At 44.9% G+C, this 205,215-nt stretch overlaps 1 protein-coding gene across 6 annotated transcripts; it reads right to left on the reverse strand.

The window, feature by feature from the left end:
• Positions 1-90,935: 90,935 nt before the first annotated feature.
• Positions 90,936-203,550, reverse strand: KCNK10 (potassium two pore domain channel subfamily K member 10). 6 transcript variants are annotated; one of them, XM_016123807.2, is made up of 7 exons: positions 203,032-203,550; positions 150,850-151,184; positions 133,081-133,198; positions 125,453-125,613; positions 102,476-102,662; positions 98,061-98,203; positions 94,908-96,191 (listed from the first exon to the last, which is right to left on the reverse strand). In XM_016123807.2, the coding sequence occupies exons 1-7, from the start codon at positions 203,081-203,083 to the stop codon at positions 95,571-95,573; spliced, it is 1,617 nt and encodes a 538-aa protein (XP_015979293.1). In that variant the 5' UTR covers positions 203,084-203,550; the 3' UTR covers positions 94,908-95,570. The 6 variants fall into 6 exon arrangements, with proteins under 6 accessions (XP_015979295.1, XP_015979293.1, XP_015979296.1 ...); XM_016123810.2 differs by having other exon boundaries at positions 203,051-203,230; XM_016123808.2 differs by lacking the exon at positions 203,032-203,550 and adding an exon at positions 167,124-168,029.
• Positions 203,551-205,215: the final 1,665 nt, after the last annotated feature.

The raw sequence follows: 205,215 nt of genomic DNA on the forward strand, positions 1-205,215 counted from the left end.
AACAAACACTGAGAGAAGGAAGAGAATGGATATCAAAGGCTGGAAAGTTATCTATGGGGGGGGGGGGGAAACAACAAAATTATCACTTATGATAACTTGGGAGGCAGACCAAGAACCTTATTAGGTCTGTAGCTCTAGGGAAAGCAGTTGGAAAGATCAAGAATATGAGTGTATGCTGGCTGCTGTCTATCGATGTTAGCGAAGTATTGCAAGAAAGAGATGAACTCAGGCAAGAATTGACTAGTTTGTCAGCGGATGTGGAATTGAATAAAGACTTTCAAAATTCAGAACTTCTCAGGGCTGGGGAAACTAGTGGTTTCTGTACCTCAAATACTAGAAGATAAGATTTTTAGGTCAAAAATTTAAAAAAAAAATCAATAAAAGTAAAAATAAAAAAGGAGACACAGCCCAGTGGCAAAGATGTTATGAAGGATGTTGGTTTGCCAGCCAAGTCTATCTTTTTGGATGTGAAGATTAACTTCATCAGGGGAAAGTAGATGGGCTGGGCAAGAAAAGCAGGCTTTAGGACAGGTTGAGAAAGTAATTTGGGACTTACTACTACATGAAACTGACTGGAAATAAGTAGGTCAGAAGCCTATCAAGTTTTTTAGCAAACCGTATTGCTCAGAAACCACAAGCTTGTGTCTGTAAAATTACTCTATGCACCAGCAGACAGTGGGCTATGAAAACTGTATAGCTCTTAATAACATACTCTGAAATATTCTCCTCATATGTGGCCAAGGGAAAAAGGGACAAAAATATTTTCCAGGCAGGCAGACCCTAGGGCCACCAACATGGTCAAGAAAGTTCCTTGCAGAGGACAAATGCAGAGTCTATCAAGACATTTTCTTCTAGCGGTCAGAGGTCTTCACAATACCTGTCCACAGAATTCTGTCATTGCTGGTACCAGGGACTGCTTTGAGAGTTTTTACTGTGGTTATCTTGTCTGCTTTTGTATGTTGGGTGGCATCTTTTCTTTTAGTTCAAAGGGTACTGGACCTTGAGGAACCATACCTGGACCTGTAGGGAGAGGTCTGAGCATCTTCTAGAGACCCTAGACTTGGAGATAAATGCAATAACTGGATGAAATTTGGCATTTCCCCTCCCCCCCCAAGGAGTATGTATGTTTTATATAAGGGGTGATGCTGGCCAAAGGGGCTCACTGTGATAGAGATTGCCAGCTACCTACCAAACTTCATCTACCCTTCTTTCTGGGCATACGATTAGATTTCATTTCTCAGTGACCTGACAAAGAAGCAACAAAGTTCTCTTTAGTGGAATATAATTGACATGACACACATCAGTTCCACGCATGGCCCGTGAAGCTTCTCCTGACGTGTGCCTCTATGCCTGTTTTCACTACTGGCCAACGGATGTGGCAAGGTTTTGGATGACTCCCATATGACGCATGTTGAAACTGACAAAGCCACCAGCAATCTGGGTCCTTAAATGACTGTGGAGGAAAGCTGCCAGCAACTTGAATCCTATCATAATGGCTTTTTATTTTTTAAGCCACTGAAATTTGGATTTTGTTTTAACTGCACCTTAGCATACTCTAACATATGATGTTAAAAAGTAGCAATGTCTGTTTTTGTACATTTTGCCATTTTTTTTTCCAAGGAAGGCCATAGTCGATTCATTAAATTCAAGACCTTTACACGGTTCCTCACCACCATCCCTTCCCTTCGTGACCAGCTTAGATTGCACAGTCTCTTCTTATTTCTTATGACTCCCTTGAAAAATGTACTCTTAATTTCTTTTCTCTCTCTCTCTCTTTCCCTCTCTCTCTCTCCCTCTCTCTCTCTTCCCAACTCTGCTGACATCCAACTCTCTACCTACTGTCACACTCACAAACTTTAAATTCATGACTGCTAATCTAACATAGGTCCAAAGCACTGTCCGGAAATCTCATAATCTCATCACATTTTCATAGTTCATTCATTCACCCAATCTCTCACAGAGCTGTTTCATATTTTCTTTTCTCCCCACAAATCCCCAGGTTTTCCTCCCTCCCTCTTCCCTCTCAGCTGATGAGTTTGAATTTATTTCAATAAGAAAACAGAAGTAATCAGGGGAGAATTTCCAAAACTCCCACCACTGCTTACCGCCCACCTGTATCTGTTCTCGTGTAATTTGCCTTTCCTCCCGGGTGAATTTTCTGTGCTCCTTTCTAAAGCCAAAACCTCCATATGTGCACTGGGCACCATTTCCACTCGTCCTCTCAAGGATCTTACTCCGAATCTCTCCATTCTCTTCTGCATCATCAAATTTTCCCTCCACACTGGATTTTTTCCATCGACACAGAGAGCATGCTGCAATACATCTCATTTTCAAAAAGAAAAAAACTTGACTCCGTGCCCTCCTTCAACTACTACTTCATTCCTTTGCTAACTTTTATAAATGTATCCCTGAAAAAAACTGTCTGTATTCACCATCTCCCTTTCTCTAATTTTTTTCTCTCTTGAATCCACTTCGAGCTGTCTTTCTTCCTTACTATTTCGCTGAAACAGCTTGTATCAAGAACATGCTACCAAACTAATGGCCAGTTATTAATCTTCATCTTGCTCAATCAGAATTTGATACAGCATATCATTCCTTTTTGAAATACTTATTCTCTTGGCTTCTGAGGACCCCCCTCTCTTGGTTCTTTGCCTTCCTTTATTGGTCACTCCTCCATCTGCCCAACCTCTAAATGTTGGAATGCCTTGGGCTCAGTATCTTATGTTTCTTCTTTCCTATCTACACTCATTCTCTAAGTGATTTTATTGTTTCATAGCCTTTGATATCATCTCTATGCGGATGAACCCCAAATTTCTCTCTGTAAGCCAGATATCTCTCTATAACCCCAGGCTTGCGTGTCCACTGTTTCGCTGACTTCTCCAGTTGGGTATCAAAATTAACTTTCTCCCAAATCAAACTCATAATTATCCTTAAGCCTACTCGATAAAAGTTGCTTACGCCAGATCCGTCATCATCTTTGACTGTTCTCTTTCCCCAACGCCCTACACCCGGAGCATCAGCACTTCCTCTTGCCTCCACCACAAAGTATGTTCAGAATCCAACCTCTCTCACCATCTCCATCACCATCGTCTCTCCTCTGTATTATCACAATGGTAGCCTGTGGTCAAAACTTATCATTACCTCCAATATTTGTATCCCCCCCCCCCTTCTATACTGGTAGAATATTGAGCTAGGTACTTGGTGTTCCAGAATGTACATTTCTTAACATTTCTTTCAGCTTGGTGTCACCAAGGGGATGTAAGCAGGAATGTCTGTGAAACTTCTGGGCAACTTCCTTATGAGATAGCTGTAAAGTACCCTATGTAGCTTCCTCTTTATCTTTTCTTCATCTTATTTACGGGTACACGGACAACTCCCCAGACCACAGAGAGGTTTCTTTATGTTTACTGTTTATCATCTGCACTTATGCCCAAGGTGAGCCCTTAGAGCAATGAGTTAGAACGATTTTGAGTTCCTGAGAATTTGGTCAACAGAGCTGCCATCTGCCTCTAGATTCAGACCTCTGGACTTATAAGTGAGAAAGAAAACAACTTCTACTTAAAGCCACTCTTGGGAGCATTTGAGATCTTGCTCCCTGGCATATGTTGTCAGTTTGGCTCAAATAAACTATTATTTAAAGAAGCCACTCTTAGGTGGGTAATACCACCACTGCTGAACTTCGTCTAAATCAATATGCTTTCTGATATTTTTTTCTGCTTCTGCTCTTGCTCCTTTATAAATTATTCTCTCCATGGTGTCAGCCAGGATAATCCCTTTAAAGTCCAGGTTGACTTATGCTACCTTTGCGGTCAAGGCCCTCCAGTGGCTTTGCATGCTACTCCCATCAAGGTCTCATCAAAGAAAGCCCTTACTAGACCCATCCGCCCCCTTGCTTCAACTCTACCCTTGTCCCCACCCATTATTTCCCCCAGATGTCCCATTCCAGACACAATGGTCACTTGCTGACTCTCAGGCACGCTCTCGCTGCAGAGCTGCGTACCTCTTTCCTCCTCCTGGAAGACTAACACCCACCGTCTCGTGGCTCACTCTCTCACTCTCTTCAAGACTCTACTCAGATGTCATTTTACCACTCAGGTCTTTTCTGACCACCTGATCTAAAAGCATCATCACTACCACCACCACCAGGACATTGTCCATAAAAATTGGCATTTTCAGCTTCTTTAGAAAATGTAACCGCTCTGATGATACTGGGCCGCATTCTCACAGGCCAGCAATGGACCTGTGCCTGAGATCACATCAAGACAGAGCTTGGAGGAGCTTTAATTATTATTCTTATATAATTCCCAACAGTAATTTGTGCCTACTCCTTGACATAAACTATGGAGGTTGTGTTTATTTTATGTAAACTGCTATGCCAACCTAGCTCCAAGCACCGCCATCACCACCCCATCCTCACCCTCAGCTAGAATATCATCCTTCTAAATAAAAGGCCTAAAGTCACTATTGGCTAAAAAGTGGGTGACACAGGTATCTACAGTTCATGATCCCCCAACTCCTTGTTGTCACACATTTCCCTGTTTCTTAATTGTGTGTGATTTCTCAAAGTATATGGTTAACAAGTAGTGGCTTAGAATATTTTATTTCTCCTAAATTTATAGGGGAAAATTCAAAAGATTAAGAGCCTTTCTGAAACCCAAAGAAACGACTTTGTGGAATTCCAGGCATCAAGAAGCAATCATTCCGCATAGTACCTTTCTATATCTGCCGTTCTTTAAGGCCGAATTCCATCTATCAGATTATTTTACAAAGCCATATGGCTCATTCCTGGAGAGTTGTTTGATTTCGTTCAGAACCCAAGTCTGTTTTCTTTTTAAATGTCAATACAGGCCAACCAGTCTTTGAACATGTGCAGAGATAATTGCAAACAGATTAATCTTTCCTAAGATGGGAGCTAGCCTCGTGCAAAGGAAATACTATTTTAAACGATTTAAAGGTGAATTGCACTACTGAGCTGGCGAATGCTATATTTAGAAGTCACTAAAGACAATTGCTAGTTCAAGTGAAGTTCAAATTCTTCAAAATGAATAACTTGTAAGAGGTTTATGTAGTACATGGTAGTGCACTGTTACATATTTATATCAAGTTTTTATTAAAGAAAGGTATTGGTATTTCCATGTTCATTTTATCATGTCTTCATAAAATCTTTCGAAAACCAAATTCTTGGGAAATAGTAATAAAAACAGCTTTGAATGGAGCTCACAGACTTTTCTTTTTAGCAGTTTGTTTAGAGTTAAGAAATATATTTTATTTATTCATGCGTTCAGCAAAGTCATGCAACAAATATTCATCTAGCAATGCTGGTCACTATCCTAGGCACTAAGTTCAGAGCAAGCAACAAGAGAGCGAAGTCGTCACTCAGATGCAGATTACAATCTTATTGGGACAGGGGCAGATAGGAGGCAGAGAGAATAAACAAGTAAATGTGTAAGACATCCAGCTATAAAGAACAGTGTCAGCAAAGCAGGCAGGGGTGGAGTTTCGTTCACATTTATATCACTAGCATCTGGAGCATCGAAGGAGCTGAAGAGGATGGATGAATGGATTGATGACTTAATATGATAAACTCTACCTGCAGAATCGCTAACAGACAGAACATTTGCCATGAGTGGGGTGGGACGAGGGCATGCACACTGTTAGTCCCGTCTCCTGCACACAGGCACCTTGTTGTATGTTCGCTGCAGGTGGTTTCCAAAGGGAAAAGCCTTGGGGGACAAAGTCCTTGTTTTGGCCTCAGCCCGCAACCCCCCCCCCCACTCCCACCCCATTATACGTACCGAAGGCTTCAGAGAAACTTTACCTCCTCTAAAATGCTGAGATTCTTGTAACATTGAGAAATACCCGTTTGATGCTCTGCAGTATCTAAAGCAAATAAGACATCTACTTAGAACAAAGGCTCCCTTGTTGGGAATGGAGTCTGCAAGCTCAAAAGCTTTCTTTGTTCCTCTTAGTGTCCTTGGAAGGGAGGTAATCATTCCCCAGAATCCCTTTCTATTTTCCCGGGTTATTTCATACATCTAGTCATTTATGGTGGTTGTTTATTGCTTCACTAAGCAAAGTCAGCACTTCTTGTTTTGAGATTCTGTGCTGTGTTGGCAGAGTTTGACTAGGTTTTCACTCTCTCTCTCTCTCTCTCAACAGTTCCAGGAAGGTGGGTATCTTTGGTTATAGACTCTGCTTACCCTGAGCAGAAACAGAAATAAGCAGACATACCCAAATGCTGAACCCAATACGTTTGTGAAAATCCCAAAAAGCAGTATCATGTTTGGCCTTGTCGGGAACCTCTGATAAGACCTTTCTGGACCACAGTCCCCTAAATATCAGATGATATGGCTGCCTCCCACCAGTCCGTCTCAGGAAGTGCAGGGCAGACAGCCAGAGCCAGTGTGGGAGCCAGAGGCCAAGAGAAGAAAGGGGGTGACCTAATTCGTGACAGAAGACTGTCAGAGGCAGGACTAGGTTGTGAAGTCAGCAGAGTTGCTTAGGGCTGCATTATGTATTCCGTGGACCTGGGCACTTTTGCCTTTGGGGGCCCCTTCTTCCATTAAATAACATTCAAAATTAAACTTGATGACAGTGTTGATATAAAAATGAATATAATGCACACTGCTTTCATTTATAGATTTATTATGATTATAACCATTTCGTTCTTCTTATTTCAAAGGAAATTAAACTTAAAATGGTTTTGTGGGTCCCTAACTGTGTCAGTGTCCTAGACACTGTACCTCTGGTGACTACTGGAGACTTCAGCCTGAAGTCGGTGCTTTAGCACGTTAGCCCTTTGGGAAACCATTCTTTTCACACAGATAACTCGGGCATCTAATACCTTCCTGCTTTCACAGCCTGTCCTGCCCACTGGTCCATCAAAACATCATGGTCAGCTCCAGAGTGAGGAAGGATGTGATAAATCGATGAACTTTCAGGGTCCACTTCCTCCTCGCCCCCGTGGGACCTGGTTTCAGCTGCCACTTCTCCGCTGAAACCACCCTTACTGAGGTCATCGGTGACCTCTAGATTGCCAGAACTCATTGACGCTGGTCAGCCCTTATACTTTAGACCTTTCTGTGGCATTTGACATCATTCTTTGTTAAACTAGCATTTACTGCATACACATAATGTTTCAGACTGTGTGCCAGATTTTGAAGTCATACTTATCAACTAAATAGACAAGATTCCAGTCCTCATAGGGCTTTTGGTCTAGTAGGACAGGAGTCCCCAACTCCCGGGCCACAGATCGGTATAAGTCTGTGGCCCGTTAGGAACTGGGCCGCACAGCAGGAGGTGAGTGGCAGGCAAGCGAGTGAAGCTTCATCTGTGTTTGCGGCCGCTCCCCAGAGCTAGCATCACCGCCTCAGCTCCACCTCAGATCATCAGGCATTAGATTCTCATAGGAGCGCCGGTCCCTGGTGCCAAAAAGGTTGGAGGCTACTGTAGCAGGAAATCCAGTACCGTAGGTTGTTGGATATTATAAAAGCTCAAGGGACCCTAACTTGAAGTCGAGAAATGCTTCCTGACACAGATAACACATAACCTAGGCCCTGAAAGATGAATGGAAGTTCACCTGGTAAGGGCTCTCTTCTTGCTAGAAGAGTATTCTAGGTAGAAAGAGAAAATGTACACAGGCCTGTTGATAAGAGGACCGACTGCATACTCTGGGAATAGACAGTGACTTCATATGGCTGAAGCCCAGAGTGTGTGTGGGGGTGGAGGTTGGGGGAGTTTGCACGTGAAGTGTCATGAGCTTATCGTAATTTTTAGAAGATGACTCTTGTCAGTGTGAGAGTGACTTGGAGTGGGGGTGATACTGGGGTCAGAAAGCCACAAAGAAGCTGTGGACGGGAGGCTGAGGATGGAATCTGAGCGAGAGATGGTAGTGTTTTGAACCAGGAAAGTAACAGAGGGGAGAGAAGCGGACAGATTAAAAAGATTGCATCAATGGCCCTTGGTGATAGGCTGGATTTGGGGATGCAGGGGACAAAGAATGGCATCTCTCTCGGTTCTTAGTGGTAGAAAACAGAATCCTCTTTGCTGGTTAAACGGAAAAGGGGTTTGTTATAAGATATTAGAAGGCAACACAATCTTTACGCAGGCCAGAAACCCCAATTTGAAAGGCTGGACACAAAGTAGTCAAGAGAAATGCCTGGCCTTGCCGCGGGACACGCCGGAGTGGAATCGCTGCTGCTCGTTGCCTGGTTTCTGTGAGACTAGAAAGAGGATGCTGAAAGCTTTACCCCAGCTCTCCCAGAAGAGCTGATGCCTCCACCTTTGCGATTGCCACCAGAGGCTGCTTCCCCAGGCCCAGTGAAAGGCCACGTTGTTCACTCTGCCTTCTATTCTTATGAAGGTACAAATGCTTGGCTGGACCTGAGTCACATGTTGAATGGGGTTGCAAGGGAGCTTGGTAAATGTGATTTCCGGCTTTTCAGAGAGACAACTACAAATAGAGTTGGAATGGGTGCGAAGTGAGCCCCTTACACCATCAGCCATAGTTGGTATCTCTGCACTGGCCCCTCATCTGAACAATGTAAAGAATTGTCTTTAGAACTGTCTTTTAGAGATGAGGCTCAATTAAATGACTCACGCGAGGTCAGTGGTGGGGCGAAGATTCGAAGCTCGGGCTTGGCGACTCTGTGGCCTGGCTCTTTGTGCTTCGTCATGTCTTCTTTCAAGACTCGCCTATGTCCCAACTGTCACTGGAAAGGCCGTTTCATCCCTCCCAGACCTCAGGCTGGGTCGTACACCCTTCTGCTGTGCTTCCTGTTGCCCTGAGCAGATCTGTGTGGTAGACCGTACTGCACTGCATTCTCATTTTTAGTTAGACATGTGTTTCTCCTATTTGGCCATGAAATCTTTGAGCTAGTTCTTACATATTTTTGTGTATCCATATAGTTAACATTTTAATGCTGATTAAATATGCAGGCAAAGCTCTTCTTGTACAGTGTCTGCTATATAGAAAGTGTATTATTATTGCTTCTGTTGTTATTACTTTTACCACCTAGCATTCAGCCCAAGGTGACTGCTTAGTAACTAGTCAGTAAATGAATGGATGAGCCCCAAGGAATTGATAACTGCTAACAAGTACTATCTGTTGTCTCTCTCAGGCATATTGACTTTTTTAGTAAGAGATCTAGTCTTTGTTGAAAACTTGTTTAGTAAGAGATCTATTCTTTGTTGAAAATGCCATTGTTACAATGGCAGAATGTCAGGCTGTAGGGCTAGACACATATTTTCTTGCAGGGAGGGGTCTTCCCTGACTCATTTCAATCCTATATAGTCAAGGCCACCTCTGTGTTCATTTTTTAATTGTATGGTTTTGAGAGAAGCCAGTTACCAAGCAGCACTTTCAAACACGAGCCTGAGATGTTCACACTCACAGAGTAACCCATGTCCACAAGTCTCTCAAACTCACCAGCATGCGGACCTCCCACTATTGACCTCCACCTACCCCACCAAACCTAGCCTGAATGCTTTTCTATTACAAAAAGTGCCACTCTTTCAGTTGACCCAGCCTCCTCTGTGCTGAGCTTTGCTCAATCCCTGCGCTCTGTTCTGCAAACCTCATCTGCTGACTCAGCAAACCTCCAAAGCTGATGATTTCATGTCTACACAAACTTCTCTCACCCTGACTTTCTCCCGAGCATCTGAAATAAGTTCTGTTTTGACTGTGACTCTATTTTCTTGCCTCATTTTTTTTCATTAATTAAATAAAATAAAACAATTGGACCAGATGATTCCTATCTGAAACAAAATCCTAGGATGAATTCTGAAATTTTTCCTTTTTTTTTTTTTTTTTTTTTTTTTTGGAGTGGGGCACTTTGGCTTTGGCTCAGGAATAGTGCTAGCTGTAAGAATTCTTCTAATTGGATTCCTGAGTGAGCATTTGTTCTTTTACAATTAATACTCCTCCTCTGAACTCCCTATGTTGAGAGCCTCCACCAACAGCATCAAGCATCCTCCCTCTTTGCCAAGTACCCTCTGCCCATCCTACTCTCATTTGCATTCATATTTCTTCTCCAACAGAGGCACCTGTGCAATTGTTTCCTAATACCCTGCCGGCTCCTTACATCTTGCAAAGCCATATTCTTCTCTGGGAGTTCCGATAAAAGGTAATAAGGACACACGGTGTGATGCTTCCCCTAACTTGAACTCAAAAAGGGGGTGGGAGACTTCATCAGAAAATTTTCCTCACTTCAAAACAATGAGTCCAGTACAGCAAAGGATATCAGCTGTGAGCCCTTGAGCTGGGGTCACTAGCCCCATATACTCGGGGCAATAAGACAGCTTTTTGAATGCACAGTTGAAGTACCAAATTAGAGGTGATACTCTTGCAAGGATGAGTACCGACTTCCAGGATATAGTATGTTATCTAAATCAGTGTCCATTGTATGGTACCATGTCCCCAGCAGATAGAACACATGGGTCTGGACACCCAGGAATAGATGCGGCCTTATGTACTATGGTATCCAGCGACCCCCCTGGGCTTCTTGTGCTTCTGGGCCCTTGATTCTCACAGCAGCACTCACTTTTTTATCTCATCCTAGCCTCCTCCCTCCTTGCATAATTTCACAGTCCCTTGCCATGTGCCTGAGATTACCTCTCAAGTAAATTCCTTACACCCGAATCTTTGTCTCAAGGAGTGTTTTGGGAGACAGAAGCTAAGGGATGGAGTTAATACTAGTACTCACCTCACAGGCTCATTAGGAAGAACAAATGAGAGAATGTATGAGCATCACATCTGTTTTAGAGTAAGCGTTCAGTGAATGCCAGTTATCATCGTCATCGTCATTGTCACCATCGCCCTCTTGCAAGAGAGCTGAGACTGGTCTTGTTCAAAGTCCCGAGAAAGGTGACATTGGCAATATTAGGTTTACTCCTTCCTCCTCTTTCCTCACACACTCAGTACAACACAGGGAGTAAATTACTGATACGATTAATAGTTATCGTTTATTGAGTGCCTATTGTGTGCTAGTTGCTTTGTATGTGTTATTATAGCACAATGTTGTCTCAACGGCCTTACTAGATTACAATAATTAGGGGCATAATTATAATCCTAGTAATAAGAGACAACATATGTTGAGCTTTTATTATAAACTGGGGAGTCTTCTGAGTGCTTCATGTGTGTGAAGTAATGTAGTTCCTTCCCATTTTTCAGGTGAAAGAAACAGGTTCAGAGAGGGGAAGGGACTGAACGAGGTGGCGTTCGAATCAAAAGCCAGCTCTGGCTGACTCCAGAGAGCCTGCCCTTTCCATGAAACCACAGTCTTCTCATCATTACTGGAATGGCTCTACATGGGACTGTATATCTAGAGGATTTACACTTTTCAGGACAATAAGACATGTTTCTTTGCAGGAAATGAAAGAAGACTGCAACTCAGCCCTAAGGAGCAAAGATTTCTGGAAGTTTAACACTGAGACAATAATTTTAAGCAGCAAGAAAACATAAGTTATGATCTTAATAGCAAGAATAAAGTGTGGAGTTCTGCTTATGCCAAAAAAGATGTAGGGAACCAGTTTTGACCACAGAATGAGGGAGGGAGAAGTTCTGCAAGTTGAGATGTCTAGAGAAAAGTAAACATCCTCATATATTAAAATAACTACTTCCTAAAGAGTGCCTGAAAGACAGAGATGTACGTGTTTAATAAATTCTTGTCACATTCTACCATTAGAAAAGTTATACTTAATCAATAATTTATGTCAACGTTGGAATTACTCTTAGAATATTAAATTTCAACCTTTTCTTATTCTCAGTAATTATATTACAAAATAATCTACAGAAGTCTTCCAAGTTAAGATTATACATTATCCCCAAACATTTTTACTATCTAAACTATAGTAATAAAACAGTCGTTCTACCAGCTTTTGAGCTATAAGAAACTGAATTGATTGATTCTCCCTCCCCCATTATTATCTGCAACATTATAATAACTAATATTTTTTAAGAGTTAGTCATTTGCCAGGAACTGAGCCAAGAACTTCACATTATTTTATTTAATTCATATAACAACTCTGAGAGGAAAGTACTGTAAGTATCCTCATTTTACAGAAAAAGGAATAAATAAGAGATTATAGAGGTTAAAACCTTGCGCAATATCAATCAGCTACTGTTGGGGGTGTTGAGACTCAAATCTATGATTAATCAGTGTATTTTCGTTTGAAAGGATTATTCAGCCAGTCAGTGCCCTTTCCATGTGGATTCAAACCTTTCCATTCCAACGTGGCTGAGATCAAGCTGAACGAAAATGACCCAATGTATTATTGAGTTCTGAACATGAAGAATTAAGGCCCTTTAAAAGTAACATCTTCATAAACTGCTACAAGAATCACCTTCTTTAGGGGCCACAAAAAGACCTCATTCTTCATCTCTGTGATTTACAGATAAATTGCCTTCCTGTAAGACTGTGAAAGCCATCGAAAGTGAAAACGACAGATTAAAAAAAAAAAGTATGCCTTTTCAAAAGCAGAGTCAAGATTCACTCTCAAGAGTATGAACTTAAAAGTAACCTGCATTACTCAGTGATCCTGGGCCAACTTGGTGATCAATGGTTACTCTGGATTTGCTAGGAACCAAGAAATTGACTCTATCAAATATTGTGATCTCCTTAGGCCATCTTACTCCATTTGACATACAGATACTAAAAGCTATGTGCAGCTCGATTGCTGAAAACTGAAATGAAGTCTTGAAGAAGTGGAGGCAAAAGGTACATAGCATATGTGTCTTCCTACTAAAGATCCTCGATTCATCCTGATCCAGTGGCCGTGACTCTGCACTCCACACTTGAAAATGGGTCTGCTTTCCTGGGCCTACTTCCCATCCTTAGTCATCACACCAGTATCCCTGGGTCCTTCCATTTGGGAACTTCTGATGATTTTTTGGAGTAATCAGGAAGATAGATAAACACCCCCAAAAATGCAATTTGCCCACCTGATGGCAGCCACGTACTGCAGAGGACAGATACCATAAAAACAAACACCCATTAAAATAAGAGGTCTCTGTTTACTCTAAAGACAACAAAAGCTGTCTGAAGAATTGTGCATGCTTTGAAGGATGGTTGTTCTCAAGCAAGAAGCATATTGCTACCCACAGGAAGTGACAAGACTATAGACTGACCATCTGGAGAGTGAATTTATCTGCCTCTAAACCCAGAGACTGGCAACAGAGTTCCTCATCCCTAACAATGACCATACTAGGCTTGCAAAGAGATCAGATTTGCTTCCCATTCAGCACTCAAGTTACTCGCTGTGGTTTAGCTCACAGGACAGAGGCTGGAATCCAGCAAAGGCTGATGAAACTGTTCCACTAATTGACAGGCTAAGATTCACACATACCAGGCCCAATGCTGATGCTCCAAATCATTCAAGCATGAACCGAAAGTAGTACCATGTGTTCCTGCTGACCCTGCTCTGGTTGTTCTCAGGCAGAGGTGGGATAACTCTTGTCTGGGGCTGCCTGGTGGTCCAGGATTGTAAGTGAATAGCTTTGACTTCTGACAATACCCTCAAATCTGTCCATATCACAGTGCTGTTAAAAGCACTGTGGTCCTGTAGTTAAGAAGAAATGGTCCCAGGGGCACCCTGATCACCTCTTTCTGTAGAGTAAACTGGTTTACCCCTGACTCTTGTACCAAAATCTAGATTTATACTCCTTACCTTGAGAAAACCACCTTGAAACAACATAAGATACTTAAGGGTCGCCACTGACTTATCCTTGGCTGTTAGGTGTGCTAATAAAGAAAGATCTTGCCTATTATTCAATTGCAAGAGTCAAAGTCTTTGGCTGGAACTTGCGAGTATATAAGATACTCATAAAAATCCAGGAAGCATTTTGTCCTCCCACCCCTTTTTCCTTTTTAAATTGTTAATAACTTGATCCCATTTATGGATTTGCCACCTATCGAGAAACAAAAAAAGAAAACAAGCATCTTTTCATATATGTATCATATGGTTTTTAAGAAATATGGGTCTTAAATAAGAAAGGCTTAAACTAACAGATGATCTCATGAGACAGTATTTTCCAGAAATAGGACTGCTGATCAGCTAGCCACTATTCAAGCTATATTCCTTGGTTGATCACTTTCTCTAAAGAGTTATCCTGGTTTCTTGCTAAATCATCAGAAACACCTGGGCTACATCAGCTTCATTCTGACAGAAATACCTTCTTTGAGTTATGACTTAGTGTGAGGTCCTTGGCCATAGAGAGAATTTTTCGGTAACTTTTATAACCGTGTTGATGACATTTTTAGTGTCCTTCGTGTAAGATTCCATGTCGCAAATTCTTCTTAGGATTTAGGGACACAAAATTATGTAACACTCACAAATTAGTCTATAATGAAACTCCAATGTGTTTCTCTTGTTTTTTAGAAAAATGGGAAGAAAATGGAATCAGCAACCATTTTCTTCTTCCTAAAATAATTTGCTAGTTTTCCTGACTAATATCCAATTTTTCCTTTTATTTTGAAGTGCCTTATACATATTTTATATATGTCATATTTCCATAGCATATGGGTATGTTTTTATTAAATCTCTATAAATCCTATCTATAGGATTATTTATCTATAAACGATAAATAAATACATATCTAGATACCATAGAGAGCCCACCACAAAAATTCCAGGGGTGATGAAAGCAGACTCTTTCTCAGGTCTCTGACGGAGTCCAGTTTGTCAGGCAAACTTGTAGAAGAGATGATGATGTTTGGCATCCTAGCCTCCCCCAAACCCCTCTGATAAATCTATTGCTGTATAACATTCACCCCCAAACAATGGTTTAAAATTGATAACAATCATTTGTTTTGCTCTTGAATCCAGGGGTTGACTGCGATCAGCTAACCAACTAAGGATGATTTTTTCCTCAGGGGACATTTTTAAATGTCTGGAGACATTTTTCAGTTGCCACAACTGGGAAAAAACTATTGGTGTCTAGTGAGCAGAGGCCAGAGACGCTACTAAATATACTATGATGAATAGGACAGTCCCCACAACAAAGAACTTTCCAGTTCAAAGGTGTGAAACTCTGAGCTAGACAGTTTCCATATGAGGTCTCTTATGCAGTCGCAATTAGGTGGTGTTTGAGTTGGGGTCATCTTGAGAGATTCTTCATTCACATGTCTGGTGCCTGGGCTTGGAAGACTTAAGCAGATGAGGACTGAAAGCTGGGATACCTAAAGCATCCCTCTTTGCATTCTCTCTCTCTCTCTCTCTCTCTCCCCCCCCCCCCTCTAATTATCCCAGAGAGTCTTTCCACAGGGCATCCCTAGGGTATCAGAACTTCTTAACTGATGGCTGAAGGCTCCCAGAGTGAATGCGCTAAGAGGTTGGTTGAAGCTGGGTGGCCTTTCTAACCCAGACTTGGAAATCCTTCAGTGTCTCTGCTACAGTAACAAAGTAACAAAGATCCCCTCCCACTTGTTGTCAACAGAGAAGGGAAGAACCCCCACCTGGCAGTAATGAGGCAGTACCATCAGATCCATGGAAGCCAGCTAAAGCACAAGATTTAAATAAGATTCATATTCTTTTAACGTAATACCGAATAGGTCCAGATTTCAATCAAAAATAATTTGCACCAAGAAATAAGAAGCTCTCGAACTGAATTTGAAAAGGCAGTCAACAGATACCAACATCAAGATGATGCAGATGTTAGCATTATCTGACATAGATTATAAACAAGCCATCACACACACACACACACACACACACACACACACGCGCGCGCGCGCGCGCGCTTCAACAAACAATTATCTTCCTAGGACCTTATTCCTGCTCCAAACTTAGAATAAGAGTTGAAAAGCATTGGGCTAAGAGGAATCAAGCAACTTGGGTCCTGGTCTTGACTTTGCTACTGCCTCATCCTGTGTCCTTGAGCAAGTCACTTAAACTTTGCTAGTCCACAGTATCTTTGTCTGAAAAATGATGTCTTGTTTTTTTTTTCAGCTCTAAAGCCCACAATTGGACTGCCTCTAAGTGTCAAGCCTAGAGCAGAGGTGCAGGCTCCAACACCAGTGCTGTGGCTGGGAGACCAGTCCATGTCTAAGTGTGGTGGGTGTCCCTTCCTCTGGCTTTTTGCCATCCACCCTCAGCCTCTATGAAGGGACTGTGAGACAAGTTGCGTGAAAGCCTCTAATAACTTGGAGCCTGGCCATTTTGGAAAACGTCAACTCTAGGGTCACTGACTGGTGAGAAATGCTGCTTTAGGATGGCTTGGGCCCCTCGGTGATCGCCTGGCTTCAATGGGAAATGTCTCTATATTTCAGATGTTTCCTTCGGATTTTTTCACATGAACTTTTCGGAGTGTGATATACAGAATCGTTTTTGAATCTTCATGAATTTTTCTGAATGTGGTATGTACAGCAGTATTACCAGCAGTATAATTAGGGAGATGTGGGACAGTCTTTACTGATGTATTTCAATGAATAATAATAATAGATAATAACAGGGTTCACATTTTATGATGGTGGTTGAAGATATTATTATGATGAGGAATTAATGATGCTGACAGAGATGTATTTGGAAGTCAGAGTAGAAAAATGAAGCTAATAGATGCCAGCCCTGCTCTAGATTTAAAACATTTTTCATAGTAGAAGTTGCTGAGTTTAAAAGCCCTGTCATCTTTACTTCTTTCAGACACATATAAAATATAACTCAAATTTGTACTTACTATTTTACAAGGTAAATAAATGAGTGGTTTACTGGAAGAAGAGATACAAGTTTACAAATCTTAAGCCAGAAAAAGAATTCTCAAGAGAAATAAAGTCTAGTCTTTAATTTTGCAAACGAGAAGACTGATATCCATAATGGATGTTATGTCAGTTGATAAGTCAGATAGCTCCTTAGTGGCTGTCAAGACTAAATGTGAGTTTCTCCATACACAATGCTTATCTACATCTGCCTAGATCTTAATATCTATCTAGCACCTGATATCAAGAAGATATATTTATTCACTGCACCAATATTTCCCAAATTTCAGTAGTTCATGATTCCCAATCTGTGCCATATGAAGCCTTCGCTTTACAATTTTTTGCTTTAAATCAACTCACATTTCATTTAAGTTTTTTCTTAAAAGCAACATTTAAGTCACCAATGTGAATGGAAAACCAGTATCACTTACCATAAAGAAGTGGCAAAAATAGTCATTTTGTGTCCAAGTGCCAGCAGAAATTTTCTTTCCCAATTTTGTAAAACTTGGCCTTCTCCCAGGTTGCCTTACCTATGAAATAATAATATATCAAAATTCTTTAAATATCAGGAATCCCTGACCTAAGATAAAAGTAATCATCGAAATAAATATATGGCCTTAAAAAAATGTTACGATATATTGAAGTGGTAGAAAAAATGCTTTCCGTTTTACTGCAATGCTTTCCCTTGCCAGCTTAGACAATCGAGTGTTGGCTTATAGTAGTGACAGCCCTTGAACCCTTTGATTATGTTCAGCAAGATAAATCGGCTGTTGCACAAATAAAAACTGAAGTCAGGAAAACATTTCTGGCTGGAACAATTCTTGGTCTACCACGTGCTAGTTACGTGGTATTAGACTAGCTTTAACGTCTCAGAGTCTCAGAGTTTTCTTATTTAAAAAAAAAAAACGGAGACAAGCTGTATCTTTCAGAGTTATTATGAAGATTAACAAGAAAACATGCATGTAGTAATCACCCGGGTATGAAGAACACAATAGGCTCTCAATACATCTAACTGAATAGCATACTGATTTTCTTCTCTGGTCTCCCTTTTCTGGAGTTGATGCCTCTGGAGGTTTTTGTAATTTAATTCAAAAATAGAAAGCGGAAGGAGCTTTTCTGGCATCTAGAGTTATAGTTCATTTTTAGCCCATTTTTCGGACAAAGAAACGGAGCTGTAGGATTTGTATAAGTAATGCGTCTGCTATGCAGGTAGTAAGCAGTGAAACCAAAATACTCTGTCTTCAGAGCTTAAGCTCCTGATAAGTCTGCAATCTACGGTACACGTTGCAGCAGACTGTAAATTCTCTGTGACCCCTTCTACCAAGAGGTGGATTCTATTTCCCCTCCCCTCGAATCTGGGGCGGCTCTGTGATTATCTAATAAAATATGGGGGAAGCGACACTGTGCCAGTTTCCCACTCCAGATCTCAACAGACCGGCGGCTTCCATTTCTTATTTCTATAATTACTCCACTTGGATCCCAAGTCTGCATGTAAAAAGTCAGACTACCTTGATGGGGAGACGTTGTGGAGAAGCTCAAGAATACACAGAAAGGGTCTGCAGCCCAGCTGAGTCCAGCCTCCAGCTATCCCCACCAGGGACCCGGACATGTGAATGTCTTAAACCCTCCAGGGAAAGCCAGCCTCCAGCTAAATACCAGTTGGACCTCGGTCAATGCCAGATGGAGCAAAGCAACCACCTAACAGGGCCCTGCCCTAATTCTGACCCCATGAGTTGTGAGCTGTTTTAATCCACTGTGATTGGGAAGTCTTGTTACCACGAACAATGGAACATATATGTTATCTCATATGATTCTCATATGACTATCTGAAGTAGGTAGCATTTTTCCATTTTATGGAAGAGAGAGGATGAAGTAAAGTAACTTCCCCACTACCAGTAGATTTCGCACTACTAAACAGCAAAGCCATCGAGCAGCTCAGTTCCTGAACTCAGCCCATGCTTGTCTACCACTGGATGCCGTCCCCAGGCACTGAAGAAAAACAATCCTTGGCCTTACCCCTGCAGCCAGGCCTCCCCACTGGGGCCTGGGGCAACACGGCTCTGTAAGGGCTCCAGCTAACTTCAGCATCCTCTCTGCCTCATTTCCCAACTTCGCGTCAATGCTGTACTATACTAGCTGTGAGATCTTAGGCAAGTTACTAAACATTCCAGAGCTAATAAGTGCTCAAAAAGCTGCTACTATGATGCTGATCACAACCCAAAATCCTTTTCACAGTCAAACATCATGAGGAATAAGGAACCATAAAACAAGATGAGCCTACCATAAGCATGCAGAATTCTCCAAGAAAATATAAACATTAGATCCAACCAGAGGCCCTCTTTTTAATCAACACATATAATTTGTGATTTATCTTTGTTGATGTATATACACTTACTGTGTTGTTTCAGATGGATGCATGTGACCTGTGGTATGTTTCTACCATATTTTATCTATTCATAATTAACTCACTATGTGTCAGGATCTGTGCTAAGCTCTTTATGTGAGTTAGCTCATTTATTCCTTACAAGAACACCATGGGAAGTATTTTTAATGAATTTATATGCAATTTTATGATTCACTCATTTAAAAAAAAAACACTTCTAGAAGCCAAAGTCAGCTGACATAAGAGGAAGATGACTCAAAGCTTCTCCTCAGCTGAAACAAGTTTACAACAAAGAATCAGGCACAGATAAGTAAAGAGCAAGAAACAGAAAAGGGAGAAAACATTAGATTTTAATTAATTATTTTATTCAACTCCTGAATAGATTTATCAAGTCTCTCTTATACGCAGTATGTTCAGTGTTTTATTCTGGGTCCTCTGAGAAGCAGTCACCAAGACAGGATTAAATGTATAAGAAATTTATTAGGGGAAACACCTATGACAGATAATTGGGAAGATGCCAGAAAAGGCTGAGAGAGCCATCAGTCCATGATGAAGGTCTGGCTCTGAGTGAAGGATAGAGGAAAAGAAGGAAACGATTATGAGTAGATGCTTCTTGGGTCTCCACACAGTTTAAGGAAAGTTGGTCAAGGCCACGAGGGAGCCCTCGGGCCAAAGCTGCCCAACAGAAGAGTTCTACAACCCTCAGGAATGGGCCTTTTCAATATCTCTGCTCTGCACGGCCAGCGCCTGGGAGCAGCCCATGGGAAGCATGGCTTTGGCACAAGCTCAGCAATGGATCTCAGAGCCAAGCAACTGCAGCCCCTGGTCCCAACAGCTGGGGATCTGAGAGGCACTTTCTCATGGCTGCTGCAGACAGCACCTTTTTATCCACCGAAAAAAAAAAAAAGAAAAGGAGGTTCTAGCGTGAATGGGAGACGACTATACCCAAACCTGCTCCTAATCCACTATGCTTTCCCCCCAAGAAGACACTTTTGTGAGCCAGCAAAAGCCTGGACATTCCACTAATGCTCCCACATCTGGAGAGATGCGAACAGAATAAGAGGATTCATTAAGTTTATTTAACCAGGTTGCTGATATATTCTTGGCTGGATTGTACTCCCCTGCTCTCATTTAGCAGGTATCAAAGAAGAGAGACTCTGTGAGTTGGTTTCCACTCACCATTTTACTCTATTTGGGTTTTATGATCACATCAGCTTCTGTGTGGGGGATGGATGAAAAAAAGGCAAATTAGAAGCAAAGAGACCAGTTAGGTGTCCAGACTAAAGTGCTGGCAGTGGAAATGAAAAGATAATTGATTGAAAAAAACGTTTTGGAGATATAATCAATAGGATCATGAGGGGGTTCAAATTCTTGCCTTCAAAGATTGCAAACCTGGACATACTATAGCAGTAGAGATTGTCAAAGGCTGTCACAATTTTAAAATATTAAATGCTATCATTACTTAGCTTCTACCACAATACAACCATAGAGCAGCTACCTCAAAGGATGCTTTTAAATCTATCTAATCATGTACCATCCTGTTGTGGTTTTCACAGAAAGGCCTATCATTATCATTTTTGTCAGTTAATATTGTTTTTTTTTTTTCCAATTTTCTATTCCAAGTGATCTCATCTACTAAAAGCAAGTGAGAACTCAAAATCGTTTTATAAAACCATCTGGAAAATAATATCAGAGCTCAGCAAATTTCAATTAAGTGGAGACAATGTCCCAAAATAAGAAATTTGCCTGAAGGTTGGAGAGTATAAGAGTATAAAAAATACATACCAGATGTCATTGTGAAACTTTGTGTCTAACCACCAAGGTACCCCACTGAATTTTTCAATGAGAAACCAAGATTACCTTAAGAAATTGTCTTTGCTTTCCTTTCTGAGCACAATACCTGCTTGCTTAACCTAAACGACTGAGATGAACCTATATAAATCTACGGACTTTACTCTTAGAAAAAGAAAGTGTAGGGTGAGTGTGCAAGAGTGCCCGCTGCCTTGCCAGGCATACCGGCCTTGATGACACACCCTTCACAGGGGGGCGTCATTTAAGTGTCTTCGTGGAGGGGCGTGCAAGTTTGCATGCCGAGAAAAGACAACGAGCACCGCGAGGCAGAGCAGGACCACTAGCTCCACAGAGCTGGGGGATATTTGGAAAGGAAAAACACATCTAATGAGGATGCTGGGCGGTCTGCTTGGTGCGGCGTAAGCCCTGTCCTCCATCTCACCCATGGATTCTTCAGTCATGTCTACACTGCACGTGGGAGAAGTTTAATGAATAATCTGAACTCATCGAAGGTTCAAAAAGGAACCTTTTAATGTTTCCTCTTTCACTGCTTCCAGCACGTTCCGATGGACTTTCCTTTTCCCCTTGTGATGACATCCCAGACAGATCCTGTGACCTTCCAATCTCTTTCGTGAACAATCTCTTCTCAGTGGTACAGACTCCTTTTCAGATACTCTGAATTCATGTCAAACAAAACAAAACTCGAGCCTCATGTCTAATTCCAAGCTCCTTCCCTCCCTCTTTTCCCCAGCTGCCTGTCTCCATTGTGAAAACTGTCCCCAAATTAGGCCTTGGCTTGGGACTTTCGGTGGAGAATGTACATGACATTTTCCTCCATGTTCTTCCATCCCTTCTCATTCTTTCAGGCACAGCGCATGGAAAAGATAGATTAGAGAAAGGGGTGAAGTCTTTTTTTTTTTTTTTTTTTGCCTTAGATGGTCACCTGTATGGTTCCCCCTTGGCTAATGCCAGGTATGTTGCCTTCATTCAAATGCTGGCCTTTGTGGGACACGTGTGTAGGTTCTTCAGAATCACGGCAGGGACTGCTCTACCACTTAGGTCCCGGAGAGTGTAATGTGCTCTCCTCTCCAGTTGCTCCCATTAGGCCACCTCTGTGCCCCTGCCCCCCACGAAACCTCCAGCAGCCATGCACGCTGCCCTCTTGGAAAGATTCCTTCGGGTGGCTCTCATGGAGTGCATGTTGGTGTTCTGCCAAAACTCATATGTTGAAACCCTAATCCCTAATGTGATGCTGTCTGGAGATGGGGCCTACGGGAGGTGACTAGGTCATGAGGGTGGATCTCCCATGATGGAACTGATGCCCTTATGAGAAAACACAGGAGAGAGCTTGCTTTCTTTCTCTGGTCTCTGCCATGCCATGTGAGGGCACGACCCAAAGATGGCCATTTGCAAGCTTGAAAAGGGAGACTTCTCCAGAACCTGACCATGGTGGCACCCTGATGTTGGATGTCTCAGGCTCCAGAACTGTTAGGAAATAAACTTCTGTTGCTTAAGCCACCCTGTCAATGGTATGCTGTTACAGCAGCCCAAGACCACTAAGACAATGGCTTGAGCCTGACCACCTTTCACATTGAGGGAAATATAGACTAAATGCTGCCCTTCTCCTCCTTTTTCCCCTCCCAGGTGTTACAGGCTGTATCTTTCACCTCCATATCTCTAGAACTCTCCAGGTTGTAATTAAGCCCCCTAAACTCCAGGATCAAAGAGTCAAGCATTCCACAAATTCTCTTCCCTTGTTCCCTGATGGAAGAGCGGGAGTGGCTACCATGCTTCTAAGCACAGCCAGCATCCGTCCAGGGGGTGAGATGCCAGCCCCCCTTTCTTGAAGCACCCACCTCTAAACGCCACAACAGTTTTCTTGGAAGCCTTGGAGATGGGAATGGCACAAACTCCCTGTGAGGCCTGAACTTCCCACATTGATGAACTAGTGGATAAGCTCCCTTCAAAAGAATCAATAGAGAATTTTGGAAAACCAGAAAAGGCATGTCTGCCAGCTCTCTGTCATTCTCAAAGACATGGGGGAGCTTGTCTGCTCTCCTCGGCTTTGGGGTTTTATAGGAAACTGAGAAAACAGACAACATCTCATGCATAAGCAGGTTTTGCACGCTAGTGCATCGGTGTAAATGACTCACATACAGTAAATATAAAGAGATATGGAGGTTGTGTGTCAAGACTGGCACTGGTTGAAAACCAAAGCTGCTGTGGCCAGCGGGGGATGCAAAGTCAATACGCACACAAGAGTAATTTTACAACAGGTTTCTGAGCATCCCAGTGTTGGGTGAGCTAAAGCACACCAGAGACACATAACAAGGGCATTTACAATTAATCAACATTAGGAAGAACCATCAGTGTGCCACGCACTGTGACAGGTGCTGGAGGTGTAGAAATGAAGAGGACACAAAGGTGGTGGAAGGGGGGGGGCGGGTCTCATTTACGAAACATCATTCAGGCACCTAAAGGGTAAATGAAAGCAAAGGAAATCCCCAATCACTCTCCCTCCTAAATGGATTGGTAATTGCATCCGTTGGGAGCGGAGTGCAATATCAATAACTACTGTATAATGAACCGACTTGCTATTCGATTTGTATGGAGAACTTTGCAATTTTTCCACTAAACTATGCAGTTTTTCATAATTATTTGAAGGCCAATCCCCCCCTACACCCACCCCCACACACACCTGATAGTCACAAGAAGAAGTACCCTCATCAGAAAGGCTCGGTGGCTCCCTCCAGCTTCCCGCAGCTGTCAGAGAGAGCGCAGAGCATCATACATCATTGCCTCTGAACTGTTGCTAATTTCTCAGAGTGTTTTTAGAACTCATGTAACTGGTTATCTTTAAAGATGCATCATTAGAGGGGAAAAATGAATAATATCCTGGAGTTAGGACTTCATCAATTCAATCAGTGAGCATTTCCTTTTGCCTTTTAACTCTTCAATCACTGGGACTCACACCACCCAATTCCTACATATAATGACTAGTTTCCATTTGCTCACTCAAGAAAATGTTTTCTTTTGTTTCGTTTTCTGGGTATGATTCTCACATATTAAAATCCTGGTAGGTGCTGGGAACTTAGTACAGATTCTATGTTATAATGGCTATAGAAAATAGGTAATCTTATCCCATTTAATAGATAAATAAGTGAAGCTCAGATATATTAAATCGTTTGTCTACATTCATCCAATTAGCAAGTATGGGCTGCGAATTTCAAGCTAGTTTTCTCTAATGTGGAGTCTAGACTTTTCCCCTACACCATCTCTTTAAATAAAATTAAAGAAAAAAATGTTCTGAGAAATAGGACCGAGAAGTGGGAAGGAAAAGTCACATACCTCTCTACTCAATAGGTCAGCAGTAGCTACACTCCACCTGTGACATATCGAATTCCAAGTACTTGGGAGTTATTTAAAAAGCCCCAAGATGAGTAACACAATTATGAACTTCCTCTACTGCAATGGTGTCACACCCAAATACGAATATGCACAGCTCTCAATCTTGCTACATTTGTGAGTTTCCAAAAATCAGTGTATATCTGAGTGCTGTCTATGCGTCACCTGGCCCCACATCTCTCCCTGGACTCTCCACGCCTCCTCTCACAGATCCTCCAGCCCCGGCTCCTCCAGTCAGTGATGAGAACTCAGGGGCTCCCCCAGGCAGCCCCTTCTATCTTTGCATGGCTTTGAGCATGAATCTCATGCCTTTTGAGACTCAGAATGATTTTAATAAATCTTTTACGTGGCAACCAACTTCATATTTGAAGGCATCTCTCATATTCCTAGTTGAAACGTCTAAGCCTCCCTTGACTTTTCAAAATAAAAATATGATGTGATTTTAAGTAGTTTCATTATTATACTCACTCGCCTCCAGCCTCCATTCTGTCCTCCTGCTCTGAGCCCACCGGATTGCAGAAGCTTCTTAACTGGTCTTCTTGCTTCATTCTTAGACTCCTGTGGTCTAAATAAACTCCACTCAGAAGCTAGAATATGTCTTTAAAATGTAAAAATGATAACGTATCTCTCCCACTCGAAACCCTCCAATCACCTCATGTTTAGAACAAAATCCATACTCTTTACCTCACTGTATTAGAAGTTCATTCTTTTGTTCTCAGAAAGCGATGGGCGGCAGACCTCAGAATATATCCAGAGCATATTCAAGGGTGAACTTGGCTTCTGTGGCCTGAAAAGCAAGCAGGTCCAATAGTGAAAAACCTTCACCTCCAGCTCCAATGTCAAGAATGTTTTATGAGCCTTTCAACCTCTTGTAGGTCCCACACCTGCTGACGCCAACTCTAACTTTCTCATTATTATAAACATCATAATAAGTATCAAGCTTACTTTTAATCTTCTCATCAAAAAAGAACGTTCTCTGTTCAAAATAATAATGATGATGATGATGTAACTGCAGATATGAGTGCTGTATGTTTCACACTATAGCATTTGAACCAGGAGTTCTCAGTTCATAGGCCCTTGAAGTTATATATATAATTCTTTGGGGGTTTGGGGCAGTGGTGAGAGAGAGAGAGAGAGAGAGAGAGAGTGAGAGATGGAGAGAGAGAGAGAGATGGAGAGAGGCAGAGTGAGAACACACTGCAGTCAATGCACCATGGAAACCTGCACTACCCAATTCTGGAAATTTCTGCTTAATTGTAGTAATGTGTTTATTTGTCTACCTTCCCATATAGACTGTAGACTCAGTAAAGGCAGAGTTCACATGTGCCTTCTTGTCCTCAGTTCTACCCTCATGGTCTGGCATGATGTCTAGCACCCTCTTGGTACTCAGGAAATACCGATTTTAAAGCATAAGTTAAAGATAGGGATGCCAACTTCTCTTTATGGAAACTTCTACAGGAACTGGATCCAAAAGGGAAGATCAGATGTGTTTCATTAGCCACTCACCCATTCATTCATTCATTCCACTACAACTCTTTTCTGAGCTTTTACTAAGAACTAGCACTTTGCTGAGCACAGGGAGACAATGGAGAGTGTGCAAGCAGGACTGCCTGCCCTCGTGGAGTTTCCAGTTAAGTGTTGGAGACAGATATTCAATCAACAATCACAGAAACATGCAATTACAAACTGTGATAAATGCTATGAAGAAAAAGCACAGAAGAATCTAATTGAATGACAGGAATTTAATGACCTGGGAGAGTGATGTTTCAGCTGAGAGCTCAAGCATAAAAAGTGGTCAACTAGTCAGGAATCTCTGCCAGGCTCAGCGCTGAAGTTCTCCGTGCTTCAAAGGGTGGGTTTCCTAGGAGACTTCCCAAGGGGTGGGCACCTGCTGTCGAGTCTGATCTCCAATGATGGCGCCATCAGCTCCCTCCCTCTTTGGACCACATGCCGCTCCATTCTCTTGAATTGGAGTTGGCCTTTAGCTGCTTTGGCCAATAGGTTGTGGGAGAAGTAAGGCTATGTCAGGGCCACTTCCTTTTTTGAGTCCTGTAGGAAGTCCAGGCTACTCGGCTGGAAAGGGAGACCATGTGGAAGAGCACTGAGGCATCAGACCTGTGAGTGCAGGGGCCATCCCGAATGTCCAGCACAGTCTGATGACTCCACCCCCAGCATCTCTTAAATGCAACTGCATGAAAAATCACCAGAGAAATGGCCAGGCTGAGCCTTGTTAACTTACAGAACAAGGACAGATAATAATAAATTGTTTTAAACCAATATCTTTTGGCTATTCAGCAACAGATAACCAGAATACCTTCCAATGACCACATTAAGACTCATATGGGGGCTTAATCTAAGAGAACTAGGTTTATATCAGCCAGTAAGTCCACCTGAGAATAATATGTATTCAGATGTTCTCACTCAGAGAACAGTTAAAAAGAGTTTGGTCCTCCCGATGGAGCCAACCCTTACCTGCCCACGTGCCATGTCTTCCCCAGTTTTGGGTTGGAGAGGTGTGGCCTAGAATGTCTCTGACAAGACCCCACCCTGACCTTTGACCTGAGTCTCTGTGAAAGACCACCAGTTTCTTCCAGTTAACTACACTTCCGCAGTTTCCAAACTCTTCTTAAAAGTCCAGCTCCAAGGAAGACAAACGTGGCATTTCTCTTCCTCAAAGTTGGTAGTTTCATGTCAATTTTGCCTCTTGTTTTTCAGGATCCAAGATCTGCTGGAGGAGACCCACTTTCTGCAATAGTCATGTCCTTCAAATCAGTCACCTGTGGGGTGCAAGAGAGCTGGGAGAAGAGAGGAAGAATCATGCCTTGAAATCGTTAAGAATGTTTTTGTTTGCACATCTTGCATTATTAATATTCCTGTTTAGCATACTTAGCTACTTTCTCCAGCTTACACACAACCTGCAGTGTTTATGCCTCCATTTGGTAGCTGAACCATCAGCAAAGCTGTCTGTTCCCTGAAGGCTGGATGCAGGTGGTTCTGATGCTGCGGGATGCCAGTTGCTCAGAGAAGCAGGAGGCTAAGCTCTAATTGTTGCTAAAAATACACTCACTAGAAGAATCAGAATCTTTCAGTCTGTCTGGAGCAGATAAAAGCGTCGATGGATTCAGCAATCTTAAGAAAGGCCCTGCAGAACAAAGGAGAGATGGACGAATGGGAACAAATGAACTTTATTAATGGGGGGGAAAAAGATAGGTAATACAGGACAGTATTACTTCTCTTTATTCAAATAATTGGCAGTCCATTTTACTTAGACAATGACTATGGCCTCGGAATGTGATTTCAGACTCAACAAAGCAGTGCGATTGAAGTTTTGTCATGCCTTGTTGTTAACCTTCGGGCGGTCTGGAATAAGTTATTCAACATCCTTTATAGGATTTTATAGGATCACAGGCTATTAAAGCTGGAAGAGGGCTTAGAGAGAGAATGATACATTGTATGATATATTATTCTTACTATGATATGGTGTATTCTATCTATTATTTGTATTATATGCCTGAGTTAATATTTTCTATCAGCCACTAATTCACTACTCAAGAAAATGTGTCCATGAAGGAAAAAATAATTCATTTTGGCTTCTTAGAAATGAGTCAAGTTAAAAGAATATACACATATGGGGACGTGTGAAAGCAACTCTCCTGAATTTGACCATCAGAAAACTGCCCTGGCATCCAGCGGGACCTGGGAACCCATGTCAAATAAAATTCTGAGCAAATATTAATTAGTGCTTAATATGTGCTGGACATTTTTCTCAGAGTTGTCTATACATTATTCATCTGATCCTTTAAAATTCCTTATGAGGTAGATGCTATTACTATCCCCATTTGATACATAGGAAAACTGAGGCAACGAGGTTAAATAAGTCACTTATAACCACAGTGTTTGGACCCAGGCATCTGGTACAAAAGTCTGTGTGCTTCATTGTAGCCACCAGCCCCCGAAAGACACACGGACCACCAGCACTCAGTGAGTTATAGGAAACACATTCTTTATTTAGCCAGCTGGGTCTGCCGGGGGTACACAGACCCCAAATTAAGCAGCCCCGAAATGTAGAGGTACAGGGTTTTTAAGCTCAAAACTCCATTCTTTATTCTGTCTGAACACAAAGGGCTATCTTTCTTCTATTCACTACCTGTCAACTCACAGGTCAAGTGCGTAAGCGGGGTTACAGAAGCAGAAAGCTTGTTTAGAATGTTATGTTCCTATAATCAAAGGCCTAAGTTCTCATAGCGATAGCTAAGCAGTAATTTTCCAGTAAGAGTCATTGTTTCAGCCACCACATCATCACCACGCTATACTGCCTCTCAGTTCAAAGTTGAATGTTTCCATATTTACTAGTTTTCAGGCCTATTTTACCTTTAAACAAGTTATTATCTCATGTTAGCGTTCATTTAGTGTGTGTATATAGAAACATTCTACAAATAAAAAAGTAATAGAAACAATTTGATAGGAAAACAGGCAAAACATGAGCAGATATTTTACAGAAAAGGAAATACATGTCTAGGAAACACATGAAGGAACATTGAACAGTATCGGCTAGCAGGGAAATGCAAATTAAGTCCAGAAAGGGTACAAATTTCCATGCCTTTGATGGGCAAAAATGTAAAAATCTATTTCTGACAGGTATTAGTGATGAAGAGAGAGAGCCATAGGATCCCTCATATGCTGCTGATGGAGATGTGAATTTGGAAAAGTTTAACATTATCTACTAAACTGGGATATTCGTATGTCCCATGACACAGAAATTCCACTCCTATATATACTCTCAAAATATAATCTTATCTATCTACAACTAGAGACATGTATATAAATGTTTATATCAGCATTGTTCACAACAACAAAAAAAATCTAAAAACAATCTAAATGCCCATCGACATGAGAGTGAAAAAATAGACTCTATAAAAACTCACTTAATACAATATTCTATAGCAATTAAAAATGAATGGGTTATAAAAACACACACAAACATGTATGAATCTTAGCGATATAATACTGACCCCCAAAAAAAGCAACTCTCAAAAGTAAAGAGCCTGCAGAAAAATGAGAGTGAGAGAATGACAAATAGATTTAGGAAGGAGGGAGCCAAGTACATGAGATATCAGGATGATTCTATATAGGCAGAGTGATAGGCGGAATTCTAAAATGACTCATACCCTTGTATAATCCCCTCTTTTAAATATAAATGGGAACTTTAACTTGATTCTAAGCAATACAACATGGCAAAGGCGATGGGATATCACCACTAGGATCAAGTTATGTTACATAGAAAAGGTGAAGGGATTTTGAAGATGTAATTAAAATATCTACCAGTTGACTTTACATAATCAAAAGGGATATTGTCCTGGGTGGGCCTGACCTAATCAGGTGAGCCCTTCAAAGCAGACTTAGAGGTCAGAGAGACTCAAAGCAGAAAAGATTCTTTCACTCTACTGCTGACTTTAAAGAAGAAGCTTCCACAAATTCTACAACCTCAAGGAAATGGATTCAACTAACAACCTGAAGGAACTTCCCCAGTCAATCTTCCGAATGAGATCACAGCCTGTCTGGCATCTTATAAGACTCAGAGAATTGGCTAAGTCATGGCCCAGACTCCTAACCCGCAGAACCTGTGAGATAATATATGGGTGTTGTTTTAAGGTGCTTAGTTTGTGGTGACTTTTTATGCAGCAATAGAAAAGTAAGTTAGATAAAGATTATTGTCAAAATCTTAGCCTTTGTTTTAAACTGTAATCCATCAGTATTGATTAAGTTACTAACAAGTAACTAACTAAATAAAAGCAAGCCATTTGCAAATCAATAATAAGAGCATGTGATGAACCAAGAACTATAATTAATCCATTTCTGGATTAAAATGTAATTGTTTGAAAAAGGAGAAAAGGAAAGAAAGGACAGGAGGCCTAGGATCTGCTCTCTTTCATGGGCAGGGAACTTAGATTAGCACTCCCAGTCCAGTGCTCACTTCCACTCTTAATCCAAATTCAAACACTGAGAGTTCCTAAGAAAAGTTCAGAAGTCAGTGGTTACGTGAAATTCTATACAACCTATGCAAACGTGAGTGGATCTCTCAATCTCTCCTCATGCCAAAACTTACTAGTAATGCCTTCTCTTCCAGTACCATTCTTAGAGAAGACTCTATAGTGCCTGGAGCGACAGCCAGGACTACAGTCCCCATACTTCTTTATACCTACTCTAATCACAACAGTCTGAACCAGAGTAGTCACTGATCCAAAGATCACCATTGACAGGCTTGCCAAAAACCTATGGAGAAGGCTGTTGTAACAGCTAAACGAGATAGAGTAGGTGTGAGAGTGGGGAGATGTCTTTGGGTGCATATTCGAATCTCATTCAATTTTTTTTGATGAGATATAGGAAAAGGAAAAACAAAAGTTGAAATTCCATTGACGTTTTCAACCTCATTTTGTTGCTGGACAATAGGGTAGGCAGAAATGTGTACACGTAGAGAAGACGAAATGCAAAAGCCACATGTGGTAGAGAGAAACTGAGTAAAAACAGCTAGCAGTTGAGTGCAACAGGAGGGAGGAAGCAGGAAGAGCAGCGAAAGTAAATGATTCACCATAACGGTGGTACAATAGTCTAGGCAGTGATGGACCTGTCCTGCTAAAAGGATAACCAGACACAGGGGCATCTCAGCGGACCACTGAGATATTCCACACCTAGATGCAAGGGGTATTGGGGAATGTAGTCTTTGTTATGGGGGTCACTATGCCCTACTAGAAAGTGGGGGTTGTATTACTGTAGAAGAAGTAAAGAAGAGATTTAGGGTATAACTAGCAATCTGCCATATTAAGTTAATGAGGAGAAAATGAGCACACTTAATTCATATAGTTGCTGGGAAAAGGTTCACCCTAATCTAGCAGGAGTAGGTAGATATCCACCTGATTCAGGTCTGGTATTAGGAAGTTGCCTTGGCCACAAATAGAAACCATATTCCCCAATGTCATCTTTAACACCACGAAGGTGATGTATTTATCTCCACCTGCTGAAAAACATTGTCTTGTTTTCAATTGTTTCAAAACCCAGGGTGGGAAGAGGGATAATAATATTATAGACCTTCAAGATTTCCAGATTTCCAGTGTATATATAAGAGTGTGTGTGTGTGTGTGTGTGTGTGTGTGTGAAAGAAGAGAAGACCTGCATGAAATTTGTCAACACACATAGGGGTCGTTTAGAATTCTGCCACATTATGGGCTCATGTCGTGGAGAAAATTCAGAGTGCATTTGTGGCTACATTTCAAATGTAATACTCTCTGATCCAAAATTTATTTGGTGGGTAAGTATACCTGACAGAATCTTTTATAAAGCTCCAGTGAAAGCAATGTCATTTCACATCCTCCATTCCGGGAAGAGTTTATATACCAAGTGGGATCCAGAATTTGAGTGTTAATCCTTTAGCAGAATGGGTGGTTTGGGTCTCTAAACTGACTATTCTCTACCATGTACTGTTTTAACATTTAAAAAGTGTCCATTTTTAGCAAAATCACAGCTGTGTAAATGTAGCATATTGGTGTGGAGGAGTGTTACATCTCAACATGCTGTATTAGAAAAGCAAGAAAATCACTGACTTTTAGGTCTTGAAGGAAACTTGGAGATCATTCAGGCAATCCCTCCCATAACAGATGAGAAAACTGAAGCCCAGATAGGGAAAGTGATGTGTTTCTAGTCACTTAGGCGAATCAATTATAGAACTGGACAAGAGCCCATGTGCTGCCAGTCCAATATACATTCCAGCATGCCATACCATGCAAAACTGTACTTTATTCCACCCTTCACTCACCCTACACTCAATAAAATTAAGAAAGAAAGGAAGTGGGTTACTCAAATTCTCTACGCCTCACTTTCCCATCTGTAAAATGGGAATAACAACGCCTGCATCGCAGAGCTAGTTGCAAAGATTTGATCACTTCGCTAATAGTCTAACACAAACAAAATAAATGTACTCAAATGGAGTAATGGCTCAATAGTCGATTTTATTAAAAGAAGACCCAGATGAAAGGTTAAAATTGCTAAGCAAGGACTGATGTGATATAATTATTCTACCACTTGTTCATTCATTCGTTCACTCAACAGTAAGCAAGCAGTTATTGAGATGCTCTGTGGGAAGCATTCTGCTAAATTCTGAGGATAGAAAGGCTATCTGCCAATGCTCATAGTGTGGAAAAGGAGATAAATGATGACATAATATATTAAGGGCAAAAATGAGACATGTAAGTACAGGACTGAGGTGTAAGGAGTGACCAACTAATTCTCCTGATTAAGGGTGGGAGAGGGGAGGTTAATAAAGATATCTTGATGGGAGTGACTTCGAGGCTTGGTTCTCTAGAAATCAGCTAGAAATTCGTCAGGTGGAAGAACATCCCTAAAGGAAGAAGTAGCATGTGCAAAGGCCCTGTGGCGTGAAACACCATGTTATTCATGAAAAAATACTAGAGTTCATTGTTGTTAGAGAATTAGGTACAAAGAGGACAGAACTAGGAGGTGAGGCGGACAGGAACCAGAATATAAAGACTGTTCAGTCTATGTTGAGAACTAAGAGTTTATCTGTAGGCAGCGAGGAGCTTGTTGAATGTTTTTGGAGCAGAGAGAGCTATGCCCAGATTATCGTTGGTGTTTGAGTTGAGGAAAGGGGCAATTTAGTGAGGCAGGAAGCAGGAAAGCCAGTTAGGACAGGAGGTTGGGACTGCTGGAAGTTCTTCCTTCTCACACAGAAACAGAATTTTTACCTGACCATAAGGCTGCCCAGAATAAAGATTACATTTCCCAGCTATCGATCTGCAATGAGGTGAGGCCATGTAACTAATCCTGCCTCATGGGATATGAGTTTAAATTATGTGCGAAATTTGCGTGTTCTGCATTCAAGAAAAGGGACGTACCCTCTCAGTTCCCATCTCTGCCTTCTTTCTTCATGGTTTTCAGGCACGATGGTGGGCCATCTTGGACCAGGCAGATAAGAGCGGCAGCTAAATATGGTGGAGCAACAAAACAGAAGGAATCTGAGCCCTACAGACAAAGAAGCCCCAGATCAGCCTGAATTACTACATGACAGAGAAGAAAAAAAAAAACTTCTATTTTGTGTTTTAAGCCACGGTTACTTTGGGTCTCTTGCCACATGCGGTCAAACCTAAATTGCAAAAAATCCATGTGATGCTGCTACCGAGATGAAAGGTGACGATCTCAGGCGGGGGCAGAGGGAATGGAACAGAGAGCGGTAAGAGATTTGAGAGAAGGTGCTGGATTTACTCACCCATGTAGGAGACAAGAGGGAAGGAGGTGTCATTTGTACCCGCTATGAGCTTTTGCTTGAAGACTAGGTGGGTAGCGAAGTCATTGAAGAAAGAGGACAGCGGAGAAATTAAATCGTTTTCAAACATTTTTAAAAGACTTGGAAGTTCACTGGAAACAGATCTGTTTCAGTTCATTTGCTCATCCACTCAAAAATCTTTTACTGAACAAAAGAATTTGTATAAGAAACAAGGATTTTTTTCAAAAGTTGTTCATTAACAACAGAGTTCTTTTTTAAAAAAAAAAAAGATGGGCATCTCACCTTTAAAGGTAAAAACATACAGAAAGAACTCTCTAGGCTATGCGCAGGTGTGCTGGCACCTCTGCTGATCGAGCTGTTAACGGAGCATCTGTCTCCTGTCTTGGTGTAGTTTCAAGTCTGCACGAGCAGCTAGCCTGGAAGAGGGAGGTGTGTGAGGCACGCTTTACGCTCTAAGATTTTATAAAAGCCACTCGTTTGGAGTACCAGTGGTGCGAGAAAGAGAAAGTCCCTAACGCGAGGATGATTCCGCAGAGCTGCTCATTTAGTTGCGCCATAATCCCCCATATCCTTAGGAAGTCCACTCTAAATTGTCAGGACAAAAACATATGTGTATGTATGTGCCATACATTTTAAAATATAGCCCTGTTTAAATAATTTAAATAATTTGTACTTTTTCACCGTGGACCTTCTCTTTGTACTAGTTCTCCTCCTATGCAAGCGGTTACAAAATCACCTTCACATGATATTCCGGACTTCCTGGGTAGTCATATTGATTAAAAATTCTAAGTAAATCTGTAAGTCAGGAAAGTCCCTTAACTAATTCGTATTAACGTCCATAAATGTTAGGCTGCCTCCAACATATCCTAGAGTAGGTTTCTCAAACATAAAATATACAGAAAGGAAGTAAATAAACGTATTTATTCTAAGTGTCTTGTTGAATTATCGGGGTCACGATCATCCACCTGGTCTGTGTTCCCCAAGGAGGGCTCCGCTGCTGGTTAAATGAAGCTACTTCTCAGCTAAGTCAGGCAAGGGAAAAGCACTGGTTTAACCGGCGTTGGACGCAGTTCACCAGGTGGTTTCTTGAACATCTACTCTGTGCCAAGCCCTGGCTTAGGCCTTTGGGGATGCAGAGGCAAATAAGTTACAGTGTTGCTCTGATCCAGTTGCAGCAGAGAGCCCAGGGACCTGCAGGGAGAGATGAATCCCTTATGGCTGTGATCAAGACACACTTCCTAAATATTCCTACCTTTGAGCAGGACTGCGGAAAGGAGGAAAGGCTGGACCTGCCAAGGGGGTCGATGGGGCCTTCCAGGCAGAGGAAGCTCATTTCTGAAGGTGTTAAAAGAAGAGACCAGAGCCAGTGGATGCGGGCTGTGGCCTGTGGGCTGTGGGCCGTGGGCTGTGCAGGAGGGATGTTTATGGGCCGAATTGTGTATTCAAGTTTCCATGTTGAAGTCGTAACCCCCAGTACCTCAAAATGCAACTGTATTCAGAGACAAGGTTTTGAAAGAGGTGATTAAGGTATATGAGGTCAGTAGGGTGGGCCTTAATCCAATGCAACTAGTGTCCTCATAAGAAGAGATTAGGACACAGACACCCACAGAGCGAGGAGACACACAGGGAGGAGAAGACAACCATCTACAAGCCAAGGAAAGGGGCCTTAGCGGAGATAATCCTACCGACACCTTGATCGTTGCGTTCCAGCCTCCAGGACTGGGAGAAAATAAACTTCTGTTGTTTAAGCCCCGCGGTCTGTGGCACTTCATTACGGCAGGGCGAGCGCACTAGCGCAAGGTGGAACTAACTCATCAAAATGTATAAAAGGCTGTCAGAGGCATCACTCCTAATGCTGATGTTAACCCTGCAAGATACACACCACTGTGCACATTTAAGGAAACTGAGGCTCACAGAGGATAAGTAACTCGCCCAAAGTCACGCGAGTAGCAGAAAGAAAAATAGAGAACCTGGATCACGCTGCACATGTTTTTATCTGCTCATTTTGACTTAGTGGTTTTTTTTTTTTTTTTTTTCCGGACGTTCCTCATATCACTAAAAATCAGAGTGGTGCTTTATGTTTGCCTATCTCAATGCTGAATAAGCTGCCTAGGGAATCTATGTAAGACAAAAACATCTTGAAAACTAATATTGGAGAAAATGAAAATGAACCATAATATGTTATGGCCAAACACCATCACTTGTTCCGTGGATTCTGGAAAGGCATCCTAGTCTGTGTGAATGTTCTGAGGAAGACTGTCTCGTCTTCCTGGACCCCAATAACTGCAGAGAGCGGAACAGGTAGCTCGTTCCTATCTCTGAGCCCGTAGAACAGAGCAATGAGTGTCAGTACTCACCTCACAGTCTAGGAAGAGGGAAAGAACTTAAAACAGTTCACAGTAACCCTCAGGTGATATTAGCAACAATATGACTTGGAAGACAAAAACTGAGAGTTCTATTTTGCTCTTTACATATAGACTGTGCAATTACATTCTGTATCACCATTTTCAGAATGATACTGGCAAACAAGACCTTAAGTCTATATTCAGTGAAATCTATTGAAGAACCAGTATCATTCAAAGAGGTAGAAAGTATTCATTTCTTCCTTAGAAACTTATTATCTTGTTGAGGAAAATATGGAGAAATATATGTGTGTGTATATATGTGTATATATATGTATATATGTATATGTATGTATATATGTATATATGTGTATATATGTATATATGTATATATGTGTATACACATATATACATATATACATATATACATATACACAAAAAAAACTTCGAAGGAAAAAAGACAGGTATAAGCCAACTCTAATTGAAAAAAATTTTAATTATTTAAAAAATAAAAAGATTGGGGAAAAAAAGATAGGAATATATTTAAAGCGCCTTCAAATTATTTTTTAAACAGCATAAGAATCTATGTGAAGATACTTTGTAAACTCTGAAGCACAGTGACAGGTAATGGGGTTTCGATTACTGTTCATTGAGCAAATACTGAGATTTTTCTGTGTGTCAAGCACAGTTTCGAGATTACTCATGATAAATGCATGCACGTTAGCATGGTGGAGATCAAACTGAGTCAGTGGTTGCCTGGGAAACTAGAGTGAAGGAGCAACCCAAAAGGTTTGAGGGTTATCCCCCAACCTTGCTGCCACAGCATTGTGACACCATCGTGACTCAGGGACACAGCGGCCAGTGCACAATTTTAAATCCACTATTAATTAGTTATTTGACCTAGTCAAGTCACTAAAAGGTCAGTGAGAATAGTGTGCCTAGAAGGGTCCCTGAAAGTTTCATGATAGTATGTGTAAGGTACCTGGCCCACAGTCAGGGGCACTAGAAGCAGAAACTTTTATTGCTTAGGAGCCATACTGGTATCATAGGGCTGCTGTAACAAAGTAGCACAAAATGTGTAGTTTCAAACAACAGAAATTTATTGTTCATAGTTCTGGAGGCTTAGAAGTCCATGCAAGGCTGGCTCCTTCTGGGAGCTGTGACAGAGAATCTGTTCCGTTCCTCTCCTAGCTTCCGGTGCCGTGCGGCAGTCCTTGGAGTTCCTTGGCTTGTAGACGTGTCACTGCTGTCTCTGCCTCCATCTTCGCGTGGCGTTTCCCTGCGCCCCTGTGTCTTCACACGGCCATCTTCCCTCTGTGTGTCTCTCTCTCCTTCTTATAAGGACGCTGGTCTTATTGGATGAAGGGCACAGCCAACTCTAATATGACCTTATCTTAACTAATTGCATCTGCAAGGACCCTGTTTCCAAATAAGGTCATATTCTGAGGTCCCTGGAGTTAGAACTTTTTTTTGCGGGGGCGGGGGGTGGGGAGGGGGAGTGCGGGGGTTGGGGGGGTCCCATAACAGGAACTCGAGTTCAGCTTCTCGTTCCATTCTACCACATACCAGCCAAGTGACCTTGAATGAGGCACTGCCTTTGATCTTGAGTATCTTCATTTATAAATGGAGATAATAGCAACAACTACCTCATAGAATTGCCCTAAGAATCGAGGGAGACTTTAGGCAAGAGTGCTCTGTGAACTGCAGAGCGCTGTGTAATTGGAATTAACCGTAAGCGTTTCTCTGCTATCTTCTCTGGTATATTTCTTTGGATGCCTGTTCTAATCCTAGCAGTCGGCTCCCATGGCTCCTGTAACCATCGGATGCACCGCAGTACCTAGCTTGCCTTCAACAATCCCAAATAGGACATTTTGTTAATCATTCATTCTCTTAACTCTGAACTAAATTATGCCTGTGAATGATTGGGTCCCTGGCAATTGAATTACCTGACAATTTCTCTGGAAGCCCCAGAGCTAACCTAATGCAATGTGACAGCTCTTTCCTATAGCACATTCTCGAAATGCAATTATTCTGAGTTAAGAAGACACTCATCAGGAGCCACACCTAAAGTGCACCAGGCCTGTTCAGTATCCATATGGAAAGATGAGGCCTCAGCAGTGGGGGCCCAGAGGGCAGCCAGCCTGCCTGTCAATCATCTTTCTCAGGCTCCAAATGGAGCAGGATTGATGTGTACCTGGTTCTGTCACCATTTTGAGAATTAGGGATTTAGCTAGCCCTTGAATAATGAAATCTAGTATTAGACATCGACTGGAGGGGGTAGTTTGCATTTTGAGTCTAAGAAAACAATTTAAAAAGAAATAGGGTTTTGACACTTTCACAGACGGGGCACATTAAGGTATCCGAAATAGCCTTCACTCAAGTTCTTTATTCCACTGAGAATATTGCATATTCCCAGTGTCCTTTCAGTGAAAGATTTAAAAGAAACAAGAGCACAAAGGCATTCAGTTCATGCCCATGTGGTTCTGTACTGGAAAATGTAACTTCGCTTTTTTTCTTTTTCCAAATGATGTTTTTCATCATAAGCTATTACCCAACCCCTCAAGTACCCCTAAGATTTACCTGTCTTACTCCTATGTATATGCCCAAGAGAAATGAAAACCAATGTCCATAGAAAACTTGTGCACAAACATTAATAGCAGCCAAGAAATGGAATAGCTGTGTCAAATGGTGTGTTTCTTTCCCTGGTGTAGGGCAGTTTCCTCTCACGCATGTGTAGGTTAGTACTCAACCAGCTGCACACGGGGACGTCGCTTTAGATCTCTGGAGTTTCTCATTTCCCCTCTCTCCGAATTCTAGCCATACTGGCATTTCCTAAAGTCTCCTCCTTGCCCTTCACTCAGAAAGACCGTCCGGCTGTGTTTGGTTTCCTCCTTCCGGTGCTCCAACCCGGAAACTGCATCTAGACAGCAAACTAAGTCTTCACGGGGCTCACCTCCCTTGTTTCCCTTTTCTCAGAGATCTAAGACCAGTGCTGCCTGACGCCAGCCTCACAAATCATTAAATCGTATATTTTATCTGCTTTTTTTGGTTGCTTGAGGTGGGAGGGTCAATTTGATCTGTCATCCCATCATGACCAGAAATAGGAGTCCAGCTTTGCCAGCTTTCAAACTTTATGGAAACAGGTCTACACAACATGGTCTTTAGTCTCTGGCTTCTTTCATTCGAGATCATATCTATGGGTCCCAGCCATGTGCTTTTAAGTAGCATTCGCTCCTCCATTTTCACTGCTGTTTTGCATTCACTATTCAACCAATATTTAATGGGTTTTTTTTGCTATGTGTGCCAGGAACTGTGCCGAGTTCTAAGAATACAAGTGTTATTATGATGGGTATGATCCCCACTCACAAGAAATGTATAAACTAGTGCAGGATTCAACAAACTGTAGCTCATGGGCTTAACTCAGCCTGCTACCTGTTTTTTTTTGGAGGGGGGGGTTCCCTAATTTTATTGGACAGTCATACTATTCATTTACATGTCATCTATGGCTGCTTTCATGATACAATGATAGAGTAGTTGTGACAGAAACCACATAGCCTACAAAGCTCAAGATATTTGCTATCTGACTCTTTATAGAATATTTTTGCTGATTCCTCATCTAGCAGATAATATTAGTAGCTTTTCACTACCACAGAGTACAGTATGGAAACAATCGGAGAGGCTAAACAACGTACCTAAACTAATAATTTAAACCCAGATCTGTCCAGTGGTATGATGGTAAATACTTAAGAAGAGGCTTCTCCACAACCTCACCCCAAACCCCCTTACCCCCCTCAAAAAAAAAACAGAGATATGCATATTATACATTGTACCCTTATCATAAATTATAAAGGACAGGATACCACATTTTACCAATATAATAAAACATATAATATTCTTTTTACAGCTTTTCACAGCTCTGTGGCTACACTAAAAACACCACTGAGTCTAGGGTAGAGAGAGTGAGGAGTAGCAATGGGGAAAAACTACAAATGAGAATGTGGTTTCTTTAGGAGCCATTGAAAATGTTCCCAAATTAGATTGTGGTGATGGTTGCGTCACTCTGTAGATATACTGAAAACACCACTGAACTGAAGAGCTTAATACAGGCCAGCTACTTCCTGTAGCTATGGATTTACCTATTCTGGACATTTCATGGAAACGGAATCTAACAACATACGGTCTTTCGTGGCTGACAACATGCTTAACCATGAATTCTGTATGAGCAATGGATTCTCACAGAACGCTTTCCTTTATTTCTGCTGAACTCTTCTATCCACAGACAAGCAATGGTTGCAACTGATGCTGGAATGTATTGCAACACCGTAACGACATTTTCATTTCCATTCAGGAGTAAAGAGTGAAACAACAAAGATGTACATCAGAACGTTAGTCACTCATCAGTGACATGGGCAACTTCTTTGCCGACTGGCGTACTACTTTTTGAATACTGAAAGAAGATTTTATGGCATTCACAATGTAATAGCCATAAACACAACACTCTTTTTAAAGTTTAGTCTTGATTTTTAACATTTTCTTCATCACTTTTTAAACCTAGACCAGGGATCATCAAACTTTTTATTAAAGGGACACACAGGAAATATTCGAAGCTTCTGGGCCACACAGTTTCAGTAGGATCCACTCAACTCTCACATAATAGCATGAAAGCAGCCATACCATTGTGTAAATAAATGAATGGGACTGTATTCCAGTAAGACTTAATTTACAAAAACAGATTGCAGGCCCACGGGCTCCGGTTTGCCTACCCCACAATCTAGACAATGAACAAAATAAATAAAAGACCTAACCTATAGTCTTTCTACCAATTCCTAGGATGTAAATACTCCCTCCATTCCCACCAGGATTCAAGCTGCCAATAATGGCATCACTGGATGCAAAGTTAGGAAGAGATGCATAGTAGGAGGGTGGTATGGTGTTCTACTAATAAAAAGATAGAATAATGAAGTAAAAATGCATAATACTTAACACATGAGATCCATGGAATACATGGGGCATCTTCTATCTTCCTGAATTATTACAACTGGTCTTTTCCCTGGTCATTTTCTCTAAAGATAAATTATAAAAGAAAGAAAACTTTCATATATCTTCATTAAGCTAATACGCATTTTGGTTATAGAATACTGATAAATCTTTTAAGTTGCTGAAGGTATTATATTTTCTCATAAAATGATGAACATTGAATAAATGGCCTAAATAGATTTCAAAGAAAGAAAGTTTCTTCTAATAAACACATGAATAAACCGTATTCCAGCAACTGATTCCTTTCTGCAGTCTAAAGGGAACTATTAGTTCATAACAATAAAACACATGTATTTCTCTAATTTACTTGAGGTTACATTGAAATTCAGTGACAACTTAACTATCCAGACCAAGAGTCTCAATAATTCAACAATATAGTTTAAAATTATAATCTATAATACTAAAATATTATAACATGTGTTTATAATGTAGACATAACATTACTTGATCTAAATGGACTGACTTATTGACAAGGAGTTGGTGGCCTCCGACGCTCTGCTGAGTAATGCGAAGGACACAGAGACGAGCAACGCTCCTTCATACTCCCTTCAATCCGTCCTTCATACTACTGGGTCCCTGTCCCTAAAACACAGCTTCTATAACATCGCTTTCATGTTCAAAAGCATGAATGGCTTTGTATTTCAATAAAAAACAAACTTCTTACCCTGGCATTCAAAGGGCTCAACAGTGAAGCTTCTTTGTCACCCTCTCCCCCCTATACACATTTTGACTCCAGCTACTTTTCGCCCTGTAGATGTATCTTTGGAATTGGGGCCAAAGTACCACCCATGGTACTGTCCTGTCCTGGAATATTCTACAACAAAGAATTCCCCTTATCTTTCTAAGTCAAAGCTTTAGTCGCTCTTCTCATCTCACCTCTCTCTAGCTTTTGACTTCCTATCACTTGATCCTTACTGTAACCCGTACAATGTGTGGGAGAACTAATATGCGCTATCAACTATATCAACTGTGTTAGTCAGGACTCTGTTAGAAATTCAACTCAAGAGAGATTTGACTGCCCTCCACACCCCCCAAAAGAGGATATCTGTTGAAAGGTTACTGGCGGTAATCTACCTTATTTAAACATCAAACAATCAAATGGCAAGAGCAGAGGTACAGTTGAAATTTAAGAGCAATGGAAACTGAGCACTTCCTGGACTCTGTCTCTTGCCTTACTTCTTGTGGGTTGACTTTGTTTCCTTTCAAAACAGATGTCTTCCACATGGCAGGAAGTAGGGCATCCAATAGTTGCAGAATCTCATTTGGCAATTCCTCCTTCCCCCAAACTAGAAAGCTTATCCTTTTAAACTTCTAGTTAGAAAGCCCCTAGATTGGCTTGACGTAGGTCAAGTACCCATTCCTGAATTATTCCTCTGTAGTTAAGGGGCTGTGTTGTTTAACACATATGTGCCTATTGAGAAGCCAATTCCTATATATCAAGGGCTGCTCCCAGAATAAAAGAAATATTTATGAATAAAACAGTAATCCCAAAAGGTATCTCGTACACTCCACACCTTGACTTCCCAGTGTTAAATGAATGTGGATACATACGTGTGTACACATACACACACACACACACACACCCTGCTTTCAGGGCCGTTACCTGTGATACCTTTCATGAGCTCCCTCAGACCTAGTCCTCTGGGGTAAGGGTTTTAGATTCCTAAAGAACATAGCTACTACAGCACCCCTGTTCTCTCAGTCTCTGAACCCCTACTCCTACAGGGAGTCACATTTTTCACTGTAAGGGCTGCTTTCCCAGAGGGAATAAAATCGAAAGGAAAAAGCAAATAAGCCAGCTGCAAGGGTGGCACTGGAACCCTAGGAGGGTATGCATTCATTTTCTACTGCTGCTGTGACGAATGACCACCAATTTCATAACTTAAAGCGGCACAAATGTATTATGTCACAGTTATGTAAGTAAAATAGGCTTGCCTAGTTTCTCTGCTCCTGGATGTCAAAGCCAAAATCAAAGTGTTGGCCAGCCTCAGCTCTTCTGCAAAGGTTCTGGGAGAAAATGTGTTTCCAGGCCAATTCAGGTTGTTGGCAGAATTCGATTCCTTTTGGTTGTAGGACTGAGGTCCCTGTATCCTTGGTGGCTATCAGCCAGATGATCTCAGCTTCTAAAGCCTTAAGTGTGGTTCTCTACATCTTCAAGGCCAATAAAAGTGAGTAAAAATGCTTCTCATGCTTCAGCAGAGCCTTCTGTCTCCTCCTTCTGCCACATTCTTCTATCTCCAGCTGGAGAAAGTTCACTGCTTTTTAAAGGCTCGTGTGATCAGATTAGACCCACTTGAATAATCCAGGATAATCTCCCTATTTTAAGGTCAGTAACTTTAATTATAGCTGCAAAGTTCCCTTTACCATGTAATGTAACATATTCACAGAATCCAGGGATCCATGCGTGGACATCTTTGGGGACAATTCTGCTTACCCTAGAAGACACTAAAGCCAGGTCACAGCCAAGTGCCAAGAGGGTCGCGGTTGAAACCCAACTGATGCCACTTCCACATGGGACTTTTGTTTTGGTTATTGTTTTCATCTAGTTTAATCCAATAAACTCAGTAAATGCTATGAAATAAATTTGTTAATTTCGACGTACTCTTTCTGATTTTATATAAATGTATGACATACACATAGAATATATACATATATTCAAAATCTTGGAGCTGCACATTTAGACCATTCGATTTATGAGAAATATCACATAACCTAGTTAGCAAAGCCAGTTTTCCTTATCAAATCGATCAATCAAATCAGACTTACTCTCAGGGGGAAAAATCTCAAACTTAATTTTGATCCAAATAAATTATAAAATCCACCAAAAAAGACCTGAATCACAATGGCAAGCTTATAATACCATAAAATAAATTATTAAAAGATTCAACTGATACAGCCCTAATATCATTAACTTATGGCTTTTTGTAAGTTATGAAATCGAGCATAAATCTGTCTGCTGTTTTTCATTATTTAACGTGTAATAGCTCAGGATGTAATGTGCAGTTAAAATTATGGGGTCTTTATGAAGGGGTGCCTAGGTTAGAAGCAAGATGTTATTCTGCCAGGTGGGGTGTGCCTGTGTGCACTAAATGCAGATGTTTGGCTTTGGAGCATGTAGCTGAGGGAATTATCTTGATAAAAGAGTAGCTTCCAACTACACCCTCAGGTAGCTATCTCGAATACTTCTTATCTAATCAATTTAAAAAGCACAGTGAGAAGCAAGGGAAAGAAATGAAGTTGGCCAACCCATCCAGGATGAGACACAGGCAGACGGAACCAGGCTATGCTCCCCACTGACCGTGGGGTTATGACACTGGAAGCTGAGGTTTAAACAGAGGGCTCTGCAGACAGAAAACGCCTGAGGCCAATACGAACACTAGCTCTGTCCAAAAGACTGGGACGAGGATACCTGGGCACAGCCGACAGCCTGGCCATGAGTCTGCTCAGTAGCTCTGGGCCTCGCCGGAGCGTCTTGGATAGAGCACATGTGCCAGCATACAGGGAATCTCCAATGGATGGCCAGTTGAAGGGTTCCTGGAAATGGCAGCACCTTCCTTTAGGACTTGGTCTTTCCACGGTCTCAAATCTGTAAGTGACATTCTTTTGTTTGTCACATCACACGTTTCATTTATTCAGCCTCAGCATGTCTTATAGGTTAGTACTGTCCATACTTAACACTCGTGAATTCTGCCTGTCTCACAGGCTGTTTGCCCATTATCTACCCCAAACATGCAGTTATCAATTTTACCTGCCTCTCATGAACTACTAGCTCTTTCACTATGCTTCACACTTCTTGTGAGTTTTACCCATCCCATTTGTTGTCTTGCCATTTACGGAAGAACTGAATATTCTCAAATAATGTAGGAAACACAGTAGAGGAAAAATTAAAAATAGCGTGAGAGGTTAAGAAATAGCACCATTCATTTCATTAGACTTTGTAATCAAACCTGTTTTATATAAACAAAGTTAAATACAAAAGTCTATGTGGTTCATCAACTCTCCATCCTGCTTTCATCATCGTGTTTCTATGTCATATCAGGAGGTGGGCAAAATTAAGAATTTTATAAGCCAAGATAAGATGAGCATTTTTAAAGCATGTATTTACTGTTATGATTATAATGCGAATTTAAACTAAAAGAAATCACCCAATAAAAGTTTATCCGCAGGCTTTCTCTGAAGTAACTTGCAAATTGGATAGCTCCTGAAAATATTTTAGTTATATTTTTAATATTAACCATCACTAACCTATTTTACTAGGGCCGCTCAAAGGTGCTTTTCTCTCCAGCTAATGATTTATCCTAAGGATAAGCATTGAGAACAACTAAGAAGGATCATTCCTGTGAAAAAATGTTGGCAGGGAGGGTGCCAATGGGGAAAGCCAGTTTTAGCTTTAATTTCCTATTAATACTCTCTCTACTTAACTTCATCGAACACTCAAGAGCTATGCATTTCTTGCAAACAGTGAGAGATAAAAGAGTAGGTCGTTAAATGAGAGTCAGGTCTATGGCCTACAGTTATTATTTTTCTGATTTCAGACACACCAACAGCAGCCAAGATATCCCCATTTCCAATGTCACGCTTCGCCTTTAACAGAAATATGCACAAGATAGAAAAGGAAAGGAAGATTTGGGGTGGGGGGGGGGGGTCTTGATTTCATCAACTGAAAGACTCTTCTCTCAATTCAGTATTTCAACTAGACCGTGCCCCGGGGGAAGTTTATAACCCTGAGCAGCAGGCCACAGTAAGGACTGGGAATGTAACATGCTTTCCTTTCTTAGATGCCAGTGAGGAGAACCCCAGGGGCCACATCCCCGTTTGGAGGCGCTGGGCTATGCGACACAATTCATTTGATAATTGCTGTCGACGCTATCGTCATAAAATGTTAATCACATGACATTTTAAGAATCTTAAGTCCGAGAACCACTTTTTATACTCCATCCTCCACTGTGCTGCACACTTAAAAGGACTTAGTAGTACCTATTTGTTGTTCATCAAATCATTCGTTCATTCACTCCTTCATGTATGCATTTGTCAACAACCTGTAATGTATCAGATGCTAGTACAATTAAGCCGAAGAGTACTTGCTGTCACTCTGTGACAGGAACTGTACTAGACACTGGAGATAGATAATGAATAAAAACAGTGTCTGTGACAAGTTAGACTAGAACTTGCTCTACATAGTCCTAAACTCCTGGGTCCTCTTTATTCAAAAATCTCTTTTTCACCTTTCTACCACTTTTATGCTTTCTGTACATGAATTGAAGAGAGGTAAACGTGAAACCGCTCTCAGCTTTCAAGACACACACAAAAAGTGATGATGGGCCAGATTTGGCCCATTGGCTATAATTTGTCAAACGCTGACTAAATAAAAGCAGAAAGAGAAAGAAAACCGAGAAAAAATTTTCCACAGCAGTAGTTACATGCATGTGCTCACAAAACATGACTAGTTTGGCAACATTGTCTGAAAGGAAAGAATACAGTTGTGGTTTTCGGCTGACTAGCCAAGAAACTGTTAATTAAGGACATCATTTTTGAGCCATCTGTGAAGGTCAGAGTTTGCACAAGAAACTGTTGGGACAAGATAAATAGATAGAGAGATGAGTCATTTGATTGTGAGGATTTGTTTAGACCTCCACCACACCCAGGCCCAGGTCTCTTAAGAGTCTGGTTGAAGAACGGCTACCACGAAGGTGACGGTCACACGAAATGGTTTGGTTTAAAATTGGTTTAAAATTCTTTCTCCTTCTCCGATGCGACAGTATGTCGGAAAGGATCGTTTCGAATTGATTTTTGTGGTATGAAAACATGCACATCTCTGAAAAACATGCTATTATTGCCACATCTTTATTTTTTTGGTCTGAGGCATTATCTACTGGCTTCCTGATATGAAAAATAAGTCTCTTCTTTCCTTTCCCTCCTCCCATCAACCTTCGCGTATCTTCCATCCCCATCTCCTTTTGTTCAACATGGTTACATCAGGGCTTATAAAATTATGATTATGTGTTATTTATAAGTGAGACAGGAAGCAAATTACAACTTTTCCTTTTCTGAAACACATTTTCCTTGTATTTTGTGGCGTAAATTAGGGCCCTCCCCCGACCCTTAGTTTATGTTCTTTTCAGTAATTCAAATGCGACTTTTTCAGCAGGGCCTTATGTACTCTGTTAAGACACGTGTTCACACCGGGAATGTCATTAATTCATCTTGCTGCTGAAGGCTCTCCCAGCCGCAGCAAGCCTGCCCTGCCTGGACTGGTGACCCCTTACGCTCGCCAAACTCTGTTTATCTTGGGGATTTTTTAATGCTTTGCTGCCATGTTACATTCTCCCAATTCCTATTTACACGTCTATTAGAGTGGGAAATGCGAGCCGACACAGACCTCAACCTTTTATGCTTTTACGCAGTACATGCCTACTTCCATGTTTGTCACAGACTGTCATGGCCGTGGATACAATGCATGGCTTTCCATCTCTTAACTATGTTCTTTATAAGAAACTCCTCCAAAGTTGCCTACGAAGGGAAAGAGAGAGCCGGAGGATTATGTAGAGCATTGTTAAGGGCCAGGCCTGGAAACAGTTTGCATTATCTCTGCCCACCTCCCATTGGCCAGAGCTCGGTTATAAGACCCCCAACTGAGCATGGGGCATGAGGACATGTCGTCCTCCTGTGTGCCAGGAAGAAAAAATGGTGCGAGGAACACCTAGCATCATGTCTGCCACGTCTGCCCATCTAAACTCCAAACCATTTTATTTTTCTTCCAATGTGTAGACAGAACACAACCCAAAGCAATCATCTATTGGCCTCTTGGCCCGGCAACTTATGAACAGCAGACTTCAGGTAATCACTGCCTCATGACAATGATGAAATCCTCTTGGGCGCTGGGAAGCCTCCCGACCATGGGGGCGGGGGAAGCTCCTGGACTGGCCCCTGATTCTGCCTCTGGAAAGGACTCCGTGGCCCTTCGCTCTCTGGAAACTGATCTTCACTCCCCTTGGACACATCTGACCTCGGTGTTGGCAGCCATGTCCCTTTGGGAGGGAGGTTTATAGTGCCTTTGAAACCTCTTTTTTGGCTGTGGAGGTTGAGCTGTAGGGTTGTTTTAGGTCACAAACTGAAGGGGATTTTTTGTTTGTTTGTTTGTTTTGTGATCAAATTGGTGATATTTTTGGCAATACAATTTTTTCAGAAGCCTTTGTTTCTGCTATATCCTCTTTCAATCAGATTAATATGCAACAACCACACCTAAGGTTCTTTCATGGTCTCATCTTCCTTCCACATCATCCTCCCAACTTAACGGCAATCACTTTGAGGCTATTAGGCTTGAACGGAACCATCACACCCAAGGCACTTTACCTAACTGAGAAATTTTACTGTAAGTTTGTATCTCTTACCCTTTGTGCTTTACAAGAAGATGGCCTTCTGGGCCCCAGTTTCTATATCTTTTTCTATTCCCTTCTATTTCCCCTTGCAGACCGGTCGATTATTTCCTATGGCTATCTCTTTTTCATAATAACTTTCCAAATGAATCCCAGAGTGGCCAACACCCATCAACACTAATTTTTTTCAAAAACAATTAGTGCTACTGGCTCCAACATCACACACAGCAAGTAATAGTTTTATCAAAAATTTTTTTGCCACTGCATAACTTGGGTTCCCATCTCATAAGTTTCTGGTATCAGTACCTTTGCCGCCCACCACTTTGTGGCATTTGCTTAGTGGCTACTTTTCTGTTATATCAGCACCCACTTTCTATGAATGTGAGAAAGCAACACTAGTTACCACAGCAGACAAACCTAAATCTCAGTGACTCAACAATTCTTTGGCACTCATGTCACAGTGTGGTAAAGGTGAGGTGGCTATCCATCTCATAGAAAGCCATCTGGAACATAAGACCTCAAAGTGAGCATGGAAGGGAAAGAGAAATCCCCAGATGATCATTCTGAATATCTTTATATCCTGGCTCAATGGGCCAGACCAGATGGGAGGTTACATCACTTCTTCCCACATTCAATTGTCCATAATTCAGTCATAGGACTCCAACACAATTGCAAGGGATGCTGGGATATGTAGTCTTGTAGTTTTCCTGTGTACTGGGAATAGGAAATGGCATGGTGAACACACAGCATTGTCTTGGACACACTATATCTTCCAATTTTTTTATTTTTTATTTATTTATTTTTTTTATGGAGAACATATATACTCCAGTGGTTTCTTGAGAAGGGTTGTAGAAAGGTAAAATTTTAAGGAACTTCACGTGTCCGACAATTTCTTTAATGCTAGCCTCAAATAGCATGTCTGAGTATAAAATTCTTAATTGTAAATTTTGCTTTTCTTCAGAATTTTGTAGCCATTGCTTCACTATATTCCAGCTTCCAGTGTTGCTGTTTCTTTTGAGATAGATATGTCTCATCATTCTGGTTCTTTTGCATGAAATGTACTTTTCATTCAGAGGATTTAGTTTTAATGTCCTATATCTCTCTCCTTGGAACCTCCTAGAATTTTCAATGGGGTGCTCTAGTGACTTGAGATAAATTTCACATAATTGTCTCAGCATGGATCTATTTTCATTCATTTTTCTGAACACCATGGGCTTTTCATTCTGGGAACTCACATCTTTCCACACTGGGGATTTTTACTGAAATTATTTAGTAGATTGTATGTTATCATTTGTTGTTGTTGTTGTCCTTTCTGGATACCTAATATTCAGATACTAGACTAAATTTCTTCTCTCCTATTCTTTATATTTTTCCCATATTGTTTTACTTTCTGAAGAGATTTCCTCAATGTTACCCTCTAACCGTTTGTTAAATTTTCTTCTTTACCATTAAGTTTTTATTTTCCAAAAGCTTTTTTATGTTCTCAGAATATTACTTCATGGCAGGCTGTTCTTCATCCATGGGTGCTATATCTTTTCTAAAAACTTTCTTTGAGAATATATTGGTTTGAAGTTTTTTTCAAGCATAATTGGTTTCCTCCTGAATGCTTTTTTCTTATTGCTTTTATTATTTCAAGTCTCTTTCATACCTCTGTTAATTGTTGATTTTTTAGTTCCCATGGAGAACTAAAAAACTGACTATAATCTCTGACCAGTTGAGGGAGGCTTGTTGACTGTGAAGATGCAATCTTATTTTCCAGACAGGGTCCTCCAATTTCCTGCCCATGTCGGTATTTCTAAACAGAGTAGGGGAAGACTGCTCGAGGTAGGAGTGGAGTCTCCGTATTCCATAGACATATTTCAGTTAAACACCCATATTATCAGTTTGACACCCTGCATTCAATTATGCCTGGCTGCTTCTGGTCCACAGATCCTGTTTCTCCCTTTCCAAAAAATAAACATAGTTTCCTTCCTATATTAGAGAAGAGTGGTCGTACCACAAATATGAAGTAGGAGAGAGAAACTAGGGCTCTCAACCCTTCTTTCTTATGGGAGATCCTCACTTCTGGAAGTTCCTGAACCACCACCACCCTCCCAAATTAGAGCCTTTTGAGGATTTGGTAGTTAACCCAGGTTGTTTTTTCCCTTTCCCCTCTCCCACCCCCTCAACCCCTGCCACTGTTGGTTTAGAATTGAGCCCTCCTCTGTCTGCTCAGTTAGTTGCTGCTTATCCACTTTGTTTTCCAGTTTCAGCAATTGTTTTTCTGGGCTCCTCCTGCAGTTCATCCCATCAGTATTGCCTCAAAAGTGGGCAAGGGCAGGGCTGACATGTCTAGCTCTGACTTGAGCAGCTCACATACCAAGGAGACAAAGATTCTTCAAAACAAAGATACTATGCCCATCCGGATCTTTAACGTCCCCTTTGAGACCATCCATACTCTGGGTATGCAGGATCCCCAAGTTTCTCTTCCAAGTAGGCCTCAAGACATGTTTAGGTCCTGTCAGAGTTTTCCCCTGGGTCAATCCAACAGGCTCCATTGCCAGTGTGACCTGTAGGATGGCCAAAAAAGGACTCTTTGCAAGGGATGAGAATGGAGCTGGGTGTGTGCCGCACTGTTCATGCATACGGTACCGCCTCCTCCCAGAGTGAGTCACAGCCTTGACAAAAATGAAATGAATTTTGAAGTTGCGCTCTCTGCAGTCTTTGCTTTCAACTGGTAAGAATATGGACATGTATTCCAGTTTTGTCATTATGGGGGTATATTTGTCAAGGCAGGAAAATAAACTATAATCATTTGTTAGCTTGATTTTTAACTTTTAAATATTCGAGCAAATACTCTTACTCAGGGGCTCCACATATGTTAAGGTTGGCCTGCTGCTTCCCGTCTTTAGAGCTTTATACCCTTAAAAAAATCATTTTGCTCTAAGTTTTTAGAGCTGTTTCAGGAGAGAGCAAAATTTGACATGTGTGCCCAATACACCATCTTGAACAAAAAATGTGTCCCTGCTCCCCTCCCTACTTCAAACACTTCCATGGGTCCTACTACTCTCACTACAGCTCCTCCGCAATTTTTAGATCTTTTTTTTTTTTCTTTTTGTCAATCCCAGCATCCCCGCTGCTCACTGAAGTATGGCCACGGAAAGAGATTCACGCAGTCTTTCCTCAGATATATATTTTTACCTTCTCGGCTCAATTTAATTCTTATGAAGTTTTTGAGGTCTTCTCATTTCTTTTCATTATATCTTATCATCTTGCTCAACTGCACTTTGCTGAAGTGTAAGCTCTTAAAATCTATGTTAAGAGAAGTTATTTTGGGCTGTCACTGAATCCCTCTTCTTTGTTGATAGAAAACACGTGACACTATAACTGAACTAGTTAAGCCGTCATTATATTTGCATGCTTTCTGCCAAAGGAGTGGCTAATTGTACTGACCGGTTGTTTCAGAACTGCGTAGGGTACTCTCAAAAGCACATAATCAAAAGGGCTGAAATCCTGCCTCTGCAGAGACTTATGGTGCCTGGGTGTGAGCACCACCTGATAGAAAAATTTCTGAGGCTCTCAAAAATAACTGTTCTCAAAACATTTCCCTCTGGACACATCCCTTATGTATCACTGCTCTGATGGAGGTGACATCAAGGTGTCACCATCTGAGGCAGCCCCGGACGGATGGATGGCTTGGAGGGGATCCTTGGTTCTTCCACACCAACTGTAGCAAAAATTAACAAATCAGCAGGATATTCAAAAAGAAAGGTCTATTTAAAGTACGTTTTTTTTAAGAAAGAAAAGGGTTGGCTGTAGCGTGGGGGCTACAGCCATGGAGAATTTAGAGAACAAGAGGCAAGGGCAGTCGCTTAGGAAAAGCGAAGTATGGAAAAAAGCTAAGTCAGAGGGGGCTACAGCGGCAGCGGCAGCGGCAGCAGCAGCAGCAGCAGAGGGAAAGTGAAGTGAAAGGTAAGATAAGATTATGTTCCCAGGGGATCGGGCTTTACCAGTCATGGCAAAAGCCCCCCTAGAATCCAGGAACTGTGTCTTATATTTATTGCATTTGATGTGCAGTTACAAGGGGTAGGGCTAGACGATTGGCCTGTAAACTTGCTTTGATTGACGTGTGACTGTCTTTAAGGGTGATCCCCTGGGTTGGGCCTTAACTCCCAGTCACTTAGGTCCACCTATCAAAGTCCGTGGGCTAGTGGGGACAGAGAAGAAACTAGCACTGTCAGAAGAAGAGGAACTGATTTGGTTGTATAAGGGTCAAAAGGATCCTAACAAGAGAAACCACAGCTAATAGATAAGATATAGCCCCCAGAAGGACATAATTAATCAGGAAAGATTTCAACCAACATTCAACACCCAAGGCTGTCAGCCCTGTAGGGAGGAAGTTCCCAGAGAGCATGACAATTGAACTTCAAAAAGCCAGCAGTGCAGTGAACCTGGGTAGTTTTTTGTTTCGAGTGGACAACACCTCAGTGAGTATTTGAGGACATGTCAATCAATGTCTGTCCTCCTAGAAGACTGAAAATATCTTAATAAAATTGTCAATTAGCTAAAAAAGCATCAGAATCAGAGCGAAATTCCGATCCCAGCAAAATAACTAGGGAAGCTCATTATGTCTTTAATGACTTTTGCCCTGGTTTCTTGGCCATTTGAGAAATCCCTATTCAAAAGACCTCACCAAGGGCATGTGTTTCGACTTCTCATTCTTGGTTGCTTTTAAAAAAAAAAAAAACAGTAAGAATCCTAACTTCCTCCCTTTTAAAGTAAAGGAGATTATTTTGGGCAAACAGGAGACATTTGCTGTAGGATTCTTCAGCATCGACTGAAGTCAAGTTCTAGGTATTAGTGGGCCAAACAAGGTCAAGTTTTCCTCAAGATGCAAGAAGAACAGAGCTTGGTCCTCAGTCAAGAAATTTCGGTTACAAAAATAATAATAATAAAAGGATTCTATAAGCTTCATACTATTGTTCTTATAAAACCAGGAACTTCCTACCAAGATGCCCACTGACCCTCACCCACTGTCTTTACTGGGCACGCATTGCTACCATTCCTCCAATTGCTTTTTCTGCTTTGTTTTTCCCATACCATCAAAAAAAAAAAAAAGTTCAATGCAATCTAAAAACAATTTAAAATATTGTATTAGGAATGAAAAATCTGGCTAGCCACAGAGGAAAAAGAATGAAATGAACAAAAAGCCAGATATCCAGGGGTGAGTTTGAAATTAAGGAATAGACCTTATAAGCTAGAATTTGGGTTCATCCCAAACAAAAGGCAATGCTGACATAGCTTCCAGAAAGGCTTTAATGCTGTCTATGTAACAGATCCCTCTGGCTTTAAATTACATAACAACAGGTTTGGCCTTAAGCCTCAGGTTATGTTGGAAATCCACGTCAGCACTGGAAAGAAATCCAGGATCCTTAACCTCTGAAACCCTGTTGTCTCTTTCTCCTGCCTCTGTTTCTGCAAAGAGGAAGTATGACTCAAGATATGCTTTGTCACCTACGGAAGAAAAGACAATAAAAAAAAAAAAACAGCTCCAATAAGTCCTTGGGGGCCTAAGCAATGCCTTATTATTCTTTGGAAAATGTTCTCTTGAGACTAACATAGAGCTGCCAGCACACAATGAAGTGGTCTTCAGGTTGAGATACGGTCAAGTAAATTAGTTTGCCAGGAAAGACCCAAACGGGACCATTAGCATATGGTTATTGATCTGTCTTTCATGAAGGAAGCTGTGGATACTTTCTTGTGTCTTGTTTGTGCGTGATTGTAAAGCTCGGAATGTGAGCTCTGAAAAGGAAGAGAATGCAGATGAGACAACACCTTGCCCGCTCTTGATTCTTAGTATTAATAGACATAATAAGAGGGCTTCTGAATTCTTCTTGGGGGTTTTAAGTGAAAGATGTCAGAAAAGTTCGCAAAGGCGTCACTGGCTTTTGACTGTCCACAGGAGCTCAGTTTAATTTTTTTTTTTTTGACCTCCAAAGTAAGTACTTCCTGCAGAGAAACCAGAGTTAGCAAGCATTAGATTGTTTACCCCAGTGGGAGTAAGGGAGTTACATGGGTCTAAGGAGAAGGGCTGGAAACTGTCCTGGAAAAAAAAAAATTTCGCCAGAGCTCAAAAAATCTTCTGGCTTTGGAGAAAGAAGACAGGATGGTCTGGAATGAGTCTAACCTCATGATGCTTTTGCCTTGGAAAGCATTATGCTCCTGGTCCTTTCCCATGAGTTCTTACCTACTCTTAAATATCCAGAGTAGAGATAGGCATTTTGTGCCTGAAACTACCACCGTCTTGGTAGGTCTTCAGAATAAAGCCAGTATAGCTAAGGAAAGCAAGTAAGCTGCACTGGTACATTCAGAATGCAGATTTTTATCAGATTTGTATGGGGGTTAACTGGGTATAATACAATGAGTAAATGATTTTGTTTTCTTCCACCAATGACTGAGGAAGCTTCCATCACTTGGAAGTCAATTTCACCCATTATTTAAAAAAAAAAAAAAAAAAGTTTCATCTTCAGGAATTTAAAAATCCAATCCAGACCACCCTAGATCAAAACTTCTCTACCCAGCCCAAGCGTGATTTTTGGTTTGGGAATCAGCATGTTGAGAGGGGTCATTGTCTGGCCTTCGTCTCTCTTTGTCACCTACCCCGCCTCACTCTACCCATTGCCTATTTCTGGGTTCTCCAGGTACAAGAGAGAAGAGAAACATCAAAGGAATTTTTACTTAATTAGTGCTACTCACACTGCTCTCTTGGTTCTCCAAGTGCCTCCACTATATAAATACTGGCTTTATTTTGTAGGCAGCAGTCATGGGTGTGTTGAAGACTACCTAGGGGCCCTCCTTGTGGCAACATCACCAAACCCAAACAATTCTCTCCTGGCTGAGCTCCTATGACCCCGGCGCCATCAGCTCCTGTCCTGGTAGCATGCTTCCAAAGTCCCCTAACCCCAGCAGATAGCATTCTTGGACAGGATCCTTTCAAGATAACTTGAGCCCAGATTCTTTTACATGTTTGTCTGTTGCCTTGGGGGTACATTCTTGCCCCTCAAAACAGTGCAAGGGCAGTTTGTTCAACCACTGAGCTTGTTCTGTTCGTCCTACTACTGTGAGCTTCCCAAGCCAACTTTCCATCTTTAGAGTCCTCCAGGAGAACACACCTGTCAAACTTTCTAGAGAACTTTGCTCATACAGGCAAGCTAATGAGTTCCTGAACCCCAGCTGGCACTCAGTGAAAGAGTGCGATATGGTCACCCCTTCTAGCAGACAGCACCAAAAGTCTATGAAAAGTTGTGATTTTATTGACTCTTTTTTTTGGCTAATGAATAGGAGTAAAAAGAAGTATTACCCCTTCCTCTCCTCTTTTCTTTTTCCCAAGGAGGAGACCCATAGCTGGCTTTACTCCTACAAATTCCCCTCAAAATAATTCACTCAATAAATTCCAATCTTCCAATTTGTTCAGAGAATAAGTTCGGTTTTTCTTTGGTAAGCTTCTGAATGTGGAGCTACTCATTTATTTGTTTAGGTCGTTGTTCTGAATCTTAAGGCTTTAGTTAAAATTCAAGTGCAGAGAGAAAATTCTCTTCTCATAGGGCATTACACAGATCCTGCCTCTTTGTGAATGAGGTCTGCCTCTACCAGGATAAAAAATGTCACAAGATGAGGTGACTAAGTTAGGTGTGTGCTTCAAACAGTCATCTCCCCATCTCTACTGAGCTCCTCTTTGGCTAATAGTGAGGAACCCTTAACACTGACCCACCTTCTGCTCAGAGTCATGTGTCATAGGCCCCAGCCCTATGAACTTGGATACCTCTGCATGAGGTTGGGTACTCTTTACCAACCAATAATTTTCACCAGCCAACTTTCACGGGGTGTTCAGACACTTGAATGAGTCTTCAAGCATTTACTTCCATCACATTATGAAAACTGGCTACACTCATATGATAAACAGGAAATCCTTAACCAGTCACATAACATTATACATTCATAACATGAAACAGGAACTATGTCTTATAATCTGAAACAACATCATCAGAAGTAGTCAACCTAAGGCACACCAAAAGATAGGAGATAACACGGAAACGTATGAACAGCGTCCACTCTCAGTCACTCTCTTGTGATTTGTGGAGGGGAAAATGTTTCTCTTATCCAGGCTCAGTGTTTATGTCTGGCTCACTTGCCCCTCATGTTGGTGTGACATCGAATGATAAACTTTAACTTAACATCACTCCCCAAAAGAAAAGTAGACAGCCTGCTCAAGGAAAAAGCCTCACAGTGTATCTCAAGCTAAGTACAAATCATTTCCAGGAATTCTGTTACATTAACTCGCCCATGGGTCACACAGTGAATCTGATAAGGAAAACCAAAGCATTGCCATTCAAAGCGTATGCTTGAATTTTTTTTACAGGTCCAAGCTATTGAAATTTAAGGACGCTGGTGACACACCCTAGCCACAGTTTAAGGCAAGTACCACTCTTTCTCTTTTGGAGTTCCCAGCACTGACAAAATCAGTACGCATATGGATTATCAACTGGAGTTCATTCTGAACACTCAAACAAGTGTTGGAGGCCATGAGAAGGGTGGAGCAGGAGGGAGAGGGCAGGAGCCTCAGCTGAGGCACATCCCTAGGTCACTTTCCAGTCTGGGCCACCTGCCCGGTATTGGTGTTTAAAAGGCGGAGAAGAAAGAGCTGAGAGGGCAGGACACTCAGGCTGTGCCCACCATCACCCAGCACCTCGAGGCTGGCCGTCTGACTGGTGACCAATCGAGGCAAGCCATGCATACTCCGGCCCTGTTCATCGTGCTCACCCGGGACCCCTCCTGGTCTCACTGTCCCCACGAGCTCCAGGACCCTGGCCTTGTCTCCCTTTCCGGCCTACTCTTGTTCCCTGGGTTTCATATGTCAGTGTGTTTGCCACACTTTAACTTTTTAAGAAGGGCTTTCTAAAGGCTCAAATTTTCAAAGGACCGCCCCGCCCCTCCAGTTTGGGCAGTCTAGTCAATTCCCCCCTCACCATCCTAGCCTCCTCCCGTTGAGTGCTGTCAAAACTGGGACTGTCCCCATCTGAGAGTGTCACCCCTGACCCATTCCCATCCTTTGAAATGCTATTCCTTTCCCAATTCTATTCTAAACTAAGTGGAGCTGATGTTCAAAATATTTAACAACTGGTACATGGTACGGGCACCAACCAATCAGAACGGAGTCCAACAATAAACAGCATGGAGGGGCTAGTGCGAACCCACTGAATGTGAAAAGTAAGGGCGCAGAAACTCGGGCCTGTGTTTGGAACCAGTGGCTTTTCTTCCTCTGATGCTCTTCAAGAGTCTTATGGCTGCCTATAGCAAGAGCTAGCTTGACTGGTCCCGTCCATCACAGAGGAGAAAGCCTAGTCCAACACGTGTCATGCCTTTATTTTCTGTTTCTTAGTTTTCAAGCTTGTTGGATTTTTTACATATATATATTTAGGTAATATCTTCCTATAAACAAACATCTCCATGCCTAGAAATTTTATCAATTCTATTTCTCTGAAACAACTTCCTTTCCAAAGGATGAGGCCTATCTGTGGTGTTCTCATCACATGAGCTACTAGGAAGTTCCAAGGAAACCCATGACCCTGAACCGGGGCTCCTTCTACTTTCAGGGGGGTCAAAGAAAACGACACCGGTCCTCGCAGATTGTCCTCTTTTACCACCGCAATGGGACAGTGGCAGCTATTTTATTTCTCTCCAAGTAAGACCGAGTGGCATCCGAGGGAGAAACCACATCAAATAAAGATCCCCAAGTATAAATTCTATTTCAGCAGGCAAAGCGAGGGGTCACAATGAAGACACCATCCATTTCCTGGAAACAAAAGCCCACCCAGAGGTGACTAGGAACCCAAAGGATCACCAACAGCAGCTGGCAGTTAATCACCAGAAAAAGCTCTTCGAGTGTCTCTATTACAGGCTAAATATACCCTGAAATAATTTAAATATAGATATGCTATTTCTCGCATTCCCCGGGGCTGCCTGCATAACACAAGGATCAGCCGGCAGCACTTGACGTTGAGAAAGCCCACTGACTGCGTTAGCTTATCAGCATCCCACATCTGCTGAACGGGTCTGGACTCTGCATATTTAAAACAAAATCGAAAACCAAAACAAAAGACACTAATTTCTCTTCCCTTGGAAAAAACCAATTCATAAATGTCTTGAATATGTTTTCACTACTGAATTGGTATAGCAAAATATGTTCAAATCGGGGCATTGAGTTGAGTTGCAAAACTGCAGTTATAACTCCCCTCTCCCCATTTTTTGCCATAATGTTTTACAACTTTCTAAACTTTGGACTGATATATACACATATTTATTTAGTCAAAGCAGTCAAATAACCCAAAAGACAAAGGAGAGAAATGGATTGCGAGGGCTATAAGGTGAAATGGCTTTATCAGAGACCCAGAGCCTTTCTCATCTAGCTTAGCATCTATCTGCTGGGCATCTCTGGAGTATAATAAGGCCATCTGGTCTGAGGGGAAAGTCACTGGATACCTTAAAGAATAAGAGAGAAGGAAGAATCACACGACAAGAATATTGGGCAGGGTTTCGATTTTTTGGAAAATACCCAAGTACATAATCTGAAGCTGGCAGAGAAATGGCCACGATAGGGCAAAAAAACAAGAATGAAGCCAACCGTCACTGGAGCCTCAGAACATGGAAGAGAAATGCCATTTCACACCATTTTTGTTTGAGTCAATGGGCCAAATTTTATGCAGTCTTCGGGAACTTGGACTGTTCTTAACAAGCCATTTGTGCCTCTGTGCTTAGAAACTGTATTCATGGTTTTAAAGAAATGCTCTGGCCCCGAGTTTTAAATACCACCTAAAAGGCAGTGTTGTTCTTAAAACTCTCTTTTCTTCATAAATTACCCACGTATACTAGTTCTACAATACTGTGCTCTTAATAGTTACATCTTCCTCTGGCAGAGATTTAACTTTGGCTTCGAGGTACGCCATTGATGAAACTACAGCCAAGAGGCAATTGGGATTGGAGACAGATTTGGCTGCGCTGGGGTCCAGGACCAAGTGCCTTAGAGGAGCAGGAATGTAGGCACAAATCAAAGGGCACTCAGGGTCAGAAACCAGAATTCAACACCTCATTCTCTTAAGTCTGGACTTCGGATCTGGGTCTCAGGCCGGGGCCGGATTGCAAGATGTACAAGATACAAGGAGAAACAAGACTCCTTGAAAAAAATGGGTCTAAGGGAATCCAGATAGAGGGGGAGACAATTGTGGACCCAAAGGTCGCCTACTGACTTCCACCGTCTCCCAGGAAGCGTCCTGAGGAGAGGCACGTAGCAAGGGTCAGAGACATCCTGGCATCAGATGGACAGAGGGTGTGTCCACTGGTCTAAGTCTGATTAGGTGAAGCCTGACAAGCCACCTTTGGCTCCTGCTCAACTTTTTGTCAGTCTCCGCAGCGACATGAAGCATCCATTTGTTCATGGCTGCTTTGAAACAGCCCAACTCTCAGCCAGAGACACTCCCGGCCTTACAAAAACGTCAGCGTAAATAACCTCGGGGCATCCGGACTCCCAGCCCACCTCTGTTTTCCCAGATACAACTGGGTTTGTCCAAGGTCGGCACCGCCCCTAGTCGAGTTCCAAGCCTGGCCTGGCCTGAGGAAGAAAATGGTTTAGTGGCTTCAGTTTTCCCCTCTTGTTCCTTCCAACCCCATGGCCCCTCTGGCAAGGCTCAGCTTTAGGTCTGCTGCCTGTAGACCGCCCGGGGGCATGTGATACCCGTGGCGGCCAGGATACCACCCTGTGCCTGCGACCACCCTGGCTGCCATCGCACCTGCGAGCCCCAGGACTGATCCCTAAGCCCCCCACATATTCCCTGAGGGCAAGTCACTACCTTCTGCTGTGTGTCCATTCTAGTAACAGGCCAATCGGGGCTCCTGCACCCTGGTGTTCCCGAACCCAAATGATCTCTATATGCCCAGGTCATAGAACTGGGTTTCTGTCTTGTACCTCGTGGTCCAAAGTCCTGTTCTGATTCTCCAATCTGATTCTCCAGGTCAGCTGTTTTGATTTCTCAAGCCCTCAACCCACAGAAGCTCTGGCCATATAACCACAGCCAAGTCAGGGACGTAGGACCCAGCTGTGGGCGCCCTCTGCTGGAGAACTGCTCTCCACTCCATGTTCCCAGCACTCCTTTGGGCCAGATCCAGATCTAGAGCAGAAAGCCCCTCCTTTGGATGTCTTTCCTGACTCTCCCCACCACCACATCAAGGCGAGGGATCTCACTCCTAGGTTGCAGAGCCCCCAAGTATTTTTATCTCTAGGATAGTGTTTTCACATTCCATTGTAATTTTGCTTCAACTTGCCTGCCATGTCTAGTAAGTTGTGACCTCCTTGAAGACAGGGATCAAGTTTTGACCATTTCTATATAACCTTCATGCAAATACAGTGGCTCACACAGAGAAAAAAAAGGTCCATGTCACCTGAAAGAATTTTGGGTGGATAGATAAGACAACGAATGAGCTTTCTTATCAATACTGGACTTCTTAGCATCCCCTGAATTTGCACGACCTGGATCCAGCTTCATGATGAGGGCTTGCTGGGCCTCCCAGGAAAGCCGAGCAGCTCTGCCAACCCAGCTGTGAAGATCTGTTGCCAGGCTTAGTGCCCCGGAATCTACCCAACCCTGGCAGTGATGATGATGAGATGTCCAATGCCACCCCGGCCCTCCCGACCACTCACTACTGTGTTCATGTCTCACAGAAAGCCAATTGTCTGGTCACACTAACAAAGTCTGACATAACACAGTGCCCTTTTAAGTGATGGCGTGAATCGGTAACATTTTTAGAAAGGCATTAACACGTGTCTCCTTAAATAATATTTCAATGGCAACTGACTCATGTTGCTATCGAAGCAACAAAGTTCACAGCCTGTGGACAGCAGGAAGAGCCAGGAGGGACGGTCTATAATAAACCCAAACAACAAATGCCCAAAACCTTTTAAAATTCTTAATCACTGAGCATCAACAACATGTAGAGAATTTGCATTTAACCGCAACGGCAGATGGGTTTAGGAGTGCCGTGTGCGGTGTGTCCCAGCGCCTCATTAGGGTAAGCAGGTGAATACCAGGGCCAGGGTGTGGGACCTCACCAGGCTGGACTTTCCAGAACGGTCCTGATTTCAAATATTCAGTCCTCAAAAAATGAAAGCATTTCAATCCCTTCTCATCCAAACTGCCTCTCCTGGATCATCTCTCACACATGTGAAGAGTCCATGTGTCTTCATTCGAAAGTTGAAAAAAAAATTATACCCATTGATAAATCCCAGTAGAGATGTCTTCTAATTTGGGTCTTTTATAGCTAGAGCCACATACTCTGTGTAAAACCCCTCAGTAGACAGAAGGGAGCTTTCTCAAGCTTTTCCGGAAGTTCTCATAGAGTCCATAGGCAGCAGACCCCCTCTGGTAGGAGTGGGGAGATTGTGAAAGCATAAGGCTCTAAAGAATACCCGCAGCAGCAGAAGGTGGGCAGAAGATGCATGCCCTTGGGCAAGGCTTATCTAATGGGGTATCTAGAAGAGGCTCTGGGCATTAGGAAATTCTGACCACTGGCAATTGGAGCTGTCTACTACAGCCACTAAAAGCCTCTTTTGAATCAATTGGGGACAAATTATTTCAAGCGTGGAGTACTAAACTGTCCAATCAGATGTATCCACACGGTTTCTGAATTGGGTCCCCCAGGCACCCAAAACTGTATGAGTACTGTACAAGTGGGTGAGACTCCCCTGGCAATTCCTTTATTGACCATTCATCGAAGCCCTTGCTCTTGGAATTATCTGTGTTATCGAAGTCCATCTTTCTTAGTCACGAACTTGATACATTTACCCTTCCAGGTCTGAGTGTTGTAACCTTTAATTTTGAAGGTACTCCTTTCAGCTTCATAGTCCTCCCTAATTTATGCAGCTGCCTCGGGGCCAGGTGATAGGTGATCATCCGTCCATCTGTTTAGTTAGAGTTTACCCTGCTGGCAGGGTTGCACCAGCCACTGCCATCTAGGAATTCTCCAACCCTCATTGGCCATACAGCTAGCACATCTCTAACATTAGCATTCAATAGGTATCACAGCTTTTAGGTAGCTGTTAAAGGCATCTATCCATCCATCCTCTGTCCTCCAGCCACAGTGCAGTGGACAGGTGGCTCGTATTCTGGGGAGGGGGGCGGATAGAATCTTGCTACCTGTCCCACAACCAACAAGCTCAGTCTCCTCATGAATGGGAAGCTCCCACAGCTCACTGCATTCCTCCACCCAGAACATCCCTTCTGACGTAAGCTCAACTCATATGCCAATACGCCCGTCATCTCTTTGGCACCTGGCCCATACCTTACAGAATTCCTAAACATTTTCTCATGTGAAAAAAAAAAAAAAAAGAGTAAAAGGCAATGAATCTCAAATCAGGATCCATGGGTTGGCATCAAGGGGCCCATAAAAACACTAACATTGTATGTAATTTTTTTTTTCCTTTCTGTAAAAAGGACCCATAGTTTTCATCAGCTCTTATGGGGGGATTCATGACCCAAGTGATGCTAAGCTCCACTGCTGTAAGGGATATTCCTGTTGAGTAGAAGTTACACTCTGGCTCTCCATGGAAAATGGAAAATAAACCATTTTCCTGTGCCACCTCTGGAAAATCACTGGCAGGAGCTTTTTGAGATAACTAAGGTCATAACTCTATAGCCTTTCAGATCTGTCAACCTCTCTTCACAGGTATGTAACCCCGTCTCTCCCTGGGTGCTGCCATGCCCGACTCGAGCCCCTGCTTACTTCTCACACATTTTAGTGACTTGTTGTGGAGCCCCAGAGTTCATCACTAGGGAAGCATCTGTCCCCGTGGACACCATGGCCAGCTTTGGCACCTACTTCCACCAAGAAGTGACAGACAAGAAGAGCCATTTCCCGCCTCCAATGCATGTTTCCATTAGGGGTTCCAGGACTGTCTGTTGTGATCTGCCGATAGGAAGGCACCCAAACGTTGGGGAGGGGGTATCTGCCTTGTCCGTGAACATTTAAATGCAACTAAGGACACTCATGCATTCTTCTGAAGTGTAGATGTTAAAGACCATTGCAAGCAAGAGTATCCCACTAATAATGGTTTGTCCAAAACCACTCTCCTCCTTGTCCTGCCAAGATCTAATTCATTATGCATTTTTCCCCGTCTTCCTGTGGCTCTTGATTTCAGCAGGGGCCCAGCTGTGTGAATCACCTTCTCTGGCTCAATGACTTATTCAGCTCTTGCTTTACATGTTGCCTCAGTTCTGGCCCTTGGAAAAAATAACGCTCCGGCACAGAGCACTTCTGCTGTGCAGTCCAGCTCATCCCCCTGGCTTCCCACGTCCCACCTACCACCCCCTCAGAGCTGCCTACAAAGCTTCCCGGAGGAGTTTATCATATTTATAAATTTTTAAGATGCTCGGACTATTTGGGGAGAAAGAAGAGCATTTCAATCATCACTCCAGGCAGTACATTTGTGCCCATTTTGCTATTTGAAATTTCTGAAAGTGAAGAAACTGAGCATTGTATCGAAGCTTTTGTTTTTTCCTCTTCCCTGATGTAAGTGGAACCTTGGCCCTCGTGGGGCGGGCGACGTTCCGTGGGGCAGGCTGGACCTCATCCTGACAATTACTTCTTCCCCGTGTGGCCTTGATGATGACTCAAGATGGCTGCCAGGACCTTACCGTGAGACTTTCTCTGGCCCTGCAGTATAACCCCGCATGACGACTCCCTCCCATAAAGCAAAGGAGCGGCCTTAGCCCCTGCAGCACCGTCCCCAGTGCTGACCTGCAGAGCCCTCCAGACACCTCAGAGTCTTTCTTTTTTTGGGGGGCGGGGGAGGGACCATCCTAGACCAGATCCACCTGGATACGAGTCCTTAGATTAACTAGAGAACATCGTAGGTAATGGCCTTTTCCGCTGGGTGCTCTCTGAGCCTCCATCAGAGGATTCACCTGCCCCACGGAGTGATGAGGCTGGGCCCCTGGTTTCCCAGAGAGGCAGGCATCTGAGAAGGGGAGAGCAGCATGAGCCGTGCCACGGGCTCCCTTCGGCGCCCCTCACTCACTCCTCTTTGGGGCGGCACGCTGCCGCCTCCTTCCCCTCTTTTTCTAGCCCCTTTGGTTCAACTCTCTTCTCCTTTTACTTCCCCTCTCCTCCTCCTCTTCAGCCAAATCCAAATATAGATCCAGAAAGTTTGGGCAGTAAAAGGGGGCGATGCTGGGTAAAGGAAGGGAGAATATAAGAGGTTACACACACGCCCTAACTCTGTTTCTTGGCTGGAAAGTCTGGCAGAGATCAAGGCTGCAGAGCCGAGTCCCTCCTCACACCTTTAGATGACGACCTTGCTCACCATTCATACAATCTGCCTCGTCGTTTTGTCAGGGAAGCAGAAAGGGAGAGAGAAACGAGCATCCAGAATCGCAGGACCTAAGGTTGCATTGCAGTCTGGCTGTGCGAATCTGCAGATTCGATTTATGCATAACGAGAACAGCAATAACCACGACGCCTTCTGGATCTGTCTCTCGACCCCAGCGGACCCCCACAGGAGTCAAAACGTGAATCCTAAAGTATTCGTCTGAACCCAAACTTCCGCAAATTTGAACTGAGGCAGCCCTTTCCCAAAATCCCGTCTGGGCCTCAGCACCTCAACACCGTACGGCAGGGAAAGTCACAGCACCAAAACGCCAAGAATCCCCTCAGAGACGACAGACACCTTTATCATCAGCCAGGTGCCACTAGAAACCTGAGCGACCTTCGGCCAGGCTCTGCTACCAAATGGTTTTCTTTACTCTTTATAAATCTGAATGGTTAAGTTTGTCCCTGTAAAGCTCAGGAGACAATTACTAAACAGCTCCTGAATGAGAACACTGTGGAATCGTCTTGTGCAGTATGAATGAAAAGGGGGACTGTAATCAGAACTGGGGTTCTTAAAGGGTCCTAGGAAAGAAGAAAGAAGCAGTATGCCAACATCCTTGAAACAAACAGTCTGATCTGTGAGCAGCCGGCAGCTCAGTCCATATTTGTTTCTCAGGATAGGAAATATGTATAAAGTTCAATAAACTGGTGGTAAACAAACAGTATACGTAACATTTGCAACAAAGACAGAGGTGGGAGAATCTCTAACTCGGCCGTGCATTTGATTTTTAGCCATTTGTTCAATAGCTAGAACTGAGTCGACAAAAGTTCTGTCTCCTCTCGGAGGCTCTGTTTAGTAATTCTGCATCGCAAAAGGACAGTTATGGCCTCTCTTTGATTTTGGCCCTTCCTGGGCAATACACAGTAATTTCTTGGAGGAAATTATCATTGTCTCTAAGAACTGGACTTCTTTCTAAACTCAATCATGGCAGGATTCTTGCCATCCCCATATCCCATTTACCCTGGGATATGGGGATGGCAAGTTTTGAAATAAGAGGAAAAGTATCAGGGTTGTACCACCTTAAGAATGAGAGGATCCTCTTGTAAAAAGAATCGAAACTATAAAGAGAAGGCTGCTGTGTTTGAAAAGTCCGTTTTCTATTTGTCCGGGACTCACCCAAGGTCATCGACTGGAGAAATTTCTCAAGTTGTCTATTCAGTAAGTAGCAGACCCACCACCAGGGCACTCACCCCTCCCCGGATGAAGCTAGCAAATCCAGTAGAAAATTCGACACGAGGAATTCCCAGGCCTCAGATACCGGCAGAGCTGGGAACTGGGTGCACCCTCCTCCGGCCCCTATATGTTTTTCACTCTCTCATGCCCTCTCAACAATAGAGGAAGGAAAATAAATTCCATTGACAACAATCAGGGCTTGCAACTGCTTCTTCCCCTAAGGAAGTGGTATGATCCATTTCCTTGTAGACGCTTTTGCTTTTCAGATGTCGATTTGATGGGCCCTTGAGGTACGAGAGGAGAGGCCACTGAGCTGGTCTAGATGGGTACAAATTAAGCCACAGAGAGCAAAATTGTTTCACTTAGCAAAACAACCTAAATATTAGAGCCGTTTGCAGATGCCACTAGCGAAGGGGGCTGGGCTCTTGGAAGAAATGGAGGAAATGAGGAGGTAATAGCGTCAGCAGCAGCTGGGGGTCCTGGGGAGAGATGTGGCCTGTGAACAAGAAACCCAGAGCCTGGGAGGGCTAGTGAATTTTGTTTGCTCGTCTATGCAGTGCTAAAATCTCTTCCACTAACCCCAAACATTCAGATACACAAAGAGAAGTAGCTATATTTCCCTCTGGGGTGATGAGTACCTGAAAAGCAGAGACAATAAGAAGCCAAAATAAAAGAGGAGTTTTCAGTAGGATCAGGAACATAGAAAAAGGGAAGAACTAGAAAAACGCAAGGCTCGCAGAAAATCCTTGGGTGTATTTGAGAGGACACGGCCTCTCGCAAAATCCTGGAATGGGGACTTCAGCCTGGCAATTGGGTTCTAAAGGTGAGAGCCGATCTGGGAAGACAGGAAAATACAGGGCCCAAGTTACAAAAAAACAAAGCAGAAGCTGACTCCTAAGTCAGCCTCCTCCCTGCTCATCTCACCCTGGATCTTCTCGGTCATCTTCCTGTCACCTTGTCTGCCTCCTCGGAGCCAGCTGCCCTCGAGCTTCGCCGGAGGCCTGCTCCATTTCCTCCACTTTTCGGACACTGAGTGAGTCCCTCTGACCATCACTAGCACTTCTTATAACTTTTTTCTGTCAGACATTCTCACACTTTCACTGCTCTGGAGCACCCCCATTTAGGTTCTGCGCCTGACTCTCTGGTTCACTTGGAGAATATTCCTTCTTCTTCCCTTTTGTCTTTCATTTTCTCTCTCCCGGCAGCTAAACGAATCAGAACCAGAACAGAGAAACTTCACGAGCCCTTTATAATGAATTTTGATAACGAAGACGTTCACAGACATGAACACTGTGCCTTTCCCCAAACTTATTAAATGGTGAAAACGTCATCATAAAATGTCTAACGCCAACTTCCTTTTAGAGTTTGGAAGGAAACGCTACTCAGTCATCCATCTGAGTCATTCTGAAGCTGTGTCCCCTAACTATTGGACAGGAGGCCGCCTGATAACTGCACAGACTGGCCAAAGCTAAAAATCACCAGTCGAAGGCAACTTTTATTCCAGGAAATCTATACTGCTTTTATTTCTGAAGTCATAGTACCGATTTTTTTTTTTTTTTTTTACCAGCCTACTACAGCTATCCCCTAAGTCTTCTGATCCTCGTAAGCAGAAGAGACCCCACAGGGTTCAGGCCAGAAAATATAATAAGTGTCAGGAAAAACTGAAAGCCTCATAATTGCTCTACCTAAAATCGGATTCTTTCCCCAAAATGTTCATTTGCCTCCCTTGGGTGTCTTCCCCGGCATGTTATTTTTACTTCCCTAGTCAAGACACAGAAGCAACATAAGAGGGTTCAAAAACGACATACTTCATGGTATCGGGTCCACTAGGAACCCATCACTCATTAGCTGTGTTTACCTAGAGCAAGTCCACCTATTTTCTCTGAGCATCAGTTTCTGCATCCGTAAAATGGGAATAATCATCCCGCCTGGAAAAGTCCTTATGAGGGTCGAATGATATAACGTACGTCAAGTACCAATGTGACTGCCAGGCCAAGAGCGGACTCTTTGTGAAGGTGGCTGCCCTTCCCGCCACCTCCCTCCCTCCTTCAGCTAACCAGACTGGCTGCCCTTTATCCTCTGACATGAAGATCGTTTCCTAATTTTGGAAAAGGAATAGCTGGGAACCAGCTCTGTCTTTTTCTTTTCCTCTCCAAAATGTCGCATTCAACTTCCCCCTTGGATAACAAGGTGAGGAGATGACTTTAGGCCTCCAAATGCCTGACAATCAATAAACGAGCTTATCTCCTAGCAAATAGAATGTGTGGGCATCAACCCTTCTTCACCAGCAATATTTTCTATCGCACTTGGATTCCCAATGAGCTCTAAAGTCATCAGAGTTTCCTGGCTTCATAGCACCATGATGGCTTCTCTGTCTCAGCTGAGCTGGGAAGGTGAATAAGTCCACCAAAACACCAAATCCTTTCATCATTTGATGGTAGGTGTTTGGGGTGGGCAGACTGGGAATACAATTTGACACCTTTGTGAAGCCCTGGGGAATTTAAGAGATCATGGAAATTGAGAGAGTGAAATTATCCATGGAATGAACCAATCAAATCAGGAGAAATCCTGGGCTGTGTTCCTTGTAGGCAAATTGATCATGGATAACGTCAACCTGGCAGAAAGAAAATGCACTGTATGGGGAACTTCTATGGGTCAATTCAACAAGTATTTATTGAGTAACTGCTTTTTCTTGAGCCCAGGGGATATAAAAATGAATCAAACAAGGCCCCTGCCTTCATGAGGTCCTTAGGACCTTAGGGGAAACAAATGTGTAAGCAAAATGATAGCAGAAAACAGAGTTAGGAAAGGCCTCCCAGAAGAAGAAACTTCTGAGTTCACCCATAAAAAAAAGGGGGAGAGGAGTTTGCTAGGGGCAGAAAGTCAGGTAGGTCATTTCAGGCAAAATGAAAGCAAATACAAAAGCCCAGCGGGTGAAACAGCAGTACACACTTGGGAAATGCGAGCACTTTCTTTCCTACCGCTGAAGCCCAGGAACCAAGGGAAGCATCCGGAACGGGGGAGCCTGGCGAACCAGGCAAGGTCAAGGCCACAAGGCAGGCTGGCAACTGTGCCCAGGGACAAAGACTTGATCCCATAGGTGATGGAGAACCACAAAGGAAAGAGACAGTTAGAACCAACCGCCTGGGGCAGCTTTAGCGGCAGTGTTAAGAGTGAGCTAAGAGAAGAGTGGGAACCACTGTGCTAGGTGTGAGGTTCAGGCTTCAGAAAGGGGATGCTAGAGAACAAATGCCCAGAGTTGCCCTGTTCTGTAACACCAGCACTGTGATCTTTAGAAAGTAAGAGGGAGGTCTATTCTGCAGACTGCTCTTTAACCTGGAAGAGTCGCTAAAGGGGCCGGGACTGTTGGGTACATGATGTGTGCTCAATCTAAAGCTTCGACTAGGGAGCATTCCAGACAATTTGGTTAAACTAACATCTGAATAATTCAGATGATGCCCACATTGTCATGGTCAACATGCTATCCCTCTACCTGTCCTTGAATCTAGTACAAGTCCAAAGAAATCCACCCAGACGGCTTTTGTCTCAATGTGTAGGCAAGTACATAGCAAGGGACTGTGCCTGGCCTGGCCTCCCAGGTGCACCTTAAAAAGTCACCTAACATCTCTAAGACAAGTAGAACTAGAGAGTGAATTCAAAGTCACAGAAACATTTCTCATTGGGAAGCGCTGTCTGCTAAGAAATGGGGTTGGGGGAAGCTGGGGAGAGAGAAGAATCCAAGGGCTCTGCTGGAGGGGCAGGCTGCCAGGAGAGGCCCGGATGTAGGAGGTAGGGACCATCTTAAAAGCAGATGCCAATTTCCTTGCATCCACTGATTTCACGTGAAAGTGGAATATTGATGCTGAAAAAAAAAAAAAAGAGGAAGAGGAGGATTTGAGGTTGTCAATACCTGGAAGACAGTAAAGAATTTCCCTCTCTCTAAACCCAGGGGGCCTCTGGGTTTCTCATCTGGCCCTCTCGGTGCCCTTCTTCCTCCCCTACCTCCAGTGAGTTTTCTGGACTCTCAACATTAATTCCTGCCCGCCCGCCCGCCCTCCTTGCAAAGTAAGGAGGCCCTAGCGGTCCTTCCATATTTAACAATCCGTCCATCTTGTCAAGGGCCGTTCCTGCTCTCCACCCACAGCACCAGCACAAGCAGCTCTGCTAGCGAGGGTCTCCCAGTGAGTTACCCCCTTGCCCACCTTCCCCAGACAAGGCGGAAACTCCTTATGGAAGTGTAGGGTCTCATGTAGCTTTGTGTCTGGCAGGACATAAAGGTGAACACAATTATACTGAAACCCCTGGCAGTTTACTAGAAAGTGACCCCTATACCCTATTGTTCTAGATACTTCGATCCAGAGCATAAGGACTCAGCACCAGCTGCTGTCGGGAACACCAGGGAGCAACAGCATGGCCTTCTTTGTTGAGGTTTTACAGTTTAGCCCAACAGACGTTCCCTGGGTTATGAAATACCCATGGGAAATTTTCTTCTTACACAAATTGTTGCCAAAGGCGCCGACTACAACTTCGAGAGGTGTGTAAAGTTATGCATTGCTCAAGTAGACACAATGTGGTCTTGAGCATAGATGGAAACCAAGGAGAGAGAGGAAGGGAGGGATGCTTTCCGCCCCATGTTTCCGAATCATCTGAATTCTTTCTCCATCAGCTCACATCATTTTTACATTTTATGTTTTATTCCCTCCCCATCTACCCACATGCATCCTGTTATTGCATTTTCATTGTGATTGGACACTACAGTTCAGGGAAAAGGTGCAAGCCTTTCTGAGGACATACGAAGGAAACACTAATTCATTTTGCAGCCAGTCATGGCCGATTCCAAAGGTTTAGAATCCATTTCCATCTGTATGAAGTCAAAGTGACTTTTGAGGCTTTTAGGCAGCTTCTATGAAATGAGAGCAAAGAAAATATATCCTAAAGCTTTCTTGTCAACTTATGGGAAATCTGATCTATTCATGAGAAACGCTATCGCTTTAAGTGGGGATGTGTCCCATTCACTTGTGCCCATAACCTAGTAGACACACAAACACATAATCAAGTGACTGAAGCATATGAGGAATACCAACTGAGAGATGCCCATTTGGGTCACTAAGCTTCATGAGCTGGGAACTCTCAAAGGCTGCGTGGCTGCATAGAGGAGCTGAGACTTGAGTTAGAATGGATGGGATTTACAAGGGGAAGAAAAAAGAAGGAGGCTCCCACTGAAGGAGGAAGATTGCCAAGGATTTCTGTGGAGCCTGTCTCCCAGAGGGGAATGGACCAATTTGGATCCAAGATTAATGTAGGTTAGCACTGTGAAATATGAGTAGGCAGGTAACGTGGGGCCAAGTACTCTGAAGTTTCTCCAGAGAGAAGCTATCGGCCACATTTGTGTGGTCAGTAGAGGAGATCCATGGTATTAACTCTGCTTCTGGAAGGTAATCTGGCAGATCCTAACAGTCAAGTGGTCCCATTCTTTCAAAACTACCCATAGATCATTGTCCAAAGTGAAGGCAGACAACAAGAGAGGGCAACACTTTTTACAAATTGGGATAATTCTTTTTTCTTTGGCTAGTTTCTCTCCCTACTCCATATTAACTTACATGATATAGGCTTTGCATATGAGTCCATAGGGTACTTCTAGAGGCAGATGGGGAGCAGGAGGTTGAGACATCTGAGAATCTTGGAACAAGGAGCTCCAAATCATCTTCAGAAATGGTAGATAAAGTCAAGTCTGCACAAACTTTACATGTGCAGTCATAAGCAGATACAAAAACAAGACACCAAATTGCTGTTTAGGCAAATGATTTCCCAATGGAAGTGAAATTTAGTGAACTTCAATGCTTCTGAACTATGGGGCTTTTTTGTTCTTGGCTCCCTATTTTAATTACTCCCATAACTATAGTTATTCGCGTTTCTTAGAGGGCCTAAACTATGTAAGACGCAGCCATTAAAACTCATACAGAAAAGGATATTAATGTTTGAAAATGTAAAGTATTGCTAAATGAAAATGCAGGCAAGAGGACAGTACAGTAACATTTTTGCAAACACAATATAAATATTTTATACATTTATATACATAAAGGTATATCTGGGAGAGAGAGAGAAGAGAAATATAAACCTAAATATTGTTATTTTTGCATAGAGGTGATTTTTTGCATGTGATTTTTTTTGTTGCTCTCCTTGCCCTTAATACTAGTCAAGTTTAATGTTGAGCATGCATTTTTAAACTAATAAGGAACTGTTATTTTTTTAACTCCATAAGAATTTGGAATGAGACAAGACCCAAGGATTATAGTTATAATTAGAGGGAACACCTCAGTCCTTTGCCCTTCTCTTTCTAAGCAATTTGGCCACAAAGTAGTCAAAAGAATCCCCTATTTGATTTAAATCTGGATACCAGTCCACCGCTACTGCCAATGAGGGCATTTTTTTTTTTTTTTTTTAAGAGTGTCTCTTTGAGAGAGTAAAGAATCCGGGCATTTCTGCAAGTGATTAAACTCAACTAGCTTGAGTAAGAAGGAAAGAGATGGATGCCCATGAAATGAACATGAATATTTTTAAAAAGGGCGACAAATGGTAAATACTTCAAGTTATTTGGTCGCCCACAAGTGTGGGGCTGCCAAAGCGATGCGAGTTTCATTTAAATGATGGATCACCTGTTTTCTCACCTTTCAAGTCATAAGCAGTTGCAATTCATGCATCTCGCCACACTACTGTGCAACGCAGAAGGGCTTCTTGGTGAAAGGCTGTTCTATTTTCACCCAAGTCAATCCCCCCAAGGCCCTCAGTAAAAGACCACAGACAGACAATGTCCTGCCTGTGGCCAGAATGCCACAAAACACACTAATATTAGTTCTCTTAATGGCTTCCATACAATGCTGTCCAAAATGAATTTGTTAATATATGATAGGAGTCATCAAAACAGGTTCCTACTTCTTTCTCATTACTTATCCTGAAAACTCACCAGTGACCACCATTTTGGGGCTGCATTTTGCATCTGCGGGTCTTAGGATGGATGTGAGAGCTGTCATATATGTCTTCGATCTATACATTTTTCTTTTCTCGGAGAGGAGTGCCAGCCAAGTTCACAAATGATTGCAACAGGAAGGCAGACAAGGACACCGAGCCGACAGGGTGAATTCCCATAATGCCAGCACCTCCAACGGGGTGTCCCTTTGTCCTTCAACAGACTCCCAGTGGCCTCCATTTCTCTCCCTCTCACAAATCAAACAGGATGAAGGATAAAACAATATTGGAGCCAATGGGCTTCTCTTAACATGTCATCTCAACTAGTGCTTTTCAAACTTTAATGTGTGTATGAATCACCTGGGGATCTTGGTAAAATGCAGATCATTAGAGCGGGCTGGGGCCTAGGATTTTGTATTTCTAACGAGCTACCACATGATGCTCATGATGTGGCTGGTCCACAGTCCACATACTTTGATCATCAATGACCTTGACCTTTCCAGCCTTGGCATCTTCTGGACCCATTGGTTGAGATAAGTCAATAAAACCAACTGTGCCAGGAAGCGATCCAAGGTAAGCAAAATTTAATCTGGTGTTCAAGGGCTCACCCCTAACCAGGGAATATTATGAAGGACGTCTAGTACCTTTGTGACCTGAACAATTGGCAAAATGATGGAGGAAAAGGGAGAAGACACAAAGGAGACTGGAACTGACATTTAGTGAGAGGACATAACTAAGGTCCCTCCAGAAGCTAAAAGAGCTTTTTGAAAAATGCAGCAAGGCACTTTATTGATGCCAAAAGGAAAAAACTTAAACAACCCAGGCACCCAAACAATTCCAGAAACAGAACCAGAACAAAATGGAAACAGAGCTTTCAATTTTCTTAACTACTTTCTCTTGGAATCCAAAAAAATTAGGGAAAAGAGGAAGGATTTTCAGGATTCTCGAGAGGAGACCAGGAGATCATAGTGCCCGTGCCTCTGTGGGTGATTTATGCCCGCTGAAAGCATCAGGAAACCTGTAACTAGGCTCTCTCTGAATTCAACACAAGCAATGCAAGGTACAAACAAATGAACTCCAGGGCAGATTAATTCAATAGGCTACAGTAATGAGACACCTTCATTCCTAATGCCCAATGTTTTATGACTTCAGGGCACATGTCAGGTAAGTATACCTGGGGGGTGGGGATACATTCGCTTCCTTCCTGACAAAGCACTTGTTCCTGCTCTTTTCCTAAGTTTATCAAAGTTGCCCGTTCCTCCACGATTTCCATTTACATAAAACGAACTAAGCATGGACAGGTGTCCTCAAATATCTCTGTACCATAGCATGTCAAGCTTAAAAGGGACCATATACCCAGGATCTCAGATTCCTAGAAGACTGTGAGGCCCACAGTGACTTGTCCAAGTCCAGCTTCCCGTTGAGGGAATATTCTACCATATTTGGAAGGGGGAGCCATTTATGGAAGAATCACAGCAGCCATACAGTCTAGATGTACGGATTCCACTTGTCCCAAATCTCGAACTCATTTAAAATTCCTTTGCATTTCCAATTTGCAAGCTTCAGAGGAAAAGCAAAGTCCAAGAGGGGGGAATTTTAGCAAAAGTACATACTTTTTCTGGAATGACAGCTTCCCTCAAAGAGAGGCAGAATCTGAGAATCCAGTACGAATCACTGTTCCAGGAATAGGTAAGGGGCCTTAACCAAGGACCAAACAACAGGTCTCCATGGCAGGTAAGGAGCTGACCTCTGGCATCTACGTGAAAAGTTGTGCTTTCAGTTGAAAGATATTTTTTTTTTTTATTGTCCTGGATTGCCACAGCCAGGAGCAAAAACTTGGACCTGCCCAGCTGGGCAAGAATCTAAGAAGTAAGGTAGAGGGAAGGATTATCATATCTGCAAGGTCTGTAACATCCTGTAATTGTCAGGCGACCTTTTTATAACTTACTCAATGTCATAAAAGGAAGAGAAGAAAGAAAGACTAAGGGGACTCATACTCAAAATCCCTAAGTGCTAGGGAAAGAAAGTGTTTCGGATGCCCTAACTATCAGATTTCTTGGGGAAGTGGATTTCTCCAAGATGCAGAGAAATGTGGTTATAGAACCGGCTTCAATAATTACAAAGCTCAATAAAGGCCTGCTGGAGAAGTCTGAACTCTAGCCCTCCGACAGCGAGGAACCTTTGTGTGGACTTTGCCAACCTTTGAGGCCTGGCCACCATGGTCCATTATCCTTCCAACTCAATTCTTCCCTGGCCTTATTACCAGCTCTTCAGGCTCATCGATCCTGTACTATCCCTCCTTCCTTCCCAGCCAATCCCCTTTTCGTGGCTTCCCTTCCTGTTCCAGAAGGACTCATAGTGAGACCCCAACCCCTCCCAACATTGTCAATGTCCCAGCCCCTTCACCCGCAGCCCCACCAGGTAATTGCCAACCTTAGATCAGTCCAAACAATCTCCTTCTGACATTCTCCTATCCCTGTGCTGGTGAGCACTGCCTGAGAAAGTCACCACGGAGAGTCACTGGACTCTCCTGGAATCTCGGTGACTCATAACGGCCCTCTCCTGTATCCCACCACGGCTATTGCAAAGCTTCTCCACTCTTAACCAAACTCCGTGGCATCCCCAACTTTCTGCCCTCAGCAGACAGTCTTGCCTCCGACTTCGCCGAGGAAAATAAAGTCCCCTGAACCCTCAGGCAAGTTCCCTTATGCCTATGAACATGTCCAAATCTGCACCCATCCTCACTCTGTCTCCTCCAGAGAATGTTATCTATTCTTGCGTCCAAGGCGATCTCACACCAGGGCTCTGCATCCATCCCCTCTCCCCTCTTCCTGGTCCAAGATGCCGTTCCCTGCCCAGTGCTTCCTCTCTCGTCGGGCTCCCTTTGTACAACCATACTTGTGGAAGAAGCAAAGGTCTCTGCTGATCTATCTTCTCTTGCAACTCCTCCATCTTCCTTGCCAAGCTGGTCAAAGGAATCAACCATGCTCGCTCCCTTCACTGCCTCCTTTAGCTCACTGCAGTCTAGCTTGTCTCTCCTCACTGCTCAGTATGTTCTGGCAAAGGTTATAGGTCATCTCCTGAATAACAAACCAGGTGTAATACACCTCTTTCACACCTTACTTTATATGAATGCTCCACCACCCCTTTCTCAAAAATTCCTGGTCCTGTGTTAGCCCTGGCTCTGTCTTCTAAGAACCCACTTGTTTGTTTCCCTCCTCAAACCCTGGTTTACTAACTTCTGTTGGTTTCGCTTCTTCCTTTGGCATGCCCCAGAGTTCCGGTCTTTCCATCCCACATGCTCGGGAAAGAAGACCCTTAGCCACTCTCAGGGCCTCGTCATCTCAGGGATAGAGGGCCCAGAGTGGCGAAGGCCTTTTTAAACCACCTCCTGGTCCAAGTTTTCTAAAGAACTCATGGGCACCTTATTTTCTGACTGAGTCTTCCTTTCCCACAACTTCCAAGTCACAAAGAGGAACCCACTGTGTCTGGGTGCCTTCGTATAAGAAAGGGTCTCAGGAAGTCAGGGAAATCAAAGATACAAAAGAAAGTGTCCACAAAATCAGAAAAAAATGGGATTATTGAGGACACAAGCAGAGGGCTTAGCTTTAGAAATAACAGTTGTTCTTCTAAGGCAACTTGGTATTTATTGAGCACCTACAGGTGCCAACAAGTGCTAAGCACTTCACATATAATATAGTTTATGCTCATAATAATCTTGTGATATAATGATCGTCATTCCTGTTTTACAGAAGAGGAACTACGTGCCAAACAAGGTTAATTTGCCTGAGGTCACAAAGCTAGTAAGTGCCAAAGTTAAGACTCAAACCAAAACCAGCTCTCTCAAAAGTCATCGTTCCCAGATGTAAGAGAAATTAAGGATCCTAGAGAGAAGGGAAATGGCACATAGAGAGCAGAAAAATTCAGAAGTCTGACAAGTTTCTGAATACGAATATGAGTAGAAAGAAAAAGAAGTGTCACAAAATCTAATAAACTCAAGAGCTTGATAGTCTTACTTCCTTCCCTATGCATTGCCAACATCTGCACTCCCTTTCTCCATAAAATCCTATAGTCATTTGACTCCTAGGATTTCCCTTCCAACTGATATTTTTTAAAAATGTATATGTTAAGTCTCATTTGTGGTCTTTTCCTTATTATTTAAATTTCAAGTGGAGAGTTAAGAGAGGAATGGCAATTCTTTGCGTCCTTCTTTGTCCACCCTCTCCCTCCCTCTGCCATCCCCTGCGGTGATGAGGGAATTTTGTGCATTCCACTGTTAACTTTAGATCTCCGGCAGCCTGGATAGTCAACACACACAACAGATACCCAACTTCCTGGGAGCTTGGATATATTTTCCTGAGGCTTAATCTTGGTCACTGCCTTTCACCCTCATCATTGACTTTTTGAATTTAAAAATTTTAACCATGTCTATTTGATTTGGATTCTTACTGGAGGCCGTAGCGGGAAGGATGAGTCAGAAATCCGTATATTTTCTCAGCTTTTGCTCTAAACTTACTATGACTTTCTACCAGCCAAGAGAGTGATCCCTCCCTCTTTTGCTTAGCTTTATGAAGGCCAAGAACTACACTGGACGTCTCAGGGATGGTGGGTGTATGTGTGATGAATATGTGTGCATGTATTGAGGGTGAGCTGAGGGCACTGTCTCTGAGGGAATAACCATTGAAAACCACTTGTCCTGCAAGGTACTTTCTGCCCCTGCCCAAGGGAATTAAAAAGCAAGAAGCCACATACTCTTTTTTAAATATTATAGTAAGAAAGGGAAAATGATTGTGATCAATGATATCAAAAATCATAGTCTAATTATTTAAAGTTGACTTAGGTTAGCTGTTTGATGAACACCTATGTAGATCAAGAAGAGTTCAGAAAATATTTAACTCAAGCACACTCTGTCGATATATATTCTATTGTTTTTTCTTTGTTTTAATAAATGCCTCCAATTAGACCTCAAGATTTTGGTGATACACAGGGCAAAAATAATGGTCCTTGTCTCCCTCCAGGCCCTGTTCAGCCACAAGTTGCCTTAAAAACCCACATTTGTTCCAACTCCTCAAAGTACCTTTCCCCTCAATCTTGTAGTCGGGAACAGTCTACCTGTTCACCTGGAAAACCTTTGGCCCCAAGTCATCAAGACATTCATACTGAACGATGGAGCAAACCCCATAAAAACTATGTGCAGAGGCTAAAAAAAGGATTAAACTTAGAGAAACTAGGTCTTAACCTTGAGATTCAAGGCGTCATAAGACAGTCACAGAGAGGAGCTGGTGCTGTGTCTCAGAGAAGCCGATGCGGCGTCTCCGACAGGAGGCAAGTGTTGAGAGGAACGGCACACAGGACAGTTTAACTGAACGGAACTTTGGTGAAGGCAAGGTGCCGCTGCAACCCCCGACTCTGGGCAGAGGGACTTTGGGAGGGCTTCGGACTTTCATCGCTCTCACATCCCAAGTGAACATACAGCCCTTCTTCTATAGTCACTACTCATATTTTCGTTCGGCTCGCACTTGATAATAAGCCACAACCTCTCAGTGCCCCAGCTGAGCATGGCAGATAGTAAGCAGGCAATGAACGTGGAAGGAAGGGAGGAATGGCGGGAGGGAGGAGAAGAGGGAGGAAGGGAAAGGAGGGGAGGGAAGGAGGGAAAGAGAATATCACAACTGGAAAGCCGACATGCAGACACAGATGAAACGAACTTAAAATGAGCCGCAGGACCTGTCTCAAGTTGACAGCCAAAAAGACCCAGAAAATTGGGTAAAATTTCTGAAAAATTTAATGGGCTCAGATGAATGGAGAAGAGTTTCAAAATGCCTCAGTGGCCAACACAAAAAAGGAAAACCTGAGGATGGGAATAAGAACACTGTCCCCTATCCTCCCCTGAGGTCCAGGGCCAGAAGTGAGCACCAAGCTGGGCGACAAGTGTTCCCTAAAAACACAATGAATGAATGTGAAGTTCATCGCTAAGGCCCCTTCCAGCTTTGCTATGATGGGACTCTGCCTTTTAGGGTCCCGTGAAAGGCAACCCCCTCGGACCCTGTGCTTGGGCCCGTGCAAAACAGATAAAACTGCAAGTTGAAGGAGAGAAGCAGAAACGAAAACTTGACCGTGGGAAGCAACTTCACTGTCCAGCATGGGAGACTCCCTGTATTGCTGACTAAACCAATGTTTTCTCCAAGAAAGACCATTCTTCCAATTGATGGCAGCAGACACTCTGTTGGGAGAAAAGCCGTGTTTCAGAACCTGCTCCCTGATTACCCCGCTCAATTGATAGTCTCTACTGCAGAACTCGATTCCACTTTTTCCCACCCTGGAGCCTCCATAAACTAATTGTATGAAGAGGAGAGCCGGCTCTCCGATTGTGGTATATTTCCACTCTTCTACCATTTCCTTCTGTTCTTAATGAAGGAGCCCAGCCTGGCTGGCCTCATGATTTAGGGCAAGTTCTGTGCCTTAACTAGGAGGCACTCTGGCCCTGGTGGGAAGAATTACTGAGTTTTCATCTGCATATATGATGAATGAGCAGTCAATCCAAATGGAAGGGAGGGAGGTGGAAAGAGAGAGAGAAGAGGGAAATGAAGACCAGAGGGAGGAAGGGAGGGAGAACTGGAGAAAGGAAAGCAGGTAGGCAAGAAGGGAAAGGGAGGGGAAAAAGAATGCAGGCAGGCAAGGGGAAGGGAAAAAGGAAGAAAGAATGGGAGGGAGGGATGGAGGGAGGGCTTATATACAGATGCAGATGAGAACTGAGAGGCTCAGCACCCCCGTCTAAAGTCCACAGCTGCAAAACCAAGAACATTTTGTCGAATTAGATTCTGAGAAAGAAGAAACTGAATCAAAGTTTTAAATAACTAGGTTCAGGTCTTAGTGCTGTTTTGTAGCGGGGTGAAGGGTGGATGGCCAGATGCGCGAACTCTAGGTTTCCCTCGCTGAAGGGACGGGCGGCACTTTTCAAATCCACAGCAGTGTTTCTGGCTTCGTGTTCCTAGACAAAGTGTTCACTGGCCGCGCCTCTAAGGCCTCACCTTTCCCTGCCAACCTTCAGTGCTTCCCCCACAGTCTGGAAGATAAAGTCCCAGTTCCTCGGGGTGGGATTTGAAGCTGCTGTGGGCCTGGCTTCCCCACACCCCCATCTTGGAATTTCCATTCGAATCGTGGCCTGTGGCTCATAGGTCCTTAAACCCACCCTGACCTGTGTATCAGTGATTTTGCTCATAGCTGTGCTCTGCCCAGAAACTTCATCTACCCCCACTCCCAGGCCAACTGGTAGTCAGGCCGCTTCCTGAAGCCTGCCACGGCCTCGGTCTGCCGACCCCCTGCCCCAGGCATGCCAATTCCACTGCCCTGGCCATGTTTCCACTTTCGAGCGTCATGCCCAGCACACAGTAGGCATTCAATAAATGTTTGTTGGGTGAAGGGATGAATGAATGAATGATTTATCTTCCCCCTCCCTGCGTTCGAAACCCAGATGTCTTTTAGACGATGAAAACTAAGATTAAAGACGCTCTGTTTGCTGCTCCCGCCCTCCAACATCTTGGCGGGCGCATATTTTGTGGCTTTTTTCTCCTCATACCCTCTCATGTCTGCCTTATTCCCCTTTGTCACTTTAATGGCATGCCAGCTCCCATATGCCGAGCAGCTCGCCAGGCTGGAAGCCTGGCGATGGTTATACAGCAAAGTGCCAACTCCCACAGGCGGCTCGGGTCAGCTGGAGGCGTCGGGAGGCATGGAGAGATTACCGAAATCTGTCCCTGGGGACTGAGAGCGTGTGCTGGGGGACAATGCTTTCTGTTTCACGTAAGCCAAGGAGAACCCGACATGCAAGTACGGGTGCCACATGGGGCCTGTTGCGTTCCATTCTGGAGCCCTCCTCACTCAGGGTAGATATGCGCAAATAGCAGGTAGAGGGCCCCCCAGGAGGATTTCTGCAAAGGCGACTTGGGCTCTGTGCGGACATTTGCACAAGGCAACCTCAATATTCTCTGCCCCCATTGGACAGGTCTCGAGGACTGAGTGCAGTTTGGGAAACTGCAATGAGTTTTTGATTGGGGCTGTGATTCAGACCCTACTATCTCATACCCTGCCCCTTTCCTCCCTGTGAGGAGGGCCGGAACACCAAAGCCATGCTTACCCTTTCTCCCGCCCTACCCCAGGCAAGGGAGGGAGCTCTTTCCCCCCTGGGTTTGCACAAGCTCCAAGCTGTGGAAAGAAAAGTGAAAATTAAGAGTTTTAGAGAAAGACAATTACCATAATGTAAAAGACTGGACACCTCTCCCCTGTGGTCCTACTGATAGGCCCAAGGTCCGTGATCCCCCTTGTTATTCAAGGCAAGTGTGGGCAGCAGCAGACCTGATGGCGATGTCGTCCATGCCTTTGGCACGAGCACTTCCTTGAAGCTTTCTTGGATGTATATAGTTAAGCACCAGCCCCAGGACCTTCTGGCATCGTCCATGGCCCTCACCTAGCTGAGCAGCTGAAAAGGGAAATGATGAGTACTGTGTGAGAGAGTCACTCTCTCAGGAGACTCTCAGGATGATCTGAGAGAAACTTGGGGGCGGGCGGGGAGGGGCACAGCTGGAGCCTCACAGGGCAGCTGGGGGCAGGGCCAGAGCAATATTGCTTTGTGGCCATTACTATAATTCTAATCCCCTGGGTAACAGGGGATTCCCCCACATAGTTTTGTCACATTCAAAGCAATCGGACAGAGATGACTCCTGAGAGAGAGTTTGAGAGTAACCGATTTAAGACCCATGACAGTACCCTGAATGGCGGGGCCGCACCCACCGGCCTGCTCCCACCGTCCCTGCAGGGCTCTCGGGGGAGGGTCCTGGCCGACTGGGACAGCTGGAAGGAGCCTGCCACTTGGTAGTCGGTGGGGACAGGAGAAGAAAAACCACATTTTATCAAAATTAGTGACTGGCAGGGAAGGTTTTCCTGGCTCATGTGGACCGAGGAAATGGGGTCTGGGGGTCCTCTGAATGCTTTCCCAGCCTGGGAACAGGGTGCAGAGGGGCAGGGTCTGTGCCCAGTAGGACGATAGGATGCAATGCCATTGCTCGTTACAGCCCTGCCTAACGAAGGGCATAGGCTGCCTGAGTGGAGAGTCCATTCCGTGTCTGCACTGTCGCCACCACCCACCTCCCAGACCCCACAGGGCTGATGGAATAGACTTAAAAAAAAAAAAAAAAAAAAAAAAGGAAAGTTTCCCATGGTTGAGAGAGACTGGACTCCAAAGCACACACTTACTGTTAACATCCCCAACCTCCGAGCCTTCCCCGCTCCGGCCTTCCTGGTGTCGTAAGGCCAGAGGGAAGGAAGGTCTGCCAACGTGAAATGGTCTCTAAATACCAAAAGGTACTTTTGAATAGGATCATAGGAGACTGGAAAGGGTCCATATGAAATGTAGAAAGTGGACAGATACGATGGTATCAATTAGAGTCAAACCCTCCCCAACCGCAAGAGGCACTTCTTACTGACGGCCAGTTCCCCGGCCCGCTGGAGAGAATCACAGAGAAACATGGCAGCTCCGACAGACGATGCGGGGAAGGCGGGCCCGGGGGAAGGGGGTGCGACGGGGCAGCCGGCCACCTCCATTTTCTCCAAGAGCTACAGGAGGTGAAGAGAAATCGTCCAGGATAGGGACGACCCAGGGAAAGTAGTCCAAACATTCCCATAACGGGTAAGGTCGCCCACTTCCCTTCACCAGACCCCTTGGCCTTAGCTGCTTCTAAAAGGATGGGATGGAAGAGGGAGACAGAAAAAGAGGAAGGTGAAGGCACTACCGTGTCTTTTCCATCACACGCTAGCACCTACCCTGGGCCACCTGACACATTTTTGGCTGAGTAGGGAATTTTCTGACCTTCCCTCAGGATAGTTCAGGCCTCCTTTAACCTGAGTGCGGACTCGGCTTTCTCACCTGAGACAGGGGAGGCTGGATGTGACGGCGGGTGCTGTCGACAGTCAGGTTTGACAAGGCATCACGATTGCTTGAGCCTTGCAAATTCAGTGCTCTACCTGAGATCCAGGAAGAGGGGAGCTTGGGATATGGTGTCAACAGCAGATGGTGTGTGTGTGGTTTGTTGCTGATCTTCTAGTTAAGAAGGAAGGGTCCCCTAACGCTCAGGGGGGCTGAGAAACCCAACCAAGTGACTCTGGGGAGAGATGATGCTGCCCCGTGACAGGCCTGCAGGGCTGCCTGAGGTCTGAGAGGCCTGACTGAGCCTCTCCCTCCCTCTGACTCTACCTATCCCCGAGAACAAGGCCTGCAGTTAAAAACTTGTCAAAGCTACCTGAGCCCAGTCAAAACCAAGATGGCGGGCAAAATGGCCTCCCAAAGATTTTAAAGCTCGCTGTAGCGTAATCTGTATGGTAAACAGCACACCTGTCAGCTCCACAAGAGGCAACAGGTGCCATGACTATGGTCAGAAGAGGCCATTAAGAAACAAAAAGAGGGAGGAACACCGCTCCCAAGAAAGCCGCCGCCTCTTTCCCAGAGAAGCCATGAGTATTCCTCCCACCTATTTACCTAAACTTCCCGTCGTCGTTTCTACAATCCCGTTCTAGCCGCCTCTTGACTGCCAGAGGGCGAGAAGTGGTCTGAGCGTGCACACCTGCTTCTCCGTTCTCTGGCCATTGAATAGAGCTTGCGCCATTAAACACCCGCATTTGGCTTCGCAACACCCAACGGGAAAAGACAACTGCTTGGGGTCCTCGAAGAGGGCACTTCCCTCCTTCGTAACCATAAGGTGCCCCGCCTCACCTGGGGCCTTCAGTGACGAAGGGGTGGCATCTCCTGAAGAAGGCCCTGTTCCCCCTACTGTGGTTTTCATGTTGGGACTAGAAGCTTCTCGCCGGGGAGGTGCCGACTAGAAGAAGGTTCGGGATGTTTTAAACCCTGGTCCTGTCACCCAACGGTGGTGAGCGTGACCTTGGGCAAGTCACTAAAGTTGTCGGGCACCTAGGGCGCCCCCATAGCAAACAGGAATTGCATTTTTGTCATTAGTGGGACTGCCAGGCTCGAACTTCTCAATGGGCTTGACAAGCCAGCAACTGTTGGAGGTTTCTTCCATTTCTCTTAGGGTTAAACATAAGTAAAAAGGAAAAACAAGCAAGTAGAAAAGGGAACACGTCACGTACTCTCTGAAGAAAAAAACTGTCAAATAATGAGTCGTGTGTGTTTTCCAAAGGATCAGTTATATTCCTGTGCAGATAACAGCAGAAGATAAACATAGTAACAGGAAAAGAGAAATATTAAATGTTAAGTATAAAATTATTTAACTATTTAAGAATAAAATCAGTGTGCGTGCGTGCGTGTATGTGTGTGTGTGTGTGTGTGTGTCTAGTACATTGTCAGGGCTTTACGCACAGTCACCCTGGGGGATTCTGATTTAGAAAATCCCAACCTCTTGATCTTTTCTTTTAATCTTCCTTTGTAAGAGGCCACCTCTTGGTTTGTTCCAGTCGCCTTTGGGACATCTTCTGGGTCTCTTATCAGAAAAGGCCCTGAAGCCTGGGCTTAAAGCTAAGAAATGGGGGTGGGGAACTCCACAACTGTAAACACTAAACTTTTTTTTTATTTAAGGAGATTCACATTGTATGCGTTTCTGCTCCATTTACCTGTCCATTCTCTACAATAAACCACCCCCTAGGGAGGCCCCTGGGGCACCAGACCGCCTTTGTATCTTTAGTAAACTAACCCCCTCCACATCCCAATATGTGTGTCTCTCTATTCCACAACCACGAGCAAAATTGTTCACCTCCCCTTTAACGGATGGGAGCTTTTTGTGCAGAGGTTCGAAAGCTGACATGTTGCTTGGGCGTGGCACTTATTTTAGCACCGAGGGCCCCTCCTCTGCCCTCCCTGCTTTCCGAACCCTCCCCCCCACCCCCTCACCCTCACTGCTTTGAGCTACATCGCATTAAAGCCAGGTGTCTCCGGTGATCTCCCAAAGATCCCCTGGTCAGAGTCAAGTGCACTTCACACGCATTTTCAGATATAAGTGGACGATGAGTCATTCTGTCTGAGTGGCTCGTTGGGCCCCTGGAGGAGCCAGTCCCATGAGACGCCCCCTTCCTCAGCCTTTACCTCCTCTTGCGGAGCACAATACGGGGGTGCAGCTGCAGGAACCCCGCAGGAAAAGTCTCCCAGGGCCGGCCTTGGGGACACCATGTGCACTGGGCCCACTGCCTCCCCGAAGGCAGCTCCCTGCTTCCTCGAGCTCAGGTCCCTTTGGGTCCTTTTCATGGCCTCGGGCCGCCTCTTCTTGCTTTAGCCTGGTTCTGAGATCATTCTGAAACCTCTCACCTGCTTGGGGCCTGGCCTCCCTCCAGCCCTAGGCCGCCATTAAGCTTCTGGACATGTCTCTGTGCCTGGGACAGGGTGGGCTCCCCCTACCCCCCTGCAACCCCTTGTTCCTACCGCCGCTGTGCAGGACACTTGGTTCAACACGCACTTCTCGACCCCACGCTGGGATGCACTGGCGCGTCCCCCCGCGTCCCCCACGCCTGCCCCCCGCCTCGCAGGATCCGTGCATGGACAGCAGGCCGCTCAGGGTCTGCCCCCTGGCCTCTTTCCACCTCTCACTGTTCTCTCCCCAGGCTGCGGGATTTTTCTCCACCACCACCCCCCCCCCCAATGAATCACTTCCTTTGGCTCTTTGTTTCTAGAGGACTTTTTTGCCCGTATCCCATGTCTTTTCTCCTTTACTAGTTTTCATTATCCTATTGGTATCACCCAAGGATTCAGAGTTATGAGAGAGAAAAAAAAAAGTCAGGCTACGTTCTTCTCTCGTGGAGTTAGGGAGGGCGTAGTTTGCACAGCGGACAGACTGAGGAAAAGAAAAAGGAAAATTTAAGGAGAGAGAAAAAATTTTTTTTTTTTTTTTTTTTTTTTTACTGCACAATAATGGTCCAGCCTCCTTCCTTAATTAAATGCAGTCAACTGTTTGTGATAAGGTTCTTTCTTCTAGGACCTCCTCGGAGGCCTGGGGAAGAGAGAGGGGGGGAGGGGGGGAGGAGATGTGGCCCTTCCCCGTTCCTCTCCTCCACTCACACGGGCCCGTTTTCTGGGATAAGTCCCTCTTCGTGGGGGCAGGAAATCGGTCCTGGATCCCGGGTCCCAGGTTGGTGAGCCCTCGCAACGCGAGCACAGGGGTGGGCATAGAATGCGAGGGCAAGCAGGCCGGGCTGGGGCCTGGAGACTGGTCCCGTGACTTGATTTGGCCTCGGAGCTGGCAGACCCCTCGCTCTTCACAAGGGACCCCCCCGCACCCCCCCCATTCTGGCCCCATCTCCCTCCTCTTTGCCTGAGGGAAGAGGCAAACCTCACTCAGCCCCCACCCTTGCGCCTGTCAAGACGGGAGGCGTTCCTTGCCTCTAGTTACAAGAGATGGCCTCTCTGACCTCTTTTTCAAAAAGAGATTGTCCAGTCCAAGGCGCTGCACGGATCCAAAGTGTTTCTAGAGCAGAAACCGTCCACAAATCAGGAAGAAGACCGATCTTCTGTGCCTGCCTAAGAAACAAGTTGATACAGGTTCAAACCAAGAAGAATCATTTACGACAGATAAAAAAAAAAAAAAAGTTCAGATACGCCAAAAATGGTGATACTCTTTTATCTTCCATAAATCGACATGAATTTAGTTTCAAGACCCCTCCCACCAGGAATGTGGGATTCCACTTCAGTCGAAGGTTAGAGTGGGATTTTGGGGGCCCGGCACCTGCGCACAGCGCCCCTGGCCCTCGGCGGTTCTCCCACAGGGCCCTCTGCTAAAATGCATCGTGGTGCCTCTTGCCTTCAAGAGACTACGCGCGCCCTCCCGCCCCTCTGTGGGGGGCCCCAGACTTCTTTCTGCTCTGTCCTCAGACTAGAGAAACCTTCTTTGACTCAGGGAATCCTTTCCCATCCACGTTCTCTCATTTATTATGCTTCCTGTCAAATGAAATCCTCCCGTGGGCCTGACTTTTGAAACGAAGAGGCAGGAATACTCTTGCCATTATACACCTTCCTTGAGGAAACGAAACCAGAACCTGGGATCTGCTTGACGTGAGACAAGAGGAAGGAGGAGGCACAGCGAGAGAGGCTAATACACTGCACGCTCTTCGTCTCGCTCGCTTTCAGAAGGAGTTACAATTTCTGTTGTAATCGGTGACTGGCGGAGCTTATCTTCCGTTCGACTTTGAAGTTTGGCTTAGAGTTTGTGATTTGTCATTTTAAAACATTCTTCCCTTAACTGAAAATGTCTTACAACAAAGTAATCCCAAGTGAGGATTTATTTGTGGTATCCCCAGAACAAACAGATCAATCTTAAACATCCTGCGGAATCGTGCTCTGGAGCCATTCACGGTCCCCTTTTCCCTGCATTCTTTAAGAGGTCACCCCTCACAGGAAGCCTGCTTTGATTGCCATTGTGCAGTCCATGCTCTCTGAATTCCTTTTGGCTAAGATCAAGTGAACTTCTAGCATTCTTGTGATGATTCCTTTCACTTTTGATCTGAATGCCCTGCTGTCCTATTCTTCTTCTTTTAACAAGACTGAGACTTTTACCTCCCAGAGCCCATGGCACGGGACTGCCCTAAGTCTACAACTGTGAGGTCCTTGAGAGCAGGGACCATGGCTTTGCCATTCCAATGTCACTCTCCCAGGGCCTCACACAGACTAGGGCTCCATAAATGTCTGTGAAATGAATGGATGAATGGAGAGATAGGCGGATAGATGGATTGTACGACCTTAACCAATTACCATCACCATCTGCTATTTCCGCCCCCTTCCCTGCCCCCAGCCAATAATAGCTCAGTGGAGAAATTGTTTCAGATTCATATTCACTCATGGAAATAATAAAATGGTGCATTACTTTCCTTTCTTCTATGAAATCTGACGACCAGAGAACAGAATGTTTTCTAATGCATAGATTAAAGTTCTATGTAAAATATTGAAATGGACACCCGTAAATTGTGCTAGCATTTATGTGTATTTCCATTCCTTACATTTGCAACTGAGGCCGTTGGTTCCAGAATGTTAGCGTTCTCCAACGTTCTTCTTCCAAAACAAATTTACACCTTCTTGAAGTCGTGCAGTGATTCTTTGCCCGGCATTGGCAAACAATTCAAAAAAGCCATTGATGAAGGTAGTTTATAAATAATAACAGACATTACTTTATTGGAAAGTATTTTAGTGTGATCGTATTCCAAGTGAGGAAAAGTCCTTATTTTAACTTGAGTAATTTCAAGTAATGAATAAGGACCTTTAAGACTCATTTCACAAACATATCTCTCCAATAGGTTGTGTGAGACATTTTACTCATAATTTTAGATTCTTACGATATATTTTTAAATTTATATCTAAGACCAAGGCATCAAAAATTTGAAATATTTTCTACAAAGGCAATGGATGGATATTGACTTGTGCGCCATCTCAAATTCACACAGCCGTGTATGCACTAGAATTCTAAAACTGGAATCGTTTTGTGGTGAGGCTGTTGCACCACGCTGGTTTCTGCGGTTGATGGAAGTTCATATAAGTGACCCGGTAAAAACTGCCAGTGGGCTCAGTATTCTGTCTCCAGACATCTTCCAGGAGTCTCTCCATTTTCCTGGACCACTGCCCTCTGCCCTGGTCCTCACATAGTGCATCCTTCCAACTCGCCTCTGGCTCACCCGGCTTTGGACTCTCTTCCTCTTCTCCTACTTTCTGCAGAGGACCTTTACTCAACACCATGGTTTCATGGTTTCAGATATTTATCCAACAAATATCTTTCGAGCTCCTACCGCGTTCCATGCCAGGCCCACAGAAATGATGAGGGAAAGAGATTTCCTTCCAGGAGCTCTCGAGAGCAAGAAGATGGACCATTACAAAAATGGAGTGACTGCTCTCAGCATGGAATCATTGGAAAGCCATCTAATCCAGTCCTGAATGGGCAGGGAGGTGTCTAGGAACCTGATCCCCATGGCACAGTGGCCGAGAGCACCCATGGGATCTCTCTGGGATTCTCAGGGATAAAGGGAAAGGAATTTGAGCCTGGTGTACAGTGAGGCCGGAATGCACACAGGCCTAACGAACCCGCGCTGCTGGGTTGTATCCAGAAGGCCAAGAAGATCCACAGGCCAATTTGCATTTTAGAAAGATCGCTTTGAGCTCCTACCCTGTGCTATGCACTGTGCCAGGCCCACGAAAACAATAAAACCTTGAACCGGATCTGTCTCTGCTCAGCCCATGACCAGCAAGCAGTCACGTTGAGTTAGCCTGGGTGAAGGTCTTACCTTCGTGACTACGATGCAAGTTAGGCCTCTTGGCCTTGCTCAGTCCCACAGCCATCAATTCACCTTTGACAATACGGCATCCCTTTCTCACAAATAGGAAGGGAGAGATAGTGAGGACAAGTCTGAAAGAATCACATCATCATTACTGGAAGAGTGCTCAAAGCCCATGTCCCATGCAGCTGCATGATCTAGTGAAAGAAACTCAGATTTGGGGCTGATTAACTTGGGTTAGAAGTTTCGTATTGTCGCTGAGCCTCAAGGTCTTCATCTACAAAATGAGTAAACCCAAACTTGTTTCACCCGGGAGACTAAATGAAATGTTTGTAAACTGCCTTGAACGGCACCTGGTACATAATAGGAGCTCAAAAAATGGTAGGCATTTTTATTTTGTCTCTGCTGCTGACCATTACAAGCCCCTGGCTGGCGGGGACACACAGGCCAGGGCAAAACTGAATGCAGCTCGAAATGTGGGCACTGAGGAATTGTTCACTTTATACGGCCAGACTTGTCACAATGTCCAAATTTAGTGTTTCGCCTCGGTAATGTGACATTATGCCGTACAACCCCCGGCGTCACACGATCAAGATGAGATGTAACCGGGGAGGCGGAAGTAAACGTGCAGCGACACTGGGCCTTCTGCGGTGCTTTCCTTGGGTTGCAGGAGGCCCCTCCGCCTACAGGGTCTTGAGCTCCCCCCGGCTCTGCCCTGACGGACGCACGTGAGGGCCTAGCCAGGCAAGAAGCCTGTCCGCAGAGGACCTGCCGTCCCGAGCACAGGTTCCAACCCAGCCACTAGAAATCAAAACCCGAGCCCACAAAAGAAAGGAAAACAGGAGAGACGTTGGATTGGATCTTCCAGAAGGTCTTTGTTGCAATTTTCTCCATCATTGAAAAAAAAAAAAAAATTACATCATCAAATAAAGACAATAGCAGCACAGCTTATTGAAATGTCACAAGCAAATTTGCTTTAGTTCTCTTCCTAAGAACATTAGGAAATTCCCTCCTCCCCCCGCCACCCCTCGTTATTTTTTTTTTTTGTAAAATGCCTTCTTTTTATTTTTTATTTTTTTAAGCACCATGAAATCCTACAGAAAGAAACACAGGTGAAACACCTCCAGTCATGGGTTCATCGTCATCGCTGTCACTGGGTCCCCTGCCTGTGACTCTGGGACAGGGAAAGAGGCCTGAGGCTGGCACATGGGTCAGTTTGTGTATCTCTTCTAGGCACCACCGCCCCTTCTCCCTTTAAGCGCGGCGCCTCGATGGCAAAGGAGCGGTTTTCCAATCATCCTCTGCAGCGCGCGTCTGCTGTGTCGTTGGAGTGGCAGTCCTCTCGGGGAATTTTTTTTTTTTTTTTTTTTAATGCACAGGGAACTATTTGAGACTTTTCATTTAAGAACTGAGAACAGAAAGTAGATTCTAAATCTCTTAGGCACCTGTGAAAATGATCATCACGTTCAGTCAAGTCAGAGACGCCTCTTCTTTCTCCCCAATGCCGCCGCGCTGAGGGACCGCCGTGGGAGGACTGAGGTTCGCATGGGTTGTGGGCAAGTTGGTGCAGTTCGATGCGGCCGGTTTTTTGCGCAAGGGCAGAGTACAGGTCTTTATTACCGCCAGGTAACTGGCAAGCTATTCCAAAGTTTCCCTACGCATCCACAACGCCAAATTAAAGTGGCCTTTGTTTCAGAGGGTCGCCATTTTTATTTTCGAAGACCACTGCTAAGCAGTTCTTACATGACATCACCGAGAGCTCCCTCTGATCACACATCTCTACACACAGTTGCATCGTAACAGTGAGGAAGACTAAGCCCCACTTGAAACATCAGTGGGATGCCAAAACCAGAGACATAAACATAAAATGCAGTAGTGGCTTTTTTCCTTTTTTTCTTTTTTCTCTTTTTTCAAGAAAGTCTCTGCAGGCTTCTTTGTTCTCCTACAGTTCAGAAACCATGGTGCACATTGGATGGTCACCATTCTTACCTAATCCAGTGAGTAAAAACCTGCCCTTCCCAAATTCTGGCCATATGCTCACTAATTCTCAAAACCAAGCACACAAACAGATGAGCAGGCTTGATTCAGCCAGGAAATGACATGATCTCAGAGGAAGGCAAGGGGGTGGTTTGTAAATGTCTAGAACGACTACAACAGTCAATGTGGACTGGTCCCCATAGAACCCAAAGCAGCCATTTCTCGTTTCTCGTGTGTGTGTGTGTGTGTGTGTGTGTGTGTGTCTGAGTGTGTGTCTGAGATGTCCGTGGTATACAAAGTCATGAAGTAATCAAAGGGAACCTTTACTACAAATAGCAACAGCTTAAAATTCTTTAAATAATCTTAACGCCATGCAAAACATGCCCACATAGCATGAGCCTTCTGGGTGACAATGTGCTGTGAGAGAGGACAGAATGAGCCTGCACGGGACATGGTCCTAATGTGGATGGCAGGCTCTCGAACACATCTATCTGGTCTCCACCAATGACCCAGAAAACAAGTCCCAAAGAGTAAGACACTAAGCTCTCATCTTACGCTAAAATGAGTGGGCTCATTAGTTAATATTCACAAATCCAGCTAATAATGTTCTTAATGGGCTTAATTAAGTCCTAGACAGGAGACATTTGGTCAGAGAACCTCAGTACTAAGAGGGCCCTTGACAATGATCTGTGCTCAAGTCCTTTGATGTGCTGACGGGGTAACAGAGACATGGGCAAGGGAACAGAGGCGCCCACGACCACAGGGCGGGGCCAGTGGAGCACTGGCCAATAGTCCCGTCCCCTTAGGCCAGGGACAAGCCTAACCACACCACATTAACGCCCGCGCCCCGAAGCGATAAATCCCCAGAGTCGCCGTGGAGTTAAGACTGGGCATTAAGCTGGAGTCTCTCCAAAGTGTCCCTTGGCTCTCACTGGTAAAGCTCCAGCTCTGTTTTGGAAGGAAAACTCAGGACCTAATTGCCAGGTGAAGCAAAAGACACTGCCCGCCGAAGGTACTGAACACGTGCCGTTCCCACGCGCGAAACCAGCTTCTCCAGGTTTGTGGCAGGGCGCGGGGTGCGGTCGGAAGAGCAGGGCTGCGCCGAGGGGCATTTGGCATTTGCAGCAGCTCTGCTTCAGCCCCGTGTTTCCCACGTGCTGTGGGGCCCCATCGCACAAAAGTAACAATCGAGCAACTTCAAAACCACCGTCCTCCCCGCAAGTCTTCGCTCGTACACGTGGAGTCCCACCTCTTGTTCCGTCCCAGCTTCTCCTCCGGAGAGGACCTCACAGGGTGTCAAACACTTTGCCCACATGTTAACAGATCCGTCTCCATAAAGGGAGGGCTCTTCTTCCATTTTATCGAGCAGGGCCTTGACCCCAGCCGTCCTCGGGGAGTGGGTTAGGTTAGAGATTTCCCCACTCTTCGGTTGAGGGCTGTGTTCAATCCCTGCACATTGCTGTGATTTAACTCATTTGGAAAAGCAGCTACGGACACACCCACACCTGTCCCATTCGGCAGAGCGTCTGGCTTAATGCTCTGAACTGTTTCATTCCCGCTGTGTGCGGGGTTCCTGCAAGCTAAGCGAGTAAAGTGCAAAAGAGTGCTTTCGAAGGGCATTTTTCACAAGCCAGACAGGCTGCCACACACAGCACGCCCCGGAAGCGAAACCCAGACTAAAATAATGTGCGGTTAAGTGTCCACACGGCCCACGCTTCGGGCCACGTTTGCACTAAGACCTTGTACTCTTCTCGGCCGTAGAGATCTGTCTTCTCCCCACCTCCGCATGCTGCATCCAGACACACATTGCACACGAACACACACACGCTCGCGCTCGCATACACAAGGGCACGTGACACCGACTCTGTAGCCGAGTCGAAAGCAGACTTTGGTCAGACAGGTTTTGAACGCCAGCTCTACCACTTCCCCACTGCGTGCCGTTGGGTAAGTGACTTACTCAGCGTCCCTGAGCCTCCGCGTCATCCTCTGGATAAGGGGTTTGCACATGCTTCCCGCAGGGCGATGCTGTGAGGTTCGGCGAGCTAATGCCCATAAAGTGCCTAACCAAGTGCCTGGCCCACGGAGCCGCCGGATAAATGACAGGGAAGCCTCTTGGCCAGATTTGGCTGTAAGGGTCTAGAGTTTTAATGCACTGCTGTAAAGAAGGTACTAAGTAATAGTGTGTGGAAAAGCAAATGAATGAGATCCATGGACAGTGTAATCAGGACGCTTTTAACTTGAGAGAATAAGAGAGAAAGTCCCACTTGCCTACCAATTTCTTAAAACACCTCTTTAGGCTGGAACGATGCCCACAGCAGAGCCACTGCCTACACCTGCACAAACATCGTTTCTCAAGCGTCCGTTTATGACCATGTGGACACAGGATGTCCCCAGTGAGCCACAGCTCCAGCCCCATGGAGGCATTAGCCCAAACATATCTTGGACAAGCAGGACAGGCCTCATCGAAGTTGATTTTTATTTGGCTACTTCCCCAAAGCAATGCCAGAGCTTTAGTTAGAGCCTAAATTTTTTTTTTTTTTGGGGGGGGGGTATGGAACAAGGGTGCTAGTAGTGCTCGAGGCAAGGAAGAGCTGTTCATTTGGGGGAAATGGGCAGGTTGAGGTTTGCCACGGAACCAGTGGTCAAGAACGTGGTGGGTATAATTTTCCCTGGAAGTCAGAAAGCCTTAGACGGGTTTCCGGAAGTCCCCTCTAGACCTGCGATCTTTTGATAAATCTACTTCTGTGTTAGCCATGTGAAACCCCAAAAGGTGGCACTAAGCCTCGGAGGCCCATAACCAGCAAGGTCCCGGTGTTGCTGGGTTCAAATGCCTAACTTTGTGGCCCAAATAGCTAACTCCGAACCAGTACAAGGGCCAGCCAATTATGGAAAAGGCCGAGGCACACACGGGCTGATGGGCCTCGCACATATTTTTTCCTTTCTGGTAAGAATCCATTTTGAATCTTACTCTCAAAACTTATGACTAGCCATCTCCCCCGCCCTTTCCTTCACTGATGTTTTAACCTCATGGAACAATCATAATTATCACGTGTTGGTTATTGTTTACCTTGAAACAATTACATTGGTGTTCCAACTGGCGTCCTAAGAGCAGGTGTGAGGTAAAGAAACAAGTGAGGAAGAGGAGTTCTTTCAAAATAAAGGAATGCCCAAACATGAAAGTCAAATATTTTAAGTATTATTTCTTAAATGGCATTAATGGCACTTAAGCTGCAAGCAATTAAAACAACTTAATCTTCTTATACAAGGGTTGGTTGAGGGATTAATTTTCCTTTTGTTTGGAGGGAGCAAGATTGGATCTCATAACTATGTGTACCCTAAGACACCCAAAGGGACAAAAAGCCCTGAGATGGAATGATGCCATGGTCCTCCTTGGTATGTCTCAGACATGCAGGATGTCTATTTTTGTAAAAATTTAAGATCAGCTAGACAGAACAGCAAGCCACTGGCATCATGCAAGGCAGTAGTTTTGGTATATTTCCCCCTCTTTTCAAAACAAGTCATAACTGAAGTTCCACTAGAAAAGTGAACGTGAACATTTCAAAACCAGTTTATTTTCGCCATCACACCCATTGAGGAAAATGCATGATTTTTTTGCCTGTAACCATGCAGTGGCGAAGGTCGAGTTTTCACCAATGCTTGCCAGTTCGTTTGGACTACCTACCCCTGTGAGAGAGACAAAATTCAGTAGGCTTTTGTCATTGCTTAAGGTGATATCCACAGTGTGATGTTTGTGATCATTCTGTTTGTTTGTTTTGTAATGAGGAAAGCGATTGCACCTTTTAATACGTGTGCTCTGACCTGCTTCCAACGAACTCCAGGTGCTCTCCGGTCCCACGGACATTCATTTGGAGCTGAGAAAGATTAGCTACGCGCTGAATGGTTTTGTATCAAAATTCAAGCTGGGAGCAACATGCCAGAATGTCGACTCTAACCCCAGTGACAGGTACCAGCTCACCCCCAATCCGGTCCCCTTTCTGTATGTGCATATATCACTCACGGTAGGTTCAGGAAACAAGACTCCATTTAAAAGACACACCTGTCCCTCTCAGAAGGCTGGTCTGAGGAATAGCTGCCCATTGCCATGTGCCATGCCAGGGCAGTGCAGCACGGGGTTGCGGCGTCGCCACCGAAGCGCCCTTGACATGTGTGGCCACGGCCACCGGCATGCGCGGACGCTCCCTGGGTGTCCTGCGGTCGCTCTCGGAAGCGAAGTCCTCGTTCTTTGATTCCTTTTGGCAGAGCCGCTTTCTCAGTTGTTTATGGCACAGTGAAATATATTCTTCGATGCTATGTAATTTCAGACTAACGAGAAGTCTGTTTAAGGCACGTGTCTCGGGGTGAATATAAAAACAAACAAACAAACAAACAAACAAAAAACCACAACGCTTCATCAAGTCGGATGTCCCGTAACTTTTAGTTTCTGTCTTCAAGTAGCACGTGGTTCTCGTGTTCCCTGTCTTTGGTGTCCGTGGGGACCACCCCGTTCTCCACCGCGGCCTGCTGCCGGATGCAGTCAGTCAACATGGCAGTGCTGGAGTGGTCCGAGTTATACATCTTTTCCGTTTCGTCCTCTTTCTTCTCTTCGTCCAGCGAGTAATTCCGGAAAGTCTTGTAGATTTTCTGAACGTCCTCGGGCAAGGTCTTTTTGAGGTCTTTGTTTTTCCTCTTGGTGAGCTTGGAGGTGGACCCGAACTTGTTGATGATGTTGTCCTCCGAGGCCCCCTGCCCGTGCTTGTTCAGCTGCTCCGACCCCTTCAGGCGCAGGTTGTTGGGCCGGTTATTGATGCTCTCCTGGGACGAGGCCTTGAAGCGGCCCGTGTCGAGGGCGGCGAAGACGGAGCGCTTCTCGGGGGAGAGCATGTCCAGCGAGTGGGCCCGCTGGTCCAGGCCCAGGCGCCGGCGCTCCATGCTGCGGATGGTGGCCGCCCGCTGCAGCTTGTCGTGGATCTCCACGCTGAGCCGCCGCCGCGTCTCCCGGAACTCGGCGGTCACGTTGGCCTTCCACTCGGCCGCGTGGGCCTTGATCTCACCCACCTGGCCGGGAGAAGAGTAACGACACGCTGAGCAGCTCCTCTCTGCCCCGGGTGCCCCACCCCCACGCCACCCCCAGCCCCCGCAGCCTTTGGGGGTCCCAATGGGGAGCTTGGGGGAGGGGTGAAATGCCGCTTCTGCCCCAGTCCCTCTCGCTGCCTAAATACCCATCTCAAATTGGCTCGTGACTGATGAGTCTCAGGGGGACCCGCATGCTGCTGGAGAGCCCGACGGAAGCTTGAGACTTGGAGAAGGTGACTGAGTGAGAGGCGGATGGCATCCTGGGGGAGGGATCGACACCCCGAGTTGCACAGGCCTGGGTCCCACTTATGCATCCATGCCTTTTTTAATTGTAGAACCCCATTCCTCCAACACAGCTGGGGTCATCACGTCTAGCTGACAGTTTTTAGTGTCATGCGAGATAAAGACATGCACCTAGCTCAAGCCTGGGACAAAGCGGATGCTCAGTAGGTCTTTTGTCCTCCCCTGTGCCTCTATCTGGGTAGAGTGACCACTCTGTCCCAGTTGTAAAAGGGAAATTCTGTGTCCTAGGGACCCCCTCGGTCCTGGGCAAACCAGGACTGCCAGCCTCCCTGCACCTGGGCCATGCTGTGGCCACGTGTTATCAGGCTTTCTCTGGCTTAAGAAGACCCTCAGGGCGCCTGGTAACCAAACTTCCCTGGTCAGGGTGCATGAAGGGGGCGTGTTCCGCCGAAGCCCACAGAACACATTTCCTTAGAGTAAAGATCTGCATGAGGACCAGAACCAAACTTCTGGGCTCTTTCAGCTGGGCAAATAGCATGAGCCCCATGCTTTCCCATACAGATAAGGGTGACTCAGATTGCTGCACTGAGGAAAGTCACCATTTGTGCTGATTCTCTGTCGTTACAGCTGATTTTCAGCAGGTACTGCAGTTAGCTGCCTGGGGAATCAGACCGGATGGAGACTGCACTGCCGGTGTTTCTGTAAGCCAGGAAGATTAACACTGCGCCCAGCAACGATACGGAAAATCTCTCCGTTTGGCAGCTTTCTCCCAGGGCTTGTTACATAGAATGACCCTATTCTGGGAAGCGAACAGCTGGCCTTAAAGAGGCCGTCTCTCTTTTTACTTCTTCGGTTTTTTTCTCCTTTTTTTTCTTTACCCCTTCCCTTGCCTCCTCCTTGTTTCTGTCCCTCTCAGAAGAACTACGTGAACTCTTCTTTTTAACTCACAAAACCTGCCTCTCCTTCCTGTGCTTTCTTTTTCTCGCCTCTGTGTATGTTTCTGTGCACGCTGACACGTGAGGGGAAAGGCTGTGTCCCCCCGGCCACAGGGACATACTTATTCCTGGAGATCAGACAACCAGGAGGGGATGCGGGTGGAAGGCAACCCTTGAGTTCACCTCCCCACGGCTGACCACTGTTCGATGACTTCGGTCTCATACAGAACGCCATTCGACTGCACTTCCATATAGACCACGAGACATTGTGTATCATAAAAAGCTTTCTCAAGCTTTTTATGAATTTTTTAAGCCTCCCTCACATATTTGCTGGCAAAGGGCACCGGCACACCTCCTTCGACATAGTCTACCTCTGCTTACTATTTCTTTTTCCTTTTCACTTTTAAAAATTAGTTGTTTACTAGTCTTTCCAGGATCCATGGGCTGATAAGTAAGTCACCAGATTTTCTCACCTGACAAAAAAAAAAAGGACCCCCCCCCAATCACTGCTATTTTATTTAACTTGGCTTTCGGGTAATGATTGAAAACGAGGAAACCTTTTGAGCCCTCCACTTGGTAAGAAATGCTCTTGCCGACAGAACGGAGACAGGCAATGCTTGACACGAGCTCGTCCGCTCTCAGGAACATTCACAGAATCTGGAAGTGGTCCTACCTCTTCTTTTGTCTTTTTGGACAGAACCCGTAGCCAGTCTCCGATCATACTGAGGACAGCCGCAAAGTAGGCAAGGCCAACAAGGATCCAAAACCACACTAGGGGCTTATACCACTCCCGGTAATTGATGCCAGCGTTGCCCCCTGAAAACAACCAGAGATTACTTCAGCCAGGATCGAGCAAATAACGTCACAAAGCAAACACGTCACGGTCCGGGCCGCGGAGACGCCACCATCCCATCACCATGTAACACGCAAACGTTAGGCCTGATGGATACGCAATGACAGGTGCGTGCTGTCCCTAAAAGAACCTGACTTGCAGCTTAACTTCCTTCGATTCTTGACCACACTAACTGTCCTGCTCATAACAAAAATATGTCAGTGGACAACCTGATCCACCCATTCTCGGCCTGAGCTTAACAATGAATGACTTGAGCTAGAGGATGACAGATTAGACCCAGTTGTCGATTTTTTCTTAAACTCCTTTAAATTCAATAAAAATGCCATTAAGTATTCCCAAATGGTTTGGAATTCATGGAACTGCCTCCTTCCTAAGTGCACGATGCATTCGCCAAGAGCCCGAGTGGATTTATGGAAGTAAAATTAGACTTAATGGCATTCCTGAGACTTTGATCCAAGCAAGAGTGATTTAACGCTGAGGGATGGTGTGTACATGATGCTAATCCAAAGGGCCAATTAAACTGAGTAATTAGAATCACCATGCTAGGATTAAAAGGGATGCTCCAGGCCAGCTAGTCCAAGCCCTTGATTTTATAAATAGGGATTATAGGAAAAATCCATCAGACCAAATTGGCCAGTTGCCTGATTGCATTGACTGGCTGTTCTGTTGAAAGGACCAGTCATTTATTCCAAATAATTAGCCCACTTATTCTAGCCCTCGTACGGGCACTGCCAAAGGAAGCCATGCAACACAGGTTCTAAGCCCGGCCCCGTCTTCTAAAGAAGTGAGACAGCTCCAGGAAGTGATTGATGTCAGCCTTGATCTCACTCCGAGAGAGACATGTTGTCCAGTGAACCAGGCCGGTGACTATTCCTAAGACAACCAACATTAGCAATGTATTGGTAATTATGCCATTTTGTGATGAGTGATGGCTAGGCCTTCCCACTCTAACTTCCCCGAGCACCACGGAACCCACACTGAGCTCCTGTGGTATCAGGAATATCTCCCAAAGGCAGCTGGGCAGGCTCCATGGCCTGTGGTCTTTGGCTCTTCTCAATGCGACTGAACCCACTTTTCAGTGCACCCCCATGAGGTCTCAATGGCTACCGCCATTTATTTTTTAATAAAGAAAAAAGGATGCATCTTTATTTTTTTTTCATTGTAATACATGCCTTTTTTAAAAATTTTATTACATGTATTGGGGTGACACTGGTTAATACAATTATATAGGTTTCAAGAATATGATTCTATAACACATCATCTACGTATTGCATTGCATGTTCACCACTCAAAGTCGAACCTCCTTCGACCCCCTTTACCCTTCCTCACCCTCCCTCTGGTAACCACCACACTGCAGTCTGTGTTTATGAGTTTTTGCTTGTCTTGTTTGTTTGTTTGTTGCTTTCGGTTTTATATACCACATATGAGGGAAATCATTTGGTTCTTGACTTTTTCCATCTGACTTACCTTTAAAATAGAATTCCAAACATTGCTAAGGGCTCTGTGGCAACCCCCGCCACCCGCCCGCCCTGTGGTTTCAGCTGCCTTTGGTATTTCCTTTCAGGCAACTCTCCCCAACAGCTCGCTCTAGGATATACTATCGGAATTTCTGCAACTTAGTTTTTGATGTTTCTTTCCTTTCTGCCTTAGACCAGAGAATTCTGCAGCTTTCTCCTTAAGACTGAGAGCAAATATTTACCTTAGCCAGTCACCGCCACCCAACAAAGACTGTCACTAGGGTGCGCTAGTAAACAGCGGGATAACCACCTTTCTGCATCCTCCTGTATCGGCTGCTTGACCCCTGAATTTGGGACTCTGCCTGTGTCCCCACTCAGGGCTGTGCAATGCTATAATGCTGCTCGGCTGCTCCCAAAGTGAGTCAGCTACAGCATAAACCGGCACTTAATCTTTCATGGTGATCAATGTCCCGATTATATTTCTAGCAGAGTTGACATTATGTTAAATCACAGCAACCATCAACTCTTGTTAATATACCTTGCGAAAGGATCGGGCATCCTGCCCTATCACTCTCGGAGTATTACCAGAAAGGTCGTGACACGCTTCCACCCTTTGAAGGTATGCACTCGTCACACTGGTCTGTGTAAGCTCTGGAAACTGGAGCTTGGAAGAGCCTGGCCTAACTGGAGTCGGCGCTGCGAATTATAAGAGACCCCCTGTCTATGGCGACCTCAGGACAAAGGAAATACAGGTCAGTCACCAGTGTGGAAAGGGAATGAAAATAGTGCCATGTCTGTGACCGCGGAGGTCATGCCCTTACTGGATAAGAAAAGAGAAGGTCGAGTGCTAGTAAGTCCTAAGTGCTCACAGTCCATGATGGCTAATAAGAATAAATAAAAATTATAAACAATTTTGTGCAAAATTTCCTGGAGTAACATTGGTTAATAAAATTATGCAGATTTCAAATGTACAATTCCATTACATACCATATATATGTACATATATATAGTATCACATGCTCACCACTCAATATAAACAATTTTTTACTCTCATGTTCCCAGGGCTCTGCTATTTGTGACCCCAGATTGACAGACTGACAGATTGAATTGAGTGAAATTACGGGGCAGGGGTCGTCGCCAGTGTCCTCTAACAAAGTCCGACAGGCAGCCCCGGGTTAGCACAGAGCTCTCTGAAACACAGCCCAGTGAGAATTATGCTTTGGGGGAACTTGAAGACGTTTGTGAGATAGAGTTAAACTCCAGCTGCTATTACAGCCTTAACTGGAGCATCAACTGAGTTTTCCCACAGACCAGCTCCAGATGATGCCAAGGAATTAACTGAATAATTGTTCCTGTTACTTTTCTCGGTTTCTCTGAGGCTCTTCTCCAGAGCTTCAGGCTTCTAATCAGATGGCATCAGGGAGGAGCTGCACAATGGCTGAGCACTGTGCATAGAAAAGACTGGTGGGGTCCCAGGGCCCGGGCTTTACGCAGATAATTTTTAATCACTTTGGCTTTGCAATTCTTAGTCCTTGTCAATATAAAGGAAGAAAAATAAAAACTGCCATTTCTACGAAGTAGATATCAGTCTTGATCTGCCCAGTTGGAAGAGCTACGAAACCGCTCCTCCACCCTTCATCACAGAATTAACGCGGAGGCATCCATGCCTGTTGATGAGCCTCCTCCATTCCCTCCAGAACGTCCCGCTTTCCAGATTCCTGGGGACCAGATCTGTCCTCCTTACGAACACTGTACTCCATAGAGAAACCAAAGCACAGCCAGGACCATGTGCCGAATGAAGGTCAGTCAGTCTGGGAGCTCAGCCCGGAAATGTCCAGGCTGCTACCTGACCAGGAACTGGTCAAGGACATGCATACACGCGTGCACACGCACGCGCACGCACACACACACACACACACACGTAGACATGGACACATCCCACTCGAACATTCTGAACTTATGATGGATGTATTTAATCAATGTGTTCACTTCTTAGAATAGAAAAGGGTCAAATGTTTGACCACCTAGAAGTGACCCCTTAGGAAAGAGAAGGGTGGGCTCCTTCTATTCCTGCCTTCCTTCCATGCTCTGGGAAAATGTACATAAAGGAAGCCAGATCTCATTTCGTTTTCAACTCCCTGCCTGAGAGGAAAGTGAAGATGGTATTCTTTTCCTCCCATAAACCCCGCTCATTGGCATTTATTTTCACAAGGAAGCTATTGCTCCTATATACATTCATGCGGAATCCATTACTCTATACTCTCCCATGGGGCAGTTCTCAGCTCCTGGTAGTTGACTGAGTCTTAAGTCTTACATCTGGGCATGCCCAGGACAACTTTTTCAGGGACGATGGCCCTTACCTCAGTGGCATCAGGAAGCTTGACCTGCAGGTCATTGCAGGCTAAGCTCTGTGCTAATCTCTCCAGAGTTTCATATCTGTCACTTGCTAATAGTAGCCTTTATCAATTGATTCAAAGAGGCTTAATACAATTCAGAGGTCCAAAATTCAATGAGAAATTCATTTTACTTATGCATAATTCATAGGATGATAAGGGCGCCAAGCCTCCTGGGGAGGAAGAGGCTGCCTCCCTTTCCTCTCATGGTAGAAGCCCACTGCTGTTTACATCACAGAGACCACACGCTCAAATGAGCCTGTGCACAACGGTAGGGATACTGAGCTTTTTCCATTTGCTTCTCTCACGACACCTATTTTTATGCCAGCAGGACATTTCCCCCGCCCACTAGGGCCCTGGCGACCAGGATGCCCAGGGTGCTTACCTGCCACAAAGTCACCAAAGCCCACTGTGGTGAGAGTGACCACTACAAAGTAAATGGACTCCAAGGCCGTCCACCCCTCAATGTATTTGAAAATGACGGCGGGGATTGTCACAAACACAATGCAGCCGGCCAAGATGAACAGGATAGTTGAGATAACCCGGATCTTGGTTTGACTCACTTGCTTTTTCTAGGAACAGCAAAAGAGAAAGATAGGCAAGTCAGCTTTACCATCCCCGATTCAGCAGACAGAGGTACAGAAGAAAATGAAACCTGTCAATGCCTTTTAACCTCTCTTAGGCCATGGGCGGCTTTGTGAGAATCTGACGAAAGCTGTGGACCCTCGCCTAAAAATAAATGCGTGCACAGACGTTTTCAGGTACCGTAGGTGGTTCTCAGATCCTAGGAAGCAAAATGTGGACCCAGGTTAAGAAACCCCACTTAGCTCACACCTTAAATGTCCTTTGCCCAGTTCCATGATCGCAGCCCACGTGCCGGTTCTAACTTCCTCACTAGTGCACACATAATGACTTCCCGATGCACTCGCTGCCATTTTTCATGTGGTATTATCGACGGTCCATTAAGAGGACCTTGGTTTGGAGTTTTTTCCCTCAGTGGTGGTGATGGATATCCACCTAGCTTCCCTTGAGTCAGAGAGAACATACTGGGGAAAAAAATGGCTGACTTGAGACAGGCCAGAATGTTTGGATGAGAAGAAAAAACATCGCCACCCCCATCCACATTTATGACAGATGCTAGGCAAGTATTTGTGCGCTTCTTCACCCTTCTTTCTCCTACTGAGGTTGGACAGTTAGAACATACTTTTCTTGTAAACACCACAGGCTTGAGCTGGTCCTGTGGTCATCATGTTTGCTGGTTGTCTTACTTGCAAGGGACAAGACAGAAGTTCACATTTGAATGAACGGGTCGCTGCCTCGAATGGGTAGGAGGAGCTTCAGCTCACGCCAGCTTCTGAAGCAGTCAGTAGTGGAGAGGCGAAAATGCATTTTGAGTGGGAATTACACGGATTTTGCGGCAAAGGAGTCGTGCCAATAGAGGCCGGAGGTGAGCTGCAAGCACCACTGGTATTCCCCTTGAATGTACCCGAGGCAACCTTGGCATTGCCTCAAAGCTAAATAATCCTTGACGTCTTCTCAAACTTTCCAGAATTGGCAGTGGAGATTGTCATCAGGGGACTCTAGTTCCATAACCTCACTCAAACCATACATTATTGTCAACATAGCTTTAACACCAGAGTGAATGGACCCTTCTACACGTTATCGATTTTCTGCAAAAATACACCACACTGAGGGCAATCGACATAGGAGATCCTTATCACATGATCTATTTTCTAGTGGTTGCCTTCTGGTGAATTAGAAGGCAGAGAATCTAAGAGTGCAGAGAGACCTTTGCATTCATAAACCTCATTTCATAGACGCAAAAACAGAGGCTAAAGGGACTTGAATAAAATGATGCTGCTAATTAGGAGCAGAGCCGAGATTAGAATTCCAATGTGATTAACTCCGGTCCAGCGAGTAATGATGGAAACAACATTTCAGGTTAGTCAATGACTCCCAGCTTTGACAACGTCGCCAGAGTCCTCCCATATCCTCCATGAAGAACAGCCCGGCCTGTTTCCCTTCTGGGAAGAAAGTCTGAGAATAAAAAATCATCACTGGGCGATCTCTCCAGGAATTCCTAAGCTTCCATCATAGCAGCAACACCTGGGCCAGGTTTCCCAGGATTGTCAAGAGAGATTCTCCCAAGATCAAGCACTTGGCTCAACCATGGGAAAGCTACTCAAGGAAATGACCAGGTCTCAGAGACAGGACAGTTGATCATGGTTCTGTTTTCCTTCCTTCCATCCCCTTCCTCCTCCCTGATCTGTGGGGACAAACATCTGTGCTGCCTCTTCAAGCTCCAAGAGACAAGGGAGCTGAAAAGGAGAGAAAGGGGGAGAAAGGCTGCTCTCCGTAACCACTCAGCCCCGCCCGCCTGGGGTCCTGAGTCCCAGCCACATTCAGTACGGCAAAATGAACAAGGCGATTGAACAAATAAGAATAGTTAGAGTGGAGAACATTGATTTGCACTCATCTAACCCAGCACTGTTTACCCTCCAGGTTCCTGGATCAATATATTCCCTAAACATTCATAGGAAAAGCTAAAGAAATACAATCCTTCTCTATAAAAAGAAGCCATGTGCTCTAACTCCCAAGAGGGCACTCAGTATATAAAGTGGGAACAGGAAAAAATGATCAGATCCATGCTTATATAGTCCTCTCCCCATATCTCATAAAAGCCATGTAAAAAAAAAAAAGTAATTTATTGATATTTTTGAAACTGCACATGAAAATCAAATTTTTCCCACAAGAGTATCATGTCAAGATAAATTGTCTGAGAACCACAGGGAATACTTTACCCATTTCTTGAATTTCCATATTAAACATTATAGGAGGACTTTGTGGGGGCAGCTGACCCCCTCTGAGAATCCAGGTACTTACTTATGATCAGCCTAGTCGTGTTCACAGACGTGCAAAAAACCAGAGCCCAAAAGGAGATCTTACCAGATCATTAAGTTCATCTAATTGTTGGCAACAGGAGCATCATCCCCCCGATCAACATCCCATCTAAACATCGTCCTCCTCAAATGCATAATGAAATCAAAGTGAATTAAATGTTTGTGAGACACTTGTTAAGTCATAAATTGGGATGTTAATGCAACTTGCAAACCAAATGAGGCTGAGGCTGGCAAAGAAGGGCTGTGAGTCCGTAGGAAGCTGGAGACATTCCCGGCTCCAGGAGGTGGGCGGAGTGAAGATGGCACAGGACAGGACTTGTCTGATGGCAGAGAGGGAGGTGAGTAACAAAGGCTAGATCGCGGTGTCCTAATTGCATTATCTGTACCGGAGAGTTTCTCAGCAAGACCAACATGTCAGCCCTGCTCGCTGCCCAAGCCAACCAGCGTGGCCCTGGGCTGCCTCCGCCAAACATCATAGGGCGATGCCCAGAGGAGGCTTGGAGATTTCACTCACTGGTGTTTTTTTTTTAAAAAGACTTAAGAAATCAAATGACTTCTGCGTGCATGTGTGTGTCCGTGTGTCGGTGTGTGTGTGTGTGTGTGTGCATAGGTGTATGAAAATGTGTATACCCATACTTCACTGTAAAAGGAAGAGGGGTAGGTATAAGGTTTGGCAACATCTGTTATTTTGGACACCCATGTTATTGCTGCCCTCTAGATATTTAAAGAAAAAAAAAAGTTGCCGTAATTGAACAAATGATCTTACTCTTCATCCGTGACCTTTAGGCTTCTTACCCCCATCAGCCCTGCAACCTTTTGCTCCTACTGAAAAACGGTGTTTAAGAACTCGTGGAGTCTAGCGGCAGACAGCTGCTAAATAGCTGAGTGACCTCAGGCGAGTTTCTCAACCTTTCTGTGCATCGGTTTCTTTCTCTATAAAATGGAGATAAGAGAATCCACATCACAGGATTGTTTGGAAGATTACATAAGTGTGTAAAGGCTTAGCACAGTGCCTGCAAAGAGCTCAATGATTGTTAACGACCGTCTTCGATGTAAAGGCTCAAATATCTCCTTAGATGTGGACAGTTCCCACTTTAATGCTACCCTTTGCTACGGAGGAGTGTGCCTCATGTCTGGCTTAAGATAATCTTTGTTTAGCTTCAGGAAGTCATTGCCGGTTGCCTCTTCCTGGATATATTATCTCGTGTAAATATCTCATTTTCCATTAGAAAAAAAAGCCCTCATTCAACCTTGGTTCTTCTGTGCTGACTCTGGGTTGATTTCTCAGACAGTTAGCTCACACTCCTGAAAGATTTTTTATTTACCTTTCGATTAAATCCCCCTACTTCTTTATCATCCTTCTGAAACTGCCTGGAATTACAGAAAATGTTTGTGATGTCGTGAACCAGCTGCAGGGGGACCCCGGGAGGCACAGACCCTGCTTTCCCTGCCCCTCCCCCATCTCCCCACCACCTACGGAATCAAGCTGTGTTTCCACAGTGGGGTTGCTAGGCAAAATCACATTGCTTATTTACCAGTAAGTAAAGCTGCTAGCAAAAGGCTTTACGAAAGCCCAGATCTGACTGAGCTAATGTGACTGACAGAATTGGTATTCTGAAAGAGATGGTTTAATATAATATTTGGGCAGAAATGATAGATAGTTATGAATATCTGTCCAAATCTTATCTTCACACTTTGTCGATTAGAATACTGTTTTCTTTTCTCCTTATGCAAAATAGCATTCAGCAAAACTATTTCCTGTGTCCAACTGACGCTAACTCTGGGATTTTTGAAGAATTCAAAACCCACCTCCTATAGAGTTCATTTCGTTGTCAAAATTATATGTGTGATTATTTCAAAGAGCAAAATAAGCTTCATAAGCAGGAGGTGGGGGGAGCCAGCTCTAAGAGCCTTCCTTGAAGAGAGAGCTGTATGAGCTGACGATTCTGGAAGTTTGCTCATTTCAGACCCCAGAGGGCGAAGCCACTCGTCCAATTCTCATTAAGGATAATGTACTGCCTGTGATTGTTTACTTCCAGTCTTATTTTAGAGAGCAAGTGTAGTTCTATTCATGTGTGGGCTATTTCTTTACTTGATTTTTACCCCTCTCGAATGCTTGTTCTTTTTTCCACTTTTATGTGATTTCTTAGATTTCTGAGATTAGCAATCCAAATTGTTGTGTCTGGCTGAGAAATTGTTCTTTGTGGTTTTCAGCCAGGACACTGGAGATTTCATACAATAATAAAGATACTGCAATAAAGATCCTAAGACAAGAGCTCTAGTTTATCATTCAGTGTTGCTTTGCTGAAATGTAGACACATCGCCATGGTAATGCAATCGAACTGAGAATAATTTCTCGAAATGGAAAGATCATAGGAACGGACTGACAAAAGAATTGTCTCATTTAGACGTTATTTTCTCATATTATGATATTTTCCACAAAGATTTCTTTTTAATAGGCCCAGTTCTAACTAATACTTTCAACATCGCACACACAAAAAATATCCGCATTGTAGCAGCAATTCTATAAACTATGAGGAGACTTTTTAAACACTGTCTACCTATAATCTCCATGGCAGAAGTACTGTAAACACACATTAGGGCGAATCATGCAGTAAAATCTCCATAGAGACTACGGAAAATGTCCTACTCAAAAGATGAAAAACCAAATGGATCATAGCTATGCAACAAAAACTTTATAGCTAGCATCTGACTCTGGCCATGCTGCGGCATCTAACAGATTATTGGCCAACTCAGTGCTTTGCTGGTATCACCATTCAAAGTTTTTGAAAAAGCTATTAATATATGCAAATGAATTGTTTTCTATCACCGAAATGCCAGTGTAAGTGCCTCTGGAATGAGGAAAATTTCAAATCCACAAATAATAAAAATTCTCAGCTGTTTCACTCCAGGAACATGTTAATTCACATCTCTTAACTTAAAGTTTTCTGTTCTAAAAGTCAGTGGCTTTTAACATTTGAGGATAATACTCTGCTGGAACACAAGATTTTGCATTCAAAATTCAACTAATTAATTCAGCACATAATTATTAAGAACCTTTTATATGTCAGGGGTTGTTCTAGTTGCAAGGGATATGGCCGTTTAAAAAGAAAAGAAAAGAAACGTTTCCTTCATCATGCACACAGTCTGGTGGGCGGGCGGAGGGGCGGGAACATCTGAGTCGGGGCGGGAAAGGCTGAGTCAGGCCGAAAACAGGCTTCGTGGCGCTGTCCATGGTGCCCGGCCCTGGTCCAGCTGTTGAAGGCAAAGGTTAGTACCTAATGACATCCTACGGATTAAAAACATCACCTGGGAGAGAATAAAAGAATATTCTTGAAGCTCTGGTTTGTGGAATACACAAATGTGCCAAGTGTTAATAAAAGCTCCTTAGATCTTCATTAGCTAAGAATTCAGAAATCACCCCAACGTAGAAAACACCCAGCTATAACCTGGGCTGAAGAATGGTCCTTCTCTTTCACTGAGGTGTGAAAGGCAGACCCATGGAAAGGAGAGGAGGATGGGGGCACCTCCTGATGAGCCAAATCCACAGAATAACTCCTGGAAATATGCAAGATGCCCTGTCCAGCTGCTCACACGTGCGAATCATAAATTTATTTTACATATTTTACATGTTAGCAGCACAATGCACAATGCTCTCACCCCAAAATGCCCTCCACACCATAGGTATACAATAACATTACTATGGTAACAATGCTACAGACAGCTGAAAGGTAGACTCACTCTTCTCCTTCAGCTGGCTATCAAGGGTTCAAGGTCATAGTTCATTGACCAAGCAGTCCACAATAGTCACGACGCTAGATGCCCTGAATGGGATAAACATTCTTTCTCACCCCTGATGCTTCTCTACGTGTGCGAAGAGCCCTATGGCTGCAACACACATGGCCTCCAGCCTCTTCCTCTGACCCAGGCACTGAGGACTTGGCCTCTTCCTCTCCCCCTCCTTTTGGGAGCAAGTCTCTCTCCAGAAGTGTTCCTAGTAATCTCCTGTCTAATTCTGGGGCTGTATTAAGAAACCCATTTGTCCACAGAGAGAAGCCACATTCTCCAGTACGAGGGGAATCTAGTGATACTAGGCTTCCAGCCGTCACCCCCTCTGCCAGGCCGTCCTCCACTGTGGGCACCAGCTGTTTCACCGCCTGTGCACAGCCCACCTCTCCCGAGTCCTGCATCTTCCTAAGTCTCTTGAACAGAGAGTGCGGGATTGGACACTGAATGTGGTGGAGATGTGGAGGGAGAACCTTGCCCCCTGTCAAGGTGGAGTTGAACAGCACCAGGTGGGAGCTTCCATGGGGGGGGGGGCGCAGGCAGCAGTGGACCCACCACTGGTGCTCCATAAAGAAGTGGGGACTATGTGGGATGCGTGACGGGGCTGGTGGCCACGTGGTGGTGTCACATCCCTTTCCTAGGGGTGGTCACAAGGGTGGCTCTAATGGCAATATCCAGGGCCCAGAATCAGTGGGGACAGAAGAGCCAGCTGCTCTCTGTGGGGTGATTTGGGTCATTGTTCTTGGCTGGGTACCTTCCAAGTCTGGGTCTCCAACCATCCTAGGGGTTGGGTAGCTATCCAAGATTGTTTTTTAAAGTTTTCTCTTCTGCTTAAATTGCCATATTGGTTTCTCTTGATTCTGCTGAGCTGCCTGCCTGCCACTGCCTGTCCCAGAGGTCAGGATAAGCCGGCTTCAACCGCTCGGAGGCAGGTCAAGGTCACAGAACCACAGTGATAGGCCTGGAATTCTGTTCCAAGATCAGCTAGAACTGTAGCCAGATGTGATTTAACTGCTTTAATACTATTTCTCTGACATCCCTATATCTTCAGGAAAGTCTCATCGCAAATTACAGCTTATTTGGGCTGTGGGATGAAAGGGGCTATATCCACTCCTGGGAGGGACAGTTACAGGGAGAGCTTTGCCAGCCTCTTCCCCCAGGCCAGCAGGGTAGTAGCAACCACCAACCGAGGCAAAGGTCTCTGCCACCTGCAGGAGGGGACCAGCAGCATTGCCGAGGGAAGTCAGTGGTTAGAGCAGAGACTGGCAGTTCCGGGGGGTCGACGGGCAACACAGGCTGTGGCCAGGACACAGGAGTGACCACTCCTGCAAGGACTGGAGGGCAGGGGACCTATGAAAGGAAAGGCTGGGATGGGTCTGCTGCAGAAGGCCAGGCTACAGCTAGACAGACACAAAGAGAAAAGACTCAGAAGTACAATTACGGACATGTTAGTGGTGGATCTCTCTCTCTGGATGATGGATTTTCATGGGATTTTATTTTCTTCATTGTATTCTTCTGTGCTTTCCAAAGTCTCTGTAATGGCCATGTATTCTCCTTGTAATATTTATTTTAAAAAGGAAAGGAAAAGGAGGAGAAATGAGAAAGAACGAGAGAGAAAGGAATGAGGAAGAGAAAAGGGAAAGAGAAAATGACGAACATGCCCACGGACGCGGCTTGGTTCCCGTGAGAAGCAACACAATGCCCTCGAAAGCCATAGCTCGTCTTCCTTTCTTTGAGAAAGCAGTGACGGCCATGCCCTTGAGAGAAATCTAGGAGAAGAAGAAGGAGATATTCCCCAGGGTAAAGTAAGAGAAACGGGCCTCGTCTGAGCCTTCAGAATCCCAGGGACACTTGCCAAAAGTGGCAGCGGGGGCTGTGAGGAAGCCTCTTTCCAGTTCGGTAATTGCATCCTGCTCGCCGCCTGTGCATCCCCTCTTCCCTCGGCATCAGCAGCCCCCTTCCCGAGCAAAACCGCTGGGAGCCCCGCTGTTGGCAAACACTTGCCTTCCTCTCCGTCTTGTCTATAACACCAGTTATTTTTTGCACCTCACTCTCTGACGGGACTGGACCATTTTTTTTTCTGGTGCCCACATACAGCACCATTGCATGCTTCTATGTCTTTTTAAAGGCTGTTCCATCTGCTAGGATGTCTTTCCCCTTTTTATGCTTGCCAAACTCCTGTTGGCTCCAAAAAAACCCCACAATTCCCACATTGCTTCCTGCAGGAAGCCCTCCCGCCTTCTGGTTAGAGCTACTGTGTCCTCCCCACTTCTGTCTTTGTTCCCCAAAACCAATGGTCCCCAACCTTTTTGGTACCAGTGTTTCTATGGGAATCTAATGCCTGATGATCTGAGGTGGAGCCGAGGCGGTGATGCTAGTGCTGGGGACCAGCTGCAGATACAGATGAAACTTTGCTCACTTGCTCACCGCTCACCTCCTGCTGTGCGGCCCGGCTCCTAACAGGCCACAGACCCTACCAGTCCACGGCTCCTGCCTTACATGATCCCCTGGCAGTGGACCAGCTCCTCTTACAATGTTGCCTACCCACACGTGTGTCTCCCTATCTTTGTACCCTGGTTCCCTGCGAGGTGCATTTTTCCACACCTGCTCTCTCTCTCTCTCTCTTTTTTTTTTTTAGCAACAAGAGAAAGTATGAGAGTAATTGCCTAAGTTTACTATTCTATGGAAGGAATAAAATAAAACTATTCATCCAGCAAGAAATAAATTGTCAGGATTTTATAACGTGGAATGCTAGTAAGAGTATATATACTCGAGAAGCACAGGCAATGGATGTACACACACATGCACACAATAGGTATTTGTCGGATTGAATTGAATATTAATAATCAAGAGGAGAGTCTTGACTATTTGAACGTGGCCACTGGCGTGAGGATAGAAATGCTATATGTGTATTTATTTCTGAAAGTTAAACAGGAACTCTGTTTTTGTATAACCCTGTCTACATTATAACACCCAGAAGGTGATCAATAAATCTATGAGGGTGTTTGTGGTTGTCGCACAATTGGAGGGACACTCCTGGTACACAGGGGTGGGGTGGGGGCGCTTCCTGTAGTGCAAGAGCCCTGTAATACAAGAGTCGGTGTCACAGATCAGAGAATTATCCCAAATTCAGCATGAGCTTTAAATATCCCACTGAGAAAAATTTATGTTTATAATCACCCGAGCCAAGAGTTTAACTCCCTTTTACATATGTGAGCACGTGCGCGCACGCGCGCGCGCGCACACACACACACACACACACATTTTTGCACTGCTTCAATATAGGCTGAATTTTACAAGACTATAACTTCAACATAAGAAACTTGCCAAGAATTATTCTCCATTTTAGAAAACCACATCCATGGCAGAAAAGTCCCTTGCGGTATCTTAGTCCCTGACGCGATGCACGTGAGCCAGACTGTTTTGGAACTACTACATTCTATATATAGATGTGAGGGTCTTGCTGCTTCAGCAGGTCCCCTAGAGTTTTTCGACCAAGCACCTGTTACCGAAACATGTATTATTTATTGTAAATGACCTTCCTTTTATTACTCCTTCATGTTGTAGCTAGAAAATAGTATTGAATCTTTCAAAATTAGATGCTTAGGTAAGTTGTACTACCTAATCTAAAATTCATTTCGATGTGCTAAAAGGGCATTCATAAGTATTTGCTATAAAAGGGAGTGCAGGGTATTACAGAGCTGAGGATCACTGGATAAAATTAAACCGTATATTGCATTTAATGGTGACTTGAGAAGTCTGTACAATTACACCTCCAGGTATCGCTCGATGAGACGGAAGTCCCCGTGCACATAAAGAACACATTCAATAACCATTACCAGGGGACTGCTCCCTTACTGAACTGACCTTCCATCAAAATAATTGCATTTTAAAGGTTAAAATTGTTTTTCTCTCTCTCTCTCCATTGACACTTATTTGCATATGATACTACTTTGGGTTTCAAGGTCATTTTCTATATCGAAATGTACGAGGTCATGTCTAGCAATCCTCATTCATTCGTTCATTCGTCAGGTGTGGGTGGCAGAAATACTAAAACTTCTGATGGAGACTGTGGGCTGGGCAGGCAGGGCCCATCCGCACAGAGCTCTCAGGCTGATGGACACCGCAGCTGTCAAACAAGTAACTCCCATCAGGGAGAACAATGCTATTCTAGGGTGTGCAAGGCGGGACAGAAGGGGGAACAGGGTGCTGACCTCCCTTGGGAGTCAGAACAACCTCCCTGAAGAACTGACATTACCCCTGAGAGCAGGAGGGTGACGGGGACTGCTGGCAGCACCGGAAACATCGATGCAAAAGTCTGGAGGTTGGAGACTCCTGCCTTACACGATCCCCTGTCAGAGGGACCCGTCCAGTGCCAACGCACAGGCCCCGCGGAAAGAGATTGCTCGCCAAACTCAATCACCGAGGACCCTACTCCAGGTAAGAACACTAACTGCAAAAGAACTTTAGAGTTTTTGGTCAACGTGAACTTTTCACAAAATCTGGTTGGTGAGTTCGGTTTTTGCTGTTGTTTTCCTAACCACAAATAGGAGACGATTTGAATTTGAGACATTTTGAGAAATATCATTAAAACAGAAGGCATGTGATAATTTAAAAAAAAAAATAGAAAAGATATGGAAAGCAATGTGCCCATTTTCTAGGCAGGGGACAACCTCATCAACCCTCAAGCTCCCCCAGGAGAGGCTCCCAGAAGCAGGTGTCACATGTTTATACGGCCATCTGGACAGGCCCTCTTCCTCCTTTTCCCTGGAGAAAAGGTTGGCAAGCCTCCGAAGGAGAAGCAGGATGGAAATACACGTAATAAAATACAGAATCAAAGGGCTAAGGACAACTGAGACTTTTTTTTAAAGAGCAGCAGAGGCAAAAAGCAAAGAGCAATGTCAAGAAATAAAATAAAAAGCCAAGGAGAAAGTGGTAAAAACTCTGCAAGAACACTATATGGCATTTACAGCTCATGCATTTCATTTTAAACGTTGAGATTTGCTATCTGGTTAGCCCTGCTGCCAACTCTGTTACAGTACTCAGTAAAATTCATTTTAAAAAATCACACTAAAGCTTTCTCTACTCTATAGTCGTCTATACTCAAAATCATACATAGATTCCTTTTTTTAACTGCACACTATATATATGTCCCTATTTCTAATTGTTCAAACTAAACTGCAAAGTAGTGTTAAACTAGAAGGGAAGGTCCTGATGACTGACAGGAGATGCCCAAAGCATTTGTTTGTGACTGTTCATCAGTCAGAGGGAGGCTGGGATGCCGGGTGTGGACAGGTAGTCAGCCAAACACGAATAACAATTACTTAACATGAGCCCTTTCAGCCACTCCCCAGGCTCCAGTAGAAAGATTGTTGATGTTTACAGTAAAATTGACTTCTGCCAAGGAATGAAAAAAACTCACCTAGGGAACATTGCTCTAAGTGGCACTATGGTGGCAAGAATGCAGTATTTACACATGAGTACGGCAAAACCAGTCTTTGGGGGTGTCTTTGGGTATCGGAGGGCCAGGTATCTGCTCAGGAGAAAATCTGAGAACATTCTGCTGCTTTATAAGAAACGATCTGTTCCGTGTGTTCGAGATCTCATGAGAGCCCACGCAAGCCGAGCGGCCGCCAGCATGGAGCCAAAATACTTTCGATTCTTTGATTTTCCTTTCACTAGAACCTGCGTACGCAGCAGAATCTCACGAACGCGTGCGCGTCGTAAACCATTGCAGCCCGTGAAGCGAGGCGGCGGAAGCAGCACAGCCTCCCCGGGCCGCACGCAGACCCAAGGGCAGGGGCAGGCTCGGACTTTGGTGTGAGTCACGGCCGAGGCAACTTTTCCTCCTGGGGCAATGGCTGATGAGCGGAGTTTTGTCCCAGGCCCATCAGATTTCCAATCTGTTACTGCCCTTTCTGCTGCTCTCCCCGCTTCCCCAGCCTCCCACTTCCACGCCCATTCCTAGGAAGGGTAGGGCTGAGGGCAGCGTCAGCGAGCATCTCTCCTTCACTGGGGTTTGTCGGGGGGGCTGCATCGCCTGTACACCCTGGGCGTGTGGAGAGGAATCTGGTTCGTCTCCCTTTCATTTCCTTATAAACCAATATGTATTTACAGGCAAAGAAAAGGCACAAGATTCGAGGTCCTTATGCTTTATTTACAGAGAAAGATTCATTAGATGCATAAGACAGGTGCCTCACCTAAATGTGTGTGATCGCAAACATATAAGCTATAATTCACAAATCCCTCCTCTGGGCTCCCACAGCCAACTGTGTGCTTAGCATAACAGTGAACGACATGTACCAAGTGCCGATTGTACGCAAGGCATTGTTCTCGCGCATCAACTGAGTACCGAAAGACATAGCTACGATTTTTATCTTCATTTTTCAAGCAAGGAAACTGAGTCACAGCCTCAGGCTGGTAAGTGGTAAATGAGGGCTCGGGCACTGAGGCCATGGGACTTCAGAAGCTGCCTGCCCCACCCGGTCTCATCGGGGACACTGGTCTTTGTGCTCGTCTGTTTGCTTCTCAGGAGAGAAGACTGTCTCTTGCTTATTACCACAAACCCCACAGTGCCGAGACTACAGAGGGTGTTATTTGATAACTGCCTATTAAGCTGACCTTGGGAGAGGTGTGAAGGAGACGCGACAGTGGGGAGCTGGACAGCAAATCACTACGAGGTGAACGAAGGGATTTCAGAGCAGCGGCAAGGCCTGGCGGAAGCAGGATGTCACCGGTGCACCGAGGCCCATGTCGGCCTGGTGATGAGCCGCCCGCCCTCCCAGCAGCTCTGCTGCTGGAGCTGAAGAAACGGGATGGGAATGAGCACAGGGACAGAGCTGGAGGTGAGGGCAGGAAGAGAGGCAGGCGCCAGAGGGAGGTGGGGCTCAGGGCCTGGCCTGTCCCAGTTGGCCCCACTGTAACAGAATGGCAGCCGTCGAAGCAGCCAGGACTTAAGCGGCAATCAGAGAGCAAGTTACCAAAGGCTGTCTTTGTGGCCCATGGAAGTTGAATTAAAAATAGATAAATAACAAGTGTTGGTGAGGCTGTGGAGCCCCTGGAGCCCCTGTGTGTTGCCAATGGGAATGTAAAGTAGTGCAGCACTCTGGAAAACAGTATGGAGGTCCCTCACAAAATTAAACGTGGAATTACCATATGACTCAGCAATTCCACCTGAGTCTGTAGCCATAGGAATTGAAGGCAAGGACTCAAACAGATCCTTTTACACTCATGTCCATACCAACAGTATTCACGGGAGCCAACAGGTGAAGCAACCCAAGTGTCCATCAACAGACAAGTGGATAAAGGAAGCGTGGTACATAATACAATGGTAAATGCTATTCGGCCTTAAAAAGGAAGGCAATCCTGTCACATGCTACAACATGCACGAATCCTTAAACACATTATGCTAAGTGAAATAAGCCAGTCACAAAAGGACAAATATTATATGATTCCATGTACATGAGGGACCAAGAGCAGTCACATTCATAGAGACAGAAAGTAGACAAGAAATGAACAAGACATACAACAAAAAAACAAAATCCCATAGACACAGACAATGATTTAGTGGTTAGCAGAGGGAAAGGGGGGTTGTCAAAGGTACAGGGGATTAAATATATATATGATGACGGAAGGAGAGTTGACGTAGGTGGTGAACACACAATGCAATATACATGTGACCCATTATTGGATTGTGCACTTGAAACCTATATGATTTTATAAACCAATGTCGCCTCAGTAATTTAAGAAAAACAAAAGCAAGGATAACAGGAGCTGGGGGAAGGGAGAGAAGGAGTTCATGTTTAATGGAGAAGAAGAAAAAATTCTGCAGGTGGATGATAACGATGTTTGCACAACAAACAATGCGAATGTACTTAATGCCACTGAACCGTACTTTCAAAAACAGTTAAAACGGTAAATTTTATGTTATGTATATTTTGCTGCAATAAAAAAAATATAAACTTAAAAGCTAGAGCAGGCTCTACAGGACCCCACTAGCTCCTAGGGTTACCTTAAATGAGGACCTCTTTGAAATAGTGACCATGGCCTAGACAAAATGCTAATCCCCTGGGAAAAAGAGACCCCAGAATGACGTGAAAACAGTGCTGATTTGAAAATCCGGTTGTTTTCCCTTTGAACTCAACTTTTCTGACTATGGGAATCCCTTTGAACATTAAAAAAAAAAAAAAAAACTCCTCAATCCCCACAGAACTCCTGGTACCCACTGACTGTAAAAATACAACAAGAAAAAAAGATGCTATGAATTCAGGAATCACCTTTTAACATGAACTTAACTGAATTAAGTTCCCTCCACATACATTTGAGAAAGGGTAGTACAGGAGCGAAGGAGACATAGTGTTTATTGTCTACCAGCAATGCGTGATGCACGAAAAGATTCTCTGATCCTTAAAATATCACTTCAGGCTTTAGGAACCCACCACCCACAGGATGAGAACCATAGCTCTGTACTAACAAGAGACTAAAACTCAGCAGCAAATTTGCAAGACACAATGCAAACCCATTAAATCAAAAATGCCCCGATGCACAAATGCAGCTCTTCTCAGAAAATAAAAAGCAAAGTCTTCCCGCCAAAAAAAAATACAAAGCGCATTTCTTCTCACAGGAATGCACACTTTCTAGGCTGGATTCGGTCCGGGCTGTCCTTTACACAAAGCCATTGGAGCCTGTTAAGCAGTACGATTGATCATACTCTGTCATGCTGGCACCTCCCAAGGGAGCTGCCTCTTGGGGGAGAAGGTTCTGAACACTGGCGCACCTCTAAACATTTGCCCTTTCCTAAAGCAAAAACTTCTAAAGCTACTTTTTGTCAATGACGACCGACACGCCAGTCATTTGGAAACATTCTCAGTGTGCCGCCCGGGTATAAATACGTAGGTCACGTACCCAGCTCTGTGATGGGCAGGCTCAGTTCAAGAAAGACATTGCTCAGTTTTCAGAAATCTAATTTGCTGGACTCTACACTAGAAGAGTTTACTACTTGCTTGGCTCACAGAAGTAGCAAGAGGCTAAATGTAAAAGAAAAAAAAAAGTTGTTTTTTTTGTTTGTTTATATTGATAAATGAAATTCTTTAAAAAAGAAAAAGCTAAAGAGTTCTATAAAAGGGAAAAGGATTATTATTCTATTAAATCAGCATCTTCTAGAGGACCCAAACTAGGCTGTTAAAACCAGGAATGAAGGGTGAACATGGGAAATCATCTACCTATTAAGCCGATTTTATGATACTAATAAAAAAAGAGTGCTAATAAAATTCTTGCATTAAATTTATAACTCAAAAGTACCTGGAAGTTTTAGAAACAGATCTAAAGCATTCTGAACTTGCAGGGGCCCCAAAATGCAAAGATATAAAACATTCTAGTTAATAAAACCCCTGAGATTCTAGGAAGTTGTCATCTCTTCAACGGAAACGAACTAGCAGATAACGAGTACCGATAAAAATGTTCCAGAGACTTTTTATCAGATGACAGTTTCGAAAGAGCTTCTTCCACCAACTTCCTCGAGTTTAGGACTGAGTTAAAACCTCCATGGGAATTAATATCTTGGCATCGATGCACTCAAACTCCAGGTTCTCAAAACCACAGAAGCAGAGTATTGAGGCAATCCATTGAGCCCAGAAAAAGGAGTGTGCTTTTGAGTGCAAGACCAGCTGCCTCGGCTCACCAAGGCCTTGGCTGTGAGCTATGTTTCCTCTTATCGTCAACACCGCAAGGGCTGTACAACGTGGAGCGATGAGGTGGAAGAACAGAGTGGAAAATTTTGTCTGCCAGGCAACTTCTCTCTTGGCGGTGAGCCAAAATGAGTCAGCCTTTGATAAGCTCGCCATTACATCAGTCACACGCTGAACATGAGAAGGAGGCATTGAAACCCTAGATTAAGCTCCAGGAGAAGAGAACCCCAGGAAAGAGATGTTTGCTAACAATGAACCAGTATTAGGGAGATAGAACAGGTGCATAGAAAAGAATCAGAGCTACGGTCCAATGCAAAGTATCGATAGACGATACAAAGTTGGATAACTAAAACACTTCGAGAGCAGACAAAGACAGGGCCAATATTAACTTTTTCTCAACCAGCCATGAAAGGTCTAATTAACCTTCTATGAAGAGGCCTCTGAATCACCAGATGCTACTTCTGCCTTGCAAGAGAAAGAAGAAAGGAAGGATCGTGGAAAGACATGCGCATGGGAGCAGGGAGACCTGATTTAGAACACTTGCTCTATCACTTAGGGGCTGGGTGACCTCGGACAGGTCACAGAACTAGTGCGTGCATTCTGACCTCATGAAATTAAGAAGGCAGTAATAGTTTCTCTGAGAGGGCTGTTGTACAACTTACTCTAGGTTAGGGCCTCAACCCAGTGCCTGGCATAGAGTAAATCTTCATAACAGATTAACAACTTACGTCTAGATTTCAAGAGTGAATTGCCATAGTATGCAGTCTGACGTCAACCAAATCCCATTGGACGAATGACAAATACAAGTCTCCCTACAAAGATCTCTACATACAAAAGTTTGCAAGCGACTGCCCACCCCAAAGTAACAGATTCCCAGAAGTTACCAAAAGTATTCAAAGTTTTCAAGAAAAACTTAAAGCTACCACAAATACATTTAAATGTTAAGCATTATCCAGGCGGTATTTTAAGTAGTTATATTTTTAGGCAGAGTTCAATAGTCTTATTGTTCATTTAAAAAAAAAAAAGCGAAGATGCATTTCGAAGGCCATTAAAAGCTTCTATAGTGATCTCGGATGACAACGGGAAACACCTAACGGATGCTGGCCAGTTATCAAAAGTAAACTGAGAACGAGGAAGAATCATCCATTAGATTAGTCCCTAGTGGGTCAGCTAAAGTTAGTGCTGAGATGGTTTGTCTGCTGAAGAATAATAGCAGAAAAATCTATCTTGATATCTTCATCAGAGTCAAGTCCCCAGGCATTTTCCTTTACTGGTGAGAAATGATCTTATTCCCAGAGTATAAAATCTTTAAAGCCCCCTTTAAGGACCCACCCATCTGAGAGAGGAGAGTTCTGTGTAGAAAAGGCACTGGCCTTGAAGAACTGGTTAATGCCATTGGTACGGCCTCCAGCACTCATGTGGAAGACGGACCTGTAGGGCAGTGACCGTTTATATCCCAGCAGAGTCATGGTTCTTAACTGGAATGATTTTGTCCTCAAAGGTCTGTTTAGTAATGTCTGCAGACATTTTTGGTGGCCATAATTGAGGGCACTGACGATATTGGCATCTCGCGAGTAGAAGCCAGGGATGTTGCTAAACATCCTACAATGCACAGGACAGGTCTCATGACAACTATCCAGCCTACAACATCCATAGTGCTGGGGCCGAGCAACCCTGCATGAGAGGAAGGGAGAAAAGAAGGGACCATCACAGCCTGTCATTAAGAGAGAGACTCTGTTTTGTAGATGCTATTTATGACACATCCAGACCTGTCACTAAAGCTAGACAATATCTTTAACTTAGATGAGACCTGGTTAATAAAGCTTTAAAAGTATTTGTGCTCTTCGCATTTTAAAACAGTTACTTCCCACCCCCTTCTAGCTTTTTGGGGAAAAAGGAAAGCAATCCTTCACATTGAAACTAGGGTCTTTGTTCTGATCAAAATAAAATCACGTTATCCTTGTAAAATTAACCCTACTGAACTATTTCTTAGGAATTTTCAATACAGTATGCACTAGTGCAAGCAAGTTACAAAGGCAGACAAATAATTCTGTTTCCAAAACAAAGAGTTTTTTCATCTTAAAATAATAATTTAAGTTAACCCTATTGGTGCTGGGAGCTAGCTCAAAGATTCCTTGTGAGAAACAGAAGCCTCCTGCAAGTGTGTTCTTCAGAGTCTTTCCTTGAATCACGCCAGGCACACGGAGTCCTTGCCTTCCACAACCAGCCCCTTCCTGCTAATCAAAGTGATTGATTAGCCCTCTAACTTAACATCATTAGCAGATTGAGATTGTCATCATGCAGTCTTAAGCATTTGGCAGGCTCCAAAGTCCCCATGTAATCATGGCACCAGCAAGCCTAGGGTAATGTGTTATTTGTCAGTTACACCCAGGCTCCTTTGGCTCCAAAGGCAAATAAACATTTCTTCTGCATCCATGGGGGGAGAAAGCCAAAGAAGAAAAAGAAAGAGTGTCCCTTGGTTTTAGAGGTAGTATCAGCAAGCCTGCTAATCAGCCAGATAAAAAGGGGCAGCTGCTTCCTACCATAGGCCAAAGTCCAGCTCAGAGCAAGAAAATGGGATCCAGTCCAGAATCTGACCGATTTTCCTACAGCATCGCATCAAGTGACAGTCGGCCTGGCCTAGCAAAAAAGCCAGCCCACGGCAGGGGACAGAGAGGCTGCCTGCTTCCAAAATGTGCTTTGGAACTCAAAATCCACCCTGCTTAATTCTAAATAATGATCCATCCTTGCTAACTGCCCAGATGTCCCCCTGGAAACCTAGGAAGAATTATTTTTACTTTATGCTCTATAAATACTTAGAAATCACCTCCACAAATTAGCATAGCATGTTCGAAACTCCTAAACACCACACCGTCCGTGGTGTGGATTAATCTATCCGACAGCAAATACTTGCAGCCTATCTGGAAGAGGTTAAGCCTGGATTACTGGTTCAAGTCTAGGCTGTGCCCTCACCTCACTGTGTAGTCCTAGGCAAGTCACTTAAATCATGGGCTTCATTCTTCAGATGTGAAATGAGTCTCACCAGAAGCATGTTTCCCAAAGAGTGATCCACAGGCCATCTGCTCTCAGTCCAAGGGATGCCTGTCACCTTAGCCTGGGACCCAGGAATAGTCCCAGGGAATATGCGCATGAGATTACTGGTACTCACCAATTTTCCCATCCCCTCCCCTTCTTGGAGATTAGACAATATGTTCCAGGCACCCCCTGCACTAGAGTGGGGCTATTTGACTAGATCAGGCCAATGGGCTGTCACTGGAGGCCAAACTCTTAAGAGCCAGTGTGCAATGCCCAACTCTCTTTCACTAAAAAGAGAAAAAAAAAAAAAAACCCTCAAGCCTGAAGAGTTGCCTGGGCTGCAGCTGACCCAGTAGGGACGAGAGTAAACTAGAGTTATTGTTACCTTAGCATAAGCCAGCCTTCCCTGACTGATTCAAGAATCCCAAAGACTGCCTGATTTACAACGAGAGGGAGGGAGGACATTTTCCTTATAAGTGGTCTTCATGGCTAGCATTTGATGACACCTGTAGCAGGTGCTGTCATTCATTTACCCCAACTTATTTGCTCACAGAATTCTAACTTTGTTCATCATAGCACTGTGGTCAGCCCCAGGAGATAAAACCCTGATTGTCCTGTGCCGAGGGTTCCAAAGCTTGAAGAGACATCAGAAACACCTGGGACGCTTGGTGGGCACAGGTTGCTGGGCCCCAGCTTCTCCAAGAATTGGCTTTTCTAACTTCTAAAATGGCCCTCAAAGATGTCCCACTCTAATCCCAGAACCTGCAATGTGATGAACTATCACGCCCATAACTATTCTGTGTTACATGGCACAACTGAGCTTAAGACGGGGAAATTATCCGTGTGGGCCTGATCTAATCACGTGGGCCCTTAAAAGCAGGGTGCTTCCTCAGACTGGTGGCAGATGGGCAGAGGAAAAGAAAATCAAAGAGAGTCAAAGTCAGAGAGAGAGAGATACAAGAAGGATTCCGTGCTGGCTTTGAAGATGGAGGGGCCATGAACTAAGGAATGCGGGCAACCTCTCGAAGCTGAGACAACCAGGCAGGAAATAGAAATCTCAGTCCTACAACCACGGGCAATTCTTTTTTGCCAAAACCTGAATGAGTTTGGAAACAGATCCTTCTGCAAATTCAGAGCCTGGCGGACACCTTGTTTCAGTCTCATGATATCCTGGACATAGCACCCTACCAAGCCTGCCTGGACTTCTGACCTACAGAACTGTTACATAATAAATGGGTGTCAGTTTCAAGAGTCTGCATTTGTGATGATTTGTTACACAGCAATAGACAACTAATACAACAGGGAAATACTAATTCAGGGTGGAGTGGTTACTAACTCCTTTTGACTACATCTCCTGATGAGTTTATCTGCAATAAAGTTGACATTTTAATCTCCATGTGACTCCCACGTGTACTTCTCAATTAGTTCTGAGCTTCGAAGGGGAAAAAAGAGTTTTCTTTTATCCACCCCATAAGAGTCCCATCAGCCAAGCATTTTATTACCCTGTAGCCAGAAGCATTCCAAAATAATACAGTAACCCTCTGCAAATCTTTAAAATGAGACTCAGATATGGTAGAAGGACCCAGATCATGTCACCTAGAAGGCTGATTTTATATTTTATCTTAACCCCACAGAAAGTCCTCTCTCCCCCAAGAACTGAGAAAAAAAACACAACAGATGAAGCGAAAGGCTTAATAATCAATGACTCTTCCTCATGGGAGCTAAAAATTCACAGCCCAAGCTTTGTTGGTGTACACAATTTTCAATTCTCAAATAATCACCTAAAAGTAACTGGCCTTTTACATATACTTCAAATGAATGGCAAAGAGCTTGGAGGTTTTCTACCAAACCTACGTGCAACGAGCCAACTGGTGCAGAACTCGTTGCCTGTACACCCAGGACGTGCGCTTATTACATCTCCCCTGGCACTCGGTCAGCCCTTCCAAAAGTTCCCTCCGCTGTTCTACAAATGCCCACATCGCGTGCTGCCAACGCGATAATACACTGCCAGTTCCTTCCTGAAAGACTCCTAGTCTTTGACGGCTCTGCAAGGAACTGAGTGGAACATCAGCATAAAAATGAAATGTGAGATTCAGAGGGCTCTGTCCCAGAGTCCTTTGAATGATCCACTGAGAGGCGGTTTTAAGGGGATTTGAAATCCAGAATTCACTAGGGGAAACGAAGTCCCCAAATTTAGTAGCAGTTGTGGTCAAAGAACTGCAACCTCTTCCCTCATTTAGAGTACAGTAACGCAGTTTTGTTTTGTTTTGGAGGGAGAGGGTGCTAAAGAGAAATTTCAAAAGCTTTCCATCCAGTCCTTTCTTTCTACAAATAAAGACACTGCACTCTAGAGAAGCTCCCTAAATATAAGAATGCCTGATTAGTCATTTCCCCATTTCAACCCTGTTTTTCTGAGATTCCAATCTGCCAGATTCATTGTTCTCTAACTTATAGAGAGAGCCCTGAGGCCATGGCTCCAAGGACACCTCTGAGAACAGCTTTGGGAGACAGAGTTGTTGTGCTTCTGGTTCAGGGAGAGCTGACCATCTGAGGAGCGGAGAAGCTGAGCTCTGGTGGTTTCCATGGCGACCACTGAGCCCAGGTGCCTGCTCTAGTGAGGCTGGCTGACCAGCCAGCACTTTGAGATCAAAGACTGTGGGACCTTCCAGAAAAACACATGCACTGCCACTGAGCTGCTCAGACGAAATCTGAATGGGAGTTGAGCCTGCCAACAAACAGCGCTTTCAGGAGACACACAAGCAGCTCTACCCTCTATGTGTCCAGCCTATGAAAAGCTCTTCTCATTCATTATTTCGCTTAATCACTAACAAAGCATTGCAAAGAAGGTTTGAATGCTACCCTCTTTTGCCAGTGAGTAAACTGAGGCAGCTTGGCCAGGGTCACTGAGCTTATAACAGGTGGCTCTAAGTCAGCTACAATGCCTTATTCCTCCGCTCTAATGAACTGAACTGGGGGCTCCTTTGCATTCTCCTAAAGAAAAGTGCGAGTCATGATTTCTTGTCTCAGAGGGGAAGACAAGTTCAAATTTAGAGCTCACCCCTGATCTATCTTTGCCCATTATTGCTAGATTCTGAACAAGATCTCAAATGGTCATTTTTAAATATTAAGTCATCATGAGATCAATTCCCTAAAGGTTTGAAAGACTTGAGAATTAGGTCAATAATGAGAAAGAGCAGAAATGACCTTAAACCTAAGCAAAACAAGCATCCTGTTAAATCGTATGAATGGGAACCCCAGTCTGTCCAGTCACCCCTACTCCACGCGCCTGTCACCAACGCCGGGAGTGCCATCTTTATAAATACATTTCTTGAGTTGCAATTTTTGTCCCTTGTGCAAAGGTAAGCATTCTCAAGAGGAAAAAAAAAAACATATTAAGACCTTAGCGATCACCAACACCTTGGTACACATTAGTGCATCAGTGCGCTACTGCTGGGGGAGCACTCAGCGGGGGGAGGAGGGAGAGGAAGGGGCCACAAGGAGATAGATGCAAAGCATGAAGTAGGGCCTGGAAAAGACAGGCTTCCGGAAGAGGTCCTAGAGGCCAGAATCAGCCCGAAGACACTGTGCTCGGAAACAAAATAAAGCAAAGGAGTTCCAAAAACAAACTGCATGAGTTTACGACTCTCTACTGCAAATACACATCTTCCATCTTTAAGAAGAAACTCGCATCTTCAGAAAATCTGTGGGCAAATCTATACTTGACTCTCTTCTGTTGTGATGCCACAAATACCACTCTAAAGAAGGACACTACCAATGAGAAGGGAGTTAAGGCACAGTACCTGTGACTACCAGTGGCCAAAATAGAAGATATGGTCAAAACATTAGACTATTTCATTAAAAGCGGACAACATGCCTGTTGATGCCTCCTGGATCCTCTTAGGCTAAAGCAAATTGGATCACAGAGGTCAGGGTTTAAACAGAGGCAGTACTCACTCGAAAGACCTTCTCCACTCTTGCAATGCTTGTCCCAAAGATGGTTCCAAGTTGGTCTCCAATTCCAGCCAATAAGAAACCAAAGAGTGGAATCCCAAAGATGGCATATAAAATACAAAAGATTTTGCCTCCTTCAGTGCTTGGAGCAATATTCCCATACCCTGGTGAGAAATATTAAAAAGAGAGAGGAAGAGTAGTGAGGTGGCAGAGAAATCAGAGTACGGAAACCAAAGACTCCACAGACCTTGCAAAATGTTTCTGCATTCCCCTCACTTGATGAGCTCTTGGAATTGGAAACTCACACTTCCATTGCTTCTTCTCCTTCGCTCCTTGTAAATTGATAGCTCTAAGGAGATCCAGGTTTCCTAGATCTAATGTATTTCGTTAGAGTACATTTTAAGAAATCTGTGATCACCCAGAACTGCATTTCTGATGGACATACCATCCATTTCAGAAACACCAAGCATCCTGGGCCTGTGTAAGGCTTCGGGACACCAGCGCACCTGAGGAGGGCTCGCCATTGTCATTGTTAGGTTTGAAAAGAGCTCCTCCTTTATAGTCTCATCCCGTGGGCATCCCCTCCACATGGCAGACTGTGGTTGTCTACAGCATCTGCCTTCACGGGGTCATGGGTGAGCTGAATTAAGGGGGATATGTGGTTTAGCACAGATTCTGAAGGACCATAGATCACACTGCCCTACCCTGGAAGCCTGAAGCGAGTCAGGAGCAGGGTAAGGAAGACTGTGTGCCTTTGCCTACAATGGCTGATGTTTCGTTTGGCCTGGCTCTTTCTCTCTTAACTGGAACCCTGCACCATCTCTGAGTCCAGCCTCTTCTCTCATCGACCTCTTGCAATTGAAGGTTATCAAATACTAAATAAAAGTTTGTTGTTGGACTAAATCTTTAAATACAAAAGAATTCTTTTAAAGCCCGGTCTACCAGTATGTTTGTCAAATAGCGCTTTGAAAGCAACAACATCTGCATTCTTAAGAGCTCTGCAATTACATAAGTAACTTAGATATAGCAAGTATTGGGTTTACTTGGTATGGATGGAACTAAAGGCAGCAAGGCTGAAAGAAAAAGGCTTATGGCATTAGCACAATTTACATAGAGATGAGACTCTAAATTACTAGTTATTCATTTTCATGCCAATGAGTATTGCAATATTATGCTAACTAGTGTCTAGATGGTCACCTAACTATTCTCCCATGAGGATAACTCATGTAGGCCTGTTTCTAAACCTATGCAACGGGTGAGTTATCGGGTTCACGGTTATCCGTTTGCTGGGGATGCAACAGCGAAGAATAATGTCGAGAGTTCGTTCATCGTCCTCCTTTGCGTCTAGAGAACCAACTCGCTGTTGCTCTCTGCCCTTGCGTAATGAGTCACCTAGCTGTTTTCCTTTTTAATTTTCTACTCAAAATCATTCAAACGTCTTATCACAAATTGTCTAAATTATAGTTTCCATTTCTTAAATGAGTGTTCAGGCAAGCATTCCTAATCTTGCATTTGTTTTCAGTCACCACCATTTTAATGGTGCACAAGAAAAAGCTCTTGGAACTTTTTTCAGGTGCTTTCAGGAACTTGAACAAAATCATTTTTCTAAGCATTCCCCTCTAGAATAATCCGATTTACACTAATATAGCCCTAGGGAAAAGGGAATAAATAGTATGCCTATGCAGCTTCGCATTATGCAGGTTTGTGGTGACTCTTGGAAACAGTCTAGTAACTCATGGAAATAGTTATACCTCTTTCTTGGCTGTCTCATAATTGCCCGATTACTGTCAGGGAATAAAGCTTCACTTTTAGCCGAATAACTCAGAAAGAAGTACATTGCCGATATCGGCAAGCAAAGTGAGGCTTTGAACTTGCTGACAAGGCATCTTTCAGCCCCAACAAGTGCTGCAGACCCTTCCTCCAGCTTTCAGAAAGGCTCTGCCCCCGCCAGCCATCCCACCTCGGACAGGTACCGCGTTCCGAGAACATTCCATTGTCATCCAAAGAGCATGAGAGGGAAGTGAGGAAACAGAGGCTCCGAGCCAATTCACTCCATCCTACCTGACTGTCCTTAGACTCACTCAGCCGCTCCTGACCCCGGTGTTGGAAGGGTTCAAGGAAAACGTGGGGAAAAATCAGTGAAGCGGAAAGTATTATACCAATGCAAAGTATTATTATTATTATTATTGGCTCATTATTTATTCAGTGTTTCACTGACAAGAACACTAAAATAAAATTAAAGCAAAGTTCTTGGATAAGGGAACTAGTGAAGCAATATTTAAATAAGTCTAAATACACTTAAGGTTATCGCTTCGTATCAGACATAATCGCCACTCTCGAGTGACACTGTATTTTGCGCATGAGCATGTGTGTTTGCATGCGTGTGTGCATTTTTGTACCCTGCCTCTAATGAACTCTATGGAGAGACCGCTCCAGTTTGACCCTCAGCCCTGTCCCTCAGAAAATTCCATTTTGGAACTTTGCTCTGAGGCAATGGGAGGGCCACATTCCTAGATTTTTGGCCCGACTTGTACCAGCCCATTAGGCTGCCCTGCTCATCCTTCCAGAATGCTTGGTAGGACTTTGCAGTAAGGTGTAATGGTTTGTGTAGACTCTAGAATGACAGAGTGTATGGATTCCTGTTCCTGTTCTGCCTCCAGCCCTTACTCTCAGATCTTGAGCAATCTACCTAACCTTTCTCCCTCACTTTCTACATCTGAGAGATGGGCTATAAATAGCACCCACCTTATTACAGCTATTAAAGATGAAATTAGTTACACGCGAAGCATGAGTGACCTGTGAAGATTAAATGCATGTGAAGCCTGATGCAAAGTAAGGGCTCATTAAGTGGTAGCAATTATCATCTTGCCCCAGGTTTTCTGTGGGAAGGAATCGCTTCTGAGAAACAGGTCTCTGGAAAAACTGAGCCCCAGGAGGAAACAGATAGTTGGTTCCTACTTTCCTGTGCAAGCTAAACTGTTCTCCCACACTGCCAGGACGAGGGACAAAATGTCTGTCTGCAACTCAGGTGGGCCTATGGCTAGATTTGAGGTGTCGGTATCTCTTGGCGCAGCTATAAGCAGCGAAGGCTGGGAAATGAGAGACACAGCTGCTATGGAGGTAGTCTATCAGGCAGAACTAGGCCAGAACATCCATCTGGATTTAAGTAAAGCGATACTCCACCAACTGATCGCTGGTACCTTTCGAAGGAGGCCATTTCTGTTGCGAATGGAAAGGACCAAGATAGAACTTAGCTCCATTCATCCCAAGCCCTTTAGGAACAGAAAGCTGGTGTTTAAAGAGGACTTGTGCCTGAGTAGCACACACATAATGCTCCCATTTGCTATCTACCTGCTAAAGTCAAATCTTTGCCAAACCACGTGCTGTGCAGCCCTCGTATTTGGTAAAGAGTGTGCATATTAGAACCAGAATGTCTGTGCATGCAGGACTGGTTTTATGGGTGTGCAACCTGTGCAGTCAAACAGGACCCCACATTTAGAAGGGTCCCATGCTCTGCTGCTGCCATTTTTATGTTCTTAATCATTTTTTAGCAAGGGACCACATCTTCACTTTGTACCCTGCGCATTATGCAGCTGTTCCTGGTGGATGAAACTAAGCTCCATTGCTGACTAACCACGAGATACTGGGCAAGTTTACTTAATGTCTCTGGGCCTCAGTCTTCTCATCAGTAAAATGAGGCTAATAACAGCGGCTACCTCATGTGGTTAGTGAGAGACTCAAAAAATGTACATGGAGCACAGTGCCTAGCACCTTATTCAATGTTTGCCACAGTAACTGCTGTTTCCTAAACCACGGGTTAAACATCCAACGCCAATGCTGATTAATTAGAAACAGCTGCCCAGGGTCTTGGGCAGGTACAACTCCTAAATGAGGCCTCCAAGCACGTAACACAGTTACCGGCTACCATCTGGAACCTGACCAGGGAGGGGCTCTCTCTAATGTCGGTGGAGCCTGGTTACTCAATCGGAAAAGGCCTGGAAGACTAAAATCTGATTGCATCCAGAGCTGTCGGTAAGGAAGCCATCATTTGCTGCCCTCCTGCAAGTGATGGTTCGCGAGAAAGCATAAGCGTTCAGGAGTGAGCGTCATTCCTCCAGTTTAGAAAAGCTGGTTGCTGGGGATCCATCAGGAGAGTCAGCGCTCAAGGGCAGGTGGGACTTTCTCACATCAGCATTAGTTACCAACAAAGGAGGCAGGGGCAGGACATTCTCAGCAAAGACTAAGCAGAGTCCAGTCTTTCTTCTGGACTGGCTCCTGGCTTGGGTAGTACCTGACCGCATTCTCTTATGCAATACACTTGTAAATCTTTCTGTATGTCTAGCACACATAAAAAAAAAAAAAAAAAAAAAAAAAAAAGCTTTTTTAAAAGGAAGTGCTTTGATATCTTCTGATAAAAGGAACCTTTGATACTGAGTAGGGTTGGGGCTTTTCAGAAAAGAGTCTATTATTCCTAAGATCTCTCTACACACACATTCTAAGTAATGAACACATTTTTGTGTATCTGAAAAGTACATAACCTCATGAGGCTCATGAAAGTCTTTCTGGAAAGTAATTTGGCAAGCTTTTAAAAGGTCCATACTCTTTGACACAGCAGTCTCTTGGGGATCTTTAGAAGGAAACAACCAGAGATAAAGACCACACTTCATGCACAAAGATTTTCATTGTGGTGCTATGCTATCACAAAAGAAAGACAGCTTCAGCCTCCAAAAACACGTGATTATAGCATGGATAGTAGATTCAATGGAACCCATCGAAAATGTTTCTCAAAGAAGCTTAGTAATATGGGTAAGTGTTTACAATATTAGCATCACAAATTATGTGAACTCAAGCAAGCAGGCTAATGTGTATGCATTTCACAAATAATGAAAAGACAGCTCTTCAGCTCCAGCTGCCTCATTGCCTGACTCCTAAATAATGGAAAATTTCTCAGGAAGAACTGGAAGAATTAGTGCGCTCTGAGTTTTCTTATAAGCCTTGCTGCCACATATGATGAATGAATTCACCACTAAATAGTTGGGACAAACCATTATGTGTAAGGATTCCCAAAAGAAGCTGGGATTTGGACAGAAGCCATGTGGGGGAAAAAATTAAAAAGAAACACAGAGAATGATAAAAAGAACCCATCGGTGGCCAATCTCAGAAAGTTCCAGAAAATTTTCAGTTATGAAAGTGAGGGTCTCACCTTGGACTTCAAAGGAGATACCCTTGTTTGCACCGAGTGTGGACGTAGGGTGAAGGGGAATAGCAGTAGATGCCGCCCTGCACTTGATCTTGTCCAGAAAGACAGACGAGGCAGGAAAATGCACGGAAGAACACGGGCGGCCATATTTGCAGGAAGCACTCTCTCTTTGCAGTAGGAAAGAGAAGAGTCTAGCTATGTGCCACCTGAAAAGTTACCTGCTTCTCCCTGCTCCGCTCTCCCTAGCCACATGGAACCATTCAGCAGATGGCTGGTACAGGAATATTTGGTGTCAAGCATTTTAAAAAAGAAACAGGTCCGGCATAAATATTAAGCTTCCATTGTTTTTTAATGGAAAAAGAAGACCAAAACTTACTGATGGATAAAAGACACTCAGCAGAAAAATCTTGCCCCAACTAGACAAACTTGTGACCAACTATGGATTAATCACCTCTAAAAATCTTCGCAGAGAAATTGCAAAGCAGAAATGCAAGAAATCAGGAAAGAAATGGTGAGCTAGCGAGCAAAGATGAAATGGGAGGTGATGGAATTCAGGGGAAAAAAAATAGGAAAGGAAAAAAAAACACTAATGATCACAAAATGAAAATAAAATTGGAAGGACTAGATGGCAGAACAGGCACCGTGAAAAACAGAAAAAAAAAAAAAAAAGGGAATAAGGAGGATAAAACTACCAAAATGAAAACCAAATTTTAAGGTTAAAATGGGGTAAAGGGAAAATGATAGACAAAAGACAAGGAAAGAAGTGATAATATGTGTAAAGTTGGAATCCCCACAGGGCAGAACTAAATCCACACAGCGGAGAAAATGCTTAAAGATGACGATCAAGAAAACTTTCCTGAAATACAAGAAACAAAACCTAGTAGTGTTATCAGATGAAAGATAGTTTGAATAGCTGATCAAAAAAGATCAAGCCACTTATGAAAAGGAAAAAAAAATTAAGCTGATATCAGCTTTCTCCACAAAAGCATAAATACCAGAAGAGACTGAAGCAACACCTCCAAGACCCTTTAAAAAGAACACGTGAGTCAAGGATTTCCCCTGCAGCCAAATCGCCCTTCAAGGGCACGGCTAATAGTTTGAACAATACAAAAATTCAGGGACTGCAGCTCCCTTCAGCCATTCTTAAAGAGGCGACTACTTGAAGACTAGTTTCAACCCAGCAAGTGATGATGAGGGAAACTATGGCAAAAGGACTAAAGATGAACAGTGACAATATCTAACTGGAGAGCTACAACTAAAACAAATGAGTATCCGGGGAACAGAACAGAATGTAAATTATATACCCCGACGGTACAGAATGACACAGTGAGTAACCACGGAGAGTGGCAGAGGGAAAGGAGATGAGATGCTAAGTTCACCGATTGAAGTAAGTCACTGCTTGCATTACAGGCAATAACTGAGAACCAAGCACTATCACTTAGAGCCGGCAAAACATCAAATAGAGGCATCAGCGTGTTTAATAATTTAAAAGTAAACATTTAAAGGATGGTGTCAACTAAAATTGTGTGCTGGAAAAGAGGGAGAAGAGATGTCATCTGCCCTAACAGAGAAGTAATAGATACTGCTTAAGGAGCAAAACAGTAAGGTTATTTATTATATGTGATTATAATTATATAAAGTTAACCCTGAAGACAAAAATACAAAACTCCCCAAGTATTGGGAAAAAGAGACACACATAGTATAAGACAAAAATAGGTGCAGGAACGAAGTGATTATCAGGCACCATATGATCAGCTGTGACGAGCAGTTACCTGGTCAAAAAAAATGCAGATGTTCCCCTATAATCTAATTAAACTATAGCAGGGAGATTGGAGGACAAAAAGAGCTTCTCCACAGCAGAGCGAGGAGAAAGAAAGAGCTCTAACTGCTCATCTTCCAGAATGGGAAGTCAAGGAAAAAAACCCTAAAACTGAAAACGCAGGAAGTAGCTATACATGAGTGTGATATTTACAGGCATGGAGATGAATAGCAAAATAACCAAGGAAAAGAAATGCCAGTAGTTGTCCCGGGGTTGGTGAAAAACGGGGAGAGAGGCAGAGACTGCTGTTTTTCCTAAACTTCCTAAACATTCTGGTTCTTTCATCTATAACTTGAACAAAAAAATGTACCATTTTTAACAAGGAACTTGAGCGCAACTGACCCACCGATGTTTTGATTTTTTCACTCTAACCTTTTCATCAGGTCCTTTCAGCCTGAAAGCCACCGAGTCTTTCGCTTTGAAAACGGAAGTTCTTCATTCTGCTTTGCCTTTCATCGAAAGCCACTACCATCGCTGCATTAATTCGACAGCGTTTCGTAAGCCTCTTTTGAAACTCAAGCGGCCATGTATTCTATGAGGACAAAGTGTCAACTAGGGGCCGTGACTCAACAGGGCCTGCGGAGGGAAAGACATTAGCAAGCGAGCGGATACCTATGGTGGTGATGACAGTCCCAGCAAAGAAAAAGGCACTTCCGAGGTCCCAGTGACTGCTGTTGTTGGAAGAATTTCCTATCGGACTGACTCCTGCATTGTCAGCATCAAGGGCATGCTGCAAAGAAAGTGAGAAAGCATGAGACTCAGTTAAAAAGTTTTCTTAAAGAATGATTTCCTGCTCGAGAACCTGCCATGATTGATAGAGAATGGAGGTGCATTATGTGGATGAGGGTCCGGTCATAAGGTGAAATAGTATGTCCCCACTGATTAAAATGAGAAAATTACTGTGTGTGTGTGTGTGTGTGTGTGTGTGTGTGTGTGTGTGTGTCTGTGTCTGTGTGTCTGTGTATAATTAGTAAATATATAGAAAGATGCCTAAAAGGATTGTCACCCAAAGTGATCATTCCTAGAAGACAGAAATTCAGTTGCTTTTGACTCTTTTCTGTTTTGCTAGAACGTTTTGCACGGAGCTTATTTCAGGGGTGCAGGGCATAAGAGCTTGGGTTCCTAGGTCAGATTGTGCTGCTCTGCCCGTTATTAACTTTAGAACCATGGGCAAGTTATTTTAACCTCTTTAAACCCAAATCTACTTGTTTGTAAACTGAGGATAATAATACTTTCCCCCACAGAGTTATCGTGAGGATTACATGACGCCCAGCACCGAGTTAGGGTTTAACTAAGAGCCAATTTCATGATTGTCACTTCACACCTACTTACGCACAGACACATTCTGCTCCCTGTTAAATGACAATGACTCCTTGCTGACTACTAGATTTGAAATTCCATACACCTTAAAATTCCTAATAAAATGGCTACGTTGATGGTCCACGCTCATCTCACACTACTATAAAAAGCCTCCAGCCCAAACGGGCCACTCCATGGGATGGTCACGCATACCTCTGGACCTTTGCTTATGCCCTCTCCAAAACGCGCCCATCCTTCGGGGCCTGATCCAGGCCTGCTTCTTTCAAGAGGCATGCGCAGAATATGGTGAAAATCTCTCAACAGCCCTTCCTGAGCTTGCCCCCGCCAACCCCTTTCAGGCCAGAGGAGAAGGTAGGAAGAGCTTTCAAACAGGTGAGTTTTGATGAGGAAGTGACAAGGGAGGATGAGGACTTCAGAGGGAGGTGACAGATATATGAGCTACTTCTAGAACAGCAACTAGAGACTCTGTTCCCTAGACAAAGTTGGAATAACCCCGCATGGAGATATAAGACACAATTAAATATTGAAATGTGATTATATTTAACCCAAATAATGCCCATTAAACTTTGTTAAAACAATGCCACAAATCAGATTACAACTGAGAAAATCAATCATCCTCTTATTTTGCCATCATGAATCTGAGATATTTCAAACTCTCTAGACTAGGGATCAGCAACCTTTTTTTTCTGTAAAGCACCAGATAGTAAATATTTTAGGCTTTGTGGACCACATATGGTTTCTGTTGCATATATTTCTTTTCTTTTTACAACCCTTTAAATATGCAACATCCATTCTTAGCTGACGAGATATACAAAAACAGGCTGGGGGCTGGATTTGGCAGAACCCTAGACAATTGACTGACAATCGAAAAAATTCTCTTTTGCTTAAGGCTTTGGTTGATTCTTTCCTGCCTCTAAGAACATGAACTATTACACTGGCCACTGTTTCTAACATAAACCCTGGCATCCCAGAATTTACAATCCAACCGTATGGGATATGCATGGCCTTCCTTTGCTGAAGGTTTAAATTGGCCCAATCGACAACAATCATTTATTCATCAGGGGCTGTGCTCTGTTCTGCTCCGCTTTAGAGGGGAAACAGATGGCGAGTCCTTTCTGCTGGTACAATATCCACGCTCACTAGGCTGTGAGTGCCAGCAGACCACACCACGGGCCTTAACTAGTGTTTACCTCCTCATTACCTCGACGGCTCTGATGGCCCCACCTGGAAATAATACCTCAGGGACGGCTCTAGGCCTCAGCCACTTAGATGGCCTCAGATCACACCATGGATACCTAATATTTACAACCTCTCGAAAGCTGCAAAGAGAGCCTGGTTTTAAACAAGTCTCGCTGTGCTGAGTGTTGCACATAAACATCATAAGCAGACCCAGTGCTGCATACAAAAATACGGATTTGCAGAAAAAACAAACAGAGGTGATGGTTTCATCAAAAAATGTGAAGTAAGGTTCCTTTTCAAGTTTCATTTTTTTGAATTATGCAGTTTATAAATATGTAGTGTTTACGTATGTATTCATCGAGGAAAATGTTTATCAGTTGAAAGGAAAGGAAACTAAAACGTGTTGAGTACCTGCATTGAGCCAGGTACTATAGAAGTGTTATTCCATTTTATCCTTCGCACAACTTGTGTGTTATTCAACTTTATCCTTTCTATATCCTTTCTATAACTTGGAAAAAAAAAGAAATAATAATATCCTCACTTTAGTGATAAGAAAGCAGGCTCAGGAGAGTTAAGTAACTCACCCTTGGAAGTAGAGAGGCCAGAATTCAAACCCTGACTGGGCCAAAACCATGGTTTTGCCCTTTCATCTATGTATAGTACCCAGAACCCGTCCCCCCTCCCCCACCCCTATGCTCACCTTCAGACAGAGAAGAAGGGAAAAGACTGCCATTGTCCACGAATTCAAGCGGAAGGGACCGTACTAGGGACCAATTCTAATCAGACCATTGCCTTGAAAGTGGAGCCACTAAACTTCATTTGGCTTTTGGAGCTGGTGAGAGCTTAACTGTGTTGCATTAAAAATTAGATTTAAAAATAAATAAAACCCGGAAAAGGTGGATTTTATACCCTGAGAAGGAAGGAACAGAGAAAAGAGAAAGGCATGTCAATTGACGTGTGGGAGGTTCAAGGTCAGTTGCAGCAATGCCCAAGACTTTTTGAAGAGCACATCCATCCAGTATCCAAATTCAACTTGTTTTAGATCTGTGATGCAAATTCCTCTCGCTCCCCTAAATCTGCAGTAAAGTGAATGCCTTGGAGAAGTTGTTTTGCGGAAATTAAACATAAGGTTTATAGTAGGTGCAGTGGGGTCAGAGGGTGATTTAGAACTAGAAGTAAGGAGAAATATAAGCACGTTGAGTCACCAGACTCTTAAGGTTTTGGATGATCCCCAATCTGGGAATGAGGTTTGGTTCTATGAAGATCTGATGAGTTAGAAAGACTCCAGCAAACCACCAGAATTAAAATGAATCAGCAAATCTGAGAGGTACATACAGGAGAACCTGGTATAAATTATTGTTATCACTTGAATTAATAGCATCATTTTTAGCTCGATAAGAATATTTCTGATTGAGTTTATAGCTCTAACTTTATTCATCTTCTAAAATAGTTTGTTAATATCTTAACTGTTTGAAAGTAAAACATTTTAAAATTAAATGCATTTGCTTTTAAGTGTTTTTTTTTTTCCTCTGCATTCAGGCTGCAAAAGCGAAGATAAGCCAGACCATTAGAAATGTCTGAACACATAGATAATAAAATGATGCAATTGAGCTGTATACTGTTTGGCTTAAAATATCAAACAAAACTCTCTCCCGCTCTCTCTTCACCCTCCCACACCCCTACCATGCATTTGGATCACCAAGGAAGAACAGAGAAACTGCAGCCTCTGACAAAGTATGGAGGGCGTGGGGTTGACGTGAAGGAAGAGAGAAGCGAGGAGGTAAAGACGCCCCCGCCCTCCCCCGACACTTCCTCCCCAGCTCCCCCTGGTGCTGCAGTCCCAAAAGGCAATGTCTGGCTGCGTAAATCACTTCCCGGACGGCACGGGATACCATCATGAGTGTTAGCACTACACTGGGATGAATGATGCCCCACAGGGGACCACTAACTGTCTGTGGCTTTTCTCCTATGATCTGTGTGCTTGTTGAGATCATCTGTTTCCTTATGTGGCAACAAAAAGGAAGATGCACGGAGGTGGCGCGATCATCACTCACTCCATCGTCTTAGATTGCGCGGAAGGACAGACGCCACCGAGGGGCGCCACGCGCGCGGACACCGGGGTGATCCTTTGATTTATGGCCCGATCCAGGACACTTGCAAGGCTAAAAGGGGTTTCTGTTTATACTCATGCAGGGGCCACAGGGCAGGCGTAACTCAGGGCGTACAAGTCACTTCACTGATAGCTGACAGCACTGGGGCGAGAGGCAAGGACCCGTCGTCTGCGGGCACGGAGGGGGCTCTCTGTCTAGTGTTCTTAGTCCTGGGAAGGAGGTCGTTAGCCCTGGGCTGAGGCAGGACGAGGAGGCGGGTGTGAAAAGTGGCTTCCTCGGTGTAACGAAAGCCAGCACACTTTGGGCCATTAACGGACAGAAGGAAAGCCGCAGACCCCGCGAGGCAGACCGCACGCAGTACAACTCCAAAAAGCCCCTGATAATTCAAACCCCAGCAGCGTCTCTCCGCCTCCCCACACACGTGTGGCGGAAGGGCCGCAGGCAGGAAGTGGAAGTCTGAGATTAATTTGTTTGCCACAGTTGCATTTTTTTTCTTGTTTTCTCCTGCTTCAGAAGTGTTTCACGAATACGTATTTCACGCCAGGAGTGAAGGTGCTGAGACAGTGGCGATTTCCCCGCCACATGCAAGGCCACGTCGCAATGTTTCCGGAGGGGACATCCGAAGCCACCCCGCCACCCAGCGAGGCAGAGCGTGTGAGCGCCTCAGGCACTGACTGCTCTTAGCACTGAGGAAGTTCGTGGGGAGAGAGGCGAAGGTTCGGCCTGTGCCTGTCACTCAACTTCTCTGAGCCTCAGTTTCCTCATCTAAGAAATGAGGGACCTTCCTTACAGAGCTGTCGTCAGCATTGTTTTTTCAATGCATATTAGACTTTTGGTGGTGTGCCCTCTCATTTCATAAATAGTAATATTAATAACAACGGAATCCTCTCCGAGCGCTTACTAGTGCACGGGTTAACTCAGTTAACCTTCGTGATGACCCCACGAGATGGGCATCACTACCACCCCCATGGGACACACACGACTCGGAATAGCATGGTACCTTGGCCATGGTCACACATCTAGAACACCGCAAAGCTGGCATGCGAATGCTATTAGAATCGTCAACAGGAAGATTGTCATCCTCAAGGCTGGAATGACAGCTTCTCTCCACCCACCCACCCCCCATCCCGTGTTCTCTTTTCACCCCGTCTCAGCCCCTCTTGGCCCAGCTCCCCGCCTTTGGGGAGAGCAGGCTGGCTCCCACCCAGGCTGGGCACCTCAAACATCTACGAGGGGTACAGGGAAGAGGGAAAGCGGTTTGATGTGAACACGTCCTCACTTCCCGCCCGGGCAGACGGCCGATGTGGTGGTCAGCCCTGTGCTGGCCAGAGCAGACGGGCCATCCTATGGCTGCACCACCTCAGGGTCTCCCACCAAAAAAAAAAAAAAAAATTCACAAAAACCAGGTCAGGCCATCAAAAGGCAAAGAGAAAGGCATCTTCGGTGCCATGGTGGCTATTACAATAGAGTTTATTTTCCTGTAGTACAAGGTATCCAGCTACGTGAAAAGATGAGCCTTTCCTCATACTTCACGGCCTGGTTATAAATCTAAAGTAAAGGCCAGCTGGGGAATGGACAGGATGAACGGAGAATCTGTTCGGAGAGTAAGAGAGAGAAAAACGCGGGAAGAACTAGACCCCACACCCAGAGCCGAGGGTCTTAGACAAGCTCACTTTCGTTGCTACCATTAGTTAATTCTTTGGGTGGGGAAATGTTCTAAAACTCAATTTATCAGCACCTGGATATATACGAATGAAAAAATCTATCTAAACATTGTCATGCGGATCAAGCCATATTTGAGGGAGCTCTTTTTCCTAACAGTGTAGAATTTATTTATTTTTTCTATCTTTGACTACAGGGAAGGATGAGATAAAGAGAAATTTTAAACCACGAGGAAAGCATCAAGGCCACTAAGGAAGCAGGGATATGCGTATGCTCTGATAAGATCAATACCCTTCCAGACTAACTGTCATCTTTTATCTCAGTTTGAACTCAACTGCTACAGACTGAATAATGACTTTACGAATGATGTTGAAAAACCACCCTAGTCCTGAGGAGAATGTATGATGCATGCCCTGCTATCTCTGCACTTGAAATTATTCCTATCAAAAATGAGTCTATCCAATTTCTAGGGGGCAAAAAATTTTTTTTCTGGTCTACAAATACAGCTACAGAAATTTTGATTCATTGCAGTGTGAGCTAAACCAAAAATCACTATTCCTTTCACTGCCACGGCATTGGGAACCTGACCTTTAATAGATGATTAATCCCGTCATGAAAAAGAGATTCTTCTGACACCTTGTTTTCATTGCAGCTATTTATTTAGACTCCTTCTTGATCCCAAGTGTTCAATATTAAGCCCCAATTAATATTTCATTTCCTCTTCCCCCTTCGAGAAGGAGTTAGCACTTCCTGTCAGCACCTTCTCTAATGAGCACAGTTTGGCATGGGGGCAGACAAGGAAGTGGAGACGGTCCCAGAGATTTTAAAGAAAGCTCTAGACTACTCATAAAAATAATCACAGTCACCAGCATTCGCAATGTGCCTTCCTATCTTATTCAGCCCTCACGAAAAACCTATAATAATAAATCCTATTATTATTCCCATTTTATAAATGCGACAACAGAAACAAAGTAACTTGCCCTTGGTTGTAGAAGTTAGTAATTGGCAGAGCTGGGACTGGTTAAAGATCCACTCTTTTAACTCTGGCCTTCTCCTACCTCCCACAGATAGCTCTCTTTCCAGCTTGCAAAGATTTTTCTAAAACTCATCTGTTATGTCCACCTGGAAAAAAAAGAGACAATATAGAGAAATAGAAATGTGCACCTCTGGTCCTCATTTTTTCAAAAAATAAAAGGTTAAACCCTCCCTTACTCAGAAGGGTTAGCCAGTATCTGCAAACTTTTCATCTCTCCTGCTCATTTCCACCGAGAAGGAAAAAAAATGTATGTTCTCCGTATGGACTCTTAACTGCAGACCCGAATGATGGCTCGTGTACTTTGGTTTTAAGTTGAATATATTAACTCAGCCTCAACACCTGATGTGAAGACGCAAAGCTACGTCTCCCGAGAGCACAGACAACAGTTATTACACTTCGTAGTCTTCTCACAGGTGACTGCAGGTCTTTTGGGGGTCCCACAAGTTGAGTTAGAGGCTTCTGCTCGCTGCACAGAAGCCCGAGTAGCTTCCTTATCTTCCAGCACCGATCACAGTGGACTTGACTAACTGCCTGAGCCAGGTCGGTCTCCCCAGCAGGGAACAGAGCACCGTGGTTAGACACCGGCTCTGGAGCCAGACTGCTCGTGTCCAGATCCCACTTCTATGTCTCACTAAAGCTTGGGCAAGTTATTTAACTCCTCTGTTCCTTGGTGGCTTACACTGACCTCAAAAGATCATTGTCAAGATTAAATGACTTAAAACATAGAAAGCACTTAGAGCAATGCTGGCCACAGTAAACACCATGCTATGTTAGCAAGTGACCCAATTAATACTAGACGGGAAGCTTCTATTAAGTACTGGGGACAGAGTGGTGAATAAAACCAGACGTAGTCCCTGCCCTCTCGGAGCTTATCGCTAGGATAGGATGACCAAACGTTCCAGTTTTTGTGATTCTAGAGTAATTGTTAGGAGCATCCCTTTCTCAAAAATGTCCTGGTTTGAAAGATAAATTATATGGTCATCCCACTGATAGGAAGTGGTGGAGGCGAACCTTATGCATCTAATCACCCAAATAAGTGTGACTAACACCGGGACGGACGCGGCAGAGGGGAGGGAGGTAGAGCCGTGAGGCACCAGGGTGAATGCATGAGCAGGAAAACTGGCCTAACGGGACAGGGATCCCGGGAGAGTCGAGTGCCGAGGCTGTGCGGTGGACGGAAGCTGAGGTGTCTAAGGACTGAGGGAGGGGAGCCTGCGAGGCTGGAGGTCACTTAGCAAAGGGAGCTTGGGAAGTGAGGAGAGTGGAGACGGACAGGAGCCAAACTATACTGGGCCTGTAAGAGCACTGTGAGGCTGTAGCTATGTTTCAAGTGGCAGGATGACGTGATCTGATCAATCACTACGTGGCCGTTTGGATCCCTCATATACACCCAAAGGGTAGCAATGGTGGTGATGACCTGGTTTTAAGTCATCCATTCATTCATTCATCAATTAAACATATATGGAGTACCAGCTATGAGCCTCTACTAAGGGTTTTGATGCGGATTTCCGAACTGGTTTATCCTCAGAGGTGCCAAAATCCAAGCCCTTAGGGAAGCCTTCACGGGCCCTCCGTGGCACCCTGCTTGGCCCCATAGCATCGGGCCACTTTTTAGACTCTGTTGGGCGATCATCGTTTCTTTCATCTGTCTCCTTGCTACAACTGTGAAGTCTTTCAGGTTGACTCTGTGTCTTTTATCAATATATCCCTCATGCATGGCACGGTGACTGGCCCAAAGAAGAAGCTTAAGTTTTGAGGAATGAATGAATGAATGAACAAATGAATGAGGCCTTCTGTATCTGTTTTGGAAACCAAGAGCCCTTCCTTTAGATCCCTCAAGAAGCAAAGCATAAAATGATTTTGTTTCTGTGCGATGTAAGTCCTTTCTTTTTGTTCTGGTTGTTAAAAGTACTTCTTCTGAATCATCTTTTCATATTCTTGATGCATGAGCAGCTTCCCTTGGTGTCTCTAGATGTTATAGCTTTTACATCTTTAGGAAAAGACTGGCCTTTACAGAAAGCATGGCACCTGAGACCTCCATCCGCAGCCTGTGGAAATCCTCGCTGGGAGTCCTAGAGCAGACAAGCTTTCTCCTTCCCTGCCCCGGGCTGTCCCTTCCTCCAACTAGCCTTTGTGCAAGAAGTTTAGACTGAAGCTCAGGCATCAGGTGACCGCTGGTGAGTGCAGGCCTGGGTTCTTTGTGGCTGAGGACACAGCTCTGACAAGCTGAAGCGACTCCCCCCGAGTCGTTGCCCTGAAGTCAGAGGCACCTCCCTTTCTCCAGCGAAGTGGTCGCACAGGAGATGGGCCGGCAGCCCCCGTCCATCTCTACAGGCCTCCGCTTTATTATTATTATCGTTCTCATCCCTGGGGTTGTTGATTCCACCACTATTTAGTGAAGAAGATCGAGAGCTTTTAAGCCAGAAATTAAAGAGCTAATGGAAAATGGCATGTCACCGGAACAATAAATTTCCAAATGAGAATTCAATGTTCCCCAAAAGACTGCCATAAAAATAAAATGAAAACCCAGAAATGAATGTTACTGTGGGCACATTTATATACAAATGTGCATGTGTGTGCTTCTTATTTAAAATGAAGCAAAAATCTCGTTTAGCGGGATTTTGATGGTGTATGGCTCATATAATCATTTTCATTACTTATAATCAAATGTCTTCATTTAGATCACTAATATTTACTCAATACCTGTCTTGAAACAGGTTCTATGTTAGGCTCTAGTGGTTAAAAGAAAATAACAAAAGGCATGAGATGCCTCCTCCCTGGCGTCCTACTCACAATGCTCATCTATCAGTAGGATGACCATGTAAGTTATCTTTCAAAGCAGGACATTTTTTGAGAAAGAAAGGGATGCTCCTAACAATTAGTCCAGAACCACAAAGAATGAGATGTTTGGTCATCCTAGCGATAAGCTCCAAGAGGGCAGGGGCTACATCTGTCTTTTATTTCCCATTATGTCCCCAGTACTTGATATTGTGTCTGGCACACAGCAGGCAATCAATCGATTTGTGGAATTAATAAGTGAACAAATGAGTTGGGCGGGTGAGCAAGTGAGTAAGCGAGTGAGTGAGCGATCTGGGACTTGGCAGAAGAGAATGGAAAATGTCACAGCCTTCGGAAATGTCCGTGGGTCATATAAATTAACCAACATCTCCTGCTTCTGGGGAGAACTGTTTGGCAGCTTGTGATTCCTGGTCCTCCTCTTATCTGCAGAACAGCAGCCCTGGTCACCACGACAACACCAAAGGTCAATGCCCAGGACCACAGCAGTGAACCCATCCCTCTATCCATATCTTAAATTACATCCTGCTCCACCAAAGCACTGTGGAGTCGGGCCCAAAGGGCACGGCTGATGAAGCGAGTCGGTATGCCAGAGGCCCAGGGTCCAGCACCTTGGCACAGACGCTCTCTGTAGGTTGGAGGGGTTATAAATCCAGGGGAGAGAGAAGGAGGCCGCTCGCTCTGTGTCAGAAGGCAAGCGCTGACTGTCACGAAGGAGCTTTCCTGTCATGTCGTGTGAGTGGATTTTCCCTTAGTCAGGAGGAATGACCTTGACACAATCACACACTGTCCACACTGTGGAGCCCCACTGTGCCAAGCCGACAACAGCAGAGCCTGAACAAGAGAGCATGGGCCCCGGAGTTACAGAGATCGGATTCCAGGCCTACTTCTGCCACTAGCTGGCTGTGAGAACTTAACCGAAGTACCTAGCCTCTGTAAACCGGGGCAGTGACAGTGACTGCCCCTTGGGATAATGGGGAGTGAAAAACAGGGAGTGAACACTGCCCAGCCCCGAGCCTGCCCAGAGTCCGTGCTGAATAAACAGTGGCGAATAATATTCATCAAACCAGCTTGAAGCCCGAGTACTGAGCAAAGTATCTAGGACTCTAATCACTTATCGGCAAAGGAAAAAAATCCCTTAGAGGTCACAAAGTGAAAACTGGTGACAAAGGTCCCGTTCACCAACATAAAAAGTCACAGAACTGCTCCAGGACGGGAGACATAATCAGACGAGGGGTCCTCACCCCAAGGCCCACACTTCCAGGAGATTCTAGACCCTATCCATGCCAGGCAGATGAAAGCTTTAGGCTGTCTTCAGACGAAGGAGCTTCCACGAATAGAAATGGCCTGTTTTGAGGGCAAGAGAGTTCTGGGAGGTTAGGTAGCTTGCCAAGTTGTAGGCCAGAGGAAAAGTCAGCCTTCTAGACAAATAAGGTGACCTTCCCACTCTGGGGATGATTACACCAAACCACCCCCAGGGATATTCTCCAAGGGGTCCTTGAGAGAGGAATCCTGTGGCTTGTGCTTCATGTAGGCCCTTCAAATGGAGGGTCCCACGTCCTCCTTGGGAGGCACCTCATCCAATGCTAAACCCCTCCCTTCAACACGGCTACTCCTGGAGATACCACTGCCATGCGACCACGGGAGCTACGCCGAAGACAGCTGGCCTTACAACATCTGAGTCGCCACCCGAAAAACAAGCGCTCAGATCAGCAGCCATGCCTGCTGACACATCTGGCCCTTCCCCTGTCGGCCACTGAAGCCGCCTCATGACTTTATTCTTTGAGGATTACCAGAGATGAATGTGTTACTGTTTCCTCCAAGACTGGCCACGGCAGGAGTTTCTAAGACAACAGTGTTGGAGACAGGGAAATATGCAATTGTGGCATGAGAGAGCATCGAGGACAAAGAAGTTCCTGGATAGAGTGACTGTCAAATCAAGCTCCTGGAAACTGTGGCCTCAAAAACTTTCAGTTTACTTTATTCCGCCGCCAAAGGGAAGCAAGCATTCCCAGCCCCTTATCGTTGTCTATTCAATTCCATTCCCTGCACTTCGCTTTGGAGAAGAAAGAACAGGAGGAAGAAACGAAGTTTCCCAAACGCCAACCATGCGTATGCTGGGCACTCTACTAGGCACTGTGTGTGGGGTATCTCAGTCAGCCCTCCCAATATTCCGAATGAGAGGGACTGTCCGGTCCCTTTAAAAGAATGAGCCTGAGGTTCGGCGGGCGAAGGGAGGAGGTCTACCTGGCTTTCATGCCCCTGCTTCTTCCCCTCCTTGACACCCCCATCGCTGAAAATGCAACGGTTCACATTTAGAGTGCAATGTGCCATGTCAGACAGCCCAGGGTCCCCTAATACTCTTTCCTTATCCCTCCAGTCTTTTCCGTGGAGGAAACGCATTGAGAAAAGGCCCCGACAGAGTGTAGCAGACACTCACCACTGACGCGCGTGAACAGAATTGCACAGCACAGCGGTTAGACACGTGCTCTGGAGTCCCGCATCCCAAGGCTCGAATTAACCACTTATCGACTGTTCCTTAGCTTGGGCAAGTCACCTAACTTCTTAGAATTTATTTGCTCATCCATAGAATGGGACAAAGATGGCAGAACCTACCTGCAGGCTTGTTGCAAGGACTGAGTGAGCTCAAGGGCTGTAGCACTTAGAACGGTGCCTAGAGGAAAGTAAACAACCAATAAGTGGTAGCTGTGTCTTAACATTGGAACAGCTCTGTGGGATTTCCCTGCTGCAGGCATCGCTGCCTCACACTGTCTCAGGGGGGAGATCCTAGAAGTGGGTGGATCAGAAGTGTCCTCTATGGGCTGAACTGCTGAGGCCCAGCTCGGGTTAAGTGGTTTACCCCAGGGCACCAAACTGGAAAATCCACATGCCTCACTCAGGGATAAGTGGTAACCAGGCTCTACAGGCCCTTTTCCTCGGTCACACATTAGAATCAGTGGTCACCCCAGTGTCCAGGTAATCTACTCCTCGGCGGCCGCCTGAGCCTTCTAGGTTCCTGCGGCTCTCTGAAATTCTGTCTCAAACCATGCAGAGAACCATGGAGCCGCTCCAGTGCCTACAGAACAGATCTGAGGCTGAGCGTCTCCACCAACGCGCAAATGGTTCTCCAGGTGCCCGGGCTCAGTCCTCTAAACGCAGCAGGAAACTGCTGTGCCGCTTCCCTGGGCTCAGGACACAGAGCAGCGTGGAGTAAGCGGCCCAGCTTGGCACTCGCGGGAGCGACTTCTGTGAGGATGACTGAACGTTATAATGGAGAAGCAAATTGAGGAAACTTGTCAATTAGGAAATTTAGGATATGAAGCCCCAAAGGAGATTTCAGGCACTTTCTTCTCTTTTTCTCTTAGCAGAACCTCAGCATGCACATACTTTAGGGATTTTCTGGTTTCTTGCTTTTCTTTCTTTCTTCTTTTCTGCCTTCCCTAACAAGTAAATGGTAGCCATCGCAATAGCTAAAAGTAACTGAGCTTTTAATGTTTAATCAGAGCATCCTAACTAACAAGTGGACACTGTTAAGACACTCTCCATTTTGCAGAAGGGACACTGAGGCCTGGGGTGACTCCCCAGGTCACACAGCTCATAAAGAGTATAGAGATTTAACACGGAAAGATTAACTCCGGAGTCTGGATGCTTATCACCAAGTGACGCTGCCGACATGGCCTCTGCTTAAACAGGCAACAATGTGGAACACAGAGCAGGCACTCCAGAAATCCTTGCTGAATGGGGGATAAACCATTTTCCAGTTTTCTTTGTTGAATTCTCTTAAGTGTGGCCCCATCTCTGTCTCAGCATCTCTCAGCTGTGATGTTGCAATATTCTTCCAATTTCTTCCCCCGATTCCTCCTTCTCCCGACCCAATTCCCACATTGCTAAAAGAGTTGTCTTTCCAGCGGAACACTGCCATCATGTCACTTGCTTAAATCCTTCAGTGACTCCTCACTTCCCACAGCATAAAGCCCAAACTCCTCAGCAAGGCTCTCTGAGCACCCCCCAAATCCAGCCTGCTCCCCGCTCCTCAGCCTCCCTACCGCTGCTTCCCATACATCTCAGCTGAAGCCACACTGACCACTTGCTCCTCCTTCAAAGGGCCACGCATGTCCCTAAGATGCCCTTCACTGCGACCTATCAAATGAACCCTCTCCTGTACTCCACATTTCTGTTTGAATGCGTGGTGGTTAAGAGCCTGGGATGTGTGTTCACACCACCCGGGAGTGAGTCCTGGATCCTCCACTTACTAACCGGGTGATCTTGAGCATGTAACGTCACCTTCTGCTGCCTCAGTTTCCTCATCTGCAAATGGGCACAAAGATGATCATTATAGAATAGTCGTGGGGACTAAAGGAGATCAATAGCCACAAAAATCTCCCCTGTTTGCCTCGCTGGGGCTCCCATTTCTCCACATACTCCACATAGGTCCGTGCCAACGAATTCCAATCATTAGTTTACGTGCCTCTTCTTCCAGTCTATTGGCTGTTTCGTTCTTTGTGATGAGGAGCTACGCTGTGCTTTGTAGGAAGCTGTACAGAATCCCTGGCCTCTGCCCATAGATGTCTGTAGCACCACCCCGCCCCCACACCCGGAGTTGGGACAATCAAAAATGCTTCCATTGTCAGATGCCCCTTGGAGGCAAACCTCCTCCCCTTGGAGAACCAGTGCTTGAAACTACCAGCTCCTTGAATAACACTATAAACAGCAGCTGCAGCACTCACCAGGGGCCAAGCACGGTTCAAAGCTCTACCACGAATTATAGAATTTAAACCTCTCCACACCCTAAGGGTGGAGGATTTTAGACACATTTGATTGATAAAGAAACTGGATCACAGAGAGGTTAGTAACTTGCTCTAGGTGTGTCTTTATTCTCATCCCTCCCATCCCCAACACGGAGCATGTTACCTGATAAAACAGGAGCTCCATAGCAACTTAAAGAAGGCTTGAATGAATGATCAAATGAATGAATGAACGGATGAATGAATAAATGAAAGAATAAGATGGTTTCCTCCACAGCAGCAAGCCATCTGGCTTCACCTCTAGGGGACAGGGAGTTGTCAGTCTCCCCTGGAGTTCCAGGGTACCCCATAGAGTAGTTTAATTCATTGATAGATCCCTCCCCAGCTAAGGCTCTTCTAAGCTATCCAGGCATCTCGTGGGGGTTCTGCTGTTCCGGATACTCTGTTTTTGTCATTGATAATGTGAATCACGACTTCCAGCTCACATTTACGAAGGGCCGCTCAGTCCAGCCAAGAGTCCAGGCACTACCAGATAAATACCACCGATCTAATTTTCTACCTGTCAATCACCCCTTTCGGACTTTGGGGAGACACAATAACACTATTTTTTATAGCTTGAAACACATCACATTGAAAACCCTCCCAAATACGTGTTTCTTATGAGCATTGCATACAGTGCTGCTCAGGAGTAACATGAGAGACGCTGCCTGGCCCATACGTGTGGACATTTCCATCCTGTGAAGAACTGGTGAACTGAAGAGCAAACCACAATGATTTGATTTCTGACTGACACAGATTCAACATGTAAACCTGCTTAACCTTCAAAAACTGGAGACAAACACAAGTGTAAATCCTGCCATCGTAGTAAATGGGGATCTTAAAGTACCCCAGGTCCCAGACTGCTCTTTTACTGGGTAAAGAAGAAAAAAGGAGAGAAATGTTCTCTGCTAGAGTTCAGAAACTTCGATGTTTTGACTCTGCTAAAATTCTAGAAAGTGTAAAACATAAAGCAAATGTTTAAGAGAGAGTGGAACTTATGATAAAGCAAGACCTACTTAAGGGACTGTAGACTCGCTGGGCGAGGCAGGGCAGAGTCAGACAGCCCCTCACTCTGAGTTCCCGCTCTGCCGCACCAGCGGTTGCAAAGTTACTCAACCCCTTTTAGCATCAGTTTTCTCACCTACACAATGGGCACAATAATAATACCAACTGAGAGGGCTGTTGGGAAGATTAAATGAGATAATGGGTGTGTAGTGCCTAGCTCATATCGGGTGCTAATAAAGGGTAGCTTCTTTATTGTTATAAAAATGACACACACATACACACACCTCATTTCATAGAAAAACCTCTGAGACCAGAACAGGGTATGGATCTTAATGGCAGCACCAGAATTAGAACTGCCATTCCCACTTCGCAAATCCTGTCATTCATTCTGGCCTCTGAGCTCTTTCATAAAGGAGAGAGCCAAAGAATGGATGATATAGAAATCCTGAGTTAATAAACAAATGCATGAACAAGCTCAGCCATCTCACAGCATCGCCGATGGTATAGATCTATGGATATCTCATTCCAAAAGCATTGCTCTACTGGCCAATGATTAAATGCAAAGCAATACATAGGCTACACATGGATGCAAAGATAATAAGACATGATCCCTTTCCTCAAGACCTCGTTATCTAAGGACAGAAAATTCAAGCATGAATCTCAATTCGGTTTACGGTTTAGGTTATTATATATACTGCAACTAAATAAAAAGGATCTCACCACATATCGAAACAACATGTATAAATGTAACTGCATTCTTAGTTAAAACCACTCCACAATTATTTCCTCCACTCTCTATGGTGTCCTGGGCCTTAAATCTGGCACAGTTTAATACAACGCTCTCATCGCCACATTTGGTAGCATTTTCTCATGAAATATAAAAAAAGATAAGACCATCCAAGAAAGAAGAATATGAAATGTTGCCCTTGATTTTTACCATTTAAAAGTTTTATTTTTTGTCACAGGGATATAAAATACAGCATAGGGAATATAGTCAATAATATTGTGATAACTATGTATGGTACTAGACCTAACAAAATATCACTTTGTAAATTATATCAATTTCTAATCATATGTTGTACACTTAAAACTAATATAAAATAATATCAAATGTCAATCTGAAAAAATTGTTTAATAAAAGTTTTATTTTCTAATAAAAATGGTAGGGCATAGGTATAAAGCCATATTTATTCTCAGGGAAACTGTGTATTTTTATTTACTTAAAAGTCAAGTCAGATTATTAATACTAATTTAAAAGAATACACTTACTATGAAAGTAAAGTGCCAGATTATAAGCAGCCTCAGAATTTCCCTACCCTACATAGTTTTAGATAGATAGATAGATAGATAGATAGATAGATAGATAGATAGATAGATAGATAGCCCGCCCGCCCTCCCACCCAAACTGGTGAATCCTACAGATTCCTGGGTTGTAGTCGCTGTTAAAATTTGACACATATCATCTCAGAGCCAGAGGAATCATGGAAACCTTCTTTTCTATCCCTCTGCCTTGCAAATTTTAGAGCCCCAGGAGACTCTGCCTTGCTTCCATTGCTTCCATAAATGTCACTGCCTTCCACCATGACCAACTCTTCATGGTTCAGGAGGGCGTGCAGGACAGGAAATCAAACTTCAGCCTCAGAGGCAGCCATCCTCCCTCATCTCCGAGGTGAAGCCCTCCAGCTGGGCTCCCGACTGTTTCTCTTTCTTCCTCGGTTCTCTCTGCCCGTCGCAGACTTCTCAAGCCTCCTGTTGCATTTCCTCCCATCACACCACCTGAGACGACTCTGCTCTCCCACGGCCCTTCCCAGACACAGGGTACCCCCGCCAAGGACACCTCCACCCTCTGCTCTCACTGCCTTGCCTTTCTAGGTGGTAGTCCACGTTCTCTGCCTCCATTTTTTATGGATCTTTTTTCCTTAATATCCAGTATATGTAAGGGCCTTAGCACAGTGCCTGACACACAGTAAGTGTTCAAAAACAGCAGCCTTGATGATTAACTGCCATCCTTATTACTTCATCCCCACAAAGCACCAAAACGGTTATTCCCAAGTCACCATCACCAACAGCCTCCTTATCCCACATTTGGTGGCCTTTTCTCTAGTCTATCCTCATTGACTTTGGGCTACTTAACACATCCCTGCTTATTTAAAATTCTTTCTTTAGCTTCTAGGTCACCCTCTTACCCCCAGCATCTCACACAGACTTCAGAACCAGGAAATTAATCAGCCTGCATAGGTGGGCTGGAATCTGAAAATCCACAGCCCTTTTGCCCGCTGCCTGCCACCTCTACCCCTACATCATCACACGCCTCACTCTCTGGCTTCTTCAAGGTCTTAATTCAAACGTCACCTCCCTGGAGAGAACCTCGCCAACCATCAGGAGCATCTCAACCAAAGGCAGATAATCCCAGAGCCAGAAAGACAAAAAATCGACGCCGTCCTCTCTCCCCACAGGTTGTCCTGTGGTAGACTCAGGCCCTGCTCACCTGGATCAACGTCTCCAGCTCCTGCGGGCTCACACAGATATGATCCCGCAGGAATTCCGCCTTCTCCAAGGCGATGGTGTTCTTCTGGCTGCTCTCGAAGGGCTGCTCCAAAGCCCGGAAGACGAGCCCGCCTGTGACGAGGTATACCACCACGACCACGAAGATGGCGACCACAGTCTTCCACTTCATGACGGTCTGCAGGCCCCCCTGGGAGGTGCCTTCCATCCTGGCTACCACCGTGGCTCGGGAGGAGATGGAGAGGCGCGGGGCCGGGTAACGCCCGTTAGTGGCACCCTTGGGCTGGCACGCCGGGGGCACTGCTGCGGGAACGGCCACTGGGAATCGGGGTGGGAGAGAGGGGAAAAGAGACGTTTATAAACACAAACAACAGAACTGCTCAGAACCCAGCGCGGCTGTCTTCCTCAAGCCAGCTCTCCAATGCGAGGATTAATCATTGGTTCACCAAGCCTACATTTAGGGAATTTGATCAGTTGCCTGTTCAAGTTTAAAAAAAAAAAAATGAGCACCAGGATTCCTAGTTTTAAAAAATAGTTATCAATTGAGTTTGAAAGGCTTATATTTTTCTACGAGGGTCCAAATTTGAAAGCCATGTCTCTGAAAGTTATCAATCATCTACTCCCTTAGCTTCCTAGTTTAAACCATGTGTAAGATACGCAATCAATCGCCATATTTGAAAACTGGATATATTGTTCAACTTGGAGAGGAAAAAAATAGGAGCAGCCGCCCTGTCTAAATACTGAGGGGGAGTGGTACCAAAAGCAGAGAAGAGACTACCAACTAGTAAGCTTAAAAGTCCCTCTTTATCCCGGGCCATGGTCGCTAAACAAAGAAAAGGAGGATGAGCTCACTATAAAGTAAAAGAGTCAAAAATCAGACACAGTACAGAAAGTTTGAGTTTCTGACAACTAGTAAAGGAGAAGAAAAAGAAAGGTGGCCATGATGAGAGAAGAAAATGAGTCATGTTTTATGCCAATTAAGTTAGTTTCCTGAAATCGCGAGCATCATAAAACAGATTGTAAATTTATTTCTCAACAGAAAATACGATGCCTTAGCTATAATCACTCCTAATCTATTAGTAATAAAATTTTTATTCTATTTCCCTCCGATAAGAAGCCATCGGAAAAGAAATTTCCCCTGGTTTTCAGAACACATCGAATTCTCAAAGGTTCCTGGTCTCTGTATGGACAATTTCATTACCTTGGAAATAACTATGTGACGCTGGAGGCTTTTCCGGGCTGGCAGGAAGTTCAGGTGTATTACACCCATAACGCTGCCACGCATTTCAGAATTCTGTCTTGTGCAGCACTGAAAAGCCATTTCACTCCAATTCTGTTCTCCCTTTATTTTACTAACGCTTGTTAAGCCTCTGTCCTTGGTGCAGCCTGGCCATTGTGTAAATAAAGTATGAGGAGATGTCAAACATAATCGCCTAAGTGGAGCAAACGATCTCCCCCACGAGAACAAAACTGCTCAATCTCTGCCCTGGAAAACTCAAGGTAAATAAAAGCACAGGAATGTCACTCCTTATTCCAAACACCCAGACCCTGAGGCCAGAGAGGTGGCCACCTCAGGGAATCTCGGTTTGTACATCTGCCTTTCATCCTGGAGCCTCAAAATCAGCTTTTCCCTTTGTAAACCAAGCTGAACATCAGCCTTTATTGTATAGTATTCTATCATATAAAATCATGAAACATTACATTTCCTGCTGACTTACATGAAGACAAAACTTTCTGGAATCTCTGATCGAAAGATTTAAGAATGAGAACCAGCACCCTGGGCGTTACGTTCTTACTAACCCTTCCCTGAAGGCACTACGTTCAGATTCCTACTTGCGCCTCTCACCAACCCCGTGGCCACCAGCCTCATCCAGACCACCATCACGTTTTGCCTGGACCAGTCCACCAGCTTCCACTTTCGCCCACCTCTGGCCCCTAAGCCTGAGGTTAAATACCACTTCTAGAAGCATCTATCCCCTCCTCCCCTTCTCCCTCTGTGGTCTGCAGAAAATTGGCCCCCAAAGATATCCGCATCCTCATCCTTAGGACCTAAGCCTATAAAACCTTATATGGCAAAAAGGGACTTTGCAGATGTGATTAAATCAAAGATCTAGAGATAATGAGATTTTCCTGGACTATTTGGGTGAGCTCAATGTAATTACAAGTGTCCTTATAAGAAGAAGGGTCAGAGAAAGAGATGTAAGGACAGAAACAGAGGTCAGAGTGAGTAGCCAGGGCGTGCAGGCAGCCTCTAGAAGCTGGAGACGGCCAGGGACAGATTCTCCCCTAGAGCCTCCAGGAGGATCCATCCCTGCCTGCACATTAATTTCTTCCCAGTGAGACAGATTTTAAACTCCTGACCTCCAAAACCATAATACAATACACTTGTGTTGTTTCGAGCACGAAGTTTGTGGCAATTTGTTACAGCAGCAACTCCATGTCCGCCGGCCTCGCCCAGACCCCCCTCTCATACACCCACACCAGAGCAGCTCTCCGCGGCCCACACCCACTGCACCGTGTGGCGGACAGAGCCCATTCGTCACTCAGAGGGCAGGCACTGTGTCTAACCCCTCACCTTTGTACCCCAGCGTTCTGCGCAGTGCCTGGCACGCAGTGAGAGGCCAACCAATGATGGCTGATTAAATGAATGAAGAATGGAAGGAAGAAATATTGGCACATCCAAACCACACATACAATGTTGGCGAGTGGTGTTAAGTGGAGAACAACTTGACTTTCCAGCAAGACGAAAGAGCGGGTCCTCCAACACAGCAGTGCTCTGTTCCCACCTCCACACCTTCTCAGACGTTCCCTCGGCCGCAGCGCCCCTCGCCCACCCCTCCCCCCCACCCGCCATCTGCCTGGGAAATTACCACCCTCCTCAGTCTCAGCTCAGGGTTGCCTCCTCCGTGAAGTCATCCTGGACTCCCCAGGCAGGCTCGGCATCTCCATCTCCCCACAAGCCTACAAACTCCTGAGAGTCAGAAAGCTTCTCTTAACCACCAGATCTCTATATCTTGGCACAGTCCTGGCGTAGAGCAGATAATTGTTTTCAGTTGTTGCTGCTGATAATTCCTTCAAACTATAAACAAAAGCTCCATCGGAATCACTACCATCCTCAATAACAAGCATTTATTCAGCACCAAATGGGCGTGAGGAGCTGTGTGGTAGCGGGGATAACTCACGGTCCCCCCCAGCTCGGGGTGGGTGACAGTGTACTTAGGGACCATAGTCCACAGCATCAGGCAACGACCATTAGGATGAAGCCTCGTTGGGTGACAAATGATGGCCCCGAGCATGGAGGCCAGCTGGAGCACGGTCTCCTTCACTGACCTGCATCGTGGATGGCTCCAGGGCTTCCAGCATGTCTGAGGCTGGGCAGAACAGGGCTTGAGAAAGATCTTTTCAGGCCAGTTCCTAGTTCCTGGGAACAGAGTTTGAACAATATCCACCAGTCCCGGAGTTTCCAGAGCACTGGGAGAAAAAAGCAGTTTCAGCCCCAAACGCGTCAGCATCTGGGTGACCTTGAAACTGCCACTTAGTTTCTCTGCTTCCTTATCTGCTAACTATGAATAATAATGGCCAATGTTTTGCACCCCCACAAAGTTCTCAGGAACAGCAGAGGAGCTGCCCTGGTTCACTGATTGGACTATATTTCTAGATATCGGGAGTCCTGGCAGGCACCTAAGGATGTTCCCAATCATTCGTGCATCTGAGTAAAGATGGAGCTGATTGCTTTGGCAAAGATGGCTGCACATTTCAACGGCCAGAAAGAGATTTGGTTTGTGCCTTTTGCTTAAATTACATACGTTTTCAAAGGGCGTTTTAATGAATCCATTTCTTCTCAGAAACCACAGCTGCTCTCACTCTAATACAAAGTTGCCTTGTGGCCTGGGATGTGCCACGGGAGCTCTCTGTGCCCGAAACAAGCAAAGAAGCAAAATTGGCCAGATGATGACGACGACAACGAGATGTCCTACCACCTCCTGGGCGCGTACTTTGTGCCTGTCACTCTAATCAATGCCTTGCGTACTGTCACAGCACTTGGTCCTCACCACGAGCTATGACCACCCTGTGTGAGTGCAGATCCTTCCAGAAGCAGACACCAAGAGGGGACTGAACGTTCATCGATCTTATTAGGGGAAATGCGTGTGTGGGAGAGAATGGGAGACAGCCGGGGGCCAGCACGGCCAGCAGACACACCGCGAGTCTGCCCCCGAGTGAAGGAGAGAGGGAGAGAAGGGTGCGTGTACGCGTCCTGGACCGCCTGCAGCCTAAAGAAGGCTCAACGTGGACGCCGCGGAGTTCTCCAGCCAAAGTCGGCCATCCGTGTCTCCCAGGCAGAGGCCTGCCTTAGGGTCCCCACAGCACTCGGTCGCCAGCTGGGGGCAGCCCGTGGGCAACGTGCTCATGGTGCACCCCACACTGGGCTGACTGCAGGGCAGCAGCTCTCGGCCGATTACACTCCCTCCAGGGGGGGCCTGCAAGGCGCAGGCTCGCTCATGGCCGCCACACGCCCTCGCTTCGCAGATAAAGAAACTGAGACCCAGACAGGTTGAAGGACTAAACAGAGGTCAGGTGGGCAGAGAGTGGTGGAGCTAGGATCAACATCAGGAGAGTCCGACTTCCCAGTCAGTTCTCCTTTGAAGCACAGGAATGGGAAAATAGGAAACGAAAGGAATTCCTGGTAGAATAGACCCTTTTATGCAAATCAGAAAGGCATTTACTCAGACAAGCATAAAAGTCTTTTCCAGTCTATGAGATTGGCAACTTTAGCTTCCTAGAGGTGACATAATCTTTCACCATGTAATGAGTCAATAACAATGGGCCATCCCCTGCTTTACTCCAGTGGAAAAACATCCAGCAGCAAAAGCTTTGCCAAGAACTGAGGAGAAGAGAAAGGTTGGAAGCCAGTATCCCTCCAGCTGATTTTCATTTTAACATGTTCCCACACAAACAGCAGCTCATTCCATTTTTACCTAAATGAGGATGGAGAGGAGGACACGTATGGAAACCTGCTTTCTCTTCGTTCTCAGCAATTTTATGTTAGTCGAGAATTCCCATGTCCTGTACACTTTACTGCGGCATCTGTTTATGAATTCGATCAACAAACATTTGAGTTTGCCAGGCACAATGCTTGGCACTGAGGCCATGTAAGTGAATAAGACATACCCTTGCCTTCAGGGTCAGTGAAATAGTAGACAAGAGAGTTGACAAGTTTATCTTCACAAAACCTTCCTTGGAGGACAGTGATCTTTATTTATCTCCCCTTGACGTGAGAGGAACTGAGGCCCAGAAAGGAGGCGTGGACTAGCCTATCATAAGCTAATAAGCAGGGTCTTCCTTGGATCGATCTCCAGACACCTAACCCTGAATGCCTCTACTCCTCCACACCGTTTGAAGCAAATATCACCCACAGGATTCAAGGTCTCTTGGAAACCTGAAATGCAGCCACCTCAGACATGCCCCTGTCACACAGCAACATGACTCTGTGTATTGACTCAGGCAAAGTACAACTGTGACTGAGACACGCTGGCAAGAGGCAGAGAACACCTGTCCGCTCCCCCAACCCTGATCTACCCTCCCTGCCCTGGACCTGGAAGCAGTCCAGGGCCACCTGCACCACCACTCAGAGCTTCCCAAGAGCCCCAGGTTACAGCTGAGCCTGGAGTCCCCAGAGGCTGCCGTGGACAAACTTCAGGCTGATGCAGAGGGTGGATGTTGGGAAGAGGAAAAGAGGAATGAAGAGCCATCGATTCCTGCCCGGGGTTGCCAAGGCCGCTGCCTCTGGCCGTGATCTGCCTTTGAGAATTGCAGAAAGAATGTGTGTGCTCCTTCTGATTCCAGATACCCCCAAAGCCAAACCTGGCCTTTCCCATTTTCGTAGGATGACTGTGCCTTACAGGGGATCAAGCTGGCCTTGCTAAGAGTACAGTGACGTTCAGTCTACACACACTACATGAGCAAGCCATGTCCCCAAAATGCCACCACAAACAAAGGCTCTCCCTTTGGGTTTAATCAGTGCTCTCTCTTTCTAGTCCTCTTTAAAACTTTAGACTTTGCTTCCAGCTGGAAGAGACTAAGGTATCATGAAATTTCTGGGAACCTTTAGAGACAGACAGCAAAGACAAGAGGAAACAGGGCTGCGAAGGGAAGAAGCGGGGGCTGAGAACATGCCGTCACCTTGACTCGCAACTGCCCTTGCCTCCCTCCTTAGTCCAGACCCCGGTCTGCTCTCACCTGAACCACGGAGGCGGCCTCCAGTCTTGCCCCGCGAAACTCCATCCTCCACACCACAGCCCGGCGGTGCTCTCTGAGGTGCGAATCTGGTCACATCTGCTTTGTACCTCAGCTCCTCCGAAGGCACCACAGAGATTCAGAACCAAGTGCTGGCTCCGCGGCAAGCATCAAGACTCCCTTCCAGAACCCGGCACCCGCCTGTCTCCGCAGCCTCACCCGCTGCCACACCCGCACACGCAACCTTCGTCCCCACCAAACCCGGCAGCACTCGGGTCCCTTCACGCTGAGCCCAGAGGAATGGGTCTTGCTTCCCAGATTCCTTCCTCCCCCCACCCACTCTTTCTCTGGCCAACTCCTCCTCATACTTCAAACAACACGCTTCATAGGTCACCACCTCCAAGTAGTCCTCCCTGACTGCCCACCCTCCAGTAGGATCAGACAGCCTTCCTCTATGTTCTCTCCCTGTCTCAGTGAGGAGCTTAGCACAGTGCCTACAACTCAAAGGCTCCTAGTTACAATTTATTCTGTTCCTGAATTTATTCATTCATCATCCATTAATTTGCCTATGTCATCATTTAGAACAAATTCACACACCTGCCCAAAAGATAACCTAACTGCAGAGTTCATTGAATCTTGTAGATATGAGCAGCCTTGGTACTGCTGTGTACCATAGACACACATCCTGAGTCACGCTGTTAAAAATTCTCAGGAAATCAATAGTCCAAGGAGAGCTCTTCACGGTTCCTTCGTTTTCTAGGGAGGACTAGAAAAAAGAGAAGTAATTCACTTCACTGTGCTCTGCACACTCAGTTCTGGGCTTTCTTGTTCTCTTCGCAAAGTGAGAGAAAGTTCTCTCTTATTCATGGATACAAAATATTTGTTAGGTTTACAATAAATCTATTGAGTGGTATGAATCACCCTTGGTGAGTCACCTCTCTGATACTGGACAAGCAGAATTTTCCTCCAGTCTGCCTTCCTGGGGACATTCTGACTAAGCCCAAACAGCACAAATCTGGATTTGAGGACCCCGAAGCCTGAAGCCCTGCCCCCTTTAGTGTACCCCCAGCCCGGAGAGAGTACAAAGGTGACCGTACACATTTGTAGCTCAAAGGACCAGTGACTTCCTTCTTGGGACTAATAAGCAAATGGTTTCTCCTGATCTTCCCCAAATCTCTTGTTGTATTTATAAACTAAGAGCATGGCACAGGTCAGAGGTCTTCACCACCAGAAGAGAATGAGGCTCTTAGGATTTGGGCTTCAACTCAGGCCATAGTAAAAGAGATGGAGAGGAGGCCAGAGACGAGAACTATTAAGGGAGTAAAACCTACTGGTCCCAGTGATTGATAGAAAACGAGAAGTGAGGGGTCTGAAATGACACCCAGGCACCTGGCTTCTAAGAGCATGGTGTTCTCCAAGACTGAAAAGGCAGGGGGCTCAGGTTTGCAGCTCCTGTAGCACGTCCAGGTGGACGTCTCCGACAGATGTTAAGCATAAGGGACTGGAACTCGCAGGGTAAGCCAGCCTAGCTGGAACCTAGGTGTGGGAGCGGTGAGAAGAGATGAGCCCGCAGCACTGGGTGAAATGGTCCGGAGGGAGATGTAGAAGGAGAAGAGAGGAGAAGATGGTGCTAAAGGGAGCGGTGTTCACGGGACGGCACAGGGGAGAGGCACGCACAGGAGAGCCGGGACGTGGCGCCCAGGGCGTCAGCGCGGCAGAGCGGACGCCGCTTCCCTGTCTGCAGCGTCGTTCGCGAGGCCGGGCCTGCGGGAGGTCTCGGTGTGTGCATCTGTCGAATTGACTGCTGTCACGTAGCATCATTTTGCTGCTCGCTAGTGGTCATCTCATAGACCGTTTTCTCTCCCCGGCTGTCAGAAAACTCTCTTGACAGAACCCCTGTTCCAGAATCTCTGGGGTTTATAGGTTTCGCCAGGTACCAGGTGGGATGCCTTTGTTCCCGCAGTGAAATGGGCCCTCGCCCACACACGTGAACACACAGAGCCCGGGACCAGAGCTGCTCCCCACACGCGCTGAGCTGGTCAGAACGGCCCTGGCGTTTCTCACGCTTTGCGACCCAGCGCTGCCGACTTCGTGATTCTCCTAACGGGCCTCAGGCTCATTCGTCTTGACTCCATGGTCAAGGCCTAAAGATGCACAGCCACAGCTGGGTTCTTTTGCTTTGTCCCCAAATGCTTCGCAGATAACACAGTTTGTCCCCTGCACTAAGTTTTTCCTCCACAATCTAAATGAACCAGAGCACCTTTAAAAGGAAAGATTCGCACCCCCCCCCGCCCCCGCCCCTCTTTGGGATTAAAAATAATATAAGCAGCTGCAGTTCCCAAAATATCTCCTGTGCCCTGGAGGCAAGTGTTTTAAACCTTTTTGTCAGACGGGTCCATTCTTTCAAGAGAGGTTTGCCTTTCCCAGGTGTCTTGTCGAACAGAAGCAGTTCCCGCCCCTCACTGGGCTCCCCACAGGGCACGCCCCCAACCAGGCTGGAGCAGCTCCTCCTTCTAGATTTCCACTCTTGCCCCAGCTTAAACCTCCTCAGTTACTCCTACGGCTCGTCACATGGCCCAACGTCCCATGTGCTCAGGGCCCAGCCCACTTCTCCAGCCCTGGCACGCCCTCCGCATGTGTCCTCCGATCCCCACAAACTCCCTGGGTGTCACCAGTAAGAAATACACAGTTAACAAGTAGTTGCGCCAATCTAACCAATTCTTTTTACAGATCCGCAGTAGGAAGCAAAACTGAAAAATACTAACCCCTTAGGAAGAGAGACCCCATGACCTACGTCCGTAACCCATGCTAATTCCCTAACCTTAGGAAATCTGTTTACTGCACGCGCCCCCCACCCCCAATAATGGTGACAGAAGTAGCTAGAGGTTCTTTGACAAATTCCATATTTATCAGAGCATTAGATACATTGAAGTGATAAGTGCACTAATGTTTTACAATAATGAAAAAGGAAGCGGCTTTTAGAAACTCCATGTGTCATTCATTCACTTATTCAGCCAGTGCGTGCCAACCATGTGCCAGGATCAGTACCAGACTCCACACCCGGTGTCCAGGCTGTCAAGCCACCATCCGCCAGGAGACTGGGGGGACCAGTTCTTTTGAGAAGTGCAAGGCCAGTGAAGCCACTAGATGTAAGCCTCCCTGTAGCTTTGATCTCTCTCCACATAGCTTTGACCCCACATCTACTCGCTGCTTCCTCTTCTTTGATCCAATCTCCCCTTCCTCTCCCATCCCAAACCTTTGCAAAGACACCTCAGGAGCCCCAGCTGCAGAACCAAAGACTTCCTCTGCTTCCTCAGGCTCTTCCTCTGATACCTGGACTTCCTCAGAAGACAATGACCTCTGAGACTGGCATTCGGGTAGAGATTCCTAAGCGTTCCTCATCCACAATGTCAGAGCCACATTGTCCCAAAAAATCAATAGTCCATACTCTGAGTCAGAGCTCTGATTCTTTGAGGCTCAAGTCCTCTGGCTCCTCTACTTCTTACTCTTCCTTTTGGCTGTTGGTGGTGGACCCGACTTCTCGCCTAGATTCCCTGAAGCCTTCCACCCTGGTCCTGCTTTCCCCGAGTGCTTTCAGTGCCCCACAGATGATCTATCCAATCCGTGCAACTCCCATTGCCTTGACTGTATCACCATCTCCATCGTCTTCACCCTACTGCAAACGGAAACTTAGATCGAGTTCCCCAGAAGCAGATCCCAAGACAAACACTGGTTTGCAAGTGATTTATGTAGGAAGTGCTTCCAGGAGAAGCCCATAAGGGAATAAGGAAGCAGGGAAGGGCAAGAAACGAAGGAAGGGTGCCATTCCAGGTGAAGCCCCACCTCTGCCGGAGCTCTTAGAGAGTTCTGCAGCATAAATTACACCTTCAAGTTTCTCCCACCTCAAGGCAAGGGGGAGAGGCTTTCATTCTTTTACCCAGTCAGTCACTGGCTACAGACAACTCCTGGGGAATATAAATGCCCCGGAGCAGCCTGGAAAGGTGCTAGGAGACCAAGGAAAGCACTTCTGAGGACAGTAGGTAGGTGCTAGAAGAGAGAAGCACATGGACTCCGGGGGATGGGCGCACGAGGCCGGGAACGCTACCTGGGAGGCGTGGTGGACGCGACAACGTCCACTACAACCACTGCCTCCCGTGGTCACAATGCACAAGAAATGTCCCCCACTCAGAAATAGTCCACTAAGAAAACCCACTTCCAACTTGAGCATCCTGTTTGTCCGGCTCTCTCCCTCAATTACGCGCACATCACATCCTGCCTCTGCTGTCTCGCCTTCTGTCTTGCCCTCCCTACGCTCCCTTTCTTCCTTCCCCAGCCAGCTCAGAGTCTATGCTCGACACTCTGGTCTTCAACTGACAACAGACTCAGCTCTCTTTCCTTTTTTCTTTTCCTGGAGCTACGAGGAAATAGCCCTTCTATGTTATTCCTTCTCTCTGTTCCGAGTCCACATCCAGGCTGCTGAACACTGCTAGGAACTCGAACAGCTTCCAAGATTGCTGTGAACTCTGAGAACTCTAAATCCATAGTCTCCTTTCTCAGCTGCCCTCAAGGCCACACAGCAAACCCTGGTTCCCTGCTTAGAGTTGGCAGTCAGGACAACTGTCGTGAAGATACTAAGGTGGATTTTACTATAAATGAACCAGAAATTAATTATATTAGGAAATCCCTCTACAAGATAGATGCTTTCTTTACAAAATGTTTTTCTGCAAAACAAACAAAGAAAAAAGTGTTTAAACAGCAAGTTCTGTGTGCATGTATACTACACTGTGGTTTATATTTATTTTTAATAAAAAAAAAAAACGTTGATGCAGAATGAGGTGTGCCCCTCTTTGCCCTGCTCCCAGGGTCGCTGAGATGGAGTCTCAACACCCCGGCACACTCTGCTTTGCGAGCCGTCTCAGCCGCCTCCATTGCTCAGTGCTCCGGGCTTGTTTCACAGTCACTAAAACCTCCTGTGAAAAATTTAGAAGGGGCAAAAAATTTTTTTCAGATGGTTCTTCCTTCACTGTGCCTACTAAGTTGCAAAAGTGAATGAGATCTGTCTCAGAGAGAAACGATTTTTACAAAATACCCTGCAAGACAGCTTTGCCTTTCAATATCACCCTCCAGATGATTTCCTGTACGGTGTCTCCTCGAATGCAGCGTCAGTGCTGCTGACATCAGCAACATCGCTGTGATTTCCTGCAAATGCAGCTCTCAGGGGCCGGCGGTGAGTGTGGGCGAGAGGCGGAGACGGACCCAAAAGGGAAAGGATACCCACGCGATGCCTCGCGAGGCTGGGGAGACGGGGACGCAAAAAACCTACAAGCTCATTTCTCCGAAGGCTGAGAAGTGTTTTGAAATATTATTAATTGCTCTAATTAGCGAAGTCTTCAAGGAGTCAACAGACTTACTAAAAAATAGGAGGAGTGGATCTAAAAAGGCAGGGAAAGGAGGCTTCGATAAACCAGCTCCGTGTGTTCCCAGCAACACCTAGAACCGGAGGATTAAAGGGAGCATGAGGAAGGCAAGACTTAGTGCTGCCGGGGGAAGCCTAGGGTGAACCTGCCCCAAGTGGACCTGTCCACACCACAGAGCCACTGCATGCAGGCCAGACCTTCCGGCTAAACCAACACCTCGCTCTGCCCCCAAAGCATCTGCAGTCCTTTCTTACTAGTCATTCCTCCTGCTAAAAGGTAAATTCCTCTAGATGCCCCTTGAACATGGACCTGAGTCTTCCATAAACCCCGATTCCAGTGCACGGCATACAATAAAAACTCCATTAATGTTCACGGAATAGATTGGACAAAAGTTTGTCAAGTGCCTATTGTGCTTCAGGCACCAAGGTGATGGGGTAAAACCTTGCTGTCCAGGAGGTCCGGAGGTAAAAGGATGGGTGACTGGGGGTAAGGGGGTGCTGCAGGGGGAACCATCACCTTCACGCTCATGTAACTCAGAAAAGACTCAGCACGCAAGGATCTAGAAGATGCCTCCAAAATCTCAAAGAGCAAACAGATCTTTGCATGGATCACATGGAAATATCCCAAGCTGCTTTGCTAGTCCTTAAGCTGCACCCCAAGAAACAGGTCATAAAGCAAGAGAGTACAGAAGTTTGCCTCCGTGTCCTTTTCAAGGGTCAAATCCCTCTCCCACACTTCCACCCTCAGACCCAGGTCTGTTCCCAGGCAAACCCTCTACGTGATGGGTTAGTCACAATTAAGCAACCACCACAGACATATTTCCTTTCAAGGAACTGCCCAGTTATCAGAACCGTGGGACATTATTTGAAAAGATAATGTGGTCAAAACACAAATTAGATAACGCATATGAGTACATAGTAGGGTCGAATAAGTCAGTATAGAATGCATGTAATGCATTCAGCTAGCCAAGTAAATGAATGTTAACTGTGATGCAAGGTTCTTATAAATAACAAAGCTTGTGGGGAAAAAAACCCACAAGAGGAAAAACCCATTTTCCTCGCTAGTTAAATCTGACCTTTGGGTTCTCAGATTTTAACCAAAGAATAGAATCTTCATAGAAAATCCATAGACATTTTAATTCTTCATACAATTCGGATTCAACCCGTACTTAATAATTGCTTTGAAATCGCCTCTGAAGAGGTCGGTCGGAAATACAGTCTTGTGGTTATGCCTCCTCCATCCACCTCACAGGGAGGGGGAGCAAGGTAGGCTTAGAAGTCGGTATGATCAATTTAAGTAGCAAATGACGCACACTTGCTGTCGTGAAATCCATGGGCATTTCCAAGAGCTCCCTGCCATTTAAAGAGTTTTAATGGCCCGTCAGAAGCCAGCTGCATTTAAGCTGTTGTAACTGGGATGTGCCGAATTCAGCAAAGCCATTTGCTCCACAGCCACAGGGCTAAAATAGGCCTGTCAGGGAGTGAGTACTTGATTCCTTAAGTACAGTCGAAAATGGCACACCATGTAATTCATTGAGAAATTCCCACGTGAGGTCCATTCCAGGCCATTCTCTAAGTAGTATCTCAGGTTCTGGGTAGTGTCTCTCCATTCAAGTGTCATTGTTAGCTAATTTTACCCATAGCACATCATGCAGTTTCTATCAAAGCAACATTTGATGAGTGCCTACTATGTGCTCGGCACTCTGTGAGGTGCTCTAAGGGAATGTGACAGAAGCATTAACTCTCCCCAGAAATAACATCGCTCAAGTTTGGCTTTCCTTATTGGCCTTGGTGGCTCAAATCGGAAGCACAGCATATGGCCACGTCCGCATGACAGTCTAGTTAGGATAGGGTTGCAAGATTTGCGAGTGTGCTCAAATTCGTATAACATAGAATTCACCATTTTAACCATTCTAAAGTGTACGATTCAATGTAGGCTGCCAGACTCAAAAAGAAAAAAAAAGAAAAAAAAGAAACAGGACACCCAATCAGATTTGAATTTCAGATGAAAAACAATTTTTTAGGATAAGTGTGTCCCATGCAATATTTGGGATGTATTTAAATTTTTTTCTGAAATTCAAATTTAACTAGGTGTCCTATATTTTATCTGGCAACCCTAAGCCAGGGAGACAGGAAAAACACAATCATCAACCACCACCCAACACGACCAGCCCAAAATGTAGGTAAGTACTACACTGGGTGACACCAGTCATAAACTGTATGAAAACAACGGGGCTTCCGCCTCTGGCACCAGCCCAACTGCTCTTCACAGGACCTTCACCCTGCCAAGTCCAGTGGACGCCATGATGGCCACACTGGACTTGGCCTCTCGGCAGCACTGTACACAGGTCTTGCTCCTTCTCACAATGCTCCACTTTTGGCCTCTGTGACTCCAAATTCAAGATTTCCCTCCGCTCTCTCTGGATAGGCCTTTTTAAACCTACTCCGCAGATTCCTCTTCCTAAATATTGGACTTATCTTCTCTCCCTGAGTGAGCTCTTCCAGGGCCATGGTTTTAAATACCACCCACTTGCCAATGACTCCCAGATCTTTATGCCCAGGGAAGCAGCAGGCAGAGCCCACTGGGAGACACAACTTGGGGTTCTGGGTGCAAAAGCCGAAGGGGCTGCCGGCTTGCTGTGCCCCCCACGGCTCTGAGGTGTTCAGAACACCCTGCTGCTGCACAGTGATGGAGCCCTGCTGGCTATGCGGGCTACAGGGGTAGAGATGCCCAAGTCGCCACGGCCATCGCCAGTAACATCTGGGCTATCCATGACCAGATGGGAACCAGGCATATCATAAAGACCATGCCAAACTCATCCTGATCGACTGCACAGAGGGTTACACAGCCATCACCCAGTGATCCGCTGCGTACGTATGCCAAGGACACAGTGGGCTTTGGAATGCTCAAGGCCGAGGCCCAGCCTCGGTGTGGTGCCTGGAGAAGCCCCTCACCCAAGTAGGGGCATCGCAATGGGTGTTGGTGGAAGTAAAGTCAGAAAAGAGAGATGACCATTTGGAGAAGTAAGGTCCCTTGGGAAAACCATCCTGGACTGTGGGGGAAGGGTGGGATTTTGATTTTTCTGAGAATAAACTTCAGCTCTTGAGAAAGAAAAGTCCTCTGCCCTCCCGCTTCATGTACGTGTTTGCCAACAGTTCGGTTTCCCTGGGGTGTCTTGACTGTGTCTCAGGCTGGGCAAGTCCAAACACTGCTGGATTGCTGGCCCGGCCACAAAAGGAGGCTCCTCGGCCCGGATGGTGCCGACGCCCACACAGTGGGCCCAAGCCGACGGCTGGACCGGAGAGGCTTCCTCACCATGCTGTCTCCGTGCTCCTCCCACCTCCCCCATACTCAGTCTCTACCTCCAAAACGGACCTAGACACGGCCCCCGCCCTCCCTCCCCTGGCCCCTGCCATTGGGGCGGGCGACCCTGTCTCTCCTAGACAGCAGCCACGATCTCCCCCACTGGTCTCCCCACTCCCACGCTCATTCCCATCCGCTCTACACACAGAGGTCAGAAAAACATTTTCAAAACGTAAATCATTTCACTTCCTTCCTTGCTCAAAACTTACAGTGCCTCCCACTGCTACACCTAGAAAACAATTCAAACCCCTACTATGGACTCCAAGCCTGATAACCAAGTCCATGCCCACTTCTCTGATTTCACCTCCCAACCCTCCACACACTGTCCCTGTTCCAGCCTTCCTTCAGTTGACAGGGGGTCTTCTCTCTGCCTGAAGGCCCCTCCCCCATTCTTCCCACGACTGCCTCCCACCCATCCTTTGGGTCTCAGCTTAACTCTTTCTACCCTAGACCACTTTAAATACCTCATCTCCTACCTAGGGTACCATGACGGGAGTTATATTATTCACTGGTTTACTAGCCATCTCCCCCAGTCTCTTCTCCACTGAACTATCAACTCCCTGAGGGCGGAGCTCGGTCGTGTGGTTCAGTATTACAGTGCCTAGTGCACCACCTGGCACATTGAAGGCATTCGATAACTACTTTGAATAAATGGATGGAAACAAAGAAGCAGAGGTTTATTGTATAATAATTACATTATGATTTGAAAAAACTAATTTTTTTTTTTTTACCTAAAAGGAGTCTTGGATATGAGCTAATCATCTAACCCCCTCAACTAGAGGGTGTAAGTAACTTGCCCAAGGCAAAGTGCCAGGACCAGGATCCCAGCCCAGTGTCCATATAACTCTACAGTTCATGCCCCATCAAGACACCGTACCCCCTTCACATCTGTTGCAAGAGATTATCTGAAAGAGCAGCTCAAGCCAAGATTCTGAATCAATTTTGAAATTTTGAACTTCTCAATTTGGTGCTAATAAATCATTTCATCATCCCAAATCTCAATCCTTGGCCTTCAGGACTGTATTTAGTCCAGGGGGAGTAGAGAGCAGGTAGACGCGCCACACCTCAAAGCCCAAAAGCTGAGGCTTAAAAGACACTTGTTTTGGGGGCATGTCCCAGAACAAATCAGCAAGTAGCCCCACGTAGCCACAAACGTAGAAGCGAACTGCACCTATCCCCAGATCCTCCATTTGAACACAACTGCACACCATCTAAAACCAACTCCTTATTCCTAGACACTCACCAAAGATTCCAGGAGAAATGCCTTAAGCTGAAAGGCACTGCCTTGGAAGTGGCAGCATGTAAGGCCTTCTCATCCTGACTACCTTGAAGCCTGGCATCAAGCCCCCCCCATGCTTAAGAAGCAACAGGGGTTGGAATCCATGACCTCCCGACAAGACCGCGGCGCTGCACAACTCCAGAAGACACCATTCATAGTCATGCAATGCACAACCTACACGGCCACGCATGACAGACCTCCCTCTTCAGGCCTGCATCAGCTCCGCCAAGCTTGTTACTTCCCCACAATTGAACACAAGCTAGAACTGTGCTTGTGCCAGAAAACTCACATTTCCTTTTACCACAAGTAAATGATCGCTGGGTACATCTCTCAAACTCTGTTGTCTGCTAAAGAAGAGCGATTATCACACTTCAAGGGGTTTTTAACATCACTTTTAATCAAGAAAACTCGATATGAAAAACTGAAAACAATGATCACAATATGATCTCTCTTCCTGGAACATATTTACATACAAAATCAGTTAGGGAAACCCAACGGACATAAGATCTAAATCAAATTGAACTTTAAAAAATGAAGTAAGGTCTTTCTTCCTTTTCTGAGACTTTTAGTTTTATGAATTTGTGCTTGCATAGGCACTTTAAAGGATATTTCCCACAGTAGATGGCAAAGAAGATTTTGCCAATAGAAAAGACTTAAGCTAGTGACTGCGGCCTTGAACCTGAAGTTGGGATAATGACAGTGATACTGCCCTACAGACCAAATCTTTAAACTAAAAATATCCAAGAACAGTGTGGAACAGACCAGAGGTCTAATAGAATAAAACCCTTTTAAAAGAACAAAACCCTTCCTTCAAAGAAAAGAGTTGTGTTCTAAAAGTTTGAGTTTTAAGTGAAAATTCAATTGAATTGAATAAAATTTAATTGAAATGAATAAAACTCAAAGTGAAAATTACAAATATAAGTATAGATATAGACAGACAGACTCAGACATATAGACATAGGTATAGATATAAAATTCCACTCAAAGGAAACATAACATATATAAGATCTAAATCAAACTCAACTTTCCTTCACTGGAAGGGTTTGTACAAGTTTCAATTTTAAGTGGAAATTCAGCTGAACTGAATAAAATCCAAACTTGAAGTAGAAATGATACAGATACAGATGCAGAATTCTATTTGAAGAAAGGATTTTGTTCGAAAAGTCTGAACACCTCTCATCTTTTCCACACTGCTCTTAGATATTGGATATTGTATTATCACAATTATAATAGTAAAATTATAAATATGCTATCACAATATATTCTGTTAAGGAATCCATGACCTCCTTATATAAAAAATACTATATGTATCATTATATTATTATATATCTTATATTTCATTACATTATATACCATATAAATATGTGGTAAGATATAAATATATAAGATGTAATATAATAAATATAATGACTATACATAACCTATCTCAAAGGCTATGAGATAGGGTTGAACTTCAGAGTAGCACCCCATTGTCAAACGAACTTTGTCTTCCTCTCAATCCCTGCATTGGGCCCTAAGATCCCCCTTGGGACGCAGATTTGTAAAACATAGTTGGAAACCACTAGTTTAGAAAAAAGAAAATCCACACCAAAGAGAAAATCCAGAACTTTCAGTCTAGTCCCAGATTTGCGCTAACCAGCCCTATCGACTTCAGCATATTCTATGGGAGCAGAAGACCTGGGGCTAAATGCCAGCCTGCGTCACTTAGCCTACCTACTACTCTCTCCCCCATCTACAAAATGGATACAATAATTGGCCTCACTGGATTACACTGCTAATGAGTTGATGTCACATTCATAGGGTAATTAGTATATTAAATACTTATAGTAAGCTTTAATAATTGTTAGTTGTAATGATTAATTAACGGATAAAGTCTATAGACTGAGAAATGTGTTTCTGAATGCTGAATGCGATACTAACTGAATAAGTTTCCATTAAACTCATTCGGTGCCTCGTTTTGACTAGTTTTATTGTAGTTATCATTAGGGATTGTCGATGGTCTTCTTCCTCTCCGGAGGCTAATTAATTTCAGTTCAACTATATTGGTCTTCACCTTTTAGCTTGTTGACTTCTTGTGGTAGCCCCCACAGCAATTAGCGCGGGTCTTGCACAAAGTCAGTATTCCATCAGTGTTTCTGAAATGAATGAGCACTAACCAGTTCTAGGGAGTCCATCTTTGAACTCTAATACAATTTAAGTCAAGAGCAGTCAAATTCTTTAATGAAAAACAAAACAAAACAAAACAAGAGAGAGAGCAAGGCCTCGACTTCAGAGCATGTTCAAAATTTACAAGTGTACTGGATCCTTCAAGCCAATTAGCCTCATAAATGGCCTCCTGGTTAAGCCTCACAGCAGACTTTATTTTTCTAAAATGGTCCATGACTTCTCGATCCCACATGCTCTTCTCACTATGTGAATTTGCTATTCTTCCCATGAAAAGGTAGAATCTATGCTCTTTCTCATTGAATCTGGACAGGGTGTGACTAAGGCAAGAGTAACACTATGTGACCTCCAAAACTGTCATAAAAGACTGCACCACTTCTTCCTGGTTCTCCTGGAACACCCACTCTTGGAACCCAGCTGTTACACTGTGAGAAAGCCCAAATTAGGCCATGAGATCCCATGGAGTGGTCATACGGAGGCGTTGCGGCCAACAGCCAAGCTAAGATTCCAGCTGACAGCCAGAGTTAACTGCCAACAATGTGGGTGAAGATGCGTCTAGCTGATTCCAGCACCCCCTCCCCTATGCCCCAGCCTATCCACATCGGCAGCCTTCAAATCTTCCCAAGTGTGGCCCCAGACGTGGTAAAGTAGAGACGAGCCATCCCTGCTGAGTCCTGCCTGAATTCCTGAACCACAGGATCAATGTGCTCAGTAAAATGTTTGTTTTACACCAATAATTTGGATGATTTGTTACCCAATTGGTCTGTTACCAGTACAGCAATAGAAGCAGAAACAGATTTTAATCTATATTATAGGAGAAGAGCTCAAAAAATTAAATCACAGCAAAAACCTAGGACAGAAGCCAAGGATCCTATATATATTGACTAATAAACAAGTTGAATCAAGGTTCTAAAATAACACTCTTATTATAACATACCTTACTCTTCCATCAGTTGAGGTGACCATACAGCGTGAATATAATGATAACACTGAAATCACCCACGCTGGTCTTCTAGTTTTTTCCAAGTTAGCTCCCACCACTAGGACTTCACCTTAGCTGTGCCCTGTCCAGCCGGAACATTCTTGCCCAGATCCTTGCAGGGCTGGTCGTTCTCAATGCCCAGAACTGTACTCAATGTTACCTCCTCTGAGAGGCCTTCCTGCCTCACCACACCTTTGCAAAAAAGGATAATGTCTCCTCCATCATGGGCTAGCCTGGTGCCTGATTTTATTTTCTTCACAGTTGAAATTGTATCGCGAGCTGAAGGTTTTTCTGTATTTGCTTGTTTACTGTGTGTCTCCCCCAGGGGAATCTAAACTTCCCATGTGGGGGTGAAGATTTGGTCTGGTTAGTTCACTATTATGTCCTGGCCCCGAGATTAGTGTCTGCTGCATCATACAGCTCAATAAATAGCTGTTGGATAAAATGAATACATTCCTTTACTGGACTATAAATCCCTGGCAGTCAGGGACTAGTAATTATTCATCTTTGCATTTCAAGTTCTGAGCTGATATGTACCCCACAATAAGTAGTGAAAGAAAAAGAGAAAGGAGTAGGAAGGGAGGAAGAGAGGAAGCAAGAAGGAGGAAAGACAGCTATTGAGTTTTTCTGATTTGTGACTTTACACATGTATAAAGTCCAAAAATAAAATCCCACAGTATATGCATTTAATTGGTCACCATTATTGCAAAACGATTACTACCTTGAAAAATCAGAATGTATGGGCGCCCTAACTGTATCTGCCATAATTTAACAAGCATTTTTCTATTAGCCAATTGGGGAATGTGTCTAAAATGTAATGCCTCCTAGGCTCAGAGGGGTAACCAAAGCGGGGGAGAGAGCGTTGACACAGGAGGAAACGAGAAGGTGGAGACGCAGACCCTTCCCCCGACAGCCCACCCACAGCAGGAAGGACCCCGAAAGCTTTTACATGTGGTACCGTCTGGGCTCCGAGCAGGGGCTCGGCGGCACTTTCCACCTCCATCAGCACCATCCCAGAGTCTGCGCAGACTCTCACCACCTGCTCCCTCCTCTCCTGTCCGACCACCGACCGCCGCCTTACATGCCGCAGGCGAGCTGACGCCAGTCATCACAGCACCAAGCAGCTGGGTTAGTGTCATTGTAACACCTGCCAGCTGGGAGGCCAACCGTCCCCTCACTTCACCCTTCATGTAAAAGTTCCTTTTCCACCGAAGGGAATTCTGGCAAAACCCAAGAATGCTGTGGCCTTTAGTATTCGAATGCTTCCCTTCAGACTCACCTGGATGTACCTACTTTTTGCCTTTTAAAAATCACCAGGTAGTTTCTATATTAACCACTAAAGAGAAATTTCACTGGGCTTTTCCTTTCCTGTTCACTCACTGCCCCAGGTTGGAGCGGGACCCCATGAGCACGATGACCCACGATCCTGGGTGGGGTGATTAACGCAAGTTGTTAGGTTCTCTTGAAGACAAGGCAACATTTCCTGATAGTCAGGGCCATGAACATGTAGCTTTGGACCATGGTAGGGGCTGGAGAGATGTAGTGTTTGCCTCCCCTGGGAGCTCTGCCCGCTGGCTCTGAATCGCAGCCGCTGTGTCGTCTGCTCTGCTGAAGCTGGTCAGGCCTTGTTTACATACGCTATCTATCGGGAAGGGAGCTAGAGGTATGTGTACCCACCCAGCCTTCCAGGGCAGCAGAGAACCCAGTCAGTAACTGTAGGAACCTAGAACCAGACAGACCCGGGCTCTTGTCATTAACCATGTGGCTTTTGGACAAAGCACTCAGGGTCTCTAAGCCTCAATGTTCTTACCCTTAAAATGGGAATAATACTGTCCTTAATGCGATGACGTGATTTCAGCATGATAATTCACTTACAGTGCCTACCACAGCACCTAGCATTTAGTAAATATTTAATAAATGTCAACTACTATGATGATCACGAATATCATCATCATTTATCTATTTTCATATAAGCATTGTATCTTATTCGTTTTTTATGCCCAGCACTAAGCAGAGGGTCTGGCCAACTGTAGATACTTAAAAGATAATTTTGAAATAATTGGTGCAATAGGCAGAATAACAGTGCCCTAAATATGTCCATGTCCTAATTCCTAGAACATGTGAATATATTGCCTTACACGATAAAGGGACTTTGCAGATGTGATTAAATTAAGGATGTTGATATGGGGAGATCATCCTGGATTATCTGAATGGGCCCAACGTAACCACAAGGGTCCTTATAAGAGTCAGACACGAGGGCCAGAGGCAGAGAAGGGGACGTGAAAATGAAAACAAAGACCAGAGTGATGCAGCCAAGGGATGTGGGCAGCACCTAGCAGCTGGAAAAAGCAAGGAAAGGATTCTCCCCTGGAGTCTCCAGAAGCAATGCAAGCCTGCTGACACCAGGGTTTTGGCCCCATAAAAGCCATTTGGGAAGTCTCACCTGCAGAATGAGACGATAGTGAATCTCCGCTGTTTTAAACCATCCCTTTGTGGTAGCTTGTTCCAGCAGCAATAGGAACGCAGAACAATCAGCGACAGGTACCAGGTGTTTGCTGTGTGCCCGGCATTGTGTGTGTTTCATGTACATTATCATTAAGCCTCACAAGAACCCAGGACAGAGGTTCCACACTTGCCCCAATTTTACAGATGGAGAAACTGAAGGAAGTTAGATAACTTGGCCTACATCTGGAATGGCAGAAAGAATGGGCCTGACCTCCAAAGCGCTCTGCCACAAAGAAAATCTGCACAGAAAAAGCTTAATGGAAAATTCTTGCTGACTTTCCTAAAAGGAACAAAGCCCTAAGCGAAAGACCACAAGGAAATGACAAAATCCTTTCTGCAGGTTGTGCAGTGGCTATTTCCAGAAAGAGAGGCAGATCTTTTCATTCACAAAAAAAAACGACACCCACCGAGCAAGTTTGTGCAGAAGCAGAGTGTTCACCAGAAGCTTCACGGTCAGGGTCAGGAGACCAGGGATGCAGGGGGCCCCGGCTGAGCTGTGCACTGAGAAGGCGTCGTCCACTCTCGTGGCCTGACGGGCTGTTGTCTGCAGCCCAAACAGGCAGCACAAGGAAGGTTTTCATTCCCACACAACTTGCACAGACAGTTGTTCTCATTAAAAAGACACGAACAGGCCAAACACTGCAGAACAGTAAAGAGTGGGAAACTCTCCCTGTCGTGGACACAGCACTGGCTTATTCAGGCGCAGTGGCTTTCACACTGGGCACAGGCACCAGCTTTGAACACCTGCCCGTGTCCCCCGCTGCCCACCGCGTAGCACCGTGTCTGTCTGCTTCACGCAGTGGACTTCCCCGAGAGGTTTTATTTGAAGGAAGGGTTTCTCTGCCACAACACGGTGTTAAGGGGGGCTTCTTCAGTTTTCTCAGAGTGGACACTGAGGCCCCAGAGCTGAAGTGTGAGCATTTATCAGTGCAGAAATTGCTAAGATGAGGTCAAACTGGTCCAGAATCCACCTGCCACCTCCAACCCACATAAGAAAATTCATTGGAGAAAAGGTGTTTCTTAGAAGAAAAAAATATAGCATTGGACTTTTGAAGACCTGAAAATCATTATTTTTATGTCTATTTTTATTTTATTCTATTTTAAAAGTATCTAGAAACACCGTGGGATATTTCTGGGATATCATCCATGGTTGGCCTAACAGAATAAGTGTGAAGGTAGCAGCCAAAGAGAATTAAAGCCATTTTCTTCCTGCATTCCCAACAAGTCCAGCCCACCAGCTAAACCAATTACATAGCTCTTCAAAAAATTAAAACTGCTGCAGGCATCCCCTTCTTTTCACAGAGTCATGTGTCCATATATTTCTATTTCCAGTCCTATCTTCTAAATTCCAAACCCCTATCTCCAATCATCTAGTTGAAATTCCCGCTCAGATATCTGACAGGCTTCGCAAATCCCACAGAGCCAGAATAACACAGTTGACTAAAAAATTTTAATAACAAAATAAAATTAAAGCCCGCCAGTCTTCCTGTCTCTAAACATGGTACCACTGTTCTCCCAAGTTGCTCTGTCCACAAACCCAGGAGTCATCTCTAATTCATCTTTTCCTTACCCCCCTCGGCATGTATTCAATCAGCAAATCCTGTAGGTTCCAGCTCTAAAATAGAAATCGAATATGTCTGCCCCTTTCCATCTCACCTGCCATGCTCTTTATCCAAACCACCATTCCCTTCCAGGAATTCGATAACCTCTAAACTAGTGCCCCTGCTCCCATTCTCATCTGCCCTGTCTCCCCACCCCATCCATTCTCTCAGCATCCATGACCAGCGTGCTGCGTCGACAGTACCCTGATTTTGTTTAGGGAGAACCCTCCAGGCCCACTCTCAGCCCTTGTGCTGACCTTCATTTTGAGGCCCCAGGAGTGAAGCACATGACCCAGACTAAGCCAATCAGCACATTCGATCCCCACCTCCCACTGTGATTGGTGAAAGGATTAGTATCTGAACTCCGACACGCCAATCAGGACCAAGAAAATTTAACTGAAAGACTTGTTTGAATTTTAGAGAATGTAACTTTATTTTCCCTGAAGGATGTGACTCTAGAAGGATGGAGACTTAGAGCCATTGGCAGCCGTCTTAGAATCACCAAGGAGGAATCTGCCTAAGCACAGAACAATGCAAAGAAGCCAAATCAAAAAATAAAGAATTATGATAACTATGTATGGTGCCAGGTGGATACCAGCCTTACTGGGGGAATCACTTCGTAAGTTATACAAATGTCTGACCACTGTGCTGTACACCTGAGACTAGTATTAAATGTCAACTGCAGTTTAAAAAAAATTTTTTTAAAAAGAAAGAAATAAATACTCAGTCCTGGATACACATATCTTGAGCCCTAGATTGAGTTCTGCTTAGCCTATTCAGCTACAAGAATCAATAATCCCCTTTTGGAATGAATCCCATGTGGGCCGAGTTCTCTGTCATCTGTAACAGAATCATCCTAATAGATAAGCTGGTTGATTCAGTGACTGTGTTTATGCCCATAAGACTCAGGTCTCAATCAATTCAACATACAAATGGCCTTATACTGCGACATGGGCAAAGGCCTACAAGAGGTTCTGACTGGTCTTAGAAAACCAATTCCAGCAGTAGTATTGTCATTAGGATCAGTTCCTGACTGAAAAATTATCAGTTTTCTCTTTCTCCATCTAATCTTTACATGCAACTTCAAAGATACTGTCCCAAACATCCCTTCTCAGTGTATTAATAATGTCGCTTTCAACCTTTAGAAAACATTTAAATACAGTCACCTATGACCCTTGAATAGGTTATAAATTTCTCACTGTGCATCCATTAACATTCTGATTCCGAATACTCCAGTTCTCTTCAAGGCATTTCTTATACGTTTCCTCATCTGCTTGTTCCAATATGGGGAACCCTAAAAGACAAGGAATGAGCCTTTTTGTGAAACACCCCACACAGGACCACGAGTAGTTAGGTACTGAACTGCTTACTGACGACAAAGACAGAGGCAACAAGGAGGACAAGGGTTGTGTTGCCTGCATCATTACAAAGATGACTGTTCTGACCATGCAGAAGGGATAGTCCCTCTAAATTAATAAAACCTACTTTGTTCTGTCACCCTTGTGAGAAGACATTAGAAACAGGCTTAGGTGGACGACTTAGAATTCTTTCTAGTTTTGAATAGCTACCTTTGGCATTTGAAAGCTTGGGCTCAACATTTGTAAAATTCTTCTTGGCTATTCGATAACTTTAGGCAAAACGGCATAGTATTTTAAATAATGAACCGAAACAATTTACGTTTCCTTGAGATCTACATGGGACCAAAATCTAAAAGGAATCCACTCATGGCAGAACATCCTTATAACTATTAGAAACATAATTAAAATTATTCATCAACTTCCAGTTACGGACTGTGAGCTCATCTCTATAGCAAGCTCCTCTTGAGATCACAAGCTTTCTTAGAATACCCATCATTGAGTTCTGGAATCTTAACGACAATAGCACTTCTGCTCTTTGGGAGTCTGAGTGGAGTAAAGTACAAATTTTTGAACCTCTGCACTTTACTCACTAGGCTGCCTGTACTTCTCTGGGCCTGCGGGCATCCGACCCCACCCAGTCTAGTCAAGTCCATGCACTTGGACTATGCAGCACACGGGAAGTTACTCAAGATCTGTGGAATTCTGCTCGGTGGCCCTAATTCTGGAGTCTGATGCTATTCTATGTAATTGTCCGTGCACTGCTCTGCCCCTGGTTGGCTTCTAGGACTTCTCATGACGGAACATCAAGTCACTGCATGTTCTGAGACTTTGGATGTCATGCAGCACGTGGGGAGTGGAGTGGACTTTGATGCTCCATAAATTAAAGCCTGGATCCTGGTTCTGGCACTTACTAACTGTACGATGCTGGGCAAGTCACGACCCTCTCTGAGCCCCCATTTCACACATGAAGCAAGGATAATAACGACGCTCGATGAAGACCTATCTTGCAGGATTGTTATTTTAAAAATAGTGCATTTGATTCAAATCCAAAATGAGATAGCACCTCACGCTGTCAGGATGACTATTATCAAAAAGACACGAGATAACAAATGCCGGAAAGGATGTAGAGAAAAGGGAACCCTTGTGCGCTGTTGCTAGGAATGTAAATTGGTACAGCCGCTATGGAAAACAGTAGGCAGGTTTCTCAAGAAAGTAAAAATAGAACGCCATATGATCCAGCAACCCCACTTCTGGATATATATCCAAAGGAAATGAAATCACTATCCTGAAGAGATATCTGCACCCCACGTTCACGGCAGCATTATCCACAATAGCCAACATACAGAAACAACTTAACAACTTAAGTGTCTGTCAACAGATGGATGAAGAAAATGTGATATATATTCATCGGTCTTAAAAGAGAAGGAAATCCTGCCATTTACAACAACATGGATGTACCTGCAGGGCGTTATGCTTAGCAAAATAAGTCTGACACAGAAAGACAAATACGACACGGTATCACTTATATGTGGAATCGAGAAAAAAAAAAAAAGTTAAACACATAAAAAGAGAGTAGAAAGGTGGTTGCCAGAAACAAGGAGTTGGAGAAAATAGTGAGAGGCTGGTAAAAAGGGTACAAACTTTCGGCTGTGAAATGAAGAAGGCCTGAGGATCTCACGCATAACATGGTGACTGTGGTTGATAACACTGTCGTATACGTGAAATTTGTTAAGTGAGTACAGCTTAAGCGTTCTCGCAAAAAAAAAAAAAAAAAAAAAAAAGGTAACTGTGAGGTGATAGATGTGTTAATTAACTTGATGGTGAGAAGAATCCTTTCACAATGTGTACGATTAATCGAATCATCACAGTATATGCTTTAAATGTATTACAATGTATTTGTCAATTGTACCTCAATAAAGCTAAAAATAACAGCGTATTTGAAATGAATGTTAGTAGCACACTCAGTCAATGCACGTTGCTGCTATTGTAACTACCGTCGTCATCCTCCTCACCCTCAGGTGCTTTATCGCCATCAGGTACACACGGGCCCTCGTCTTCTACCTCCCGTGCTGCAGCCCTAAGTGCCCTATCTCATTCATTCCCCCTGCTCTGTGCCGACGTCTGGCAGATTCGCAAGATGCCAAGACACAAGGCATCGGAGAATTCCTCTCCGCCCTGCTGTCACTGCCTGTGCAGCCTGAACCGCCGGCTCTCCCCCCATCCATTCTTCTCTCCTAATCTGGACACCCGGACATCTGAGTTCGATATCTCTGGACCAACTTCAGTGCCTAACACCAGAGGCTTAACATCAGCGCTGAACTCCAAATGGGGTCATATATTGGTCAAAGAAAGGTACCAGTGGTTAAGAATGGTGTAAACATCTCCTATCCAATCTAACATATCATTACAAAATGCATCATGTTTATGTACTTCTGAAAAATTAATATTGCCAGTTAAACAATTACATATCATTGGCATTAAGACACATTCTGATTTCATAAATGATTTCAGAAATGTTATATAATGAATAAAGCATTTTAGAATTAATGTAGCACAACAGAACATTTTTTTTGGAGAAACATTAAAAAGTACAAAACATGGCTCTAATCTTTATTTTCAAGAATCCTGCACCAAGCCCAGCAGATGGCCAATAAGTATTTATTTGTTAAATGAATAAATATATGCATGAATGAATGCACTTCCTAACAGCCACGTTATAATAAATTAATGCGCTTCCTAATAGCTGCATTATGAGGTTTCAGCATTTAAAAAGAAAATTTGATGCAATAGGAAAATCGCGTTAAAAGTTAAATACATTATTTCACCAAACCTTCCACTTAAATTCATTTAAAAAATAAACTTCACTCTGGACGGTTTGTTGCCTCTTCAGGAAAATAGAGACCTAGAGACAGAAATAGATTCCAAATGCTTAGTGTCTACCAAATAGCCAGTTTGAAGGTAGACGCTATTAAGTGGGCAGCATCTGGGACCATAACACATAAGGTGCCCATTCAGACACATCTGGCAGCATCCTCAGGGCATACTTTGGGTTCATCTTAGGTAGGACGTCGTATTTGATACCTTGGAATACAGATCAATTTAACAGTGCCTTCTCCTTTCTTTTGTACCACTAAACTGGCTATGGTCTGCCTGAAATGCAACCCGTTCCTGCCATGGTGATGGGGATAAAGGCAAATAAGTCACGGTCCCAAGGAAGTGTCCACTGGAAGAATTCAGCCTCCGCTTCCTGCCCAGAGCGGCTCCCAAGAGCTGTTTTGCCCTATTCATTGCGATTAAAATTGGTGCATTTCATCCCAGGTACTAAAGAGATAGGCATTACATAAAACAGGTAAAAGAACAAGAACAATAGAAGCAAAGACTAAATGATGGATTTTGGAGATCCGTAAATTTAGAAGGTTCTCTGGGAAATTTCCAGTGACAGGTGCCATGAGCATCAGAGGGCCACCCTTCTCTTTGCTCTGCACTAGAATGCTGAGTTCCACACCCCACTCTCGTGAAGCCTCTACCTGCTGTTTGCTTGAATCTATTTACATTACACTGTTCTCTGTGTAGAGGCAGAATTGCATTCGCAGCCACTGGATGCCAGATTTTTTTGAGGTGGAAAACAAGGAGTTGGAATAGGAGAATCCTGTCGTGTAAGTGTCTCTAAATACAGGGAAGGTGCAGGGGAAATGACAACTTTATGGATAAGAATGAGTCACTCACACAACTTTTCACAGAATACTGTGGGCCGGTTTCCCAGGACATGTCACCCTTGTACAGATCAAGAGCAATAATGTTCATTTTCAGTGTGACCTAAATGCCTCTCGAGCATGAAAGTCCACACAGAAGTGATACAGCTATTTACCCTTGTGTATACTTAAACAAAATAAAAATAGAGCGTGGGTTGCGTCTGTCCATTCACAGAGAAGAATTATCTGTAGGACGCCTCCTCCCCTTCACCTGAGTGTGTTAGAACTGCCATCGTTACCTTCATTCCCCTACAAACAACCAACGTTCCCCAATATTCCATACCTCATGGGCGACACCACTCTCTTCTTGTAATTTAAGGGAAAGGACTGACTTAGCATGCTGGTGGCCGGTTGGTCCCAGATCTCCGCACTGACCCTCTTTTTAGACCTTTCCTCTTCACGCCCCAGTGGTCCCTCCAGTGCAAACCTCTGTCGGGACCCCCTTATTTCTCACACAAATGACTGCAGTTTACTCCAAATAGTCTCTGGCTTGCAGTTATTCCTCCTTCTGATTCCTATATGTTTAGTGGTTCCATAAAGTGCAACTTCTCACATAGCCTTCAACGGCTTCTGATCGCCCATGGAAATAAATCCATGCTCAGCCCAGTGTCTGAGGTGCCCACAAGACCCCAACTTTCTTAACCACCTTCCACCCTTCGCCTTCCTACATCTGGAGACTAGCTCTTCTCCCAAACAGGTTTCTCAGTGATGCACCTCTTTGGTCTTGTCGATGCCCGTCCCTCTCCCGGAGCCCTTCCATCACCACCCTTTACATCATCTCATCCTTCGAAGTCCATTTGAAATGCCATGTCTTCCGGAAAGCCTTTCCCGGTCCCTAGAGCTGCCTATGAACACCCCCTCCCATAAGCACTAAGTATACACTCATTGCATCTCTCGTGAGGACCTCGCCCCACCCTGCCCTCCACTTCGTACTTTGGTTTCTGGTTTACCCTTCCCTAAAACACTGAATTCCCCCTGCTCTTCACAAAAGCATCATGCAGTGCTTGACAAATGCTTGCTGAAATGGAGTGGATTTGAAGAGAGCTTACCCAGCCCTGGTACCATCATGAGAGTTCACGCAGCTGCCCAGTTGACGGAGCTGATGTCAGATGGCATAATTAAAAGCTGCTCCACACAGCTGGGATTGGGCTCATCTAGCCTATATCTCATCGTCTTATCAGTATGCCATTCTCTTCCTGCTTCGGTCCAAATCCATTAAGAGCAGAGACTGCATGTAATTCGTATTTTCATCTCCTCCTGCGCAGTGGTTTGTACATAGTAAGTATCTAATAAATACAAGCTGAACCCCATTTACTCAATTCTATCACGACTAGAGAGTTGTAATAGAGCCCTGAGTGTTCTCAAAAGTGTAGCACAAGAACCACCGGGGGTACGTAAGATGACGTTAAGTGATGCACACGTGAAACCTGTTTTAATGGCCATGGGTTTATTTAAATGTGCACTGGGAAAGCTATAACTAGTACAAAGTACCTACGACCTCATAGGTACTACTGCTTGAGGTAAGGCTAAATTTATTTAATTTTTTAAATGGAGGATCAATTTAAAGAAAAACGTTAACTAAATAGTGGTAGACATTCCTGTAAAGCTAAATTTAAACTTTTTTTTAAGTGAAACCAACTTATAGAAAAATATCAAGTAAATAGCGGTACAAATGATATTTAAATATGGCCCCCAAAAATGAAAATGTGAAGGCGGCATAGGAAAGACTGAAGTTCAGAAACCGTGCCCTACTTAGTATTTCCGGTTTGAATCTGGTTTTGTTCCCAAATGTCCCACGCTTGCTGCGAGATTCATCCCTTACAAAACCTTCCTGTCACCTCAGGTCTCAGAAACCTCAAGTAGCTCTCTCTCCACCGCCAGCCACAACTTACTGCCTCCGCCGACAGTTCTTGGTTCTAATCCTCTTTTCCGACTCCCTCCCCCTCCCCACAACTTATTCCTCTAGAGGGGACTCTGCCCTTTTTGTCCCTTGGGCAAATTTTTCAAATGTGCACAATCTTCTCTGTGCTTAGAACACTCTCCACTCTGCCAATCCACGTGCATTCCTTCCCCCGAGTAATGGAAGTTCAAAACCATCTGCCTCTTCTAGGTCTTATTTCAATCCATCTTGTACCACACATTCTTCATCCATCACATTGATGGGTCTTACTTGTGACATTGCATTCATGCGCATGTATGTTTCATCACCCCAGTTAGACTGTGAACTCGGCAAGGGCAAAGACTAGGTCGCTGATGTTGTATGAAGTCTCGACCGGCCTATGAGGGCACTGAGCAAATACCACAAGCACTAAGCACCTGTCTCATAATGGAATAAACCAAAAACTAACACATCTAGATGACGCCTAATACTGGGTGCTCTCCCATTTTGTCAAACACAAATTTGGTTTAGACCGTGCTCCCCCACAGCAGTATTCAGGTGGGGCTCTTACTGCACTGATCTCAGAAACTAAGTTTTAAGTTTTTCTGCCCAGTAAAACTGGGTTTATCATTAGAACTCATCCTCGGGGTATTTGAAGGAGGAAATCACTCGATCTGTGTTCATCCCTAACACTTTTACAGAACCCAATTATCCCTTCAAAAGATTTTGATGGAGTCCAAAAGTCAGAGGTTTTTGCTCTGAAAATTAATTTTAGTTGTCATGTTTTCAAAATAAATAAGAAATCACCCCTCTTATAGTTCTCTTTCTCAATCTGCTAAAAGTCACTTCAGAATTTCAATCATCATTTAAGGAAGTTCAGTCCAGTAGTTGTAAAGTGCAGGGTTTGGTTTCACTCAGACAGAGGTTAGACTGTCAGCTTCACCATCTGCCAGCTCCAGGACCTTGGGGAAATCCATTCACATAACAAGCATTAATTTCCAGGCACTGTGCCTAGGCTCCGTAAGCTTCAAAGTTCTCCCTGTAAAATGGGAGAACATTCCCTGAAGACAGAGACATTATCATAAATAAGATGACGTACGCAAAATGCCTGGCCTTCTGCAAGGTTCACAGTAACAATAAACGTTAGTTGCCACGATCATTATCCATTATCATCATCATCATTACCTTCAGCCTGTACAGCATTTAAAGCTGCTAATTAAAGTCCCCTTCTAAAAACTTCCTCCTCTCTTGACTTCATAGACATGTCATTTTAGTGTTCTTACTTGATTAATTTTTTAGTTCCGCTTTATTAAATTAATAAATAGAAAAGAAAATTTTCTGTGAGATAATTCAGTGTGCTATGACAGAGGGTGACTTGCACGAGTGGGTGGTGAGAAAAGCATCTAAGAAGGTGACATTTGGGCTGAGATTCCAGGGGTGAGGAGCAGCCGGTCACGTGGCAGAGCATTCCAGGAAGAGAAAACAGGTCCCTCAATGGCCCTGGCTAAGGAAGGGCTTGGCGTTTTCAGGGAACAGAAATAAGTCTGGAGAGGGCTAGACTGTAGATGGGGTTTGGAGAGGAAGTAAGCGACAGCCATCACCCAGGGCTTTGCAGGCCAGTGTCAGAAGTTCAGAGTTAGTGCAAGTGGATAGAAAGGGACACTCTTCAAGAATTTTAAGCTGTGGAAATAATGGGATCTGATTTGCATTTTTTTAAAGGTCATTTTGGTTGTTTTGTGGGGAATGGATTATAGGGAGGAGTAGAAATAGGGACCAACAAAACCAATAAGAAGCCTGTGTCAGCAGCCATCCATCCAGCAGAGAGAATGCATGGGACCAGAGTGGTAGGAGCAGAAAGAGACAACACACAGATTCTAACTGGGACGTTTTAGAGGTCACAGTTGACCTGACTTGCTGATGAGTAGATGTGAAATGGCCGGGGGTCTGAAGGAAAAACTCATGCATCATGCCTAGACTTTTATTTCAGCAACTGTATGGATGGCGGTATTATTTATTGCGGTGGAAAAACTGTGGGGAGGAACAGGTTTGGGATGGGGAGTCCACAGTCCTGCTTCGGTCTTCGGAGTTCGAGAAGGCCATTAGATGTCTGAGTGGGAATATCAAGGAGGCAGGTGGATGTGCAAGTCTGGAGAAATATTCAGAGCTATAAGACCACCTAGGAAGAACCACAGACAGAGACTAGGGGCATCTCAAGTTCAAGTGCATGGGCATTCAGCCCTTTAGGGGAAGAGCACTGGAGAAGGAGCCATCAGGAAAGTGAGGAGCAGCCACAAAAAGTGAAAGAAAACCCAGAGGAAATAATGTCACAAACAAATGACAGAAGCGAAGCGCTTCCAGAAAGAGGGAGTGTTCAAATGTCAAAATGGCCGTGAGGTGTCAAGGAAGATGTGACAGCGACTGGTTTGGGGCTAGATGTAAGAAGCGTGCCGTGGGGCTCCTATGAGAAAAATATCCTTCAGGATCAAAAGGGAAATATAAGGGAAAAGGCCACTTCACTTCTCTCCCTGTGTTTAGATGACATCATGCCTGCTGGAGCTTCTGCAGCTCTTAATTTCATGGGGACAGCCTTTGCCAACATGACAAGGGAGGCAGGGCAGGAAGCTGGACAAAACTGGGTCCTTGACGGCATTACAAAACAGCTGAGCCAACCCTGGAATCCTCTTGTCCAATGAGAAGATAACTCTCTCAACAGTAAACATCCTTATTGTTTAAAAGCCTTTTTTAACAGGGCATTCTGCAATATCTAGCTGAAAGCATCCTAACTTATACTTAAGATAAAAGAACAGAAAGGAGATGCAGTGACCACTGGTGACTTCCATAAGAGCAGCCCCCAGGAAGCGGTGGTGGGTTAGAAGGAAGGGGAGGGGAGGACGTAGAAACCATGACTCCAGACAATTTTTTCCAGCAATTTTGCTGTGAAGGGTGTAAAGGAAATAAGTGGTGGCTGCAGGGGATGTGGGGTCATGGGGATGATGGTAGATACTGAAGCATGTGGGAATATTCGAGTAGAGAGGGAGAGAACGATGCCTCAGGAGAAGAGAGAAGGACCAAAGGAGCATTAAGTGGAGGCGTTGGCCCTAGACGGGAGCAGACGCATTTCATCCACAGAGGAATAAAAGCAGGATGATGAGTTACAGATGCAGGAACCCTGGCTGACTCGGTGGAGGGAAACGAGGTTGTTCTGACCAATTGCTTCCAGTGATGTATGAGCTGCTCAGCACGTGAAATGTCTCTCAAGACCTATCTAAGGCTCCCCCTCCACTATGAAGTCCGCGCTCCTTCATACTCTCGTAGAATTGTTTCTCTGTCTTCTGGTGTATGCATCCTGGCTCATGTCACAATTTTAATGTCCCGTTTCGCCAGCCAGGAAACTCTTTAATGGCAGAGAACATCTAATTATCATCTCAGAATCCATCACCGAGCCTGGCACGATGTTTAACAAGCACGCCGAATTGAAATGGAGCCCTAATGTTCTGGGGGTGAAAAAAAAAAGAGTCGGCCCTGATTATTCATAGATTCCGTATTTGCAAATTCTCTTGCTTGCTGAAATGTATCTGTAACCCCTAAAATCAATACTCATGGCACTTCCGCAGTCATTTGCAAACACGTACAGAGCAGCAGAAAGTTTGGGTCTTTCGACACGCATGTTCCCAGGCAAGGGTGAACATGGCAGCGAGCCGCCTTCTCCTGTTGGTTCTCATACCGGAGGCAAGTGTCCTCACCGTGGGATTCTTAGGGTCACGTCCCTTACATTTTCTTGGTCATTTTAATGTTTAAAATCGCACTCGATTCCCCTACTTATTGTCTTTCCAAGTCTCTCTTCGTCTCTCTCTCTCTCTGCCTCTGAGAGGAGACGATGCTCTGTCTATGGAGTGTGACCCCTTTTCTAATAAACTTTCCTTTTGACTCTTGAAAAAATAAATTGCACTCAAGCATTGCGCCGAAGTGCCGTCCAGTGTTCCTAAGAGCAAGTCTGATGCCATATGGAGAATACATGTGCTGGGTAAGTTCCATCAGGCATGAGCTGAAGAGCTGTCGGCATGAGTTCAAGGTCAATGACTCAAGGATGTAAATAGGGTGTCTTTAAACAGAAATAAAAAAAAAAAACAAGATTATGCATCGATCAATTGATGAAAATGTAATGACTAGAGGCTTGGCTTGCAGGAACCTAACCTTGTATTTCCCCTAGGAACAATGGTTCAGTATTCACTGACTCTGTAATGGCATTAGCCACTTTATAGAGCATAACCACTGTGAATAATGAGAATCAACTACACTTAGTTTTGCCGTATTTGCAGAGGGAGGATTATGGAAACAAATGGCTGGATGGGACCGAGTCTCATCGAGCCTTAACTCCTCTTTCCAACATTTATGGATTAATCACCAGCACCAGAATTTGTGCTGAAGATGTGTTGAGGAGAACGCTGCTATGAGGCTGCGGACTGCCTCCCCCGAGAGCCATTAGCTGCCTGGAAAACATCTGGGGGCCCCGTCCCCTGTCCTCTCACTCAAAGCCAGCTGGCTGGGGAACCAGGCGGAGAAGCAAGGGAACCACAAAGCTTTAGCATATGTCTTAATTTGGGTTCCCCCAGAAGCTGATCCTAAGATAAGGACTTGAGCGCAGTAGATGTTTGGGAGGTGAAAAAAGCGCCAGGAAGGCAGCCGAGAAGAACAATAAAAGGTGCAGTATCAAGTGAGCTATGACTGTCGGAGAATGGAATTTTTCCCTCTGGGGAAACTGGGATGACCCCATGCAAAAGATATTCCTGAGTTATCCCGCCCACGGCTGAGGGAACCGGGGTAGTGACACGCCGACCCCCTTCAGTCACTGGTGGAGGGCTGCTTTGGGGGGTGCACTAATTCCCCTGCTGTGTTTGCCTTCCACGGGAGCAGCAAAGTTGGCCCGATCAAGAAAAAGGCCAAAAAAGGCAAAAATTGGCCGTTGGAAGCCAGCCAGTTTGCACTGGAGTGGTAAGAGCAAAGGGTAAGGATGGGCACGCCTGCCGCCTCACACAGGGCTGGCGCGGAAAGTGACCCGTAAATGAGACCGGGAACGAGGCCACTCCCGCGTGAAATCCTCAAAACAAGCCCATAGCCGCTTCCTGAGTCCTGGGGTCTTCACGTGCTTTCAGCTAATTAGCTAATTCAAAGGCCATTTCCCACCAGTTTTAAGTCAAAGTAAGGTTTCATGGTGTTTCCAGAGCAACCTGGAGGTAACCAAGGTTGTTTTCCTTCTTCTTTGGTATACGATGTAAAGCTCGTTTGCATTTTTAATAATCAAATGGGGCCTCTTCCGTAGATTAGCATGTGAGAGAACAGCAGGACAAAGGCAGTTTTTGGAAAACATAGGGAATACTTTATAGGATGTGCTGTGTCACCATCTTGGACTAGGTAGGACCCTGATGAATGTACCACGAAGACACACATCCCCGCCCAAGAGCCAGCTGGTGCTGGGCCTTTCCCTCCCACAAATCCCTATGCCCACCACCCCCGGTGCTGCCACAGCAGCTCAGGAATCTATACTCTATCTCGCTTTTCAAGAAAAGTCCTAGGGTTGGGAGAAGGGGACCGTCTTACACTTTGTGGTATTGAATTACAATCTACTATTGAAGGTGAATCAAGAAAGATGACATTTTCTCCATCACGTTGTGTGACTGGATTGCTGGGCTTTAAACCCAGAAAGTATGTTATTCCCTTCATTTTCATTTCTATAACTTCCCCAGTTCATGCCATGACTCTTGGGAAATGGACAAAAGAACTAGACTGGCCAAAACAAGGCACAAATGCCACCACGTGGGTCCACAGTGAAACCATATCCTCCTCCATGAGGTGGGTGGAGCATATCAGAGTCCTGTGAGGAGGGACTCCTGCAACCATAGCAACGAGGAGAGATGAGCCTGAGGCCCAGGGCATCCGCACCTAGTGGGACACACTCCTCTACCCCAGTCAGAGGCCAGAGAGGAGATGAAAAGAAAAGTGGCCTTGGAGCCAGACCCCGACCTCCCAAGTGGGATGGCCATGAGCAGTTCCGCGCACACTCTCAGCTCTGGTTTCATCATCTGCAAAACGGAAGACACATAACTGCCTGCTTTCGTTCCCAAATGGATGTGGATGGATGCTAAGGGAAAGAAGCCAATCACAAAAAGCCACATATTGTGTATATGATTCCATTCCTAAGAAATGTCCAGAATTGACATATCCGTGGAGACAGAACGTGGTTGCCCGGGACTGGGAGAGAACGGGGAGAAATGGGAAGTGGCTGCCAATCGGTCTGGGGATTCTTTTTGGAGTGACACGATTTCTCTAAAATCAGAGAGTGGGAATAGTTGCACAACTCTGTGAATATAGTAAAAATCACCGAATTGTACATTTTAGATAAGTAAATTTTCTGTCGCGTAGATTATATCTTAATAAAGCCGTTACTTAAAAAATTAAAAAACAGATCTGAAACCCTCGCTACGTGCAGATTGTTAGGATGTCATGAGCATCTAAGTCGTTTAGCTAAACATTAGGATATTAACTGGAAGAAGAGCAAAGTGATTAAGGCTGCTGTGAAGAATAAATTATATCTTATGTGTTAAGCACTGAGTCCTGTGATCAATGCAGACTCTGTTGCAGTCAATGGGTGCTACCAGTAATGTCGTCATCATCATTTATTAGGCACCTCCTGCATGCCAGGAACTGTGCTCTGTTCTTTGTGCACATTGTCTCTTTTAAGTCTCGCAACCTCTACAGGATGGGTACTGAGATTATTTCTGGTTCCCAGGCAGAGAAGCAGGCATAGAAAGGTAAGACAGCACCTAAGACCAGCAGCTTGGGGGAGGGGGGCAGAACTGGAGGACAAAGCTGAGCTCTTGGATACCTTCTCATCACACACCCCTCAACTCCACAGTAGCATGGCCACTGTTAACCAACATCAGCACCACCAGGCAGGACTACTAGGACCGGCTTAGAATCAAGCAGAAACCTCTGGTAGCTGCTGGCAGAAAGGCTTCTACAGGTCTCTCCCAGCCACTCAGCTGAGAATCTTAGCAGTGAAAATGTGTCCTCGCCCTAAACGTGCCTCAAACTCCAGGTAACATTCTCACAGCTCCCTGGATTCATAGTGGACATGTCAGCCAGTCCAACCAGCTGCTGCCTCCTTAATTCCCCAGGACCCAGGCTGGCATCCTGGAATCACTACAGACCTCAGTCCGCCCCAGCATCCCGCATGTAACAAAGAGACTGTCAGGCTCATAACCAACAGAAGCCCCAATTTCCCCCTATTCAGAAGATGTGTAAATTTAGACACTTTGGAAATCACACATAGCAGAATGTTCCCATCTGCTAGAGAGAGAAAATTTAAGTACCTCACATTTTGGCCTCTTGCAATTCCTCCGAGATTAATTTATATGTCATCATCATGGGAGAGACTCAGATCTTTGTCCCATCCTGGTGATACGCACACAAGCCACTTGGTCCTAATTAATAAAGTTTCTTAATAAAATTTCAAAACAAACGAGGCAGTTCTGAGGCCTTCTTTGAAATCACTGAATTTTCTAACAGAATGTTGCTGCTTTTAGCAGGATAAACTTATTTCCTACTAAATTCTCAAACTAAATATTTTTTTCCAGAGCAATATGACATCAGAATGGCCTTGCTTTCATCCATATTACAACATTTTTTTTTTTAACCTTTTACTTGTGCCTAGAAGAGATTTCTCAAACGCAGAGGATGTGGACCTTGTGTCTATAAGAAAGGCTGAGCCCCGGCCAAGTAGTAAGTTTCAGGAGGGCAGAGAATTCATGCTGCTCACCACTGTGTCCCCAGGCCTGGGGCAGTGCCAGGCAGAGAAGGGCACTCAGTAAATACCCACCGAGTAAGTGAACGGGCGTTGTCTTCAAGAGGCTGAATATATGCTCACATTCATACTCGTGATAGACCTTTGGAGAATTAAGTTTAAAATCTCAGAACCAATATGCTCCAGCTAGTGGTCCCCAAGCTTTTGGCACCAGGGACTGGTGCTCCTGTGAGAATCTAATGCCTGAAGATCTGAGGCAGAGCTGAGGCGGTGATGCTAGCGCCGGGGAGCAGCTGCAAATACAGATGAAGCTTCGCTCGCTGGCCCACTGCTCAGCTCCTGCTGTGAGAGCCGGTTCCTAACAGGCCTTGGACTAGAACCAGTCCATGGCCCGGGAGTTGGTCTAGTCTCTGGTCGAGCTATAGTTCTTGACTAATTCTTCCCAAAGAAAGGGGAAAAGAAAATCAGGCCCCAGCACCTGCTGGCATCACCATGAGAGCAAATGCTGAGTGATGGAGGTCAGCAGATAAGGGCTCAAAGATGTGTTTTGTCCACTCTGCTGCCTGGGCGTGGGCAAGTCACTTCACCTCTCTAGACTTCGGGATTATCCTTTGAGAAGCCTCAGAGGGTATAGGTGTCTGAAAGTCCCTTCCAATTTCTGAAGTGAGATTAATGCGAACTGGACAACATTTACACAAATGAAAGTTTGCCTCCTGTGCACTTCGCCTCTATCATCCACCGTACCTCTGCCCTCTGCTCGCTGACATGGTACCTCAGTCCCATCCACCCCCATCGCACGACCCTATCGGCAGCCAAGGCCCTCAGTCTGCTTCCTATACGGCACCTCTCCGAAGCCTATTTTCCATGCTTCTGACTTTTCCCTTCCCAACTTTACACCAACCCATCCACACATATCAGACCTGAGTTCCATTCCCTTTGGCCCAGCTCTCTCATAGAAATCGGATTAACGTGGCTATACTAACGGATAATTGAGAGTTCATATGTTATTCAGAGGAAATATGTTTGCATTTTAACTAGAGGCATTCCGGAGATGTTGTTTTAATCCATATCTCTATTGGCTCATTGACCATGGCATATCATAATACTGTTTATGCACCTCTCTTGAAGTCCAGACTGTGACTTTCCTGGATATAAAGTCTTGAGTCTTTTTCATCTTTCTGAGTCTGGTACCTAGCCCCATCTCTGTGGACACACACTCAATAAATGGTTATGGAATAACCACATGGATAAATGCAAGGTTGATGAATAGAGTTTTCTGGCAGATTTTAGGCAATCTGATAGTCATGCGAAGGAGTGATAGTGGCCAGTTATAGACAGAGACTTTTAGGGCTCCTCCAGTCCCACACCCCATGGCTGTGGGCTCTGCCTGTCTTTAGACGAAGTCTGAATGCAGAGATTATTGCCTGATGAGCAGGCATTCATGCTCATGCAGAAGCTGTGTTCTCACCCTGCCAGAAGAAGGGACCAGCACGTCATCACCTCTCATTAATTCGGGCTTTTGGGATGCTTTCTGAGCTGAACACACAAGGACTCAACTTGCAGGCGGCCCCATTATAGTCAAAGGAGAAATGCCCCAGGGTCACAATGCCTTTGGAAACTCCAGGAACAAAGTGATGGCGGGTATGGAGGGGATGCTGGCCATTTTTATGAGGCCCATTATGCTGGGCTGATGGCTGAATGCTTCCAAAAGGCATTCGAAGTACAATAAAATATGAGTGAACAATAGTATTTAGTTTATTGATTCATTGACTCCAGATCTGCAAATTATCATGGAATCAAGGGCCATGTAACAAAGCCAGGGAAAAGGTAATTTTGATTAACAGAAATTGAAAATGCAGTCGACCATTGCTTTCAGATACACATCCCATTTGCAACCAGAAGTTTGGAATTGGTTATCATAATCCAAAGATGTCAACAAAAGCTCTTTTTCCATCTCATTGTTTTTCAAAAATGTTTATGATTCCTATGAAAGAACCGAATCCTTCAGGTGAGTTTCACCCCCAACATCACACCTGAAACATAATAGGTATCCTCCATCGACATTTGCTGAATCCCTCGTTTGCTGTAAGAGTGATTTAAATATTCTTGAAAACGCAAATTTGATTGTGTCAGATTTCTACTTCAAACCATTCAGTGCCTTCCCACTGTTCTCAGTGAGGAAAAAAAAACCGACCTCCTTCACCATGCCTACTACGCCCCGCATCGTCTGCCCACCTCCCGCCTCCCAGCCTCATGTCACCACGACATGACTCGTCTCGGCCAGTACCAAACTCCAGGCCTCCTGGCCAGAGACGAGTGCTCTCCTTATTGTGCCTTAATGGCTGTCTCTGTTTTTTTTTTCTTATAACACATCGAAAAAATTGTGATCGAAACCAGACCGTAAGGGCAGTAGTATTATTTGAAAGGACGGGTGCCATGAGCCACCATCATCATGCACAGGTATGATCAAATCCAGAGCGTGTACACTATGTGACTTATGAGCAATTCTTCAGAGTAAAAATTGAAACGCTGAGGAAAGTACATGCATGTGGCTTAGCCGGGGTCATAATGAACTGGGTGTGGGTCCAGGAATTCAAAATGGGGCCGCGGGAAATGAAGAGTCAGTCAGAAGTTAAACCGCCCTGAAAGGCGGACACTGTGGGGCAGGGGTGGGACAGGCTCAGGGAGTGGGGACAGTTTCTGTATGAAGGAACAGAGGGGAAAACAACAGAACCAGATCTGGGTACAATGGCATATCCACATCCTGGGAACTGTGCGGCCCATGGTTGCTATGGTTACAGATGCCATGAGGGTTGGCTTTGGAATGTGACCAAGGCCTCAGGCAGCCTCATTCAACCCACTCTCCCCCCGACCTAGGGCCTCTCTTTGACATTTTGTGCAAGAAAGTAACATATTCAACAAAGTCCATGTATTCATTCTCCTCTGCCCAGAACACAGAAGCTCCAAAACTTTCCTCAGAATATAAAATCACCTCAGAAATAAGCCAGGCATGGGATGTTGGGAAACATGGGAACCTCTGAGGCATCAAAAGCATCCTGCTTCCTGGAAATCATTTTCTCTTCCAGAACATGCAGACAAAACAACAAGGTAGTGAGAAAAACGTTTACTAGAAATATGACAGGGAGTGCTAACAGTCCCCTACCAGGGGCTTTTGCCTGTGTGTGTCGTCACCCCCCAGGCACTGTCCCTGCCATCTTGCCTACATTCTGACCTGTGCTTCAGCCACACCGTGCAGACAGGAGGTCTGCTGCAGACACACAGCAGACACACACCAGACGCCCATTCCCTGACATTGCTGCTGCTCAGCCCGAAGGATGCCCTGTCCTTCTGGCTTTATCCAAGAAGCCTGGGTTTTCAGTCACTGAATCTAAAAAGGAAGAACATCGTCAAAGAAGGGGACTCTATAAAATTAGTGGGTCTGTGAGGTGTCGCACTCAACCTCTCCTTTAACAGTGAGAAGAAATGAGGTGTATCGTGTGGTAATTTTTTGGTGAGTGTTATACAGATCTGCACAGTGCCCATTCAAGACATGTCGAATAGACGCTTTCTATATTTGAATAATCTGCTTGGACTGGTAGGTATGCGGGCATCTGTTATAAAACTGTATTTTCATATTCTTCATAGTCACTGTCTTTCTAAAATACCATGTTGAGTAGCAGGTGATCGGAGGCGTAAATGGAGTTCAGTGACCCATGGTTCTGCGGGTAAGTGGGAAATTCAGAGTTTAAAAAAATCGACCAGGTTCTGCACTGCAGGATTACCAGGGGACATGAGCGAGAGAGAGGAGCAAGCTCCAGCGTTAACGGACACCCAGGTTCAAGTCACAGAGCTGCAAGGGAGCTTTGGACAAAGTTGCTTAAGCTCCATAGGTCTCGGGCTCCTCATTCAGAAAGCAGTGATAATAATTTCACCTGTTTCTTTGGATTATAGAGAGAATTATATGAGATAATGACTACAAAGCACTTAACACAGTGCTTGGCACTTAGTACATATTCAATAAGTAATAGGGAGAAAACTTATGGTGATTTTAAAATGTCTTCAAATTCCCTGACAGTCCTTCCTTCCAGAGTAAGCTTATTCTCCCCTGCCGTCCCCAAGTGTGAACTAATTTTAGTGACTCTCATCTAATGCAAAGAATGTGGTGGTAAATCCATGGGCCTTGAGGACACCATGCCAGTGAAAAAAGTCAGACAGAGAAAGACAAATATTGTGTGATCTCACTTACCTGCTGAGACTAAAACAACCAAACTCATGGAAACAGAGAAGAGATTGGTGGTTACAGAGGTAGGACGTGGGGAGCAGGCAAAATGGGCGAAGGTAGCCAGAGATTACTTGTAGTTATAAGAGAAACGAGTTCCAGGGATGTGATGACTGGAGTCGATAATACTGTACTGTGTATCCAAAAGTTGCCGAATCAACCTTAAAGTTCTTCTTATCACAAGAAAAAAAAATTGCAATGACGTGAGGTTATGGACGTTGATTAGACCTTTTATGCTAATAATTTCACAATAGATACATACATATGTCAAATCATACACCTAAAACTAATACGATGTTTATGTTAATTGTATCTCAATAAACCTAGGGAAAAATGAAGGTGGCAGTGGTAGTAATAGGTGATTTCTGAGGTTAGGTCTTAAAAGGCATTATCAGTTCCACCTTCCCTCTTAAATGGCTTGCTCTGGGGGAAGGACAATTGTGAGGACACTCAGGAAGGAAGCCCATGGAAAGGTCCACATTGGCAGGAAGTGTGGCCTCTTCCCAATGACAAGCAGCAATTCGCAAGTCACGTGAGCAGCCATGTCAGAAGCAGATCCCTTAGTCGCACTCAAGCCATCGGATGGCAGCAGCTCCTAATGACATTTGACTACAACCACCGAGTGACTCCTACCCTGACCGCCAAGCCAGCTGTTTCCAAATTCCTAATTCACGGAAACTATGAGATGATAAATATTTATCTCTGGTTTAAGCCACTAAAGGTTGGGGTTATTTGTTACACAGCCATATATCTAACTAATAGCCAGCTAAGGGGCATGAAGATTCTCCAGGAAGGAATAAGTACACATCATTCTGCAAAGTGACTTGACCATGAAACTACTATTTTTTTTTCCCACAGAGCATCTGATGAGTCTGTGTCCCATGAAACACACTTTAGGAAATGTTGGTCTAGAATTTAACAGATTAAAAAGACTGTTCATATTTATTATCTCACTGGATCATCTTGGCAACTATGAAGTAGGTGTTACTTGATCGTTATTTTACTCAGAAGAAGACTACGCCTCAGAAAAGTTAAGTGACTTGCCCCAGTTCACAAAGCTACTAAAATTGGTAGAAAAATAACTCAGACTCAAGGTTTGGGATTCCAGTCCATGTTTTCTCTCTTGTTTGACCAGAACATCTTAGGTTTTTTAAACCTGGAACAGAAATACTGGAAACCTAAGAGAGTCCCAGGAAGGGGGAGTCTGCTGTAGGCCACCCTCCCACATGATTTAGAGAGTGAGCCGGATGCTCCTCAAGCAGCTGGAGCCTTCCCTGCATTCACAGAACAGCAGCCCCTGACACCGTGATAATAACATAATGCAGGCACAACTCACAGAGCCCTTAGGATGCTTCAGGATGCTCCTGAGGGCTTTGCATAGATCACTTCATTTAATCCACATAACAAACCAAGGAAGTACAGGCTGTCATCCTCACCTTACAGATGAGAGACCAAGCCACAGAGAAATAAATCTGCTTGCCCAAATCAGCCACCAGAAAGTGATGCAGCTTGAATTGGGACCCAGGTGGTCTAAGACTATCAGGGCATGAAGTGACCTTAGTGATCAATATCTCAACTCTCTCCTTTTCCATAGGAGTAGCAGAGCCAGCAGTGGAAGTCAGATCCTTCCACTCTAAGCTGGGTGGCATCTTGCCCAGAGACTTAGTTAAATAAATATAACATGCATTTACTCCTACGAGATTATTTTAAGGATGTATATGCTGAACCAAATCTAACATAACTACTTCCCATATGGCTTCCAATTCCCACACGAAAAATTAATGCCTTTGGCCTAACGCAACATTCTTACCCAGTAGAATCCACGAGATGACCCCACTGGTTTATGGATTAAACGAGTAACAATAGATTCTCCCAGATTTGCAAAGAAAAAAATAAGTTAATGGATAGAATCTTTTCTTCCCTAAGCTTTTCCTCCTATCAATTTTTCTTAAACATTTAACACCTGCTTTCTTGTCTCACATGACAAAAGTGAGCAAATGTTCAGTAGTCAAACATCACACCTAATATTAAGCTCTCTATTCAGATTATCAGGTTCATATCACATTAAATTTGGCGGGTTACATTATTTATCTTTATCCTGCTAAAATATTTAACGTGTTATTATTTTGGGGATCCACAACCCTGCTTAAACATGAGAAATTCATTTTCCTGGTAGTAAAACTGTTGTTAGCTTGTATGCCAGATTTACAAATATTCTCATTTTAGCTCATCTGCAAAGGTCACTGTGACTGCCAGATTCTTCATCACTTGAGCAAAGCTACGTTGTCTCTTTATCCATCTCTTTTTAAACTGCAAATGCTACCACTACCCTACATTAGGTAGTTGAATTAAAAAAAATTAGGATTTTTTGCATGAGATAGCAACTGGCATCAGAATTCTGTAGGAATAGGGGATGAGGAGGAGAGGAGAATGAATAAAGGAAAGGTAAAAAAAAAAAAAGAAGGGAGAAAGGAAGGAGGGGTAAAGTTTTTGTGATCATGTGGTTTCTGTATGGAAGAGGGTGATTCTCCAAATTCTACATTTTCCCACCATTCTATTCTGCTTTAAAGTGCCTTCCATGGAAAACGGAATCAACATTATTGGTAGTATAGAAACTAGAATCCCCTGAAAGCCTACCCACTTGACCTTTCACCCAACCTCTTATGCCTCCCCCTCTCCATATCCCGAGCTCTGGGAATGAAGAAACAAGAGGATGCAATTTCTATTTTGATCACCTCTCTCTTGCCAATGGTTCAGGCCTTCACCACCCCCCCACTGACTCCAACCTTAAATAGAGGATTAGAGAGTCAGTTTTCATTTTCAATTCATAGTACTCAGTCTCAGATATTTATGAGGGAAAAAAATGTTTGGTCTCTGCCTGCAAACCACAATTAAATGTTCTAGAAAGTATATATATGAGGTTTTTGCTTCTCCATTCTGGGTAACAGTTAGAGCTTGACACAGATAAACAGTTAAGTCTCCACTGAGAGTACCGCTAGGACCAGAGCCCAAAAGTGGATGGTCCCTTTGACCTCCATAGAGAAAGAAAATGTTCCAAGATTGCCTGAGCCAAGATGTGGTTCAGGCTTCTTTTCCAGCGATGTCCAGAGGAGCTTCATCATCCTTTTGTCAATCTCAATAATCGATGGATAGAACTAAGACTGGGCAGGTTGACCTTGAACATCTTTCTTCTTTCCACCATAACATCTGCCAGGTGGGTGTAACCAACATGGTGCTGGTGCCACATTTAGGTAAATTCCACTACCAAGTCATGCAGAGCTGAGCCTCTAACCAACTCTAACCCTGTCTGGATCATCCAGTCCATTTCCTTTAGAACAGAATCTGATTGAGGCAAAACATGGTCACTTTTATGTACCTTGCTGCTCCAGCCAAAGGAGCTATCCAAACTGAAACTTCCTCATTGGCTATCAGGAAAATAGTTTCAATCCATTTTATAATTAAACACTCTCTCCAATTCTCTATGGACTAAAAGTAAACAGAATCCACTATCTCAAAAAAGAGTTTTCTTGCCAACAGTGGGCCCCTAGCTCTGTTTATATTAGATACGCTCTGTATTGAAGTTGTGATTGAAGTTTCCCAATTTGGGGCAAGATATAAATTGTATTTTTTTAAATGCATGTGATTTAAGATGATGCTCTGCTATGGACTGAATTATGACTCCCCCCCCAAAAAAAAACCTCATATGTTGAAACCTTAAACCCCAAGGTGACTATGTCAGAAATAGGGTCTTTTGGGGGTAATTAAGGTTAAATGAAGTAATAAGGGTAGGGTTCTAGTCAATGGGGCTGGTGCCCTTTAAGAAGAGGAAGAGACATCAGAGCACCTTCCACCATGTGAGAGCATTGCAAGGTGGCCATCTGTACCCAAGAAGAGTCTTCCACAGACAGCAACCCTACTAACCCTTGATCTTGGACTTCCAGTCTCCAGAACTGTGAAAAAAGGAATTTCTGTTGTTTGCCACCCCACCTATGGTATTTTGTTATGACAGTCCCAGCAGACTAAGACAGAGCTAAAGCAAAGATGTTTTGAAAACAAGATGGAACAACAAAGTCATCCTGCCCAGTCTTAATTCTTCTCAGAAATCATTGCAATTCGCCGAAGGATGATTACACTCCCTCAGACACTGCTGGAAAAGAAGTCTGAACCAAATCTTGGCTCGGACCATCTTTGGAACAACTTTCCTCTTTACTTTCTAGGATAATTGTGGTGATTTGGGCACATTAATAATCTCATTTGAAAAGCTGATCTTCTGAAAGTTGGATATTAAATCAAAATCGATTATTTCCTTTCCAGAAAAATCTAAGCCATACAAATGAGTTTGGAAACACATTAATAAAGAAAGCAGTCAAGTGACCTCGCAAGTGGAACATGGCTCACATTCACAAGAGACTGAAATTTCTTTTTAGCCAGCAGAGAAATGAGAGCTGAGAGTCTTCACCAGAACTCCCAGGATGAAGTCTGTCACCAGTGCAAGTACCACCTGCAGGAAACAGCAATCAACTAAGGACTCATGGATCACTCAAGATCTTTTTCCTCTAAATCTCTCAGAGAAACCTCTGAATACACTTTTGGAGAAGGAGGAATGGGAAAATGTGGAAGGGTCAAAGAGTCTGGAAAGGAGGAAAGCTTTAGAGAAATCGCTCTGGATGTAAGTCTCAAAAGGCCTGGGTTGGCCCCGGTTCTGCCTGTTTGCAGCCTTGGGCCCCAAATAAGTCATTTACTCTTTCTATTCCCATGAGTAAATCTAAAACTTCGGTACTGACAAAAAATAGGGCTGTTGGAAGAACAAGTGAGATAATTTGTAAAATGTGTTCTATAAACTGAAAGGTAATACACACGTACGATACAGACCTCTCTGGAATTTTACATTCAAGTATGCACTAAAAATGCAGTTTAAAAAAAAAATCCAAATGCAGCTCTGGAGCTTTGCTTCTTTCTTAAATGGATTTAAATATCTAAAAAGAGCTACAGACCAATGGCCAACATGAACCAAATTATTAATTAGACCAGCTATATTTTTGTCAGTTTACCCACCACCCCCACCTCACTCCAACCAACCTTTTCACCCCTGGTGAACAGGAGAACAGAAGGAAAACAGTCTAATAGAGGCATCAGGGGACATTGGTGTCCTTTCTGATACCCCATTATTTGGGATTACTCTTCCCTTCTCCGTATTTGTTCTTTGCTATTTGTAGCTTAGAGGAGTCCTGAAATTTTTATGATGCATGAAGCCTTAGAGAACCTATCCAATCCATCCCATCATCCATCCCTTCATTCGGCAAAAGGTTACTGGGTGTCTACTCTGTGGCAGGTGCTTCCCTGGGTACTGGGGTCACGATAGTCAACAAGACAAAAGCTCACATGCTAGCAAGGAAGGCTGCCATCGAATGTGACACATGAGTAAGTAAGATGGTTTCAGGTCGTGGCAAGTGCCAGGAAGACAGTTGAGCAGGTGCCATAATAGAGAGTGACTGGCATGGGGAACGAAAGGAGAGGTCCTCAGATGGGACAAGGAAGCCCTTTGCTAATGAGCTGACATTTGAGCTGAGATTCAAAGAATGGAAAGGAGTCAGCCATGCAAACTTGCACTATAAGCTCCGGGAAGTACAAGTGCAAAGACCCTGAGACAGGAACAAGTGTGCTCTATTTGAGGAACAAAAGGAAGCCAAGTAGCCCAAAGGTCAGATCAAGGGGGAAGTTGAAGAGGTGGGGTCAAAGAGGTCATGTCAATGGCCCCCTTGCATGTGGGAGAAAAGTAAAGTCTGGAGAGGCTAAGTGAGCAGCCCAAAGTCACACAGCTAACGATTGCTACAGTTTCTTCTAGATACTGATTCTTTTTGCCCCAAAATTCAGAGTTTTTTACACTTGCCTCAAATCGTGGAAATACTGTTTGCTAATTTACTGGTTTTTAAAAGCCCTTGACATACATAAAAGCAACAAACCGATCTCAATTATCAGCAGAAAATTATCAACAAGTGATCCCAGTAATTTAAAATACATATGAATCCTGCCATGAAAGCAAAAAACTTAGTGCCAATCTACTTTTGTGTAAGTACTGCGCAAAAAGTAACTATTTGTTAAAGGTTTAGCTTTATAAATATGGAGAAAGGCCAGAGCTCACCAGAGAATAATCATTTTACCTTTAGGTCTTATTTTCATACATAAACCTCTCGACAGTGCTTTGCATAATTCTCCCAAGTGCAATCAAAACCAATCTGTTCTCAATCCACCTTCATTTTGTGCTATTAAATTGTCAGGTAACGGGGCTGTAAGCAAAACATCACAATTACGACTTCCTTCCACGATCTGTGAGCGCCTCCACCTAAAGGTTTGAAAACACTCAAATCCCACGGTCGACGTGAACTGTCCCTTCACTTTCCTCCTGTAACGCCAGGTTCCCCTTTATCTTTGCCTTGCTAAACACACCGGTCTGTGCAAACACTAACCCAAAGGAGCAGACCCAAAGTCTGTCCAGTAGTCAGTGACGAGCCCGCCAGAGGAAGGAGTAGAGACGCTAGCCAGTTAGAGGGGTTGGCGGAGAAAGGAACTGTGGGAAACGGCTGATTTGCTACCTCCGTCCACTCCCCACCTCCTCTTCCTCTCTACCCTCCTCCCAGCTCCTGACTGGGCTTCTCCAGTCCCTGAGCTCTGGGAACCTCACAGGGCAAGAGCCGGAGGTCCCAATAACTTAAGAGGTAGATTCAAAGGGTGTTTAAGACCCTGTGTCCTAGTCCAACCCCGCCACCTACCACCTGTGTGACCTTGGGCAAGGTACTCAACCCCTCTTTCCTCAATTCCCTCAACTATCAAATTAGGACAGCATCTTCCTCCTAAGATTAAATAAAGATGATTAAATAAATTAATCTTCCAATTAAATAATAATTAATTAATAACTCATTTATTTAATGTATGTAAAGCACTAGAGAGTGCATGGCACATAGTTCTACACAGGTGTGAGATGTGTCACCCTCATTCTTACTCTCCTCTGCCTTCGCTCCAGTTAAGGCGTCCCCTCCTTCCAGAACAATCACGCATGAAGTCCGAGCACCCTACTGGAAGGCAGCATAGTGGTATCCTATGGCAATCAAGTGCCAAACGGGGACAGCACCACTTAAACCATCAGGTAAGTATTATGAGATAAGTATCATGAGAATGACTAAATAAAATAATCTACATGAAACACCTGGCATGCAATGATTGCTCATTAAGCGTTGTTATTTTTATTAGTCTTTTTATTTTTAGCACCAACAGTTGTAACTATAGATGCTACTTGCATGCTTCTTCACTGTGTCAGGCTGATAAACACACTGTGACATAAATATGCAAAATGATGATCATATAGGAATGTGTTTTAAAAGCCAAGGCAAGCTTCACAAAGTTAACCCCACAGCCCTCCCTGTCGGAGTCCCTTGAAAATCCCCACGTGATTTTTTTAGACAACTGCCCACTTCCCGAGTGACACAGAGACATCTCCCACTCGGCGAACCCTAGACTGAACTTGCGCGCCTGTTCAGTCCCACTTTGGCTGCTGTCCCAGCCATTCCGATTCCTCCACCCCTACGAGTTCTTCACTAAAAGCCTGCGGATGTCACATCCTTCGTCACTCCCTACGCCATCCACTTCTCCAATCCTGGTCCGTGCCACCAGCGTATCTGGTTGCTCACATCCACGAGAGCCACACAGCACTTGTTTCAAAACTAAGTTCAGATCACGTCACTCCTCAGCTTGAAAGCCTTCCGTGGCTTAAGACGAAGACTACACTCCTCCCACACCCTACAATTCCACCCTACCTGCAACAACACGAGGCTTTGGGGTCCGATCCTATAGATCCTTCAGCGACACCTCCAAACACATGCTCCCTTGCTCTCTGCTCCAGCCATAGAAATTTCCTTTCAGTTCCTCAAATACGCACGCTCCTTCTGCCACAGGGCCTTTGTACATGCCATTCCCTCTTCTGCAACAGTTCTCCTCATTAGCAAATTACTCCCTACATATCCTCCAGGTCTCACTACAAGTGTCTGTCTCCTTTTCCCGACCTCCCACCTCCCCTGATCATTCTCTATCTCTTCCATCACTTTCTTAAAACCCTGATGCTCTCCTTCATGGGACATACATAAACTTGTAATCATCCACTCCTCTGTTCAATGACTGATTTAGGTCTGTCTCCCTCACTATAAACTCCAAGAAGGCAGAGCTTTTGTCTGTGCTATTCTGACTGTATCTCCAGTACCTGGGACAGCAGTTGGTATGTAGTAGGTATTTAATAAATACGCTTTGCCAGGATTGGGGGGGTGGGGGAAAGCTAAGGCATATTTCCATAATTCCAGAAATCTAGAGACAAAAGAGAAGATGCGGGTTCTATTTAAGGTATAACAGCCTCAGTGTTGAAAGTAGGCAATATCTCTTCACTCTCTCTTCAATAGCCAGTCAATTCATAAGACATTTACTTAACAAATGAAAGGGTTTTCTCTTTTCCAGTCTATAGAAAAGAAAAAAATACACTAGTAAAGAATCCTAAACTCACACAAAAGCACGCAAGTACCATCTACATTTACAACCATTGGTGTTAAAAATCAAAAGATCCCAATCACAGGAACAAATTTCAACCCCAAAACACACAGAGGCTTGTCCTAGCTGGACTCGGTTTTCAGACGAGAAGAGAAATGCGAAGTGGCATTCTTGTCAACACTGGACACCTTTCAACTTATTCTGCTCCCATACTGATCTCAGGAGGAACCTTAACATCTGTCCGCTAATTACAGACACGGTGGCACACACAAATCTGTCTCAGTTGCTCCCTTTTGCAGGGAGGGAATGCCGTCCAACATTTTTAGGAGACTGTAAACGACACTACTGCGCAGGCAGGTACACTGAGTGCCTCCTCCCCAGCCCTTGCCAGCCCCACCCTTCTCACGAACCACTCCCCACACCCCCTTCTGCTCCCTGGGAGCCAAACTAGCTGCCTGGTTTGGTAATAATATCGAGCCAAGACTCAGAAGGCCCCTTGGGCTCCATTACTCCGCACACCCAGCAAGAAGGGCCACCTCCAGAGACTGTTGCTGCAGATCTGAACCCCACTTGCTGCCAGGAAACCTTTCCCATTGCGGACGCCCTGGGCAGACAGCGCAGCCCCAGGTCCAGGGGGAGGCACCCCACCCAGGCGTCAGAGAGACAAAGATCACCAGAAACAAAGGACACACACACACACACACACACACACACACACACACACACACAAAGTCAAAAGCAAATACCGACACTTGGTGCAATTTCAAGCCAAACAGCCGGCTTGTTGTATCTTTAGATTTTGAAACGATCCGTGAGAGACAATGACTATGTGATAATGACAACACTCTCTGGGTTTGGAACCCACGCTGCCTCCGCCCTCTTCCCACCGCGCTGCAGTTCCGAGGCGCATTTTCCTGCCTCAGGACACACGCTGCCAGGAGCCAGAGTGGTTCCACTCACGGCAGCGCGCGCACGCCGCGGAGGGAGGCAGGGCGAGGGCGGCCGAAAGTAGGAAATACCAACCTTTAGGATCCCAGTTCACCTGTTTTCTTGGAGTCTCGATTGGAAATTTCATTGCTCCGTTGCCCAGATGGGAGGAAATGAAAAGAATCGAAATAATAATAAAGTCCGCAAGCTTTACACGCCTCAGTACAGCGGTCCAACAAAACAATTTCCAAGGATGGGGGGAGCCTCGGACTGGTTCGTGGAGAAACCCCAGAGAAAGAGAAGTGGAAAATACTGGCTTAGGAGAGAACTGGAAACGGCTTGGGTGTTTGCACCGGTTGAGGGGTGGCCGGCAGCAGCCCCCCCACCCCCTGCCCGGGTAAAAAGAAAAGTAAGATTGACGATGAGTGGGTGGAGAGGGAGGCCCCGGAGGATGGAAGAGCCAAGCTGGTTCCCAACTGCGGTGCGGGCAGGTTGCGGGGTGGGGGGCTGAGCAGCCCGTGGGCCGGAGCGAGGGAGAAGCCCACCGCAGTGTCACTCCAGCCCCACGAAGGCGTGTGCGCACACACTCCCGCGCGCGCGCGCACACACACACACACACACTCTCTCGTCCGGGCGCGCGCTCTGGCGGGCACGTCAGCCTGGCTGCGCGGTGCAGAGCGCACACGCCCCACCCTGGCTGTGGCTCCTCGCCCGCTGGCGACGCCCCCCACTCTCCACCCCACGAAAGCCATTGGACGTAGAGGTGGCGCGGCACTCGGGGAGCGCGCGGCGAGGACGACCCTCCCCGCTTTGCGCCGCAGAAGCCGCGGCGCGGCGGGAGAGCGCGCAGTGGGTGGAGGCGACCGGCCGGGGTTGGCGCTCTCCGCCACTGGCGCCCGGCTCCGGGCAGCGGCCGCCTGCGGACTCGCCCACCGAGCGGCGGGGAGCGACCGGCAATGCGTCCGGGAAGCCGCGGCGGGGCGGGGTGCGGGCGCCGGGCGCGCGGCTACTTACTGGCGCGGCCGGCGGGCGGGCGCACAGCCGTGGAAGCGGCCGCGGCGCGCTCGGTGGAGTTGCAGCCGGAGACACGCTTGGCTGCCTGGAAGGCTCTGCAGGAGGCGGAGGAAGAGCCCTGGCGGCCTCGCGGCAGACCCCTGCCTCGGGGGTGACCTCCTGTCACCACTCCCACCTTGGGCGCACCCCCTTCTTTTCTCACTTCATTTTTTCACCCCCGTCCCCTCCTGCCCCTGTGCTCCGAACCCACGTCCCCAGCGCATTCCGAGGAGGCCGGTGCCAGCCATGAGCCTTTTGTTCTGGGACCGCTCCACATCGGCTGCGCTCTCCCCGCCCCGGGAAGCTCATTCCCCAGGCTCAGCCCGGTCCCTTCCCCAGCTACCTGCAGCCGGGCTGAGGCCGCTGTTAGGAGGCCGGGGACGAGGCTAGAGAGAGGCGCGGCGGCCCCAGAGGAGAGCAGGGTTGCCAAGACCTGGCAGCTCCGCGAAGTGGCGGCCCCAGGAGTCCGAGGGCCCAGCAGGTACCGGAGCATAGGGCCACCAGGCATGCTCCCAGAAAGAGGCTCGACCTGGCACTCCTCCCTACCCCCGCTCTCGCTGCCCCCGCCTGAAGCTGCACAGGGCTTGCGATGGGACCTCAGTCTCCAGAAGAACCTGGTGGGCTGAGATGGTCTTGGATTAGCCAGTGGAAGTACCGATATAAACAATGTTTACAAATTACTTTGGATGCCTAGCAACGAAGCCTTGTACATAGTAGATGCTCAAGAAATACTTGCTAAATGAAGGCACGAATTGCATAAAGCGATGTTGGACGGAAGTAGTTTAAGTTACTATCCATTCCCTATATATAATCTTGAACTTCTATGTTCCATCGCCACACTAGGTGCTGGTTATATGGCAAAGAACAAGATAGGCAGAGAGACCTTGAGTGCCTGGAGCTTACTGTCTGGTGCCATGAGGTCCGATTACATTGTTATTGCCTTTACTTGTGAAAGAGAAAGTAACCGCCCAGCTCCTTCTGAGCCTGCCTGCTGTGGCCCGAAACCCCCACACTAGGAGTTGCTCTCTGAACTGCATGCCACCCTAGGACATCCGCAGGCTTCTGAGGAGCCCTGTGTCAGCAGCATCTTTCTCATCATCTACCCCTCACTGTCATGTCCAGCTTTCTGAGTCCACGGAGGTCCACTGTCATCTGTGGGAAAGGTTGGTAAATGCTTGGTCACTGGTCCTACAGGCTTCCAGGACTGCAGACCCCATTCAGGCACCA

This window comes from Rousettus aegyptiacus, unplaced genomic scaffold (genome assembly GCF_014176215.1).
Source record: "Rousettus aegyptiacus isolate mRouAeg1 unplaced genomic scaffold, mRouAeg1.p scaffold_m13_p_3, whole genome shotgun sequence".
NCBI classification, from domain to species: domain Eukaryota; kingdom Metazoa; phylum Chordata; class Mammalia; order Chiroptera; family Pteropodidae; genus Rousettus; species Rousettus aegyptiacus.

Excerpts from the sequence above, each read along its gene's own strand:
- KCNK10 (XM_016123807.2), bottom strand. The coding sequence starts at position 203,083 with ATGAAATTTCCAATCGAGACTCCAAGAAAACAGGTGAACTGGGATCCT. Across the intron at positions 133,199-150,849 it reads AGCTGGAGACGTTGATCCAG|CATGCCCTTGATGCTGACAA; the intron begins GTGAGCAGGGCC and ends CTTTCTTTGCAG. Across the intron at positions 102,663-125,452 it reads GAGTGGAGAAGGTCTTTCGA|AAAAAGCAAGTGAGTCAAAC; the intron begins GTGAGTACTGCC and ends TGCTGTTCCTAG.